Source organism: Phoca vitulina, unplaced genomic scaffold (assembly GCF_004348235.1).
Source record: "Phoca vitulina isolate PV1807 unplaced genomic scaffold, GSC_HSeal_1.0 scaffold35, whole genome shotgun sequence".
NCBI classification, from domain to species: domain Eukaryota; kingdom Metazoa; phylum Chordata; class Mammalia; order Carnivora; family Phocidae; genus Phoca; species Phoca vitulina.
In genome coordinates, this window is record NW_022589738.1 from 20182566 (window position 1) to 20456513 (window position 273948).

At 51.3% G+C, this 273948-nt stretch overlaps 17 protein-coding genes and 2 pseudogenes across 42 annotated transcripts; 7 read left to right on the forward strand and 12 right to left on the reverse strand.

Annotated features, from left to right (window-relative positions):
* Positions 1 to 17088: 17088 nt before the first annotated feature.
* GLOD5 (glyoxalase domain containing 5) lies at positions 17089 to 25877 on the forward strand. Its single transcript, XM_032426794.1, has 4 exons — positions 17089 to 17173; positions 20607 to 20744; positions 23677 to 23832; positions 25528 to 25877. The coding sequence occupies exons 1-4, from the start codon at positions 17111 to 17113 to the stop codon at positions 25651 to 25653; spliced, it is 483 nt and encodes a 160-aa protein (XP_032282685.1). The 5' UTR covers positions 17089 to 17110; the 3' UTR covers positions 25654 to 25877.
* Positions 25878 to 29470: 3593 nt separating this feature from the next.
* LOC116646040 lies at positions 29471 to 36616 on the reverse strand (annotated as a pseudogene).
* Positions 36617 to 41305: 4689 nt separating this feature from the next.
* On the forward strand, positions 41306 to 44338 carry GATA1 (GATA binding protein 1). The gene is made up of 5 exons (XM_032426799.1): positions 41306 to 41525; positions 41990 to 42367; positions 42471 to 42616; positions 43197 to 43322; positions 43840 to 44338. The coding sequence occupies exons 1-5, from the start codon at positions 41306 to 41308 to the stop codon at positions 44209 to 44211; spliced, it is 1242 nt and encodes a 413-aa protein (XP_032282690.1). The 3' UTR covers positions 44212 to 44338.
* A 6540-nt stretch (positions 44339 to 50878) lies between these two features.
* On the forward strand, positions 50879 to 70856 carry HDAC6 (histone deacetylase 6). Of its 7 annotated transcripts, none has more exons than XM_032426762.1 (29): positions 50879 to 51044; positions 52159 to 52281; positions 52373 to 52501; positions 52647 to 52735; positions 54717 to 54801; positions 54902 to 54942; positions 55626 to 55722; positions 55868 to 55965; positions 57136 to 57240; positions 57366 to 57434; positions 62753 to 62879; positions 62985 to 63050; positions 63145 to 63204; positions 63294 to 63383; positions 63720 to 63826; positions 63916 to 63983; positions 64225 to 64387; positions 64494 to 64622; positions 64795 to 64963; positions 65214 to 65347; positions 65936 to 66004; positions 66107 to 66299; positions 67372 to 67521; positions 68790 to 68964; positions 69076 to 69584; positions 69671 to 69790; positions 69921 to 70067; positions 70176 to 70304; positions 70474 to 70856. In XM_032426762.1, exons 2-29 carry the CDS (start codon positions 52189 to 52191, stop codon positions 70540 to 70542), a joined length of 3480 nt encoding a protein of 1159 aa, XP_032282653.1. In that variant the 5' UTR covers positions 50879 to 51044; positions 52159 to 52188; the 3' UTR covers positions 70543 to 70856. The 7 variants fall into 7 exon arrangements, with proteins under 7 accessions (XP_032282653.1, XP_032282654.1, XP_032282648.1 ...); XM_032426757.1 differs by lacking the exon at positions 50879 to 51044 and adding an exon at positions 51349 to 51419; XM_032426760.1 differs by lacking the exon at positions 50879 to 51044 and adding an exon at positions 51485 to 51529.
* Positions 56819 to 56915, reverse strand: LOC116646208 (annotated as a pseudogene).
* Positions 70857 to 74678: 3822 nt separating the features above from the next.
* Positions 74679 to 75380, forward strand: ERAS (ES cell expressed Ras). Its single transcript, XM_032426505.1, has one exon. The coding sequence runs from the start codon at positions 74679 to 74681 to the stop codon at positions 75378 to 75380; it is 702 nt and encodes a 233-aa protein (XP_032282396.1).
* Positions 75381 to 76562: 1182 nt separating this feature from the next.
* Positions 76563 to 82232, reverse strand: PCSK1N (proprotein convertase subtilisin/kexin type 1 inhibitor). The gene is made up of 3 exons (XM_032426627.1): positions 82016 to 82232; positions 77374 to 77846; positions 76563 to 76928 (listed from the first exon to the last, which is right to left on the reverse strand). Exons 1-3 carry the CDS (start codon positions 82127 to 82129, stop codon positions 76733 to 76735), a joined length of 783 nt encoding a protein of 260 aa, XP_032282518.1. The 5' UTR covers positions 82130 to 82232; the 3' UTR covers positions 76563 to 76732.
* A 17476-nt stretch (positions 82233 to 99708) lies between these two features.
* Positions 99709 to 103453, reverse strand: TIMM17B (translocase of inner mitochondrial membrane 17B). Its single transcript, XM_032426677.1, has 6 exons — positions 103357 to 103453; positions 102400 to 102499; positions 101333 to 101396; positions 100383 to 100511; positions 100179 to 100289; positions 99709 to 100098 (listed from the first exon to the last, which is right to left on the reverse strand). The coding sequence occupies exons 1-6, from the start codon at positions 103380 to 103382 to the stop codon at positions 100010 to 100012; spliced, it is 519 nt and encodes a 172-aa protein (XP_032282568.1). The 5' UTR covers positions 103383 to 103453; the 3' UTR covers positions 99709 to 100009.
* A 123-nt stretch (positions 103454 to 103576) lies between these two features.
* On the forward strand, positions 103577 to 107656 carry PQBP1 (polyglutamine binding protein 1). 3 transcript variants are annotated; one of them, XM_032426755.1, is made up of 7 exons: positions 103577 to 103715; positions 104144 to 104228; positions 105972 to 106083; positions 106352 to 106464; positions 106662 to 106946; positions 107175 to 107238; positions 107434 to 107656. In XM_032426755.1, exons 2-7 carry the CDS (start codon positions 104162 to 104164, stop codon positions 107588 to 107590), a joined length of 798 nt encoding a protein of 265 aa, XP_032282646.1. In that variant the 5' UTR covers positions 103577 to 103715; positions 104144 to 104161; the 3' UTR covers positions 107591 to 107656. The 3 variants fall into 3 exon arrangements, with proteins under 3 accessions (XP_032282646.1, XP_032282645.1, XP_032282644.1); XM_032426754.1 differs by lacking the exon at positions 103577 to 103715 and adding an exon at positions 103817 to 104018; XM_032426753.1 differs by lacking the exon at positions 103577 to 103715 and adding an exon at positions 103818 to 104014.
* Positions 107657 to 107718: 62 nt separating this feature from the next.
* On the reverse strand, positions 107719 to 116535 carry SLC35A2 (solute carrier family 35 member A2). 3 transcript variants are annotated; one of them, XM_032426750.1, is made up of 5 exons: positions 116335 to 116535; positions 114604 to 114786; positions 111082 to 111233; positions 109425 to 110155; positions 107719 to 108031 (listed from the first exon to the last, which is right to left on the reverse strand). In XM_032426750.1, the coding sequence occupies exons 1-5, from the start codon at positions 116423 to 116425 to the stop codon at positions 108004 to 108006; spliced, it is 1185 nt and encodes a 394-aa protein (XP_032282641.1). In that variant the 5' UTR covers positions 116426 to 116535; the 3' UTR covers positions 107719 to 108003. The 3 variants fall into 3 exon arrangements, with proteins under 3 accessions (XP_032282641.1, XP_032282643.1, XP_032282642.1); XM_032426752.1 differs by having other exon boundaries at positions 107741 to 108031; positions 109425 to 109565; XM_032426751.1 differs by lacking the exon at positions 107719 to 108031 and having other exon boundaries at positions 108246 to 109565.
* A 1214-nt stretch (positions 116536 to 117749) lies between these two features.
* Positions 117750 to 123037, reverse strand: PIM2 (Pim-2 proto-oncogene, serine/threonine kinase). The gene is made up of 6 exons (XM_032426618.1): positions 122795 to 123037; positions 122551 to 122660; positions 121753 to 121803; positions 119670 to 120042; positions 119011 to 119187; positions 117750 to 118912 (listed from the first exon to the last, which is right to left on the reverse strand). Exons 1-6 carry the CDS (start codon positions 122853 to 122855, stop codon positions 118749 to 118751), a joined length of 936 nt encoding a protein of 311 aa, XP_032282509.1. The 5' UTR covers positions 122856 to 123037; the 3' UTR covers positions 117750 to 118748.
* A 1711-nt stretch (positions 123038 to 124748) lies between these two features.
* OTUD5 (OTU deubiquitinase 5) lies at positions 124749 to 153061 on the reverse strand. 3 transcript variants are annotated; one of them, XM_032426655.1, is made up of 9 exons: positions 152457 to 153061; positions 142551 to 142641; positions 134289 to 134353; positions 134033 to 134189; positions 133794 to 133942; positions 129265 to 129468; positions 127622 to 127823; positions 127392 to 127505; positions 124749 to 127082 (listed from the first exon to the last, which is right to left on the reverse strand). In XM_032426655.1, the coding sequence occupies exons 1-9, from the start codon at positions 153045 to 153047 to the stop codon at positions 126958 to 126960; spliced, it is 1698 nt and encodes a 565-aa protein (XP_032282546.1). In that variant the 5' UTR covers positions 153048 to 153061; the 3' UTR covers positions 124749 to 126957. The 3 variants fall into 3 exon arrangements, with proteins under 3 accessions (XP_032282546.1, XP_032282545.1, XP_032282544.1); XM_032426654.1 differs by having other exon boundaries at positions 124750 to 127079; positions 142551 to 142644; XM_032426653.1 differs by having other exon boundaries at positions 124750 to 127082; positions 142551 to 142644.
* A 30-nt stretch (positions 153062 to 153091) lies between these two features.
* On the forward strand, positions 153092 to 153755 carry LOC116646101. The gene has a single exon (XM_032426656.1). It carries the CDS (start codon positions 153109 to 153111, stop codon positions 153658 to 153660), a length of 552 nt encoding a protein of 183 aa, XP_032282547.1. The 5' UTR covers positions 153092 to 153108; the 3' UTR covers positions 153661 to 153755.
* A 3893-nt stretch (positions 153756 to 157648) lies between these two features.
* Positions 157649 to 164640, reverse strand: KCND1 (potassium voltage-gated channel subfamily D member 1). Its single transcript, XM_032426651.1, has 7 exons — positions 164546 to 164640; positions 162006 to 163249; positions 160092 to 160254; positions 159906 to 159989; positions 159708 to 159806; positions 159176 to 159426; positions 157649 to 158056 (listed from the first exon to the last, which is right to left on the reverse strand). The coding sequence occupies exons 2-7, from the start codon at positions 163124 to 163126 to the stop codon at positions 157831 to 157833; spliced, it is 1944 nt and encodes a 647-aa protein (XP_032282542.1). The 5' UTR covers positions 163127 to 163249; positions 164546 to 164640; the 3' UTR covers positions 157649 to 157830.
* A 1724-nt stretch (positions 164641 to 166364) lies between these two features.
* GRIPAP1 (GRIP1 associated protein 1) lies at positions 166365 to 189009 on the reverse strand. 2 transcript variants are annotated; one of them, XM_032426738.1, is made up of 26 exons: positions 188950 to 189009; positions 186782 to 186848; positions 186584 to 186645; positions 185574 to 185600; positions 184638 to 184745; positions 180919 to 181069; positions 179885 to 180069; positions 179642 to 179689; positions 178925 to 178956; positions 178763 to 178810; positions 178533 to 178632; positions 176955 to 177032; positions 176655 to 176747; positions 175475 to 175609; positions 174585 to 174680; positions 174109 to 174321; positions 173864 to 173977; positions 173002 to 173079; positions 172803 to 172898; positions 172627 to 172683; positions 172438 to 172537; positions 170587 to 170717; positions 168879 to 169001; positions 168676 to 168769; positions 167773 to 167927; positions 166365 to 166937 (listed from the first exon to the last, which is right to left on the reverse strand). In XM_032426738.1, exons 1-26 carry the CDS (start codon positions 188989 to 188991, stop codon positions 166845 to 166847), a joined length of 2526 nt encoding a protein of 841 aa, XP_032282629.1. In that variant the 5' UTR covers positions 188992 to 189009; the 3' UTR covers positions 166365 to 166844. The 2 variants fall into 2 exon arrangements, with proteins under 2 accessions (XP_032282629.1, XP_032282630.1); XM_032426739.1 differs by lacking the exon at positions 188950 to 189009 and adding an exon at positions 187213 to 187276.
* A 31334-nt stretch (positions 189010 to 220343) lies between these two features.
* Positions 220344 to 231680, reverse strand: TFE3 (transcription factor binding to IGHM enhancer 3). Of its 3 annotated transcripts, none has more exons than XM_032426729.1 (10): positions 231297 to 231680; positions 228858 to 228971; positions 227490 to 227784; positions 226571 to 226816; positions 226384 to 226488; positions 224804 to 224921; positions 224203 to 224259; positions 223951 to 224026; positions 222639 to 222813; positions 220344 to 222193 (listed from the first exon to the last, which is right to left on the reverse strand). In XM_032426729.1, the coding sequence occupies exons 1-10, from the start codon at positions 231410 to 231412 to the stop codon at positions 221753 to 221755; spliced, it is 1743 nt and encodes a 580-aa protein (XP_032282620.1). In that variant the 5' UTR covers positions 231413 to 231680; the 3' UTR covers positions 220344 to 221752. The 3 variants fall into 3 exon arrangements, with proteins under 3 accessions (XP_032282620.1, XP_032282621.1, XP_032282622.1); XM_032426730.1 differs by having other exon boundaries at positions 222666 to 222813; positions 231297 to 231679; XM_032426731.1 differs by lacking the exon at positions 231297 to 231680 and having other exon boundaries at positions 227490 to 227728; positions 228858 to 228945.
* An 8837-nt stretch (positions 231681 to 240517) lies between these two features.
* On the forward strand, positions 240518 to 254925 carry CCDC120 (coiled-coil domain containing 120). Of its 7 annotated transcripts, XM_032426742.1 has the most exons (13): positions 240518 to 240674; positions 244656 to 244738; positions 244871 to 245034; positions 248138 to 248238; positions 248414 to 248504; positions 248646 to 248779; positions 249442 to 249582; positions 249902 to 250196; positions 250549 to 250611; positions 250888 to 251062; positions 251194 to 251292; positions 252278 to 253198; positions 253672 to 254925. In XM_032426742.1, exons 5-13 carry the CDS (start codon positions 248456 to 248458, stop codon positions 253784 to 253786), a joined length of 1992 nt encoding a protein of 663 aa, XP_032282633.1. In that variant the 5' UTR covers positions 240518 to 240674; positions 244656 to 244738; positions 244871 to 245034; positions 248138 to 248238; positions 248414 to 248455; the 3' UTR covers positions 253787 to 254925. The 7 variants fall into 7 exon arrangements, with proteins under 7 accessions (XP_032282633.1, XP_032282632.1, XP_032282638.1 ...); XM_032426741.1 differs by lacking the exon at positions 244656 to 244738; XM_032426747.1 differs by lacking the exon at positions 244656 to 244738 and having other exon boundaries at positions 248414 to 248468.
* A 324-nt stretch (positions 254926 to 255249) lies between these two features.
* On the reverse strand, positions 255250 to 258155 carry PRAF2 (PRA1 domain family member 2). The gene is made up of 3 exons (XM_032426749.1): positions 257856 to 258155; positions 256479 to 256696; positions 255250 to 256075 (listed from the first exon to the last, which is right to left on the reverse strand). The coding sequence occupies exons 1-3, from the start codon at positions 258032 to 258034 to the stop codon at positions 255936 to 255938; spliced, it is 537 nt and encodes a 178-aa protein (XP_032282640.1). The 5' UTR covers positions 258035 to 258155; the 3' UTR covers positions 255250 to 255935.
* Positions 258156 to 258522: 367 nt separating this feature from the next.
* Positions 258523 to 264048, reverse strand: WDR45 (WD repeat domain 45). 5 transcript variants are annotated; one of them, XM_032426772.1, is made up of 11 exons: positions 263720 to 264048; positions 262142 to 262213; positions 261941 to 262015; positions 261747 to 261851; positions 260752 to 260860; positions 260535 to 260629; positions 259955 to 260034; positions 259657 to 259865; positions 259473 to 259574; positions 259246 to 259391; positions 258523 to 259000 (listed from the first exon to the last, which is right to left on the reverse strand). In XM_032426772.1, the coding sequence occupies exons 1-11, from the start codon at positions 263877 to 263879 to the stop codon at positions 258891 to 258893; spliced, it is 1263 nt and encodes a 420-aa protein (XP_032282663.1). In that variant the 5' UTR covers positions 263880 to 264048; the 3' UTR covers positions 258523 to 258890. The 5 variants fall into 5 exon arrangements, with proteins under 5 accessions (XP_032282663.1, XP_032282664.1, XP_032282665.1 ...); XM_032426773.1 differs by having other exon boundaries at positions 260752 to 260857; positions 263720 to 264047; XM_032426774.1 differs by having other exon boundaries at positions 263682 to 264046.
* Positions 264049 to 273948: the final 9900 nt, after the last annotated feature.

Sequence of the window (273948 nt, forward strand, 5' to 3'; positions counted from 1 at the left end):
CCTGATTAATCACACAGCCCTGAATGAATCAGAGACATCAGCCCTGGAAGGGAGATTTGCCCAAAAGAACAGAAACATCATGCCTAAAAGCATACCCCTAATAGTTCAGGAACCTCACACCATGCAAGACAGATGCCAAAAGAGTTCTGAGAATTTACATCCTAAGACAAACACCAAAACAGCTCAGAGACTTCACACACAAGTACACAAACTACAAAAACCTTAGCGGTCTCATTTCTTGGGATAAATGGCTCAGAGACTGTAGTCATTAGAAACAATACCTTAATAAGACAAAAACGTCACATCTTGGGACTGATACCCCCAAAAGGAACAGAGGCTTCACACCTGGAAATATACCCCTGACAACCTAGGGATCTCATGTCATGGGACACAGAAATCAAAGATTCTCGGAGACCTCACCCACTAGACAGACAGACAGACAGACAGACACACACACACACACACACACACACACACACACACAGGTCAGAGTTCTCAAATTCTCTGTCACAGGTGCCCAAATAGTTAAAATAAATCATAATTCAGATAAAACCCCCAAAGAGCTGAGAGACCACATATTCTGGGGAATGATCTTCAGGCAGTATCTCCCACCCAAGGTGCTGGGCTGGCTCATTTGGGAGAGCATGTGATTCTTGGTCTTGGGGTTGTGAGTTCGAGCCCCACACTGGGCAGAGAGATTATTTTTAAAAAATAAAATACTGGTTTTTTTAAAGGGAATATTATTCTTTTTTTTTTTAAAGATTTTATTTATTTATTTATTTATTTATTTATTTATTTATTTATTTGACAGAGAGAAACACAGCGAGAGAGGGAACACAAGCAGGGGGAGTGGGAGAGGGAGAAGCAGGCTTCCCAGTGAGCAGGGAGCCCAATGCGGGACTCCATCCCAGGACCACGGGATCATGACCTGAGCCGAAGGCAGACGCTCAACGACTGAGCCACCCAGGCGCCCCTATTCTTTTTTTTTAAAGAAGATTTTATTTATTCATTCAAGACACAGAGATACAGAGAGAGAGAGAGAGAGAGAGAGCACACGAGCAGGGGGAGAGGCAGAAGGAAAAGCAGGCTCCCCGCTAAGCCAGGAACCAGACGTGGGGCTCGATCCCAGGACCCTGGGATCATGACCCGAGCCGAAGGCAGACGCTTAACTATCTGAGCCACCCAGGTGCCCCTAAAATACTGTTTTTTTTTAAAGAACCAATTGGAAATTCTAGTACCCTAAAATATAACATTTGAAATAAAAAATTATCCGGATAGGCTCAATAGCAAAATAGATATGACGGGAAAATATCCATGAACGTGAAGATAGATTAATAGAAATCATTGAACTTGTTTTTCAGAGCCTGGGTGGCTCAGATAGTTAAGCGTCTGCCTTCGGCTGAGGGTTCTAGAGGGGAGGGGGTGGGAGGATGGGTTGGCCTGGTGATGGGTATTAAAGAGGGCATGTTCTGCATGGAGCACTAGGTGTTATACGCAAACAATGAATCACGGAACACTACATCAAAAACTAATGATGTAATGTATGGTGATTAACATAACATAATAAAAAAATTTTAAGAAATGTTAAAAAATTAAAAAAAAAGAAATCATTGAACTTGAAGAACAAAGAGAAAAATATTGAAAAATGTGAGAAGACTTCAGGGACCTCTTGGACAATATTAAAATGTCTAATATTGATGCTACTGAAGTCTCAGAAGAAAAGGATAATATTGGCATGGAAAAATTGAAGAAATAATGACCAAAACTCCTCCAAATTTGGGTGAAAGACATAAGTTAACAACTCCAGAAATGCAATGATCCCCAAGCAGCATAAACTCAAAGAAAATTATGCCAAGAAATATCATAAATCAATTTGCCAAAAAAACAACATATTCTTTTTTTTAAGATTTTATTTATTTATTTGACGGAGAGATAGCGAGAGTAGGAACACAAGCAGGGGGAGTGGGAGAGGGAGAAGCAGGCTTCCCGCTGAGCAGGGAGCCTGATGCGGGGCTCGATCCCAGGACCCTGGGATCATAACCCAAGCCGAAGGCAGACACCTAACAACTGAGCCACCCAGGCGCCCCCAAAAACAACATATTCTTCACAGAAGAAAAAACAATACAAATTCTACAATTCTTTCTTTCTTTCTTTCTAATAGAGAGGAACTTCCTTTTTTTTCTTTTTTAAAGATTTTTTATTTGACAGAGAGAGAGACAGCAAGAGAGGGAACACTAGCAGGGGGAGTGGGAGAGGGAGAAGCAGGCCTCCCGCTGGGTAGGGAGCCCGATGCAAGGCTCAATCCCAGGACCCTGGGACCATGACCTGAGCCGAAGGCAGACGCCTAACCGACTGAGCCACCCGGGTGCCCCTGAAACAACATTTTTAAAGTGCTGAGAGTAACAGTCAACCCAGAATTCCAATCAGTGAAAAGGACTTTCAGAAATGAATATAAAATAAAAACATTCTCGGGGTGCCTGGGTGGCTCAGTCGGTTAAGCGTCTGCCTTCGGCTCAGGCCCTGGTCTCAGGGTCCTGGGATGGAGCCCCACCTTGGGCTCCACACTCAGTGGGGAGTCTGCTTGTCCCTCTCCGTCTCCCTCTGCCCCTCCCCCCACTCATGATTTCTCTGTCTCTCTCTCAAATAAATAAATAAAATCTTTAAAAATAAAGACATTCTCAGATGATGGAAAATGAAGACAATATGTCAACAGCAGATGTGCTGTGCAAGAAATTATAAAGAAAAATAATACCAGAGGGAAACAGAAAATAATAAAATGGTAGCCCTAAATCCAGCCATATCAATAATAACATTAAATGTAAATGATCTACACCAGAGGTCAGCAAATATTTGCTCTAAGGGCCAGAGAGCAAACTTTTTAGGCTGGTGGACCCTACAGGCTCTGTCGCAACTACTCAACCCTGCTTTTGTAGACAATAGTCAATGGATAGATGTTGTATGTGTTCCAAGAAAAAGTTATTTACAAGAATAGCCCATCAGCTTGCAGGCCATAGTTTGTGACTCCTGGCCTAAACTCATGAAAGACAGAGGTTGTTTGATTATAAACACATGTTTTAAAACAACACCCAGCGATACGCTTTCTATAATAAATCCACTTTAAGTATAAAGGTATAGATAGGTGAAAAGTAAAACGATGGAAATAAGATGGAGAGAGAGATGAAGTAAAAATCAGAACAAGGAAAATTATCAGGGATAAAGAGGAACATTACATAATAAACTGGTCAATTCACCAAAAGATGAAACAATCTTTTTTTAAAAAGGATTTTATTTATTTGAGAAAGAGAGAGAGAGAGAGCACGCGCACACAAGCTGGGGAGAGGGGCGGGGGAGAGGGAGAGGGAGAAGTAGATTCCCCGCTGAGCTGGGCGCTCCATCCCAGGACCCTGAGGTCATGACCTGAGTTGAAGGCAGCTGCTTAAACTGACTGAGCCACCCAGGCACCCCAAAGATGAAACAATCTTAAGTATATATGTACTTCACAACAGATCTTCAAAATATACAAGGCAAAAACTGATAGAAATGTAAGGAGAATCAGGCAAATTCAATTATTGTGGTAGACATCAATACCTGTCTTCTAGTAATGAAGTAATAAGAAGTAGGCAGAAAATCAGTAAGGATATAGAAGACTTGAACAATATTATTAAACAATTTGACCTGACATTTATAGAGTACTTCGACCAACAACAGAATATACATTCTTCTCAAATGAAATGCACATGGAACATTCATCAAAATAGACCATATTCTGTGGCATGAGACAATCTTTAACAAACTTGAAAGAATTGAAATCACAGAAAATATGTTCTCTGACCGTAATGGAATTACACTAGAAATTGGCAACAGAACCGTGTATATATGGAAAAATCTCAAAATATTTAGAAACTAAATAACACACTTTTAGGTAATCCATGAATCAAAGAGGAAACCCAAAGGGAAATTAGAAACTAGTGTGAATTGGATAAAAATAAAAATAAATTAAATCAAAATTTGTGGGATGCAGTTAAAGTGGTGATGAGAGGGAAATTAATAGCAATAAAATGCCTATAAGAGAAAAGAAGAAAGGTCTCAAATCAATAATCTAAACTTCCAACTAAGGAAACTAGAAAAATTATGCCCAAAGGAAGGAAATAATAAAGATACAAACAGAAATCAGTAAAATTGAAAACACAAAAAAATAGAGAAAATCAATGGAACCAAATGCCAGTTCTGGGAAAACATCAATAAATTTGAAAGTCTCTAGTACCAAAAGTGGTACAATTTTTTTTCATTAACTCCTAAATCAATAAGAGATTCTCTGTAGAAATTTTCTATTGTTTCTGAAATCTCAACTAGAAGGGATTTTACTCAAAACAGCCTAATTAGCAAGCCTTTTTCATGCAAAAAAATATTGTATAAGCAAATGGAAATTTTTTTCTCTGCATTGTGATTACTTGAATTCACAGTTATACCATAAAAGGTAGGGCATTTAGATCTTTCATAATATCTCTATAGTAAGTGGAGCTATTACATTTTTTTATTATTGCAGTAGATTTCATCCTGGCATTTAAAAGTTAGCTTGAAGTTTTGGAATCAGAAAATACTCTGGTAGCAATAATTTCAAGCAGTCATTTGAGCTGAAAATTAATGGTGATATAGTGTGGAAGGCCATTACAACTTCTACTGTGATTAATTTATTTTCTTCCACTTAATTTCTTTTTTTTAAATTTATTTTTAGGGGCGCCTGGGTGGCTCAGTCGGTTGAGTGTCTGCCTTCAGCTCAGGTCATGATCCCAGGGTCCTGGGATGGAGCCCCGCATCGGGCTCCCTGCTCCACGGGAAGCCTACTTCTCCCTTTCCCTCTGCTGTTCCCCCTGCTTGTGTTCCTGCTCTCACTGTCTCTCTCTCTCTGTCAAATAAATAAATAAAATCTTTAAAAAATAATAAAATAAAATTTATTTTTAACTAATCTCTACACTCACCATGGGGCTCCAAATCACAACCCTGAGGTCAAGAGTCGCATGCTCTACCTACTGAGCCAGCCAGGTGTCCCTAAATTTCTTAATGAAAATTTCATCATTTTATGAGTTTCTTTGGTACAAGTTGAAGAAATCATACATCTCCTATGCTTAGCTGTACTATGTTGGCTTATATCTGACTTCCTACCATTTTTGATATTGAATGAACAATTGGATACTGCTCAAAGAATTTCAAAAGGACTTTTCCTCATTTAGTGTCTACTGTTTAGTAAATTCACCACAAAATTTACACCGGTGTTTTGGCATTTAGGGGTTTAAACACATTAAAAATACACATGTATATATTATATTATATATATATAATAACAACCACCACAACTGTAGTTGGATTTGATCATCTCACAGTGCGTCTGTTACACATCAAATGCATAACAAACCATGAGCCATTGAAAGGCCTGTGATCTAACAATAAATTGTGCTCAATATCTGCTGCAAATCAGGTGAACTTCACATTTACCTGTAAGGGTGAGCTGTACTTGTAAGGTGCACTTTCCCAGAACAAAGCCAGAGCTTTGGGAAGGTTTTGGAGACCCAGGCCTGCATGGATTGTTGGATGTAGAGAAGTAGAAGTGCAAAGACACTGAAGGACTTTCAGGGTGTTCCTACTCTTGCTGGAGTAAGGCTGCTGTCAACCCCCGACTTTCAGAACAGGTGGCTCGAGTGAGCGTGCTCTGTTTAGACATCGCCTAGAAACATGGGGTCGTCACTGATTGGCTGACTTTTCAGGAGGGCTTATCATTGATTGGCTGGCTTTGAGGACTAGGCATTTATCACCCAGAGATAATTAGATGTACTCCACAATTTGTTTATTCATTCTCTAGTGTACCTAGAGAAGTGGAATTTTTGGATTACAAAAGATGCAGATCTTCAAACTTTCTTAAATAATTCCAAATGTTTTGCCAAATTGGTTGAATCATTTTTAAAATATATATATTTTTAAGTAATCTCTGCACCCGATGTTTGGCTCGAACTCACAGACCCCACTGACTGAGCCAGCCAGGCACCCCTAAGTGGTTGAATCACCTTATACTCTGACCAGCAGTGCATAAAGAATTGCCTTTAAAATAGTTTTTGTGGGCGCCTGGGTGGCTCAGTCATTAAGCTTCTGCCTTCGGCTCAGGTCATGATCTCAGGGTCCTGGGATGGAGCCCCACATTGGGCTCCTCGCTGGGCATGGAGCCTGCTTAGGATTCTCTCTCTCCCTCTCCCTCTGCCCCTCCCCCTGCTTGCACTCTCTGTCTCTCTCTAAATAAATAAACTCTTAAAAGAAAAGGTAGAAAGTTCTTACCTTTCTTAGCTCAAGGCCATGCAGAAACAGGTAACAGGCTAGATTTGGCCCATGGGTTGTGGTTTGCTGGCCTTGAAACAGAACATGGCCAGAACCACAGAAGCCCGAGGTGGGCCCCTTCCCTGGCATGTCGTTCTCTCTTCCCAGAGAGGACCACCCCCCTGACTTTCATGGTCATGATTTCCTTGCTTTTCTTGCTCTTTACCACCCACACTGTGAACCTAAACAGCAGAGTTTCGTTTTGCCTGCTTTGAACAGTATATAAAGGAATTAAAATACATTATGTATGTTTTGTGTCTTACTTTTTTTCCTCAACATTATGTCTGTGAAGTACTTTGTAGTACTCTATTGGTAGATATCCCGCAAGCAGTTTATCTATTCTCTTAGCGTGCATCAAGGAGTGTAATTTGTGGGTCACAGAAGACACATACCTTATGCATTCCTAAAGAATTCCAAATGGTTTTCCAAAGTGGTTGCATCCGTTTACACTCCCACCAACCGTGCATAAAGTATTACACTGAAAAAATCGTTTTACTAATACGATATTATTGTAAGGTTCCTCTTCATAGTTTTAATTTTCTTTTCCTTGATGAATAATGAGGCTGACCATCCTTCACGTGTTTATTGGACATTTGGGCATCCTTTTCTGTAGTGTGCCACTTCAAATCTTTGCCCCCTTTTCTAGTGGCAGCAAAGGATTTTTTTTAAGATTTGATTTATTTGTTGGAGAGAGAGAGTGGAGAGCAAGTGAGAGTACGAGCGGGGGGGCAATCAGAGGGAGAAGTAGACTCCCCACTGAGCAGGGAGCCTGACGTGGGGCTCAATCCCAGGACCCCAACATCATGACCTGAGCCAAAGACAGATGCTTAAACGACTGAGCCACCCAGGGGCCCCAACGGCAAAGGATTAAAACAAAACAAAAACAAAACAAAACAAACACGTAACTAGTGATCAACTTTAAAAGGTAAAGACTCGGGCACCTGGGTGGCTCAGTTGGTTAAGCGACTGCTTTCGGCTCAGGTCATGATCCTGGAGTCCCAAGATCGAATCCCGCGTTGGGCTCCCTGCTCAGCAGGGACTCTGCTTCTCCCTCTGACCCTCCCCCCTCTCATGCTCTCTCTCTCTATCTCATTCTCTCTCTCAAATAAATAAATAAAATCTTTTAAAAAAATAAAAAGTAAAGACTGTCTACTAATTTGCGGTATCTGGCTACTGCTAGGATATTGGAAGATCTGGCCACCCATACAACAGCAATGGGTGGGAGCATGGTAGGGTCTCCTCCTCTAGATAAGGCATGAGGTCACCAATGTCCCCTGTGCCCACTGCCAGGACGGCTTTGATCATGAAACGGTTTGGGACATGCTGGGGAAGCCACCCTGGACTCCTTCCCCTGCCAACTGGACTCTCCACAAACCTAGAGCGGTCAGGGAGAAATGTAAGCAAGTGTTTCCCAGATGACAGCTAGAGAGGAGGTTGGCACTAACTCCCACATTCCTCATGCCCAGCATAAAGCAATGGCTCTCAAGCAGGTCCTGGAGCCTCTCCACGTGGCCTGCTCCCACCCAGACACTCATATCTCCCTCGATGCCCCAGGGCCTGCATGCCCCTGACCTCACCATTGTACAAGGAGTCCCAGCTGTATGGCCAGGCTGTGATGGGTAAGTATTTTCTCAATTTAAATAAAAGTCCTAATGGGAATATTGGCAGCTTAGATTCTCATTTAAAAATTGAGCCGGGGGGGCACCGGGGTGGCTCAGTCATTAAGCGTCTGCCTTCAGCTCAGGTCATGATCCCAGGATCCTGGGATCGAGCCCCGCATCTGGCTCCCTGCTCCGCGGAGAGCCTGCTTCTCCCTCTCCCACTCCCCCTGCTTCTGTTCCTCTCTCACTGTGTCTCTCTCTCTGTCAAATAAATAAAATCTTTAAAAAATGAAAATAAAAATAAAATTGAGCCATATTGGGGTGGCTGGGTGGCTTAGTTAAGCATCTGACTCTTAATCTCAGCGCAGGTCTTGATCTCAGGGTTGTGAGTTCAAGCCGCGCATTGGGCTTCATGCTGGGCATGGAGCCTACTTTATTTATTTTTTTTTTTAAAGATTTTATTTATTTATTTGAGAGAAAGAGAGAGAGAGAGCACAAGCAGGGAGAGGGACAGAGGGGGAGTGGCAGAAGGAGAGGGAGAGGCAGGATCTCCATTGAGCAGGGAGCCTGACATGGGGCTCGATCCCAGGATTCTGGAATCACGACCTGAGCCAAAGGCAGACGCTTAACTGACTGAGCCACCCAGGCGCCCCTGGAGCCTACTTTAAAAATTTTTTTTTAATTGAGCCATATTCTCATTAATAGAAATGTCTAAAAAAAAAAATCCATTAAAATTCCATAAACCTCAGTTAATGGGAAGAGCCAGGAAGGGTTCGGCTTAGTTTTGTATCTGTAAAAGTAATACTAGCAACTTTTAAACAAATGATTAAATGCTTTTTTGTTACTTATAAAAGGCTCTCTGAAGATAGGGAGGGGGCCATCATAGAGATGAGGGCCAAAAATCAAATGTGATTCTTCCAGAAGAAAACAGATTTGATGGACTATATCCTAGATAGGAAGACAGAATGCTTTCCACATATTCCTGATCTCGGTGCTTCTAGGGCCATGTTCTGGAATGGAATCTGGAGATCTGCATTCTGACTGTGTGACCTTGGCCAAGTCATGTGCTCCCCATGAGCCTCCGTTCTTCCTTCTGTCAAATGAGGAGTCAAAAGCACCATTCTGATCCATCACAGGTTTCACAGGTTTGTCGGGAGGTCACAAGACCGTGAAAATGAAGGATCTTTAAGGAACTAACTCAGCTCTCTCTGAACAGAACACATTTTAAAATTATTATCACATAGAAGTTTCTTTTTTAAAAAAAGAAAAAAGATTTTATTTATTTATTTGACAGAGAAAGACACAGCGAGAGAGAGAACAGAAGCAGGGGGAGCGGGAGAGGGAGAAGCAGGCTTCCCGCTGAGCAGGGAGCCCGATGCGGGGCTCTATCCCAGGACCCTGAGATCATGACCTGAACCGAAGCTAGATGCTTAATGACTGAGCCACCCAGCCGCCCCATAGATGAAAACTTAAAAAAATCCCTCTAGGGGCGCCTGGGTGGCCCAGTCAGACATCTGCCTTCGGCTAAAGTCATGATCCCAGGGGCTTGGGATTGGGGCCCCACGTGGGGCTCCACGCTCAGAGCGGAGTCTGCTCCAGATTCTCTCCCTCTGCCTCTGCCCCTCCCCCTGCCCTCTCAAATAAAATTTTAAAAAATAAAATAAAATAAAAGCTCCTCTAAATCCTAACATCAAGAAATAACCAAGTAACCATTTTTTCTTACCATGTTCCTCTGCACATGCACAAGGAGGCAGATTGGCGGGTGGAGAGAATCAGCAAGAGGGAAAGAAAGAAAAGCAGTTTCTGCGAAGGGGCTGGCACTATACATGGTAGTTTAAGTAAAAGGTGTTGAGCTTTTCTTCAATTAAATTAACAGAAGAAAGGGCGCCTGGGTGGCTGAGTCGGTTAAGCGCCTGCCTTCAGGTGAGGTCATGATCCCAGAGTCCTGGGATCGAGCCCCACGTCGGGCTCCCTGCTCAGTGGGGAGCCTGCTTCTCCCTCTCTCTCTGCCTCTGCCGCTCCTGCCTGTTCTCTCTCTCTCTCTCATGCTCTTTCTCACTCTCTCTCTCAAGTAAATAAATAAAATCTTTAAAAAAATTAACAGAAGAAAAATAAATGGATGCTGTATTAGTTTCTTTTTGCCGCTATAACAAATTATAGCAAATGTAGTGACTCAAAACAACACAAATTTACTACCTTCCAGTTCTGGAAGTCAGAAGTCTGGCACAGGTCTCAGTGGCTTCAATCAGGGTGTTAGCAGGTCTGGGGTTCCCTTCTAGAGGCTCCAGGGGAAACTCTGTTTTCTTGCCTCTTCCAGCTTCGAGAGGCCCCTGCATCCCTTGGCCCATGGCCTTCTTCCTCCATCTTCAAAGGTAGCAACCTTAGTTGGGCTTTTCTCATATCACATCACTCCTGCCTTCTTCTTCCACTTTTAAGGACCCTTATGAGCATATTGGCTCCACCAGATAACCCAGGATAATTGTCTTATTTTAAGGTCAGCTGATTAGCAACTTTAATTCTCTTTTGCAGTGTAACCTAACATTCACAGGTCTCAGGAATTAGGACGTGATCATCTTTGGGGGTCGGGGCATTATTCTGCTGGCCACACGTGCAAAATGTAAAAAACTGCCAAACCTCCACTAAAGTTGTCATCACAACATCCTCTACATTTAAATTTTTCGTAATTTTCTAAGCAAAAAAAAAAAAAAAAGATTATGAGAAACCTTTATCAGTTAAGATGCTTTTTTCTGCAAGTAATGGAAATCAACTTGAACCAGCTTGACCAATTAAGAGAATAGATGGGGCATGCCTGGGTGGCTCAGTCGTTAAGCGTCTGCCTTCCGCTCAGATCACGATCCCAGGGTCCTGGGGTCAAGTCCCGCATCGGGCTCCTTGCTCAGCCGGGAGTCTGCTTCTCCCTCTCCCTCTGCCACTCCCCCTGCTTGTGTTCTCTCTCTCTCTCTGTCAGATAAATAAATTAAATATTTAAAAGAGAGAGAATAGATGAACTCACAAAAAGAGGAAGTGGTTTCAGGTTGGTTCAATGCCGTCTCAGAAGCCCCAGATTCCTCCTACCCCTTTCCAGTGCAGCATCCTGAGGCTCGCAGTACTTCTCGGTGCTTATAATAACTAACCTACTACCTCGAGTGGAGGAAAAGGTGGGATGGGGGGCTGGTTCCAGGGAGGCCAAGTCACTGGCCCAAGGCCATCCCACCAGTGAGCGGCAGAGTTGAGATTGCAGGCCAGGCTGTCCAACCATTGCCCCGCCAGGCTCTTAACCATTGTCAGTCCACACTGACGTGTGCTGGTGGGGGCACTCTGGCTCGGAGGCCTGCCTTCCTGAGGGAGTGAGTGGGAGCTGGCTGCCCACGTCTCCAGGCCTGGTGAAGGGCTGCATTTCTCAGCCACAGGCCGGCCTTTAGCCTGTCCATTCTGCATGACTAGGGAGCCGCATGGCCCACCAACCACGGGCACGTGGTCAGGCTGCCTTTTTTTTTTTTTTTAAAGATTTTTTATTTATTGGCAGAGACAGACAGCGAGATAGGGAACACAAGCAGGGGGAGTGGGAGAGGGAGAAGCAGGCTTCCCGCCGAGCAGAGAGCCCGATGTGGGGCTCGATCCCAGGACTCTGGGATCATGACCTGAGCCGAAGGCAGACACTTAACGACTGAGCCACCCAGGTGCCCCCAGGCTGCCTTTTGCCTTCTCTCCCCTCTGCCTGGCTGGGCTAGCCTGGGCCTCCGGAAGCCAGAGTGGTGCTGAGGATGGAGCAGGCTCCACCTGGAACCTCGCCAGGCCCAGGGTCTAGAGAGGAGCTGGGAGGAGAAGGCTTGTACCCCCACAGGCCTCAGTTCAGCGTCCTGAGCAACCTGCCCACCGATGTCCCGCCCGCCATCCTAAAAGGCTCGGTCGCTCCCACATTGCTATTGTGCGTTCCCATCTCCAAGTGCTCTACACATGCTGTTCCTCCCTCCTGCTGGCTTATTTTGTCTCTTTTTCTTCTGCTCAGTTAACTCCCTATCCCTCAGATGTCGACTGAGATGTCACCGCCCTGAGGACTGCTTCCTGGCGCCCCCCACTGTGGTGGGCTGAATAATGGTCCTCCAGAAGGTGTCCAGCTCCTAATCCCTGGAACCTGTGAATGTTCACTTATGTGGCAAAAAAAAAAAAAAAAAAAAAAAAAGGACTTAGCAGGTGTGATTAAGTTAAGGTTCCAGGAGCGCCTGGGTGGTTCAGTTGGTTAAGCAACCAACTCTTTATTTCGGCTCAGGTCATGATCTCAGAATTGTGGGATCATGCCTGGTATCAGGCTCCACACTGGGCGTGGAGCCTGCTTAAGATTCTCTCTCTCCCTCTCCCTCTGCTCCGCTCCCCCCAAAAAGTTAAGGGTCCATGATGGGGAAATTATCTTGATTATCCAGGCAGGACCTAAATGTAACCACAAATGTCTTTGTAAGAGGGTAGCCAAGGGGGATTTGAGACAGAAGCGGAGAAGACGGGGTGCCCGGGTGGCTCAGTCGGTTAAGTGTCTGCCTTCAGCTCAGGTCATGATCCACCGCAGACCTTCCAAGCAATAGATCTTCGACGATTCTCTCCCTCAAGCATCCCGGGTCCCCATGAAAAGAATCAGTCTATGGGGTCTTACGTGGCAATTAGAAGTGAAGCCCAGGGTGCCTGGGTGGCTCCGTCGTTAAGCGCCTGCCTTCGGCTCAGGTCATGATCCCAGAGTCCCGGGATCGAGCCCCGCATCGGGCTCCCTGCTCAGCGGGGAGCCTGCTTCTCCCTCTCCCTCTGCCCCTCTCCTGCTTTCTCTCTCTCAAATAAATAAAATCTTTATATAAAAAAAAAAGTGAAGCCCAGTGCTCACTTTGGTGGCACAGATACTAAAAGTGAGGCCCGCATTTGAGAGCCTATCCTGTGGGTGGCACAGGTGTGTTAAAAGATAAACTGATAAACTGAGGCATGCTTAAATTTTCGGTTTCTTGGAGCCTAAGGCAACAGGAACTGGGCAGTGCCAAACCGGAAGTGGTGAGGAGAGCTCCGGACAGGAGCTGGGGGCAAGTCTTTCCTAGGGCAGATGGGAAGCGAAGGGAGGAGATTATTTGATTGGCTAGAGCTGAAGTGGTGGCCTTACCGGGAAAGCCTAGTTGGCTGTTTGTGATGGTTGTTCTGACATTTCGATTTCTTGGATACAAGTGCATTGCTCCGGCTTAGGTTTCGGTTTGCTTACTGAGGCTACTGAGGTATCAGAACCACCTTGGTCTCACGGCCTCCTTGGCTAAGTACTTTTTTTTTAAAGATTTTATTTATTTATTTGACAGAGAGAGAGAGACAGCGAGAGAGGGAACGCAAGCAGGGGTAGTGGGAGAGGGAGAAGCAGGCTTCCCGCTGAGCAGGGGATCCCAAAGCGGGGCTCGATCCCAGGACCCCAGGATCATGACCTGAGCCGAAGGCAGATGCTTAACGACTGAGCCACCCAGGTGCCCCTTGTCTAAGTACTTTTAACAGCTGGTATTCAAACTTTGCCCTCTTAATCAGTGTCACCAAATGGACACCTCTAGCATCATTCAATCCCCGTCCTGTGTGACATCATGAACGGGCACACCCTTGTGTGAGATGCCAGAAGCGTCCCCATCCCAGTGTCCACACCCTAGACTATGATAGTGAGTGTTCAACGTGAGTGACCCCAGAGGTGTGTGACCAGCATGTGTGACCCCAATAGTGTCCAAATACCCATTTGGGTGACTGCGGGGGTGTCCACACCCAGTCTGTGTGACCCAAGAGAATTCGCATCCTGGTTTGTTTGACCCCAAGGCCATCCACACCACAGTCTGTGACCTCAGCAGTGTCCACTCCCAAGTCTATACCAGGGACTGTCCCACAACTACTCTGTGTGACCACAGGAGTGTCTACACCTCAGTTTCTGGCCTGAGAGGTGCCAACGCATCACTTATTGGACTAAAGAACTGTCCCCCCACCTCAGTCACGGCAATCCCAGGAGTGTCTCCTCCTCGGTCTGTATAACACCATAGATGTTCACACCCCAATCTGTGCAACACAAGGAGTGCCCAATCCACAGTGTGTGTGATTTCAGGAGTCTCCACTCCCCAGTGTGTTTAATGTCAAGAGTGTCCCAAGCTCCCTCTGTGTGACCCCAGAGATTTCTACTCTCCAGTGTGTGTGATGGACACCTTGGAGTGTTCACACCTCTGTGTGACCCTGTGTCTGTCCACACTCCAGTGTGAGTGACTCCAGGAATGTCCAAACCTCCATCTTGGTGACCCCATGTCTGTCCACACCTGCTCATTCTTACCTCATAGTTGTCTACACCTTAGGCTGTCTGAGCCCAGAAGGGCCCACATCCCAGTCTGAGTGATCCCAAAAGCTCCACAATCCAATCTGCTATCTGACCCCTGGGATGGCCACACCCTGATATGTGTGACCCTGTGAATGTCTACTAGCCAGGCTGGGTGACTCAGGAGTGTCTCCTCCTTAGCATGTGTGACTCTAGAAGCTTCCACACACAAATCTGTTTGTAGGACTGCCCACACCCCAGTTTGTCTGACTACAATAGTGTCAACACACTAGTCAATCTGACTCCAGAAATGTCTACAACCCACTCTGTGTGACCCCAAGAGTGTGCAGTCTCCAGTGTGTGTGATTCAAGGAGTATCCACTCCCTAGTGTGTGTGACTTCTGGATTGCCCAAACCCCCGTCGGAGTAACCCAAGGCTGTCCACTCCCCAGTGCATGCTACCTCGTGTGGTGGCCACATCCCTGTCTCTGTGACCACCCCCAGGGTGTCCGCAAAACAGTCTCACAATGGTATATTCCAAGACAGTACTGGATTCCTCAGTGCCGCTGCTCCGGCCCGCCCTCTGTGGGTGTGACTTGCGAGGGGCTCTTCATGCCTAATTCAGTGGACCATTGTCCCTAGCTCCCGCCCACTCCATTAAGTGGCCTCTCTAATCCTATTTCCCCTCACTCTCTCCAGGGGACCATTGAATTGCCATATCCTCCTCCCCGACCACACACACATCTGTCCACATCCCCAAAGAGACCATCCGAGCCCCAGACCCTGCGGATCTCAGAGAGAGCCAAGGCCAATGCGGCCAGCCTCCTGCCACAGACTCCGCCCCGCAGGGAGGAGTGGAAAGAAAGCCAATAGAGGCACCACTGATGGGAATAAAACCTTCCAGAATCTTGTGAAACATCTAGGGAAATCAACTTTGTACACCCTCTTCTTCCCCAACTAGAATGTAGGCTCCACGTGGGCAAGGACATTTGTCCCATCCAGTTCTTTGATGTCTCTTCAGCACCTAGGACAGCACTCGCTACACAGAACACGCTCCTTAGGTGTTTGGCGCATGAATGAACCCTCTGACGCAGCAATTCCACTTCTAACTCCATCTAACACGTACACACATTCTCCGAGCTGTGTGCACAAGGCTGGTAGGAGCGAACAGTTGGGACAACCTTATAAATCTGCACATAGAGCCGATGCCTATTGCAGAGTGAAAGAAATGCTGGGGGTTAGTGTTCTACCACAGGGCACCCGCTGCACATGAGGCAGGATGGGTGGGACATGTGGGTGCTTATGGGGGTGGGGGTGCCTTCTGCAGGACAGGCCATTGACAAGGAAAAGCAGGTGGGAGTTAGTCATGGTGACGTGTGTGTGTGTGTGTGTGTAAGGAAACACCAGAAACTGACCTCAGTGGTAATTTTTGGAGTATGGAGGTGGAAATGACCTTGTAGTCCATATATGGATATACTGTTGAAACCTTTTATTCAAACCTATATTCATGTGTTATAAAGGAAAATCATATGCCAAAATCTATATGCATAGCATAGAGAACTTGTATGTATGTGTGTGGGGGGGGTACTTGGGGTGTGCCTAGGAACAAGAATCTCAAACTCACATGCCCCAGGGGCTAGACCAGTAACCCCCAAGAGAGAGGGAACTCAGTTCAGGGTAAGGTCAGCAGCAGTGGGACTGATGAATGGTCCCTGCCTCTCAGCAGTGCAAGGAGAGGGCGTGGTAAGGGATGGATGGGGATGGGGAAAACCTCAAAGCTCATACACCAAAAGAACTCAGAAACATTGCACCCTGGGACACAGAACACTTAATAGCTTAAGAGATCTTGGCTCAGAAACAGACCCCCAAGTCAGTGGTCATACCCTAACTCAGACAGCTTTCAGCTTCACACCCTGGACACAAACTCTGACTCCCAAACAGATCAGCACTCTCACACTCTGGGGACACAAGCCTACATAGACCAGAGGCCTCAACCCTAGAATAAAGATCCCCTCACCGTACTTGGGATGGGCGTTTTTTTTATTATTACAAAGTAAGCCCTTACACATACACCTTGTAATGGACTGAGAGTTTGTGTCCCCCCAAATTCATATGTTGAAGTCCCAGCCCACAGTGTGATGGTATTAGGAGGTGAAGCCTTTGCAGGGTGGGGGTGATTAGGGTTTCGATGAGGTCATGAGGGTGGGGTCTTCAATATGGGATTAGTACCCTTACAAGAAGAGACCAGAGGGCGCCTGGGTGGCTCAGTTGGTTAAGCAACTGCCTTCGGCTCAGGTCATGATTCTGGAGTCCCTGGATTGAGTCCCGCATCGGGCTCCCTGCTCAGCAGGGAGTCTGCTTCTCCCTCTGACCCTCCCCCCTCTCATGTGCTCTCTCTCTCATTCTCTCTCTCTCAAATAAATAAAATCTTTAAAAAAAAAAAAAAGAAGAAGAAGAGACCAGAGAGCCTTCTCTTTCTCTCTGCCATGTGAGGACACAGAGAGAAGGTGGTCATCCTCAAGCCAGGAAGAGAGACGTCACCAGCACGTCACCCTGCTGGCACCCCGATCTCAGACTTCTGGCCCCCAGAACGGTGAGAGAATTAATTTCTGTTGTTTAAGCCCCCCGGTCTGTGGTACTTTGTTATGGCGGCCTGAGCCGACGAAGTCAGACCTCAAGCTTGTACTTTCGGGGTCCTGAGTTTTCTATCAGAGTCCTTGCACTCGCACCGCCTACCTCTGTCACCACCAGCATTCCTCAGCCCGTGGCCCTCCCATTCGTGCCCCTTGATCTCAGGGCACTGAGCCAGAGGGTTGTCTGGAGGCTCCAGGGCAAGGACACCTTGCCTGCCATGCTATGCCGTCTGCCCTCCAGGCAGCCAGCCAGGATGTGGGGCAGAACTTCCCAGAAGCAGGTGAGTGGGGTGGTCCCAGGGGCCTGGGGCATGGGTGTTCACACCAAGGTTGGGGATCCCCCAGCCCAGGCCTGCTAACCTGCTTCCCTTCTTTGTGGACTATCCTGGGGTGCTGACATCCATTTTTCCGTCCTCCTGTCTCTTCCGCTTTCAAAGACAAGCAGAGGGCAGCAGAGGGACACGGAAAGACCCTGTTGCTGCACTGTGGTCAGACACCAACATGCCTGCAAGAATGGGCCTGGGCTGAGGGCTGACTGCTCCGCCCCCTCAGGGTGGCTCCAGGAATGTCAGGATGGGGCAGTGTGGGAAGGGACCAGGAAACCGGGCACTGACCTTGAGGTTCATCCTGAAGGAAACCTTGAAGAGGATTCTGTAGAAAAATAGGAGGCAGGAGGGAGGGCATCATGTTCTGGGCACGCTATCAGAGAGTGTTACTGTGAGGAATAAAATGTATTTCGTGTAGTGCTTAGAATCAGGGCTTGGCACAGAGTAAGCCTTATATGATTACTATGTCCTGAGGATCCTTTTATTTTTTTTTTAAGATTTTATTTATTTTTTGACAGAGAGAGAGAGAGACAGCGAAAGAGGGAACACAAGCAGGGGGAGTGGGAGAGGGAGAAGCAGGCTTCCTGCTGAGCAGGGAGCCCGATGCGGGGCTGGACCCAGGACCTGAGCCGAAGGCAGATGCTGAACGACTGAGCCACCCAGGTGCCCCAGCAAGGATCCTTTTATAAACCAGCCTCCCTAATGTCACCTCAACAACCCTGAACTATCTGTCCCTTGCCTTCCCTGCCTGTTCAGCCTCGCTCACTCTTGGATTTTAAACCACACTAGCCTTCTTCTGGTTCTTTAAGAGAACCAGCCCTGCTCATCCTTGAATTTGTGAGGTTGGAGCTCCTTGTCTGCAAAACAGGATCTGCAGGAGTGAGTCTGAGCTGGCAGGGCATTGAGAAATGGGAGAAATGGGTTGAGTTGATTTCCAATATACTACCAAAATTGAAGGAGGGGGTGCGGCTAAAGCAGTGCATAGGGGGAAATCTATAGTTCTAAATGCATAAATCAGGAAAGTCGAAAACCAATGACCTGAACCTTAAAAAAAAAAAAAAAAAGGCACCCGGGTGGCTCATTTGGTAGAGTGTCTGCCTTTGGGTCAGGTCATGATCCCAGGATCCTGGGATTGAGCCCCGCATCAGGCTCCTTGCTCGGCGGGGAGTCTGCTTCTCCCTCTGCCCCATCCCCCTGCTTGTGCTTGTGCTCTCTCTCTGTCAAATAAATAAAAATAAAACCTTTAAATAAAAAACAAAACCAATTACCTGAGCTTCCATATCAAAAAGCTGGAAAAGGAACAGCAAATTGAACCCTGAGAAAGTGGAAGGAAGGAAGGAATTATAAAGATAAAAGCAGAAACGGGTGAAACAGAAAGCAAGCATCCATTGGATACAGTCAACAAGGTCATAACTTGGCTCTTTGAACACATTAATAAAATATTAGTAATTTCTGTTTTCTCTCAAGCCATTAAGAGAAAAAATATAAACTACCAATATCAGGAATGAAAAGGGGGTGCTGTTACAGATCCTACAGACATTAAAAGGTTTTTAACATACAACTTTATTTTCAATGGAGCCCAAAGGTCAATTTCTCATTCTACTGCTTGTGTGTTCCCACGGATCCTCTGTATCCATGAGGACAGCAGAGCTCAGCAACTTTGCTAATGCTTCCCCTCACTGATGAGCATAGAACAGCACAGTATTTTTTTAAGCTGGGGCTCACTGCAATCAATTGTGTAAAATGTAATGGTTTGAATGGAATTGAACACAGTCGAATGGAATGAATAAAATAGTATAGAGCAGAATGCAATGGAATAGAATAGAATAGAATAGAATAGAATAGAATAGAATAGAATAGAATAGAATAGGAGTAGAAGTCAGACTTTGTGCTAGGCACTGGGCCTAATTGTTGTAGTAGATATCCACTAATTGAACAAATATTATTGAACATCTGCTGGTTGTTTGGGACACAGTGGGGAACAAAACAGAGAGAAATATCTGCCCTTATGTAGCTTATATTCTAGTCAGAGAGACAGATATTAGCATATGCATTAGATATGCATACAGCTCTGAGGCCAAGGATACAAAGATGGCCCTTATGAGGAACAGGCAAAAGGATAATGTAGCTTGAGATGGATAAGGCTGTAGAGACTAGGGGCCATGCTAGGGAGTCTGAAATTTAACAAGATGACCACGACAACATCATCATCATCACGGTGAACTCTTACAGCACAGTGCCAGATATTGTTTAAGCCCTTAAAAATCCAACTCTTTTTTTAAATGTTCACAATAATCTTATACGTCTAAAATCATGCACATTTTACAGAAGGGGAAACCAAGGCACAGAGAGATTAATTAAACATCAGTCTGGCTCCCAGAATCTGTTCTTTTAACCACAATACTCTGCTATTGTGCCAGACCACAGGCACCTTATAACCTTGTAGCAGATGTCGTGTAAATATACAAATTACTAAAGAATGCAAATCAAGAGAAAGATCAGGTGGAAAGTGTGCTGAGGGCAGGAAGTAAGAAGGGGGGAGTTGTGTCCTCCCACTGGGCGTCAAGGTGGATCTGTAAACACACATGCTTAGAAACATTTATGTCATCTGAGATGCTCCCTTCCTGTCCTGGCATAGCTGAGGAGAAAAATGGGACTGGGTTTAACTGGCCAACAGAGGGCTTGTACTCACAGGGTTGGGCCTCCTCTGTGTCTTGTCATTCCTTGCAAAAGAGAGGAATTCCAGTTTGGGGACAACGAGAGATGATTTGGTCTTGGTCTTCATCTTATCCCTTACCTTCATCTCTATCCCTCTACAAGGGGAAAGAAATAGAACAAGAAAACAGTAGAGAGGGGCACGTGGGTGGCTCAGTCGTTGAAGCATCTCCCTCTTCCGCTCCCCCTGCTTATGTTCCCTCTCTCGCTGTCTCTCTCTCTCTCAAATAAATAAATAAAATCCTAAATAAAAAAAAGAAAACAGTAGAGAGTGGTCATGGCGGACTCTTATGAATCCGCACATGGGTGATAAGATTTGACTCAAGTGGGCACCTGGGTGGCTCAGTCAAACATCTGCCTTAGGCTCAGGTCATGATCCCAGGGTCCTGGGATCAAGTCCCGCATTGGGCTCCCTGTTCAGCAGGGAGTCTGCTTTTCCCTCTCCCTCTGCTGCTCCCCCTGCTTGTGCTCTCTCTCTCTCTCTCAAATAAATAAAATCTTTTAAAAAAAAAAACCACTCTACTCAAGTTTCCTCTCAGGACTTTCCCCTGGAAATGGGGTTGAGGAGGAAGCATAGTCCTTGTGGAGATGAGGGGAGGTGAAGAGAAGGAAACAGGAAACATGGGTGGACCAGAGGCAATGTGATCTCTTTCAAATTTTTTTCTTCTTTAAGTCGTGGAGGAACAGCAGTCAGACTCTTTCACCATGCCTTATCCATAGGCTTGACCGTATTGTGATGACGGTAAAGAGTATCAAAGACACCACCATGTTTTATTCCAAGATCCTGGGCATGGAAGTCACAACTTTCAAGGTAATCACTTTCTCAAGTACAAACTGCAAGTGAAGTAGAATTTGGTTATAATACTCTTAATCCCTCCCCCTAAAAACACCCCACAGGAAATCTGTGAGAAAAAAGGATCAATGTAGGAGATTCCAAACTCTGAAAAGTAGAACTTCCAGAGAGAATAGAGAAAAACGAGGGGAGGAAATTGCCATAAAAGTAATGCAAGAGAATGTTCCAGTTTTTATCCAGAAAGGGTTAACTGAGTATCCAGCACGAAGTACCACTACACAGTATAATAAGAATGAATCTTACAAATATAAGAGTGAATAAGAGAAGCAAGAAACAATATTGACATATTTATTTTATTTTATTTTATTGTGTTATGTTAGTCACCATCATTAGTTTTTGATGTCGTGTTCCATAATTCATTGTTTGCGTATAACACCCAGTGCTCCATTCAATATGTACCCTCCTTAATACCCATCACCAGGCTCACCCATGCTCCCAACCCCGTCCCCTCTAGAACCCTCAGTTTGTTTCTCAGAGTCCATAGTCTCATGGTTCATCTCGCCCTCCAATTTCTCCCCCTTCATTTTTCCCTTCCTACTATCTTTTTTTTTAACATATAATGTACTATTTGTTTCAGGGGTACGGGTCTGTGATTCATCAGTCTTACACAATTCACAGCGCTCACCATAGCACATACCCTCCCCAATGTCCATCACCCAGCCACCCCATCCCTCCCACCCCCCACCACTCCAGCAACCCTCAGTTTGTTTCCTGAGATTAAGAGTCTCTTATGGTTTGTCTCCCTCTCTGGTTTCATCTTGTTTCATTTTTCCCTCCCTTCCCCTATGATCCTGTCTTGTTTCTCAAATTCCTCATATCAGTGAGATCATATGATACTTGTCTTTCTCTGATTGACTTATTTCACTTAGCATAATACCCTCTAGTTCCATCCATGGCATTGCAAATGGCAAGATTTTGGGTTTTTTGATGGCTGCATAATATTCCATTGTGTGTGTGTGTGTATATATATATATATATATATATACCACATCTGACACTTAGATATGTTCTCATGAAATTATAGAACATCGAAGTGGAAATGAATATCCTACGATCTTTCAAAGAGGTTAAAAAGAAAAGTAGCTCAGTCAGTAGAGCATGCCACTCTTGATTTCATGGTCGTGAGTTTGAGTGCCATGTTGGGCATGGAGCCTACTTTAAAAAAAAAAAAAGAAAGAAACAAAGAAAAAGAAAAGTAATTCAACTACAAAGGGAAAAGAAATAATGCAGATACCAGATTGCCCAAGAGTCACATCAGAGACCAGAAGACAATAGAACAATTTCAAGATTCTGGGGGGAAATTCTATGTCCAGCCAAACTATTAATCAAGGTGAGTGTAGAATAAAACATTCTTAGATATATGGGGGCACCTGCCTGGCTTAGTCTGTAGAGCATGTGACTCTTGATCTCAGGGTTGTGAGTTCAAGCCCCACATTTGGCACAGAGTTTCCTTAAAAAAAATCGTAGGTATAAAAAGAGAAACCTTGCCCACTTGCTTTGAAAATTACTTGAGAGCATCTACATCAAAATGAGTGATTAAACCAGGAATAGGGAAGACATCAAAGTCAGGACACATTGGCTCCCAAGAGGAAGATCCCAGAAAGATACCTAGAAAACACTCAGTCCAGTTTGGAACAGGAGAAAAAAAGGTCCCAAGAAAGAGAGAGAGCCAAAGGAAAAAAGTGAAATAAGGTCATTTTCTGGTAGAATGGATGTGGTATCAGCCACAGCGATAGAAGAGAAAGATATAGGAAAATGATAAAAGAAAGGAAAGAGGTGGAGAGGGTGGGGACATGAAGAGGACAGGAGGGCCAGTGAGATACTAGCTGTAGTTCATCTATCAAAACATAAAGATGCAAGTGGGTCTTTTAAAAATTATAAAGGAACTAAAAGAGGAACTACAAATGATGATAGAATTCTATTGGTAGGGGGGAGTAATGTGGATGAGCTAAATTCTTGTTTATCCGAGCAGGGAGAGGAGTGAAAATGTCTCAAGTTGCTAAATCAAGTTGCTAAATCAAGAAAATGGCTAAAGTTGCCCATTATCAGTCACTGACTGTGTCTGGGGGTACATAGGAGAAAACTCAACGAACAGTGGGTGAAAGAAGATCAAGTTTTCTTTTTCTCCCATTTAACAACCTCTGTAGAAAGTTGGGGCTCAGCCAAAGTCTGGGAAGGAAGAGGACGTGAATGGGCCAGAGGTGCCAGCTCAGTGGGACCAGGAGGTTTCCGGAAGCTCCATCCGCAACCTCTGCTGACATCTCATTGTCCAGTCCATCTTACATGCCCCCCCCATCAAGGAATGCTGGGAAATGGCTTTTTAAGCCGGGCACACAATTGACCCCATTGAAATTTGGGTTGTTTATAAGAAAAAAGGGAGAAATGTCTATTATATTGTATACTAAGTAAATGTATATTAAGACAAATTGCTGTCTCTGCCACGGGTAGTATTTACATATTATTTGAAGATAATGCAAATAATTTCCAGAAGAAATACACACACACACACACACACACACACACACACACACACACACAGGCTGAAAGCAGTTGCCTCTAGGGAATGAGACTAGGCTGGGGTGGGGTGAGGGACTGTTATTTTTAATTAAAAGCCCCGTTGTACTTTGTTTTAACCTTGTTGGGGTAGGTAGGGGGCTTTGTCTCATGCTCATCTTGGGGGTTTAGTTCTTCCTCCCCAAATAGGGTGACCTGACAGTTAAGCATCTGCCTTCAGCTCAGGTCATGATCTCAGGGTCCTGGGATCGAGCCCCACATTGGGCTCCCTGTCAGCGGGGAGCCTGCTTCTCCCTCTCCCTCTGCCCGCCGCTCCCCCTGCTTGTGTTCTCACTCTCGCTGTTAAATAAATAAATAAATCTTAAAAAAAAAATAGGCTGACCGGAAAGCATTGTGTTTTGGAGACCAGAAATTGAACCTCCACAAGGTGGGAAAGGAATTTGAACCCAAAGCTGCTCACCCAGTTCCTGGCTCCGTGGACATATGCCTGATCACAGAGACACCTTTGGAGGAAGTGGTCCAGCACCTCAAAGTGAGTGGGATGTTGGTTCTTTTCGAGAAAGCTGCGGCTGGTACAGTGGAAACAGGAGCACGACCCAGTCAGGTCTTCCTCAAATTTCAGACATAACAACTTTTGTCACTTCCAGATAATGCTTGTACACAACTGTTTGCTCATTATTTTTGCTGACATCATTGTTTCATGTAAACAAATCTATTTTAAAGGGGACCATTACAGGGGCGCCTGGATGGATCAGTCATTAAGCATCTGCCTTCAGCTCAGGTCATGATCCTGGGGTCCTGGGATCAAGACCCACGTCCGGTTCCCTGCTTAGCGGAAGCCTGCTTCTTCCTCTCCCACTCCCCCTGTTTGTGTTCCCTCTCTCGCTGTCTCTTTCTGTCAAAAAATAAATAAAAAAATCTTTTTTTAAAAAAAAGGGAAACATTACGTCCTTTTTTAAAAAGATTTTATTTATTCATTTGAGAGAGAGCACGAGCAGGGGGAGGGACAGAGGGAGAGGGAAAAGCAGGCTCCCCACTGAGCAGGGAGCCCAATGCAGGGACTCAATCCCAGGACCCTGGGATCATGACCTGAGCCGAAGGCAGATGCTTATCCATCTGAGCCACCCAGGCGCCCCCACATTACATCATTCTTGTAAAAAAATTACAAACTTAAATTCTTTTTACAGAAACGCATTTCTGTAAAAAGCCAAAGTTTCACCAGTTACGTGAAAAGCCCATCATATCTTGACACAAAGGGAAGATAACTTGTAAAAAACAAACGGCTATAAAAATACCAGTCGTGGGGGCGCCTGAGTGGCTCAGTCAGTTAAGCGTCTGCCTTCAGCTCAGGTCATGATCCCAGGGTCCTGGGATAGAGCCTGGCGTGGGGGCTCCCTGCTCAGGGGGGAGTCTGCTTCTCCCTCTCCCTCTGCCCCTCCCCCTGCTTGTGTTATCTCTCTCTCTCTCTCTCTCACTGGCTCTCTCTCAAATAAATAAATAAAATCTTATCCATTTCCTTTCTCTGAACCCTCTGGGCCTGACATTACAAGGGGAGATTTAGCAAATGGTTGAGGAGGTGCTAAGGACTTGTTAGCATCCACCAGAGCCTTGCTTCTTGGTATAATCAGAAGAATTGAAATAGGGGGCGCCTGGCTGGCTCGGTCAGAAGAGTATGCAACTCTTGATCACGGGGCTGTGAGTTCGAGCCCCACATTGGGTGTAGAAATTACTTAGTGAGAAAAAAAAAGGACTGAAATAGGATTGAAGAGGGAATATTTAAAGGGGTGTCCCTCTAACACTTAAAATGATTTCATGTAAGGGAAGCATTGCTTCTCCTTTTGGGGAACACAGATTAAGGTTTTGCATATAATCTTTCTTTGGAAAGTATCAGTGGAAAAGGCCGGTTCGGAAGTAAAGTGGGGAAAGCATAGGGGGTTAAGAGCATGGACTTTGGTCCAGGCTACCTGGGTTTCAATTCTGACTCTGCCACCTACTAGCTAATATTAGGTACCATCATCATCCCCACTTTACAGATGAGGAAACTGAGGCACAGAGCAGTTAGGTACTATGCCCAAGGCCATACAGCTGGTCCATGGCTGGAGCAGAGTGAGGGAGGGGAGACTGGCAGGAGATGAAGTGAGAAAGATATCAGGGGCCTTCTGGGGATTAAATTTTGGTCTCACACATGAACTATGATGAATGATTTTGTCTTTCCCTCCCATTTCAGGCTTGTGAGGTTCCTATTGAGGAGGGTCTGGTCCCCAGAACAGGGGCGAAAGGACTCATTATGTCCATCTACTTCCGAGATCCTGATGGAAACCTGATTGAGGTGTCCAACTATATCTCCTCATGATTGAGGCTGGCCCTCCTCCATTCTGTTCCCTGTCATGTCTCCCTCTCCCTTCCTTCCTGCAAGCTCTTACCCAAGCCCAGAAATCTCCAAGGACTGAGGACTTGGGCACTTCATTCTTCCTGGGGGGGAGGGGGGAAGACTGATTTGGGTTTGGGACCAAAACTACCTATCTGAATATCCCCCATCCAAGGTCCCCCCTAATAAATGAATAAGCTCTCAATGAATACGAGCTCTTCATTATTATTGTCTCAGTGTTATGTATGGATGTTTGTCCAGGATGTGAGGTCTCTGAGCTGTTTGGGGGTCAGTGACCAGGGTATGACATCTCTGAGGACCAAATCCAGGGTCATCCCCTTGGGATTCAGGGCCCTGATAGATTTCTCCTTGTTAGTTAGCCCATCCTTTTGGAATTCACCTCACCCCTTCCAAGTGCTGTCTGCTGTGTCCTCCACCCCAGAGGCCTCACTGAACCTCAAGATCTCTGTGAGTTCCATGGAACCTTCAAGGACCACCCCAGATGATACGACCTCTTCCTGGAGTGCCTTATCTGACCACACCCCCAGGGTATGTGGTACTTTCTACCTTTGGATCTGTTAGGTCCAGACTCATCTCGATTGAGGCTCAGCTCCTGACAGAGTAGACAGGACAAGGACAAACCTCATTTGTGTCTGTCCTCCCCCACCCCCCCCACCAATACCATCCTTTCAATCAACTAATAAACATATATTGAGCACCCACCGTGTGCTTGGCCCTGTTCCAGACATTGGGGAGACAGTGTTAAACAGAAGAGATAAGCATATCTAAGTTTGGAGATACAGAGAATGAATAAAAATAAGTAAGGAAAATACAAAGTATGTTAGAGGATGAGAAAGGCTTTTGGAGAGAAAGAAAACATGGAAAAGAGGGAACGCAGCTAAAAATCGCTGGGGCAGTTTTTTTTTTTTAAGATTTTATTTATTTATTTGACAGAGAGACAGTGAGAGAGGGAACACAAGGAGGGGGAGTGGGAGAGAGAAGCAGGCTTCCCGCCGAGCAGAGAGCCCGATGCGGGGCTCGATCCCAGGACCCTGGGATCATGACCTGAGCCAAAGGCAGACGCTTAATGACTGAGCCACCCAGGCGCCCTGCTGGGGTGGTTTCTGATGTGTAAGGGGATGGTCAGGGGGCCATCTTCACCGAGGGAGCTATTTGAGCACGGATCTGAGGAGATGAGGGAGGGATTGGCCCCGATAGCTGGAGGAAGAGCAGAACAGGCAGAGAGAACAACCAGTGCAAAGGCCCTGAAGCGTGGCCATGCCTGGTGCCTGAGGAACAGTGAGGAGGCCAGTGCAGAGGCAGCAGTGAGTTGGCGGGGGGGGGGGGGGGGGGGGGGGGGGGGAGCAGGAGGGGAGGTCAGACAGCGTGTGGGGGAGAGATTGTGTAGGGTCTCGTGGGCCTTGGAGAGAACTCTGGCTTTTACTCTGAGTGACTGGAGAGCAGGAGGTCGTGAGCGGAGGAGGGCCGTGATCTGACTTAGGATTTAACAGGCTCCCTCTGGCTGTTGTGAGGACAATAGGCTGTAGGGGCAGAAGCAGGGGGGACCGTGAGGGGGAGGCTACTGCAGAGGTCCAGGCCAGCGATGCCGGCAGGGGAGGTGATAAAAAGTGGGTAGATTATGGAGATATTCTGAAGACAGAGACTGGACGAGTTCGCCAAGAGAGAAAATGTCAGTGGGAGAAGAGGTCCGAGGACATTTAGAATTCTGAAACAAGGATGAACCAGGAAACGAGGCAGGCAGAGAGGAAGGGTAAGAGTACGGCTTCCTGGGCGCCTGGGTGGCTCAGTTGGTTAAGCGACTGCCTTCGGCTCAGGTCATGATCCCAGGGTCCTGGGATCGAGTCCCACATCGGGCTCCCTGCTCTGCGGGAAGCCTGCTTCTCCCTCTCCCACTCCCCCTGCTTGTGTTCCCTCTCTCGCTATGTCTCTGTCAAATAAATAAATAAAATCTTAAAAAAAAAAAAAAAAAAAAGAGTACGGCTTCCTGAAGGAATGAGTGATGGATGAAGGAGCATGTCTGACGGTCTCTTGAGGTGAGCAAGCCCCTAGTCCTGTGGGCTCTGGTCTCGAAACAGTCCCCAGCTGGTAGTTCAGCCAGACCCTATGAGTGAATCCCCAAAGAGCCCCAAAAAGGCTGGGAAGAGAGGATGTGTCAGGATGTGAGTTTCAGCATGTGAAAGGCTCTGCCAAAAGCTGTAGCAGGTCTCCTATTATAATTTTTTTTTATTATTTGCTTAGTTTTATAATTAAATGTTTATTAAAATAATATAACCTGGGGGCACCTGGGTGGCTCAGTCAGTTAAGCGTCTGCCTTCAGCTTAGGTCATGATCCCAGGGTCCTGGGATCGAGTCCCACATTGGGCTCCTTGCTCAGTGCAGAGCCTGCTTCTCCCTCTGCCTGCCACTCCCCCTGCTTGTGTTCTCTCTCTCTTAAATAAATAAAATCTTTTTTAAAAAATAAAATAATATAAACTGTGAGTAATACAGATTGTTTTCAGCATGATACTGATATCACCCATTTCTCCTAGTAATAGATGATAGCCAGATGAAACACAATAGTAGAAGGATCTAGAATAATAAATTTTATTACTAGGAGTCTCCCTCGAAGTCAGCAAACCCAACCCACTCACAGCTGACGAAATGAATGACCAGAGAGGCTGGCATTCTCTACTCTAGAAATGGTTAGGGCACTGACCATGTGCCAGGCACTTGCTTGGTGCTGGGCATATGAAAGTAAACAGAACGTGTTTCGTGTACTCAAAGAGCTCGTAGCCAGGCTCTTGGGCGACAGTTCCCAGAAAGCAGGAAATTAGCACACAGCCTAATCAGTATTGTGAGAACAGTATGCTGAAGCTCCAAGGTGCACCCAATTCGGGCTTGGGAGCAGCTCTCCGAAGGTCAAGTGTGAGAGCTGACCTGGGCAGGATGAGCAGATGTCACATAGACAAAGAGCTTGTGAAACAGTGCCCCAGGAAGGCCCCGGTGAGGGAAAGCATAGTGCATTTGGTTATTCAAAGGAGTTCAAGTACAAAGGAATTCCAGTCCCGGATTCTGGAGACCAGAGTCTCCTGGCTCCCAGGTCAACGCTATTTTTAGACTACCATCTGTCTTTCTAGGTCTCCTGACAAGTATGTGATGATTCACAAGTATCAGTACTCTTGCATAGAAAAAAGGAAGCATACATGGCTCACGCTTACCCAGGTAGAGACAGTAAGATTTTTTTGGATGACTGAGTAGTATTCCATTGTGTGTGTGTGTGTATATATCACATCTTTATCCATTCATCCAGACATTAAGATTTTCAAACCCTCTTATTTGAAACGTCTCCTTTAGGAATGATTGCTTTGTCTTATAGCCTTTCATTTCCTCCCCAAATTTACGTGAATTAGGTCATGCCCTAAGTCCAGAAGGGACTTTAAGGAATCACTTTGTTGGTAGCCAAGGGAACAAGAGGCAGAGCAGGCAATAAAGGAGTCATTATCTGTAGAGAACTCAAAAATTAATACTGAAGCTGACTAAAACTGTTCTGTACTTTATCATCACCACGTGGCAGCAACCCAGCAATTGTCCTCCCTGCCAAGGCAAAGGGCTCCTGCTGACCCTCACTCCATCTATGCCCCTGCACTTAGCTATCCCTGCACGTGCAGAAGGCCCGGCACCCCCACGAGCTATATATAAACGTCTGAAACCTCCACCTCGGCCATCTCTTCTGTTCATATTACCACATGTTCTCCAGTCCATTCCATTCCCTTTGGCAAACATAGCTTGAGTTGTCAAAATCACGTATACAAAAACAAAAACCAAACCAAACCAAAAAACCCACATCAATGTTTCTCTTCCTACAATTATGATATTGCTCTCCGGTCAAGTTTCTCGTTTCTCAAGTCTCAAGTCCCTTTCGAGCTGGGGATGACATCCCATGCTGCCACCTGTGCATTCGCAGGCTTACCAGGTTCAGTTCTGGCTCATCCTCTCTGGCCGGGCCATCTGGCAGGCGCTCGGTGGGGTAAACACTGAGGGGTCTTTAATGCCCAGCAGTACATTGAAAAACTGCGTGGACAATATTATGCTGTAACTTTGGGTGAAGGTTTCCTGGACAAGATAACCCTCTTTGACTGTATGAATGCCAATCCAGGTTTCATAGGATCTAGCTGGCTTTCTGTCAGGCCCCTCCTAGACCGTGATCTGCTCCTGGGGCCCCCTATGGAATACTTGTCCTCAGAGGTGGCATTCTGAGGAATGTCTAGAGGGCCCCAGGGGTCTGTCAGGGTGATGTTGGAGCACTGCTTGGTGGCTTGTTCAATCTGAAACATCAATCCATCCTTATAGAACAAAATATATTCAAATAACCTCTTGCAGGGGAATCAGCACCTTTCGCTCATTCAGCACCCATACATGCTGGTTGAGCCCGTCATAGGAGGGCAGGGCATGGTTGCTGCTCTGTGGGTACAGAACCCAGTGGGCCTCCCACTGCTGTGGTGCCTGGCAAGGGCGCAGGGTCCCCGGCACCCCTGGTCCCTGCCCCCAGTGCTGCTGCCCCAGGCCACAGAGGTCACCCAGGCTCAGAGGCCACCCAGCAGCCAGGCACCCAGGGCCCCCTGGGGCACACTTCCTGCCTATTTTTAAAAGACAGCTTGCCTTGGACCCAGAGTCATATGCTTGGAGATAGATGATTTATGAAAGGAAGAAGGAAGTAGAAAGGAGGGAGAGAAGGAGGGAGGGAGGGGGGAAGGAAGGAAGGAAAGAAGGAAAGAAGGGAGGGAGGAGGGGAGAGAGGGGGGAGGAAGGGAGGAAGAGTGGACAGCAGATGGGTGAATGAATGGGTACGTAGATGGGTGGGTGGATGGATGGGTGGGTGGTTGGGTGGTTGGGTGGATGTGTGGATGGGTGGGTGGATGGGTGGATGGATGGATGGACTGATATCCTCTGGCCCTAGAGAAACTCTTTCACTTGTGTGTGCATAGAGAGAGGAATATGAGTTTGTAAATTGCAGGTTTGCTGTAATACAGAAAAGACTGGAAACAATCCAAATGTCCAACAGCAGATGAATGGTTAAACAAACTATGGTATAGCCATTCCATGGAATACTACTCAGCCATAAAAGGGAATAAACTTACAAAGCCAGCACTAACCTGATACCAAAACCAGACAGAAACATATCAAGAAAACTACAGACCAATATCTCTTACGAATATAGATGCAAAAATCTTCAACAAAATACTAGTAAATAGAATTCAGCAATATACAAGAAGGATTATACACCACGACCAAGTGGGATTTATCCCAGGAATGCAAGATTTGTTCAACATAAGAAAATCAATGTAATATACCATATTAATAAAGGACAAAAATCACATGATCTTCTCAACAGATGCAGAAAAAGCATTTGACAAAACTCAATACCCTTTCATGATAAAAACACTCAGCAAACTAGAAGCAGATAAGAACTTCCTCAACCTGATAAAGTGAATCTACAAAAAACCTACAGCTAATATCATACTTAATGATGAAAGACTAAAAACTTTCTCCTGAAGATTAGGAACAAGACAAGGATGTCCCCTCTCACCACTTCCATTCAACAATGTACTAGAGGTTCTAGCCAGAGCAATTAGGTAAGAAAAAGAAAAAGCATCCAGATTGGAAAAAAGAAGTAAAACTGTCAGTATTTGCAGATAACATGATCTTTTACAGAGAAAATCTTAAGGAACCCACAACAAAACCACTTCATATATATGTGTGTGTATGAGCTCAGCAAGGTTGCAGGATACTAGATCATACAAGACTTAATCATATTTCTATACACTAGCAACGAGTAATCCAAAAATGAACTTAAGAAAACAATTCCATTTACGATAGCATAAAAAAAAGAATAAACTACTTAGTAATGCATTTAACAAAAGATGGGTAAGACTTGTACACTTAAAACTATAAAATGCTATTTAAAGAAATTAAATAGGGGTGTCTGGGCTCCTACTGCTTGTGCTCTCTCTCTCTCTCTCGCTCTCAGAAATAAATAAATAAATAAAATATTTTTTAAAAATCCACTTTAAAAAAAAAAACAAATGGTGCTGGGACAACTGGATAGCCACATGCAAAAGAATGAAACTGGACCCCTACTGCACACCATATACAAAAATTAACTAAAAAAAAAAAATCAAAGACAGGAATGTAAGCTAAAACTATTAAACGTCTAGAAAAAAAAAGCATAAATCTTTGTAACTTTGGATTAGGCAATGGCTTCTTAGACAACACGTAATGCATAAACAACCAAAGCAAAAACAAATTGCACTTCATCAAAACTAAAACCTTTTGTGCTTCAAGGGACACAAGAAAGTGAAAGGACAACCCAAAAATAGGAGCAACTATTTTCAAATCACATTATCTGATAAAGGACTAGCATCCAGAATATATAAAGAACTCGTACTGGGATGCCTGGGTGGCTCAGTCGGTTGGGCACCTGCCTTCAGCTCAGGTCATGATGCCAGGGTCCTGGGATCGAGTCCCGCGTTGGGCTCCCTGCTCGGCGGGGAGCCTGCTTCTCCCTCTGCCTGCCTCTCCCCCTGCTTGTGCTCTCTCTGTCTGACAAATATAATCTTTAAAAACAAAAAAAGAACTCGTATTACTCAACAGTATAGACAACCCAGTTAAAAACAGGCAAAGGATTTGAATAGACATTTCTCTAAGGAAGAGATACAGATGGCCAACAAGCACATGAAAAGATGCTCAATGTCAATAATCATTAGGGAAATCAAATCAAAAGCACAACGAGACATTACATCACACCCACTGGGATGACCAGAATCAAAAAGAGGAACAATATCAAGTGTTGGAGAAAATGTGGATAACTCGAAATCCTCATGCAACTGCTGTGGAGAATAATTCTGCAATTCCTCAAAAAGTTAAACAGAGACTTGACAAACGGCCCCACAATTCTGTTCCTAGGTGTATACCCAAGAGGACTGAAAACATATGTCCACATAAAAACCTTAATATGAATGTTCATAGCAGTATTATTCATGACCCCCAAAACATCAGTTCATTGGATGAATGGACAAGCGTAATGTAGAATGTTCATACAGTGAAATATTATTCAGCGATTGAAAGGAATGAAGTAGTTTGATCCATGCTACAATGTGAGCGAACCTTGGAAATTTTGTGCAGTGAAAGAAGCCAGTCACAAAATGCCGCATATTCTGATTCTGTTCATATGAAAAGTCCAGAATAGGCAAATCCATGAGACAGACAGTAGATTGGTGGTTTCCAGGGACTGTGGGGAGACGGATAATAGTATAGGGAATGTCTGCTAAGCTTCTTTTTGGAGTGATGAAAATGTCCTGGAATTAGACAGTGGTGATAGCTGTAAAACCTTATGAACATACTAACCACTGAAACGTACACTTCAAAGGGTGAATTCTGTGGTATGTGAATGACATCTCAATAAAAAAGAACTATTAATACACACGACAATGTGGGTGAGTGTCACAGACATTATGCAGAACAAAAGAAACATAAACGATATGATTCCATGTATATGAAGTTCAAAAGCAAGCTGAAAACCGCTGGTATCGTAAGCTGTTTATGGATACATACATACGTAGTAATGGAATGAAAACACGAGGGAGACAAACACCAAACTCGAGGTAGTGGAAGGAGAGAGGAAAATGGACTTTGTACAAGAACTTCAGCTGGATCTGAATATATTTCTTTTAAAAGTATCTGAAGCAAATAGGGCAAAATATTAACATTTGACCAAGGTGAATGCTTGTTACAGTATCTTTTATACTTTTCTCTTTTTTTTAAAGATTTTATTTATTTATCAGAGAGAGAGAGACAGAGGCAGGCAGAGGGAGAAGCAGGCTCCTTGCTCAGCAAGGAGCCCGAGGTGGGACTCGATCCCAGGACCCTGGGATCATGACCTGAGCCGAAGGCAGATGCTTAACTGACTGAGCCACCCAGGCGTCCCTATACTTTTCTCTTAAAAAAAAAATAAAACAGCTCGGTTCTGAGAAAAACGTGGGACTCCTCAGCCAGGCTTTGGTTGATGTTTCCTCCCTGCGCGATTGAGACCAAGGGGAGTTAGGTTCTGCCTCCGGCCTGGTGGACTCGTCTGGAAGAAGCACAGTTCATATGCCATGGGCTTAGACAAAGCTCTAGAACCTCAGAAGATGCCAGGAAAAAGGGAACCAGTCAGGGAAGCCTTCCAGGAAGAGAGGATGTTGGGGCTGAGCCTCAAATGGAGGCCTGACAGAGGGGACACTTGGCCCGGACACCCCACCCCCACCCCCACCCTCTGGGTCTCTCCCAAAGCCTGGCCTGGCCCTGCTGATTCCCTTATCTGCCCACTCCCAGCTGCCTCCCTGCTGGCTGAACTGTCGCCGCAGACTTCTGGGCCTGTGCCCCCTCCACAGGGATGGGGGGAGGGAATGGGGTGAGCCTGGCCTCAGAGCCTCAGAGCTTCTGGCTCTTGATGGAGCCTGGGTTCTGAGGCCCCCACTCCCCACCCTTTACTTCCCTTCCTAAGGCCTTTCTCTGCTCCGGTTATGAAGAAATAGGCTGAGTCCAGTGGCCAAACTCTTGTCTGAGACACGCCTCCAGCCTGACCTTCCTGAGGAGGACAGATTTCCCTACCTTGCTCCCAATATTGCAACTGTTGTTTCTAATAAAAAATAACAACGAAGAGAGTTACCACTACAGAGCTCAACCTCTATGGCGTGCCAGGCAGGACCCGTGTCAAGTGGCCTTCTCAACAACATTCGCTGTGAGTTCTATGATTGTACCCATCATCCAGGCAAAGAAACTGAGGCTCAGAGGGTGGCCTGCCCGGGAACCACGCAGCAAATCAGTGTCAGAGCTGAGCACAGGCCCTTGGACAGACATCTTCATTTCTCTGAGCCCGCTCCCAGTCTGGAAGATACGGGCAATTATATGCACTTACACCACAAAGACCTGGTGAGAATGGGATAAAATTAGGCAGGGAGAGCACTTAGCACAGGGCCTGGGATGGCTCGGTTAACAGTTGTTATGATGATATTAGTGCTAAAAAAAAAAAAAAGTATTCGTATCAGAATTAGCATTCGTATTAGTACGGTTGTAGATAGAATTAGAAAAATAATGATTAGATTTAGAATTAATATCAGTATTACTAGCACTATTAAGATTAGTATCGGGACGCCTGGGTGGCTCAGTCATTAAGAGTCTGCCTTCGGCTCAGATCATGATCCCAGGGTCCTGGGGTCGAGCCCCGCATCAGGCTCCCTGCTCAGCGGGGAGCCTGCTTCTCCCTCTCCCGCTCCCCCTGCTTGTGTTCCCTCTCCCGCTATGTCTCTCTCTGTCAAATAAATAAATAAAATCTTAAAAAAAAAGATTAGTATCAATATTCGAATTAGGATTAGGAATTAAAATTGGTATGAGTGTCACATTGATTAGCATTACTACTAGAATTAGTAGTGCTAGTAAAAAAAGGGTCAAGTACTATCCCTTGTATATGGTAAGCACTCAGTAAATCAATACGAGTACTTAACGTTTATTGAGATCTCAGATTCAAGCGAGTTAAAATCACTTGACGGATTAAATCTCATTTAGCTGTCCCAATCACCCTATGGAGTAGCCACTATTATTACCCCATCTCTATAGATGAGGAACTGAGGTCCAAGGGGGCTGGTAACTTGCCCAAGGCCACACGGCCCCTCCGTGGTTAGGGCAGGCTATGAATGAGGGGGGGCTGGCTCCAGAGCGGAAGCCCTGAAAACATCGGCCCTTAAGTCATAGGGGTCTTCACCCCCCTTGTTACTTAGGAGGGCTCAGCACGGGACGTGGCACACAGCAGGAGCTCAATAAATGCAGAGTCATAGCCATGCTCTCTTTCCTCCTCAAACCTCCCATTTTGCTTCTGAGGACAACGAGGCCCATGGAGGCAAGAGGAGGATAGCAAGCTCCTTCTGGGGCGGCCGGTGGGGGAGCAGGCCCCACTGACCCAGGGCTCCGTCAGTGCCCTGTGCCCTTGGCAGGTCTCAGTCTCCCCATCTGTAGAATGGGTGGTCAGGAGGGTGCTCCGTCCTGTGGAGTCCTGGGGCCACCACTGGGTGCTCTTACCCCTGCCCTGTGGGGACCCGAGTTGGATGCCTCGTGTGGGCACGTGCGTCCATTGATTTTACACAGAGCCAAGTGCTCAGGACAGGCTTGGCCTGGGGTCTGTGTCAGCATGAAACACCGGTTGCCGTCACTGTTGTTCCTCTCTGGGGGAGGTGGGGCAGGGCAGAAAGGTGGGGACTGAGGTGCAGGAGTCCTGGAGGTCCCTCTCAGCGGTTGAGGGCAGAGCCACAGATTACATGGGTCCACACTGACCCACATGGCCCTGTCCCACCCAATCCAGCACCACCGGCCCAGGGCCTACCCCAGACTGACGCCTGGGGTCTCGTGGACTTCCTCCCAGACTGTGTCCGTGAATCTCTCTGTCTCGGTCTCCCCAGGTTCTCCACCTGTGTCCTTAGCCTCTGTCACTTTCAGGCTCTACCTTTCGCCTTCTGTCCTGTCTCTCATTCTCTTCGCCTCTCTCTGTAGATCTTTAACTGTCGCTGGCTCTCTTGGCGTCTCTCCCTCCTCTCCGTACCCTCTCTCTGCCTCCTTCTAGCTGTGTCCCTTTTTCTCCCCGAGTCTCCCCCTTCCTGTCTCTCTGTCTCTGCTTCTGTCTCTTGCTATCTGCCTCTCTCCCTTCTCTACCCCTTCAGTTCTTCTTCCCTTCCCCAACCCTATCCCACTCCTCAAGGACCCACAGAGAAACCAACCCTGGGTCCCACCTGTTTCCCGCCTCCAAAGCAGCATGGCGGGCAACAAGTTGAAGCCGCTGTCCCTGGGTGCTCCCCCCAGCCCCGCCCCCTGTCCCAAGACAGCCTGTTACCGCGGAGCCAACAGCCACAGTCTCCTCCATCTGATAAGACTTATCTGCTGCCCCAGGGCAGGCCGGAGCTGGCGTAAGCCCCAGTGGGGCACTGAGTGAGTGTGCCCCTGCCTCCCGCCAGCCCTGGCCTGGCCCGGCCTCCCAGCTTGGCCTGGGTCATCAAGATGTCCCATGGGCTCTGGTTCAAATCCCACCGAACCTCTGTGAGCCTCATTCTTCTCGTCTGCAAAATGGGTACAGTAACATCCCTCCTCTCCCTGTTGGCCAGGAAGATTCACGTACATAAGTGCCCAAGCCCGAACCTGACGCAGCACACAGGAGAGACTTTGGAAACACTCACTAAAAAGCCTAGTGGAGTCATAAAACCGTATCTGCTATTTTTATGTTATCTTGGCTTCAGCCCATTTTGTTTGGCTGGACACTGAAGTCCACGGGAGCCCACGTTGAACAGGGTCCAAGAATCCGTGGGGTGGGCAGATGGGGCAGAGGAAGGCCCCCACTGCCCAAGAGGTGCCCCACCAGCAGGGAGCCCGCCCCCTCCCCTGGTCCGCCCCACCCACTGGGGCACCAGCCACTCCCTGGGGAGGAGGGAGGAGGGAGAGGGGAGGGAGGGAGGGAGGGAAGGAGGAAGGGAGCCTCAAAGGCCAAGGCCAGCTAGGACACCCCCTGGGATCACACTGAACTCGCCACATCCCCAAAGCGGCCGAACCCTCTGCACCAACCAGCCCAGGTCAGTCTCAGCCCCCCAAGAGCCCCCAGCAAGGCAAACCCCAGGCCTGCTGTCCCTTACCTCAAGGCTACTCCTCCAGCCTGCTCCAGGCTCCCCAACCCACTGCTGGTCCCCAAAGTGTCTACTGCCCCTGAAGCCCTTCACAACTCCTCCAAACCATCTGTCTTTCCAACCCCCATCTCTGCCCTAAAACCACCCCCCAAAACCGACCTCTTTCTGCCCTGACTTCCATCCTCTCCTTCCAAGATATCTGTTCCCCTGATGGCTTAACTCCGCTCCCCATACCCCATTCCTGCCCCCTACAACATGCCTTTCTCCCCCAAATCCTAGCTCTGCCCCGAATCTGGCTTTCACTCACCTGGAATTACTTCTGTCTCTGAGTTTTCCCAAAAACTCACTTTTGCTCCCCTATGTCTATTTCTGCTCCCCAAGCCCTTGCCTGCTCCCCATCCTGATTTCTGCTCCAAATTCTCCAGTCCCCTAAACCCTGGCTTCATCCTCTTATCTTCGTCTGGGCCTCTCAAAGCCCCAATTTGTTCTCTGTGACTTCTCTCTGAGCCCCCCAAACCTCCCCCAGCCCCTTGCCCACACACCAAAATGCCTGTCACTCTAAACACCAAGTCTACTACCCCAAGTCTGTCTACCACATGAATCCTCCTCACGCCTGCCTTCCCTAAACCCCATCTCAGCCCCCAAATGTGTCTCTGGCCCCCCGGATCCCCTCTGGCCTCAAATCTTTCTCCACCCCAACTCCATCTCGGTTCTCAAACTCCTCTTCTGCTCCCATAATCCATCTTTATCAGACACATTCCTGCCTGTCCAAACCCATCTCTGACCCCTAAACCCCATCTCTGCTCCAGCAAAACCCACGGAACCCTCAAACTTGTCCACGACCCTCAGAATCCATCTCTGACCCCCGAACTACATCCCCAGCTTCTCCACGTTCTCTCTGGCTCCCAAACTTCACCTCAGATCCCCAATCTTGTGTTCTGCTTTTCCAACCTATTTCTGATCCCAAAACGTGACCTTTCAAATTTGTCTCTGCTCCTCAAACCCCGTATCTGCTCTCCCCAAACTCTACAGCTATACCCCCAACCCCTCCCTGACTCCTCCACCCCATCTGACCCTCAAATTCCACCTCAAAGCCTCCCAAGACTCATCTGCCCCCAGACCCCATCTCTGCTCCCTTCAGTCCCAAGAGACCCTCCCTTGAGGGCTGGGACAGGGATGTTACCTGGGGTGAGGGGCTGGGCCTTGGGAGAGTTGAGGGTGCCGGCCTGCTGCTGCTGCCCGTTAGGGCGGCACTTACTCTAGTGGGGCAGCTGATAAGGAGCTTTCATATCCCCCAGCCTCGAGATAAACTTTATCTCTGTCCGGAGAGTGATAACTGGGGCTGGGGGGGCTGGGCCCCTGCCATAGGAGGGGTGGGCAGCCCTGGACCCGCCAAGGTGCTAGGCGCAAGGATGTGGGGCAGTGGGACTGAAGGGAGATCATTGGGGGGGAGGGGGGAGGTGAGGATGAGGGGGGATAAAGGAACAGTGGTGACAGAGACAAAAAGAACAAGAGACAGAGAAGGAAGAGAGAAACAGAGAGAGGGGGAGAAAAAGAGACAGAGACAAAGAGCAAGGGACAGACAGGAAGAAAAAGAAAGGAGAAACAGAGGGCCACCTGGGTGGCTCAGTTGTTAGGTGTCTGCCTTCGGCTCAGGTCATGGTCCCAGGGTCCTGGGATCGAGCCCCGTGTCGGGCTCCCTGCTCGGCGGGAAGCCTGCTTCTCCCTCTCCCACTCCCCCTTTTTGCGTTCCCTCTTTCGCTGTTGTCTCTCTCTGTCAAATAAATAAATAAAATATTAAAAAAAAAAGAAAGGAGAAACAGAGAGATAGCAGGAAAGTGAAAGAGACCCAGGAACAGAAAGAGAGCAAGACACGAATACAGAAAGAGAGAGCCTCACAGATAGAAAGAATCGTGGAGAGACACAGAGGAAAAGAGATGGAAATAGAGGAGGAGGCAAGACACCCACTCCGGGGAGAGTCAGAGGAGATCCTGGGGCCTGGATGAGGCTGGTGAGAGACACAGCCATGGGCTCCTCTCTTTGCCCACACAACCCCCAACCCTGAGCCCAACCTTCAGCGTGTTCACACAGTGGGTCACGTAGGCTGGGGCTGTGAAGATGGCCTTCTACTCTATCTCTGTTACTCCATCCCAAGGACAGGGAAACTGAGGCCTTCAGATTCATAGGGCAAGTCAGGGGCAAGGGTAGGTTTTCTGGCTCCTCACCCGGGCTGTGTGTAGTGGGGTATGGGCAAGGATGTGGGACTAGTAAGACAGACATGGAAATAAAGCCAGAGGGCAGAAAGAGAGAGGGAGAGAGAGAGAGAAGAGACAAACAAGCCGAAAGAGACTGAGTGGGAGAGATGTAGAGACATTCAGAGACATGACTGGAGAGGGAGGGAGAAGTGAATCAGAAAGAGGTGAAAGACACGGAGATAAAGATGGAGAGAGACAACCAGAGACAGAGACATGGAAAGCCGGAGAAAGGAAAGGGAAAAATTAGGCACTCATTAAAGCAGAGAAAGAGAGGGGCACCTGGGTGGCTCAGTCGGTTAAGTGTCTGCCTTCGGCTCGGGTCATGGTCCCAGGGTCCTGGGATTAAGCCCCGCATCAGGCTCCCTGCTCAGCGGGGAGCCTGCTTCCCCCTCTCCTGCCTGCCGCTCTGCCTACTTGTGCTCTCCCTCTATCTTTCTGTCAAATAAGTTAAAAAAAAAAAAAGCAGAGAAAGAGAGAGGACAAGACATATCATGGTAGCATAGAAAGATGGGACAGAAATATCGAGGGCCAGGCTGGGCAGGAGAGAGTGTCACGAGGAGAGAGACGCGGGGACATAGATACACACACAGGGAAAGCCAGAGACAAAGAGGCAAAGACGAAGCTGCCACCTCACAGGTCTTAGCTGGGCCCCTGTCACCACCTCCTATCTGGCAGATGGGGAAACTGAGGCCTGGGGCTGGCTGGAACTGAAGGAACCTGAAAGCAGAACTATGGTAGGCCTCCCCAGGGCAGACCTGTCCCCCTCCTCAGAGGAAGCCAGTAGCCTTGGGGTGATTTCAAAAGTTGGGCGGGGATGGCAGAGATAAGCCGTGGGGGGTACTGACCCCCCCCATGGAGCAGGGAGGAACTGAGGGGGCCCTCTGTCTGCAGACCCAACGGAGGTGGGGGGAGGGAGGAGTCAAGCCGGAAACCATGGGTTTCTGAGAAAGTTAAAATATGCAACAGATAGGGATGAAGTTGGGGAGCACAAGAGGGTAAACCCCAAGGTCCCAGGGGTGACAAGTGGCTCAAGGGACTCTAGCTCTGCACCCCAGCCCATCCCACCCAGGCTCCTCTAGAGGGAGAGAAGAGGAGGAAGAGGGGGAGAAAATGAGGAGAGGAGAAAGTGATGAGCAGAAAGGGAGGGAGAGGAGAAGGATAAAGGAAAAGGAGGGGAGGAGAGGGGGAAGGGGGACAGGCAGGAGGGAAAGAGAAAATGAGGAGGGGAGGAGATGTAGAAAGGGGAAAGGAGGAAGAGGTGGCTGACTTAAAGAGGAGGGAGAGGAGGAGGTGAATAGGTGGAGGTAGAGAAGAGAAGGAGGACTGGGGGAAGAGAGAATGAGGGGATGAGGGGCCGGAGAGGAGGGAGAAGAAGGAGTGGGAAGAGGAGCAAGGGGGGGGAAGAGGAGAGGGGAAAGAAGGGGAGTTGTGGGAGGAGGGAAAAGAAGAGATGGGAGGAGGGTGAGAGAAGAAAGGGAAGCAGAAGGAGAGAAGAGGGAATAGAAGGAAGGAGGGGATGATGGAGGGGAAGACAGGGAGAAATCAGGGGAGGAAAAGAGGGCTATGAAGACTGAGGGAATGGAGTTGGAGAAGGAGAAAGGAGGGGAGGGGTGGCGTGGGAGGGGAGGAGGAGTTTGGAGTCTGAGGACCTCTCCCTTCCTCACAGGTCCCACCCGAGGCCCCATGGAGTTCCCTGGCCTAGGGGCCCTGGGGACCTCAGAGCCCCTGCCCCAGTTTGTGGACCCGGCTTTGGTATCCTCGCCACCAGAGTCGGGGGTCTTCTTCCCCTCTGGGCCAGAGGGCTTGGATGCAGCAGCCTCCTCCACGGCCCCCAGCACCGCCACGGCTGCAGCTGCGGCTCTGGCCTACTACAGGGATGCCGAGGCCTACAGGCACTCCCCAGGTAACCCCTTTCGGTGGCTGTCTTAGCACGGGCTGCCATGGTGACCCTTAGCTAGGGCAGAATCCCACCAAGAGGTCACCTTGAACATGGCCACTTCCCCCAGTTGAGCCCAGACCTGGGAATGCCAATGCTCCCCGTCTGCCATCTTGGGGTAGCCATATTGGAAAGCAACATCGGAAGTGGGTGGTGGTGGCCCTAGTTGTCAAGGGACCCATGGGGCTCCGAACCCCAACGGGCATCCTCAAAGCCCCTTTGGAAACGGGTGGAGGTTACCGCAGCTGCCAGAGTGACCGGTGGGGCTCGGGACCCAGGAGTTACCCGACGGCCAGCAGCTGTTCCGGTAGCCTGTGGGAAGACTGGAGACTTGGCTGCTCCCTTGGAGCTGTGGGGCAGCACTGCGCCCTGAAGGCGGGATGGCTTTAGACTGATCCCTCCTTCCTTCCCATACCCCCCTCCCTAATAAGTCTTTCAGGTGTACCCACTGCTCAACTGTATGGAGGGGATCCCAGGGGGCTCACCCTACGCCGGCTGGACCTACGGCAAGACAGGGCTCTATCCTGCCTCGACTGTGTGCCCCACCCGCGAGGACTCCCCTCCCCAGGCCCCGGAAGACCCCGATGGGAAAGGCGGCAGCAGCTTCCTGGAGACCTTAAAGACAGAGAGGCTAAGTCCAGACCTCTTGACGCTGGGGCCTGCGCTGCCTTCATCCATCCCTGTCCCCAGCAGTGCCTACGGGGGTCCTGACTTTTCCAGTACCTTCTTTTCTCCCACTGGGAGCCCCCTCAATCCAGCGGCCTATTCCTCCCCCAAGCTTCGTGGGACACTGCCCTTGCCCCCCTGTGGTGAGGTCCCCAAAAAGGGACGGGGAGGCTGAAGGTGGGGGGGCGTCCAAGGCCAAGCTGGGCTGAGCCTGGGCTCCCCCATCCCCTCTGTCCGCCCCATCAGAGGCCAGGGAGTGTGTGAACTGCGGAGCAACAGCCACTCCCCTGTGGCGGCGGGACAGGACAGGCCACTACCTATGCAATGCCTGCGGCCTCTATCACAAGATGAATGGCCAGAACAGGCCCCTCATCCGGCCTAAGAAGCGCCTGGTAAGACCCCAGGCCCGCCTCCCCTGCCCCAGGAACTGCTGTTCTCGGCCCGTACAGGGACCCCGGTCTCCCGCTCCACGAGAACCCATACACCCCCCCCGCCCATCCCTTCCCCAGCCATGCGGGCACCCAGCTTTGCATAGGAATGCCTATCCTCAACCTACCTTCATAGGCTACATGCGGGAACCCCGTCCTGTCCCTGCGCAGCAGTGTTTTCCTCCTTGGCTTCACACGGGACTCACCTTAGGACACCCTGAACCACCGGGGCCTGGCGCCCTCCCCTAGATGTGTAGATTTCATTGGCCTAGGGTGCTGCCTGGGCCTCAGGATCGTCTTCGACTCCCTGAGTGATTCCAATGTATGGTCAAAGTTGGGAATCACTGGTGGAGTCCCACCCCCAATACCAAAATCCCCTATCCCGGCCAGGAGGCCCTGCCCCATACAGAACCCACAGTCATCGTCCTGTGAGTCCATCTGTTCTTACCCTGCACGGGAAGCCCTGCCTTCAACCTGACCCTGACCTCTCGGGTCCTCCACCCACCCCCCAGTGGGCTGATCATCACGTTCTCTCTCCCCCCAGATTGTCAGCAAACGGGCGGGTACCCAGTGTACCAACTGCCAGACAACCACCACGACGCTATGGCGGAGAAATGCCAGTGGGGACCCTGTGTGCAATGCCTGTGGCCTCTACTACAAGCTACACCAGGTCTGTCCTGGCCCGTTCCCCCGCCAGCCTCCCCCCTCCTCCTGTCGTCCCACTGCCCTCCTCCCCTGCTCCTGTTCTGCCCCCACCTCTGCTTCCCCTCATAACCCTCCCTTTTCTCCCCCACCTTTTCTGCCCCTCCTTCCTTCTCTATTCCCCTCCTCCTTGGCCCTCATCCCTCCCTCCTCCTTTTCCTTCATCTCTTCACACCCTTCCACGACCTCCTGCCCCTCCTCCCTCCTCCATCTCCTTCCTCCTCCTTCCCAGCCATCCACTAACTTCCATCCCCCTGCCCCGAAACCTGAGGCAGCTCCATCAGCCTCAGAGGCTTACCCAAGCTCAGGGCCTCACAACCTTGGGATTCCTTAGGACAATCCCCGCGCCATATCAGGGTCACGCTCCCCTAGTCCCTGAAGCAATTCTCTATGCTTAAAGAGGTGGGATGGAGATGGCCTCCCTGGTCAAGACACAGAGGCAAAGATCTGGAGTTGGGAAACACTCACGGCCTCCCTTTTGGCAGGTGAACCGACCACTGACTATGCGGAAGGATGGTATCCAGACTCGAAACCGCAAAGCGTCTGGAAAAGGGAAAAAGAAACGAGGGTCAAGTCTGGGAGGTACAGGAGCAGCTGAAGGACCGGCTGGTGGCTTCATGGTGGTGGCCGGGGGCAGCGGGAGTGGGAATTGTGGGGAGGTGGCCTCCGGCTTGACGTTGGGCCCACCTAGTGCTGCCCATCTCTACCAAGGCCTGGGCCCCGTGGTGCTGTCAGGGCCCGTGAGTCACCTCATGCCTTTCCCGGGACCCCTGTTGGGTTCCCCCGCAGGCTCCTTCCCCGCGGGTCCCGTTCCTCCCACCACCACCACCACTGTGGTGGCTCCACTGAGTTCCTGAGAGCACAGAGCACGGTCTCGGGGCAGCAGTAGGGTCCCTCTCCTATGTAGCCCGCGGTCAGTACAACCCAACCCTCTGGGCCCCAGCCATCCCCTGGCCTGGCCCTTCAAAGCTTTTGTAAAATAAAACCACCAAAGTCCTAAGAGCGGAGGTGTGAGTCTGTGTGGGACTGAATCAAGAACAACGGGAGGGAGGCTGCATGTCTGGGCGTCTCTGAGGACGGTGTCTGGCTGCAGCGTATGGCCACGGGAAGCTGAGGCCGCCTATGTGACCCTTCACGATTGTGGGGTGTGACGTGCGATTGTGAACAGTGTTCGTGAAGCTGCATGTGACAGCCTCCGGGTGGCCTGAGACGGCGTGGGTCGCCACACACCACGGGGTGAGATACAGCGTGTGACCGAGGGGGTGAGGTTTTCCAAGACAGGGTGCGTGACACCAGGCGACAGCAGGAGCAGACGCTTCTGGAATGTTGAATGCAGGCTGTGTGTAGGGGCGTGTGGAGGCTATAACAGCGGGACCGCGGGGGTCTGCACGTCCGGGGAGCTCTGGGGGTTGGGTAACGGCAGCATTTCTCTGCAAGTCTACGCATGTGGGAGCACAGATCACGTGGTGTGTGCCAGGCCACAGTGTCTCTGAGTGGCTGACAGCCATGAGCAGCTCTGTGTGTACTTGTTCATGCAAAGTATCAACATGCAGAGTTTCAGTTGGGCCTCCATTAGGGACCCCTTCCAGAGGACACAAGACATGTGCGGGACAGGAAAGGGGGGGGGCTGGAATGGGAGCCATCAAGAAGGTCAGAATGGCCAGTGCGGGACCACGGGGGTTGTCCGGGGGGCCTTCCCTGTCAGTCATCTCTTATCTCTCTTGGCCCAGCTCGGCCTGCAGCTCTGTGGGAAATGGTAGAGGAGAGGGGAAGATTAGGAGGACAAAATAGCTTCTGGGGGTGATATTTAGACCCCGTAGGTGGGGGAGCTCTTCCCCATAAGGCCAACTCCCTCACCAATGCACCTACTCACCTGGGCCCACTTCTCCGCCCCAGAGGGGTATCTGTTCTTCCAAATTGGAAAACCCTTACGTAGGAGCCTGTGTGGAGTCAAGTGACAGAGAGGTTAAGTGGCTCGCTGGAGGCCACACAGCAGGATACAGGGGGAAAAGCCAGGCTCTGTGGCTTAGCGTCCATACTACCCAGCAGCTCCTGATAGCAAACAGCCCCATTTGCTGAGTGTTTACTGTGGGCTGGGCAATGGCTGGGAAGCTTCAGTTGCTTTGGTTCATGAACACCTGAAAAAAAAAAAAACACTCCAAGAAAAGGAAAGTATACTATGCACTTTACATTTTCATTTTACTAAGGAAAAAGTAAGGCTCAGAACTGGCATTACTTGCCCTGACCACCCTGAGTTTAAGGAGTGGATTTTGGATGCCACTTCCCCCCACGTGAGTCTTGCTCACACTTAACTGGGCTGCCTCTCTCTCGCTCTCTCTCTCGCTCTCATCACTCACTCAATCCATTCACATCTGAATTTGCTTTTGGGCTGTTTCTCTTTATGGCTTTCCCCCAGAGCCCCAGAGATGAGGACCGTGGGCCCTCAGATCCTGAACATAGTAGGGGTAAGCAGATGTCCTCAAGGACAGCTCTCCTTCAGCTACTCACCATGCTGGCCCGCTGCAGAATCACGGCAGTCCACGCTCATTACAGGGATTGTCCAGAACTTCCCTGGTCTTTGTAAAAGCCTCCTGCCTGCCTGGCCACCCCATAGAACCCCAGCCCTCTCACCCTATAGGAGCCCCTGTCCGCATCTTGAGCAGAAACCCCTCTCAGAACCTGTGCTGGACATGTGCCTGGCCCTACCTTGCTCAGGAGCCCCAGCCCTTGCCTCCCAGAACAGCTGCCCTCGCCTGACACTCTAAGGGAACCCTTTCTCTAATTAGTAACAGGACACCCATGCTGACCCTGGACAGGAGTATCAGCCCTCACCTTGCATTGGAAGAAGCCCTGTCCAGCCCTGGCACAGGAACCTCGGACTTAGTCCAGTTAGGAATCTGTGAGCTCACACTGTAAGGAAGCCCTTGTGCCACCTCTTTAGAAACACCTGTTCTAGGGCATCTGGGTGGCTCAGTCGGTTAAGCTGCTGCCTTTGGCTCAGGTCATGATCCCAGGGTCCTGGGATAGAACCCCACGTTGGGCTCCCTGCTCAGCGGGGAGTCTGCTTCTCCCTCTCCCTCTGCCCCTCTGCCTCAGATCCTGAACATAGTAGGGGTAAGCAGATGTCCTCAAGGACATCTTGTGCTCTCTCTCTCTCTCAAATAAATAAATAAAATCTTAAAAAAAGAGAAACACCTGTCCTGAGCCTCTTCACTAGTCTCAATCTCTCTATAGAAATCCTGCCTTGACCTTGGACAGGACACTTCTGTCTTCACACTGTACTGGAGCTCAGCCCTCCAGATAGCATTTTAGAAACACTTCTGTCACAATAAAATCTAGTTCTGAACCACTGACCTAGCTCTCTCTACAGAAACTCCATCCTCAACCTCTTCAGGAACTCCAATTGAATATAGAAGCTCTTGCCTCCATTGTTGACAATGACCCCTGATGTCACTCTGCACAACAATCCCTGATCTCACACCCTAACCTGTAGAGTCCACAAGAACCCATGATCCAACTCTTTTTTTAAAAAAAGATTTTGAGAGAGAGAGAGAGAGGAGAGAGCACGAGTGAGTGCAGGGGGTGGGGTGGAGGGGGCAGGGGAAGAGGAAGAGAATCTTAAGCAGACTCCCTGCTGAGCACGAAGCCCAATGCAGGGCTCCATCCTAGGACCCTGAGATCACAACCTAAGCCGAAACCAAGAGTCTGACGCTTAACCAACTGCGCCAGCCAGGCACGCCGCTCCCCCCCCCCCGCCCCGCCGCCCCTGTAATCCAACTCTTAACACCAACCTCAGTCTTGAACTTACAACCCTTTCCTAAAAAAAAAAAAAAAAGAAGGAAAAAAGAAAAACCTTTCCTGACCCTGTGGCAGGGATGCCTGTCCTGATCCTTTACTTTAAGCCTAGACCTCATCTTATACAGGTACCTACGGCCTCACCTGGCACAGGACCCCCTACGCAGACACTGTACAGGGCTTCCTCTCTTTACCATGTGTTAGCTCCACAGCCCTGACCCCCTACAGGAAGCCTTGCCTACAACTGTACTGGAACCCTCTGACTGGACTCTCCATAGAAAACCTTTTCCTCTCAACAGAAATCCTTAACTCCACTCACAGGAATTTCTGGCCTGATCCTTTATAGGAACTCCTAACCTTGCTTTCTGGAAACATTCTCTTGACCCTGAACAGGATGTCCTGATGTAACTGTCTGACAGCCCTGGCCCCAGCCTTGTCCCAGAAGCCCCACCCTCACACTGTACAGGAACCATTATTCTGACTGTGGATAGTGGCTGCCACATTGGACAGAACAGCTCTGTGGGGTCTATAGAATCCTGTAGCAGGCAGGGCTACAGGCTCTTCAAACCTGTGTTCTCCTAAGCTCACTCACTTTTCTGACCTCCTTCACAGTGAGATGTGGACATGTGACAGAGTTCTGACCAATGGAGTATGGGCAAAGTGATATACACCACTTCCAAGCCTGGTCCATAAAAATCTCTCAAGGAATCCTTCACTCTCTCTCTTTTCCCATCTACCAGCTCAATAGTGAGAACTCCAAGGATTCAGAGGGGAGCAGAGCCACGAAATGCAAGTTGCCTGGGTTCCTGAATGATCAGTAATAAATATACACATTGGACTTTATATGAGTAAGAAATAAACACTTATTTGTTAATCCTCTAAAATTCTGGGTTTGTTACAGCAGCTAGCATAATTTAGCCCAACTGGGACGCTTGGGTGGCTCAGTTGGTTAAGCATCTGCCTTTGGCTCAGGTCATGATCCCAGAATGCCAGGATCGAGCCCCACGTCGGGCTCCCTGCTCAGCGGGGAGTCTGCTTCTCCCTCTGCCTCTCACGCTGCTCGTGCTCTCTCAAAGAAATAAAATCTTCAAAAAAATTTAGCCCAGGGGCACCTGGGTGGCTTAGTCGTTAAGCGTCTGACTCTTGATTTCTGCTCAGGTCATGATCTCAGGGTCTGGGGATCGAGCCCCACATCAGGCTCCATACTCCGCATGGAGTCTGCTGGTCCCTTTCCCTCTGCTCTTTCCCCTGCTCTCTCTCTTTCAAATAAATAAATAAATAAGATCTTTAAAAAAATTTAGCCCGATTAGTAACAATTTGATTGAATCTAGACATGAACACCTGTTCCTACTGTCTACATTAACATAGCTCTGAACCTGTACAGAAACACCTGTGCTGACCCTGAACCGGACCACCTGATCTCTTCATAGGAAACTCTCTCTTTTTCTTTTAAAGATTTTATTTATTTATTTGACAGAGAGAGACACAGCGAGAGAGGGAACACAAGCAGGGGGAGTGGGAGAGGGAGAAGCAGGCTTCTCGCCGAGCAGGGAGCCCGATGCGGGGCTCGATCCCAGGACCCTGGGATCATGACCTGAGCCGAAGGCAGACACCCAACGACTGAGCCACCCAGGCGCCCCTCCATAGGAAACTCTTAATGCAGTCTAAGGAGCCTCATCCTGAACTTGTATGGGAACTCCTAGTCTGGAGCTCTCCAGAAACAACCGTCTTGTCCTGTATAGAAATCCCTGTTTGGTTCAGGAAAGGAATAAAACTATAGAAACTACAGGAATCCCTGTCCTCACTCTGTCCAGGAACACTGGTTGACCCTGTAAACACCAGAAGTGACGTGACCCTGTCCATGAATCCCAGTCCTCACACAAAGGGAATACCTCTCTTCAGGAAGCATAGAAACTCTGCACTCATCCTGTAAAAGAATCCCAGCCAGATAAAGGAAACCAAAGACTGACATTCTACAGCAGGATCAGAAAGCTACAGCCTTCAGGCCAAAGCCAGACTTCAGCTGGTCTCTTCATTTTTTTTTTTTTTTTAAAGATTTTTATTTCTTTATTTGACAGAGAGAGAGAGCACAAGCAGGGGGAGTGGCAGGCAGAGGCAGAGAGAGAAGCAGGCTCCCCGCAGAGCAAGGGAAGCCCGATGTGGGACTCGATCCCAGGACCCCAGGATCATGACCTGAGCCGAAGGCAGTCACTTAACCAACTGAGCCACCCAGGCGCCCCTGGTCTCTTCATTTTTAAAAAAGATTTTATTTATTTATTTGACAGAGAGAAAGCGAGAGCACAAGCAGGGGGAGCAGCAGAGGGAGAGGGAAAAGCAGGCTCTCCACTGAGCAGGGAGCCCGATGCAGGGCTCAATCCCAGGACCCTGGGATCACCACCCAAGCGGAAGGCAGACGCTTAACTGACTGAGCCACCCAGCTGCCCTGCCGGCTCTTCATTTTTAAAGGAAAAGAAAGAATATGCCACAGAGACCATTATGTGGCCTGCAAAGCCTAAAATATTTACTATCTGGCCCTTTATAGACAAGTTTACTGACCTCTGCTCTTCAGGAATCTGTCTTCTGATTATACAGAAAAATGGGCCATGGGTCTTAAAGGGCTCCCTTCTCTATTACTCTGCAGGCATCACAACCCCAGAATGTTCCTCAGTCTGTATCACATTTTCTTTGGTGCACATGAAGGTTTAAAGGTCTTAAGACTTGATCCTCTTCCACTGGGACCAAAAAAAAAAAATGTCCTGGTAGGAAAAGAGTGGAAGGAAAGAGAAGGGTGGAACTGGGGTTTTCAAAAGGGTCATAGGGCCAGGCTACTGGGCAGTGGGGCTGTCAATCTGTTTGTTAGTCAGCGATGCTGAACCCCAGACCGCTTATCTCTTCAGCCCCAGCCTACAGCCCGGTAGGAAATGGTGAAGAATGAGCGAGGGAGATTAGGAGGGCAAACTGGCCTCCTGTGAGGCTGATATTTAGACATCGAGACAAGGCGAGTGAGGGAGTTGGAGGGGCACACGGGTGCAACTCCCCCTACTTCCCAGGCACATGCTTTCTATTACAGTTTGGGGGCAGAGGTTACCCAGGGAAGGGGGTTGGAGGGAGAACTGCTGTCCAAGAAAAACTCCCCTCCTTGAGTCCACTCCAGCCCTAGGGACTATTATCACAATTTGCCAGATGAGGAAACCGAAGCACAGAGATGTTCAGTAACTTGCCCAAGGTCACATGGCTAAGTCGCGTAACCTCAGTTTCCTTATCTGAGAAGCAGCCTTAATAATAAGAACTACCTCACAGAATTGTGGCTTACGACAATGCCTGTCACATATTACTTGCTATCATCACAATTACTTGCCCCCAGTAACACTCCTTCCATCCTACCATCCATTTTCCCGGCAGAATATCAGTCGCTTACATTTAGTGAGTGCTTCCTGTGGGCCACCTTAGTGCATATTAACTCAAAAAATCCTCACAGTAGGGGCGCCTGGGTGGCTCAGTCGTTAAGCATCTGCCTTCGGCTCAGGTCATGATCCCAGTGTCCTGGGATCGAGCCCCGGCATCGGGCTCCCTGCTCAGCGGGAAGCCTGCTTCTCCCTCTCCCACTCCCCCTGCTTGTGTTCTCTGTCAAATAAATAAATAAAATCTTAAAAAAAAAAAAAGAAAATCCTCGCAGTATTTAACATCATCACCACTCCCATTTTGGCCGCCACCAGCCAACCTCCAGTGTCAACCTCGCTCCGGGTCCCTGTCGCCAGCCCGCCCGCGCTACGTCATCACAGCGCGCCGCGCGGGAAGCCGCTGGGAGGAGAGGAGACGCCCCTTCCTAATTCCCTCGCTTGCTCTCTTGAGTCCTCGTGCGACACAACTGGCGCGGGTCCGGAGGACTCCCAAGGTGACTGGACAAGGACGGAGGGACAGCGGACAGGGCAGCCAGGACAACAGCGACGGTGGTTGGGGGAGGGGCGAGCTTGAGCCTGAGCACCGCCTCGAACCGCCGGCGCGCACTTCACGCAGGCGCAGCACGGCCAGCGTCGCACTGACGCGCTGACGTGCTGACGCGCTGACGGCGTTTGTGAGCTCGCGGGAGGTGTGGCCTGCGCAAGGGGCGCGGCCCTGTGCCACAACACACGGTGTGGGCGGGATCGGGGCGGGCAGTAGAGAGACCGGCCCAATGAAAAAGAGGACCTCAAGGACCCGCCGTCCGGCAGGTCGCCGGCAATGTGGCGGCATGAGCCATGGGCGGAGTTTGAGAAAAGGGCTGCGCCCAGTGAGTGGCGCTGAGGGGATTGGTCGGCGTCGACTGCGGGGGTGGGAAGGGGGAGGGGACTGGCGGGAGGCGGCCCGAAACTGACTGAAGGGGTTTGGTGGAGCTTGAGGGTAGGGTTTGAGCAGGAGGTGGGATCTGGTGGAAGGAAGGGGGCAGTCCCCCGAGGAGCGGGGCCCGTTGAAACGTTAGGGGCGGGATCTGGCCAAGTGGAAGGTGCGGGGCCGGCCCGATAAGGGGTGGAGTTAAGTGGATCGTTAAGGGTGGAGTCGGGGCCGGAGCTGGGTCTGGGTCTGGCTGAGTGAACGGGTGGGTGATTATCCTGGGAGATTAGCTGGAGGGGGCAGATTTGTGAAGGGGTGGGGTCTTGGCGAGGCTTGGAGGAATGAAAGAGTCTAGGAATGGGACTTGGGGAAGCGGAAAGGGCGGTGATCAGCTAGAGAGGGCCGGCCCTAGGACGGACTGAGCCCGGGGGTTTATTGCTCCGCGAAAGGGCAAGACATTTCGAGGGGAAAGAATAGTGTTAAAGGGGTGGAGTCTAGTGGGATGGGCGGGACCAGGTGGAATGGACACCCCAGTGGAAGGAGAGGGCCTTGAAAGGGGCGGAGTTTGGAAGGCGGTGGGGAGTAGGATAGCAGAAGGGATGGAGACTGTGTAGGGGGCGGGGCCTGGGAAGGGTCTGCGGTGTGGGGTCCTCAGGGCACTTCAGCCGGTTCGTAGTCACCTCCACCCCACCCCCCAGAACCGCGTCAGGGGTGAAGTCTCCCCGACCATGACCTCCACCGGCCAGGATTCCACCACAACCAGGCAGCGAAGGAGTAGGCATAACCCCCATTCGCCCCCCCACGACTCCAGCGTCACCTCGGTGAGGCCCCAGACCTGCCCTGATGGGGGTGGGGGGTGGAAAGGAGCAGTGGGCCGTGCGCTGGAATCTGACCCTTCTCTCTGTTTGGCAGAAGCGAGGTGTTAAGAAGGGTGCCTTACTCCACTCCAGCCCTAGTCTAGCAGAAGTAAAGAAGAAAGGCAGAATGAAGAAGCTCAACCAAGCAGCAGAGCAAGACCTAGTCGTGGGCCTGCAAGAGCTGGTGAGAGTGGCCTGGCCTCAATGGGGTTAGCCTTCTGTGACAATCAGAACCCTGTGGTTCTCCCTCCTGGACAGTGTGGTGCGTGCCTTCTGACTCAGGCCCTAACCGGATCGGTGTCTCCCCCCTTTTTTTTTTTCCCCTGCAGGATGTGAACCTTGAGGCCAAGACACTGTCTGGCACTGGCTTGGTGTTCGATGAGCAGCTAAATGAATTCCACTGCCTCTGGGATGACAGGTGAGGCTGCGTCCTCCAGGCTGTCCCCCTGACCGCACAAATAAACACTCTTAGAGCCCATTAGCAAGAATGAAGCCATTCTTCTGCTAGCCTAGAGACTGGAAGCAGATGATTTCGAGAGGTGAGGCTTAGGCTTGAAAAGATTCTTTTCATTTGGCCAACACTTACTGAGTATGCACTGTGTTCTGGGAGTTGGTGATACAGACATGTCAGACCGGACAGACAGGGTCCCTTCTCAAGGAGCCGATAGTCGAGTAGGAGAGCAAATCTTTAAACAGCCAACAGCAGTGGGAAATGGTTAATGAAGGATGACTTCAGACTGGGGGATTCAAGAGTGTTTGATAGAGGACCCTAGACTAGCATCCGGGGTTCGCAGAAGGCTTCCTTGAAGAAGGACATTCACGCAGACCTGGAAGAATTCTACCTCCCATTTGCTCACACATGTTGTAATCCATCAGCAAATTCTTTTGGCTCCATGTTGGAGATGTGTTCAGTACCTGACCTCCCCTCACCGCCTCCACTGCCGCCACCACCATCACTCACCTGGCCTTGCAGAGGCCTCCTCCCTGGCCGCCCGCCTCTACCTTCACCCCGCTGTCTGTCCTCCACATGGCAGCCAAAAAAAAAAAAAAAAAAATAGGTACGAGATGACGGTCTCTTCTTTTTCTTAAGTTAGCTTTCAACTGAAATATAGTTGATCTACAGCATTACATTAGTTACGGTCGTGTTCTCTTTCTTAAAAATCCTTCAAGGGCACACCATTGCCCTCAAGGTAAAGTCCACATTCTTCATTCTGGCCTCTAAGGTACCACGTGATCTGGTGGCCCGGCACCTTGGTGACTTCATGGGCCAATCACTCGCTTCACGTCATTTCACCCACACGGGTCCCCCTGCTGTTCTTCCACCAGGCCAGGTGCTCGGCCAGCTCGGGTCTTTACCCTGGCCGCTCCCCTTTTCCAGAGACTCGTTTCCACCTCCTCCCCTCGCAGTTGATGTTCACATCTCAAGGAGACTTTCTCAGAGAGGGCTCTGGCCACTCCCCTTCCCCCACACCTGCTCTCTGAGACATTCCTAGTCCGTGTCACCATTTGTTCGTGATCGCACTTACGTGTGTCTGTCCCCTATCCCAACAGAAGGCTCGTGATGGCAAAAGACTTCATTATTGCATACATGTCTACCATCTCCCGAGGAGCTAAGGCCACTGCAATAGACAAAACAAACAGAACCCCTGCCTTTGCGGAGATTGCATTTTAGAGGGGGAAGACAGCCAGTGAGCCAAAAAGTAAAATGATAGAGTGCTTTAGCAAGAGAGGTGCTATTGAGAGACACCGACGCGGGAGGGAGAGTGGCAGAAAATGGTCAGGGAAGGCCTCGCCGATCTTTGAGCAGGGATCGGAAGGAAGGGGAGGGAGTGAGCCACGGAGACACCTGGGAGAAGAGTGTTCTAGGCAGGGAGAGGAGCTAGCTGAAAAGTACTCGGTTGGATGAAGGAACAAGGAGAGGCCAGTGCGGGAGAAGCAGGGTGAGAGGGGAGAGCACTGGGAGGCGGCATCTGAGAAGCCGCGGGGCCGGTGGTTCCTGGCCTTCCAGAACAGGCGGAGGACTTGGGCTTTGCCTCTGTGCGACAGGGGAGCCACAAGGCGGTTCTAAGTGGAGGAGTGACGTGATCTGATTTGGATTTTAGCCAATGCTGTGTGGAGGAAGGGGCTGTTGGGGGAGCAAGGGCGGAAGCAGGGAGGCCAGTGAGGAGCTGAGGGCAGGAGCGCGGGCAGGAGGTTCTGGTGGCAGCAGGGGGGGTGACAAGGAGAGGGCAGGCTCTCGATGTATTGCGAGAACAGAGCCAAGCAGGCGTCAGGGTCGGCTCCAAAGTCTCTGACATGAGCCACTGTGGAAGGGGGGATGGGCAAGATGTGTAGAGCAGAGGGGCCGCTCACCCGTATCCGTGTGTGTGTGTGTGTGTCTGGATGTCTTGTCAACCCAGCTTCCCTGAAGGCCCTGAGCGGCTCCATGCCATCAAGGAACAGCTGATCCAGGAGGGCCTTCTGGACCGCTGCGTGTCCTTCCAGGTGAGTCCTTCAGCTGACACCCTGGGTGGGTGGGGGGCAGGAGCTGGTGGAGCCTGGGTGCGGCCAGTGCCTGAGCCCTTTATTCCTTGTGTCTCCCCAGGCTCGGTTTGCTGAAAAGGAGGAGCTGATGTTGGTTCACAGGTGAAGGCTTCCGAGCCTTGTAGAGGTGGGGAGGAGGCTGCCCCGGGCCAACCAGGGCAGGCCAGACTCTTTGGGAAGGGATATCATGGGTCCTGTGGCCTTGGGCAAGTTGCTGAGCCTCTCCGAATCTGAGGGTCCTTGCCTATCACATGGGAGCTAGCAAACAAACAGAAGTTCCTCGGGAGGGTTGGAGATGCGGTGGGTGCTTAGAATGGTGCCCACCATGTCTTAACCCCCGAGAGACTATTGTTATGACAATCTAGTATGTAAACAGACGGTGGGTGTGTGGACAGAGTGATCAGAGGTCCCCGCCGTGGGGCTGCAGGAACCCAGAGTGAGGGCCCCGGGGTGATGTGATTCAAGGAAAGCTAGCTTGGCAGAGGGGTGATCTGAGCTGAGAGTGAGTGAGTCAGATGAAGAGGAGAGCTGTACAGACAGCCACAGCAGTGCAGCCAACGGCCTGGGGGTAGGATTGATTGTGGCGAGAGCACAGGACAAGGGACATTCCTGGAAATGAGGCTGGCTAGGGAAGAAGCAGGGAACATGTCCTATATCCCAGCTGTCCCCCCAGATTGACAGTTGAGGGGGCCTGACTTGACCAGGGTTCAGATGGGGAAGGGACAGGGCCCTGACTCAGGCCCAGGAGGGAGGCAGGCCCTTGAATCTCCTGTCTGTGTCCCCAGCCTCGAATACATTGATCTGATGGAGACGACCCAGTACATGAATGAAGGAGAGCTCCGCATCCTAGCAGACACCTATGACTCAGTTTACCTGCATCCGGTATGGATAACAACTGTGAGAGCAGAGGGTGGTGGCAATCCCGGGGTTTCCCATCCTCACACCCACCACATCCTGGGGAGGAGTAGCGGAGTGGGCAGGCTACTCTCTCCCTTACGCCCTCTCTGGCTCCCCACTGTCTCTTCAGAACTCATATACCTGTGCCTGCCTGGCCTCGGGCTCTGTCCTCAGGCTGGTGGATGCGGTCCTGGGGAACGAGATCCGGAATGGCATGGCCATCATCAGGTAGGACCCACCAGCATTTGTTTTCTTTGTATTTAAAAAGATTTCTCCCCTCAAATGTAAAATGTATTGCTATGGGTGGTATATTCACAGGGTTCAAGAGTCAAAAAGTACAAAAGGGAGTACCAAAAAAGTCTCCCACCCCATCCCCCAGAGACCTGCTTCCTCTCCTGGAGGTAGTCACTGTACGTGTGTTCCCTGAAACCTTCTGTGCCTATTCATGGAGTAAATGCCGTATTTCATCGATGCTAAGATCTGTATTTCATCGATGCTAAGATCCGTATTTGATCATCTTGAGATCCGGATTCATCTGACAAACAGTGGCGTCTTAGAATTCATTTAGCAGCATTCTCTGCTTCATCGTTGGCATGTGAACTCACCGTACCTCTTAGCATTGTTGGCATCCCGGAACTGGTGAACTGCGGAAGATACGGCCTTTCTCCTCCCTCCCCTTTTTTGTAGCCACAAATGGTGGTAGCACTGAACACGTGCATTTTTCACTTCTACATCTTGGCAAGCTTTTCTCGAACAGTGTATGCTATAGACCCGCATGGAACACCGCTGTGCGAATGCACGGGAAGTTAGCCGGCCCCCTTGCGCTGGGCGTTTTGGTTGCCCCCAGTCGTTGGCCGCTTCCAAAACCTGTCACAGCAAATACCGTTATCCATTTAGAAACATTGTAATTTCACCCTTTTTGTTATATGGGCTGTGGGCTAAGTCTCCAGGAACAGGATGGGTGTGAGGGTGAGGGTGTATGCGTTGATAATTTTTACTTTATTTATTTGCTTTTTTAATTTCAGTTCCAGTATAGTTAACGTATGGCATTCTGTTGGTTTCGTGTGGACCACATAGTGACAAAAACATGGAACGGCTTCACTTGCGTGTCGCCCTTCTGCAGGGGCCATGCTAATCTCTGTTTCCAATCTTAGTATATGTGCTGCCAAAGTGAGCCCTATGCATTGATAACTTTAATGAACATTATCAGGTTTCCTTTGGGTAGAGAGCAGTAGACTGGGGGTGGAGGTCCAGGGGCCCCCGTCACTCAGTTACTGGCCGATTGGCAGACATCGGCACTGGGAGCGTTGGTGGTCTAGAATTGGAGAGCAGGGGAGAGTCTACCTCTGTAGAGGAGGACCCCCCTCCCCAATCTGTGGCCTCCCCTGTCCTGCCCAGGCCTCCTGGACACCATGCCCAGCACAGTCTTATGGATGGATATTGCATGTTCAACCACGTGGCCGTGGCTGCCCGCTACGCTCAAAAGAAGCATGCCATTCAGAGGTCAGCAGCAACCTGCAGGGGGGTGTGATGCGGGTGGCGCAGGGTAGGGTGTCCTGGCCTGGGTCCTTCCCCCCCAGATGCGCCTTGACGCTCTTCTATAGTACCCCCCTCTGTCCTCCTCACAGGGTGCTCATCGTGGACTGGGATATACACCATGGTCAGGGTACACAGTTTACCTTTGACCAGGACCCCAGGTATGCTCCAAGGGCTGCCTTCGATGCTAGACTCCCAGCTGCCACCCCCCGCCCTTACGGGCCCAGCCAGAAGGGGCCCCGGAAAGGAAGGGAAGGCATTCATATTCATTGGGCCCACCTCGGAACCTGGTTCTGTGCTGTTCCCTGCTCGTCTGCATTGTCGCTTAATTTCACTCCAAGGCAGGGTCTCTTGGGTTCCCCATTTTAGAAATGGGGGAACCGAGGCTTACACAAGGTCACACAGAGAAGTGGGAGAGATGAGATTTGAGCCCACAGGTACTTGGAGGTCTTGTTCACCAGTTGACCTTGGAGCTGGAGTGAACTTCAAATTACTACTTTATTTTTCTGATTAGTACAACTGCCAAGTGTTTGTTTAAAAAAAAATTGGACAATACGGAAATGTCTAAAGCAGTGAGTCTCCTCTAATTCCTGTCACCTCCAAATAGCTTATTGATAGTTTAGGTTATATTCTGACAGAGTTTTTCCTTTAGGTGTATGAATATTCAGTGTTAACACTAACACACTGCCTAATGGGACAGTCCTCTCTATGCTCTTTGGCAGCTTTTTGCATTTAACAGCATGTCGTGGCCACCTCTCCATGTTAGTGCCTCTAAAAAAGACACCCCGGTCTTTGTAAGGGCTGTTCAGTGTCCCACTATATGGCTGTACCTCTGGTCATTTAGCCCTGGGACACTGATGGTGCTTTCTAGTTTTTGCTAGAACAGACAGTTCTACGGTGAAAATATATAATTTTATATATTCTATAATCTGTAGTTTTAAAATATATGTATGTATAGGATGGATTTCCAATAGTGGATTGCTGGGTCAGAGGATCAGCGTGCTTTATTTTTTATTTTTTTTAAGATTTTATTTTATTTTTTTTAAAGATTTTATTTATTTATTTGATAGAGAGAGACAAAGCGAGAGAGGGAACACAAGCAGGGGGAGTGGGAGAGGGAGAAGCAGGCTTCCCCGCAGAGCAGGGAGCCCGATGCGGGGCTCGATCCCAGGACCCCGGGATCATCACCTGAGCCGAAGGCAGACACCTAACGACTGAGCCACCCAGGCGCCCCTATTTTTTTTTTAATTTAAATTTAATTAGCCAACATACAGTACATCGGTAGTTTTTGACAGAATGTTCAATGATTCATTAGTGGCACATACCAGATGTCCCTCCAGAAAGGTGGTACCAGCTTCCCCTTCCTGCAGAAAGTGATTGAGCAAGTCCTTGTCAGTAGGGACACTAAGTAGTTGTTTGATCCAGTCTTCTGCCAAACCAACTGCATAGAATCCCCTTGTCCGCCATAGATCCTGAGTTCCCGCGGCCCATTATTTAATCTAGGTTGGCTGTTCTGTAGACATGGCTTTGTTCTTTTCCAGCATTCAACGTTGCTGACAGATGTCTGCTTTGTATTCCTTTCTGAGTAATCCGTTTCCCTCTCCAAAGGTTTTAGTTTCTTCTTTCTGTCCCTGGTGTTCTGAACTTTCACCCTGGCCCCTTCATTCTGCTTAGCGGTGGGTAGATGTTTTACCTCTGAAGACTCAGGCCTTTCTTAAGCCCTTGGACGCTTTCTTCCTAATGGCCTTTGATGCTTTCTTCCACTGTATTCTACTGTATTCTGCCTGGTCTCTTGGGTTGTATTCTCTCGTGTTTTCTTCTCCCTTTTGCTCTGTGTCCTGGGAGATTTCCTCAGCTATACCTTGAAGCCCTTCTGTTGATTTATGTATTTAGCCATTCTTTTCATCTCCAAAAGCACTTTCTTCCTCCCTGTTTCTACGCCCCCTAGCAGCTCTTGTTTGGCATTCATACGGAAGGGTACAGTGCTGTTGCACATGGCTTTCTTGGGCCAACCCTGCCGTGTGGTGCACGGGAGTGTTTCCTGAGAGGTGTTTCCCTGGGATGGGGGCAGGAAATACCCACTGACAGGTCTCACCCTGTCATGTTGAGATGACATGCATTAGATGGGGTTCTGCCAAACGCCAGCTAAAAGGGGGTCTCTTCTTGAGATGGCATCTCCTTTTTTTTTTTTACCCTCCACCTCCGCAAACATTGGTCAGTTTGACTTATTTTTTCAAATCTAGCTTTTGGCTTTTTTGGCCATCTCCACTGTTCTGGTGTTTATTTATTTTTTTTTTTTTTAGATTGATTTATTTATTTTGAGAGGGGCGCCTGGGTGGCTCAGTCGTTAAGCGTTTGCCTTTGGCTCAGGTGATGATCCCGGGGTCCTGGGATCGAGCCCCGCATCGGGCTCCCTGCTCCGCGGGAAGCCTGCTTCTCCCTCTCCCACTCCCCCTGCTTGTGTTCCCTCTCTTGCTGTATCTCTCTCTGTCAAATAAATAAAATCTTTAAAAAAAAAAAGATTTATTTATTTATTTTGAGAGAGAGAGAGAGAGAGAGTGAGCGGGGAAGTGGGGAGAGAGACTCAAGCAGACTCCGTGCTGAGCCCGGAGCCCCACGTGGGGCTCGATCCCATGACCCTGAGATCATGACCTGAGCCGAGATCATGACCTGAGCTGAAATCAGGAGTCAGATGCTCAAACGACTGCGCCACCCAGGTGCCCCTAGTGTTTATTTTTTTATCCTTCATTATTTTTTCTGTTTTTATCTTTATTAATCTTTTCCTCCTGTGTTATTTTGTTCATTTCTGGCTTCTTGAATGCTTCAACATTTATCAACTCAAGTGGTGGCCAATCTAGTTTCATCTGGACCTGCTCTCACTGCCATCCTTCTGTAATATTTTGAAGTTAATCCCAGATTACCATATCACTTTTTTCTGTAAATATTCTTGAACATCTCACTAAAACGTAGAGGATATATTTTAAATTAAAAAAAAAGAAAGAAACATAACCATAGTGTTATCTCTAAGCAAATTAACAAGAATTCCCTGATGTCATGAATCATTCTTTTTCTTTTAATAAATGCATTGGAGGCTATCGCTGTGTTCTTTGGTGGATATGGTATTGACAATATGCACGGATATGAAGAATTGTGAATATATTCAATGCATTCTTTCTCATGAATAAGAATGTATAATTGGGGGGAAAAAAAGCATTTATCCATGCCCTTCAATCTCCTAGCTCTCCATTCCTCGGGCTCTTAATTCCATCAGCAGGGTCCTGGGTGGAGACAAATAGATCAGGCCTTAAAATACTACTACAAAGATGACAAAAAACAGGTAAACCAAAGCTAAGTGGTTAAAAGAAACAAGGAAATCTAGTGAATGGGTCGTTCAGTGAATTGGCTATTCAGAATTGATTTTGTGTGCATTGACCTGGATCCGCCCTTGATTTCTCAGAAGGGAAACCTCAGGTCATCTTGGGGGCCCTCCCTGATCCGCTCAGATTGAGAGAGGGCCCCGTGGGGCCCCTGGAGCCTCAAAGACTATTTCCCAGAGATTTGTTGAAGTCTCTAATTGTCTGACATCCTTTCTTCCATTCTCCGTCTTTCTGGGATGATACTTGTTTAAACTTCCTCTTACTATCTTTTGACTGGGACTGTGGAAGAGCAAGGAGGTGAACCTGTGCTGTCAGTCCACCATTCTTTCATTGGAAATCAGTGGAACTTATTTTAAAACTTCCTGCTGGGGCGCTTGGGTGGCTCAGTCAGTTAAGCATCAGACTCTTGATTTCAGCTCAGGTCATGATCTCAGGGTCGTGAGATAGAGCCCCGTGTCAGGCTCCTCGGGCTCCGTGCTGGGCGTGGAGCCTGCTTGAGATTCTCTCTCTCCCTCTCCTTCTGCCCTTCTCTCTCTAAAATAAAAATAAATAAATCTTTAAACAAAAATGCCTCCCACTGTTTGCTTTATAAACTTAGTTTCCTTGGGTGTTCGTTCTTCCACTGGCTCCGGAGGCTGTCATGGGGTAGGCTTTCTTCAGATATTTTCTTTATTCCTTTCTTCCCCCGATGATCATCTTTATGTTCTACTGTGCATTTCTCTTCCTCTACTGGTTAACTTACTAAAAAAAAAAAAAAAGTTTAGAACTGATATTTATCAGATCAAAAGTAAACCCATCATATCCCACCTACTCAAGACCACAGCTTTCACGTGGGTTTCATCCCCCAGTTCCAAGACGCTTTTCTGCTATTTTAAGAATCTTTCTATATCAGTTGCATCAAATTTCATAACCACGTTTTCAGCATTTATTAAAATGTCACTAAGTTGGTCTAGATTTATTGCTTACCACTATTTCTTGCATTTCCCTTAAAAAAAAAAAAAAGATAAAACTGCTGCCTTAAATTCTTTCTGGAACAAGACAGGGAGTGGATGAACAGATGGATGGGTGGATGGATGGATGGATAAGAGATTACTCATTTTGATTGCCCCCGTCAGAATTAAAGCCCTCCCACAGCCTCCTACTGGGCCTTCCTTTTTTTTTTTTTTTTAAGATTTATTTGTTTATTTGTCAGAGAGAGAGTGTGTTCACAAGCAGGGGGAGTGGCAGGCAGAGGGAGAAACAGGCTCCCCTCCTGAGCAAGGAGCCCGATGTGGGACTCCATCCCAGGACCCTGGGATCATGACCTGAGCCGAAGGCAGACGCTTAACCGACTGAGCCACCCAGGGGTCCCCCTGCTGGGCCTTCTATCAGAACATGGACCTTCGTGTCTTTTCAGTGTCTGTTCCGTGTATCTGTCCGCACGGCTCTGAGTGCTCAGTTTCTCACCTACAAAATACAGGAAGTAGTAGAGGTACCCTGTACGGTATCGGAGAGAAGGAACTGGTCCCCACTTCAGCTCAGCTGCACACACAGAACCAAGTTCCATGCCCCCTTACCCCTCACGCCTGAGTCTCCCCACGTCCTTCAGGGGAAGCACCAGGTTCCCCAGCCTGGCCTGCTGCTCTTTACCACCTTAGCCGGATCCTGCCAGCTAAGGGCTACGTGCCCCACTGTGGGCCTCCAACATCACAGGATTCATCCTGCCACCACCACCTTGGTCGCGGAGGCAGGCCGGTATGATTTTGAGTCCCCCGCAGAGTCAGGAGCCCTTGGGGACTGGGATGGACAGACCCCATAGCTGTCGGGGTCTCAGAGCTAGCAAAGAGGAGGGCAGGAGCGTTCGCCAAAGGAGGCATCCCAGTGAGAGAGCAGGTGAACGAGTGAGGGAAGTAGTGGAGCAATGGGAGAATTCATGAATGGGACGGGTGGATAAGTTGGCGACTAAATAGAAGAATGAATGGATGCAGGAGGTAAAGAGTTAATGGGGAAGTTAATGAGAGAATGAATGAGTAGTTGAGTAAACTGGGAGCTGTGGGTTGGGGCGCCTGGGGGCATTCACTCTCAACCGCCCCCTACCTCTTTTGTCTTCCCTCTGCCTCCAGCGTCCTCTATTTCTCCATCCACCGCTACGAGCAGGGCCGGTTTTGGCCCCACCTGAAGGCCTCTAACTGGTCCACCATAGGTTTTGGCCGAGGCCAGGGATATACCATGAATGTGCCTTGGAACCAGGTCAGTGTCTGCCTGCCCTTTGCCCCCGAAGTTAGGCCCACCCCTGCCCTTCAGCCAGTTTGGGGCAGAGGGCAGAACGTCCCCATCGTGCCTCTCTGTCCGCAGGTGGGGATGCGAGACGCCGACTACATTGCTGCCTTCCTGTACCTCCTTCTGCCAGTCGCCCTTGAGGTCCTGGGGGTCTGGGGTGTGTTGGGACAGGAGCGATGTTGAGGGATGGGCCGCAAGGGCAAGTGGCCTCATGTAGTGTCCCTTTCCCTCTCAGTTCCAGCCCCAGCTGGTCCTGGTGGCCGCTGGATTTGATGCCCTCCAAGGGGACCCCAAGGTAAGGCAGGCTCCCTGGGGTGGTACGTGGGCAGAAGGGGGTTTGCACGGAGCCAGGCTGATCCTCCACGTCCACCCCCCCCACCCAAGGGTGAGATGGCCGCCACTCCGGCAGGATTCGCTCAGCTAACCCACCTGCTCATGGGTCTGGCAGGAGGCAAACTGATCCTGTCTCTGGAGGTGAGTGACTCACTTCGTGTCTCAGCCCGTGGATCGAGGAGGACGTTAGAACAAAGCTTTCAGGTCAGGCAGGAGTTTCTGTCCCAGCATTTCTACTCACCAGCTGGACAACCTCACCCAGGTCACTGAACTTCCTCGTGCCCCTGCTTTCGTTGCGTGAAACGGGCGCCGTAATCGTGGCCATCGCCTCATAGCACTGTTCAGTGAACGAAACGGAAGTCACGCTTCAAATTCCTCGTTGCCTGATATGTAGTCAGCACCCCTAGTATTATTATTCCTGTTCTTCCCTGGTAACGCCTGGTTCTCTCCTGACCCCCCCTCACACTCCTTTCCCAGGGTGGCTACAACCTCCGCTCCCTGGCCGAGGGCGTCAGCGCCTCCCTCCACACCCTTCTGGGAGACCCTTGCCCCACACTGGAGTCTCCTGGTGCCCCCTGCCCAAGGTGAGCCCTGGTGGAGGAGGAGAAAAGCGGGACCCCCGCTGCCCACCCACGGGCATATTTGGTCACATTTCCCCTCCCTTGCCCTCTAGTGCCCAGGCATCACTCTCCTGCGCTCTGGAAGCCCTGGAGCCTTTCTGGGAGGTCCTTGTAAGATCAGGTAGGAGGCAGGGAGGGGGCTAGGTGGGGAGTCAAGCATGGAATGAGCCCTTGGGAGAGACTCTCTTCCAGACCCTCCTCGGGCTTCCCTGGGCCCCCTTGGTGGGGGCGGGTCAGGCCCTCTCTTGCACTAGACCCTGGTTTCAGGCCTCCTGCCCCTTTCACGTTTGGGTAAACGTTGTTCCAGAGTATTCCAGGGATCCAGGGTGGGGGAGTAGGGTGAATGTGGCCTCCCCTTACAGCTGAGAGCCTGGAGGAGGACTTCCTGGAGGAGGAGAACGTGAAAGAAGAAGAGGGACCGTGGCAGCCCCCGGCGCTCCCAATCCTGACGTGGCCCGTGCTACAAGCTCGCACAGGGCTGGTCTATGACCAGCGGATGATGGGTCACTACAACTTGTGGGACAGGTATGCAGTCGGAGGGCCACCCGCTAAGTGGACAGGGAGATCCCTCCCCCTTCCTCAAGCACTAAGCCCTGCCTCTGGTTCCTGCCCACCTCCTCCCCCCCCCCAGCCACCACCCAGAGATGCCTCAGCGAGTCTTTCGGATCATGCGCCGTTTGGAAGAACTGGGCCTTGCGGGGCGCTGCCTCACGTTGCCCGCACGCCCCGCCACGGATGCCGAACTGCTCACCTGCCACAGGTCAGGGACCCCCCACCCCCACCCCGTGCCTGGGGTGGGATGGGGCCTCAGGGCACACATGCCACCCCCAGGGGGCGGCGGGGGGGGCTGGAGTAAGGGCTCTCCCGTCCCTGGGGGACACGGAGGGGCCGTAGCCACCTGACTGTCCCCTGTGGCCCGTCTGTGCCTCCAGTGCTGAGTACGTGGGTCGTCTGCGGGCCACAGCGAAGATGAAAACCCGGGAGCTGCACCGCGAGGGCTCCAGCTTCGACTCCATCTACATCTGCCCCAGCACCTTCGCCTGCGCACAGCTGGCCACTGGCGCCGCCTGCCGCCTGGTGGAGGCCGTGCTGGCCGGGGAGGTACCTCCTCCGCGGGGTGGGCCGCCGCTCGGGAGAGGTGGGGGCCCTGGGAGGGCGGGGCGGGGCCTGCGGAGGGGGACCCCTGCTCCCCGGAGGCCTTGCTTGCTGGCCAGTGCAGCGGGGGGATGGGGCTGCAGGCTGGAGGCCCCTAGCAGCTGGGGGTAGTGGCCGGGCCGGAAGGGGAGAAGAAAGGGGAGAGAAAGCAGTGAGGGCAGGTGGTCTGATCTTTGCTTCCTGCCCCTCCCCCCAGGTTTTGAATGGCACTGCTGTGGTGCGTCCCCCAGGACACCATGCAGAGCGGGATGCCGCGTGTGGTTTTTGCTTTTTCAACTCTGTGGCTGTGGCTGCTCGCCATGCCCAAGCCGTCAGTGGGCATGCGCTGCGGTGAGGGCTCCCTGCGCCTCCCCCCCCCCCCCCCCCCGCCCCAGCCCAGGGCTTACTCAGCAGGCCCCTTGGTGCAGCGCCCCCAGGACTTACCCAGAAACACCCAAGAGTACAATCGCCCAGCACTTCCCCAGAAAAGGACCAAGGATCTAGCCTTGCAGCGCGCTTCCCCAGATAGGACCCCCAGACTGTGGCACCCAGGTAGTTATAAAACAAGATCCAGAGTCCCCCTGCTCCCTCATTTCTGGCCCCTGAGGGCTGTTGTGACAGAATTCAGGGTCCAGGTCCCCAGTGCTTACTAAAGAAGACCCAGTATCCGGCTGCCCACATTTACCCATCCTGGGGGCAGGAGGCTCTGGCCCTGAGCACTTGCTTGGGCCCACAGTGAAGACCTCAGGACCCAGGCTCTGGCTTGCACCCTTCCTCTGATGGGACCCGCCAGCCTGCCCCACACTGCTTTCCCCGGGGACCCAGAGTTTTGCCACCAGCAATAAAATGCCCCTGCAGACAGACCCCAGGGCTCCAGCCCCTGCCCCCTCCCCGAGTGGGCCAGTGTCCCAGGTCACTGAGGAGCAGTTCCCTCCCCAGGATCCTCATAGTGGACTGGGACATCCATCACGGTAATGGAACTCAGCACATGTTTGAGCAAGACCCCAGGTGAGGGGCCGGGGCGGGGGGGCAGCCATGCATGCTCAGGGGTGGCCGGGCGGGCAGGGGCGACCCACTAACCAGCCGTGGTCCCCCTTCCCACCCCGGCAGCGTGCTGTACATTTCCCTGCACCGATATGATCACGGCACCTTCTTTCCCATGGGGGATGAGGGCGCCAGCAGCCAGATAGGCCGGGCCACAGGCACCGGCTTCACGGTCAACGTGGCCTGGAACGGGCCCCGCGTGGGCGACGCCGACTACCTGGCTGCCTGGCATCGTCTGGTGCTCCCTATTGCCTACGAGGTACAGTACGGGATGTACGTGGCAGTGACCGCGTGGGGGACCGCGGGCCCGCACCTGTCCCGATGGGCGGCCGTAGTGAGGGCTGTGTTGGGGGGTGACTCTGCGAAGGCCTGGGCCTATTCCTGCCTCCGCAGAGTGGCTCTACGTGACCGCCTCTGTGCGCGTGACCGTAAGGGACCCCTGGGTACTCGCGGGGGGTCTTCGGTGGGCACGTGTGAGGCGGCCCCGCGCGCCTGCCGGCTCTGTGCGGCGGCGCGGGGGGGGGGGGGGGGGGGGGTGTGAGTGCGTGTGTGAGGCTGCGCAGATGGGTCTTGGCCACTACCGTGCCTCTCTCGGGTGTGCTCTCAGCGACAGCTGGTGTGTGGCTTTCTGCGTGTGGGGGGGTGTGTGGGACAGGCCTCTGTCTGCCTGTCTGCCGCGGCTGTGTGTGTCTCTGACTGGCGGGGGCCTGTCTGTGCTTGCCTGACTCTGCGTGAGGGGCTACGGGCGACTGCCTTCTTGGTGGGCACCGCGCGCGCGCGTGTGTGTGTGTGTGTGTGTGTGTGTGTGATTAGCACGATGTCAGTTCAGTCCTTATGCTGCTGTCTGGCCACATACGGGTATGCGACCATTTTCTGTGTGTAGCACTTGCCTTGTCACCTTCTGCGATGGAAGTGTGCGCGCACCTCCCTTTGGCGCCGTTTATACAAAGCCCTGTGTTGTTGTGCACGTATGTCCCGTGTCACCGTCTCCTGACATCTGAGTCTCTACATTGCACGTCTCGGCCTCATGTCCCCATCTGTCCGTTTCTAGAAGTGTCTCCATGTCTCTGTGTGTCACATCTCTAAGTCTCTGTTTGGTGCGTCCACGTCTCTGTTGATCTGTCTCCGTGTCTCTGTGTCTCTCCAACCCCGAGTCTGTCCTGTGTCTCCACGTCCTCCCCTTGCTGTTTTCAGGGCCCTGGTCTTGTGTCCCCCAGTCTCCCCGTCTCCAGCTCTCTGACTTGCATCTGTGTGTGTCTGGGGCGCCCTCACCTGCTGGCTACCCAGGCCTCCACACTCACGCCCATGTGTCTCTTCTCTCCCTGCTTCAGTTTAATCCAGAACTGGTGCTGGTCTCGGCTGGCTTTGATGCTGCACGGGGGGACCCGCTGGGGGGCTGCCAGGTGTCACCCGAGGGCTATGCACACCTCACCCACCTGCTGATGGGCCTTGCCAATGGCCGTATCATCCTGATCCTAGAGGTAACCCTCTCAGTCCCTCTTCCTAAGGTGGGAGGGCGGTTTGGAAGGCTGGAAGTCCTGCCTTTCCGGCTGGCTGGCTGAGACACTTGGGGCAATTTCCTAAAATTGGCTTTGAGTGTCCCCGCCTGGGACTGTCGGCACGTACTGGGCATTCAGCACAACACCGGCTTAACGGCCTTAACTGAGTGCTCAGTACGTGCCATTCGCTCTTCTGGGCACTCCGTGTATATTATTAATTCACTTACTTGACAAAGCAGCCTGTTGAGGTCAAGTCTGCTGGCCTCGTCATTTTCCTCTCTCAAGAGCAGGGAAACTGAGGCACGGCGAGGTGTGGTGATTAGCCCGAGGTCCCACGCTCAGTAATGGCAGGGCCAAGCAGCCTGGCTCCAGCGTCTAAGCTTTTTACCACTACTTGAGCCGCCTCTAGCAAGCTCTCCAGACAAAGTAAACCCACTGACCTTTTGTAAGTCACTCAGTGCCCCTGCCCCCCCCTGTGCCTCAGTTTCCTCATCTATAAGATGGGGCTGGCTACTCGTGGAAAAGTGCCTGGCATGCGGTAAGCACTGTCTGAGTAGTCTCTTATCGCTGTGAGTCATCGCACCGGGTTGAACCCTCTCAGCCACCTTACGTGCTACCTTTCACTGCTTAGAGGATAAGGCCAGTTGCTGGCAGAGATTAATTGGCTGCTCTCAGGTCCCACGGTGGGCCCAGGCCTGCTTGTGGCAGGGCAGGGGAGTGGTCGAGGACATGAACTCTTCCATCCGGTAGCCCCGCTCCCAACCCCAGCGCTGCCTCCCACCAGTTGTTAGGGCCTCAGACACATTATCTAACCACTCCGAGCCTCAGTGTCTTTATCTGTAGAAAGAGCAGAGACTGGGGTGCCTAAAGGATGTGAGGAAAGGGGGTTCCCGTGCAGATTGAGCACATGTGGTTGTAAGGATCAGGAGAGTCGACACACACGAAATGCTCAAAATGGGGTCTGGTGCAGCGCAAGCACTTCATGCGTACCCGCCGTTACTGATGTGACCCTCAGGGTTACTGTCGTTGTGGTAATTATTCTCTTGCACTCGATGTCATAGTTTATCCCCCTCAACAACCACCTCACACGGTGAGTACTGCCCATCTGACAGATGACACTTCCCCTCACTTGTCCTCACCCTCCAGACTTTCAGGGCCCCGAAGGGGGATTGGGAGGCAGAACCTCTTGCCTCCCAAATTCCATGAGGACCCCCCATCATACCTTTTTCTCCCCTTTTTTCTTAACAAAGGGTGGCTACAACCTGACATCCATCTCGGAGTCCATGGCTGCCTGCACCCGTTCCCTCCTTGGGGACCCACCACCACTGCTAACCCTGTCGCGGCCCCCGCTGTCAGGGGCCCTGGCCTCCATCACCGAGACCATCCAAGTCCATCGCAGATACTGGCGCAGCTTGCGGGCCATGAGTGAGCAGGCGTGGGGAACGGGGGGCTGTGGGGGGCTCAGGAGAGGGCAGGGATCAGATGCAGGATAGGGGATAGCACCCACGCTCAAGGATCTCCCCCCTGCGGTTCCAGAGGTCGAAGACAAGGAGCGACCCTCCAGTTCTAAGTCGATCCCCAAGAAGGTGACCCGGTCAGCCAACCGTGGGTCAGCTGTGCGGATGACCGCACCAGACAGGAACATTCTGGATGCGGACGCAGGGAAGGCTACCGCAGCATCATCCATGGAAGTGGCCACTCCAGACCAAGCTAAGTCAGAGACTGCCGTGGTGGAGCTCATTCAGGACCAAACCCCGGAGGCTCCCACCGGGGAAGCCCCGGCGGACCGGACGCCCTCAGAGGCGGCCACAGGAGGGGCCACGCTGAACCAGCCCGTCGTGGAGTCTGCCGCAGCTGGAGCCACGCCAGGCCAGACCATCTCAGAGGGAGCCGTGGGGGGTGCTGACGTGATCCTAACCCCTCCGGCCTTATGTACTGACAACCACACTCCTCCAGCCTCACGTGCGCAAGGAGCCACAACCCAGATAGCCCCCAGTAAGCTGACTGAGAATCCCAGGACCTCGGCCCTAAACAGCAAGGCCCAGGTAAGCCCCACCACACCCAGGTCGGCGGGGGGAGAAGGGGCCAGAACCCGGCCTCTCGGGTGCATCTCTTACCTCTGTGCTTCCAGGAGGCACCAGAATCTCAGATCGCAGAAGAGGAGGGGCTGCTAGGAGAGGCAGCTAGAGGTCAGGACAGGGATGATTCCGTGCTGATTCAGAGCTTTGGGGACCATGCCAACGCTGACCAGGTGAGCTCGGGTCAGGGAGGAGACTGGCGTCCTTCTCTGGCCCATGTGTGCCTCCACGTAGGCGCGTGCGGTGTGAGAACATGTGACACGGAGATGGAGTCCCTAGCTGACTCCGTTTCACCCACTCCAGGTCATGTTTTATGCCGTGACACCGCTGCCCTGGTGTCCCCATTTGGTGGCAGTACGTCCCATACCTGAATCGGGCCTGGACGTGACCCAACCTTGTCAGGACTGTGGAACACTCCAGGAGAACTGGGTGTGTTTGTCTTGCTATCAGGTACGCGGCAGCGGAGGGGGCTGGGGGGGTGGGGGGGGCGGAGGTCGGCCCAGGAGTCGACTGCACGTGGCTGCTGATCCCCACCCGATGCTCCCTCCCCAACCTCAGGTCCACTGTGGCCGTTACATCAGTGCCCATATGCTCCAACACCACGAAGTCTCAGGACACCCGCTGGTCCTCAGCTACGTCGACCTGTCTACCTGGTGTTACAACTGCGAGGCCTATGTCCACCACCAGGTGGGTCCTGGGCAGCCCCGAGAATGCATGCACACACACGCCTTCTGTGCTGGGATAAGGGGAGATCGGAGAGTGCAGGAGAAGGGTTGTCGAGGGCTGGGGTGGGGCAGCCCCCTGGCTGAGGTAGAGGGGTCCTCACTCTCTCTCACCTACCCTCTTGCGCCCTCAGGCTCTCCTGGATGTGAAGAACGTCGCTCACCAGAACAAGTTTGGGGAGAACATGCCCCACTCACACTAAATCCCAGAACGTGCCCCTCTTCTCCACCTTCTGAGGACCTGGATGAGGGGCAGCCTCACTCTATCCCATCCTGAAGACTCTTTTCACCTCCCCAAGGGTGCCGATTTAAGCATAAATACTTGTAAGAGTACTGTGATGATCAATTGTAAATCTCCCTCTGCCCACTGTCTGTTGGAGGGACTCCATCTTTTCTGCCCTGGAAGGAAAGGGGGGGTTCAGTGGTCCCAAGAGGGGGCTGATATCACGAAGAGAGGGGAATCAACTGACAATATATAGCAGAGTTCCATTTGTAATAAAGGAGAAGCTGTTACAAAACCTGGAGAGAGCCTTTTAATCTTAAGTGGGTGAAGAACCTCACACCCCTGGCCAACCCCTGGTCTGCTGAGTAATGAAGCAATGAGGGCATGGGTCTCTACCAGGTCAACCCCCTGCCCATCCAGTGTCCAAAAAACGGACTGGAAATAGGGCAAGCAGCTTGACTGGCTCGACTGTAGATTAAATGGCGGAATCCCAGAGCAAATGAGTGCCTGCCTTAGAAATAGCCTCACAGCCAGTCCCAGCTACACCCCGGGCTGAGAAGGCAAGACAACCATCAGGAAGTGTCCTCACCAGGCCTCAGTCTCCCCATCTGTCTTTTTGTCCTGATTCGGGTGTGGGTGGTCCGGGTTTCCCATACTTAGATTTGGTGGTCATGGGTAACCTCCTAGGGGAAGGGGTGCCTGTCATTGACCAGGGATGAGGAACTAGAGGATAGTTTGGGGGTTTTATTTCTCCCACATAATGAGAATTTCTTTTGCAACTCAAAACAGTTCAAGCTGAGGTTTCTTAGGCTTTTCTTCATGGCCACCTTATGAACCCAAGATACCCACTGGGTGGGCCACCGGAGCCCCACCCAGTCAAGAAGAAGGGGCAGGGGGCTGTGGCCAACTCAGTGATCCCTCTTTTAAGGAACATTCTGGATGCCCCCCTCAACAACGTGGGCTTCCATCTCATTGGTCAGACCTGTGTCACATGACTGCCATAGCTGCAAGGGAGTCTGGGAAATGTTTGAGCTTGACACGCATCCACTTCAAATCAGGTTCCTAAGGGCCTGACGCAATAACCCTCCCCTGCAACTCTTTCCCTCCAGCAACAGGCACAACCCTCTCCCCCAAGCTGCTTTCCAAAAAGCCTGCTTGAGACAGCCCAGGCTCTGCTTGAGGCCCTCACGAGACCTACGCCAAAGTCTGGCCACTCAGGTCAAAAATGTGACACCCTCCGTAAGCCAAAAACATGAAATCACCTCCCAGAGGGAGGCAAGGTAAGGGAGAGGTGCAGCAGGGGGGACACAGGGAGGTCCCGCCGCTGGCTCGGTGCACCCCCAAGACCACCTCCTTTGCGGCCGGTTGGTTACTGGCGGGGGCACCACCCCACACCCACCCCTCGGGAGGGGAGGGGGGCGTGCCGGCGGAGGGGCCTGGGAGCGCCGTTGCGCATGCGTTCTCCCTCTGCCCCTCCCGCCCCCCGCCTCCCCACCCCCCTAACCGTTGGGGCGCGGTGGGAACATCTCCTCCTCTGTCAGTCCTGTCAGAGCTGCGGTGGGTTCGGGTCCGAGCACTCCCGCCTTGCCCAGGACCGAGGTGAGCCGGGCCGCCGGGCCTCCAGCCCCCGGCCGCGAGCGGGGAGGCCTTTCCGCGGTGGGCTGTGGGGGCGCGACGGAGGTGGGCTTGGAGGGGGACCCTTCCCCTACCTCCTCCCGTTCTCGCTCAGCCGCCTTAGTGGAGACAGACCTGGGTGCGGGTGTCCGCGCGCGCGGGAAGCGGGGGCTGTGGGCCCGAGCCTCGGGATTGGGGCGCCCCGGCCCCCAAGAAAGAACCGGACGAGCTGGGCCGGCCGGAGTACGGGGGACAGCTTTAGGGGAGAACCTGTGGGTCCCCCAGCCGCACCTCCCCGGGCTGAGTCAAGGGAAGCGTGGCCCGGCGCGGGTATCCGTTTGTAGAGGCCCAGGTTCCGGTGCCTCCCTCCCCTCGACGCACACCCCTGGATCCTGGGCGAATCCACACGCCGTGGGCCAGGTGGCTCCAAGCGGGGGTGACAGGGTCTCAGGGGCCCTTTGGGGACGCTCGTAGCTCTCGGCCCCCAGCAAGTGGCTCAGTGTCCCTCGCGGAGGGGGAGGCCCTCGCTGCCGTCGGTCCGGTCCCCCGCGGGGCCGTTTGGCCTCCGGCCGGTAAACCGCCACCGCCACCTTGCTTGCGGCGGCCGCGCTGTTCCGCGCCGACACAGCGGCCTGGCTGCGGATGGCCCAGGCTCTCGGGGGCGCTGGGAAGAGTCGCGGGGCCGTCAGGCGGCTCGCCGGCCGCAGGCCCACGTCCCGGGAAATCATTCCTGCCGCTCTTTACCGCTCCTGGAGCCCTTTGCCAACCGGGGAGAGCCCGTCTCGCGTGTCCCCGGCCTCGGGCGCGGGCACCCTCAGATTCCCAGCTGCCCGGACCCCACACTCGAGAGTTAGCCTTCACCCCTCCCCACGCCCTACGCACCGCCTTTGGCTCTGAGAGCAAATCCTGGCAGTTCGTTCCACCTTAGAATCTGACGTCTCCATCGACGATGGCTTTGGGCCCCTGCAGCGGCCTCCTCGCTGCTTCCGCCCTCGCCCTTGCCTCTCGGTCTGTCCTCGCTGCTACATCTTCTCCCTCTTTCTGTCCCCAAGGGTTCGGGGGACCCCCCCAGAGATCTGTCCTCAGTTTACCTCTCTTCACCGTGGCCCCCCTTCTTTCTGGGCCAGAGCATCTAATTATTATTGCCAGGAGTCTCTTTGGGCCGAGGACCTCACAGCTGCATCCCCACCTGGGACCTTCCCCGCCCCCCAACCCTGACCTCCAGATCCCAAATTCAACAGAACCCCCCACGGAGACCTCGAACCCACCATCTGCCCCCAAACTGCCATTCTCCCCGGGTTTCCAGAGAGACTCGGGGTAGCAGCCATTATGATGCATTTCCTGAGGCCACACACGGAACCGAGGCCAGGATGTGTATTGAATAAGTTTAATGGTAATTTGCTATTAATAGCTAACACTAATTGAGCACCTGCTGTGTGCCCATCCTCTCCTAACTGCATGATAATTTACTTGCTTATCTTGTTGATGGTCTCCTTCTCACTTCCAGAATCTAATCCTCCCAAGGGCAGGGATTTTAGTCTATTTTGTTCGCTGCCACCTCCCCACCCCCCACACCTCCCACCTTCCTTCCCCACACCCATCACAATACCCCGCTCGCCGGAAGACGCTGGAAATAATGCATGAAAATTAAATAATAATAAAAAGGCCTAACATTAACCAAGCATCTCCCACCTGTTTATCACCTATTGTTGCAGTATATTTTACTGATTTATCTTTGTTGTTGTCACGTTCCTTGGGGGCCGGGGCTTGTTAACTATTTTGACTATTTTCCCCAGTTGTTTGTCCTTGCCACACAGTGGGTTCTCAATAGCCACATGCTGAATACGTAAGAAAGACTAAATTCTAATGCTAATGGCTAACCGACCTCATAATTTGCCGATTTATTTGATTTATTGTCTCCACCTTTTAGAATACAAACTCCCTGGGGACAGGAATGTTGCTCGGCATATGATTTGCGACCGGAGCGGTGCCGGGCTTGGGGCTCAACGGTGATACGATCCAAAACCAAAATCAACACGGACCCAAATCCCCGCCCTCCCTCGGGAAGGGGGAGGGGCTGCTAATGGGCAGGAGCTTTTTTTCCCGGGTGATGAAAATGTTCTTAGATTATGGCGATGGTTGCACAACAGTGGGAAAATGCTAAAAAGAAAAACAAAAACAAAAACATTGAATTGTGCACTTTTAACTAGATTAACTGTGGTATATAAATTACATCTAAATAAAGCTGCTCTTAAAATCCCCGCCTTCACGTAGAGGGAATGAGACGGACAGAGATTAAGCAACATCAAGTGTTCGGACTACTAGAAGGTGCTTTGCACACACCTAGGCACTTAGTAAATGTTGATTCAATGACACCCAGCTGACCCCTTGCCCCCGAGTGGTCTTGCCTAACCTCCCCCCGCCCCTCCCCCTTGTCTTCTGTTCTCTTTCCCTCGCAGGGCCTGCTGTCCACATCCCTTCCCTGAGCTGTGCACCGGGGGAATGGCGCTGCCGAGAAATGCCAACATGTTTGATCTGGGCCTGGGCACGTGGAGCCTTAGCTCCGAGGGGGAGAGCCAGGGGGCTCAGGCACCCTCCAAGAGTGTCGGGAAGCAGCTGCCCGAGTACAAGGCGGTCGTGGTGGGCGCGAGTGGCGTGGGCAAGAGTGCGCTCACCATCCAGCTGAACCACCAGTGCTTCGTGGAAGACCACGACCCCACGATCCAGGATTCCTACTGGAAGGAGGTGGCCCTGGGCCATGGGGGCTGCATTCTGAACGTGCTGGACACGGCAGGGCAGGCCACTCACAGGGCCCTGCGTGACCAGTGCGTGGCGATTGGGGATGGCGTGCTGGGGGTCTTCGCCCTGGATGACCCCTCGTCTCTAGCCCAGCTGCAGCAGATGCGGGCCACCTGGGGCCCTCACCACACCCAGCCCCTCGTCCTTGTGGGCAACAAGTGTGACCTTGTGAGCACCACCGGAGATGCTCGGGCCGCTGCTGCAGCCCTTGCGAAGAGCTGGGGGGCCCCCTTCGTGGAGACCTCAGCCAAGACACGGCAAGGTGTAGAGGAGGCCTTTACCCTGCTCATCCATGAGATCCAAAAGGTCCGTGAGGCCATGGCAAAGGAGGCCATGACAGGGCCGGGTGGGGATAAGGCCCGGCACCAGAAGGCCATGTGCCGCTGCGGCTGTTCTGTGGCCTGAAGATTTCAGTCAAGAAGAGTGGCCTGCCCCCAGGCCAGGGTGGTGGATCCTAGACAGGAGACCACCTCCCCCCCCCCCACCCCCCACCCAGCAACTAGCTGGGTGGGACACTGTTGGTGTACTGGGGATAGATGAATCCCTCTGCTGGGGAGATTTTCGTTTGGTGATGGGCATTTGGTAACATGGGGCATCATATTGGTTACTGGCGAGCGAAGAGATTGTGTGCCAAATTAAATAAACGGTGTTCTCAGGTTTCAAAGCTGCCTCTGTGCCAAGTGTTACGTGGGTGGGAGTGAAACTGGGGAGAATGTTACTTGAGTTGTGCGAATTCTTTCATTCAAGAAATGGGGGGAGCCCGCTCTGTGCCAGGCCCTGCTTTGGCTGCAAAGGATGTAGAGGTAAACAAGACCCTTAGAAATCCCTGCCCTCGCAGATGTAACATGAGGCTATGTATTAAAAGCGAGCATAGGAATAGAGTGACAGGGAGGTCAAGGAGAGCCTTATTGAGTAGGTGACGTTTGAGTAAAACCGTGCAGGGAAGTAGGGCCCGTGCGAAGGCCGGAGCATAAACCAGCTCCCGCCACAACTCGCAGTATCTTCAGGTCGGGGTGAGAGTACAGAGAGCACCCCTCCACACCGTATAACTAAATATCTAAACATTACAGATGAAGCTAACAAACGCAAACAGTGCATCCTATCTCCCTGCCTTGACAGGTACGCTTTCTTCATGACCTGGAGGCCCAGGTTTGAATTGCTCACACGCAGAGCCCCATGCCCCATGCAAGGAGGGGTGTGTTGGGAAGGCCAACCGCCCCCTGGCCTGCAGCCCACCCCCTCTCTTCCCACTGGTAGCCCTTACCACCACCACCACCCCCCCCCCCCGGGGCAGGAAGGCTCATGGGTGCCTGTGGACACGGCCGGAGGCGCAGCTCGAACCACTCGGGCCTCACAGCCACCCCTTGGTCCTCAGAAGGATGGACCCCAGGAAAATGCTGCTGCGGGCCCTGAAAGTGTCCTCCGAGCCCTGTGGGTTGGGGCCCATGCCTCCCCCAGTGAGAAGAGTGGGGGAGGGGGGCTCTAAAGGGCCCACCCAGGGCAGGGGCCCCTCTGCCTTTGTCTAAGGGCCACCACCGCCACTCAGCCCACCAGCCCCCCCAGAAACTGCCACTCTGGACAAGCATATAGCTGCTTCAGATCGCATTTATTGTGGGGCCAAAGGCGGGGATCTCGGGGTTCTAGGGCTGCAACTGCGGCTGACGGGGTAAGCCGCTCTCGATGTGCCGACGGGGAGCAGTCGGGGTGTGGGGGTGGGGTGGTCCTGGGCCCGAGGGTGCGCAGGACCCGGGAGGTGCTCAGGGGGGCAGGAGGCGGCGCACCGGCGCCTGGGGCGAGGGGGTCTCCAGGCGCTTCACCCGCAGCAGGGCCCCCAGCACCCCCTCAGGGGGCACCTCGGGGCCCAGATCCTGGTCAGCGGCACGGCGGAGGCGGCGCGGGGCAGCCACAGCCTCGGGGTCGGCGCTCCCCGCGAGGATTCGCCCCAACAAGTACCTGCCGGAGAGCCCGAGAGGAAGGCAGTGAGGCTGTGCCCGCGCGTCCTCGCCGCTGCCCTAGGGCCCAGACGGCCCTGCAAGCCCATACCGCCCGGGGACCCGGCCGTCTCCAGCCCACTGCTTTCCCGTTGTCCCTGCCTCCCAGCGCACACACTGTGGTTTCCCTGCCTCCCACTCCTCCCCCAGCAACCGGACATCGGAGCCCCCCACCCCCCCGCGCCCGGGACCGGCAGTCCCGTTCCCCACTGTCTCCGCAGCCAAGCACCTCTGACCCTAACACCTTGGGTGGCGGTCCCCACTCCCTCCTAGGATCCCAGGGCCTAGGTGTTGGCAGCACGCTGTGAGGCAGGCCCCCCCCCGCCGCCCCTCGCCCTCCTACCCCCCCACCCCGCCACAGCCCGGGGATGCAGGCGCCGCCCCCTGCCCACCCCTTGCGGGGGTACCTCAGCAGCTCCGGGTCCACATCGGGCGTCTCGTCGCCGGCGTCCTCGGCCTCTGGGCCGGTGGGGCCGTCGTCGTAGACCGGGGGCCGGGGTCTGAGCGCAGCGGCGGGGACAGGGCCGGGGACGAGCTGGGCCGCGAGGGCGGCGGGGTCCAGGCGGGCGCGGAGCAGGGCGCGGGCCAGCTGCGCGGCGGGCGCGTCGGGGTCGTCCTCCAGGCCGAGCGCGGGGTCGTTGCTGCGGGGGGCGCTCCAGGCGCGCAGCAGCTGCGCCAGGACGCGCGCCTGCTGATCCTCGGCCTCCTGCGCCTCGGCCCGCGCCCGCTCCTGCCTCTCGGCCTCCAGCAGGTGCGCCAGCGCCCGCGCCAGCTCCTGCACGGCCCCCGCCGCCTCGCCCCGGGGCACTGCTCGCCGGAAGCGGCGGGGGCCGCCAGCCTCAGCCAGGGGCGACGAGGCTGCGCCCAGGCCGCGGGGCTCCTGCCGGAAGACGTGGCAGGGGGGAGATGTCAGCGTCTGTCAGGCCAGGGACCCCCCTCACCCAGGGGAGCCCCGTGGACCTCAAACACCCCCAGATGCCACCAAAGGCACCGCGGCCCCTCAAATATACCCAGACACCCCTAAGGCCACTGGAGACTCCCCCCCCCGACGATTTCCTAGTGATTCCGAATTTGCCCCAGGGCTGCCGGAGAACAGGTGTCTTTATAGGAGTGGTGATGGCGTTTATGAGAGCCATAGATTTTTCTACGTTGATGTTGCGGACTATAAGAACCATATTTGCATTTTACAGGTTCCTATTCACTTGTTTTGCCCAAAAGGTAGCAGACTGTTCCGCACCTTGCATTTTGGAATCTATGTCTAGATCAGTACTTTCAGTACATCCTTTCTCTCTCTCTTTTCTTTCTCCTCCCTCCCTCCGTGTCTCCCTCCCTCCCTCCCTCTTCTCTCTCTCTCTCTCTCTCTCTCTCTGTTTTCCTTTCTTTCCTCTGCATTGAATCTCTTTTGTATGGATGTACACATTTTGTTTAACCAGTCTTCGATTGATGGGCATTTACGGTGTTTCCAATCTTTTGCTATTGGTTTTTTTTTTTTAAAGATTTTATTTTTTAAGTAATCTCTACACCCAATGTGGGGCTGGAACTCACAAGCCCATCAAGAACCTGGCGCTCCAGTGACTGAGCCAGCCAGGCACCCCCCTCCCGCAATCTTTTGCTATTCTTGTAATGTTGGGATGAATAATCTTGTTCATATATCATTTGGCATGTGTGTAAATCTTTCTGTAGAATAAATTACCCAATGATTATTTTCAATTCAGACATTTTTAAAGCAATTTCAGAAAGTTTAAAGAAAAAAAAAAACGGTATTAGAAGTATGAGTAAGGAACAAAAGACCATAAAAATGACTATGAAGATTTGAAAAAGAAACACCTAGAACATCTACAAATATGTTTTCAGTGAAATTCAAAATGAAAAAGGCAAGGGGCTCCTGGCTGGCTCAGTGGGTGGAGCCTGTGACTGGATCTCTGGGTTGTGAGATCCAGCCCTGATCCAGCCCTATGTTAGATGTAGAGATTACTTAAAAGTGAAATCTTTCAAAAAAAATTAAGTGGGCCAGTTAAACAGTAGATTCACTCCAGCAGAAGGAATTAATAGGATTGAAGAGAGCTTAAGAACGGATCCACAAATATTGGCACTAGCTACATGGCAGAAAGGACACTCAGAGCAGTGGGGACAGGACCGACTCCTTCAAAAACCCATACAGGAACAACAAATGACCCAAATGTGGGAGCAATGGAAAGGAAATGATAAATAGGGGCGCCTGGGTGGCTCAGTCGTTAAGCGTCTGCCTTCGGCTCAGGTCATGATCCCAGGGTCCTGGGATCGAGTGCTCTCTCTCTCTGACAAATAAATAAAATACTAAAAAAAGGACAAGATTAATAAATCTGACTACATTACAATTAAGGATTTCTTTTTGTCCCAAGACACCATAAAAAGAATGAACAGTCAAACCGGAGCGGGAGAATATGCCCGCAACACAAACAGTCAATAAAGGGTTAGCATCTAATATACCAAAAAATGCCTGAAAAGCAAAGAGAAAAACAAACTAATATAAAAATAGGGAGAGGCTCCTGGCTGGCTCAGTCGGAAGAGGTTTGGACTCTTGATCTCGGGGTAGTGAGTTGAGCTCCACGTGGGGTGTAGAGATTACTTAAATAAAAACTAGAGGGGCGCCTGGGTGGCTCAGTCGTTAAGCGGCTGCCTTCGGCTCAGGTCATGATCCCAGGGTCCTGGGATCGAGCCCCGCATCGGGCTCCCTGCTCGGCGGGAAGCCTGCTTCTCCCTCTCCCACTCCCCCTGCTTGCCTGCTTGTGTTCCCTCTCTCGCTGGGTCTCTCTGTCAAATAAGTAAATATAATCTTTTAAAAATAAATAAATAAAAACTAGATTAAAAAATAGGGAAAACTAATGATCAAGTATTTCACAAAAAAAGGAAACAAAACGAGTTACTAAATATATGGAAAATAGTGAGCCTCATTAGCAATCAATCAGGAAAATGCAAATTAAAGTGCCAATGAGATACTAAGCATAGTATGTCCCAAAGATCGCCAGAACTCAAACCGCCTAATGATGCCCAGTGTTGACATGGCTGTGGGAAAAACAGAAACTCTCATACATTGCCGGTAGGAATTCAATTGCCAAAATAACTTTGAAAAACAATTCGGCTTATGTCTAAAACGCCGCACAAATCCTCTGACCCACTCCTGGGGTGCTACACCCCAGGGTAGCTTTGGTGTATATACTACTGGACCCGAGTTCATGAAAAAGCACATGGGGCACTGTTTGTGACATCACAGAAGTGGACCGAGGGGGAAAAAAGCCTGGAAACCACCCAAATGTCTACTGACATATTGAGAATGCATGTATAAACCATGCTATACTCATATACCGATGATATACTCAGAAAATGAAATATTAGGCAGCAATAAAAATAAATGAATTATAGCCACGCACTTCAATGTGCAAATGTGGATGGCGAGCGCATCTCACAACCGAGGCAGAGCCAAAAAAAAAAAGCAAGTTAACGAATTCCACTGCAGGCTGCCTGAGATTACCAGACGCCCTGATGACTTCCTAGTGACCCCTAGTGACTACAAGGAGCCTGATGCCTGGTACGATTCCATTTCTACGAGGAAAGGCTAAACAACATACTGTTTAGACATACACACATATGTGAGAAGCTACAAACGAAAGTAAGGAATCAGTGAACAGAAAATACAGGATAATGATTATGGAGCAGGGGGGCTGCTGTGCGCAAGGGGCCCCCAGGGGCCTCTAACTATTGGTCATGCTCTATTTCCTTTTTTTTTTTAAGATTTTTATTTATTTATTTGACAGAGAGAGAGAGATAGCGAGAGAGGGAACACAAGCAGGAGGAGTGGGAGAGGGAGAAGCAGGCTTCCCTGCTGAGCAAGCAGCCCGGTGCGGGGCTGTCATGCTCTATTTCTTAACCTGAGTGGTGGGTACACACAGGGGTTATTTTATCATTATTCCTTACATCATACATGTATGTTAACTATAGTATGTCATATATAAAATATTTACTAATTTTTTAAGTCCCCCATCTCTGACGCAGACAGCCCTGACGAGTTGGAGGATGATGTGCTCCAGGTGCCCTGGGCGCCCACCACGCCTTAGCTCCTGGGGAATCACACACTCACCAGCAATCACAACCTCACACACACTCGCATGCACTAGCAGGCCTTGAGATGCCACATGTGCAAGCCGACACTGCCACGTCCCCACGCGAGGAACTGCACACGTTCACATAGGCGGCTGCCCATGCGGTTACGATGGCCAAGCTGCCCAGATGCAAGGACACGCGCCACCCTTAAAGACACAATGCAGCACGGAGACATCATGGCTTCTCTCCCCAGAATGACACAGCTCCATAAAGGGGCAGGGAGAAGCAGCCTCGGGAACACCCATACAAAATCCTGGTCACTTAGGCCAACAGAACCAAAATGGGATGTGCGCATGAGGATGCAAAGACCACTCCCACCTAAAAAACGAAATCTCACACACACACACACACACACACGGACACGGACACGCCCATAGGCGAGCCATCACCATAGGATTCACAAACACTCACACGGGGTCCCTGAGACGAGTCAAGTGCAGGAACACCCCCAGCATCACGCACACTGCACACCCAGACCCACAACGGCGCGTCTGGAGGGACGCTCGGCAGCGCTGACATCAAAGGACACGCACTTACAGGGCCAGCACATTCTCACGCCCCAGTCTTCGCCTCTCGGGCAGAGACCGGTGCGCGCACCCCCTTCCTTCATGCGCGCTAGTCCCGGGGACAGCGCCACGGGCGAGCGGCGGGGCGAGGCCGGGCCCGCGCCAGGTGCCAAGGGTGGGCAGGGCGTGGAGGCCAGCCGAGCCCCGCACACCCGGACACCGAGTCCCGCATGGCCTGGGCGCGCGGACTGGCGGGGGCACCCGGCCCACCCTGGCCGATCTCCCCCGCACGTCCGGGAGCAGGCGGGGGGCCCGCGAGGACGAGGGGAGAGCAGCCGAGCACAGACCGTCGCCCGCAGCATCCTCCCGGCCACCCCCACCCCGTGCCCGACCGGTGTCGCACCTTTACCGGCCGTGCGCAGAACGCGGGGGGCGGCCGAAGTAAGCCCAACAGCAGCAGCACCAGAAGGCCGACGCCCCCGGCCCGCGGCCCGCCGAGCAGCGGCGACCACGCCATGCTGCCCCAGCGAGCCGGGCTCCGGACGGGCGGACTGGCTGGCAAATGCGCAGCGCCGGGGCGAGCGGGCAAGGCTGCGCGGCTCTGCGGCTGCGCGCGCCAAGGAACCCGGCCCTCCCCCTGCCCGCGCCCCCTCTCCGGCCACTCTACGCAGGCGCAGCCGGGGAGCTCCAGCGGCCCCCCAGCCTGCCCGTCGCCATGGAGATGCCCAAGGGGCAAGGTGGTAAGCTGGAGCCTGCCATGGCGGTTGCCATGGCAGTCGGAGGGCAGTTACCGGGGCAACAGACCTTGCTGTCCCTTAGCAGACAGGCAGGCAAAATTGACTCAGTGGGGTGGAATGGGGATCCGGTCCCCACCTCTCCCTCCCTGGGGAGGACACATATGACTTTATTCACTGGATAAACAGTTCCTCGCTACTGTGGGTGAGGATAGATACATAGATAAGTAGGTTTCACCCATATATTGTTCCAGAAAGGGTTTCAAGCGACTTGAAATGACACATCAAAGGAACTAAAACTTTGGTAAAATTTGAGTATACATTGGGCAAAAAATGTTGGGAAGGGAATGTTAGTGGTTATTTCTGGGTGGGGAGATAAATAATGGTTTGTCACTCTGTCCTTTACACTTCTCTCTGTTGTCTGAAAAAATGTTGCAACCAATATGTATTCCTATTAAAATCAGATAACAAATAAAGATATTTTCATTTAGGAATTAAAACAAAGTATGGGGGCGCCTGGGTGGCACAGTCAGTGAAGCGTCTGCCTTCGGCTCAGGTCATGATCCCGGGGTTCTGGGATCGAGCCCCACATCGCATTGCATTGGGGTCCCTGCTCGGCAGGGAGCCTGCTTCTCCCTCTCCCACTCCCCCTGCTTGTGCTCTCTCTCTCTGTCAAATAAATAAATAAAATCTTTAAAGAAATAAAAAAACAAAACAAAGTACGGTAACATGGCACAAATTAAAAGTGAAGAAAAGAAAGATCCCTTTATGCTGCTGTGAGTATATCTAATCCATTGATTCTGTCTCCGTCTCTTCAGTATTAAAAACAACTTTATAATAAAAATCATTATACACATCCCTTTATGGACCTGAAGATGATGTACCCAGTGATGGTGTGATGGACACATGTTTAAGGTGGTTCCCATGATCCTTGCCTTCTGGTGTCCACAATCTTGTGTAATCCCCTCCCCTTTGAAAGTGTGCATGACCAAAGGTGACCAGATATATGTGATTACATGTCCATAATTACATCAGAAATGAGGTTGGTGGGGCACCTGGGTGGCTCAGTCAGTTAAGCGTCTGCCTTCGGCTCAGGTCATGATCCCAGGGTCCTGGGATCGAGCCCCACATCGGGCTCCCTGCTCCTCGGGGAGCCTGCTTCTCCTTCTCCCTCTGCCTGCCGCTCCCCCTGCTTGTGCTCTCTCTCTCTTTCTCTGTCAAATAAATAAAATCTTAAAAAAAAAAAAAAGAAATGAGGTTGGACTGTTACGGGCGGGAGAGTCTGCGTTGGGTGAATGGAGGTGTTGGTTCTTGGATTCCCCATGAAAGATTTCCATGAGGATCCACACTCAAAGGCAGCCAGGAGGAAGGTAGCAAGCACGAAGCAGTTTATTAAGGCCAATATATACTCAAGAATGGAGAGAGGCCAGGCTCAGAGGTGGCAACTGCACCAGGTTAGGGGTGTCTTTTCTTTTTATGGTTGTATAGATTATGGGTCATAGCAGGGCGGTCTCTGACTGAGGTTGTTTCCAACCATCTAAGGGACTCCTCCTACCAGTTGGGAGTGGGAGTTTTTGGCCCTACAAGGTTCTTGCTGGAACTGTTATGGCCATCTTTCCCTACAGTGGGGGGGGGGGGCATTGAAACTGGGCACAGACTGGTGGCTGGACCCCAGGCCACCCTGGCGGTGTAATATATAATGTAAATATATTATAATGAAGCTCTAGGTTACCCTAGCCTCAGGTGGCAAGAAAGAGAGGTAGCCTCGAGGAACCGAAGGTGGCCTCCAGCTGACAGCCAGCAAGAAATCAAAGCCCCCAGTCCTTCACCTGCAAGGAACTGAATTCTGCCAATGGCCAGAGTGAGCTTGGATCTTTCCCCAGTCAGGCCTCATAGGAGACTGCAGCCCTTGTCAACACCTTCATTTCAGCTTTGTGAGACCCTAAGCAGAGATCCTAGTTAAGCCATGTCCTGACTCCTGACCCACAGAAACTGTGAGTTAATGTTGTTGTAAGTCTGTTGTTTTAAGCTGAGAAGTAACATATCATCAACAAACTAGGAATAGAAGAGAACATCCTCAACCTGATGAAGGACAAAACCCCACAGCTAACATCATACTTAACAGTGAAAGACTGAAAGCTTTCTCCCCAGGGATCAGGATCAAGACAAGGATGTTCCAGGGGCACCTGGCTGGCTCAGTCGGTAGAGCACCTGACTCTTGATCTCGGGGTGGTGAGTTCAAACCCCACATTCCCGGGTGTAGGGCTTACTTAAAAAAAAAAAAAAAAAAAGATAAGGATGTTCCCTCTCACTTCTATTTCTTTTTTTTTTCTTCCAAAGATTTTATTTATTTATTTGACAGAGAGAGAGAGAGAGACAGTGAGAGAGGGAACCCAAGCAGAGGGAGTGGGAGAGGGAGAAGCAGGCTTCGCGTGGAGCAAGGAGCCTGATCCGGGGCTCGATCCCAGGACCCTGGGATCATGACCCGAGCCGAAGGCAGACGCTTAACCGACTGAACCACCCAGGCAGGCGCCCCTCTCTCACTTCTATTTGACATTGTACTGAAGGTTCTAGCCAGGGCACTTAGCCAAGAAAAAAAGACATCCACAGTGGAAAGGCAGAAATGAAATTATTTCTATTTGCAAATGACGTGACTTTATACATGGATAATCTTAAGGAATCTACAACAAAACCATTTGAGTTAATAGGTGAGGTTACAGGATATAAGATCAATATTATAAAACTCAATTGTGTTTCTATACACAAGCAATGAACAATCCAAAAATGAAAGAAAACAATTCCATTTGCATTACCATCAAAAAGAATAAAAACACTTAGAAACAAAGTTAACAAAGTAAGTGCAAGACTGTACCCTGAAAACCACAAAAACCATCTAACATAAGCTCAAATCCATAATCACTTACTTCCAACATCCGCTTCTCAAATACTCCATGGTTCCCCATGATGTATAGTCTCCCTCATTGCAGCAAGCTAATAAACCCAATTTGGTTCCTGATGGTCTTTGACTGATGGGCATTAACACAAATGGAGGAGGTTTCACTGAGATTCGGCAGAAACCCTCACTGCCCTACTCTGTGACCTTCAACTCAGTAATAATGCACATATCTGAAACCCCTTGTGTCTCCAGCTAATTGAGTCAACTCCCTGCCCATGCTTGGCTTGGGGGTAAGTTCACAGTGACTTGAATATAGACATTTCAATGAGGTCCTCTGCATTGGATTTGTTTTGTTTGTTTTCCTAGGAGTAAGGATCCCCCAGACTTTGGTTATCTAATCAGATACACATTGTTACTTGGTAAAATTATTTTCTAGCTTTCAACGACCTGTTCCTGTGGTCTGTCCAATTGTATATGTGAAACATATAAGAGTTATATTTAGTTACATGGTTGAGTGTTACTTCACAAAAAAAGGAAAGTCTATAGGAAGAGAAAGAGCATAACCCTGACATTTATTCTCAAGCTGACCCTGGGGGCTGAAGAGTCCTGGTATCCAAGGCTTGTTTGTCCAAAGGATGAGGGTCTGAGGAAACCATTAGAAACCATTGGAAAATCTTACGTGGAAGCAGTCTCAAATAGATATTTGTACACACGTGTTCATAGCAACGTTATTCACACAGGTAAACATGGAAGCCACCCAAGTGTTCATTGGTGGTTGAATGGGTAAGCAAAATGTGATATATACCTACAATGGAATATTATTCAGCAAGGAAGGAAATTCTGACACATGCTACAACATGGATGAACACCGAGGACATTATGCTAAGTGAGATAAGCCAGTCCCCAAAAGAGGAATACTGAAGGAGTCCACTTACATGAGATACTTAGAAGAGTCAAAATCATAGAGACAGAAAGTAGAATGGTGGGTTACCAGGGGCGGGGGGGGGGGGGGATAAGGAGTTAGTGTTTAATGAGTGCAGAGTTTCAGGGTTTTTTAAAGATTTTATCTATTTATTTGAGAGAGAGAGAACACGATCGAGCACGAGTGGGGGGTGGGGGTGGGGCAGAGGGAGAAGCAGACTCCCCGCTGAGCAGGGAGCCTGTTAGCGGGGCTCAATCCCAGGACCCTGGGATCATGACCTGAGCCGAAGGCAGACGCTGAACAGACTGAGCCACCCAGGCGCCCCTGGAGTTTCAGTTTTATAAGATGAAAAGAGTTACGCAGATGGATGGTGATGATAGTTGCACAATATTATGAATGTATTTAATACTACTGAAATGTACACTTACAATGGTAAAGATGGTAAATTTTATGTGTATTTCACCACAATAAAACAAACAAACAAAACTTACATGAATTTCTTCTTCAGTCTTGTCTTTGTGTCCCTGAGAATTGCTTTGTTAATTTCATCTGCTAGGCGTCAGGAGGGTTTTTATTCCTGGCCCATGATCATGATGATTGGCCTTTAGCCAGAATCTGGAGACATCAGTTACACCAGCAACCCCTTATGGAGCACTGCAATTCTTATGGTATCTTCTCAGTCTAAAACTGTGCCTCTCAGGCCAAGCACCTTTGTCCTTCATGTTTTTTCACCGGAAAGTCAACACATATGTTTATCTAACTGAACTGACATAATTTCACCAGGGAAATTTCGAAATTGTAGTAACTACTTTGGGAAACTTCTGCCATGAACAAGATTGTTCATTTGAGGGCTGCCTTAGAACAAAAAGGGCAGCTGGGGCACCTGGGTGGCTCAATGGGTTAAGCATCTGACTCTTGATCTCAGCTCAGGTCTTGATCTCAGGGTTGGGAGTTTAAGGCCCTCAGTGGGCTCCACACTGGGCATGGCACCTACTTAAAAAACAAAATTTATAAAATAAAAATGAGCAAAAAGGGCAGAAATTCACATGAAGAGATGGCTTGTTTCATCTATATAAGAGAGAGATCATTTTGTTTAACCAAGGAGACACCCTTCTCTTCATTTCTGTATTTGGAGGTTAAGGAGTGCTGACTATTAAGATTTTATTTATTTATTTGTTTATTTGTTTTATTTTAGAGAGAGAGAGAGCACACTAGCTCGAGCAGGGGGAGGAGCGGGGGGGGGGGGGGAAAGAGGCTCAAGCAGACCCCCCGCCCAGCACAGAGGCCGGGGGGGGGGGGGGGGGGGGGGGGGGGCAGGTCCGATCCCATGACCCTGAAATCACCACCCCAGTCGAAACCAAGTTGGACACTTAACTGACTGAGTCACCCGACTTTTTTTTAAAGATTTATTTATTTATTTGAGAGAGAGAGATCATATATGTGCTCCAGCTGGGGGAGGGGCAGAGGCAGAGGGAGAGAAGCAGACTCCCCACTGAGTGTGGAGCCCTACTTGGGATTGATCCCACAACCCCGAGACTATGACCCGAGTGGAAATCAAGAGTCAGCTGCCTAACTGACTGAGCCACCCAGGTGCCCCAAGGAGTGCTGACTTTTTTTTTTAAGATTTTATTTATTTCTTTTTTTTTTTTAAAGATTTTATTTATTTATTTGACGGAGAGAGACAGCGAGAGCAGGAACACAAGCAGGGGGAGTGGGAGAGGGAGAAGCGGGCTTCCCGCCGAGCAGGGAGCCCGATGTGGGGCTCGATTCCAGGACCCTGGGATCATGACCCGAGCCGAAGGCAGATGCTTAACGACTGAGCCACCCAGGCGCCCAGATTTTATTTATTTCTTTGACAGAGAGAGAGAGCACAAGCAGGGGGAGTGGCAGGCAGTGGGAGAAGGAGAAGCAGCCTCCCCGAGGAGCAGGGAGCCCCATGAGGGGCTCCATCCCAGGACCCTGGGATCATGACCTGAGCCGAAGGCAGTTGCTTAACCAACTGAGCCACCCAGGTGCCCCAGAGTGCTGACTTTTTAATACTATGCCTTGATAAAATTGTCAAGGGCCTAATTTATTGTTTAAATCAGCTGTAATAACTCTCTTTTTTATATTTTAAAGATTTATTTATTTATTTATTTGAGAGAGAGAGAACATGCACACGAGGGGGGAGGGGCAGAGGGAGAGGGAGAAAGAGAAAGAATCCTCAAGCAGACTCCCCACTGTGCACGGAGCCCGATGCAGGGCTATATCCCAGGACCCCCAAGACCATGACCCCAACTGCAACCAAGCACCTTCCACCTAACTGACTGAGGCACCCAAGCGCCCCATCTCTTTTTTTATTTTATTTTTTTAAAGATTTTATTTATTTATTTGTCAGAGAGAGAGAGAGAGAGAGCACAAGCAGGGGGAGCGGCAGGCAGAGGGAGAAGCAGGCTCCCCTCTGAGCAGCAAGCCTGATGCGGGGCTGGATCCCAGGACCCCGGGATTATGACCTGAGCCGAAGGCAGACGCTTAACTGACTGAGCCACCCAGGCGTCCCATCTCTTTTTATTTTTTATTATTTTATTGGCTCTTTTAAGAGGGGGTTGAGGGGCAGAGGGAGAGAATCCCCTCAATCCCATGACCCATGGGATCATGACCAGAGCCAAAATCAAGAGTCAGACTCTTTAACCAACTGAGCCACCCAGGCGCCCCTGTAATAACTCTCTTTTGAGTATGTTTATGTCAGATTGTATTTTCGCGCAGCCAAAATTCCTCCCCTCTACTTGTGGAGGGAACATAACTAGCTTTTTACAGTGATAATCTCTTTTTTTAAAAGATTTTATTTATCTATTTATTTGAGACAGAGAGAGCACACAAGCAGGGGGAGCAGCAGACAGAGGAAGAGGGAGAAGCAGACTCCCTGCCAAGCAGAGAGCCCGACGCAGTGCTCAATCCCAGGACCCCAGGATCATGACCAGAGCCAAAGGCAGGCGGCCAACTGACTGAGCCACCCAGGCATGATAATTTCATGTTCATCTGAAGCCACTTCAGGAACCCTTATCAAAATGGACAACAAATGAAGGCAATTGTATATAGCTTGCCATACTCGAGGTAGCCATAAGAAGAATGGAAGGTAGCAAAGCTGCTTCATGGTATTAGTCACCAGAGCAGAGATAAATTGGCCTTGATACTGAACCAACATTGATGGGGTAACTTTAAGGCTCTTGCTGAGATGGTCCCCTTGAATGTCATACCTCCAATGACACAATCATGGCAAAGACCATAAAGGTAGGACGTGGATAGGAACCCAAGACTTGAGGCCCCTTTGAACACCTCCAAATGGGTTATGAGCATGTTCGGGCTGTGGTTTATTTTCCAGGTGAACTGAGCTTTTCATTGTCAGAGAGCTTTTGCTGTAAGGGTAGGGGAAAGCGCTTGCTTTTGTATTTGACTTGGGGAATCTCAACTTCTCTCTCCAGTAATAGGGACACACATGGCACTCGTTTAAATAACTGTTATCTGAAAACTCTGTAAAGTTTTAACTTACAAACTCTACAGCCACTATCATCCATAAACTTCAGAAAAAGCAGAGAGACTGAACGGAATTCTAAAAATAAAAGCAACAGAGAACAAACTGATGGTTGCCAGAGGGGAAGGGGTGGGGGGAATAGGCACAAAGGGGTGCGGGGGAGTGGGGCATACAGGCTTCCAGTTATGGAATGAATCAGTCACGGGGATGAAAGGCACAACATAGGGAATATAGTCAATGGTGTTGTAATGGTCTTGTATGGTGACACAGGGTAGATACACTTGTGGTCAGCATAGCGTTACATATAGAGATGATGAATCACTATGAATTACTATGTATACCTGAAACTAATGTAAGAGTGTATGTCAACTAAACTTGAATTACAAAAAATATCAGGGCACCTGGGTGGCTCAATCGGTTAAGGGTCCGCCTTCGGCTCAGCTCAGATCATGATCTCGGGATCCTGGGATGGAGCCCAGTGTCTGGCTCTGAGCTCAGCAAGGAGTCTGCTTGTCCTTCTCCCTTTGTCCCTCCCCCCACTTGTGCTCTCTCTCTCAAATAAATAAATAAATAAATAAATAAATAAAAAAAATCTTTTTTAAAAATCGCAACACTTCTGAGAAACCCTCAAACTTCCAGGGACTAAAGTATTATCATTAGCCTTGATGGCAATAAGATCTAACCCCTCTGTGGACTACCTCTGGCTAGTTACTTCTGAGTTAATAACAGACCACCCCATATTTTTGTAATTTCACTTTAAATACTAGATTCTACCCTATTACAGGCCAATGTGACTTCATACTACTAGAGACTCATATGATGCTTCCAGATGTCTCCCTAATAGGTTTGAGTTGCATTTACAAAATATCCACCTAGGGGCGCCTGCCTGGCTCAGTAGGAGGAGCGAGCAACTCTTAATCTCCTGGGTTCGAGCTCCACATTAGGTGTGGAGATTACTTGAAAAATAAACAAATTTCAAAATATCCACCTAAACAAAGCCTGCATGATCAGAGGGAAAACTGCCCTCGAACTTCTTGAAAAAGACATTAGTAGGCATCAAACAGGATTCTTAGGAATTCTCTGGAAGCTAACGACCACAGAGGTGCAGAGCTTCTCGCCAAGATGACAAGATTAATTCTGATTCTACAGCACCCCTTTTTTCTTTTTATCGCACTATGAATCTTTTTTTAAAGATTTTTATTTATTTATTTGAGAGAGAGTGAGAGCGAGAGAGATCACAGAGGGAGAGAGAGAAGCAGACTCGCCGCCGAGCAGGGAGCCCAATGCGGGGCTCGATCCCAGGTGCCCCGATCCCACTATGAATCTTGATTATTATTGTATCTTGACACCCTCTAGTAACCAACTAAAATATCTTTCAGTATGATCTCCCTTACTTTTTAAAATTTAAATTCAATTCAATTAACATATTATTAGTTGCAGAGGTAGTTTAGTGATTCATGACTTGCATATAACACCCAGTGCTCATTCCATCCAGTGCCCCCCTTAATGCCCATCCCCCAGTTACCCCCCCCCCCCCCCACCTCCCCAGATCTCCATTACTTTCACCCTGTTACTTTTGACCTCCTACGGTCTCCCTCTGTCACTTAAGGAAAAAACAAAACCCTCTTGGGTGTTTTCTCAGACCATGGCTACTATTCTGAATTTGATTTCTCTCTCTCTCTCTCTCTCTCTCTCTCTCTCTCTCTCTCTCTCTCTCAAGCACACACACTCATCCACCTGACAAAAAATTTATAGCTGTTCCTCTAAATACCTCTGAAGGTAGCTTTCTTTTTTATAGGTCCCTTCTGGTCCTAACATTTCCCTCAAAAAAATTAATCCCAAACCTTCATCTTGTAAGAACTGGACACGGGCCTCACAGAATGCTTCTGCGGAGGTCAGTACAACCCTATCAGCAAAAGCCCTAGAACCATGAGGAATGGGGGTTGGGGCATTTTTGTTCTTAGAAACATTCTAGCCTGTTTTGCTGCTACGGTTTAACTCCACTCAAGACATCCTCCCCTTTAGAGGGGTACAAATTGCCTTTCCCCTGCTGTAATAAATAATACATACACTCTCGGTTCCGTCTGTGCTCCGCTAGGATGCTTACCTGTACTGAAGCAGGGGACCCGCTTACCCCCGCCGGCTGCAACACTACCTTATCCTGTGTCTTCAGGATAATTGCTCCAGACATTCGGATAGTTAAAACTACCACCCTCCGGTGGACCATGTTTCCCTGAGGCTATCCAGAGATCTCCAACAAGGAGGCAAGCAGAAACTCCTCGGAGCCCATGATCTCTGCGTCCCGGGATCGAGCCCCGCGTCGGGCTCTCTGCTCAGCGGGGAGCCTGCTTCTCCCTCTGCCTGCCGCTCCCCCTGCTTGTGCTCGCTCTCTCTCTCTCTCTCTCTTTCTCTGTCAAATAAATAAAATCTTAAAAAGCAAAAAGAAAAATGAAACACCTGGCTCCTCCTTCACGGCAGCTGCTGTTCCCGCGGTAGGGAAAATACAATCAGAAAAGGTGGTCCCCAACTCACCTCTGACCTTAGCAGATGCCACGCAGGACACGATTTCTATTCTAGAAGCCCAACTAACCGGCTTAAATGTAAATTCGTTAGCCAGAGCTGTCACGAGCCATCTCATCACCTCGGATTTCTTTTGGACTAGCGAAGGGGAAAGGAACGGGGCGGGGGGGGGGATGATGCTCGGGGAAACTTCTTGTGGCACTTATAGAAATACTACAGGTCAGGGGCGCCTGGGTGGCTCAGTCATTAAGTGTCTGCCTTCAGCTCGGGTCATGGTCCCAGGGTCCTGGGATCGAGCCCCGCATCGAGCCCCGCATCGGGCTCCGTGCTCCGCGGGAAGCCTGCTTCTCCCTCTCCCACTCCCCCTGCTTCTGTTCCCTCTCTCGCTGTGTCTCTCTCTGTCAAATAAATAAATAAAAAATCTTTAAAAAAAATAAATAAAAATAAAATAAAAAAGAAAGATCTCGGGGTGCCTGGGTGGCTCAGTCAGTTAAGCAACTGTCTTCAGCTCAGGTCGTGATCCCAGGGTCCTGGGATCGAGCCCCGCATCGGGCTCCCTGCTCAGCGGGAAGCCTGCTTCTCCCTCTCCCACTCCCCCTGCTTGTGTTCCCTCTCACTGTGTCTCTCTTTGTCAAATAAATAAATAAAATCTTAAAAAAAAAAAAAAAAGAAATACTACAGGTCAGCTAGAGCACTTTCTTATGAGGCTAAAAGAAAAAGCCGCCTGGCTCTCGAGAGACCAGCTGGACTGCGGGACATGTTCCCATGGCCTGAGTGTGGTCATCTAGGCCCTGGTCTCCGAGGCTTATTATGAAGACTAATCATCATCTTGTTTTTGGCAACTACCTGTGGCACATTTGGTGTACGTACCCTGTCCAGAGTCTTAAACAGCCACGGCGCAGCCCTTGGCATGTCAGGGAATTTGACACAAACACATCTAACACAAACCCAAATCCCATAATGTCTTTCCCTAACTGAGATGCCCCAGCATTCTCCATGGCGTGTATTCTCCCTCATTGCAATGAGCTAATACACCCAACTTTGTTGAATCACTGGTGTGTTCCTAGTGGTCTTTGGCTGAAGTCCGAGGACATTATTTACTTAAAGAATCCAAGAGAACCGGGGCGCCTGGCTGGCACAGTAGGTTAAGTGTCTGACTCTTGGTTTCTGCTCAGGTCATGATCTTGGGGTTGTGAGATCGAGCCCCGAGTTGGCTTAGGGCTCAGCGCTCAGCGCAGAGTCTGCTTGAGATTCTCTCTCCCTCTCCCTCCGCCCTTCCCGCTCATGCTCTGTCTCTAAAATTAATAAATAAATCTTTATTTAAGAAATCTGAGAAAATCATCTAAAACACTTTTAGACCTAATAAGAAAAGTGAGCAAGGTGGCCAGAAACAAGACCGAATGTGAAACTGAATGGCTTTCCTTTACAGACACTTAAAAATTAAAAAAATGTAATAGAAAAGGACATTGTTTGTCATGGTAGGAAAATCCATCAACCTCCTGTGAATACCTTGAGCAAGAAAAATATGAGTTCAACACATTTTTACAGAAGAAAAGAAAACGTGGCCCAAATGAATGGAAAGAGATGTTGTGTTCCAGGCATGAAGAATCAACACTGGAGAAATGGGTCCCCAAATTAATTTATATATTCAATTTAAGGCAAGTAGGATTCTTTTTTCATCTCCTAAATTATGACATATCTTCAAATGAACAACAATCTGCAAAAGATAGTAATATAATGGACACCTGTGAACTCTCAACATTTTCTCATTTGCCTCAAATGTATTTCCTTTAAGAAACGAAATATTTCAGGGGCGCCTGGGTGGCTCAGTTGGTTGGGCGTCTGCCTTCGGCTTGGGTCATGATCCCGGGGTCCTGGGATCGAGCCCCGCATCGGGCTCCCTGCTTGGCTGGAAGCCTGCTTCTCCCTCTCCCGCTCCCCCTGCTTGTGTTCCCTCTCATGCTCTCTCTCTCTCTCTGTCAATTAAATAAATAAATAAAATCTTAAAAAAAAAAAAAAAGAAACGAAATATTTCAGGGCGCCATGGTGGCTCAGTCGGTTAAGCGTCTGCCTTCCGCTCAGGTCATGATCCTGGGGTCCTGGGATCGAGCCTCACGTTGGGCTCCTTGCTCAGCGGGGAGCCTGCTTCTCCCTCTCCCTCTGCCCCTCCCCCCCACCCATGTGTGCATGTGCTCACTCTCTTATAAATAAATCAAATCTTTAAAAAAAAGAAACAAAATATTTCAGCTCCAGCTGAAACCTACTAGGTTGCTTCCTCTACTCCATTCTTTTTTTTTTTTAATTTTTATTTATTCATTTGAGAGAGAGAGCAGAGTGCGAGAGAGAGCACAAGCTGGGGGTAGGAGCAGAAGAGGGAGAAGCAGACTCCCCGCTGAGCAGGGAGCCGGCCACGGGGCTCGATCCTGGAACCCCGGATCAAGACCCGAGCCAAAGGCAGACACTCAACCGACTGAGCCACCCAGGCACCCCTCTACTCCATTCTATCCTCCCTTCGTCCTCTGACGGAAATGCAATACTGAGATTATTATTGACCATTCCCTTGCATCTTTTTATTCTTTCATTATGTAATTAGGGATCCATGAGGTGCGTATATTGTTTGCATGTGTTTACTACAAATACGGTACTCTGCACAGCAGTCTTCGGCTTTCCTTCTTCTGTGCCATACTGCAGGCTCGATCCTTCTTCTGTGCCATACTGCAGGCTCAAGAATGATCGATGTTGATACATGTGGTTCTAGTTCGTATTTAACTCTTCAGTGAGATATACATACAAAAAAGCGTACGTTAGAAGGGTCCGATCTGGGCGCCTGGGTGGCTCAGTCGTTAAGCGTCTGCCTTCGGCTCAGGTCATGATCCCGGGGTCCCAGGATCGAGTCCCACATCGGGCTCCCTGCTCAGCAAGAAGCCTGCTTCTCCCTCTCCCACTCCCCCTGCTTGTGTTCCTGCTCTCACTATCTCTCTCTGTCAAATAAATAAAATCTTTAAAAAAAAAAAAAGAAGGGTCCGATCTGATGAAGGTTTTTTTTTTTTAAAGATTTTTATTTATTTATTTGACAGAGAGAGACACAGCGAGAGCAGGAACACAAGCAGGGGGAGTGGGAGAGAGAGAAGCAGGCTCCCCACAGAGCAGGGAGCCCGATGCAGGGCTCGATCCCAGGACCCTGGGATCATGACCCAAGCTGAAGGCAGACGCTTAACGACTGAGCCACCCAGGCGCCCCTCTGATGAAGGTTCTTAACCTGAATGCACATGATCCTCTCACAAGATGCCTGTGTGAATGCCCAAGATTGCTGCCAACCTGCTCTCCATGAAGTCAGTCCTCGAGTCCTTCGTTATTACTTTAACAAAGGGAGCTCGGAAATTGTTGCCTTGGCCTGTTAAAACCTTCAAGGGGCACCTGTAATGCTGATTACATTGGAAATTATGGGGCAAGACACATCTGTCCAACCCCACGCGCTATAAATAAGGGTAGAGATGCCGGCTTTGCCACTTTCGGGCAGCATAGCCGTGGACGGGCTGCTTTACCTGTTGGTGCCTTCCGTTTCCTCTTATGTATGAGGAAGGTAACAAAAGGAAGGTTCCTCGTCCCCTCAGAAGGGATCACTGGCACATCCTTCCTCTTCCACATGCTTGTGGGCCTTCTGGTGACACGGCAGATTCCCCAGGGATGGCTCCCGTGGGCCGGCGGCAGAGGCTGGCCCCAAATGGGCTCCTTGACGCCATCCTCCGCAACAGCAGAGCATTGCTCTCAAAAAGCGTACCCCCAGGGGAGGCTGCCCTCCTCCCACCCATTTCGATGACCTGGGGTGCTGGGGCTGGGGCTGGCGGAGCTGCCCACCCGGTCAGGCCCTGTTCTCCAGCTGCCACTAAGAAAACAAAAGAAATAAGAACACTCAGACCAGCAACCCCCAGACGCAGGGGAAGGGGGTATATGTGTCCAGCTCTCATGTCTCTCTTGCTTTCTCTCTCCCTCTCTCTGCTCTCTTTCTTCCTCTCACTTCTTTGTTTTGTTCTGATTCTCTCTGCCCCTTTCTCTCCCTCACCCCCACTGGATGTCTGACTCTCCCAATCTTTGTCTATCTCCCTTCTTACATTTTCTCTTTTCCCATCTTTTTCACTTTCCTACTGTTTTTTTTTTCTTTCTTGCTATCTCTTTCTCTGCATCTCTGTCTCTCCTTTGATATCTCCATAAACTCTGGCTTCGCTTTGTCTTGGTCCCTCTCTTGGGCTCTGTCCCAATTCTTTCTATTCTCTCTCGGTGTTTCCCCATGTCTCTCCCCCCAGCCTCTCAGGGTTTCTGCCTGAGGCAGTGATTCTCCACCTCACTGCCGGGGCTGGCCCCCGTTGTACTTCCCTGATTCTTTCCATCTCACTAACCTTGTTCAGCAGCTACTTCCCCCACCCACCTGCCCCACGCACACTGGTGGATGGCCACAAGCCAGGGAGACTGAAGTAGAGAAATGGGGAAGGAGGGCTGAGAGACAGATCAAGACAGACGGAGGCCAACTTGGGCCTCAGGGGGTGGGGGGTGGGCGAAGCGGGGAAGAAGACGGGAAGGAAGAACCCGAGGGAGAGGCATGAAATCCTTGTGGGAAGCAGATGGGATTAAATCAGAGATGAGAGAGAGAGAGAGCCAGAGGGAGAAAGGATGCAGGTTGGGCTCCTCTCCGTTTCTCTGAGGCCCCTCAGCCAGAGGTAAGGGAGGGGCAGCCTGCTAGGCCTCTGTCAGCCTGGCCCTTCAGCCCAGCTCACTACTACTATGGGGCCTGGCCTTCCTCCCTGTGTTTGCCTCCGTCTGATGCTGAGGGTCTTCCCAGGTCCCACCCGCATTTTTATCTCTCTCTCTTTTTTAAGATTTTATTTATTTATTTGACACAGAGAGATAGCACGAGCAGGGGGAGCGGGAGAGGGAGAAGCAGGCTCCCCGCCGAGGAGGGAGCCCAACGCGGGACTGGATCCCAGGATCCTGGGATCATGACCTTTGCCGAAGGCAGATGCTTAACCATCTGAGCCTCCCAGGCGCCCTAACTCTCTCTTTTTAAAAAGATTTTATTTATGTATTTGACAGAGAGAGACAGCGAGAGAGGGAACACAAGCACGGGGAGTGGGAGAGGGAGAAGCAAACTCCCCGCTGAGCAGGGAACCCGATGCGGGGCTCGATCCCAGGACCCTGAGGTGATGACCTGAGCCGAAGGCAGACGCTTAACGACTGAGCCCCCCAGGCGCCCCCCCACCTGCATCTCTGACCCTCACCCAGCTTCTTGTTTCTGTCTCTTCATAAATCTCTCGTGTGTCTCTCTCTGCCTCCCGTTTTCCTAGTCTCCATCCCCTTTCTGGTATGTCCCTCGGCTTCTATGTCTCCGTCTCCGTTTCTGTCTCACTCGCGCCTGCTCCCGGTCTCCGCAGGCCCTCCCAATGGAAACTGCCTGGGGTCTGACCCCGCATTTCCTTCTTGGGCAAAGAGAAGCTGCCTGCGGGCGCAGACCCGACCTGACCACTCCTCCGTTGCCCGGGCTCCAGCTCCGAGGACCTGGGCAACCCGGGCTCCCCAGGCCCAGCTAGGAGCCCAGGGGCTCCGCGGACGCCAGGCGCTCCAAGGAGGCCCGACACCTCTCTCCCGAAGACCCGAGCGTCGGTTGCTGCGCCGGGTCCCCCGCTATTCACCCCGGCCCCGGCCCCCGCCCCGCTCCCCCAGCCAGCGGCCCGAGGAGCCAGAGCGGAAGGGCCTGAAGGTTGCCAGGAACGGCGCCGAGGCCCCCGCGCGTCCCGCGGCCTCCCGGGACCGGAGACAGTGAACGGGATCCCGGGGGCGCGAGAGGAGGGCGGAGGGCCCGCGTGTTCGGGTGCACCTGCATGGGCGGGAGGGAGCGGGGCCTGAAGCCGGGCAGAGGTTCGGGCTAGAGGCTGGGGAGGGCCAGGGAGCTGCAGCTGGAAGGGGCCTGTAGGAGCCCAGCCCCTCTGGAGGGGACCGGGGAGCTACAGCAGGGATGTGGCCTCAGAGGAGCCACAGTTGGTACGTAAAGGAGGTAGGGGCCTGCGGGATCCTTAGAGGACAGGGAAGAAAGACAGGAGGGGGCCTGCCGATAGTCTGTGGACACCACAGCCGCGTGAGTGGGGCCTGCGGACTGGCGGATGGGAAAGGCTGGGAGCAGCTAGCGGGGCAGTGTTTGATAGGGGCAGGATGGGGTCTGAAGATACGCGGGGCGCGGGGGGCGCTGGGGGAATGGGGCCCGTCGGTGAAGAAGGGGTCTTGCCCAGAAGCGGCCCAGAAAGGATCACAGCCTGGAAGACCCTGGGTCCTAAACCAATGTGCCCCTGGAGCTCGGAGCTCGAGGCCGGCGCCGGGCCCTGCGAGGGCTGTGCTCACAGTGCCGGCAGGCCTCCCCCACCTTGCTTCCCTGAGTCTCCAGTCTGGCGGCTGCCAACCGCCTGGCACCAAGGCGCACAAGTGGGCCGTGTCGCAGTCCTGCTACTACGGGGGTACCCAGGCCGTTGGGAGGTCAGGGGCTCTGTATTTTTACCCGCAGGAAGCAATTTTGTCTAAGGACATCACCTCTTTGTAACGGCTTGCACTAGAAGAGACAGTTCTTAGGTCCCCGTGAGGCCATCTGCACCCCAGTGGTGACAGTGTTGGCTCCACGCATGTAGGGGTTTGCATGGAAGAGACAGCGTTTGCGGCCAATGTCCCTCCAGAAAAATCTCTTTCTCATAATGCCCCCACCCCAATACGAAAACTCTTTTCTGGTTATTTTATGGTTGCTCTTAAACAACTGCAACACCGAGCATCAGTGGAGAAGTAGCTCTGTGGTGCAGGACACTGACACAGGGCAGCTTCCTCAAGAAAGCCGGATCCTTCGGGGCGCCTGGGGGGCTCAGTCGTTAGGCGTCTGCCCTCAGTTCAGGTCATGATCCCGGGGTCCTGGGATCGAGCCCCGCATCGGGCTCCCTGCTCCGCGGGAAACCTGCTTCTCCCTCTCCCACTCCCCCTGCTTGTGTTCCCTCTCTCGCTGTCTCTCTGTCAAATAAATAAAATCTTTAAAAAAAGCAAGCTGGATCCTTCTGACCCCTACTTCCATCCCAGGTCCATGGGGAAGCACAGAGGGAGATCACATTCACAAATGGGGTGACTGGGATCCAGAGAGCCAGAATTGACTGTGAGATCAGATTTCCCAGCCTTGGCAATGGGGGCACGGGCGGGAGGGCTCAGGGATGCAAGGTGCAGAACTACTCCCCTTCCCCACCCCAGTAATCCTTCTGTTCACTTACTTCTTTCCCAAGCCTGTTCTTCTGTCTGCCTACGAGTCATCACTTGGCCCCCACACACCCTTATTCATGTACTTATTCACATCTTGATTCATTCCCCCTCCTGCTCATTCATCCCACAGACATTTACTAGAGCCCACTCTCTATGGGACTCCAAGTTCTAGGGCTTCTGAGTCCCTGAAGAGGGCTCTGCCCCTTGTCCTAAGGAGGGGCTCCCAACACGCATGGCTCAAGGAGTACAAACACAGGCATTTCAAAACTGGCTTTAAATACTCATCAGGGCGCCAGGAAAAGGGGCTGGGGTGAGAACTTGTTACATATGAACTTGGGGTTGGGGTGCCCTGAGAAGGGGACCCATCCATCAGGGCAGCTGGGGTGCCCCACCCCCCACCCTGGGACAAGGGAGCAGAGTAGAGGCCCTCTCTGGAGGGTCCCAGGGCCAACTGGGAGCCAGCCCTCCCTTCGAGGTAGATCATCGGGGAGGGAACGGAGGAGGAGCTCCCACGGTGGTGATGATAGGCAGTCACTTCCTCAGTGGTACTGCTGATAGCTGGGATAGCCTGGGGCTGAGGTACCCTCCTTAGGGGGCAGCTGGCTGGGGTCCTCCAGGAACGGGGGTGCTGGAGAGGAAAGAATCAGGTAAGGGTGAGGGGCAACGCATTTTGCACCTCTCCCTGAACAGCGTCTGCCAGATACTCACCATTGCGGAACTGCTGGGCGGTGTAGCGAGTAAGGAGGATGCCAACACCCTCTATGAGGGCCAGGAGGATACCCCCCATCATTGCCGAGCCCACCATGGCCAATGGGCCACCTGGGAGAGTGAAGAGGCAGGGAGAAAGAGGTGAGGGCAGGCAGAACAGGGCGGAAGGGGCTGAGGCTGGGGGCCAGGGGCTGGGGCACTCACTGCGGGCCGCCAGCACGGCCCCGGTCAATGCTCCGCTGGTGATGGAGTTCCAAGGATCTTCTTTGCCCCGCACGCGCACCAGGCCGCAGTCGATGGTGGAGAACAGGCCCCCCCACACCGCGAAGCTACCTGGAGGGAGACCGAGGCCGAATCAGTGTTCCTGAGGAATCCCCCCAAATCCACAGCTCAGTGTCTGCGGACTTCCAAGGCCTGAATGCTCTGGCAATGAGTGGGGAGAAAAACCCGGACACAAAGGCAGAGAGTAAACTCCTAGGGGATATTCCCCATCTGCCCGAGGCTGCTCCTTTGTCAAGCGATCTCTCATTGCCGCCGGCATTCCCCCACCTTTGTAGGGGTTTGACAAGTGTTTACAAGCAGATTTATCTTGGTGTGGCTTTGAACAGAGCAACTTTGATCTTCCTAACCATCACACCGAGTTGGAATTCCAATCTTGGTTTAAGGGAGACGAAAACAGGCTATGAAAGCCGGTTAACACTAGGATAGTTAAAGTGATTCTTGAGGCCTTGCTGTGTGCCAGGACCCGTTCTAGGCACTGATTCTGAAGTCTTAAATTCGTTCTTATTATTAAAGTGCTTAGCAGAGCAACCAGCACTTAGTAAGTTCTCTGTAAATGACGTAAATGTAAATGACATAACTTACAAAACAATTTAGGTGGTTCTTGCTATCACCATCCCCACGTTACCGATGAGGTTCAGAGAGGTGAAGCCACGAACCCAAAGTCACGCATCAGGGAAGATCCGGGACCTGGATTTAAGCTCCGGAATCCACATTCCTGCCCCTCCATATTAAATTATTGGGAAACATCACTGTCCTGGAAGTCACAGGCAGAGCTGGGGCTGGAATGTGGACCCCAATTTGCAGTCTAGAACCACAGGAGCGACCACCCCCAACTCTGCATCCCAGCTCCTAGGTCTCTCCAAGCCTCTCACCTCCAATCTGGGGGGCTCGGATCCTCACAGCGTTGGCACTCCCTCTCAGCCGGTGCCGAATTCCCTGGGAAAAGTGAGGAGGTAGGGAGTCAGAACAGGGATGAGGGCCCTGGCACGCAGGGTTTCTAGCTTTTAAGAGAGGGAACAGAACACGACAGGTCAGGGGTATCAGGAGTAGAGATGGGGAGCAGGGGCTGAGAACTCGGAGGCTGGGGAGCACCCTCACATGGGTGTTCTCAGCCGTGGGTTGAGAAGTTCTCATTCATTCAGTGATCACTAGCACCTAAGCACCAGGCACCATGCTGTAATGCAGGGATGGTGACAGAGACAGACCTAGCCCCCGCTCTCTCAGAGCTCACGTTACAGTGGGAGAGACAGATCCCCAGCAGAGGTACAGATCTACAAGACAGCTTCACACAGCAATACACACCCTGGAGGAAATGGGATCAAGAGACATGATAATGACTGAGGGATCAGGAAAGGACTCTAAAGGGGGGGGGGGTTGTGCTGAGACCTTGAGGATGGGAACAGGAAATCTGGGCAAAGATCTAGGAATGAGTTCCAGGAGTTGAGGGGAGGGACAGGACTAGATATATAAATTGCAGAGACCTTGGCAAATGGATGGCATTTAAAGCCATGATGTTTGATAAGATCTTGGAAGAGGGTGGGCAGAGAAAGAGAGAGAATTGATTAGGTTACATTAAAAGCATTTTCTTAACTTTAAGGCTGTCCTCCTTCTGCCAGTTAAACTCCTGTCACTTCCCTGTATCCAGGTAATCTGCCTCTGGGGAAAATCTCTCTGGCTTTGCACATACATTGAGGATTTGGGATCGTTTTGACAGCACGGCATTTCCACAGAGGAGCCCCAGTTGGGTGGTGGGGGCGAGGGACACAGGGCCATATTTGCAGTTCTTCCCAAACCACAGATCCTGGAGCCAGGCCTGGCACATAGTAGGCTAGCAGGCACCAGAATGAGTAAGTCATGGCAGCTCCAAGCAGTTTTCAGCGAAGTATCCCGTGTGGGCAGGGCAGGACCCCCGCACCACCCAGGGACGACCACGACTCACGACAGGGGCGTTGCGGAAGCCCTTGATGGCCTGGAAGACTCCACCGCCGATGACACCCATAGTGAAGGCTCCTCCGCAATCGTCCACAATTCGCCATGGGCTGCAAGCCGGAAGGGGAGGGCGGGGTTAAGTGAGCCCCTCTTCCCCCTCCCATGTTGCATGGACTCCTTCCAACTGGGAGAAGGCAAGTCACTCGAATGGGAAGCAGCACTTCAGATAATATTATTTCCCCCCTCATTTCAGCAAGAAATGGTGCAAAAGGGGAAAAACATTAGTCTTGGCCCCTCCCCTCGCAGCCAACCAAGGAATCAGCCAACTGCTTTCCTACTACCAAAGATTCAGTCAACTGATACACGCGGAGTGGGCACGTTTGGATCAGCGCTGTGGAAGCGTCAATTTGCTAGTACTGTTATTAAAGCAGGACGGGGTCGCACCCCCGTCTCCGACAATGAGCACGTCCGACCAAACCCCGCCCTCTTCCCTCTTTTTCAACCCGCCCCAACTGGGAAAAACCAAGAGCAGACGGAGGGGGAGGATCCGGCTCGTCCGCAATAGGCTCACCCAGGCCCCGCCCCCATTCGCTAAAGCGACCTCGGGAAAGCCACGCGTGGGGATTTCCGTTCGACAACCGCCACCACCCCCCCCCCCGGGCTGGAATGGATTCGACCAGCGTGTCTCTTTTCGTTAACAAAAAGGAACTGAGGAGATAACGGAGTCCGGGGACACTTGGGAGCGGTTGGTCCGGCACCGCACCGTCTCCAGGCACACGGCTGCGGCCCCTCTTAACGGAGCCCGAGTGGGAGGAACGAAGCGGAGGGGAACGGAAGGAGACCACATGTTTAAGGGTCTCCCGAGTCTGGGACGTGGCGTGGTGTGGCCGGCGCCTCCCCCGCCCGCCTCCCACAGCTGGCCGTGGCGCCGCAGCAACAGTCCCGGGGCCTGTGCCCATCGCCGTACCAAGGCTCCCGAGCGTACTCCTCCATGGCGCCGGCGTCCGGCCGCGCAGTCTGGCTAAACCTCGGCCGGGCCACGCCCCCGCCGTAAACGCACAGAGGCGCCCGAGCGCTCCACCCATTCCAGGCCTGCGATTGGGTCGCTTGGCGCTCGTCAGGCCAGGGCCACGCTCTCATTGGCCCCCCAGGTTTGCGTCATCTGTACCGCAGCCTGAGTGCCGGCCCAGTTCCTTCAAGCCTCGGGGAGGGAGGACCTCATTCTGTGCTTTGGGAGAGGGCAGTCGTGTGGTGCTGGTGATCCTAGCCGCGACAAGGGAGGGGCGGCCGGTCTGACAGCCTTCCACTACTCGCGTGATTGCATTGGTAATGTCGGAGTGGGTGCATTTTTTGCAGCTGGAGGAGGTGCTGCACTCTGCTCCCCCCGTCCCAACGCTTTGGTTCCTCCCACCCGGCAGTCTTTGGGGGACGTAGGGTGAGCCCATTCCTGGGCGCGGGGGAACTGAGCTTGGCCCCTTCGGCGGTGGGCGGAGCCTGGGCCCGGGAGGGGAACTGGGTCCTGGAACACCCAGCCTCGAGGCGGGGGTTGGTGGGAGTTTGGGTGGCATTGCACCTATCTTCCACCTTTTAGCGCGTCGGTTCCGTCCAGCCAGCTGTTGGTGCAGGTGGGTAAGTGGGGGTCCAGATGAGTATATGCTGGGAGGAGGCGCTTGATTTTTAGGATCGGGATTTGAATCCTCATTTGAGCTGTTTTTTTTGTGTGTGCGTGTGCCTGTCAATCCGTCCGTCCCTAGGTCTGTCTGCTATCCACTATGCCGTTGCCTGTTGCGCTGCAGACCCGCTTGGCCAAGAGAGGCATCCTCAAACATCTGGAGCCCGGTGAGCGAGCTAAAAGCAGATGGGCCTACCATGTGCCAGCCTTGGCAGGCACTTTGTTGTTGATACCGCCACTCGATACCTAGCATGGGCCTATTGCGCACCAATCAGTGGGGTGGCGGACATTGTTAGCAATATGGCTTCCTGACATCCATTCCTACTGCGGGCGGGGGTGGGGGTGGGGAATACATATTTCGTGCTTAATATTGGCAGCTAATGCCTTTTTTGGGGGGCCTATTGTATGCCACGTGCAATCCATCTAACAATCCGTGTAAGCGATTACGAAGTATCCTACGGTAAAGACAGCTTATATCTTCCCTAGACAGTAGTAGGATGCTGATACTTTGTTATTTACCCTAGTGATTACATTTTTAAAAAAAAAATTTATTTATATATTTGACAGAGAGAGAGAGAGAGATAGCGAGAGCAGGAACACAAGCAGGGGGAGTGGGAGAGGGAGAAGCAGGCTTCCTGCCCAACAGGGAGCCTGATGTGGGGCTCAATCCCAGGACCCTGGGATCATGACCTGAGCCGAAGGCAGACGCTTAATGACTGAGCCACCCAGGTGCCCGTGATTACATTATTTTAGACCGACTGTGGTGCCAGGCATGATGCTAGTGATCTATACCTTATTGTTAACCGTATCAGTAGCTGACATGTATTTTGGGCCTGAGTGCTTGGCATACACATCATGGCTAACGGTAGAAGATAATGAAAGGATCTGTCATTTATGCCTACTGGGCTGCTCCTGCTCATATTTACACCTCATTGTCAGTAAGTGGCATCTTTTTTTTTTTTTTTTTTTTTGCATCTCTTTTGGGCTACAGTGTGCGAGGCACTGGAAAGTACAGCTTATTTTCACCTCATTGATAAATGCCATCTGTTACAAGCTACTCTGTGCCACGCATAGATCTGGTGGTTAATAATACTGATAATGATCACTGATAATTTATTTTAAGCCTATTGAGTACTGGGCCCTGTGCTGATGGAATATACATGTTACTAACAATACTGATGATTATAGCTCACATCTACTTTGGGCCTATTGTGTGACAGGCAGTATGCTGTTGCTGACATATACGTTTCATTGTTACTTCTATCCACAGCTGAAATCTGTGGTAGGCCTACTGAGGGTCATGTACCAAGCTGACAACATACGCCTCTTTTATTTTACCGATAGTCACTGGCAGCTGCTGCAGGCCTGCTATGTGTCAGGCCTAGGACCTGAATGGATTCAGAGCAGTGTTTGGATATATCCCTTGCCATCCAGACTTGCTACTCAATAGACAGAATCAGAAACCCCGGATTTGCCAAGCTTGGGAGCTGAATAGATTTGGATGTATTTTCAGAACAACCCCTTACTGTTCAAACTCCTTTTATCCAAATAGATTTGGATAGCATGGTGTTGCATGCTTCCTGAATGCAGGAACTGGAGGCAACACTTGTTTTGATGAATCCTTGTCTAAATTCTGAAATCAGACAGGTCGGGGTAACAGTATCAAAGCTCAAATCTTACCCAAACCCAGAAACAGAAGAGATTTAGGTACATTTTTTGGCAAATCCCCTGATGCTCAGACACTTGGATTTGGAATGTGATATTTGCCACAGCAGGTGAGACCTGATGCGCTCCCCCGCTCCCCCACACACACGTGGTCCATGTGAATTTGAGTGTCTCTCCAGGCTCTGACCATAGGATGAGAATCCCTCTGGTCCTTACTGCTTTCCTCCACCCCGCTATTCTGCCAGAACCAGAGGAAGAGATCATTGCTGAGGACTACGATGATGACCCTGTGGACTATGAGGCCACCCGGTTGGAGGGCCTGCCACCAAGCTGGTACAAGGTGTTTGACCCTTCCTGGTGAGCCTGGGGAACTGGGGGGGGAGCTGACGTCTGACTTCACCTTTCCTGTGCTGTCCCTGGCCTTGGGGTAAATGGGGAACATAGGGAAGAGGTCTGGGGGTCCTCCCTCCGGGGTCCTGACATGGGGCAGGTATAGTAGAGATTGGGGAGACAGGAGTTGAGGCTATAAGGAGAGGACATCTTAGCTGACACTCCTTCCCTCCCTCTTTCTCCCCCTTCCCCCCTCCTCTCTCCCCCTCCCTCCTTCCCTCCCACTGCCCCGCAGCGGGCTCCCTTACTACTGGAATGTGGACACAGACCTCGTGTCCTGGCTCTCCCCACACGACCCCAACTCCGTCGTTACCAAATCGGCCAAGAAGCTCAGGACCAGTAATGCAGGTGAGCCGGCAGATTGGAGGGCGCCTCAAGTGGTTCTGCAGTTCTCAGAGAGGGGTCAGATAAATGATAGTGGGTCGGGGAAGGGGCAGGTGAGATAGGCAGGCCCAACCCCAGGCAAGGGGGGTTGTTGAAGGCAGAGGCTGCTGGGGGCCTGAGATGGGAGGAGGAAGGTCACTTCAAGGCTTTTGTGTCCCCAGATGCTGAGGAGAAGTCGGACCGGGGCCACGAGAAGTCGGACCGGGGCCACGAGAAGTCGGACCGGGGCCACGAGAAGTCGGACCGAGGCCATGAGAAGTCGGACCGGGGCCACGAGAAGTCAGACCGAGACCGAGAGCGTGGTTATGACAAAGTGGACAGAGAGAGAGAGCGGGACAGGGATCGGGACCGGGACCGGGGGTACGACAAGTCGGACCGGGAAGAGAGCAAGGAGCGGCGCCATCACCGCCGGGAAGAGCTGGCCCCCTACCCCAAGAGCAAGAAGGGTAAGCTGGGCAGCAGGGCCAGGACTCAGGCAGGTGAGGCGCCATGGGCGCGTGCCATGTGGGGGAGACCCTCACTTTGCTCCTGCGATGGCCTGAATCCGCGGCCTGGGGCATGGTGCCGCGGGCCACACAGACATGCGCTCCATTTCTTCCTGGGATGGGGGAGCTTGGTGATCGGGGCTCCTTGTGCCTCTACCGAAAACCTCACTCTGCCACCTCCTTCCTCAGTGGCAAGCCGGAAGGATGAAGAGTTAGACCCCATGGACCCCAGCTCATACTCGGATGCACCCCGGTAAATGAGAACCCCTCACAAGCCCTTCTCTTTGCTCGTGACTCCTTTGTGCCGGTGACCATTCCTTTCCTCCCATCTCTTTCCCCGATGTGTCAGTTGTTGTAGTAGAGGGGAGGGGGGAGAGTGGGGAGTGCCTACCACATCCCATATTCTCAAGCCCTGACCCCTATTTCCTAACCTCCGTCTCATCCCCAGGGGCACATGGTCAACAGGACTCCCCAAGCGGAATGAGGCCAAGACGGGCGCAGACACGACAGCAGCGGGGCCCCTCTTCCAGCAGCGCCCCTACCCGTCCCCGGGGGCTGTGCTCCGGGCCAACGCTGAGGCCTCACGAACCAAGCAACAAGACTGAGCCTCCCCGCCATGCCACCCCCACCGCCCCCGGGGGTTTTTAATAAAAGCTTTTCGATGGATCGTGCCCATGAGGCCTGAGTGCTTCCTTCCCATGCGCTTTTGAGGCTTCCCAACCCAAGCCGGCAAGATGCGAAACACATTTTATTTGCAAAAACTCACCTAAGAAAGTATGGGAGTAGCAAGGATATGGGGGCGACGGGGGCTGGAGACCGAGATGGGTCCTGTCCATGCCCTCATTACCAGAGTTTGGTTGTGTCCCCCCTGCGTGGGAGCAGGGTGGGGGGTGGGGGGGCCAGGTTGGGGGTTCAGTGTCTACCTCCCCCCACCCCTAATACTGATCAGAGTTTGGTCCTGGTTGGGCCAGGGCAAGAGGGGAGAAGGAGGCCAGGCCAGCGTCTTCGATCCCAGCGGCTACGAACCCTTCACCTTGGTGAGCAACCTGTGGTAGGAATGGGGAGGAAGAGAGAAACACAGACAGCTGGGGGGGCGGGGGGGGGGGGCTGGCAGGCGGGCGTCCTGAGCAAGCGAGGGCGGCAGTTGTGAGGCTGGTAGTCCTGGGGTTAGTAACAGAGCCCACGCAGACAGTGAGTCCCCTGGGTCAGAAAGCTACACGTGGACTAAATAAATACAACATCTTTATTTGGCATTGGGTCTCCTGACATTTGTTCATTACAGTTCCTTAGAAAACAAACCAAAAAAATCAGAACAACTTAATCAAAAATAAAGATCCAACGACCCTATTTACATAGAGCAAAGACAGCCCAGGCATCTCCCGCGCATGCGTGTGCACACTCACAAACGCATGCATGCACACGCGCGCGTGCACACACACACACATTCTGGGAGACAGTTAAGGGGTTAATAAGCTTTGGGGAGTGCAGGGGGCAGGTTCCACATTTCAGCGATTTTAAGACACCCTCACCCTATCACAGAGTAAGGGTGCCTCATCCAGCCAGTGCATGATCAAGAGTGGTTGGCAGCTTTATCTTCCCTCTCAGGATGTCTCGGAAAAGAACCCTGCATCCAGCATCTGACAGTGTCTTAGATTCACTGAGATTCAAGCCACTCCAAGGACCTCTCCCACCTGCCCCCCCCTCCCCCCCGGCACCCCAGATCATTAATTATCTGATTATACCACAAATTCCCAAACCACTAAAAAATAGATGGCCCGTACCGCACCCTCCCCTGGAACGGGCTGATGCACAACCCCTCCTCTGGAACGGGCTGATGCACATCTCAGCTCCGGCCCCAGCCTCTCTCCTAGGGGGTGCCCACAAGAGGCCCATTTCCAAGGGTCTCCTGTCAGGGAAGCTGCCCCAAGGCCACACACACAAAAAGACTGGAGCTGCTAATGCGATCCATTGTGGTTGTGAGGGAGGCCAGAAGGCCTCAAGCTACAGGAAGCTGAACCCCACAGGCGTCCGTCACTAAAAGAGCTGTAGGATTTTTGTCCAATTTGTCCTTACAAAGGTGGAGGGACTGCTGGGAGGGGCTCTCCCAGGCATGGAAGACAGGACACCTCCAGCTGAGGGCAGGCAGGCAGGCAAAGAAAGGCCTTGAATGACAATACCGCCAGCTCAGCCCCCAGAGGGGTTGACTGCGGCAGAGGAGGCAGCTCTCAAAGCCCCCCCAGGGGAGGGGGGCTCAGTCTGCCAGGAGGGGTTCGGGTGACGCCCCTCCAGAAGTCTCTGCGACCTGGGAGAAAACACTCTTCCAATCCCAGAGGAGCCAGGCAGTGGCAACTTAGGTCCCTGCAGATGCCCAACACCCTCCACCCAGCCCCCCTCCCTGTTGCTCCCCCCCCCACCAGCCCTCACTTCACCAGCACTGACTTGGGCAGAAAGGGCTCCGTGCTGAGGTCTCCGCGATGGGAAGACAGCTTCGGGGGCGGCGGCTGCCCCGGCGGCTGCTGGTGAGGGCAGGGTCCCGAGGCGGAGGTGGAGGCAGGGGCTTTGGCGGCACCTCGGGGCAGACTGTAGAGGTAGACGGCACCGATGACCAGCCCAGCGCCCAGGGCGAACAACGGGTCCACGTGGAAGCCGAAGAGGCGGACGGAGGCCACAGTGGACAGCACGATGGACAGGGAGGTGGCGAAGCCCTTGAGGATGTTGTCGGCGTACTTAACGACAACAGCCACCAGCAGCCCGCCAAAGGCCTGGTTGAGCACCACGCCCCAGACGGCCGGCGTGTACCCGAAAAAGAAGCCGCGGCGGGCCACGGCAGTGCCCTCGGCCCACCAGAGCCCCACCAGGCCCAGCGCCGTGCCGAAGAGGCCCAGCTGCAGGTTGCGCAGCCACACGGAGCCCGAGCTGCCCTTGAGGATCTTCTCGAAGTAGACGCCCGCAAAGCCTGAGGACAGACATGAGGCCACGACGGCCGCTAGGCCTGCCCCGGGGTTCTGATCCAGTGGCCGAGGGCCCCCACCGCCGGCTTGCTGTGCCTGGACGATGGCGACGCCCGTGAAGAGGAGCAGCAGGGAGGCCCACTGCAGCCGGGAGAGGCTGCGGTTCAGCATGAGCACGGAGAACAGCGCCGTGGTCAGGATCTTCAGCTGGTACGTCACCTGCGAGCGGCATGCAGGCGGGAGGCACTAAGGGCTGTTCCCCGCCGCCCTCCCCCATGCGCCTGGTTGGAGGGACAGGGCGGGGCAGGTGACCATAAAGCTACCCAGCCCTTGGCCACTGACTGGCAGGCCGCCAAACAGCCCTGCGGTGCCTCCCAGAAAGTCCACAGCTCCGCAAGGAAGTCCCGGGCCATACCCAAGCCCGCATCCCAACCCCATTTTCCGGCTGTGTGATGAGGAACAAAGCACCTGCCCCGTCTCGGCCCAGACATCACCATCTGTAAATATAGCTGTTGTCTGTGAACCAGCTCATGCAGCAGGTGAGTGAACGAGTGACAGGCTCTCTGACGAGGGCGGGGGGGGGGGGTCCTTGATAAATAGGTGCTGATGCAAGCAAATCAGCCACGATGATACCGTCGGCAAACATTGACACAGTGTCCGCTGTGTGCTAGGGTGGCTCTGAGCACAGCACACGAATCTATTCGTTCAGGGCTCGCGCAGATGAAGTGGGCGCTATTGTAACGTCCGATGGGAAGATGGGGAAACTAAGGCACAGAGAGGTGAACTGACTTGCCGGAGATCACCCAGCTGGGAAGTAGCAGAGGTGGGATTTGGACCCAGGGAGCCTGGCCCCAGAATCCAGGCTCTTTAACCGTTTTCCAAGGCCGCCTGCAAACAGCCAAAGGCCCACCTATTGCCAACCAAGGGCTCTTCCCAGGTATTATTTCTTTCAGCCGTCCCAGCATCCTGGTGAGGAGGCAATCCCATTCCCAATTCTCACAGATGAAGAAAGTGAGGTCGAGGGAGAGCCAAGGACATTTCGAAGGTGACACACAGCCCCAGCTCTCTGCAGCCCTCCCTCGTCAGCCTCCTACCTCCCCGACCCCAGCGGATCCCTCTGAGGCCACGCTGGGCATGGGGCTCACCTGGAAAGTGGCAGCCGGCAGGTTGGAGATGGCAACATACTGGAGGTTATTCTGCAAGGTGTAGATGAGAGAGGGCACCGCGAGCTTGAGTGTGTCCACATACTGCACCAGGACAGCCTCGTGGAGGAAGAGCGCCAGGTGTTTCACGTTACCTGGGGTGTATTGGGGGGTGGGGTGGAGGACAGCCCTCTTTAGCACTGAAGATCCTCTGAGGGCCAGGACTGGGCCCGGTCCTGTGTCTCCCCACCACGCTCTGACTTCCTGAGGGCTCGAATGAGGCCTGTGCTCTCAGTTTCCCCACATCTCCAGCAGGCCTCTTGGCTAGCAGTTTCATGGACACAAAAAAATCGTCCTTAGCTCTGCGGCTGAGGCTCACAGACCATATTCACTCAGCTTACATTCAGGGCAAGCACTCAATACCCGTCTATCCAATGAAATCGTCAGCATGAACTAGCTTGTGAAGTAGAGGCCTTAGGAGTATGAATGCAAGGCTGCTGACCAGAGGGGACGTTTGAGACTCGACTTTGACACTCCTCCTAGCTCCTTACTGGCCCTCGAGCTGCCTGAGGGCAGGGGCCATCTCCCACTCTGTCCGCCAGACAATGACACAGTGACACACTGATGTGGCCACCCTCGCCACAGGGAAAAGTGGAAGCTGGACTAGTCAGCAGCCAAGTCTGGTTGGGACCTGCTCCCACCAATACACGAGAACACCTTCCTGGAGAGTTAAGGCCTCTGCAAAGCTCACCGCACTTTTTTGCAGTTCACCTTCTCTGTGAGAACACAACTCTGCACAAGGTTATCACAGGGACCTCGTGCTGAGGGCTCGTTCGCAAAACCCCGTCCTGGCCCTTCACGGCCTCAATCCCGGGAGTAATTACCAATCTTGAACCCCTAGCCCCAATTCTCTGGGCCCAGGGGTTTGGGTGTTGGACATTTTCCAGGCATCAGAAAAGTAACATGGTAGATCGAGCACATCCTTTACATAACACGCCCACACACAGGGGGCTGCGCACCATAACCACACATATTCATATCTCTGCGGCGACTTGTGTAAATGTTCACACCAAATGAGAAAAATTAAAAAAAAAAAACCACAGATATACAAATAGCCCTACATCGCGTCAGGCCAAGTTTTACCACAAAACTGATTTAAGGGAAAAAAAACATGGGGGAGGGGTTGAAATTGTAGATCTGAGGCGAAGGCCTGCGGTTAAGGCTGTGGCTCTTTGTTTCTCCCCATTTAAAATATCAGCCCCCCAAGGGCAGGATCAGCCCCATGAGGGCAGGATGCAGCCTGCCCAGCTAGCACAGTCACCTCCATAGCCAGGGCAGGGGCTGCCACAGTGAGCACCTGAAGTGTCTCACAATCAACTGAGAACAGAGCAGATGGGGGGGGGGGGGGGAGGACAGAGCAGATGACGGACCTTGAGGGCATTATGCTAAGTGAAAGAAGTTAGACCAAGAAAGACAAATGATTTCACTGACTCCTGGAATCTAAAAACAAAACAAACAAACAACAAAAATAGACACAGACTCATAGACTCCTAGAGAACTGGTAGTTGCTGGAGGGGAGGGGAGTGGGAGAAGGGCGAAATAGGCGAAGGGGGTTACAAGGTACAAAGTTCCAGTTATAAAAATAAGTAAGTCACAGGGATGAAAAGTACAGCACAGGGAATACAGCCAATAATATGGTAATAACTTTGTATGGTGACAGATGGTGACTGCGCTTATCATGGTGAGCACTGTGTAATGTAGAGAATTGTTGAATCAGTATGTTGTACACCTGAAACTAAGATAACATTACAGTTGACCAGTGAACAGCACAGGAGTTGGGGCACCAACCCCCCACACAGTTAAAAATCTGCATAGAATTTTTGATTCCCTGAACTCCCAAACTTAACTCCTAATAGCCTACTGTTGGCTGGAAGTCTTACTGAGAACATAGAACATTTTCTATGTTATATGTATTATATACTGTATTCTTACATTAAAGTAAACTAGAGAAAAGAAAATCATAAAGAAAACACATTTTCAATACTATATTTGTTAGAAAAAAGAAATCTGCATCTAAGTGGGCCTGCACAGCTCAAACCCGTGTCATTCAAGGGCTAACTGTGTATGTCAACTATACTTCAACTTAAAAAAAAAAAGAAAGAACAGAACAGGTGGGTTCCCAAACTGCTGCCTCCCAGGGCCCTGGCGCTAATGAGTGGGCAAGACTGTTTTCTTCAGTGTAAATACTGAGAGCAGAGCTAGAACATACATCTGTATCCTTTACACAGGCAAGGCCTTTATTTTTTTAAAGCTTTATTTACTTACTAGAGTGTGCGTGCACACGAGCAGGGGGAGGGGCAGAGGGAAAGGGAGAAAATCTCAAGGCAACTCCCCACTGCTGAGCACAGAGCCCAATGTGGGGCTCGATCTCATGACCTGAGCTGAAATCAAGAGTCAGATGCTTAACTGACTGAGCCACCTGGGCGCCCCGGCAAGGCCTTTATAGAGAAACAACTGGCGGCAACGTTTTAAAGCAGGCCTTTAGGGAGGTGTTTAAATTAGTAGATAAATCCAACTTCTAGGAAATACAGAGGGTAGAACATGTTAAATGATACCACAAGGAGGCAGCCAGCAAAATCCAGGCTGTCCAAAGTCTCCAAGACAAACGACCTGCTCTCTTCAAGAAATTAACTGCAGATCACAAAGAGCTGAAGGAGAACCCTGAGGTTAACAGACCTAGAAGACATCAACCAATTGCAAGGCACTGACCTTATATAAACCTGATTGAAACAAATTCTTAAAAACTTTTATGATATTTGAGAAACCATTATAAGTGTGAACACTTGACTGGATATTCGATTATTTTATTAACTTTAAAAAGTTATGGTTCATTTTTTGATGTATGATTTTTAGATATTGCAATTATTTTTTTTAATGTACCAAAATATTTATTCCAGATAGTAAGGTGGGGGGCGGGGTTACTTCAAAACACTACTTACTTCATGTGGGACACACTGCAGTATAATAAGGCAGGGGGTGAGTAGGTAGGCAGACATGTAGATTGGCAGTGAGTGCATAATCACTGATGCTGTTTAATGGCAGAGGGGCCGTGAGTTGACAACTGATGAATCTGGGTGATGGGTACATGAACATTTTATTATTTTGTTATTCTCTCCGGGTTTGTATATGCTTAAAATGATCCATAATGCAAAGTTAAAGGGAAATAAATGAACCACCCTGTAAGGGTCACCTGCTACCTTATGGGCACAGACTATCTCACTGCTACAGTCCACACATGCCAGCTTCCAAGGCATTAGGGGTTTAAGAGTGTGGCTGCGGCTACTCACAACTGGAGGGACCAGGCAGATTAGCTGCACTTACACACTCCCCAGGTGGTTGCAGACACAGTGATACAGTGCTATTCCCCCAGCAAACCCTCCATGTGGGCCTGGGTGTACACGCCCGCGCGCGCCCATGCCCAGTCCCGTCACTGCCCCCAGTGCATGCCCCCTTGCTGGCTCATACCCCTCTTCTGTGCGAAGAGCAGCAGCAGGCAGGTGAGACCTTTGAGCACTTCGGCCATGACCACAGCAGTGGTGGCAAAGAAGCGGTCCCCAGGCAGTGTGCGGGCGTAGCGGATGCTGAGGATGAGGGAGGCATTCTGGACCACCAGCACGGCTAGGGATATGTATTTGAGGCGCCGGTGAGCTGTGGGAAATGGAATGAGCAAGGCAGAAGAAGGGGTCAGAAGCTGCTGGGGCACAGCCACACCACCACCTTCCCCCTCACTCCTTTCTCAACCAGGACCCTCCTAGCCACTGCCATTTCCTCCCTCTGCCTCCCTGTCCTGACTCCAAGGAGGGTCTGACTCCCAGCTACTTCTACTGCCTCAGCAGGCAGGAAGAGCCACAAAGGAGGAAGTGGGCCTCACCCTGTCCAGCCCATACCCGGAATCCTTGCTGAGGTATCAGGAAATGGCTGGAGCAGGTGCCGGGACACACTCGGCCCCCTCTCTCCCTCCTGTGTGTGTGAAGCAACTCACCCCAAGACAGAATACCAACCACATTCTCAACATTTATTGAGTGCTAACCATCTACCTATCACTGGGGTAAAGGATTTATGTGGATTACGTCAGCAGACCCCTATGTTGCTCTGATCTCTGAGTGAGCTACAAGGATTCCATTATGTGGGTGAGCAAACCGAAGATTTATATGAAATGATGCTTCTATTTAATGAGGGGTTGTCCTACATAAAGAATGATACCTCAATACAGGGAATGAAACCACTATATAAGGCATGTCCACCCCCTAAAGAACGGACTCTCTCCCATCTAAGGTATTATTCCATCCCCTCACACTAAGAATGGTCTCTCCAACTCCTACCTTCTGTGACCACCAGAGTCCCTCTGACACAGAATGGTTTCACAAACTTAAGAAATAACTCCTCCACAGTCCCTAGGATTGAACCCCGTATAATAAATGGTTACTGCACCAAGAATGGTCTGCTTCCCTCGAGGACATAAGGAAATATTTCCCTATACTTCACATGGTCCAGTCATCCTCCCACCACCGCACCTTCCCTACCTCCAGCCAAGGAATCATTCCTTGTTCTACTCACACTCACAACGAACTCTCCCCGCTATAAAGAAGGGCCCTGCACCCTTAGAACGTCTTTTCTCTGCCATGTAAGGAAGGACCCTCCCACTCCAACATACAATGAACTCTACCACCATTAGGAAGGGACCCCCAGGACGGTCTTATCTCCTTATAACGGACATCCTAATCCTCAAAATGGACCCTCTAAGTCGGGTAAGGAAGGACCCGCCCCACCCTAATTCACAATACCCCCTATTCCTTTATAAGGAAGAAACCACCACCCTCAGAACAGCCTCTCTCTTCTATAAGGAAGAACTTTCCCACCCTCAGAATGCTCTCTCCCTTCTCTAAGGACGGACCCCCCACACACTCAGAATGGTCTTAGCCTCCCCCAGAGGCAATAACCCCCCAGACTCAGAATGATCTCCACTCTCCATATGCGGAAGGGGACCCCCATCACCCTCAGAATGGTCTCTTCCCCGCCTTCCAACACACTCACAGTGGGCCATTCCGTCCTCCCTCCCCCACCCCCCGCCACACACACATAGGTTGGTCCATACGGGATGCTCCCTCTCGCTTAAGGGAGGAACCTTCCTGACCCCCCCCCCAGCGATCCCGACCCTCGCCCGGCCGCCGTCTGCTCAGCCACGGCCTGTCTCACCCGCATTCGCGGTTCCAGGCTCCAGCGCCCCCGCGGAGACCGCCCCTGGCCCAGCCGCCGCGGTGGAACCACCAGACCCAACCGCTGCCATGTTGGCATCTGCCTGGTCCGTCCCCTCGGCAACAGCAGGGCACTTCCGTGTCCGTCACTTCCGCTTCCGGGCCTCCGGGGTGGGGGTGGAGCGAGTGAGGGGCTGGCCAGAGCCGCGGCTTTCCCGGTCTGCTCCCGGACAGTGAACCTAAGACCGCAGCCTTGGGATTTCCAGATTCGGTCGGGATGGGGAGACCCAACACGCGGCCGACTCAGCCTCTTGCTGTCTCCACAGAGCCTCATTGGTTCATTCCCGTTACTAGACCCGCCCTCGTCTTCATTGATCCCGCTTTCCAGATCACCCGCCCATCGTGTGTCCTTGTCTCATTGGTTCAGCTGATCCTCTTCTATCTCGGCTCTTCATTGGCACCTTCTACAGATGATCCCGCCCTTTCCGCACCCAAATTCCTGGGTACCTTCGTGATTGGACTGAAGTTCCTCTTTACCCCACCTCCCGGCGAGGCCCCGCCCCCTGGAGAGCCAGCAGGCGTCTGGGAGGTAAAGGAGACTGGGGGGGCGGGGCAGGGGAGGGTCAGGCTGGTAACCTAGCTGTTAAAAGCGGAGCAGTTAGCCCACACGAGTGAGAAGGTGCTGGAGAAGTGAGACTGAGAGTAGGGAGGTTAAGCGAGTCCCTATTGAGGAGGGAAAGGAGTACGAAGGGGCCAGGTAAGCCACCAGATGAAAGGCTTTCAGGTTAGCTTTGTGAAAGCGGGGCAAGAGAGGGTACAGCTGAGGTTAGGGCGGGTACGTCAGGAGGTGAGGAATGAGAGATGAGAGGGATGAGCAAGAGAGCAAGGGAGAGGTGAAAAAAGGTAGGGGCCAAAGGTAAGTAGGCGTGACTTACACCCTGGATGTTATTAGGAAACATGGAAGGGCTGGGAAGGTTTCCGTCAGTGCCCAACCCCGGCCCCTCCCTCACCCCGTGCCCTGAAAGGCCTTTTCTCCCATGGGAGAAGAGCTTTATTTCCTCCAACGGGGTTGGGGGAGGCAGTTTTCTCTGGCCGAGCAAGCCCTCTGACTGGGGATATGTCCCAAACATCTTCAGTGTCTACAGTATCTCCAACGGAGCCCTTCTGCACATCCTGGGAGCTACATAAGAGCTGGAATGAGGGAAATCAAGTTTTTCTTTGTGATCCTGCATAGACGAACCCATAAAAGAGCTTTAGGACAGTATCACAGGGCTAAAGCTTTCCGAGAGCAGAGGAGCGATCCAGTCCACCTCCCTCTTGGCTCAGCATACAGTAGATGCTCCATTATTGCCTCACTGCATCTACAAATGGCCAGTTGCTTCTGATTCTATTATATTTATCAAATAGTGTGTTTCCTTGCTTCATCTACAAATGGCCAGTCGCTTCTGATTCTATAACATTTATTAAATAGTGGGTTTCCACACATGGCTTTTTTAAATAATCCAGGCAGGGGGAGAAGGAAGAGGAGGACACAGTTGGAGCTCCCCTCCCACCAATACATAAGTATTTACATTTCAGCAACTGGACAATCCTGGCTCAGAAGGAGGCAGCAAGAATCCGAAAAAGATGGAGGGGGGTGCCCCAGGAGAACAAACAACAAGAATGATTTCCCCCACCCCATCCCCCAAAAAACCATCCACCCCATCCTAGCGGACTCTGGTGGTGTCCATCTCCCATTCCTTCCCAAATCATGGAAGTAGGGTTCTCCTCACCAGAATAAGAGCACTTGGGATAACAGAGTAGGGTCCCCTCACCAAAAAATAAAAATAAAAAATAAAAATAAAATAATAATAATAATAAAAAATAATTAAAAAAAAGTCTTGGGATAACAATAGGGCATTACCTCCCCCAGAATAAGCAACCCTGGGCTGAGGTAGGCAAGCAGCTTGACAATATAGGACCCTGGGCTAGGAAAAAGGGTCCTTTTGCTAAAATAAGAGCTGCTGGGACATTGGAAGGAAAGCACCCTTGCCCAAGTGAGAGCATTTGAACTAAGTGTGTGTGGTGGTAGCAGGAGGTGCCAGTGTAGGGGTTACAACTCATCAGAATAAGAGTCCTGGGGCTCAGAATGGAAGGAACTTCAACCAAATAAACACCCTTAGCAAAATGAGAAATAAGGAAGTTCCCCCCGCCCTCCAGAATAAGAGACCATAAGTTCTGGGAGGAAGGCTCCTTAGCAGGATTGGGATGGGGAGTGGGCAGACTTGGCTTATGTCTCTTGACCCCTGATCCCCAATCTCTGACCCTAGTAACACTGGATTTTTAATGACCTGTATAACCAGGTCAACAGATGTCCATCTATCCCTGTGGCATGCCATGGGACGGCTATTCCAACTAGCGGGGGCCTGGCTAGGACTAGGGCAGCAGGGACCAGGCCAAAGGGGTAGGACCCCCCTTGGGGGCATTCAGGGGTGCATCCTCAGCTGGTGTCTGCATCCAGGGGTCCAGCAGTATCTCCTCCAGTGAGGGTCGGGCAGAGGGTTTGGGGGCCAGGCACCGGCGGATTAGGGCACAGCAGTCTGCAGATCAGAAGCACACAGAAGATTAGCAGTCAATTGCGGACACTAGTCCCTGGGTAGGATGGAGTCCACTGAGCTAGGACTGGTGAAGGCCTCACCTGGGGACACATGGGCAGGGAAGTGGAGCTCAGCCTCCAGAATCTCCTGGTCCCTCTCGAAGGGAATGTCCCCACACACCATGTCATAGAGGAGGATACCCAGTGACCAGACAGTGGCTGGGAGTGCGTGGTACTGGTGACGAGAGATCCACTCTGGGGGGCTGTACACCCTTGTCCCTGCACATAAGCCAGAGATTAGACCACTCCCGGATAATGCCATTCTCCCACATCCCCTCCCCAGGAAGTATGGTCCCCTCACCAGAATTAAGAGAACACACTACCTCAGTAGGGTCCCCTAACCAGAAGAGTTCTTTAAATATAACAGCAGAGTCTCATCATCAGAAAAAGAACAGTTAAGGTAACAGCAGAGTGGCCTCAACAGAATAAAAGCACTTAAAAGTAACAGTAGGATCCCTTTACCAGACAGAAAAGGAATACTCAGGATAATAACACAATCCCCTCACCAGGTCTGGGCACTGTCAGAAGATGGACTTTAGCAGACGACAAGGCTTGAGAGTCCCCAATATTAAAACTCAAGAACCTTATAAAGGTGCAATATAGATCAAGGAGCACAGACCACCCCAGCCTAGAGGTCAAAGATCAGGGGACTATAACGATAAAAGGTAACCCACCCCCATTGAGATTTAGCGAAGACTTACCATCAAAATCAGTATAGGGTTCATCATGAAGCAGGGCACCGGAACCAAAATCAATGAGTTTGGCACAGCCCCGGCGGAGATCCATCAGGATGTTCTCATCCTTGATGTCACGATGGACAACTCCACGAGCGTGGCAGTGCCGAACAGCTGCCACTACCTGGGCAAACAGGCAGCGGCTCCGGCCCTCGCCTAATGGGCCCTGCTCTGTGATGTAGTCAAAGAGATCCTGGGCAGGCAACGGCCGTTCGAGGACCAGCATGAAGCCTTCTGGTGTCTCAAACCAGTCAAGCAGACGGATCACACCAGGGTGCCCACCACCTGCACCCACCTTCCATAGCAATGCGACTTCCAGTGGGCATGTGGCTGAGTCTGACTGTGGGGGGAGGGGGAGAGAAAAGAGAACAAAGACGTCAGGCCAGCAGCTCTGAGGCTGACTTCTCGCCTGAACTTAAATCATAGCCCCTCAGCCTCCTGACTGTGTGGCCTTCAGCAACCCACTTCCGTCCCTGAGCCTCAGTTTCCTCATCTTAAGGGCTCAAACACAGCCACTGGAACAGTGGTTTGAGCCAAAAGCCTATACACATCTGGCATATTATAGGAGCTCAGTGAATATTTCAGTAAATGAAAGTCCGTCTAAGGAAAAAAAAAAAAGGCCTTCTTGAGGCACCTAGGTGACTCAGTCGGTTGAGCATCCGACTCTGGGTTTCAGCTCAGGTCCTGATCTCATGGGTCGTGGGATCAAGCCCCACGTCGGGCTCCATGCTCAGCCCGGAAGGAGTCTGCTTGAGATGTTCTCTCTCTCTCCCTCTGCCCCTCCCCCCCACTCTCGCGTGCGCATGCATTCATGCTGTCTCTGAAATGAATAAATAAAATCTTTTTTAAAAAAGACCTTCTGCTGAAGAAGCAATTGATGAACACTATTATGTAATAGTGTATCTTTTGTTCACTGGCATCTCAGAACAGATTAGAACAGTGCCTTACATACAGTGGGTGCTCAATAAATGTGTGTTAAATAGTTGAAAGCACTTTATAGCACAGTCTGGCACAGAGTTAGCACGCAATAAATACTGTTATTGTATAATGGTTTGTCTGTTTTGTTCACTGACTATAACAGTGTCTGGTAACAGGGTAGGGCTTAATACATATTTATTAAATAGGTAAAAGCAATTAGTAGAAAAGGACCTGGCACAAAATGAGCTCTCAATAAATGTGATATTTTGCCAAATGCCTAAAATTATGCCTGGCACACAGTAGGTGCTCAATATACATTTGTTAAGTAGCTGAAAGTGATTAATTGCAAAGGAACAAAGTAAGAACTCAATAATATTATGTGATGTTTTGTCTGTCACTAAACATCTAGAACTGTGTTGAACTCAAGTACTCAGTGGGACTTGGAACACAGTAAACTTTGATGATGAAGCAAAGCCTGAGACACACAGTGCTCAATAAAAGGCATAAATGCTTGGCCACAGAAGCCGCCCCACGCTAGACGCCCGGTGCGGGCTCATGGACAGCCAGAATCCGCCTTCCTGCCTGAGGTGGGGCCCTCTCCCGGCCAGTCCGCTGACTAGCACAGCCGCAGACAGGTTTTCTCACGGTGATGAAAATTTCGCTACTGCGCAGGCGCAACTTCTCCCTCCGGGTCCCACAGCCTGCGCAGGCGCAGTCTCCCCCAGAGTCCTCCAGGGGGCGCTCCCACACCTACAACTTGCCCAGACCCGCCCTGTTGTCCGTTAGCGTTCTAACGGCCGAAGAGAAGCAGCCACCGTCACCATGGCAACCAGTGACCTATGCCCCTCTTTCCCCACCAGCATGCCCTGCGGGCAGCCCCTGAGGCAGTGTTTGGAGGGAGGAGGAGAAAGGAGGGTTGGAGGGGGAGAATCCAGGGCCCTAGGGGAGCTGGGGTGAGTCAGAACTGTATGGAGGTGTGGATGTCACCACAGGGGAGTAAACACAGGCTGGTAGGAGTGTTCTCCTCACCGTTACAGGGCCCAGGGAATCATACAAGCCCGAGAAAGGCAAGGGGGTAGAGTCCATCTTTCAGAGATGGCGTCGCCAGGTCAGGGACTCCAAAGATACTCACCAAGGGGGACCAGCCCAGCACACGATTCCGGGGGATCACTTTGATGGCCACCTGGAGAAGAGAGCTGAGGTGAGGGGGCCAGCAGACGACCCCCACACCCCTCCCAGTCTTGACCCTCACCCTAGTCTTTCTGGTGCCAACCTCGCTACACCACAACCCAAAATGAGCTGGAGCTTCTCCCCTGCCCTCCAAGTCCCCAGAACCAAGTTCACCTCTCCCATCATCCTTGGCCCTGGGTTCTCTCTTCCCAGGCTTCAGGACCCCTCACTCCAGATCCTGGGCTCTGAATTTCCTAATACCCGAAGCCCTCAATCTTCCCATCCAGCTCCAAGACACCCCAACTCTGTACTGGGGTCCTGGTCCTAAGGACTCGACGCTGGACATCTGCCCTCGAAATCCCCCAAATCTCAGCTCTGGGTCTCTACCTTCCCACACAGATACACATCCCCTGGATCCCAGGGTCTAGAGTCCTTACGACCTCCACTCCTCAGTCTCACTCCCTGGACCTTCAGCATCCCTGCCCTGAAACCCCCCCCCCCCCCCCACATACCCACCTGGATCGCCACACACACAAACAAGCGCGCGCACGTGCGCGCGCTCCGGCTCCCCCACCAACCCGGATCCTGGTCCTCATGACCCTACCACGCACACATTGTCGGCTCATCCCCTGGTCAATCAGCATCCCAGCCTCGGGACTCCCGCCCCCGCCACACGCACACACAACACACACGCACACACGCGCGCGCACGCACACACACACACCACCCCTGACCCACCCAAGACCCTCGTGGTTGATACCTGGAGTCGGTCTGTGACGCGATGTCCTGCGAAGACGGTACCAAAGCCCCCCTTACCAAGGAGGGGGCCGAGTCGGTACTCGGCCTCGAACGCTTCGCGATCTTTGCCTCCTACGCAGGCGGAGGCGAGGAAGTCAGGGTGGCTGCGTGCTGAGCCCGGCCGCGACCCCTTCCCCCCTCCCCCCACAGCGCCCTCAACCACTTCAACCCGCCCGGCCTAGTCGCGGTAGGGGAGCCTCGCTCACCTGGCGGCGGCGTGGGGGTCACGGGGGCCACAGGGAGCCCTTGCAGAGGCTTAGTCAACATGGAGGTGGTGCTGCGCAGATTGAGCCCGCTGAGCCCGCAGGGCGTGGATGCCCGGGGTAGCGAGGCTGGGGAGCCAGGACTTGGGGGCGCCAGGGTGGAAGGCAAAGAAGCTGATGGCCCCAAAGCGCCCGCAAAACAGCGCAACGTTAAGATTCGACGCGCGCGCCAGCCCCAACGCTACTGAGCCGGGGCACGCGCCTCCCGAGAGAGTCGCCCCGGGCGACAGCCCCGCCCACTTGGCTTTGATCAATCCGGACGCGGCACCTGCTGTACCCCAGCCAATCGGAGCCAATCCTTATTTGCATACCACCCTCAACGCTTCAAGTACCCCCTCATGCAAATACATGCCCGGATCTTCCGCGGGGGCCGGGCCCGCATGCAAATGTGGGGGGCGCGCGCGCGAAGAGGAAACCGGTTCTGGGAATCCCTTTGCAGCAACCGCATTTGTTTTGGTTGTTGCGCGGGGTTGTTTTTATATATGTGTGTGTATGTGTATATATAGATATAAACTTAAAAAAATAACCGCACCGCCTCCTTTCCTAGGAAGTTGGTTTGCAGCCGCTGCTTCGAGATTAGCGCGGAGATAATGCCAGGCCGGGCTTCTAAGAATCGGGGCCTGTGGCTACCCAGGACCCTGTCTCCAAAGAGTGCTCCTCACCCAGGACCAGAGCCCTCTAGGCGACCAGCGGCCTCTGCCCCAAAACTGAAGCCGGGGATCCTGGAAGAACCTTTCCAGCTTCCAGGGATGGATAACCCCCCTACCACTGCGGGAGACAGCGTTCCGACGCCCTGAGGCAGAGGCCTGTGGGGTGTTTTGGAGCCCTTAACCTGGACAGACCTGGCTAGGTCTGGCCGCAAGCCTAGTCAGCACATCTAGAATCTGGAATGGCAGAGGGGAGTGGATCTCCGGGGGGGGGGGGGGGGTGCTAGCGAGCCAGAGTGATGGTGGCTTGGGGGTATGCTTCCCCAATGAGAGACAGGGATGGAAAGGGCTCAGACAGGTGGTAAAACACCCTCCATCACAAATTTGGGAAAAATAGTCGATCCTCACGCCGCAGGAAGACAGAGATGCACTCAACACAGAAGTACCATGTGATATACGCAAAACCTATAGTCAGACACATTCATGTAAACTTGTCCTAGACACACATGCAGACATCTACTGTCACAGACTGACATCCACAGGCAGGCAGGCATGCTGCCAGTTATGTCCCGGAATGACACCCAGAGAAACACTGTTACAGAAAGACAGGCACTCCAGAGAGATTCACATGGACCGACGTTGCCATGTGACAATGACACAGAAATGTCTTGTCAGACGCACCACCAGAACTTGTCACAAAGACACTGGCACCATCAGACATGCACTGTCAGAGGAAGACTTGTACTGTCCCAGAAATGAGAGACCTTGAGTCTGTCACAGGAAGACACACAGATGCTCCAGACACACACAAGTACTGCTCCAAAGGCAGACATACTTATGCGACAGAGCCACATAGATAGGCAGTGTCACAAAACAGATGTGGATAGACCCCCCCACACACACACACCAGCAAACATGCAGCGTTGTCACTGAAACTGTCCAGAAATAGCTACCCAGAATCTGTCACAGGAATACAAACGGACATCCACCCCATCAGAAAGAAACCACAGATGCGCTGTCACAGACAGACCCACGCAGACATGCACTTGTCTCAGAAACAGACATAAACTGTCAGAGAGAGAGTCCCACACTCAGTCACCATCTGACACACCTGGAAACAAGCCCTCATCACACACACTAGACACTGCAAGGTGCACGTGAAGATTTGAACTCACCAAAGTCAAACGCACACACATACACACACACACACAACACCCAAAAAGCAAATACACACATGTACGCTCCCTTATTCATCCAATATTTATTAGGGGTCTACTGTAAGCCTGCCAGGCCCCAGCAGGGGTGCAGATATTAGAGATACACAGATTAAGTCAGGCATCACAGCCCTTGCCCGGGAAGTGAATCACAGAGTTACTGGGGAAGGAGTAAAGACATTATCTGTGGATAGAGGTGAGAATATGGATGGGGTCACACAGGGCTTCTCGGAAGGTGACACTCTACCCATCTTGAAGGACAAGGTTGGGGGCTCAGGACGGGGGAAGGGCAAATTCCAGGCAGAGGCCAGTGAAATTGGACAGGGCAGCAAGAAGAGGTAGGCAGGGGCCAAACAGTGTAAAAAACTCAACATAAGGTAAATAAATACTATCTGCTAACATTTGGGCTCTCAGAACATGCCAGGCACCAGGCCATCAGACATTATTTGACCACGTGCATTCTCTCTCAATGCTCACAACCAGAGAGAGCGTGAGGTAGTAGACATTAATCACTCCTGTCGTACACATGGTGGGACCCCTGAAACTCAGCTTGTGATTTGACCGAGGTCACAAAGCTAGAAAAAGCCAGAGTGGGTTCCAAACCAACTCTCTAACATGTGCACGCTTGACCAGTGGATTCCACAGACACCCCACAAGATGGCCACTCAACCAGCCATGCCTTCACCAGCAGCGCTGGGCATGCATCCTTCCACAGGGGCCCCATTGGTGAGGCACAGCAAAACACACTCTTGACAAGACCTGGGGGCCTGCCATCCTTCTCTGCTGTGGCTTTACCCCAAGGAAAGGCAGGGGCATGGGTGTCAGACGACTGAGAACATGAAAAAGAAAGGGTTTAACCATTCCGTAGTTAAACCAGGGAGGCCCCTCCAGTCGATTCCACTAAACTTACGTTGATACGAAGCATCTGTTGTGCCTTTCCAAAGCATTTCTGCATCAAAAATCACAAGAGCAAACGTATATAGGGAAGGAGGCAGGCAGAAAAGTTGCAAGTTCAGTTCCAGCCCTGAAGCTTAGTCCTCCGCTCCCACCACACCCCAGGACACAGGGTGGGCAGGCTACGTGTGCCAGTAAGATGGAGCTTACTTGGTGGGAACAGGTCCAGAAGTTGATTTAGTAAGCAGTGATTCAAAGATGAACAAACTCTGGGCCCACACACAGACCCTACTGGAGAGCATGCAGCACTCAGAGGTCAAGCCAAGGCCTATGCCATCACCGCCTCTGCCCGGAGGCCCACCCACCCCGTGCCCCACACAGAACAGAAGCGCTCAGGGGAAACTGACATTTGGTTTTATTGTGCCAAGGACATTACAGATGGTGGATCTTGTCAACACCTGCAGGGCCCGGGTGCCCCATCTGCTGAGGCTGCTCCCACTCCCCACACTCAAATCCTGGGTGGCAGCAGCCACGATCCTCAAAGGTGCCCCCCACCCCAAGACTCCAAAGAGACCGGTGGCGGTGGCGTGGAAGCAGTAGGAATGCAGCGAGGTCAGAGTCTCATTGTCCAGAGCCCACAGGACACCTACCCCCTGCCCCCGCTTGTACTCTAGACCCTGCCCACCTCCGCGGAGCTGGAGGCTAGAGACGGCAACCACGTCTTTGTGCCCCCTCTGTGCCCCGTGGCCTGCCTGCTCCCAAACCAGAGAGATGCCGCCTTCACAGAGCCAATGCTGTTGTCTACATCATTTTGGATTGGTTGACTTTGTAAGATAAAAGTACATTTTAATAAAGAAAAAATTCAACATTGAAGGCTCAGACATTCTTGGGGTACTGGAAAGGGGGATTCCCACTTCTTCCTCCCACCTCCCCAACATCATTGTGGAGGTGGGGTGACAAGTATTTCTGATCTTGGAAGGAATGGGGGGCAGGGAAACTTTCCTCTGTCTGAATGTCTCTCCTCGGGGGCTGCCTGGCTGCCAGTTGTTCTGTCTCTGTGTGCCTCTCGCCTACCTTCGGCACCCTTGCCCAAGTCCCCTGTGGAATGCAGGGATGATGCTGTGCAGGGGGCAACAGGGCACGTCAGCTGGCGAAGAGACGGGTGATGGTGGTGGTGGCGGCAGCGATGAGAGGGGGCTCGGGGATGGGCCAGCCAGAGGGAAGTGGGGAGGAGCGAAAGGAGGGGAGAGAGGGAAGAAGGCAAGAGGGAAGAAAGCCGAAGAAGGTGGGGCGGCACTGGAGGGCAGGAGTGGTGGGGGTTGGGAGATGGTCTCCAGTCTCTGGGTCTCCATCAACTCTTGTCCGGGGGTGGATCTCTGTGCACTTTGTTTTTCTTCATACTGTCTAGGTATTCCTGTTGGGACACTGCCAGCACCGACGCTAGGATCTCGTCATCATCCCAGTCGTTCAGACCTGCTGGGCAAGAGGAAGGGCAAAAGGATGATGGAGCACTCCCAGTGCATCTTTTCCTCACCCTTGGCTGATCCCTGGCTCGGGAGAGATCCCATCCAGGCCCCTCTACACTTCTTTCTCTATAGAGAAGGCTCCTCCGGGCCTATGAAATCCCACACAAATCCCCTCTGGACACATCCCTTGGGCTTGAAAACCTCCCTTTTCCTGGGGAGGTGGCCCGAGGCTCTAGAAGCCCCCTCTCAGGACTGGCTGCTTCTTCCATCTCTCCCCAACTCCCAGCTGGTCCCTGGCCCCTACACAGAGGAAGCTTACCAAAGGCGGAGGGGGACATCTGCTGAATGAGGGCCCGGCACTCCAGAGCAGGGTAGAGGGACACAAGGGGGGAAGTAGCCCGGTCGGCCCCTGCCGAGAACTGGCTGCTTGTACCTGGGGCAGACGGACAGTCAGAGGCGGGGGGGGGGGGGGGGGGGGGGGGGGGGGGGGGCAGGACCTAGGCGGCACCTCCTCACCCCGGCATGCTTCCCTGTCACCAAGTCACTGACCTGGTGCACAGGGCGAAGGAGGTTTGGCAAGAGCTAAGACAGTGCCTGGGGAAGGGGGCTTGATGCCCAGCTCGGCGTGCAGCTCCGGGTGCTCAGGTGAAGAGGCTGAACTCCGCTGCCGCGGGGACCGGCTGGTCCACTCCTCCAGGCCACTGGAGGCTGCTGCTGTGGCAGAACTGCATGTGGCACTGGCCTTCCGCGGCTGCAGTGCGGAGGAAGGAGGAGGAGGTAAGGACCGCCGCCAGGCGTGAGCCTCCTCTGCTCCGTCCCTGAAGGCTGGCTCGCTCCCGGCATCCTGGCTGTGATACAGTTTCTACATAGGCCACCATCATTCCTAGTCACACGGCAGACCGCAGGACGAAGGCCAGCTCCTTAATCCCCCCTCACATCCTTACAGCCAACCGGGCAGGAAACCTGTATCTCCCACTTTCAAAACACATTCAGACTCCATCCCCTTTCCTCACTCCTCCCTAGCCAGCACCGCCATCTGCCACCACTGGGACTTCTCTAGTAGCTTCCACCTCACCGGTCCCCTGCTTCTCCGCCTAACCCCCTAGACTCCGTGCTGCACTCGGCAATCAGGGGTATCCTGTCCCTCCTCTGCTCACAACCCTCCCAAAGGCTTCTGCCTCACTCACAGTAAAAGCCAAAGTCCTCAGCAGAGCCCACGAGCCCCTTCTCAATCCGGCCCCACCACCTCTCTGACTACTGCATTCTGCTCTGCCACACTGGCCCCGGGCCGCTCCCAAATCACACCAGGAGCGCACTCCCCTCAGGGCTTTGCTCTTGCTGGCCTTCTGCCTGGCTTGGCACATGCACTTAGCTAACTGCCTCACCTTCTGCAAGCTTTTGCTCACATCTCACCTGCTCTGAGGCCTACCTTGACCATACTATCTTCATCTCCCCGTCAGCACCCTCTATGTGTTTCATCTGTCCCACCTCTCAATCATCTATTCATTATGTTTACTGTTTCTTTTGTTCCACTCTGCAAAAATATAAGCATCGCAAGGACAGGGATTTGGGCCTGCCCAGCTCACCAATGTACCCCCATACACTGAGAACAGTGCCTGGCACAGACCTGCAATAAATATTTATTGTAGAAATTACTCGACTCCTGCCAACACCTACAGTCACTCTAAACTCCTTGTGATTCCTCAAATGCCTGCCTGCTCTGCCCCATCCCTGCCCTAAAAATCCAACCTTCCTGTGTGAAGACTGACCAGAGCCCCCATGTCCACTGGTCTCCCAGCCAGGGTCAAGGGCCTCACTGATGTATCTGTCTCCCTCAGTAGACAGAGGATCACTGAGAGTGGAACAGGCCAGACCTAATTCTACATCCTCAGCACAGAGCCTGACACACAAGCACATTCAACAAAAGCTTGTCCCTCTGGAACTATTCATCAATCCCACACGTTACCGCCAGTGGCTGGCCTCCCTCAATCCTTAAGAGCTCGTTCTGCAAAGGTGTTGAGAGTTCTAAGGCACAATGCCAAGATTAAGGCCAAGATGTGGTACAGAATGGGCTGAGAGCTTCCTTCTCTCCCAGATGTCAAAACCGCTTAATTTCTTCTTCCTGTATGGGGGGGCAGAGCATGTGAAATAAGGGGTTCTTGGCCAGGCCAGTGACAGAGCCCAGGACTCACCTGGCTTGGGCCGCGGACCTGGCGGGCCTGTTTCTCCTGATCCCGCAGCCACTGCAGGTAGGATTCTCGAGCTACCTGCTCCTCAATGGCCTCATTTGTGGCCTCCCAGTCTGTGGCCCGCTTCTTGTCTTCCAGCATTTGCTGTTCAATCCATGACTCCTCTGACGTTTTTATGGCATTCTTCATCAGGGACTGCTCTGCGAACTGCAAGGCAGGGAGGAACAGGGATGTGGGGTGACACTCTGAACTCTGGCCAGGAACCAGAACCAGCTCAGGATTGTGGGCCTACAGGCCCAGAAGAGAGGAGATAGGAAGTCAGGTACTCTTACTAAGCACCCCCTTGAGCAGGCTGCCTATTCATCAAGAACTGGGGGGAGGCAGGCTTTGGTAGTGGGACTTGTCATTCCAAACTCCTATACTCAGAAGCCCTGCTCCCAATCCTAAGACACCTTGAATGAAGTACTAGGTCTGGGGCAACCAGGTGCTGGAATTTAAAGATGCCTCACCCAGCGATGGCTCAGTTTCACAATACTGAGACCTTCCTCACCTATGCCCAGATGGGACAAGGAGAAAAGATCACCTGAGAAGTTAGCTGAGTGTGCACAGGGTGAAGGGAGTATTTGGACATTTAAGGGGACAAGGGGATGGTATCATCACGGGAAGGGCTGTCACAAATTGTGGGACACTGTAGGAGACTGCTTTTGCCAGGCTATGAGACACAACAGCATCTAAAAAAATGAAGTAATAAAAAAATATGAGAGCATATTCTAGGCATTAAGTTTAAGTATTGCTCTGTGAAATTCGAAAAATTATTTTAATGCAAATACACACACTACACACCAATATGTGTGCATTAAGTTATGATGTAAAATGTAATTTTTTTACCTATGTAGAATAATCCAAAAAGTACATAAAGCTCTATGTTAGAACAAGCCAATTTAAAAATGGGCAAAAATGGGCACCTGGGTGGCTCAGTCGGTTAAGCGTCTGCCTTCCGCTAAGGTCACGATCCCAGAGTCCTGGGATCAAGCCCCACATCGGGCTCCCTGCTCATCGGGGAGGCTGCTTCTCCCTCTGCCTCTGCCACTCCCCCTGCTTGTGCTCTCTCTCTCTCAAATAAATATTTTTTTAAAAAGGGCAAAAAACTCTAAACACAATTTCCTCAAAGAAGATACACAGATGGCAAATAAGCACGTAAAAGATGCTCAACACCATTTGTCATCAGGGAATTGCAAATTACAACTGATGAGGTACCTTATCAGTTGGAGATACCAGTTAAGAACTGTAGCTTCATAGAGATATGGATGGTTACATAAGAAGTATTTCTAGATAAATGTATACACATGGGTTAGTATACACAGATAGATCTCCTTGCTCTGTCAGCTGAAAGGGTCTAGAAGCAAGGACATCCCAGTAGTAAGAAGCACACTCAGCACCCAGATCTTGGTTTCTAATAACATATTGCAATAAAAGGAACCAGGGCTCCTTGGACAAATGGCTGGTTCTAGGACTGGAGCAAGATATATACAAGATGAACCTGGAGCACCTCATAGTGCCAGAAAGTAAGAAAGTGCTACAAAATGAAACACAATAAACAAACCAAAACAAAAAAAACCAAAAAAACCCCAAAAAACAAAAAAACAAACCCAACAAAAAAATCAATCCACCACCACAATGATGGGGGTATGTCAAAGCGATGCAGCTGGGAACCAACTGAGAGCACTCCCAATAGCCAAAACTGGAACAATGTGAGCATCAAAATAAATAAAAATAGTACTGGATTATAACTTAAAATATAGAAGTATAAAAAAAAATACCCTTGAGTCCACAGTGATATCAATAAATGGGGGACAAGAGACAAATCTCCCTTGCAGAAGAATTCTACATAATTTACGTAGATACTCTGTCCTCAAGAAGATGGAGCATAGGGGCGCCTGGGTGGCTCAGTCGGTTAAGCAGCTGCCTTCGGCTCAGGTCATGATCCTGGGGTCCTGGGATCGAGCCCCACGTCCGGCTCCCTGCTCAGCGGAGAGCCTGCTTCTCCCTCTCCCTCTGCCTGCCACTCTGCCTACTTGTGCTGTCAAATAAATATAAAATCTTAAAAAAAAAAAAAAAGAAGATGGAGCATAACCTCCACTTCAGTGTGGGCTGTACATAATGACTTCCTTCCAAACAGGACAGTAAGGAAAAAGGAATGGGGGGAGAGAATAATTTTACAGTGGAGAAAATCTGACAAACAATACTTCTCCCAGGGGTCAAGATCAACATCAACAGTCATAAATCATGTTCCCAGTATATACCATTGATAAGATGTGACGAGAATGGTATTTTACCACTGTGATCTTCCTCCCTAAAACCCATAACCCTAATCTAATGAGAAAAACATCAGACAAATTTCAAAAGAGAAACATCCTATAATATACCGGACCAGTACTCCTCAATACTGTCAAGGTCATCAAAAACATAAAAATGTGAGAAACCGTCACAGAACAAGGGAATCTAAAGACACAGGATGACTTTAGTTAATAATAATGTATTGCTATTGATTCATATATTGTAACAAATGTATCACAGTCATCCAATATGTTAATAAAAGTGAAACTGTGTAGGGGGGAGGAGGATACATGGGAACTCTACCTTCTCAATTTTTTTTTTGTAAATTTAAAATCATTCTAAATAATTAAATCTACAAACAAACAAAAATACTTAGGGCATTCAAATTTTTTTTAATTAAAAAAAAAAAACGAGTGGGGCTGGGGAGCCTGGGTGGCTCAGTCAGTTAAGCGGTCTGCCTTCAGCACAGGTCATGATCCCAGGGTCCAGGGATCGAGCCCCACATCGGGCTCCGTGCTCAGTGGGGGCCTGCTTCACCCTCTCCCTCTGCCCCCCCACCCCCTCTTTGTGCTTGCTTTCTGTCAAATGAATAAATAAAATCTTAAAAAAAAGAAAGAAAGAAATGAGTGGGGCACCTGGGTGGCACAGTTGGTTAAGCTTCCCAACTCTTGATTTCGGCTCAGGTCATGATCTCAGGGTTGGGAGATCGAGCCCCAGGTTGGGCTGTGCGCTCAGCATGGAGTCAGCTTGAGATTCTCTCTCCCTCTCCCCCTCCCACTCATGCTCTCTCTTTCTCTCTAAAATAAATAAATCTTAAAATCTTAAATCTTAGAGGTGCCTGGGTGGCGCAGTCATTAAGTGTCTGCCTTCGGCTCAGGTCATGATCCCGGGGTCCTGGGATCGAGCCCCACATCGGGCTTCCTGCTCAGCGGGAAGCCTGCTTCTTCCTCTCTCGCTCCCCCTGCTTGTGTTCCCTCTCTCGCTGTGTCCCTCTCTGTAAAATAAATAAATAATATCTTTAAAAATAAGTAAAAAAAAAAACTTAAATCTTAAAAAAAAAAAAAGATAAAAGAAACGAGTGATCAGACCACAGAAAGTCATGGATGAATCTTAAATTTAAATACATGGCGTTATGTGAAAGACACTCGGAAAAAAACTACATACTGTTATGATTCCAATCCCATTACATTCTAGAAAAGGCAAAACTAGACTCTGTAAACAGATCAAAGATAAAAACAAGGAAATTCAGAGAAACTGTCAGAGCCAAAAGAGACATGACAACTAAATGTAGGAAGGTCTCCTGGATGGGATTCTGGAACAGATAAGATCGTTAGGGAAAGACTGAGGTCATTTAAATAAAGTATGGTCTCTTTAGTCAATATATCAATACTGGTTTATTAATTGTGACAAATGTTCTATGCAGATATGTTCATCATAGTGGGGAATATGGAAATGATCTAATCTTGGTAATTTTGTAAATCTAAAACTGTTCTAAAATTAAAAGTTTACTTAAAAAACAAAATAAAAAAAAAACCCTATATTGGAGGGTGTGTCGTGTTAGGGTGTGCGTTTCCTAAAATGAGGCAGGGGCACTTTCTGTTTGTAGGAAGTGAAACCCCAATAGAAGACAGCAAAATCCCCAGAAGATGACTGTTTATGAGAGAGAACAAGAACCTGTCAGCATGTGCTGGAAAAACGTACTGCCACCTTCTGAGCACCTACTAGGCAACAGGCCCAGTGTTCGGCATGTTCTGTACCGGCCAAGCGGCCAGCCCACATTACTTGTATAATCTGCCCTAGGTCCCACAGCCAGCAGTGGTCGGGCCAGGCCTGCACTTCTAAGTCTCTGTGACCACGGCTGTCTAGAACTGCTGAGTTTCGGAGGATCCATGCAGGTACCGAGATACCCAGACCAAGCCCGGGTTCACAGTTCCCAGATGTGCCTCCTCCATATCCCAAAATGCCAACCCTCAACAGGCATGAAAGATGGGTAAGCCAGCTCAGACGCGCAAACGGAGAGCACCGAATGAGCCCTGAGAGATCACCTTGGGTAACTCCCTAGTTTTACAGAGGTGAGAGCTCAGAGGCAACTCGGGGGACATGTCATTTTTGTGGGCTAGGGCAGAACTGAGATGTCAAAAGAGGTTTCCGGCCTCTCTATCCAGCAGCCATCCTGGGCATGGGGACCTACTTACCCCGGGTTTGAATGATGGCAGGCCTAGTCCCACACCAATGGTGGCCTTGTTGGGATTCACCACTGAATTGTAGTGGATATTCCGATGGTAGCTGACGCGGATGGGCTCATCCTCGTTTTGATGGATCCCATGGAATGTGTTGATGGGTTCTGCAGAGAAAGAGAAGGAAGGAGCACCCGCGGCGGGCAGGGCAGGCCTGGGCCGGGCGCAGGCGGCTGCTCAGCTGCCCGCCCAAGTACCTGTGCTGTACTGGTACACCTCCACGGGCCGGTTGTACATCTCTGCCATGGCCTGCATCTCAATGTGGTTGCCGTGGCAGTTGTTTTTCCGCTTCCTGTTGATGTAGGTGGTGAAGTCCTCGGTGACATAGTTGGAGAAGTAGTCCGCATTCTTCATCTGCGGAACAGATCGGAGGGTCAGGTCCGTGTGGGGAAGGGATGCGCCCACTCTGCCCGCCCCCCCCCCCCCCGCCCCGAGGCCTCTGCAAGGTCTCACCAGATAGTCCATGCAATGCTTTCGCACCACCTCATGCATGTCCTGGTCTCCGTACACCTGGTCAGCTGTGGGGACAGAAGGAGAGGCGGGGATCAAGAGCTGCCAACGGAGAAGAGTTCCACGTCCTGGAACATCCTTGGGGGTGGAGGGCTGGGGGCCAGGGAAACTCCTTTTCCTACACTACCGCCTGGAGCGTGCTTGGCTTTGTGGGCTGGAATGGGGTCACGGAAAAAAGAGGCAGGCAGGGACAGTCTTTAAGAATGGGAGAGTACAGGCGAGAGGAACACAACCCAGGCAGATCAGTCTGTCTGGGGCTTGCCCGGCCACTCAGACAAATCAACAAACATTTTAAGTCCCCTAAGTGGCCTCGAGCACCAGCAATTCCACACTCCCCCTTCACGCTTCACATGAGGAAGCTGAGGCTGAGGGAGAGTTTGTGGCTTCACCAAGGTCACACGGCAAGTCAGTCTGAGAGAGTCAACTCTAGAATACAGTTTTCCTGACTCCTGGGAGCCAGCATGGCCTTCGCAGGTTACAAATAAATAAATAAATAAAAAGAAGAAACTGTAAAAACTGGGCTTCAAGCCCAGTTCTGCCAGGTACCAGTGAGCTAAACGACCAGAGGCAAGCAACCCAAGTGTCCTGAGCCTCATAGGCTTCACGTGTAAAACAGGAACAAGCAGGTAACTCCCTGGCAGGCCTCTTAGAGGATCAACGAAATCATGGGTATAAGGTGATTAGTACGGGGTTTGGGACACAGCAGTCACTCATTAAAGCAGAGTCCCCTACCCGGAGTGGGGCCTGAATGTGGGGTACTGTGTAGGTGATAGATGTGAGTAAAATCCTGCCCCTGTCTGCAAGAAGCACATATTCTAGCAAGAGAAAAAGACACATACAAACATAACTTAAGCTTAATTCGGGAAAGGCAGCCTGCCTACGGCCCAAATGATCTAGGTGTCACAGGGTTTCGGTCAAAATAAGAACCAGGCTTCCCCTACCTTACTTGAGGATCTTCACACATGCCATTTCCTCTTTTCAGGGCATTCTTTCCATCCTCCTCGGCTGCCTACTTGTCACACACCCATGTATTCTTTATACAGTTGCCCAGCCCTCCCACCCTCCAGAGCACTTCTATCATTACATTTATCAAAGGTGTGTGCAGACTTCCTCTGCCTGACCACTCTGACTCCCACTGAGGGCTGAGAGCAAGTCACATCCAAGTCCACCCCAGCTCAGGGCCCGATACAGTACAGGAAATCGGGACCAGCTTGCTGAGTGGATGGACAGGCCGGGGGAGCCAGGGAGTCTTCTCCTGGGGAAATTAAAGTGGGCTTGAAGATGGGGCACGCCTGATGTCCGCTGGCTAAGATGAAGAGGGAATTTCCCTTTGTCTCCCCGAAGGACCGTTGCTCTGATGGGGTCTCCCTGGGGCACTGGGGCAGGGGCAGGTCCCGCTGTTGCAGGGAACACCGCAGAGGTCTTCCAGGACAGCCAGTCTACCTCTGAAGAATCGCCTTTGCTGCCCTCCCCTTCCCTCCCTGGAGGATTCTGTGAGAGGAGAAAAAGGCTGCTCTGAGACAGAAAATGGGGCCCATGCCTGTCTCACGTCCTCTTAGAGGTGCGGAGACCTGAGGGGGGGGGAGCTGTGAAGGCGGGAAGGGGTAGCCCCTTCACTGATGTAAACAAGGATGTGGGTTCTGCGGCCACACTCTCCCCCGCCCCCCCAGCAGCATTTCCAGCAAGTCACGTGCCCTGCGCAGAGGCTGGGGGCCCCCTGCTGCCGCCTTTCTTAGAAGCAGGGACCACAGAGGCCACTGTGGCTGCGAGAGCTATTTATGTAGAAGGAGCCTGGGGGGCTGCGGAGGCAGTGCTGCCAGCAGCTGCAGTAAACAGGGACTGCGACGGCGGCAAGGGGGTTAAACGGGCCGGCCTGCCAAGCTCCAGGAGGGGGCTGAGATGCTCCTCGGGAAGGATCGACAGGCATTTCCTGGGAGATGGATCTACCTGAGCTGGATGCCGGATGCAAGAAAATGGAGGAAAGGGGAGACTGCAACAGGGAAGGGAGCTGAGGGAAGCTCGTGAAGGCCCCCCCCATTCCCCTGCCATTGGCCCCCTTGCCTAGCAGAAAGGCCCTGCTGCCTCCTAGCTGGGTGGCACTGGACAAGGCCTTCAAGCTCTCTGGGCTGCAATGTCTTCATCCGTGAAGTGGGGAAAGTACTACTCTTCCTTTCACAGGGGGCTGTCAAGACGAGGGGTAGGGTTTGCTGAATGCCTACGATGTCCTGGGTGTTCAAGAAATGAACCTGGGGGCTCCGCTTGTCATGAGCAGACGATGACTCTCTCAAATAGCTAACCATCCCCGAGTCAGTCAGAATGTCGCCGGAACCACTCATTAAGCCCTTCCTCATTTCTGTCGTACTCCCTCAGCCAGAGGAAAGCCCCGAGCAAGGAGTCTAGGCTGTCCTGCCTCACACAGGCAGGGCGGGCTCTCTACCTTTCCTGAATCCAAAGGTCCACAGGCCTACCTCCTGTGTCCGTAGTTCAAATCTTTAGCAACCAAATTAACATCAAATTGAAAATACAGGCTTCACGAAACAGGGTCCTTAAATGACTTTCTCTACCTACCTACCTGTAAAGTTTCCCCTTCTCTCCTCAATCCTAAGATGTACTGATAGGTGGTACTGTACATGCATTTAAATCACAGCTTTTGTTGGGGGTGGGCGGCACGACCCACCTCACTGATTATAAAATATAAGCTAGTTTTGGGATCATTGACGCGGAAGAAAACGTGCGTATCTGAACACCAAGGAAACCGAGCAAAAATACCTCCCCAATGGGGGTGAGAAGGATCTTTTCAATGATATTAAAGTGGGATAACCATCCAAGGCAGGGCTAAAACACAGGAAGTCCTCATCAAGGCAGTGCTTCTCTGACTTTGCTAGCCCCACCTCTGTCCTCCAGAAAGCCCCCTCCTCCCAGAGGGTTGGCATATGGGACTAGGGGCTGGGCTGGACTTCCCTGTGGGGACCAAGGTGGGGGAAAGGGCCCAATGGACCTGCAGAGGTAGGGGAATTCAGAGAACTTGTTTTGATAGAAACTGAAACTCCTCTTGCTGACGCTGCACTTGTGGGCAATCTGCACCTGCTCTCCCCTCCCAGAGTCCAGCTGAAGGGGGTCCCCCACTACCTCACCTCTGTCCCCAACCCAAAGAGGGCTCGGAAATCCTCAGGACAATACCACAATTGATTCCACCAAGGCCTTTTCACATTCCAACTTATTTCATCTTCACCCCAAAAAGCCCTACTTTACACAGGAGGAATAACTGAGGTACAGAAATGTGGCAGAGCTGGCCTGAGGTCACACATCGGGGAGGGTAAAGGCCAGGCTCTCAAGGAGTACCTGGTAACTTCAAACGCTGATGCTCCAGGTGATGTTACCACTACCCCCAATCCAGCTATAACCTTAGCCGCCTGCCCGCTGAGGGCAAGGCCTGATTCTGTCTGCCTCAGTTTCCCCACCAGCACAAGCAGGAATCAGCTGGAACCCTGGAAAGGCCTAGGAGTGGGCAGGAATTACATAGAGGTCAGCATAAACCTTACCTCCCCACAGCCTACGTCTGTCCTTTCTCTGAGCACGCTGAGACATGAGCAGAGAAACGCACATGTGCACACACACACACAAAGCCAGCAGATCCTGCCAAAGATGTTCCCTGAGGGGACACCTGGGTGGCTCAGTCGGTTAAGCGCCTGCCTTTGGCTCAGGTCATGATCCCAGGGTCCTGGGATCGAGTCCCACATGGGGCTCCCTGCTCAGCAGGGAGACTACTTACTTCTCCCTCTGCCTGCCGCTCCTCCACCTCGTGTGTGCACTCTCTCTCTCGCTCTGACAAGTAAATAAAATCTTAAAAAAAAAAAAAAGATGTTCCCTGAGGCCAAATATCCATACCACCCTCACAACTACAGAGACCTATTGCATTCAGCAAGTAGCTGTCCTTACCGCTAACCAAGATTAAAGGTTGGATGAGAGGCAAAGCTGTATAAAGCGAGGACCCTCACCTCCTTCCTACCCTTCGCCAGGGGTTAATGGGAGGGAGGAAGAGCCAATAGTTCTTACAGGCTTGCCTCAACCTCCTTCCCCTGCTGCCTGGGGGAAGGTCCCTCAAACCTCTGTAATCCCTCCTCCTCAGGCTCTCTAAAATAGTCACTATTTGCCTAAGAGTTACGTGGAGAAGCAGGACAGGAAAGCCTGGACTACCTACAGGAGTTTAATTAAGCACAGGGCCCTACCATTTGTTTGAGAGGCACCTGGGAACTGTCTCCCCGCCAGGCTGCCTGCCCGCCTGCTAGAAGAGCCGCAGCAAGTTCTGCTGAGGACAGAAAAGGAAGCCTGGTGTCTGCAGGCAATCTAAAAACAAACCACACAAATGTGTGTACACACAGCAGCAGGGGGAGACAGGAACCTGATCTGTTCCCCACTTGCCTCCTGGCCCCACTGAGGAGATGAGCCAGGAAAAAGGCCTCCCCTGCCTGTCAAGCGGCTGTGGTGTGCACCTGGCCCGTGGCCCCAAATGGCACACCCTCAATGGGGGAGACACCCTAGGTGAGGGGAGACAGAACTCCGTCCTCTTGATGGCCTGGTCTCCGAGATGCCCGCTCTTCTACTCAAGGATGCCCATGGCCAAGTTGGGGAAACTGGGGAAGCAAGGCAGAAAGAGCCCAATGGCCACGGGTGTCCATGGGAATCTTCTCCTTCTGGCCTAGTTCAACCTCAGACACCTATGTTCTGAGGCTGCATATGTGATCTAGGTAATAGGGTGCTGGCTTTCTCGCAAGGCCTCGGTTTCCCCATTTATAAAACAGTCAAAATTAATCGAAGATCCACCCCCGCGACACTGATGGTCCAGGCTAATGTTTCTGGGCCCCATCGTTCTAACATGTACAGCTCCAGCTGCTTCCTCGTGGCCCGTGCAGACAGACGCACATGTGGCTTCCACTTTGCCCACAGAGGCCAGGGCCAGGGCCAGAGGTTTTCGCTGAGTCAAAGTCCTATGGGGAGAGGGCCAGAGAGATGCAGACCCACGTTTCCAGGAGGAGGTTATCTGAGCCTAGCAGGGGCAGGGTGGGCCACAGGGTACCTCAGGAACTTGGGCTCCTCCTTCCACCCAAGCCTTCACTGATGCTCACAAGTCCCCAACAGGGGGTTGTGGGAGAGAGCAGTTGAGTACTGGTTCACACGAGGGACACCCAGACCTCAGAGGCAAAACAGAGGGTAGAAAGCCAACATCCTCAGGATTCCCAACAGTAGAGGACCACAGGCTCCTAGTTAGAGGAAGTAAGGCCCAGAGAGGTCAAGGAATATACCTGAGGTCACCCAGCCAGTTGACAGCTAAGCCGAGACGCTAGGGCTTTCCCAGGGTCATAGAAAGAACATGTCCTTTGGACACGTCTGGGTTCCCATGCCGGCTCCACCACTAACGACCCCAAGCATGTCATTTCCCTTTCCTGAGCCTCAATCTTCTCACCTGTCTCATGGGATAACAATCCCAATTTTGCAGGTGAATCTGAAGCACCCAGCTGAATGCCAGCAAACAGTCAGGGTCAAAGAACAACACTGTGGCCTCTGTGTGTGCAATCCCCTCTCTAACTCCAGCCTTTGGTTATGTGCTCCTTCCACTATACAATGCATGGCAGGAAGCTAGAACCTGTAGGCCTTCTCATCAGAGCTCAGGTGCTCTCTCCCTACTGCCTGTCCCTGCACAAGCTAGGCTGGAAGCAGAGGCGCATCAGAAAGCCCGAGGACAAAGTCCCCTTCCCAGGCACATGTCCTGTGCACTCTGGCCCAGGGAAACCTCCAGATGAGGCCTAGAGACCCAGGAGCCACATACTTCCAGGGAGTGGCCATGGGGCTTCTGAGGTTTTACAGAGAAAAGCCAAGGGCAGTCCAGTTGGGGGAAATGGGTAGCCATAGTGCTGATAGGGAAAGGCCTTCAACCTGCCGCGGTCAGCTCTTCCTGTAAGCTCAGGCCCTTTACTGGAAGGCCCTTGAGGGGGGTGTCAGAGGGTGTTTGGGGAGGTCAACTGGATGGACACACATGAAAATATTGCTGTTGAAATGAAGGGGGGGAAATCGGAGGGGGGAGACGAACCATGAGAGACAATGGACTCTGAGAAACAAACTGAGGGTTCTAGAGGGGAGGGGGGTGGGAGGATGGGTTAGCCCGGTGATGGGTATTAAGGAGGGCATGTATTGAATGGAGCACTGGGTGTCATACGCAAACAATGAATCATGGAACACTACATCAAAAACTAATGATGTGATGTATGGTGACTAACGTAACATAATAAAATGAAATTAAAAAAAAATATATCCCTGTTGATATGGATTACTGCACAAGCCAGGTCCTTACTAGCTCCAACATCTGCCTCAAAGGCGGCCTGAGACCAAGGTGCCCAGCTGCATTCTCTTACACTCACTCCACCAGCAGCCCCGTTTGCCCCACATCTAGCCTGAGGCTTCAGCACAGGGCCTAGCACCTAACAGGCCCTGACCTATTCTTTCTTTGCCTTCCTTTTGTCCAAGATGCCCCTAAACCCAGCTCTCTTTCTAGGAAACATCCCAGGGAGAACACAGGATTGAGCCACAGGGGTAGAAAGGGTGGGATTTTCCTAGCCCAGCAGAGTCCACTGCCTGAGCCTCTTCCGCTTGGTAGAATGGGGAGGCAAGCACTCAACCCACCTAAACTTCTTCTACTCATTCAACAAACATTTGTGGCTCTGAGACCCCACTGAAAACAGCGTTCAGCCTTCACCAATGCTACTGTTCCCTGAGGGTCTACCAGGTGTCAGGCACCAAAGGGATTTACTGAAGTGATCTCATGTAACCATTACCACTCTGGGTCTTCTGCCTCCTGTTACAGCCTCGGAAACAGGATCAGGAAAACAGAGCTGCTTGCCCAAGTTCACACCAAGAATCAGTGGCACAGTCAGAAGTGGAGTCAGTCCAGGCTACCGGGAGACATGGGGCTAGCCACACAGTGAGAGAATAGCAGACCTTATAAGGATTCAAGGAGCCCTTCACAATCAACACCATTTCACAGACGGGAAAATGGAAGTTTTTGAATCACGGCCAGAACTGGAAGACAGGGCTTCTGACTCCTACTTCAAGGCTCCTATCAGAGGGCCCTTTTCCCTGGTAGATAGCAGAGCCCCCATGGAAGGGTCAGATCACATTCCCAAATTCCCCTGGACACTAGCACAAGGCCTTCAAACTGCCTGTTGGGTCACAGATTCAGAGCCAGAGCGGCCTCGAAGATGTCACTCAGACTGGATAATAAATGTTATTAAGGAATTATGAATGTTGTTAAGGAGGATAATAACACTTTGGTTACATTAGGAAAGAAAGAATCCTTATCTGTTAGAGAAACATACATAAATATTTACAAATGAAATGATCTGATGTTGGGGTTTTGCTTTAAAAATACTCGTTTCAGGAGAATGAGAAAGAGTGGGCAGGGTAGTGATGAAACAAGGCTGGCCAAGTGTTGACGACTATTTTGAAGATGAATGATGGGTACATGAGAATTCACTATTCTACTTTTGTGTAAGTTTAAAAAAATTCTATGATCCCAGGGTGACAGCAATGTGCTATGGTTAAGAACATGGGCCTCAGGGGCGCCTGGTGGCTCAGTCGTTAAGCGGCTGCCTTCGGCTCAGGTCATGATCCCAGGGTCCTGGGATTGAGCCCCATGTCGGGCTCCCTGCTCAGTGGGAAGCCTGCTTCTCCCTCTCCCACTTCCCCTGCTTGTGTTCCCTCTCTCGCGGTCTCTCTCTGTCAAATAAATAATAAAAAAAAAAAAGAACATGGGCCTCAGACTAACCCAACCCAGAGACTCCCAACTCTACTATCTGACCCTGGGCAAGTCACTTCCCTGCTCTAAGCTGCTTTTCTCTTCTGACAAATGGAAACCACAATAGTTCCTACACTTAACCTAGCTTGGAGGGGAATGAAAAAGGGTTTCCTTTAGTGTCTGACAGTGCAATCTGTCCCTAAGTAATGTTTTTTATCACTATTGTTATTACTTTTACACCACCGCACTGCCTCATGACCAAAGGATAGAGGCCAGATACTAACTTGAAGCTGGGGTCTGGAGCCCCTGAAACACCAGTAAACTCTACCCTCAACCCCATCTCAGGGGTTACTCCTAAACACCAGAAACAGCTCAGGGGCAGCCCTAGGCTCTTGAAAGCTAAGGCACAGACTCACCTACAGCCCGGAAGAGACAGGCGCCGTCCTCCTTCATCTGCTTGATGATGAAGCCCTTCTTGTCTCTCAGGGCCTTTTCAAACCAGTGCTCCTGCTGAAGGGAAGAGGTGGGGGTCAGCAACAGGAAAAGCCTGTACCCCCTCCCCAGGGCCCTGCCCTCCAGGTTCCCGAAGGGCCCAGCTAACTGGCTGAGAGGACACTGGGTGGGGTCAAATTCCCAGCCCTGCTTGACACTCCATGCACATGGAGAAGGAGGAGACCCTTTCTTTCAGGGCATCAGTCATTGTGTGAGCAGAATACTTGCTCCCAGAAGGGTCTCATCTGTTTTCTGACCGGCCCTGCTGACCATATTGGGAATCCAATACTGGGCTCCCACAGGCAGCCAGAGGCCCGGACCCGGCAAGTACCCGGGGGTGGGGATGGACCTGGCTCTATCTCAAGGAGTTCACCAGTTCACCTGGGGACCTTCTAGCCACTTAAGGTAGGTAAGATGTTGAGGAGGAAGTAACTCGCTAGAGCCTAGATCCCAAGCCCTACACGTATAGCTAGAGACTGTCAAGATATATCGTAAAAGGTAAAATGCATACACTGTATGATCTCACTTTGCTGAACCCGTGTAACGTATATATGTATGTGCATACACACACATAAAAGTTGCAAAGACCATACACCAAAATATCCCTAAAAGTTGGTATTACAGAGGATTTTGACCTTCTTCATGAGAGGTATGCAATCCCTTGTCCAAAATTCCAAAACTCAAAAAGCTTTGAAAACCAAAGTCTTCCTCTAACTCATTTGCCATCATAACCTGACCTGAGCTGGCAAGAACCTATTTATCCCACTTGGAGGTGAATATGCAAACATTTCTATGCAGAAACACTCAGGTGTATGGTTATGAGGTCCTACCACAGACTCCACCAGAGGTGTTACATGACACACAGTACACACACCAGGGGATTTTTCTAAATTCTGAAATTTCCCTAAATTCCAAAGCACATCTGACCCCAAAGGTTCAGGTTCAGTGAGCCTGTACAAATGTTTATCTTCAGACTTAAAAAAAAATAATGGAGAGATGAATAGGCAGAAAAGAGGATGTTTAGAGCAGTGAAACTACTCTGTATGGTACCTTAACGGTGGTTACATGTCATTATACATTTGTCCAAACCTATAGAATGTATAACACCAAGAGTGAACCCTAATGTGAACTGTGGAATCTGGGTGATTATGATGTGTCCTACATGGACACTGACTGTAACAAACGCACCACTCAGCTGGGGGGGGGTGTTAATAATGGGGGAGACTATGCATGTGTGAGGGCAGGGTGGTATGTGGGAACTCCCTGTTCAATATGGGAACTCTTGTTCAGTTTTGCTGTGAACCTAAAACTGCTCTAAAAATTTAAGTCGAGGGGCGCCTGGGTGGCTCAGTCATTAAGCGTCTGCCTTCGGCTCGGGTCATGATCCCGGCATCCTGGGATCGAGCACCGCATCGGGCTCCATGCTCAGTGGGAAGCCTGCTTCTCCCTCTCCCACTCCCCCTACTTATGTTCCCTCTCTTGCTGTCTCTGTCTGTCAAATAAATAAAACTTTATAAAAATAATTAATTAATTAATTAAGTCGATTAAAAATATAACGTCCATGTGTCACTGAAAACATATTTTCCATTTCAAAACAAAACCAGAAGCAGCAGACCTTTCCCAGGCCCCTCACGCCCTCTGCTGGCCACCAGAAGAAGCCAGCCTTATCCAGCATATGGGCTAGGGACCAGGAATCCCAAACCCGCTCCTTTGGGACACCACCCTGCCCAGGGATTTAGAGGATCCGGGCTAACTCTGACTAGACAGAGGGGATCACTTCTCTGCAGTCCACTTTTCCCCAGCTCAGGTGAGCGAAAATCCCAGCAGAGTAGGAAATACAAGATTCGGAGGCTCTGCATTTCAACCCCACCCCTGTCACTCACTCACTCTGTGATTTCAGGTAAACTACCTGAACTCTCCAAGCCTCAGTTTCCTATCAAACAAGGAATATGTGATCTACCTCACAGAGCTGTGAAGAAGCTCAGAGGAGCTTCAGGGCCTAAAAAGGCTTCGTAAGTAACAGGTCCTCGGCCACAGAAGGGGCAAGACTGGCACAGACAGAGACCACGTACAACTGAGAGGCTCTCAACAAGTCCCACTGGAGTAGCTGGAGAGTAGGGGATGCAGAGGGGGGTGATGAGGGAACGCCCAGCAGCCCCACCATGAGGGCCCACACTCCAGGAAGGTGTGGCTGGCTTGCCAGAGATGACAAAGGCACCTGGAAGCCCTTAATGGGCTTCCATGGACAGCACAGAGACTCTTGTTTGTGCACAACAGTCCAGCACGTGCCTCGCCCGCCCCAGAGGCTGTGGACTAGCACACTTCAGCCAGTTTCCCCCAGTCCATCCCTGCCCTGCAGGGATAGCCATCTCCCAACACCATGGTACCTGCCCCAGGCCAGGGGTCACCAGCAGGGAAGCTGCAACTATGACTACAGGCCCACATTGGGCAGAAAGAAAGGTTCTAAAGAAGGGCACATAGTAACCTCCTGCCCTCTAGTGCAGGGGAAGAGATTGAGGGGAAAGGGGATCAAAGAGGAGGAGAAGGGCTCCTACTTATTCCTCCAACAAGGGTCTACCAGGCAGCTGCCAAATCAGACCCCTACTGTAGTAAGCCGGGCAACAAGGACAGCGCAATGAATCGCACTCGGTCTCTACCCTCCATAAGCGGACTCGGTCTCTACCCTCACAAGTGTGAGCAGGGCAGTGAAGAGTTGAACACAGTGCTATGAAACACACAGGAAGGGACCTAACCAATCATTAAGGTTGGCACCTGAGAAGAGGTGCCACCTGATGGAAGGATTAAAACACGAAGACCTCCAGAAATGCTTGTTAACTGGGTAAGAAATCACTTCAGGGGGCGCCTGGCTGGCTCAGTCGGAGGAGCACGCAATTCTTGATCTTGGGGTGGTGAGTTCAAGCCCCACGTTGGGTGTAGAGATTACCTAAATAAATTAAATCACTTCTACCACAAAGCACCAGGGATGCCAAGAGGCCCAGCAGTGAGTCCAGCACAACTAAAGTTCTGGGTGGGACTAGGCAAGTAAACAGGGTGGAGCCAGGAAGAAAGATGAACTCATATTAGCCAAATGCCTGCCCCATGCCAGGTGCCTGATGCAAAAGGTGACTTCATTTAATTGTTCTTAGCACAGCCCAGGTGGCAGTGAGCTTTATCCTCATTTGACAAAAGCAAAAAGAGCTGGGATTTGGGCACCAGCAAAGCCTAGTATAGAGGCCAAAAGGGAGGCCTCATGAGCCACAACATGGAGACATACCTGGCAGCCCATCTTGGGAAAGTCCTGGTTTGTCCCTAAAAATGAAGGAGGCCTGAGCATACCCTTTGCACAAGTAGGGCTTTGGTCCTGGGGCGATCTGGGCCTGGATCTGGAGGCCAAACCACGACCCTCCCACTGGCTTTGGCACCAGCAGCCTTAAGGGCTTTGGGTCTGGCTGAAACCCTGCCTCTCCTTTTGGGGAGAGAAAACAGGGAGGCCATGGTCCTGGGCTCCAGAAGAGTTTAGAGTCCCAGAAGCCCCTAGCTTAGTCTCCTCCTTCCCCTGGCTGGACAGGAGCCTCTGAGAAAGGTGCCAACTTGGGAGTTGTTTAGGAAAGTGGCCCAGGAAGGAAACGCCGGTGGGAGAGAGGGATGGAGGCTAACCCTGCCACTGATAAGTTTAAGCTACATCAATGCTCTGGCCTGAAAAAGTCAAGTCCAGACAGTGAATCTCACAAGCCCAGTGCTGAGCCTGTGGGTAAGTCCCTCCACATCCCTGAGCCTCCACAAGGGGGCTGGGCAAAGCTCTCTGACATCAGGGGATCCCAGGTGCAAGACTCTGCAACCTACTGGTCCAAAGGCCCAAGAGAAGTTGAAGCAGACTGTCGGACCCAACTGACTTGGGTTCCAGTGCAGCTCCACCAATTATCAGCCATGTGATGAATCACTCTGAACACTCCACAGTTTTCCAATCTGTGAAATGGGATAACAAGCTTCCCAGTAATGGGGTAACTGGAAAGACTCAAATGTTACATGACTTTGCCCAGTAGGAAAGCACTTAATGGGTTCTGTTCTCCTCCCTGGAAGGGAAACAAGAACACTCCTGTAGGAGGCCTAATGATGACCACCCAAAGATATCAGGCCCTAATCCCTGGAACCTGTAAATGCTACTTAGTAAGGAACAAGGGTCTTTAGCAGTGTGATTAAGTTAAGGATCTTGAGATGGAGAGATTATCTTGAAGTATCTGGGTAGGACCTAAATGCAATCACAAGTGTCCTTAGAACAGCATAGAAGACCTGACACAGAAGAGGATACTGCACATAAACAGCGAAGACGGTGTGAAAACAGGGAGAGGATGGAGTGATGCAGCCACAAACCAAGGAAAGCCGGCAGCCACCAGAAGCTGGAAGAGTACTGGATTCTCCCTAAAGCCTCTGCAGCGACTGCAGCCCTGGCAACACCTTGATTTTGGCCCAGTGAAACTGATTTTGGACTTCTGGCTTCCAGCACCGTGAGAGAATAAATTTCTGTTGTTCTAGACCACTCAGTTTGTGGTAATTTGTCACAGCAGCCACAGGAAACGAATACAACTCCCTTGAAGCACTTGCTGGTGGGAGCCATGGGGCAATATGGCATGGTTCCACTCCCACAGGATCCACCTCTGTAGCATCCCCCCAGGGAGAGGATTAGAATGAAGGCAGCAGGGGCCTGGAATTCCCCCCTCCGAGTCTGGGAAGCTACTGACCCTGCCTATCAATGAATGAGCTGCCACCGAAAGGGGAGGGGGCAGGGGAAGATGGCAGCAGGAATAGCTGCTCTCGGGCAGATGTCTTCTCAGAGCCCAAAGCCAAGAGGTGTTTAATATTCTGGCCTTCACAGCTCTGTCCCAGCAAGCCTGATGCCAAGACCACCCTTCTCTCCCCCCAAAACACCCAGGAACACTGGCTCAGCTCCATGGGCAAAACACAGGCAACCCATCCAATGAAAAACAGGCGCACTGCTCTCTAAGGAGCAACACAAGCTTCTCCAGGGTGAAGGAATGGGAAAAGACCAAGGCCCCCGAACCTACTGCCGGGCCACTGATGGGGGGAGAGGAGGTGGGTTAAAAAACGAAGATTCTATTATTCTGCAACAACAAGAAATGAAGTACTGACGCATGCTACAACATGGATGAGGCTTGAAAAGAATATGCTAAGTGAAGCCAGATACAAAGAACTGCACATTGTATGATTCCATTTATATGAACCATTCAGAACAGACAAATCAATCAAGACAAAAAGTAGATTAGTAGTTGCTGGGAGGGGATGAGGGGACTAGAGGATGGTGATGGTACGGGGTTTCTTTGCAAGTGATAAAAATGTTCTAAAAGTGATCATGGCAGTAGGTGCACAACTGTGAATACGCTAAAAGATACTGAATTGTACATTTTAAATTGGTGAATTCTATGGTGTGTGAATGATATCTCAATAAAGCCATTAAAATTAAACAAGCCCAAAGGCCTATAGCACTAGCAGGGGAGAAGAAAGCCAAACACTGCTTGAAACTTTGCAGCATATCCCCACAAGCCAATGGGCCTCACCCAAAACTTTCAGAATGGGTAGGAGGAGTGGGGAGCAGGGAATTAAAGAAGAGATCACAACTAGCTTCCGAGAAATGAGTCCAACCTCCCTCCTCACCGTTACCATTTTAAGGCTGGAGAAACTGAGGCCCAGATAGGGGAAGTGCCTGAAGACAGAGGACTCAAACCCAAACAGCCCGGGAAGGGACTACTTCCTGCTATAAGACTCTGTCTCCCCGCCAAAGGTATCAGCAGGTTTCCTAGATGCCAAAGCTCGGCTATTACAAAGGATTCCAGGAAGAACCAGATGATCCTGGGAAAACTGCAAGAGAAGAATCAGCCAAATTGAGGTGGGCCAGGTCAGGTATTCATACACTCAATAACCCCAGGCATGGGTGGCCTTTTGGGGAGGGGAAAAAAAAAAAAGCTGAGAGTTTGCCTAAAGCCATAAAACAGCCAAGCAGGAGATCCTGGGGTTTGAACTCAGACCTGCCCAGCTCCAAAGCCCAAACTTTTTCCACACTACCCCCACACCATCCAGTAGGCCCCCTGACAGGCAACCCCCAAGCTTATTATTCACCATAAAATTCACTGGACATAAAATTCACTGTCTGCCAACCTCAAGCCTCACACTGAACAGACACCTGTCCTGCCCACCAAGCTTGGATGGTGGGGAGGGAAGAAAGGGGCGGGGGGGGGGGGGGGAGACCCAGATTTTCCTCCAAAGACACCCACCATTCTGTCACCTCCAACTCCAGAGGGCTTTGGCGTGAGTTCCCTAAAATCCCAAAGCTAAACGACACCTCCCCAGCTCCTTCCCTGACCAATGAGGAAACGGGAGACCCAGAGAACACAGACCTAGCTATTCTGGTCCATCCAGCAAAGCTCCAGCAGAGCCAGAGTGGGAACCTAGGTATCCTGACTACAGTGCCAGGTCCAGCTTCTCCCACCACTGGAGCATGCATCTCCCCCTCTGAAAATGCTCTGTGGGGTCCTCAAGCCCAGGAGACTTATAAGCCACTCTTTTCACAGGGTAGACTCAGTAAGGCAGCCATGCCTGGAAAAGGAAACCCCTGACATTACCACCAACCCTGCACCAGGACCCCAGGGTGCCAAAAGGGCTCAAGTCCTACAGTAGTCACAGCATCCGAACAAACAGGAAATCTGAGTAGTCAGAACAAGGATTCACCATCTGGGCCTCCTCTCAACAACTCCTCTCTTTCCCAGGAGATCTAATGGGCCTCCAAGGCTACAAACGCCCCAGGGGACCATTCAGGACCAAGACTGGAACAGCAGGAAGCATCTTCCCTCTTCTCATCCCCAAAAAGTCCCAAGTTGGATGAGGCGAGGCAGGGAGAAGCATCTTATTCTCCTCTTGTCCCAAGAAGTGTGAGGACAGGAAAAGCCTTTCCTCTGTCATCAGGAAGACATGCAGCCACAGAGCTTTACTTCCATGTTCTGATGGGAACAAGTATGAGGGAGGGAGCCTAGGAGATGCACAGGGGGTGTAAGGAGAGGTCTTTCTAGTCACCATGGCAGCACACAACTTTCTTCCTTTATGTCCTTGTGCTTATTTCTGTGGAGAAAAGGCAGACTCCCCCAACCAGGAAGAGAAACAATTCCTGGTCCTGACCCTATGGGCTCCGACAACTGATTCTACCTGCAGTAGTCAAGGGTAGAAAGGGAGCAAGGACAGGGTGCTCAAGACAAGGCCCTGGCCCCTGTGAAGTAAAGAAAGATTTATCTGAACCAAGGGGAAGAGAGATATGGGTAGAGAATTTCCCTGGAGTGGGGCTATCTCTGGCAAGAACAAAGCTTGTTGAAAGCAATTCAGGAAGCTCAAAACATTTCCCTGATCCTGGAAATGAGAGGCAAACAGCTCAGTCAGGGAGAAACTCAGGGGAGGCCTCAGCCACCACATCCCCGGTACCTGGCAACCTTCTCATAGACAGCAGGGAGATCTTCCTGGTAAGGGGTTCTTAGGACTATGAAGAGCACCCACGTCTTTCTGTTTAATGGGGGAGGCCGCAGGCCACACTGGAGACCTCATGTCCCTCTCACTGGTGAGAAAGGACTGCTGGTTGCAGGATGGTGGAGAGAGCCTCATACTCAAGGGGGGAGCTCAGGCCCCTCCCTAAGGTGAAGGATCTCTTGTCCCTGAGAAGCTTAGGCCCCTGGGAAGAGGCTCAACTTTTCCTCAGAATCCCATCCTATGCATGTCCCAAGGGGAGTAGGTAGTTCTCAGGATTTAGTTCACAAGTGGTCTGAGGCTCAAGTCCCCAAGGCAAAATATCTTATGTCCCTAAAAGGTCCCTATGACTGGGGTATACATATGCTATCTGAAGTGAGATGACAATTACTCTCAGGGAAGACTCAGGTCTCAGGTCCTAAGGTGGGTTGAGTTGTCTCACACACCAAAGACAAAGTTTAAACTCTTAGGGGGAGACCCAAGACCCTACTCCCTAGGGACTTAGGGCCCAAGGTGGAAGGAGTCTTTCTGTTCCTGAGGAATACCTTAAATTCCTTGAGGGGGAAGCCCAGACATCATCTCTAGAGACACACCAGTCACTGAGGTATGTATGGGTCTCTTGTCCTTGAGGGCAAGCTCAAGTGTCCTTGGAGCAACGGGTCTCAGGCCCTGAAGGCAGACTCAGATCCATGGGGAGGCCTCAAGCTCCATCTCTGGGACTCCATGCTGCCCATGTTCCCTGAAGAGTGGTATGAGGCTACAGTTCCCAAAGCAGGGATCTTACATCACTGACAAGAAGCTGAGGCCCAAGGCGCCTGGGTGGCTCAGTTAAGCATCTGCCTTAGGCTCAGGTCGTTATCCTGGAGTCCAGGGATGAGCCCCACCTCAGGCTCCCTGCTCAGCGGGGAGTCTGCTTCTGTCCCTCTGCTCCTCCCCCACCCCCCCAACCCCTGCTTGTGCTCTCTCTCTCTCAAATAAATAAATAAAATCTTAAAAAAAAGCAGCAGCTCAGGCCCTTGGGGTAGGGGGTGCTCAGATCCCTGTTGCAGGGAGAGAATGGGCTGTTATGTACCCAAGGCGTGTTCCGGTCCTTCATAATTAGAAGGATCTCATATCCCTGTGTTTCTGTGTGTGTTGGAAGGAGGTGTCTCAGACCACCCCAGGAGAACACTCAGATACCAATGCCTGATGAGAAAGGACCTCTAAAGACCTCACCTTGCCTGGGACCTCTGTGTGTGGGGGGTATCCATCTCCTGAAGAGGCTTCAGACCCTGTCTCTGTAAGCCCCCATCCATAAACAGGGGGATCTTGGGCTCAAGTGCCCAAATCAGTGAGGCTTATTTTCTTGAAGAAAGGTTCAGGCTGGTGAGGTTGGGGGAGAGAAGAGCTGAAAGCCTATCACTTAAAAGAAGCTTAAGCTCCTAGAGAGAAATTCAAATTCAGACTCTTGGCCCCAAGAAAGTCTCAGACCACTGAAAGGAAGCATAGACCCTTGTCACTTAGAAAAGGGACGAATCTCATGTACCTTAGTAGTTTCTGGTCCCTGAGTGTTAGTTTTGGCTCTTGTCCCCAAAGGGAAGAGAATCTTGTCTCCCTGGAGAAAAATTCAGATCCCCCTTCTCTAAAGAGAATATATATACACGTATGTCTCAGGCTCTTGATTCTAGAAAAGGGAGTCTCAGGCACTCGAAGGCAGGCTTAGGACCCTTAAGGAAGTCTCAAACTCCACTGCAGGGTGGTCCTAAGCTGTGTCCCCCTGAGAAGGAAAAGGAAGGGGGACTGTCCTGTATAGACTCCTGAGAAGGAAAAGGAAAGGGGATTGTCCTGTATAGAGTCCTGAAAAGGGTTTATGTATCTTGGGGACGCTCAAAATTCCCCTGAGGTCTCCACCTTACTTGTGTTCCCTGAAGGAGAAGTCTTAGACCCTTATCCCAGAGGAAAGGAAATCTCAAGGCACCGAACACAAACCAAGGTCCCTTGCAGTCATGAGACTCCCCTCTCAGGAGGCAATCCCATCTAATGGCCCTACTTGATGAGGTCCCAGGGCCCGGAATAATGGCTCTGGGTCCCAGAAGAGACCACAGACTCCATCCTTAAGTCCGCCATCTTATCTGGGGCCTCTAACCCCCAAGTCCTTGGTGGGGGGTGGGGAAGAGAGCGCCTCAGGCCCCCACCACCAGAGAAGAATGCCAGGCTCCGGGAGGAGACATAGGTCCCTCGGGACGATCTCAAACAGCCTTCTTTGGGTCCCTACCCGGTCTGGGGATCCCACCCACCATACCCACTCACCTGTTACCCCCAGCCCATACCTGCTCAACGGTTGCGGGGTCCATAGCCTCGATGCGAGCTGCAGCCGCTTCATACTCGTCTTCACTGTTATAACCCGCGCCGACCTCCTCACGCTCTGGACTGCCCCCTCCAACCGCTCCGACCCCGGGGGCCTGACGCCGGCGCTTGCTGTGGCCCGGCCCTGAACAGCAACCGCCAACGCCTACGGCTCCGCCCACGCCCACCACCACGCCCGCCGCGCCCACACCCGCCGCCGCTGCACCCAGCGCGTCGCCGGGACCGCCGCCGGGACCAACAGGGCCCCCGCAAGGAGGAGGTGAAGCCTGCTGTGGCCGCGGACCCGCCACGGCGCCAGGCGGCACGGCCAGCGCCCAGCGGTGAAGCGCTCCCGGTGGCCCCGGTAGCGGGCCCTGAGGCGGTGGCGAGGCCCGGCGGGCCCCCACGACGCCCGAGTCACGGTCGCGGTCGCCACCGCCCACACCCGTGCCGCCGCCGCCCACGCCCACACCCCCGCCGCGACGCGGCGCCGGGGGCAGCGGCCCGGGCGGCGGCGGTTCGTTGGCGGGGTCGGCGTCGGGAGGCGGCGGCTTCTTTTTGGGGAGAATAGTCATGGCGGCACCGCCAAGTACCCCCCAGCAAACCCGGCGCGGGGCACGCCGGGAGAGAACCCGGATGAGGGGGCTACTGTGGTGCGCGAAGCACGACGGGATCGGCGGGACCCGGATAAAGAGATTGATGCACCGGTTCGAGAACCGTCGGTGGCGCGCGGGTCACGCGGCAGGAGAACCCGGATGTGAAGTCCTAGATGAAGGCACCGCGGCGGGTTTGTCGCAGCCTTCTCTCCAGTCCAACAAGTTTATTGCTACACTCGGTCGTTCCGGCCTGCTGCTTCAAAGGAAACAGAACCAAAACAAGCACCTCTTCGCCCCGCCCCCTCGCAGGTTCTTGAACTACCGGGTGGGGCCCCGGGGCGCTGCGCAAGCGCGCCAGGGCACGGCCCCGCCTCTCGTTCGGAAGTACGTGGGCAAAATCTTCGCCGCCGCCACAACAATCGCGGGCACCAACCAATCGGGGCAGCTGCGTGGGTGCTCGATGACGCCCACGGGCCAATCAGATGCGAGCGATCGCCCTCCCGTGCCCTCCGTCTCAGATTTCAGTCAAAGTCGGCACCCTAGTTCCTTGCCTTTCTTCTCGTCCGCCCCGTCGCGCTCTTCTCTCCTCTAGGTTGTGACTCGCAGGCGGGGGTACTACGACAGGACAGCGTGGCCGGCCCCGCGCACGACAATTTTGAGAGCGCCTCCCTGCCAGGGTTCCAACTTGGCCGCAGTCAGCCGGACTGACTGGAAAATATCAACACTCCCAGAGTATAGCACTCCCCTGAAGCGTCAGTTCCGGTCCCACCCACCTGCAAATCCTTGGCCGGCGGGGAGGCGGGTGCCGCTTCACCCTGGCAACAGACCGAGTTCTGCGGTGATTGGTTAAGAGCAGCCGTCACTCACGTTGGGCCGGCCAACCCTGGGACAGACGTGCACCGTGGGGACCTTGGGTGTTTGGGAAGCACACACGCCTTCTTTGGCTCCGCAGCACTCTCGCCCTCGCGTTGACCTCCCCGCCCCTGTGGCTAGTGCGCAAGCGCAGCACAGCCTTTCCACCGCCCTCCCCCGCCCCCCGCCCCCTGCCACTGAGTTTACCTGGGTTGAGCAAAAGTTTATGAACCAGCGCTGTCACCAGCCAGTGCTTAGCAAGGGGGTTGGTAAAATCCCTGGTATTGAGCGGTTGGAGAGCTACAAGCTAATCGGAGCTCTGCCCCTCCTGTCTGAGTGATCTTTGGCAAGTCATTTAACATCCATCCCATCCGCAATTTTTCAAGAAATTTTATTTATTTTTTTAGTAATCGCTGTACCCAGAGTGGAGCTTGAACTCACAACCCCCGAGATCAAGAGTCGCATGCTCTTAGGACTAAGCCAGCCAGGCGCCCCTATCTGCAATTTCCACTTCTCTGTAACATGGCAATGATAATTATGATTTAAGGATCAGAGGTTAATGCTTGTAAAGGGCCTAGTGCTGTGTCTGACACATAGTAAGTGCTCAATAAATTAGTCTGAATGGCAGTGCAAGGAAAAGGATCCCAGGCTTTGGAGTCAGGAAGACCTCAGTTCCAGAACCTGATGGACCGTTACCAACTGTATGACCTCGAGCGAGTCATTGTGTCTCAAATTTGAGGTTACCCATGCAAAACGGGAATGATAATGCCTGCCCAGACTACCTCAGGGAGTAGTTATGGGGTTCAGATGGGCTTATGAACCAAGAAGTTGTTTCGAGAGGTGAGGGCTTGCTGCCAGTCTTGGGAGTCAAGCCATACATGTTGACCGAAAGATGATCAGAAAGCTCTTCTGAGTGCCATCTAACCTTCTTCCTTCAGATGCTGACCTTGGTTGAAGTTCTTCCCCGAAGGGTGTCAGTTACAAATGGCATGTTGTGTTTTCTGCTCTGAAGACTTAGTGGGAGAGGACTCACGTTTCCTGGGCCTATTGTGTTCAGGGCACTATGCCAAATGCCTATGCACGTTATCATATTGAATCTTCTCATGATCCTCTCACTTGACCTATGTTTCCTACTAGATATTTATTTGTCCAGCACTACGTGTCTAAAATTGAATCTAGGGTAATCGTTGTAGCTAATCTTCACCAAGTACTTTCTATGTGCCTGGCACTGTGTGCTAATGGGTTTGATGTTCCTTTTGACAGTGAGTGCCACCCCCCACTCAGGCTTTGCCCAAGCCAGAACCTGGGAGTCAACCTCGTCTGCTCCCTCTTCCTCAACTCCCACATGCCTTTCAATCCCAAGTCCTGCCAATTCTACCTCTCAAATCTCTTGATTCTCCAACTCTTACCACCACTACGCTTCCAAGCCAGCATCACCCGCCAACTGGACTACTGCAAAAGCCTCCTCACCACCCTTCCTCCCGCCAGGACTGTTTCTCTAGAATCCACTGTCTACAGCCAGAGTGATCCTTCTGAAATGCAAACCTCGTGATGACTTTCCCGTTTACAAGCCTTCAGAGGTCCCCATTATCCTTAGGATAAAGTCCAAAATCTGTATCATAGCTTCAAAGGGTTTTTGTGATCCGGCCTATCTCCACATCCTTACTCTCATCGCAGCCTCACACTCTCCTCCCCAGCTGAACTGAACTAATTTCAGTTCCCCAAAGGCTCTGAGCTTGGCTCCTAACCTCTAGGTCATTGCACATGCTGTTCCATCTGCCTGAAACATTTTTATCCTTTTGCCTGGCTAACTCCGCCTCATTCTTTGGGTGTTGGCCAGGTTAGGTCCTCCTGTCATCTGCATGCTTCTGCAATCCCATCGATTTTAGTTCTACAACACTACACTGTAATTGCTTAATTGTCTGCCCTCCGTGCTCACCTCTGTAGATCAGAGACAATGTCTTCTTTGCCCATCTTTGTATCCCTAGGGCTAGCACATGATACGCGGTTAATAAATATTTGGTGAATAAATGATTATTATTTTACAAATTAGCAACCTGAGGCAAGAGAAGGTTTAAGTGACTCTCTCACCTGGGGATTGGAACCCAGGTCAACTCAAATCCAGGGTCTGTCTTCTCGGTGCTCCACAGGGCTCAGTCACACACTAGCCTAGTGTACCCAGTAGCCCAGCAGAGAGAATGCAGGGGATGTCCACAAGGACGGGGAATTTGCCAAATTTGAGAGATGCTTTCTTTCTTCTTCTTTTTAAATCTTGAGTTCTTTCTTTCTTTCTTTCTTTTTTAAAAAGCTAGCTCTAGGCCCAATGTGTGGCTTGAACTCACGATCCCGAGATCAAGAGCCGCATGCTCTACTGACTGAGCCAGCCAGGCGCCCCTGAGAGATGCTTGTAATTAGGGTTCAGTTCAGAGTCATTTGCTGCCAGGAAGCCCGGGTTTAAGTCTCCTCTAACCAAGCGTGTGCTGCTGTGGGTCTCAGCTCTTCAAACCACCCTCTTTAATTCCTCCTAGATCCCCATCTTCCAGAACATTGTCACCAACCATTGACCTCCCAATACCTGTACCCACACCTGCCCTTCTCCTGGTTGAAAGGAATTGAAACCGGAGTACTTTCAACCACCAGCCCAACCCAGCCTCCAAACCCACAGAGCCAGGAGGTGCTCATCCTCATCTCTCCTCTCAGGTTTTATTGACTGATGGAAGCTACATCTTTGTCAGCCACCAGCTCCACGGGGACAGTGCTGGGGACAGGGAACCTGAGATGATGCCAGATTTCAGCCTGAGAGCAGACACAGAGTTCTGGAAGGTGACCCAAGAGGGAAAAGAGAGAGGAATATGTGAAAAGGCTTTGTGGGGGGAGGGAGGAAGAGGAGATCAAGAAGTTCCTCCTGCTCCCAACAACTCCCAGAGTTCAGGAACAACCCAGGCCTCAGCCCCTGATGCTTCTGGACTCCTGCCCAAGAACTTGGAATCAGCTATGATCTCCAAACACAGCCCAGCTCTCGCTGGCTGCTAGGCTCTTATCTCAGCCAGTCCAGACCCCAGCCGAACCCAGGAAGGAAGCAAACCAGAGGAGAAGAGAGGAGTAGGTAGAGGCGGCCCCTCTGATTAGGGCAGATGTAAATGCTGCAGCAGACTGGGGCAGAGAGGCTTTGCATAATTGTCATGGCAGCAGCTGCTATTGCTAGAGTTTGCTGGGGGCCCAGCGGAGGACGGGGTTGCAGGGACCCGTTTCCAGCAGCCAGGAAAGGGGAGTGGTGTTTGTGCTATCTGTGTGGATCGGGAGAGGCAGCCTGACCCCTGAGCCAAGGCCGGGGGCTGGCAAGTCACTACTGAGGCCACGGCCCATGAAGCCTGTGGTTGCATTCCAAGCTTCAGAACTGGGGAGTTGTGGGGCTCGGTGGAGGGCGGGGACATCTCTTAGAGGCCAGATCAGAGGCGAAGGTTCTCATCTCTGAACCCCCAAACCTCCACAGCCCAGCCAGAGAGAAGAGGGAATCTCATCTCTCCTTCTCAGGCCAGAGCTCAGATGTCAGGTGGGGGCCCCGGGGGCCCAACAGGAGGAGCATGCAGGAGGCCAGCTAGGGGAGAGAGGCCAGCCCCAGCGTGCTGGGGCAAGGAGGCTGGGGGGGGGGGGGGGGGGGGGGGGGGAGGGGGCCTGAGGAAGCCCAGCACTTCAGCGCCCCCTGGAAAAACTGTCAGGGGTGGGGAAAGTTTCCCCTTCCCTGGCTGCTTCCCCACCAGGTGAGCCGTTCCATCAAACTCCATTGCATAGTTCTCAGTGGGGGGCAGAAGGGGTCCCCAGGCCTGCCCCTCCCAGCCTCCCCAAAATATGGCTTTGGAAAGGAGTCCCCAAGAATCGAGAGGGCCCTCTGGACGGGCGGACCCACCGCTCACAGGGAGGAGATCTTGACAGTCTCCGGGAGGAGGCAAGGGGTGCCCAGGCTGGAGTTCCTGAGGGTGCTGCTGGCCCCACCACCACCACCAGGGGAGGAAGGTTGGCTCTCGTCCGGCGTGTTGGCAGGAGGGGTAGGGATACTGATGATGGCAGCCACAAAGTCCCGGCTGTCGCAGTTCAGGTCGAGGCTGTCATGGGGCTTGGCATTGAGGCTTGAGCGGCTGTGGATAAGGGTGGGGAGATGGAAGCTTCTTAAAAGGTCCTCTTAATACTTGCCCCAGCAATCGTGACATTTACTGAGCGCCTGCTGGGTCCCTGGCACTGTGCTAAATGCTTCGCCTGCATCCTCCATTATGGCGGTGCCCAGTGAGGGCCCTGGGGTCAGGTGGTCCTGGGTTGAAATCCTGGTCTCACTTTGGCCACTCTGAACCTCTCTTCTCTCTTTCATCTCCAGCATGGGAATAACAATATTTCCTACCTCATAGGGTCGTTGCGGAGATTAGATTAGCATAATGAGCACACAGGGAAATAACAATATTTCTTCCCTCATAGGGTCACTGTGGAGATTCAATGAGATAAGAGGTGCTACCAAGTGTTCGGAATAGTGCCTGGAACATAATGAGAACGCATGCAAAAATGTTCTCCATTACGGTCACTCCTTACAATGCCAAAATCCTCACAACGATCCATTGTGAGAGCTGCACAACCTGGTCCCTGTTCCTTTCTGATTTGGCTTCCTACCACTCTCCCCCTCACTCACTCCACTCTGCTCACAGGAGCTTCCTGGCTGTGTCTCTGACATGCAGACCCACTCCTGCCTCAGGGCCTTTGCACAGGCTGTTTGCTCCCTCCCTCACCTTCTTCAGATGTCACCTCAGCAAAGCCTCCCCTGACCACACTATTTAAACTGCCTCATACCCTGTTCTATACTCTCTGTCCCCCACCCCCAATTTATTTTTCTTCTTGGCACTTAACACACCTCATCATCTGTCTTTGTTTGTTTATTAACTGTCTCATTGCACTAGAATATAAATTCCAGAAGGTCAAGGATCTCTCTCTGTTCTCTTCGCTGCCTGAAGTGAACTCAACTCCTAAACTCCTACAGGGAACTCCAAAGTGCCTAAAAGTGTGCCTGGCATATAATAGGTGCTCAATAAATGTTTGCTGAAAGAACCGACGAAGAACAAGCTCCAGACAAGAGAAGCCCAAGCTCCCAGCATAGAGGAGTTTGGGCTCAATATTGGCTTGCTGGGCGCGAAGTCATGACATCTCAGAACCCCCGCCCCTGGGGCCAAGCTCTGAGCTCCCCCGGGGGGTAGCCAGCAGGTGGGGGTGCTTACCTCTGAGGGGCAGGGCTCCTGCGCAGCCCTGCCAGTGTGTCCAGCTCCTGCATGCTGCCGCGACTGACCGAGGCCGTGGAGTTGGCGAGGCGAATGGCACGGCGCTTGGCCCTGCGGGGGCAGCAGGCGGACAGCAGGCCGCCGGGCCCCACTGCCTGAGAGGACACAGAGGTGCTGCGGCTGGTGCGGCCCCCCAGTGAGACAGCGCCCAGAGCTTCGCTCAAAGTCAGCTCATCCGTGAACTCATGGCACTGGGGGCAGAAGAGAGGCACGGTCACCAGGCAGCACACGGGAACTGACCCCACCCCCGGGCCTTTGCTTAGGCCGCTCCTTCCTTTCCAGAAGTCTCTCTCGCTTCCCTTCCCTTGCCCACCCTTCAAGGCTCAGCTGTACTGGGGCCTCTTCCAGGAAGCCCTCTGGGATTTCCACAATTAGTAGTGAGCCTCCCATCCTGGGGGGGTGGGGGGAGCTGGCCTAGCCGCAGAGGAACGCCCCTCCTTCTGCCACGCCGCCACCTCTCCTTAGGCCTCACCGTTGTCTTCTCTAGACAGTGCAGGAGGTGGTGATGTTGTTGCTCGAAAGCAGACCGGTTCCGGACACACAGCGCCTGTTCCTCCCCACTGCCGCTGTCCTGGGTTGGGGGGGACACGGAGCAAAGCACTGAGGTCAGAACCTTCTTCCTCCCGTCACTGCTGCCCTCCCCCCAACCCCAAGGCAGGCCCCTCCCCACCTCAAGGCCCCCGTTCTGCTTGTACCGCAGGAAGGCATTGGTAGTACCGCTCTTTGCCAACCGGATCCTTGCCAAGCGCACCTTCTACAGAGAAAGGAGGAGACAAAGAGTCAGGTGGGTAGACACAAGACTAGACTGGCTCGGGGTGTGGGCAGCAGGAGGTACTCAGACGGAAGAGGCAGGTACCTGCTGTGCTCGGCGCTTGTCAGCACGCTGGTTCTGGTGGTAGATGCGGCTAAAGTTGGACACGATGACCGGCACAGGCAGCGCAATGACCAGGACACCGCTGAGGGAGCAGATGGATCCGAAAATCTTGCCAGCAATGGTGCTGGGCACCATGTCTCCATAGCTGGGGCCGGGGGGGGAGCCGAGGTCAAGAAAAGTGCGCACCCACCCCTCAGTCTCCCACTCCGTCCCATCCAACCCGACACGCTCTGCAACCCTGGCCAGGCACTGAAACCTTCTGAGCCTCAGTTTCCTGCTCTGCAAAATGTGGGGAAAGACCTCTCTGGCCACCAGTGGGGGTCAAATGAGAAATTGGCCCTCGGCCCCTACCATGTGCTGCCCCCCCATCTGAGTTGCACACCGAGCATCTGAGTCAGCTGGAAATCTATTAATACCAAACAGAGGGGAGAAGGAGGAAGTCATAGGCAGTAAATATAGTCTCCTGGGGAGAGAGTCCCAGCACCCCAAGCCAGCTGAGGGGCTCTGAGTCCCGGGAGCAGTGCTCTGTTAGTTTTGCTTACATCTGTCTTACCTTTTCTAGGTAGGACCCCTTCTTATTACCCCAGAGGAAGCCTTGAAACTGTGCTCCTATGAAAAAATAGGGGGGAGCCTTGTAACTCCCTCCTCTTCTTCATGCCACCTCTTCTCCCAAGGAGATGGAGCAGTGCTGATCTTACCAACTTGTTTCACGGGGCCGGGGTGGGGGGACCAAAGCTCAGGGAGGTTCCGTAGCTGACTTGCTCAAGATCGCACAGTATACTTTTTTGTTCTGACCACAGGAGCAATTAGATCCCCTCCCCTCTGCAGTCCCAGCCTCTGCAGTCCCAGCCTCTAGGCCTTCGCTCAGTCCATGTCCCACTCCCCCTCCCCCCAAGGATGGCTGTTCCTTATTTCTTTGTTTTGACTCATTTAAAAGTCTCTCCAACTTGGCCATTTCTGGTCTGTGATGTGTCATCTCAGACTGTGTCCTCAACTATGAGACGCAGGCAGCTGTCCACCCTCCCGGGGTTGCTGTGAGGACTCGCTAGGGTAAAAGGCACCCAAAGACCCAGTTCCAACCCACTCTCAGGGCTCAGTATTTGTATGTCGATCCAATTCTGAACCTCCAACCAGAATTAATTTCTACTCCTTAGCAACCTGAAAGCCACTTTTCTGTACCTCTATGAAAGCCCCGAGCAAGCCCAATTCACCCATTCGACAGATCCTGAGCAGCAACTGCACACCTATTCCCAGCGATGGAAATTTAGAGAAGGAGCGCAGTATCTGCCCTAGACAGTGTCTTTAAGAATAACATGAGTTTGGTGATCCCATTTGATGCCTTTATCCCAACTGTTCCCTCTCAAGGACTGACACTAAAAACATAATGCCGAAAATACCTTGACCTGGAGAACATCAAGGAATCACAAAGCCACAGAGGTAGTACTCCATACGGCAGATGATTCTGGAGGTTTGGGAGACATGGGTCCTCAAGGTGGGAAAAGGAGGTGATGGAAAGCCAGTACCTAGGTATCCTACACCAGAAACTTTCAGAGAACTTTCACAACCGTGACGTCACGGAATCCCCTCTAAATGATGAAGGGATCACCATTTCTCATTTGACACAGTGGGGGAAACAGGCCCAGAGAGAACAAGGTCAACAGAAAGAGTGCACCTAAGACAATCCTTGGAACCCAAGTCTCCTGACCCGGACAGTGAAGGCATCGTCAGACCTGCGAGGGATTTGGAGATTGGTCCAACTCCCTCTGTTTTTTTTAGAGAAGAGCAAACAGAAGCGCAAATCGAGAAAAAAGAGATCGTTTATCTACCCTTCTTACTCTTACAGAAAACGGTGAGTGTAACTGGTCGGGCAGCTCCCAACACAGGGTCTGCACTCACCCAAGTGTGGTCATGGTGACAATGGTATACCAGAAGGCCGCAGGGATGCTAGTAAAGTTGGTCTTGTTTGTGCCCTTCTCGGCATAAAACATGACAGTGGCGAAGATGATGATGGCCATGGTGAGGGAAAAGAGGAGAAAGCCGAGCTCAGAGGCACAGCTCTTGAGGGTGTAGCCCAGAATCCGCAAGCCCTGTGAGTGCCTGGAGAACTTGAAGATGCGGAACACCCGGAACACACGCAGGGTGACGAAGGCGCCCGAGACATCCTCGTTCTTGGGCACGAAAAGCCCGATGTAGTAGGGCAGGATGGCCACGACGTCGATAAGGCTCATTACACTCCGCAGGAAGCGGCACCGGCTGGGGGCAGCGAACAGCCGCAGGAGGTACTCGCCCGTGAATATGAGCACACAGGCCGTGTCCATGCAGAAAAAGGCCAGGGGGAAGCGGTCGCCGCAGGGCTGCTCCCTCGGGGGCCGCCGCGCGGGGCCGCGGCACGGGATGGTCTCCACCACGTTGGCGATGACCGAGACGGCGATGAAAAAGCCCGTGACGTAGTAGAAAACGAGGGCCGCGGTGCTCGTGTGCGGGTTCTCGAAGGCCCGCCAGAGTCGCTGCCGCAAGGAGCTGCCGGCCGGCAGGGCCGGGCCATCGCCGGCCTGCTCGGCCTCCTCGTCCTCCGCCAGGCGCTCGGCGTTCTCCTTCTTGCGGTCCCGGTACTCTTCGAGGCAGCAGTCGCCCACGAGCTCGGGCACCAGGCCGTAGAAAGCCAGCTCTTCGTCGAAGGCCTGGATGCACTCCTGCCGCGGGCAGTGCAGGCGGCCCGTGCGGTAGAAGTTCAGCACGTGCCGGAACATGTCCGGGTCGCGATCGAAGAAGTACTCGCCGGAGTCCGCGTCATAGAAGAATTCCTTCTCGGAGCTGCCTAGCAGGGTGTCTGGGTAACGGTCCAGCGTGTTCTTCCAGGTCTCGAAGCGCCGGCCGCTCACGTTAACCACCAGAACCTCGTCCCCTCGGGACGCCTTCACCCCCGGCGCGGGGGGCAGAGGTTGCTGGGCCAGGGGCAGCCAGCCCACCGCGGCCGCCCGCGCGAAAGGCAGCCACGTGGCCACGCCTGCCGCCATCCTGCCGCGCCCCAGGCCCACGGAGACTTGGGGGGGGGTGGCCTTTAGGAGAGTGTGGCTGTCTCCAGGATGGTGGGGGCTTGGAGAGGCCCTGGGCCACTCGCACAAGCAAACTGGGGGTGTCTACAGAGGCCAAGAGGAACCAGGAGGAACTAGAGAGACGGGCAGGGGCTTGGGGGGCATTTAGAGGGTCTGGGGGGGACTTGGGGGTTGTCTTGAGGGACCTACGGAGGAGGGGCTAGGGCACATGGAGAGGAACAGCAAAGGGGCGCCTGGAGGGGCCGAGAAGGATCTGAGGGAGTGTTTAGAGAGACAGAGATGGCTCTAGAGGGGTCAGCATGTGCCTGCAAGATGTCTGGGGTGTCTAGGGGGGTAAGAAACACTGGGGAGTTGTCCACACTCTCAAGAGTTCTGAGGGAAGATGGGGCTGGGACCCCTTAGTGGGCTTGGAGAAGGGACCGGGGCGTCCAGAGTGGTGGAAATGGGACCAGAGGTGTTTCAAAGAGGCCGAGAGTGTCTAGAGGGGGCGTTCTAGAGGGGCCGAGAAAAGTGAGGTGGCTCATCCACACCCTCAAGACTTCTGGGGAAAAGATTAGGGGACTGGAGCTCCCTCATGGATCCAGGAAAGGGGTTCGTGCATGAAGAGGTGGCTATAGAACCAGGAGGTTGTAAAGAGGCTGCGAGGTGTCTTGGGAGTGCCTGGAGCTGCCAAGAATAGCCTGGGGGGGGGTATCTACACTCTACAGGAGTTCTGGGGAAGGAAGGCGAGGTGGGGCCCCCTAGAGGGGCTGGAGAAGGGAGTGGGGCATCTAAAGGGGTAGATATGGGGCTAGGTTATTTTTCAGAGACCGAGAGGTGTCTGGGAGCGAGGAGGGAGTGCTGAGAAAGTCTGGTCCACCCTCTCAAGAGTTCCAGGGGGGAGGAAAGGGCCTGAGGAAGCCCCCTGGGGCTCAACTGGAAGTTGGGCACAGCCCCAGAGCACCCAGAGGATGGATAAAGACTAAGACAAGAGGAGGGGTCCCCCCTCCCCCCGCAAAATGGGTTGGAGAGCGGGTGGGGTGTTAAAAGGAGTTGGGTGTGTCTCCAGGGAGGGGGGCTGGCGGGCCTTGCGGGGGGCGGATGGGGGAGGCCGGGGAGAAGCTGCGTCCCACCGTTAGGGGCTGGTCTGGGGAAGCCACACCCCGAGGGGCCGGCGGTAGAAGCGGCGGCGGCAGAAGAGGGGAAGCAGCCACAGTCGGGCCCGGGAGAGGAGAAGGCGGCACAGGCAGGGGGAGGGGGCCGGGGCCCTGGAAGGACAAGGGCCAGCAGAAGCCCTGGGGACTATCCCAGGATGGGCTAGAGCGTGGGGGCCGGACCAGGGAAGGGACAAGGACAGCGCTGTTGGTGGCCCCCTCCCCCTCCCCCAAGGGCCGTCCTCACCTGTGTCCCCGCTGCAGCGGTGGCCACAGCGGTGGGGCTGGGGGTACCAAACACCGGAGCTCCTGCCCCCCTCTGCAGAGCTGCCCGAGTTCTCCTCCTCCTCTGCTTCTCTCTCCCCGCCCCTCCGAGCTTGCCGGGAGCTGGAGAGAGAGGCAGGGAGGGGCCTCGTGGCTCCCGGAGCCCCCTCCCCTAGGACAGCCTGAGAGGGACCCTGGGGAGACTCCGCCTCCTACAAAGCTGGTTGGGCCTCAGTCGCGTCATCTGGAAAATGGGGGTGGCAGGGAGCTCTGCCAGTTCTCCCCACCTCCTTCCTGGACTCCCCCCTCTTCCTGCCCAGCTCCTACCCCCTCTGCCCCCGGGGGCCCCCACCCCCACCCGTCTGAATCAGCAGCACTTAGCAGATCTGATCGATGGGGAGGCGTCTGTTAATGGCCCCAGAGCGGAGTGCCATGGGGAATGATGCAGCGCTGTGTCCCCTCCCTGCCCCCATGCTGGAGAAGAGCTGGAGAAGGGGGTGGATGGGGGGACTGGTGGGGGGCATTTCTCTAGATGGCCAGGCCCCCAAAGCTGCTCCCTGGGTGGGGGGGTGCATGCGTTAGAGCCCAGCTCTGACCAAGATGGTTGCTATGGGACTGGAGCACCAGCCCAAAATAGGGGGTAAGGGGAGTGTGGATGGGGGCAAGCCAGGATGGGAACAAGCCAGGTCCCACCCCCATGCCAGGGTCTCTCCCAGGCAGGCGGGCCCCACTCTGAGGGGCAGTCTGCCTCATCCCTCTGCGTCCAGGAGCCTTAATTCACGCCGCCTCCGCTAGAGGACTCTGCTCCCGGGTGGCATAGAGTACTGGGTACCGAGTGCCTCAGACCACGGATGGGTTCGAACCCCAGCTTTGCTACTGACTTGCTGTGTCCTTGAGCAAGTGACTTGCGTTGTATCCTCAGCTGTCAGATGGAGAGTTACCCCAACTTGATAGTATCGTGGGAGGCATTAAATGGAGTCATGTGAGAGGGGATGGCACAGGGCATGGCGCACAGGGGAAGCCTCATTTTTTGGTAATTAAAAGTGTGGTGAGGGGGGGAGCACTAAGGGGGGGACCAATTTTCCCCTTTCAATCAATCTACCCACCTGCGTAATCCTGTTTGCTCACTCATCACACTCCTGATTTGTCTGTTTCTCCATCCCTCCATCCACCCACCACGCACCTATCAATCCATTCTCCCACCCACAACCCAGTGCTCTACCTATCCCTCCATGCACCCACTCGCTCATCCATTTGTATGTTCACCCCATCCACCTATTTGCCACCCTATCCTTATGTACCCCCAGCACCCATCTATCTGTCCATCCATAGCCGTGCCCATCACTTACTTACCTACTCTTCACTCTTCCTCATCCATCCATCCATCCATCCATTCCCCTGGCCATCCGTCTACTTACATCTCCGACCTATCCATCTATCCATTTATTCATCCAATTGCCTATCCATCCATCTGCCTGTGTATTTCTCAACCTCCCCCATCATTGATCTGTGCAACCTTCCACTTACTTATCCATCAGTCCATCTAACCACTTATCTATCCTCTCACCTGCCCACTCTTATCCACACCCATACCCCACACACATCCACCCACATACATATCTGTAGGTATTTCTGTGCCACTCGGTTAGAGGGGCGGGCCCACGGTAACTGCAGACAGCTGGGGGAGGGTGGGGGAAGGAGAGTGAAATTGCAGCCACAGACCTCCCTCCCCGTTCCAATGGTGTGACCTCCCCATCCCCATCACACCCCTCCGGGTTGGAAAGAATGAGAGTAGACAGTCAGTGGGTGGGCCCATCTGGCCAGATGGTATTTTGGCTGCAGCCTTTACACACACACACACACACACACACACACACACACAATTGCTAGAACACTGAACATGGACCACGCCCCACCCAAACATCCCCAATCCCAAATGCAGAGTAGCCAGGCTTCCAGACATAAATTAAAATATAAAATAAAATAAAAAAGAGTTGGTCTCTGGGGAGGGAGAGCTCATGCAGAGATGAAGGCAAAGGCCTCTGGGAGCCAGGGCAGAGAAAGACGAGAAATCCCTGCCCCTCCCCTCAGGATCCCCACTCCCCGAGGGCTTCTGCCCTCAAACAGGGTCACTAACACCAGCCAACAGGCCTGTAACCCCTTTAATGTCCAGTCTCCCAACCTATTTGATTTTGGCCCCATTTTCCCACCACAGCCCAAGGGGATGGTGTCCTGGAGGGGGGGGGTGGGGAGGGGAGGGAGTAGGTGCAGCCTTCAGGTCTTTAGCTGGCTTCTCCCGGTTCTAGGTCTGGGTCAGGGGACCCCACGCACTCCTTGCTGAGCCGCACAATTTCCTGGGAGAGAACTTCGATGTCCTAAGAAACAAACGAGCCATCAGGGGCCAGGGAAAAGAGCAGGGGACGCTCCCTCACCAAACCCAGGGTGTCATCCTTCTCACCTCATTAATCAATGCCCAGCTATGTCTAGCCTGGCACAGGAAGGTATTTGGAGAGGCTCACAGAACCCCAGCAGTGGGTTGGGCTTGGAAAAGATGGGGGGGGCGGGAGCCTCCCAGGGGAGGGGGACCTAAGGATACGGATATGGGAGCAGATCACCCACTGCATGTGGTGCGGCCAGAGGATACAACCCTCCCCTTGCCACCAGCTTTTCTACTAAATGGTGAGCTCACTTCTCAGAGGCAGGGCTGGGTCTGTAACCTTTCTGACTCCCCCAGAAATGGGGGAAATATCTGGGGGGTCAGGATGGGCAAGCAGATATATGGGGTGATCCATGGTAAGTAAACAGGTGAGCAAAGGAACGGTTCAGAGGACGGATAGAGGACAACAGCTAGGCAGGCAGGTCACTGGGCAGGTGGGTAACTGATGAGGTGGTGTGAGAGAGAGAGAGGTATGTCAGGAAATGGGTGGAAAGACACGGGGCAGATGATTAGATGGGCAAGTAGGGCAGGTTGATGGGCGAGCTGGGTGAAATGTGCATGAACAGATGAGCGGGTGGGTGCAAGGACAGAGCGAAGAGTGAAATGTACAAGGGAGAGCAGGTGAGTTGACTGGAGGATGGGGAGGTGGGGCTGGAGGCGTGGTCAGTGAACGGGTGGGGGGTTCTGGGTGCTGGCAGATGACCCGGGGGCTGTGTGGCACGGGAAGCAGGTGGCGAGACGGACAGATGGGTAGGCTGGTAGGCCACACTCGCCTTGTGCAAGTGCATATTCTTGGTGAGTTGCTCCTCCAGCATGTTCTGGAGCTTCTTGTTCATCTCCCGAAGATTCTCGTCACCTGGCTTCACGAGGTCTCTCAGGACGCTGCCCAGTCCACTGCGGTCCGTGTGGCCGGCTGCCACAGACACATCTGCAAGGGCCCAGGCTGAGGACCAGCCCTTCGGCAGGGCCGGAGGACAGACGACAGAGACGGGGCAGAGAAGAGGGAAGCAGAGAGTGGGGGCAAAAAGCAGGGGGAGAAGCCGTGTAATGTCGGGGCCAAGGCTCTGCCATGTGAAACCCAGCCGTCACTTACTAGAAATGGGGATAATAGCCAACTCGTGGGGCTGGAAAAAGGTCTCCGACTGCATGCAAAGCACAGAGCACCCAGCTCTCAGCATGCATCAGTCCGTGTTATTCTGACTCATAAAGGAAAAACAGGGGTAGGAGAAAGCATGAAAGAAAGGAGCAAAAGAAACAAAGATGGGGGGCGGAGGAAAAAGAGGAGAGAAAGTGGGAGAGGAAGAGATAAGGACCCCCCAAAGGGGTACACGTGCAGAGGACAAGAACTTCCGGAGGAGACATGATACAGACAAGCAGTAGGAGCAGTGAGACGAGATGATGGGGTGCAGCAGAAAGAAGAGATGGGAAGAGAGAGGGGACAGAGAGCCACACCAGAGAAAGGAGAGTGGAGTGAGGACAGAGACCCACACAGAAGGGAAGAGCCAAGGTAAGAGACAGACACACGGGATGGACGGGCCGGGCCTGCTCTCCCCTCCAGCAGCTGTGGTCTTGTCAGTACCTTTGCTGAGTCGCAAGAGGAGAGGAGACAGTGGGGGGGGAGGAGGCAGGTCAGCGGCCGGATGGGGGGGGGGTGAGGCTGGGGAGGAGGCACTGACCGATCCGGCTATCCATGACGTAGGTCTCGATGATGGCGCTCTTCCGGCAAAGGTCCTCCGCCATGGAGGCGCTGCTCACCTCCAGGTGCTTCACCTGCAGGGCATGTTCACATGTAACAAGGGGCCCAGCCACACATCCCCCCTCCACGCTCCAGCCTCCCCTCCAAGGGTGTGCCAAGTGAGGACAAGCAGGCAGACAGCACCTTCTCCTCCAGCATCCATTTCTCTTGCTGCGTCTCTGCCAGGCGCTGAAAGAGCTCAGCCACTTCCTCATCTGACAGCTCTGCTGGCCGAGGGGGCTGGGCCTGAGGGCTGCTGGATAAGGACTGCGGGGAAGAAGAGGGGAGAGGCCAGCCCAGGGTCAGTGCTGTCGCCCGCCCCCAGTTAGGATCAGGGGCTGAAAGGGAGCCAGGGCTGGGTGGGGGTGGGCTCTGTGACAGGGGCTGGAGACCAAGTCTCAGCACCCACGGGGACTCTGGGTCTCCCTTTGCCTAAAGAGGGACACAGGAACCGCCACATCATTTCCTCATTGAGAGGGTGAAGGGAGAGCCTCTAGCAAATGAGATCTCGTTTCCAGTCGACAGGAAAACTAGAGGACAGAGCAACAAGCTAAATGATACCACTAGGAAGCCAGCAGGAGAACCCAAAAGGTGGGACGTTTTCTTCAGGTCAACTGGCTGGTTTCTTCTATGGGTTGGTGTCATGGAAATAAAAAAAAAAAAAAAAAAAAAAAAAAAAAGGACCACACTAGACTCAAGAGACTTAAAGGGCATAAAGCAACCAGATGCAACATGTGCTCTGAAACTGAATGCTGGTTTTCGAGGACATTTTGGGGCCAACCAGGGAAATCTGATTAAGATCAGAGTACTAGAGAAGATGAAAATTTATGAAATCGGGAGGATAAAGATCAGCTGAACAGGGGCGCCTGGGTGGTTCAGTCGTTAAGCGTCTGCCTTCGGCTCAGGTCATGGTCCCGGGGTCCTGGGATCGAGCCCCACATCGGGCTCCCTGCTCGGCGGGAAGCCTGCTTCTCCCTCTCCCACTCCCCCTGCTTATGTTCCCTCTCTCACTGTCTCTCTGTCAAATAAATAAAATCTTAAAAAAAAAAAAAAAGATCAGCTGAACAAAAACAGGTTACTTACAATCTCATTTAGGTTTAAGAAAGAGAGGGGCACCTGAGTGGCACGGTTGGTTAAGCATCCAATTCTTGGTTTCAGCTCAGGTCATGATCTCAGGGTCGTGAGATGGAGCCCCGCGTCGGGCTTGGAACTCAGCATGGAGTCTCCTTGAGATTCTCTCCCTCTCCCTCTGCCCCTCCCCCCAACTTGTTTGATCTCTCTCTTTCTCTAAAATAAATAAATAAAATCTTTTTTTTTTTTTTTTTTTTTAAAGAGCAAGATCTAGAAAGGTGTGAACCCAGGGTTTATAGTGGTGATCTCTGGATGGTGAAGATGTGGTTTCTTTGGATTTAAAAAAAAAAAATCTTCGCTTGTGTGTGTTTTTTAAATTTTTCTACACGGCACACATACTACTTATGGAATAATCACAATTGATTTCCAAATAAAAGTGGCCGGCCAGGAAGCTGACACAACAGACGACAGTAACGAGTGATAATTACAAGTTGGAAAAAAGGACCTCCTACCTGGGTGGTACACCTGCTATGAGTTACATATTTTATGACACCGGGAAAGGTGGAATTAGCTCACAGATGAGGGAACAGAGGGTCAGGGAGAATAATTTGCCCATCCCCCATTTGGCAATCTGAGTCCCAGTTGGCGAGCTTAAAGAAAAGTTGGTAAGAAAATGTGTGTGCTGGGCCCAGAGAGGTAGATGGCTGCAGGGGAGGGCAAAAGGTGGGCCCCAGAACTGGTGCAGGAGAAGCTGGACTGTCGGCTCCTCCTTGCCCCTTACCCTGGCTGGAACAGTCGAGCTTTCCTTCTCCCGCAAGATCTCCCGGTAGCTGAAAGAGGAGACGCTACTGCTGTCCCCAGTCTGGGTCCGGCTTGGTGAGTTCATCTCTGAGAGAACCAGCTCCTCGAGGCCTTGGGCAGAGAGGGAAGAGAAACCTGAGCCCCAATCCCCCAGGGTCCCAGGGCAGCGACTGGCAGGAAGAGGCAGAAATAGACTGGACAGAGATGGAAAGAGGCGAAGTGACACTTGGCGTGGGGAAGGTGGAGGCAGACAGCACGACAGGGACAGGCAGAAACAGAAAAAGGAGCTGCTTCTCCGGGCAAACACACACGCCAGAAGAGAAACAAAGGTGAAGAGGCTGGGAGAGAGTGGGCAGTGTGGACACCTACGGGCATTAAGGGACGTCTGCGCTTGGACTTGGGGTACGCAGAAAGAGGACTGACAGCTGGGGAGAGCACGGGGTGACGCCTACATGCAGAGAGAAAACCCGATGGGCAGCGAGCCACAGCAGACGGGGTAGGCCAACAGAGACCGGGCATAAGGACACGAGTCAGCAGAGACGAGAAGAGGGAAAAAAGATGGAGAGAGACATGTAACCGTGACCCTAAATCCTCATTTCATCTAACGGACAAGGACAATGTATGGCACCACCATTGGAATCTGCTTGTTGATTCGTACCTTAATCTGTAGCAAAACAGACACCAAACCCCTCTGATAAAGAGAGGTTACGGGCACCTGGGCGGCTCAGTCGTTAAGCGTCTGCCTTCGGCTCAGGTCATGATCCCAGGATCCTGGGATCGAGCCCCACATCGGGCTCCCTGCTCAGCGGGGAGTCTGCTTCTCCCTCTACCCCTCCCCACTGCTTATGTTCTCTCTCTCTCTCTCTCAAATAAATAAATAAAATCTTTAAAAAAATAAAGAGAGGTTACTTCAGGATAGACAGAATGCCTCGGGGAGACATAGATTGGGTGAGAGATAGATCCATTTTTGCCATGTCACTTAAAGCAGGCCCACTGAGCTTGGGCCTCTGCTCCTGCAGCTGCTTCTGGGTATCGGGGGGGCTGACATCCCACCCCAAGGATCTCCAGCAAGAGCCGATGGCCGCAGGGGGACAAGGGAGCAAGTATTCTCTGAGCCTGTGATATGGGAGATGCACAGTGCCCTCACCGCTGCATCATATCTATTTATTTAAACATATTTATAGGCCATTTCCTTCTAAAAAAAAAAAAGGTCCAAAGAAACTCAAGGTTTTTTGTTGCATCTTCTGCCCGAAGTGGCAGAAAGAACATGGATTTTAGCTGCATAGGGAGAATGCTGCAGTGCGGCTGTCTGAATGTAAGTCTGTCTCCCTAGCTCAACCTGGGGTCCCTGGAGGACAGTTTTGGGGGGTTTCCTATCAAGGACCCTGGATGTGAGCATGGGGGCTCAGTCCACATTTACAGAATGAGAGAATGGATACAGGAGATTTAGACACCAGGTGAGGTGTGGGGATGTGCATGAGAGGGTTGTGGGGATCCAGAGACAGAGAAGAAAGAGAGTTAAAGAGACAGAGAAGAAAAAAGCAGCAGGAGAAAAGGAGAGAGAAAGAAAGCAGGGAGAGAGAAAGACAGAGACAGAGAATAGCACAAGGCGTCACAGAGAGACCAAGAGGAGACACAGAAAGAGGTAACGCAGAGAGCAGGAAAAACAGAGGAGACCGACCGACCGACCGACCGACCAAGTCGAAGACAGACAGAAAGCGCAGGAGAGCCGGTGGATAAAGGTGCAAAAAGCAGCTCTGGCCCTCGGGCCCCAGCCCAGCCACCCCTGCACCCCTGCACCCCGGCACCCCCTGCCCTCCCGCTCCCTCACCAGAGCGGCTCTTGCTGTTGGTAAGGATGTCCTGCAGCCGCTCCTGCAGCTTATCGGCCCTTTTCCGCTCCAGGTGCAGCTGCCGCTTGAGGTCCTTGAGCTGTGGGGGACAGGGGGGAAAGAGGCGGGCTGAGGCCCAGGGGTCCCACGGGCAGAGGGGGGCTGTGCTTGGCCATCCCCGCGTCATACCGCAGCACTACCCTTCTTCTCCAGGATCCGCTGCCCGTCCACCGTGTCCTTCACCTCCTGTGCGGCAGAGAAAGCATGGCTGGCGGGCGGGGCCTTCCCTCCCCGCCCCAGGACTCTGCGCTGGGGCCCGGGATGTGTCCGGGCCGGTGCGGGGGTGGGGGTGGGGGACAAGGGACCTGTTTCAGGTTGCTGATGGTCTTCAGGTGGCAGTCCCGCTCCTCCTGGGCCTGCTGGAGCTGGTCCCGCACGCCCTGTAGCTCCTCCTCCTTGCTCTGCAAACCAGGGGGCAGCTCAGGCCTCTGCCTGGGGAACCTCCGTCCTCCCGCCAGGGCCCGGCCCTCCCGGGAGAGAGGAATGGCGGCGGGCGGCGGGCACCTTCAGCTCGCCGGCATGCTGCTCCCGGCACTGCTGGAGGGTTTCCTCTTGCTCTTGCTGCTGCTGCTGCAGAGATTCCTACGGGACAAGCGTCGGGTCCGGCCATGCACAACCCCCCGCGCCCCCCGCACACACACACAGGACGCCACGGCCCGTGAGGGCAGTCATGGCAGCAGGGGCCGCTCCTGCAGGGGACACCGTGTGCCCTTAGGCAGGACACGGAGGCAGCACATCTAGGGCTGCGCTGTCTGCGCCACGGAGCGACGCGTGCATCTGATTTGATTTCACAAAACATAACACGGCACTCACTGCATGCCGAGAACGTCGTAGGGATTTTACGTGCACTGACTCGGTTTACATAATCTTCCCATACCACCCACATGGCAGGTACTATGATTATTCCTTTTGTTTTTACTGGTGAAGAACACAGGCCGCAGGCCAGGTGAGGTGCCCACAGTGAGCAAGCGGCCCAGCCAGGACTCGAACCCACACAAACGGCCGCCTCCGGCACCTGCGCTCTTCACTACCGCGTGACACTTCCTCTTAGGTATTATGATGAGTTTTCCCCCACAATGGCAGTGAAAGTCCTCGTCCGAATAAAATCAGGATATTATAATGATTTCCTGACGGAAGCGGTTCCGGAAGGAAGGGATGCCTTTTCAAATCTGCTCATGTGGCATTCTGCCTCACTGATGGCCAGCCCCGATCCCCTCTGGAGGGCTGCCGTGGAGCTGGCGGGGCGGTGGGGCTACCCTAGTCCAGAGTGTTGCAGAAAGTTCCAGGGCCTGACCACTCCCGGTCCCCCGGCGTGGCATGGGTGTCCCCCCACCAGCCGTCCGTGCCTCATCAGGCACCAACTCACCTCAGCCTCCTTCAAGCGCCGCTCAAACCAGCCCTTGGCTCCATCCATAGAATGTACCTGAGCTTGAAGTTCCTCCACCGTCTGCTGGAGATTCTCCAGCTCTCGTGTCCGGGCCTGGGAGAGGGGAGACCGTCAGGGCGAGGCAGGCGGACGAGCGGGCCCCGAACCCGCACCATCCCCGAACCCATCAGCGATGCTGTGCTCCCCCTACTTTGAGAGAAGGACATCGCCATCCACCCAGCCACCTTCTCCTCGCGGATCTGCCCACGGAGCTCCTCCTCCTGCCGCTTCTTATCTTCGTGCAGCTCTCGGAGCTCACGCTCATAGCGCGCCCGCACCCCCAGCACCTCCTTCTCGTGCCTGAGTCGGACGGCTCCCAGCTCTTCCTTGTGCTGGGACTTCTCTTGCAGCGTCTCCATGGCCAGCTCATCCAGCATGGCCTTCCGCTTTTCGGCACTCTGGGGGCAGGAGGATGCCAGTCAGCCTCCTCCCTCAGCGTTAGACAGGGCCTCCCACCCTCTCCCCAGGCTCAGGGAATGAGCCCAATTCTGCCTCCTCCCCATTCCCACAGAACTAGCTAAGTCACTCACCTAGCCTCATGGCACTGGTCACTTTCTACCCTCTGCTGGTCCCGTGTGTCGGCCTATATCATCTGCGCCCTCCCCACGGACCGGGGCCGATCCCTCCCCACCCACGCTATCCACCTTGCAGAGCTGCCCACCTTCCGAGCCTCCTGTAGTTCCTGGGTCAATTGCTCTTTCTCCTGCCCGATTTCTTGAAGTTGTTCCAGGAGCCGACTATTGGCACGTAATGACTCCTAATGAGGGGACAAAGGAGAGGAGTTTGAGAAAGAGCCTTCAGGAGGCGATCGTCGCCCAGGACACCTCTGGTGGATAGGTCTCCCTTAACCCCAGTAAAGTTGGTATTGTTCTCTCCGTTCCTAGATGAGAAACATGGCAGACGTTGCTAGCGGCTCCCCAGTGTTCCGTGCATTCCCCCCTCTGTCCCTAGCAATAGATTTCGTACTTGGACACACGGCTGTCAAGTTGACTTTTCCTTGCCTCCCTCGCAGTGAGGTGTGGCCACGTGACTAATTTCCATATGCAGAAGGGGTGAGCATGAGGTAGGTTATACTCATAAAGGAAAGGGGCATGCTGGGCCCATCCCTCTTCCTTCCCTCTTTCCAGATGGAAAACAAACATGATGAAGGGGGGGCCTGGGAAGCATCTCGGCTACCAAGATAGAAGTCTTGCATTGAAAGTGGCAATGTAGAAGGAACCTGGGTCACTGGTCGTGGCGCAGCCATCCCTAGACAGCCCACCTGGACTGTTCCATGAGAGAGAACTAGCCTTCTATCTTATTTCAGCCACTATGATTCCGGTCGCTACCATGGACTCAGAATGGCTATCCTGTCTAACTTAAGAGGCTCAGTGTCAGCGAAGGAGAGCAACATGGTCTAGGACACGAGGTGCTAGTAAGTTAGGAGACCAGACTGGAACCCAGATCCTCCCGATCCCACAGTCTCCCCCCACTCCACCGCACCTCGAGGAGGGCTCCCCTGAGCCCGCACGAGGGAACTGGGAGAAGCCAGGTCAGAGCCAGAGATGTCACCTGCAGTTGGGAGTTGAGGTCATCTTTCTGTCCCATGAGGTCCTCATACTCAGTCTGCCGCTGCTGCAAATCAGCTGTCAGCCCGGCATTCTCGTCACGGAGCGTATTGAGTTCTTGGGTCTTTGCTGTTTGGATCTGGGATGAATGGGGGTGATGGGAAGCAGAGTGAAAAGGGCCCCCCAGGGGCTAGCCACAGGGTTTGAGCCTCCCGGTTCTGGGAGACAAGGAGGGAGGCGGGAAGAGAGCCAGGAGGAAAGAGAAAGAATTTCAAAGGGAAAAGGAATGAGAAAAAGAGATCAACGGGGGAATGGATAAAGTAGTCGAGTCATACAGTGGAATAGTAAACAGAGAAGAAAGAACAGACCAATGCTACATATGGATGAGCCTCACCGGAAAGAAGCCAGGCACGAAAATGGGTGTCTGATTCCTCTACATGAAGTTAAAGAACAAGTAAAACTAATTAGTGTCGCTAGAGGTCAGAGGAGTGGTTATTTCTGGGGAAGTATTGATTGGGAAGGGGTAAAAGGGGCTTTCTGGGGGTGCTGAAAACGCTCTACATCTTGATCTGGGTGGTAGCCACATGGAGACAGACAGACAGACTGCCAGACAGATAGGATTCACTGAATGTACACTTAAGATTGGTACACTTCTTGTACTTTACTGGAGAGAAACTAGAAAATGCAAGAGAAGCAGGGGTGGGTGGCCGGAGAGAAGAGGAGTGGAAGCCATCGGAAAGGGAAGCTGAGAGGGGCGCCTGGGTGGCTCAGTGGGTTAAGCATTTGACTCTTGATTTTGGCTCAGGTCATGATCTCAGGGTCGTGAGATTGAGCCCTGAGTCAGGCTCGATCTCAGGGTCATGAGTTCGAGCCCTGAGTCAGGCTCGATCTCTGGGTCATGAGTTCGAGCCCTGAGTCAGGCTCCGGGGCTGGGTGTGGACCCTGCTTAAGATTCTCCGTCTCTGTCTCTCTTTCCCTCTGCCCTCCACCCTGCTCCCCCACTGCTGCTCTCTCTAGAAAGAAAGAAAGAAAAAAAGAAAGAAAGAAAGAAAGCAGAGGATCAAATAGAAACAGAGGCAGGAGAACGGCATGAGGTCCAGAAGGCTGTGCCCTAATGTGGATCAAAAGCAGGAGGAGACGGGAAACCGGAGAGGGATCAGTGAGGGCTCCCTGGTATCTTGTACCTGCTCCAGGGCAGCCAGGCTGGTCCTCAAGGCATTGTTCTCAGCCAAAAGTCCTTCCACTTGTTCCTGTGCATCTGCACTCTGGATGGACACCTGGCCCCACCCCCACACCAGGTGAGAGTGGGTCCAGAACAGGGGACAGGACCCACCCACAGCCAAGAAAGAAAACACATGTGCACTCGCACCACAACCAGGGGGAAACAGGACTCCTGGGGCCTTCCCTGCCTGTGTAATACCTGCCGAGGCTGCCCCCCCACCATGTCACCCTCCACCTCCCAGAAGCTGCCCAGTACCACGTACCTGATCCTGTAGGGCTCGCAGAGCTGCTGCATGCTCCAGGCGCTCCCCCTGCCGCTGATCTCTCAGTTCCGCCAAGCTCTGTAGGGATCAGGTCAGGGGAGCCCATTCCAGACCTCAGCCTCCCCTGAGGTACACATAACCGTACAGACCCCCCTCTCTGACCACCTGACAGCATGTCCCCAGCACTTGAGGGTCCCAGACTACCCAGCCATCAGACTCAGGCTCACCCAAATTCTAAGTCATTAGAATTTAAGATTAGTACACTTCTTGTACTTTACTGGAGAGAAACTAGAAAATGCAAGAGAAGCAGGGGTGGGTGGCCAGAGAGAAGAGTGGAAGCCATCGGAAAGGGAAGCCGAGAGGGGCGCCTGGGTGGCTCAGTGGGTTAAGCATCCAACTCTTGATTTTGGCCTCGGATCCCATATCCCGGGTCTAAGAATCTTAGAAAAACACCTAGGCTTTTGGGGATTTCAAACTCACCCACCCCCATCCATAAGAGGGCTCACACTCACCCAGATTCTAGCTTGGAGGCCCCAGGATTCTCAGACACACTTAGCCCCCAGGGACTACAGCTTCACCCAGACTCCTGACCCCAACACCCACGGGTTTCAGACACACTCCATCCCTGTGTCTCTAGCTCCCAAGAGTCTCAGGGTCTGCCCAAACTCATAGCCCCAAAACCTAGCAGTCTCAAACTCATACAGTCTCCTAGTTTCCAGCTCCTGGTGAGGTCTGATTGACCACACCGCCCCCCCCCCCCCCCACCTGCTACTTCTGTCCCCAGTCTCTGGGGATCTTCAGACCCAGGTAACTGAAGACCCAGCCTTACCCAGACTTCTGTCCCCAGCTCTTAGGGACCTTAGACCCACAAACCACTATATCCCTTAATCCAAGGGATCTCAGATTCACCTGCTCTAGGGGGAAGCCTAGAAGCTTAAAAGTCCCCTAGCCCCTAACCCTCGGGAGCCTGAGACCCATCTAGACTTTTGCTTCAGTCTCTGGATGTCTTAGACTCACCAATTTTTTTTTTCTTATTCACAGCCTCCAGAGGTCTCAGGACCATTCAGCCCAAGTGATCCAACTTATTAGTTGTTTCAGCCCTCCAAACCAGCCCCCATACCCTGAGGGCCTCAAACAGAGTCAGCCTCCAGGCCCACCTGTCCACCCTTGAAAGTCTTGTACCTATCCAGCTCCCACAGGTCTCAAAGTCCCCCAACCTCCAGGGAGTTCAGGCTCATTCCAGCTCCTCGTCCCAGTCCCCAGTGACCATAGATTTCTCCAGATTCCTGTCTCCAATCCCCCACAGTTTCAGATTCATCTGAACTTTGGCACACAGCCCCCAAGTCTTCAGCCCCCCTGAGATCTTTGATTCATGCAGACTCATAGGCCAACTCCTAAGGCTCTCGGGGCTCCCTAGTTCCCATTTTCATAGCTCCTGGGGGGTCCGGGACCCATCCAGTCCCTATATTTCCAACACAGGAACTATTGGCTTCCCCAACTAGTCTCCGCAGACCTCAGGGTTCCCTGGACTCCCAGCCCTGGCCTCTACCCCAGCAATCCCAGAATCCAGCCACTCACCTGATTGGCAGCCTCGAGTTCCTGTTGCAGCTTCTGAGTACGAGCCAACTGGGCTTTGAGATCCGCTTCTTTCCTCTGTTGTAACTCCTCAATCTTATTCCTGGGGGTGATGGGGGGAGTGCTGACCATGGCCTGAGACCCTATCCCCCAGCTCTGCCCCTGTGGTCTTCAGGCAATTCTGCTGGGCACTGTCCCCATTGTCTGCCCATACGCCCACCCCTGCTAGTTACCGGCTGTCGTTGAACAGCGTCTCCTTTTCTGTCTGCAGACGGCAGAAACTGGGCACAGAAAGATAGACATAAATGGGTCAGTTCCACAAGTCGGTTCCCCCCTGCCCCCGCCGCTGGTCCCTCCAAACCCCTCCCCCTGCCTCGGGAAGAAAAGAAATTTACCTTTCTTGTTTCTTTTTCAGTTTCTCAGAGAGCTGGTGGTGGGGGACAGGGGTGCAGACAAGTAATAACATATTAGTAAAGGCAAAAATAAATTTAGTATTTATAGACACTTCTCACTGAGTCCTTTTTGGAAGCTGGAAGTTACTTATGTTATCTCGTGGAATCCTCGAAACAGTCCTGAGAGGCGAGGACTACTGGTTTTATAAATGGGGAAACTGAGTCTCAGGAGGGTTAAGTAATTTGGTTGCCAAGGTGGTCAGTAGCAACAACATGATCTCCATCCACCCAGCTGCCATAGGCTCCAAAGGCTGGTATTTACATCCCCAACATGTGGACTGACAGCCACATCATAGAATGGCTAGGGCAGGAGGCCTGGAAAGCAGGATCATGACTGTCTGCCTCATCACTGGGTTGCCAGGACCTAAGAGAAGAGCCAGCAGTCTATAAATGCTTGGCTGGCTGGCTGGCTGGATGAACAAGGAGAGCTGGGAGGACACAGAAGGGAGGGATGGGGCTTGCCATCCACAAGACAGAGGAACCACATTAGCCTATACCATATTGAAAGCAACTATGGGCCGTAAATGTGAGTCTGTCCATTTCACAGATGACGAAACTCAGGCTTTGAGCGGGGTACTCTGGTCCTTCTCCCCTGCAGGAGAAGCACAGCAGGTGGGAAGTGGAGTGGGGCAAAGTCCCGGGAAAGCTCAGCAGCCCTACCTTAGCAAGCTCCTCCTGCAGCCTGGAGGTTTCAGCCTGCTTTGAGCTCTGCAGGGAAGGATGAGGGAGGGGGTTAATATCAGCAAAGGGGGAGGTAAGGCCTGTGCCTTCCCCTGCCCTCCTGCCTCCCCAGTCTGTCAGCCCACGAGTTGGTGATGTCACAGACATCTCCGTGGGACTATAGGCAGAGCTAGGGCATCTGCCTGCCTCCTGACACCACAACCCCAACAGACCCAGATTCACCTCCAAGCCTTGCAGTTGCTCCCAGAGCAATCTCTTTTCTTCCTTCTCCATTTCCCATTTCAACTCTACTTCCGCCAGTGGCATGGGGGCCGGGACAGTGGGGGCTGGCCCCCCCGGGGGGTCCCCTTGGCCCTCATTGGCAGCTTGGGATCTCCTGGCCTCTTTCCCATAGCGCTCCTGCAGGGCTGGTGGGTAGAACAAAAATATGTGATGGATGAGGTGGTCTCTGAAGACCCCTGCCATGCCTCAAGTAGATGGAAGAGTTGGCCTTGGATCCCTCAGGTAGAAGAGACCCTGTCCCAAGTGACCAAAAGCCTACAAAACAAAGGCTCAGCCACATCCACACTCCTCACAAATCTTTTAAGCTCTCCCATCCACTGAAATCCTGTCTACAATCAAACCAGCCCAAGCTAGTTTCCCCAAGCTCCACCTTCTATCCCCAGGCCCCGCCCATAGCCCTCCAAGGTGCTGCCCACCATCCTCTAACCCCCCCCTTACAGCTGAATCCTCTAACCTCCTAATCCTCAACCAAATCTACAAAGCCTCCCTCCTGATCACCAAACTAGCACCCACCACACCACAAGCCCCAGCTGCTCTCCAAACATCCCCATGTTGGGACCTTCCCACACTCTACCAAGCCTTCTTTGAGCCTTCCTCCCAGACCCCACTGACAATCTGGACTCAGAGTCTTCCGAAAGCTCCTTCATTCACTCTCTCCATTTAGCAAAGAGCTCCTTTCCGATGTTCAATCTGCTAATCGGTAACATTTGCTAGGTACCAGGCACTGAACTCAACTCAGAAAGATACCACCTCTTATCTCAACTCTACTGCAATCTTCCACATGGTGGACATCCCCACGAGCACCTTGTAGATGAGGAAGCTTTGACTCAGAGGTGAAATGGCTTGTCCAAAGTTATACACTGGTTCATGGCAGGGCTGAGCCTCATTCTGAAGCCTTTCCCCTTCCCCCAGGGGGGAAAACACCCTACTCAATCCCCAAGATCCCCACATCCCCAAGGAGGGCCTGCTTGCACCTGCCACATTTTTCTGCAAGGCCGTGTTCTCCGCCTGCAGTCTCAGCAGCTCGCCATCCACAAGACTCCCAGCTTGGGCAGGGCCTGCCCTGGCAGCCCCATCCTTCAATTGCTGGTTCTCCCGCTCCAGCTGCTCCATCTGGCTGCAGAGCTGAACAGGGGAGGAGTGAGAGAGCAGACAAACAGAGAATCAGAACAATGTTGGCTGCAATATACACAGCACTTGGCTGATGCACTTTACAGTTGATGTAATTCCCATAATGCTCCCGCATTATGTAGGGTGCCGTCGTCACTCATTATCCCGACTTCACAGATAAGGACACTGAGGCACAAATGTCAAATGACTTCGAATTCACCCATCTGTTAAGAGGCCGAGTCACAGAGGACGGAGGCCACTGAGGGCAATTTTCTGCTTGCCCAATCGCAACCTCACAGTCGTAATCAAAGACCTCAGGCAGGCTCCTACTGGAAGTTGTTGGTCCAGGATGTCAGCATCACAAATTAGCCCCACTGCCAGACCTCACTCTTCTGTGAGGGCGAGGTCTGTGTCTGGGAGCCTAGGCACCACAGAAAGCTTTCGGGGCATTTCCAAAGCCAGCACTACCCACAGCCCCTCATCGTCAGCCCTCAGCCTTGGAGAAATGTACAATGCAAATAAAACTAGGCCAGCCCCTTGCTCAACTCCTGGCTGTAAGAGTTCTCACAGTGGGTCCTGACAAGATCCTTTGTCCCCGGGGCACCTGGGTGGCTCAGTTGGTTAAGCGTCTGCCTTTGGCTCAGGTCATGATCTAAGGGTCCTGGGATCAAGCCTGAAATCGGACTCTCTGCTCAGCGGGGAGCCTGCTTCTCCCTCCCCCTCTGCCTGCCGCTCCCCCTGCTTGTGCTTTCTCTCTCTGTCAAATAAATAAATAAAATCTTTTTCTTCAAAAAAAGGTCCTTTGTCCCCATTTTCAGATGAGAATACCGAGGCTCACAGAGAATTTTTATTCTCTTGCCTGGGTTATTTTCTACCCAGAACACTATTCCTTTCATCCAGTTCTTCACACGACTGGCTCCTTCAAAACTCCAAACTCTTAAATTGCCCTACTATGTTCTTAATTTCTTTTTTTTAATTTAATAGTATATTTTAACAGGATTTTTTATTTAAAAGCAATACATGCTAAATTTTAAAATGTAGAAAATAAAGAAAACCATAAAAAATCATCCAGACAACATCCATTCCCCTTTGTCTTACAGATAAAGCTCTGCAAATGTTTGGATTCTAAACCGTGATTGACAATTACACTTTGTTTTGTAATGTAGGGTCACAAGCACAGATTCTGAAACTAGCCTACTTGGATGTGAACTTCTACTCTGCTGTTTATTAGCCATGTGACCTTGAGACAAATGACTTCATCTCTCTGGGGCTCGGTTTTCCTCATCTGCTTGGTAAGGATCTTAATAATATCTTGTTGGCCTGTTTTAAGAATAAATGAGTGGATAACGTAAAGCACACCGAACAGGACCTGGCACGCGGTAAGCACTACATAACTGTCAGTTATCTGTACTATTACTATTTTTAATTTTTATTTTATTTCAGATTTCATTTTTAAGTAATCTGTATACCCAATGTGGGGCTCGAACTCACAACCCTGAGATCAAGAATCACACGCTCTTCCAACTGAGCCAGCCAGGTGTCCCATTATCATTTTTTAATACATTATCTTTCTCCCCATCCCACAACCAGAATGTAGGCTACCCAAGAGTGGGGGCCAGGTTGTGCTGCTTACAACTATCTCCAGAATGCAGAGCATGCCGGGGGTGCTCAACTACTATTTGTCGAAGGAAAAATGGAGCTGAAATATCTTGGCAAGTAAGTGGTGGAGGCAGGCCTTGAACCCAGGTCTCTCCGTGAGCATTACCAGTTCCCAGGAGGAAGAGGGGGAGTGGGAAGGAGGTTCTATACCTGGTCCAGTGCCTGGCCCAGGGCAGGTGCTGAGAAACACAAGTTGGACAGATGGAGGAATGCTTGCCCCTGCCTCATCCTAAAAGAACCACGATACCATTGAGGCTGGAGGCAGGAAGCAGTGAGAAGTGAGGCAGTGAGGTCAGCTGTTATGTGAGCACCAGGGGCTCTGCACAGTCAGGGTCAAGGACCCACTCGGAGCTGTTGCTTAGAGGAGTGATGTGAGAAGGCCTGCAGGTCAGGACAAACTCTAGGGCATGGGCTGGTAGGAGAAACTAGACGTGGAGACACCAGCAAGAAGGCTATGGGAATAGAGCAGATAAGAGGTAGTAAGGGCTGAGGCAGAGCAGGGCCACAGGATGGATCTAAGACTTTTAAATAGTCAAAAAACATTTTAGCGGGAAAATGAATCAGTAATAATAAAAGGATTCCATTAGTAGCCAACACCTAGGGCACCTGGGTGGCTCAGTCGGTTAAGTGTCTGCCTTTGGCTCAGGTCATGATCCTGGGGTCCTGGGATCAAGTCTTGCATTGGGCTCCTTGCTCCGTGGGGAGCCTGCTTCTCCCTCTGCCCCTCCTCCCACTCGTTCTCTCAATCTCTCTCTCTCTCAAATAAATAAAAAAATTTTTTAAAAGTAGCTAACACCTACATAACCAATACTATGTACAAGGCGTTTACAGACATTAACCCATTCAATCCTCACAAAAATCCCAGCAAGGCAGGTACCGTCATTATCATTCCCAATTTAAACATCTGGGAACCAAGAAGCAGGCAGGTCAAGTGACTTGCTCAAGGTTACACTTAGTAAAAAGTAGAGCCAAGAGTTTAATCTAGGCCTTATAGCTCTTAACTATTAGTTGTCAAATCACCTCTCCTGACATTGTACCTGTTTAAAGGTTGTTTTCGTATTTTGTTTTTTAAGGTCTCAAGTTCTCACATGGAGTCCTGGAAATACCGTTTTTGTTGCCATGAGAATTTTTTCCTTAAAACACACTAAAACCTTAGAGACTTCTTTTTTTTTTTTTTTTTAAGATTATGTATTTATTTGTCAGAGAGAGAGAAAGAGAGCACAAGCAGGGGGGAGCGGCAGTCAGAGGGAGAAGCAGGCTCCCTGCTGAGCTAGGAGCCACATGGGGGACTCAATCCCAGGACCCTGGGATCATGACCTGAGCTGAAGGCAGATGCTTAACCAACTGAGCCACCCAGGCATCCCCCTTAGAGACTTCTTGACCATGGACAGAGAAGATAGATAAGGAAAGAAAAGATAATATCTCTAACTCCCTAGTAGGTTTAGGAACAGCCAGGACACTAAAATCAGTGAGAAGACAGAATTATCCAATCTGGGATGAATTATCTAGAAGAACTAGAACTCCAGGGTCAGGTCAGATGAAGGGGAAGGAAGAGAAAAGGGAAGCAGCTAGAACATTTTTCTATTTCATGCTAAGCATAAGAACTTTACCTAAGACCCTCCAATAACCAGGAGCTCCCTAGCATCAGCTACCAAATATATAGAAAGGGACTTGAAGCTTAAAGAAAAGGAGTGCTTTGGTCTGGAACCAGCTGTCCTCAGGGCTTGCAGCCTTCTAATCCCAGCACAGCAAGCGGCCCCATTTGTCAAATCATTGCCCCCCAGCACAAATCCAGGATCTGTTTCAGCACCATGGACAGTTATCCAGGGCCAGCCTCTGTCCAACCACCTTCAGCAGCCCTCCAGCTTCAGCCCAGGGGGCCCCTACCCCTCCGATCCCGCTCGGCTGTCCCAGGCACCAGTACCTTGCTGAACTCGGCCATAAGCGTGCTGTTCTGCAAACGAAAGTCCTCCTCCTGGCTGTGCAGCTTTGCCTGCAGCATCTCATTTTCACTCAGCAGCCCCTCGACTTCCTGCAGTGGCAGACATGGGCCAGGTCTCGAACAAGGGTAGAAAAGGACAGAGAGATAGGGCAAAGAAACAGAGATGGAGAAAATGACGGGGGGGAGGGGATCGTAGGGCACAGAGAATGAGATGGGTGAATCAGGAGATACAGGGAAGGAGAGAGACAGACATGGAAGGGTAGAGAGAAGGGAAGATGGAAATGGGGGGAGAGAGGGACATGAGGGGAGAGAGTGGGAGGAAAGAGAGTGGTAGATAGAAATAGGTGAGAGAGGAGGTACAGAGAGATGGGGAAAGGGAGATAGATAGGGAAGGAGAAAGGGATGGAGAGGGAGAGAGAAAAAAGAAAAAGCAGGAAGAAAGAGAGATAGGAAAAGAGAGATCAATGGGAGGGAGAACAGAACAGAGGGAAGAGAGAGGGGGTCAGGGAAAGAAATGAGTCAGGAAGCAACAAAGGAAAGGGTGGGAGAGAAAGAAACAAGGAGTCAGAGAGAGAAAGAAAGGGAAAGAAGAAAAGATAAATGATGGCAGATAGGAACAGGTGAGGGAGAGAAAAAGGGAAGGTTGGGGAGAGAAGCAACAGTCAGAGAGGAACAGGAAGACAGGCAGAGAGAGATTCAGAGAGAAGCCCAGCCAGAAAGGGAAAAGGAACGATGGAGAGGCCCGGAGTGAGACAAACACGGGAAAATAAAGACAGACTTACAAACACATGACAGTGAGGTAGTCACAGATGCAAGTGCACACACAGAGAAAGAAAGGCCAGTACCAGGAGATCCCAGCATACAGAAATATCGACCCTTGGTCTCCCAGACACATTCACCCACCATGGGTCCCCTTACCTGAGCTTTCTTGCTCTTGCTCAGTGCCTAAAGGTGAGGGGGGGGTGGGAAGAGAGATAAGGTGAATGGAGATGGACTCCCTCACTAGGGTATGGAGACATTGTGGCAAGTGTCAAGGGGGGACAATGATGATGGGTTGGGGGATGGGAGCATCTTCAACCACAGAACTTGCATGAAATTTGTAGTCCACGGAAATGATGGAGTGAATAAGTGAGTGAGTGAAGGGCATCCTGCTTACATGCTTTCCTCTTAGCTCTTGAGAGTGTTCATGAGTCTTAGTATTTAACCCTTCATGGGCTGGGTTTCCAGGCTCAGAAACTGTGACTGCATTGCTACATCAGTCCAAACACGTCTATGTGGATCCCTCCCACGCACCGTGAAAACTGCTGCTCCCTTGCTGAGCAGCTGAGGGCATTGCCACATTCTGCAGTCAGCACCCTACCGAAGAGAAACCCACCTTCCTGACTGCCAGGTTTTCTGCATTCTGTATGCTTTCATCTAACAAATATTTATGGAGTGCATAACATTGAGCTATGCGTAGGGACAGAGCAGTGAAGAAGGAGACAAAAGAGGGCCTTGAATGCCTTGAGGGGCCATAAGAGGTTATACATTATTTCATCTTCAGATGATCTGAGAGGTAGGTCTAGTCTCATGTTACCAACAGGACCAGGACAGGGATGGGAAGTGGGAGCACAGGCAGGAGTTTGAGTGGAGGACAGAAGGCAGATTCAAGGCAGATTCACCTATGGATGCGACTATTTAGTTAGAAGTTAGTGAATGAGACTGAGTAATTGAAATTGAAAATGCATTAAGAGTAAATTAAAATTAATCAATAACTAAGCAGGATTAGATAAAATTAGCAAACTAAAGAGACTTCCATGAGAGTTTTTTGAATGACTGATGACAGCATGTAACATTAGGCCTGGTTCTCTGTAGGTGCTCCCTGGATAGATGAATGAGTCAGATGGTTACAGGGAAGCATGGGTGGGTGAGTGGGTGGAGGAAGGTACCTTCTGAGCTTTGCTGAACTCCTTATCCAGGTAGGCGACCTTCTGTCGAAGACTGGTGAGCTCTGGTGTGGGGAAAGCAGGTTGTCTCAGCCTCAGTGGCAGGAAGCTGAAAGGTCTTCCTGCCAGGCCTCTGAGGTTTTTTCCCTTGACCTGTGTCCCCCAAAGCCACCCCCATCTAATGAGACCCTCTTGGCTCACCAACGCCATTCTTGCGTAATTCATCTGAAAGCTGGTAATTATTTGTCCGGAGTTCCAGGAGCTGAGCCTTGGGGGAAGCAGAGAAGGGAAATGACTTGGTTAGGAATGTGCCCTTATTTTCACCATGAGGGAACCAATCCCCTGAGCCCCACACACCCTGCTACCCTCCCTGTAGCCACTCCTTAAGACCTATGCACGCTAGGTCCTAAACGAGCCTCCAGCCCCTCAGCCCCTGTCCCACCTTCTCCAGCTCTACTTATAATCACAGTCAGCCTCACTCTTCCATCCCTCCCCTTCCATCCCTCCCCCTCTTCCATCCCTCTGCACTCAGGCCATAGACAGAGCACTGATGCAGTCAAGTTCTTGCTCATGCATGTTCCATGGCTCCCCACACCCACAGGATAAAGTTCTCCCTCCTCATCCTGGCTCACCTCACCAGACACTAAACACTGTTCTATCTTTCTGTCATAGTAGAGTCTTGTCTATCCTCTTGGCCAGACTTGGAGGACCCTGAGTATAGGGGGCAGGGGCCTGTATTCCTCCCTCTTTTCAAGGGAAGAGGGCCTGGTATTTTCCTGTCCAACTTACACTAAGTTGGGGACTGCCTGGGATCCTCACCTCCAAAGCTCGAGAGAATTAACCCCTTTCAAGAATTAAGAGAAAGTGAAGTATGGGCCACTCCAAACAGCATACCCCTTCCTAACAGCCCTGTAGGGCACTGAGACCAGTTCTTCCCAGACCTACTGTCCCTTACCCCATAAGGATCTTTCCCTCCTCCCATGGCACCAGCCTTCATCCCCTGGTGGTCTACTTAAGGTCAAAAGGCTTGGCCCCTACAGAATCTTTCCTGCCCCTATTAGTCTACCAGATCCAATGATCTGTCTCCCCCTGTCTTGATCCAATTTGTACACCCTTGGCACCTCTAGAAGCCCTATCCATCAGAGCCAAATGGTTTTCCCCTCACTCATGGCCCCGTGAAATCAATCTTCCTCACTCAAGGGTCCCCCACGTCCCTCAGGAATTCCCCAGTCATGATCCAATGGGATGGCCCTACATCCTTCAGGGTCTCTCCTCTGCAAAACCTTGGATGGGCCAACTGGATTACTCTTACTCACTTAGAATCTCCCCTCACAAGTTACAGGTTGTAATTTCCCCTTTCACAGTCCAGTGATCTCACCCTTTCACCCTAAGCATCCCTCGCACAGTTACAACTGGTTTCTCTCATTCAAGGATCAATGGATCACCTATCCTCACTCGGAGTTCCTCCTCTTCTCCCACAGGATCCTACTCAGGGCTTCCCCCCTTTCAGAGTCTCCCCAAACACAAAATCCAATGGTCTTCCCCAGTAAGGAACTCTCTCAACAAGGGCCTACTCTGGCCTTTCATCCCAACTCAGAGGCATCCCCAAAAGAATCGAGTGGTCTGGGTACCCAGTTGGGGTACCTCCCCAAAGTCCAGTGATTTCCCCTCCGTGTGGTCCAAGGTATCACTCTTTAACCTCTTCTGGTCCTCTCTCCAACAGGAATTCATGGTATTATCCATTCGGGGTCCTCTTCACCCCACGCCTAATGGATCACCCCTAATCTAGATCCAAAGGTACCGCTCCCTCTTAGGATACACTACCAGCACTCACACAGGATCTCCACCTCCCAGGAACAATGACAACATGTGGGGTCTTTCCCCAATTCCCTGGCACAGTGGTATCTCCCACAAACATTTCCACCTTCCACCGGGTAATGGTACTGCCCTCTCAAGGGCTCCCCCCACCATGACGCAAATGGCCTAACGCCTGCTTCCTTCCTCTCCAGACAAAATGGTTTCGCCCTCTCAGGATCTCCTTCTCTCAAAACCCAATGCTATCATCACCGACCCATGGTGTCCTCCGCACGGGCCCAAAGGTCTCGTCCCCTCCAGGTCTGAGTAAGGTATCGCCCACTCTAGGACTCTCTCCTCCGCCCACAAAGCTAACAGACTCCAACCCCTCTGATCCCAACAGTATCTCAGAATCCAAGAGTCTCATCCCATAGAGCCTCAGTTTCCCTTCTCCAGGCCAATCCCTTAGACTCAAGGTCCACCCCAACCAACCCCTTCTCAGAGCCGGTGGCACGACCTCTCTCTACCCCGCCCCCCGTCGCCTAACGCGGTGGTCTTTTCCCAGCGAGGGGCACCTGCATCCGCTGAAACTCCTCCTCAGACAGAGCTTGCGCCATGTTCCTCCCCCCCACCCCCCCAACAGCCTTCTGCGCAGACGCAGCTCGTCCCTCCTGTCAGTATTAGGGTCGGATCAAACCACTGGCCAGGAATGGAGGTGGAGGAGTCTACCCCGGAAGTTCAGTATTTTGGAAACGGAGAGAAGAGAGTAAAACTGACAGGTCAGGTGAATTGCAATTTAATGTTTTACCGCAAACTAGGTCATCTGATCTGGCCTTTGAGCTCTCACAGACCACCCATTATGATGCGACACTGTGGCATCCCTATGTCATAGGTGGACTTGTCTCTAGGGAAGTGTTTGCCGACAGAAAATCACCCTTCCGCCGTACTCCTTTAATCAGAATGGTTGACTTACAACCCTAGAAATGAAAGCGGAAGCTTTGCGCTTGTCTAGTTCCCGCCCCCCTCCGAGTGATTCCCGGAGGGAAACCCCGCCTCTGGTGAAGCCCTTGGCTTTTTTTGGGGGGGGGGGCAAAATTTGACGCTGATTTTCTTAACATGAAGCCGTACATCCTGTTAGGTAAAGGACCTAGCCACAAATAAATGTAAAATACCCAAGAGGAAAGAATGGCAGTGAATCAAACGAAAAAGCTTCGTTTAAAAAAACAAAGCAAAAACAGGATGGCGAAACCCCAGGAACATCCAAATAAGTAGTAAAATGTATTATAAGCCTCTCTTGTACTTTTTTTTTTTTTAAAGATTTTATTTATTTATTCATGAGAGAGAGAGAGAGGCAGAAGGAGAAGCAGGCTCCCAAGGAGCGGGAAGCCCGATCCGGGACTCGATCCCAGGACCCTGAGATCATGACCTGAGCCAAAGGCAGACGCTTAACCATCTGAGCCAGCCAGGCGCCCGCCTCTCTTGTACTTTCTGGCTCCCTATACAAACCCCACCACCCAAGCAGTAGTTTTTATCTGGGAAAGAAAAACATTAGAAAGCATGTTTAGAGACATTATCAATACTAGCATACTCTATTTTCTTTATCTTTCTTTGGTGGGGAGCGGTAACTTAATTTTTATATCATTTTAAATGTACCCCAAAGCAAGAATGGTACAAGGAAATTCCAGGTACCCTTTACCCAGATTCATCCATTGTTTACATTTTACCACCTTTGTTTTATCATTCTTTCTCTATATATAAAATTTCTGAACCATTGGCTTCAGTATTCAGTGATGATTTTCTAACACCAACATTCCTTTGGTATTTATTAGTTGCTATTCTACTGTAAGGAAGAGTTTTCTCTTCTCCCCCATTTATGTATGTATATCTGTACAGACTTATTTTATTCAATGAATTATAATCACTATCATTATTTCATTTGGTGCTCAAACTGTCCCAGATTTGGCCAGTGGGAGCTCCTTCAAGTTGACTTTGGTGTCCCTTTGACATGTCCGCATCGTTTTGGGTTGGGTTTTTTGGGGGTTTTTTTGCACTTTCTTGTTGGCACTATAAGATGCTCCAGACTCACCTTATTCCTTTTTTTAAAATTTAAATTCAATTAATTAACATATAGTGTATTATTAGTTTCAGAGGTAGAGTTTAGTGATTCATCAGTTGCATATAACACCCAATTCTCATTACATCAAGTGCCCTCCTTAATGCTCATCACCCAGTTACCCCATCCCCCCCCCCCGCAACCCTCAATTTGTTTCCTAGAGTTAAGAGTCTCTTATGGTTTGTCTCCCTCTCTGATTTTGTCTTATTTTGTTTTTCCCTCCCTTCCCCTATGATCCTCTGGTTTGTTTCTTAAATTCCGCATATGGGTGAAATCAAATGATAATTGTCTTCCTCTGATTGACTTATTTCACGTAGGAAATATATGTATGTATTCTAATCCATCTAGCCATACATATCTATTTATATATTTTGCTATAGGTATCTATATTTTGAAAACATAAATTCATTACTAATACCTTACATTTCAACCCACCAACGCAAGGTTCATTCTAGTTGTCTCACTTTCCATATTTGTAAATCCCTTCTTCAATGGAAAGAAACCTGGCTGTCATTATCCACAATAAATTTGCTTATTTGTGCAATCATATAATACCCATTAGGTAACCAGAATTGCTAAACCATAAGATTGCAAAAAAACAAACCTACCAACTAGAGGTCAATATGGTTGTTTTACAGTCTCTTGTCTTTAGGCTCATGGCAGTCTATAGTCAAAATACTGGGTTTAACAAGCTTCAATATTTGATGCAGTTCCTTTTGTCTTTAATCTGATGAGAGTCAAAATACTGTGTTCAAGAGCTACTTGGATTAGTTCTCCTCCTCCTCGCCCCCTTCAATTAGGCTGTGTGATTCATTTGAAATATAGTCAGATTCCTTTGTTTCTGTTAGAATTCCATTTTGCCCCTCCCCACCGTTGTTGAGGTAACCAGTCTACTTACTTTCTGGTTTAGCCTTTCTGTGTTTCTTTTTGCTCAAATGAACAGATATATGTATATTATCTTATTTATCATATATGAAGGGTAGCATGCTTTGCATTTGTCATTTGATACTATATCTTGTCTCTCTTGCAGCTACACAGTACCCCATTTTGTAGGTGTATCATAATTTAACCACTCTCCTGTGTTTGCCAATGTAGGTTGTTTCCGATATTTTGCAATTATAAACAATGCCAAAAAGAATGCCCTTGTACATGTATGTAATTTTGTATTATCTGAGGTGTATCTTTAGGGTAAATACACAGAACTAGGATTGCTGCATCAAAAAGTGCAGATGTAGGGCGCCTGGGTGGCTCAGTTGGTTAAGCGACTGCCTTCGGCTCAGGTCATGATCCTGGAGTCCCTGGATCGAGTCCCGCGTCAGACTCCCTGCTCGGCAGGGAGTTTGCTTCTCCCTCTGACCCTCCCCCCTCTCATGTACTCGCTCTCTCTCATTCTCTCTCTCTCAAATAAATAAATAAAAATCTTAAAAAAAAAAAAAAAAGTGCAGATGTAGTTTTGTTAGGTATCTCCAAATTTCCTTCCCAAAGGGCTGTTCCAATTTCATTCCCACTAGCAATGCATTTGACAGCCTGTTTCCCCCACAGCCTTTCCAACAGACTGTGTTGTCATATTTTAAAATTTTCTCTGATCCAGGGGCACCTGGGTGGCTCAGTAGGTTAAGCGTCTGCCTTCGGCTCAAGTCATGATCCCAGCGTCCCGGGATTGAGCCCCGCGTCGTCCTCATCGTGCTCCCTGAGCAACTCAGGGGAGCCTGCTTCTTCTTCTCCCACTCCCCGTGCTTGCACGTTCTCTCTCTGTCAAATAAACAAGTAAAATCGTAAAAAAAATTTTTTTTCTCCGATCTGAGAGGTAAGAAATGGTATCTCATTGAAGGTTTTCTTAGCCCTCATTTTCATAGGGGTAAATAATTTGCCTGCTGTGGGAAAGTGTTTTCAGCCAGAACTCCTTTATACCTTTTGTAATTTCATGAACCTTATTGAGATGCTCTCCCTCCCTCCCCATATATATAGTTAAAAGATAAACTGAGGCATATTAAAAATTTTAAGAGTTTATTTGAGCAAAAACCTATTTGAATTAGGCAGTATCTAATCTAGCAGATGGAAAAGAGCCCCGAGAAGTTGTACAAAATGACATTTATGGCCAGAAGGGAGCAGGAATAAGGAAATTTTCTAGGCAGAAAACCCAGGATGGTTATTGCAAGGTTACTTTCTTTTAAGGCATGACAGAAGTTTGTCAGAAAGACTACCAAACTAGTGCTGAGCAGGTGATTCTTGATCGACTGGTGTAAGAATCCATATCTGGGAGAGCCAAAACTGTAATTAAGTCTTGGTTTGGTGATGTGGGGCTTAGCATAAGCAACTTCATTTTGGACATGTTGTCTTGTTTGTTTGTTTGTTTGTTTAACAATACATATACTTAAGGGTACAGTTCAGTGAGTTTTGACAAATGTATTTAACCTTATAACCACTACCACAATCGATATATAGACCATTTTCACCACCCTCTAGAGGTTCCTTTGCACCCCTTTCCAACACCCCCCCAAACACCTCACACAACCACTAATTTGTTTTCTGTCACTGTAGATTATATTTGTCTTTTTTAGAGTTTCATACAAATGGAATGAGACAGTATGTACTCTTGTATCTGGCTCCTTTCACTCAGCATAATGCTTTTGAGATTCATCCAACTTGCTGTGTGTATCAGTACTTTTTCCCTTTTTATTGACGAATAGAATTCCATATTCTGGAAATGGTATTTCCAGAATATTTCACAATCTGTTTATCCATCCTCTCAGGGTAGTTTTAATTTGTGTTTCTCCAACTACGAGTGAGATTACACTTTTCATATATTAAAGGGCCATGTTAATATCCTTTTTAAATGTGTGAATTGTCTGTTCACATCTTTTGCTCATTTTTCTATTGGCTTTTTTGACCTTTCTCCCTCAATTTTCAAGAGTTCTTTGTGTATTGAGGATACGAACGCTTTACTGTGATAGATGTTGTGTGCATTTTCTCCCAGATTGTCAATTGTCTTTTGACCTGTTTATGATCATAGGATCTCGGAAATAGAAGTATGTATACTAACCCATGTATACACACATATCTATAATGGTTTCTGTATCCATCCAGCTGTATATATTTTAAGACAAACGTGAATTCATACTGATATTCCAGTACCACATGGTTCATTCTATCTCTTCTTTCTTATCAATGTCCTCCCAGTCCAACCATGAGAAACCGGGCTCCAACCATCCCTCACCCATTTACTTAATTATTCAGTTGCAGTAAACATGTATAGCAATATCAGAATTGTTAATTTGTACCTCTGTGGGAAATAACTTGACCAAAATTGAGCTAAATGCTTTTCTATGGTTCTTTTGTCTTTAAATTGGAGTTTTCAGTCAAAGTACCATTTTCCAAGGTTACATAGGTCAGCATGTCTTCTCCTGCCCCCTTCAGTGAGGTCATGTCATTTCTTAGTAATACAGTTAGATTATGTTGTCACGGTCTGCATTCCATCCAGGGATTCCCTGACCTCCTGGTTGATTTTTTTTTAATTTTCATACATTAAGATTCATTTTTTGTGCTGTAAAGATCTATGAGTTTTGACAAACACATTTTAAAGTTTTCTTCACATAGATTTTTTTTTTTTACATTTCTTGCTAGGTTCCTTCTTAAGGTATATTATCTTTTTTTTTTTTTAAAGATTTTATTTATTTATTTGACAGAGAGAGACACAGTGAAAGAGGGAACACAAGCAGGGGGAGTGGGAGAAGGAGAAGCAGGCTTCCCGCTGAGCAGGGAGCCCGATGTGGGGCTCCATCCCAGGACCCCGGGATCATGACCTGAGCCGAAGGCAGACGCTTAACGACTGAGCCACCCAGCAGCCCCAAGGTATATTATCTTCATTGCTGCTATTGTAAGTGGGGTTTTCTCTATCATTAGATCCTCTAACTGATTATTATTTGTATATATGAAGGCCATTGATGTCTTTTTTTAAGACTTTATTTTATTTATTTTTTAAGGTTTATTTATTTTTAGTAATCTCTACACCCAACATGGGGCTCGAACTCAAAACCCTGAGATCAAGAGTGGCACTCTTCACCAACTGAGCCCACCAGGTGTCCCATGAAGGCCACTGACTTCTTTATGTTAATTTTATGTCCCTCCACTTTGCTGAATACTTTTATTGTTATAGTTTTATCATTAATTCTCTAGGGTTTGCCAGGTATAAAATAATATCATCTGAAAATAAAGATATCTTTATTTCCTCTTTTCCAGTTAGTGTACCTCTAATTGATTTCTCTCGTCTAATTACCATTTTCCTCTAACAGGAACCAGAGCTCCTTGATGAAATGGTTGATCGCAGGGCTGGGGCAAGGAAAGTACAAGGTGAATCTGGAGCATCTTGTTTTACCACCCATTGAATGAATTTGAATTTAAAAAGAATCCATGAGGGGCGCCTGGGTGGCTCAGTCAGTTAAGCGTCTGCCTTCGGCTCAGGTCATGTTCCCAGGGTCCTGGGATTGAGTCCCACATCAGGCTCCCTGCTCAGCGGGGAGTCTGCTTCTCCCTCTGCCTGCCGCTCCCCCTGCTTGTGCTCTCTCTTTCAATCTCTCTCTCTCTCACAAAAATAAATAAATAAAAAATCTTTAAAGAAAAATAAAAAGAGGGCGCCTGGGTGGCTCAGTTGGTTAAGCGTCTGCCTTCGGCTCAGGTCATGATCCCAGGGTCCTGGGATCGAGTCCCGCGTCGGGCTCCCTGCTCTGTGGGGAGCCTGCTTCTCCCTCTCCTCCCCACTCGTGCTCTCTCTCTCGCTATCTCTGTCTCTCTCTCTCAAATAAATAAAATCTAAAAAAAAAAAAAAAAAAAAAAAAAGAAAAAGAAAAAGAATCTATGAGTCCGGTTAAGCGTCTGCCTTTGGCTCAGGTCATGATTCCAGGGTACTGGGATTGATCCCTGCTTCGGGCTCCCTGCTGAGAGCAGGGAGCCTGCTTCTCCATCCTCCCCACTTGTGTTCTCTCTCCCTGTATCCGTCGCCATCTCTGTCTCTCTCTCAAATAAATAAATAAAATCTTAAAAAAAAAAAAAGAATCCATGAATCCCAACTAATCTAAATAAATGAATGGAGGACAAGGGAAAACTCCCTTACAGTGGATTACCAACTACTAAATGTAGAAAAAATGATGGAATTAGAAAATAACTATATGGCAAACACCACTGCAGTAATTATTTCAGGCAAGAATCATCAATGGGTGCTAAAACTAGTGGGTAAAATTATACTGTGAAACACTGCATTTACATAGTATTAAAGGATCTCCCCACAAATTACTTCTTTTTAAAAAATTTTTTAAAGATTTTATTTCTTTATTTGTCAGAGAGAGAGAGAGGTTGAGGGAGAGAGAGAGAGCACAAGCAGGGGGAGCGGCAGGCAGAGGGAGAAGCAGACTCTCCACTGAGCAGGGAGTCCGATGTGGGACTCGATGTAGGACTTGATCCCAGGACCCTGGGATCATAACCTGAGCCAAAGGCAGATGCTTCACTGACTGAGCCACCCAGGCGCCCCCCAACAAATTACTTCTTAATTATAATGAGGAAAAGGGTAACTTTATAGTGGAGAAACCTGGTGGACACCACCTTCACCACGAGGACAACATTCACATCATCAATATGGGGACAAACTGGTATTTCCTGCATCCAGATATAATGCACTGAGAAAGATGCTTCACCTCTGTGGTGTTGCTGCCAGAAATTCAAACCTAATCTAATCATGAGAAAATATCAAGCAAACCCCAACTGAGGGGCATTCTACAAATATCAAGGTCATAAAAAGAAAAACAAAGAAAAACTGAGGAAGTGATCCAGATTTAAGGAGATTAAAGGAACTAACAACTGAATGCAACATGTGATTCTAGATTGAATCCTGTACTAGAAAAAAGGTTTTTATTTTACTATAAGGGATGTCAGGGGCACCTGGGTGGCTCAGTTGGTTAAGCGTCTGCCTTCTGCTCAGGTCATGATCCCAGGGTCCTGGGACAGAGCCCCGCATCGGGCTCCCCGCTTGGCGGGGAGTCTGCTTCTCCCTCTCCTCCCCTCTCTCGCTCTCTCTCTCTCTCAAATAAATAAATAAATAAAATGTGTATAAAAACAAGGTGTCAGTGGGACAATTGGCAAACTTTGAATAATGTCTATAAAATAGATAACAGGAATACATCAGTATTAATTTCCTGATTTCAATAATGATACTGTGGTTATATAAGGGAATGTCTTTCTCTTATATATCTTTGTACAGGAAAGAGTTAACACAGTGGCCCAAGACTGGCTATCCTTACAAAGACTTGATTGCAAGGTTAGCCCTTGACTGGCATCTGGTAACTTGGCTGATAAACAGTTCCCTAGACTGATATAAAAGTTTTTCTTTTTCTTTTTTTTTAAGATTTTATTTATTTATTTTTTGACAGAGAGAGAGAGATAGTGAGAGCAGGAACACAAGCAGGGGGAGTGGGAGAGGGAGAAGCAGGCTTCCCGCTGAGCAGGGAGCCCGATGCGGGGCTCGATCCCAGGACCCTGAGATCATGACTTGAGCCGAAGGCAGACGCCCAACGACTGAGCCACCCAGGCACCCCGATATAAAAGTTTTTCTAAAGGATAAGAATGGTTCACTTTGCCAAACCATTTGTACAAAAAATGTGATTTAGGCTGAGCACCTGCATTCCTTTAGGGAGTCTGGAATTTTGGTACATGCTAGGTAGAGGGTGGCCAGTAACCATCCCCCAGTGAAAACCTTAGGCACTGAGTCACTAATGAGCTTCCCTGGTAGACAACACATCACATGTGTTGTCACAAATTCAGTGCTGGAGAAATTAAATGCATCCTGTGTGACTGCCCTGGGCGAGGACTCTTACAAGCTTGTGCCTGGTTTCCTCTGCACTTCAGCCCCTGTCACTTTTCCCTTTGCTCAAGACAGGTGGGTGGCCTAAGGAAGTCTGTGCAGGGATTTCTCCAGATTCCACCTGTGTCCTTTTTTCTTGTTGATCCTGTCATGTATCTAGCCTTTCATGGCACTACAACTTAGCTAGGAGTACGACTATATGCTGAATTTTCTAAGTCCTCCCACTGAATCACCAAACTGGGGGATGGTCTTGGGGACCCCTGACACAAATATACTCACATACACAGAAAGAAAGACTGATAAAGGAAAGTGGCAAAAAGTTAACATAGGAGCATCCCAATAAAAGGTATACAGGGATTGTTATTTTGCAACTTTTCTGTAAATCTTAAATTATTTCTTTTTTTAAAAGATTTTATTTATTTATTTGACAGAGAGAGAGAATGAGCAAAAGCAAGGGGAGTGGGAGAGGGAGAAGCAGGCTCCCCGCTGAGCAGGGAGCCAGATGTGGGGCTCGATCCCAGGACCCTGGGATCATGACCTGAGCCGAAGGCAATCACTTAACCTACTGAGCCACCCAGGCGCCCCTGTAAATCTGAAATTATTTCAAAACAAAAACTTTAAAATGGAAAATGAAACCAAATCTGTATCTTAAGTGGGTACATTGCTTATTGCTAGAGGTATATCTACTTTCAGGCTCTCTCCGTGAACAAACATGGGAAATACACACACACACACACACACACACACACACACACAGAGTTTTCTTTCTCTATCTTATCTAAAATCTTGAGATCATCTTGTTACCTCCAATTCCAATTCAATACTTCAGGGTACATTCTTCTCTTCCTCCATCCATATTTATAACTTCCTTCTTATATTTGTAACTCCATTAGTAAGTAACCTAGCTCCCATTATTTCTAATATATTTACATGTTTCCTGAAGCCTACATTACACAGAAGGGATTTTTGGAATTGTTAACCCATACCTTTACAAAAAGCAAATCTATTTATTAGAGATCAATATTTATTTATAGGCATTTTAATTTTATTTATTTATTTATTAAAGATTTTATTTATTTATTTGAGAGAGTAAGAGAACAAGCGCACAAGCAGGAGGAGTGGCAGGCAGAGGGAGCGGGAGAACTAGGTTCCCCGTGGAGCAGGGAGCCTGATGTGGGGCTTGATCCCAGGACCCTGAGATCATGACCTGAGCCAAAGGCAGCCGCTTAAACCATTGAGTCACTCAGGCACCCCTATTTTTATTTATTTTTTATTTTTTATTTTTATTTATTTTTTATTTTTTTAAGATTTTATTTATTTATTTGAGAGAGAGAGAATGAGAGACAGCATGAGAGGGAGGAGGGTCAGAGGGAGAAGCAGACTCCCTGCCGAGCAGGGAGCCCGATGCGGGACTCGATCCAGGGACTCCAGGATCATGACCTGAGCCGAAGGCAGTCGCTCAACCAACTGAGCCACCCAGGCGCCCCCTATTTTTATTTTTTAAAAGAGAAATTGAGAGGGATGCCTGGGTGGCTCATTCAGTTAAGCATCTGCCTTCAGCTCAGGTCATGATCCCAGGATCCTGGGATCGAGTCCTGCATCAGGTTCCTTGTTCAGCGGAGATCCTGCTTCTCTTCTTCCCTCTGTGGATCCCCCTGCTTGTGCTCTCTCTCTCTGTGTCAAATAAATAAAATCTTTAAAGAAAAGAAAAAAAAAAAGAAAATATTATCCATTCAAGGGGTGCCTGGGTGGCTCAATCGGTTGAGCATCTGACTCCTGATTTCAGCTCAGGTTGTGGTCTTGGGGTCATGGGGTCGTGGGATTGAGCCCCAGGTCGGCTCCATGCTGGGCCTGGAGCCTGCTTGAAATTCCCTCTCTCCCTGCCCTTGCCCCCCACCCCCATTTGTGCTCTCTCTCTCGCAAAAGAAAGAAAGAAAGAAGGTATTATCCATTCTGCACTACCTTTGTACCTTTTTCAAGTCAATTGACCGAGGTACCTGGATGCCTCAGATGGTTGAGCAGCCAGCTCTTGATTTCAGCTCAGGTCATGATCTAAGGGTCCTGGGATAGAGCCCCGCGCCAGGCTCTGCACTCAGCATGGAGTCTATTTGAGATTCTCTCTTTCCTTCTACCTCTGCCCCTCCTCCCTCTCTCTCTCTCAAATAAATAAATAAATCTTAAAAATAGTCAATTAACCATACATGTGTGGATCTATTTCTGGAGTTTCTATTTTCTTTCATTGATATATGTTGCTGTCTGGACACCAATACCACAATGTCTTGACTGATAGAGCTTTACAATAAATCTTGAAGTCAGGAAGTCCGCCAAATTTGTTCTTGCCTTTCTAAGTTGTTTTTCTAAGTTGTTTTTTTTTTTTTTGTAATTAATCTCTACACCCATCATGGGGCTTGAACTCATGACCCCAAGATCAAGAGTTGCATGCTCTTCCAACTAAGCCAGCCAGGCTCCCCTCTAAGCTGTTTTGGTCCTTTTCATTACATATGAATTTTAGAATCTGCTTGTCAAGTCTACAAAACAAAACATGCTAAGATTTTGACTGAGATTGCATTGAATCTATAGATGAATCTTGAAAGAATTTACATCTTACTATACTGAGTCTTCTGATCCATGAACCTGGTTATGTCTCCACTTATTAAATCTTTAATTTCTCTCAGCAAAGCTTTGTACTCAATGTACAGGTCTTGTACTTCCATATTTTTGATGCTACAATGAATGTGATTTTAAAATTTCAATTCCCAGGGCACCTGGGTGGCTCAGTCAGTTAAGTGTCTGCTTTCGGCTCCGTTCATGATCCTGAAGTCCTGGGATCGAACCCCACATTGGGCTCCCTGCTCAGCAAGGAGTCTGCTTCTCCCTCTCCCTCTGCCCCACCCCCTGCTCATGTTGTCTCGCTCACTCTCTCTATCTCAAATAAATAAATAAAATCTTTTAAAAAAATTTCAATTCCTTATGGGTCACTTCTGGTATATAGAAATACAGTTAAGTGTAGTATATTGATCTTGTATCATACAATCGTGCTAAAGTCACTTATTAGTTCTAGTGGTTTTTTGTAGATTCCACATGATTTTCTACATAGATGAATACATACATACATGTCACTTCCAAATAAAGACATCTTTGTTTCTTCCTTTCCACTCTGTATCTTTTTTTTCCTTTCTTGCCTTATTGCACTGACTAACCCTCCAAAACAATGTTGAATTAAAGTGATGAGAGTGGGGCGCCTGGGTGGCTCAGTCGTTAAGCGTCTGCCTTCGGCTCAGGTCATGATCCCAGGGTCCTGGGATCGAGTCCCGCGTCGGGCTCCCTGCTCGGCGGGAAGCCTGCTTCTCCCTCTCCCACTCCCCCTGCTTGTGTTCCTGCTCTCGCTGTCTCTCTCTCTGTCAAATAAATAAATAAAATCTTAAAAAAAAATAAATAAAGTGATGAGAGTGGACATCCTTGCTTTGTTCCTGATCTAGGGAGAAAGGCATTCAGCCATACACCATTAAGTTTGATATTACTACCATTTGCAACAACATGGATGGAGCTAGAGAGTATGATGCTAGGCAAAATAAGTCAGTCAGAGAAAGACACATACCATATGATTTCACTTTTATGTGGAGTTTGAGAAACAAAACAAATGGGGCGCCTGGGTGGCTCAGTCAGTTAAGCGTCTGCCTTCGGCTCAGGTCATGATCCTGGGATAGAGTCCCGGGTCAGGCTCCCTGCTCAGTGGGGAGTCTGCTTCTCCCTCTCCCTCTGCCACTCCCCCTGCTTGTGCTCTCTCTCTCACTCACTCTCATTCTTAAATAAATAAAATCTTAAAAAAAGAAGCAAAACAAATGGGCAAAGGTGAAAAAGAGAGAGAGAGAAGCAATCCAAGAAACAGACTCTCTTTGCATCTCTCTTTTTTTTTGAAACAGATTCTTAACTATAGAGAACAAACTGGTGGTTACCAGAAGGGAGGTGGCGGGGGAACAAGTTAAATAAACGACTAGGATTAAGGAGTGCTCTTGTAAGGAACACCAGGTGTTGTATGGAAATGTTGACTCACTCTGTTGTACACCTGAAACTGCTATTACGTTGTGTGTTGACTAAATGGAATCAAAATTAAAACTTAAAAAAAAAAAAGTTTGATGTTACTATAGACTTTTTAAATGCTCTTTTTTTTTTTTTAAAGATTTTATTTATTTGACAGAGAGAGGGAACACAGCAGGGGGAGTAAGAGAGGGAGAAGCAGGCTTCCCGCTGAGCAGGGAGCCTGATGCGGGGCTCGATCCCAGGACGCTGGGATCATGACCTGAGCCGAAGGCAGATGCTTAACTGACTGAGCCTCCCAGGCGCCCCTTAAATGCTCTTTATCATAATGAGGAGATACTACCTTTTATTTCTAGTTTTCTAAAAGCTTTTTTTTTTTTAATCAGAAATGGGTGGTGGATTTTGTCAAATGCTTTTTCTGCATTTGTTGAGATGATCATATGGTTTTGCTTGCATTCATGGAGTAAATTCAACTTTCTCTTGATGTATTCTCTTTTGTATATATTGTTGGATTTGATTTACTAAAATGTTGGTAAAAACTTTTGCATCTCTGGGATGCTTGGGTGGCTCAGTCGGTTGAGCATCTGCCTTCAGCTCAGGTTATGATCTTAGGATCCTGGGATCAAGTCCCGCATCAGGCTCCTTGCTCAGCGGGGAGCCTGCTGCTCCCCCGTGCTTGTACTCTTTATCTCTCTCTCTCTGACAAATAAATAAATAAAATTTAAAAAAACTTTTGCATCTCTGTGAAGGATACTCATGTATACAGCTGACTCTTTTTTAAAAAACTTTTTATTTAAGGGTGCCTGAATGGCTCAATCATTAAGTGTCTGCCTTCGGCTCAGGTCATGATCCCAGGGTCCTGGGATGGAGCCCTGCATTGGGCTCCCAACTCAGTGGGAAGCCTGCTTCTCTCTCACACACTCCCCCTGCTTGTGTTCCCTCTCTCGCTGTCTCTCTCTCTGTCAAATAAATAAATAAATAAATAAATCTTTAAAAAAAAAAACCCAAAAACTTTTTATTTTTTTTAAGCAAGCTCTATGCCCAACGTGGAGCTTGAACTTACAACCTGGAGATCAAGAGTCACATTCTCCACCAACTGAGCCAGCCAGGCACCCCTACAATGGGCTTTTGGACAATGCGGGTTTGGGGAACTGACCCTCTGCACAGTTGAAACTCCGCATATGAATTTTGACTCGCCAAAACCTTAACTTCTAATAGCCTACTGTTGACCTGAGGCCTTACCGATAATATGTACAGTCAGTTAACACATATTATGTATTATATATCATATTTTTACAACAAAGTAAGCTAGAGAAAAGAAAATGTTATTAGGAAATTCATAAGGAAGAGAAAATACATATACAGTACAGTACTGTATTTATAAAAAAAAATCCACATATAAGTGGACTGGTGCAGTTCTAACAAATGTTGGTCAAGGGTCAACTGTACTTTTCTTATTTTTTTAAAAGATTTATTTACTTAATTGAGAGAGAGAGGGACAGACAGACAGCACAGCGGGGAGGGGCAGAGGGAGAGAGAATCTTCAGCGGACTCTGTGCTGAGCGCAGAGCACAACGTGGCACTCGATCCCACGTCCCTGAATCACGACCCTGAGATCACAACCCCAACCTGAAACCAAGAGTCAGACGTTCAAACGAGGCGCCCCAACTGTAGTTTTCTTATAATGACATTCTCTGGTTTAGTATCAGAGTAATGCTAGTCTCATAGAATGAGATGGGGAGTATTCCCTCCTCTTAAATCTTCTGGAAAAGTTTGTGTAAAATTGATATTATTTCTTCCTTAACTATTTGGTAGAATTTCCAAAAAAAGCCATCTGGGCCTGGAATTTCCTTTGTGGGCAGATGTCTTATTACAAATTCAATTTCTTTAATAGATACAGGGTTTTTCAAGTTATCTATTTCTTCCTGAGTGAGCCTTGGTATTTTGTGTCTTTCAAGGAATTTGTTGCCAGAATTATTGTCATAAAGATGGTCATAATATTCCCCTATTTATTATTCTTTTTAAAAATTGTGGTAAAATATGCATAACATAAAACTATTTTAAGTGTACAATTTAACTATTTTTAAGTGTACAGTTCAGTAGCACTAAATAAATTCAGTGTTGTGTAACCATCACCACTGTGTATTTGCAGAACTTTTTCATCATCCCAAACAGAAACTATGCACCCATTAAGCAATAACTCCCCATTCTCCTCCAACCTCCAACCCCCAACCCCTTTTAACCTCTATTCTAATTTCTGTCTCTGGGAATTTGCCTACCCTAGACATCTCATAAAAGTGGAATTACACAATACCATACAATCCTTTTGTGTCTGGTTTATTTTACTTAGCATAGTGTCCTCAAGGTTCATCCATGTTATAGCATGTGTCATAATTTTATTTCTTTTTATAGTCAAATAATATTCTACTATATATATCTACCACATTTTGTTTATCCATGCATCTGTTGATGGACACTTGGGTTGTTTCCACCTATTGGCTGTTGTGAATAATGCTAAGAATGTTGGTGTATCCGGCTCCTGGGTGGCTCAGTACCTTAAGCATCTGTCTTCCGCTCAGGTCATGATCCCAGAGTCCTGCGATCGAGCCCCATGTCGGGCTCCCTGCTCAATGGGAGCCTGCTTCTTCCTCTCCCTCTGCCTCTCCCCCCACTCGTGCTCTCTCACTCGCTCTCACTCTATCTTAAATAAATAAAAAAAAATTTTTTAAAGATTTTATTTATTTATTTTTGTGAGAGAGAGAGAACAGAGGAGTCGGGGGGAGGGGCAGAGGGAGAAGCAGGCTCCCTGCTGAGCAGGGAGCCCGATATGGGGCTCCATCCCAGGACCCTGGGATCATGACCCGAGTGGAAGGCAGACACTCAACAGACTGAGCCATCCAGGTGCCCCAATAAAAATCTTTTTTTAAAAAAATAATGTTAGTGGGGGGGGCGCCTGGGTGGCTCAGTCGTTAAGCGTCTGCCTTCGGCTCAGGTCACGATCCCAGCGTCCTGGGATCGAGCCCCGCATCGGGCTCCCTGCTCCGCGGGAAGCCTGCTTCTCCCTCTCCCACTCCCCCTGCTTGTGTTCCCTCTCTCGCTGTGTCTCTGTCTGTCAAATAAATAAATAAAATCTTTAAAAAAAAAAAAAATGTTAGTGGGGCACCTGGGTGGCTCAGTTGGTTAAGCAACTGCCTTCGGCTCAGGTCATGATTCTGGAGTCCCGGGATCGAGTCCCACATCGGGCTCCCTGCTCAGCGGGGAGTCTGCTTCTCCCTCTGACCCTCCCCCTCTCATGCTGTCTCCCATTCTCTCTCTCAGATAAATAAATAAAATCTTAAAAAAAATAATGTTAGTGTACAAGAATCCCCTATTATCCTTTTAATACCTGTAGAAACTGTGGTGTTGTCCACTCTTGTTCTTGATATTGATCATTTATGTCTTCTCTCTTTTTTTTTTTTCCTGATTAATCTGGCTAGAAGTTTATCTCGTTTTACCAATCTTCTCAGTAATACTGGTTTCATTGATTTCCTTTATTGTTTTTCTGTCTGCCACGTCACTGATTTCCACTCTGACCTTTATTATTTTGTTTCTTCTGCTTATTTTTCTCTTATTTTTCTAGTTTCTTTTTTTTAAGATTTTGTTTATTTATTTGAGACAGAGAGAGAGAGAGAGCACAAGCGGGTTGGGGTGGGGAAGAGGCAGAGGGAGAAGCAGACTCCCTGCCGAGCAGGGAGCCCGATATCGGGGCTCCATCCCAGGACCCTGGGATCATGACCTGAGCCAAAGGCAGACGCTTATCCGTCTGAGCCACCCAGGCGCCTTAAACCTTCCTTTAATATAGGCATTTTTGTACTATAAATTTGTAAGTATTGCTTTAGTTGCATCCCATATGTTCTGTGATATATTGTTTTCATTTATTTCGTTCATTTTATAATTTCCCTTTATAATTCAATTTATAATTTGCCCTTTGATTTCCTCTTTGACCCATAGGTTATTTAAAGATGTATTTGTTTCCAAATAGTTCTTTGTTTCCTCTCTCTTTCTCTTTCTCTCCCACCCTCTTTTGAATTTACTGAGTATTTTTTTAATGATACTTTCTTATCTCCTTTGTTGATTTATTAGTTATAACTCTTGGTCTTATTTTAGTAGTTGCTTTAGCATTTATCTTTAACTTATTATTAAGCTTTACTTTATTACAGTTTACCATCCAATGGTAGTGTACTATTTCATGTATAGTATAAGAAACTTAACATATACTCTTTTTTTGAAGATTTTATTTATATATTTGGCAGAGAGAGAGAGAGCGAGCCAGGGAGCCCAAGCTGGGGAAACAGCAGAGGGAGCCAGAGAAGCAGGCTCCCCGCGGAGCAGAGAGCCCGATGCGGGGCTCGATCCCAGGATCCTGAGCTCATGACCTGAGCCGAAGGCAGAGCTTAACCAACTGAGCCACCCGGGTGCCCCTATAGTATAAGAAAGTTAAAACTGTATATTTCCATTTCTCCCATCCCAACATTTGTGCTATTGATGGCCATATGTTTTATTTCTACATGTTTATTTCTACATGTGTTTCTCACAATATGGTGTTCTTCCTCTGCCTCTCTCTCCTGCTTTAAAGTTATGTTGCCTTTTAAAGATATATAAATAGTAAGAAAAAAGTCTTTATGTTTAGCCATGTAATTATCAATTCTGGTGCTCATTCCTTTGTGTAGATCTAGGCTTCTATATGGTATCATTTCCTTTCTGCCTGAAGGACTTCCTTTAACATTTCTTGTACTGCAGGTCTTCTGGTGATGAATTCCCTCAGGTTTTTCTTTTTGTCTTCCATATTTGGATAGCTTTTATTTTGAACTCTTTATCATCAGAATTATATGTTAACATCTTTTTAGGTTTTGTTTTAATATATTTTTAAAAGATTTTATTCATTTATTTGACAGAGGGAGACACAGCGAGAGAGGGAACACAAGCAGAGGGAGTGGGAGAAGGAGAAGCAAGATTCCCGCGGAGCAGGGAGCCCGATGTGGGGCTCAATCCCAGGACCCTGGGATCATGACCTGAGCCGAGGGCAGACACTTAACCGACTGAGCCACCCAGGCGCCCCTCTTTTAATATTTTTTAGTTTATTTATTTATTTAAGTAATCTCTATACCCAGCTGGGGCTTGAACTCTCAACCCAGAGATTAAGATTCGCATGCTCTTCCAACTGAGCCTGCCAGGTGCCCCTTTTTGTTTTAATTTTTAAATGTTATTCTTTTTTTTTTCTGTCAACTTTCAATACTTTTATTGAATTGTTGTCCAGTATTTTGTTCTGTATCCTCCCCCTGCCAAAAAATGTCTGGTATCATGGTTTTATATTATCATTCCTTGGGTACCTCTGCAGATATATTTACCATTATCATTATGTTCACTGATCCTATTTGCATATCAGGTTTCCATCTGGAATCATTTTTCATGTACACAAAGGAGACAATTTAAGATTTTCCCTTAGCTCCATAAACTCTATTTTTGTTTTCCAAAAATATTTATTCTTGCCTGTAGATATGAAACATAGTTTTGAGCACCTGGGTGGCTCAGTTGGTTAAGTGTCTGCCTTCAGCTCAGGTCATGATCGCAAGGTTCTGGGATCGAGTCTCATATCGGGCTCCCTGATCAGTGGGGAGTCTGCTTCTCCCTCTCCCTCTGCCCCTCCTCCCTGCTCATGCTCATTCTGTCTCTCTCTCTCAAATAAATAAAATCTTTTTAAAAAATGGGGCACCTGGGTGGCTCAGACAATTTAGCATCTGCCTTCGACTCAGGTCATGATCCCAGGGTCCTGGGATCGAGTCCCACATCGGGCTCCCTGCTCCGCGGGGAGCCTGCTTCTCCCTCTGCCTCTGCCTCTCTCTCTCTCTCTCTCATGAATAAATAAATAATATCTTTTAAAAAAATAAAAATTTTAAAATTTTAAAAAAGGAAACATAGTTTTTGCTGTTTATGGAAATTTAGGTTGAAAATTTCTTTTCCCTCAGCATGACAAAGATATTACTCCTCTATATTCTGGTCTCCATTACTGCCATTGAGACGTTATCCATTAGGCTGTCATTCATTTGTAAATAATCTAATAATCTACCTTTTCTTTCTTTTCATGATCCCAGGGTCCTGGGGTCGAGTCCCATGTCAAGCTCCCTGCTCTCAGGAGCCTGCTTCTCCCTCTCCTCCCTACTTGCGTGCACTCTCTCTCTCTCTCTCAAATAAATAAATAAAATATTAATAAAAACAGATGTTTTCAGTTCTAGAAGTTCAATTTGGGTTTTTTATATATGTTCCACATTTCTACTTAACATGTCTAGTCTTTCTTCTAGCTTCTTGAACATATGAAATACAGTCACAATAACTCTTTTAATGTCCTTGTCTACTAATTCCCTCATCTGTGTCATTTCTGGGTCTGTTTCTATTGATTTTTCTCTTCATTATGGGTTGTATTTTCCTGTTTCTTTGCATACCTAATAATTTTGTATTGAATGCCAGACATTGTGACTCTTACTTTCTTGGGTACTGGATATTTCTGTATTCCTCTAACTATTCTTGAGTTTTGTTTGGGGATGTGATTAAGTTACTTGGAAACACTTTGTTACTTTCAGGTACAGCTTTTAAGCTTTGTTAGGCAGGATCACCGCAGTGTTGAGACTTGGGTTAAGTGTCCCCACTACTAAGGCAAGACCCTTCTCAGTACTCTACCCAGTGAGTTTTTCCCTCTCTGGCTTTTGGGAAAAGGTATTATTTCCTGCTCAGTGTGAATTCCAGGTATTGTTCTTTTTAATCTTTTCGTGTATTTTTCCCTGCCCTTGGGTAGTTTCCTCACAAGCCTGTGTTGATTAACACTCAACTGAATACCAGTGGAAATCCCCTGGAGGTCTCTGGAATTGCCTCTCTGTGAATCCCTCTATGCTCTGATACTCTTCCCTGCTAACTTTAACTGCCTTGGCTTCCACTAGACTCTCAAGATTTGTCTCCTCAACACAGACAGACTTCTAAGTTGTTGTTTTTTTTTTTAAGAAATGCTTTCTTATTAAGTAAACTCTACCCCCATTGTGGGGCTCAAACTCACCACCCTGAGATCAAGATCGCATGCTCTACCAACTGAACCAGCCAGGCACCTCTAGGCTTATAGGTTTTGCCCGAGTTGGCCCTCTCTGTCTTAGGCAGTAAGCTGGGCAATCATAAGGCTCACCTTGTTTATTCCCCATCTCTCGGGGATCACTTTCCTTCATTGCCTGATGTCCAATATCTTGAGATTTGTTGTTGCATATATTTTGTCTAGATTTTTATTTGTTTCAGGCAGGAAGGTAAATTTTGTCCCCGTTACTATATCTTGGTTGGAAGTGGAAATCTCTTTATATTTTTGTTAATCTTGTAGTTCTACTTACTACTAAAGCAGGGGTATTAAAATCTCCGATCATGATTGTAGATTCGTGTATTTCTCTCTTTATGTTTGTGTTGTATCATGTATTTTGAAATTCTGCTATTAGGTGTCTTACATATTTATGATGTTATGTCTTCCTGATGAATTCCCCTTTTATCATTATGAAATGTCTCTATCTCTGGTAATACACATAGTCTTAAAGTGTATTTTATTAATTTATTGATACAACCATTCCAGCTTTCTTAAGTTTAATGTTTGCATGATATATGTTTTTCTATGCATTAAATTTCTTTTTTTTGTTTTTTAAATAAATCATTGTGTTTTTAAAGATTTTATTTATTTGAAAGAGAGAGAGACAGAGCACAAGCAGGGGAGGGGCAGAGGGAGAGGGAGAAGCAGACTGCCCACTGAGTAGGAAGCCCAGCTTGGGGCTTGATCCCCGGACCCCGAGATCATAACCTGAGCCGAAGCAGCCACTTAACGACAGAGCCACCCAGGCACACCCCATGCATTAAATTTCAAACTATTTGTGTCTTCTTATCTAATGTGTTTCTCCCAAAGACAGCATATAGTTGGGTGTAGTCCCATGCCAAGCCACATTGGAGCCTGAAACAAGGAAAACTGTGTGCCCCTATTTATTTTTAATTAATTTAATTTAATTTGTTCTAGAACATTAAATTTGTGGGGAAAAACTGACAAATGGAGAAGTAGATGCATTAAAATGCACCCTATTTTAAGTTTGAATATTTTATTTATACCAAAAATAGAATTTATTATAATTTTGCATTCCTTGCTTTAATAGAAGCAAGCTCACCAATAATATTTTCAAAACACTGCTTCTTGCTTATCTTGTTTTCAGTTGAGAGAATTGCCATGTTTGACAATTTCTCCTGACCAAGTAAAAATCTTTTTTTAAAAAAAGATTTTATTTATTTATTTGACAGAGAGAAAGAGCACAAGCAGGGGGAGCAAAAGAGGGAGAAGCAGGCTCCCCGCTGAGCAGGGAGCCCGATGCGGGGCTCGATCCCAGGATCCTGGGATCATGACCTGAGCCGAAGGCAGACACCTAACGACTGAGCCATCCAGGCGCCCCTGACCAAGTAACAATCTAAAATAATTTTTAATCAACTTCAACTTACAGAAACTTCTTTTGCAGGACACCACTGTGACTGGTACTGTTAAAATATTCTCAAGGCCATGTATGAACTCACAAAAGACCCGGATAGACAAAGCAATCTTGAGAAAGAAGAACAAAGCTGGAGGCATCACAATCTCAGATTTTAAGATACACTACAAAGCTGTAGTAATCAAAACAGTATGGTACTGACACAAAAATAGACACATAGATCAATAGAACAGAATAGAGACTCCTGGAATAAACCCACACTTATATAGTCAATCTATGACAAAAGAGGCAAGAACGAACAATGGGGAAAAGACAGTCTCTTCAAGAAATGGTATTGGGAGGGCGCCTGGGTGGCTCAGTTCGTTAAGCGACTGCCTTCGGCTCAGGTCATGATCCTGGAGTCCCTGGATCGAGTCCTGCATCGGGCTCCCTGCTCAGCGGGGAGTCTGCTTCTCCCTCTCCCGCTACCCCCTCTTGTGCTCTCTCTCTCTCTCACTCTCTCTCTCAAATAAATAAATAAAATCTTTAAAAAAAATGGTATTGGGGTGCCTGGCTGGCTCAGTCACTACAGCATGCGACTCTTGATCTTAGGGTTGTGAGTTTGAGCCCCATGTTGTGTGTAGAGATTACTTAAAAATAAATCTTAAAAAAAAAAAAAGAAATGCTGGGGGCACCTGGGCGGCTCAGTTGGTTAAGTGTCTGCCTTCCGCTCAGGTCATGGTCCCAGGGTCCTGGGATCGAGTCCCACATCGGGCTCCCTGCTCGGCGGGGAGTCTGCTTCTTCTCCCTCTGCCCCTCCTCCCTGCTCCTTCTCTCTGTCTCTCACTCACTGTCTCTCTCTCAAATAAAGTAAATAAAATCTTTAAAAAAAGAAATGGTGTTGGGAAAACTGGACAGCTACATGTGAAAGAATGAAACTGGACCACTTTCTTGCACCATACACAAAAATAAACTCAAAATGGATGATAAACCTAAACGTGAGACCTGAAACCATGAAAATTCTGGAAGAAAACATAAGCAGTGATTCCTTTGACATCAGCCATAGAAACATTTTTCTAGGTACGTGTCCTTTGGCAAAGGAAACAAAAGCAAAATTAAACTATTGGAACCACACCAAAATAAAAAGCTTTTTTTTTTTTTTTAAAGATTTTGTTTATTTATTTGAGAGAGAATGAGAGCGAGTACATGAGAGGGGGGAGGGTCAGAGGGAGAAGCAGACTCCCTGCCGAGCAGGGAGCCTGATGCGGGACTCGATCCAGGGACTCCAGGATCATGACCTGAGCCGAAGGCAGTCGCTTAACCAACTGAGCCACCCAGGCGCCCAAAAATAAAAAGCTTTTGAGCAGCGAAGGAAACCATTAACAAAACAAAAAGGCAACCTACTGAATGGGAGAAGATGTTTGTAAATGATATACACAATAAGGGGTTAATATTCAAAATATATAAATAACTTATACAACTTAACACCCCAAAAAACAAATAATCCAATTAAAAACGAGCAGAAGACCTGAGTAGACATTTTTCCAAAGAAGATACACAGATGGCCAACAGAAACATGAAAAGATGCTCAGCATCACTAATCATCAGGGAAATGCAAATCAAAACCACAATGAGCTATCACCTCACACCAGAAAAAATGGCTGTTATCAAAAAGACAAGAAATAACAAGTGTTGACAAGAATGTGGAGAAAAAGGAACCCTTGTGCACTGTTGGTGGGAATGCAAAGTGGTGCAGCCACTGTGGAAAACAGTATGGAAGTTCCTCAAAAAGTTAAAAATAGAATTACCATATGATTCAGTAATTCCACTGGGGCGCCTGGGTGGCTCAGTCGGTGAAGCGTCTGCCTTCGGCTCAGGTCACAATCCCAGGGTCCTGGGACGGAGCCCCACATTGGGCTGCATGCTCAGCAGGGAGTCAGCTTCTCCCTCTCCCTCTGATGCTCCCCCTGCTTGTACTCTCTCTCTCTCTGTCAAGTAAATAAGTAAAATCTTTAAAAACAAATTCCACTACTGTGTATTTACCCAAAGAAAATGGAAATACTAATTAAAAAAGATATATGCACCCCATGCTTATTTTTTTTTAAGATTTTATTTATTTATTTGACAGAAAGAGACACAGCGAGAGAGGGAACACAAGCAGGGGGAGTGGGAGAGGGAGAAGCAGGCTTCCCACGGAGTAGGGAGCCTGATGTGGGACTCGATCGCAGGACCCTGGGATCATGACCTGAGCCGAAGGCAGACACTTAACGACTGAGCCACCCAGGCGCCCCACCCCTATGATTACTGTAGCATTATTTACTACAGCCAAGGTACGGAAACAACCCAAGTGTTCACTGATAGATGAATGGATAAAGAAGATGTGGTATATGGGGCGCCTGGCTGGCTCAATTAGTGTAGCATGTGACTCTTGATCTCAGGGTTGTGAGTTCAAGCCCCATGTTGGGCATAAAGTTTCCTTAATAAAATTTTTTTAGGGGCACCTGGGTGGCTCAGTCGTTGGGCGTCTGTCATCGGCTCAGGTCATGATCCCAGGGTCCTGGGATCGAGCCCCGCGTCGGGCTCCCTACTGAGCGGGAAAAGCCTGCTTCTCCCTCTCCCACTCCCCCTGCTTGTGTTCCCTCTCTCACTGTGTCTTTCTCTGTCAAATGGATAAATAAAATCTTTTAAAAAAAATTTTTTTAAATAAAAATAAAAAATTGGGGCGCCTGGGTGGCTCAGTCGGTTAAGCGTCTGCCTTCGGCTCAGGTCATGATCCCAAGGTCCTGGGATCGAGCCCCGCGTCGGGCTCCCTGCTCATTGGGAAGCCTGCTTCTCCCTCTCCCACTCCCCCTGCTTGTGTTCCCTCTCTCGCTGTGTCTCTCTCTGTCAAATAAATAAAATCTTAAAAAAAAGAAACTAATATAACACTGTATGTTAATTATACTTCAATAAAAAAAATCAAAGACCATTAAATGTAAAAAAATTCTCAAGGCCATTTCCAAATTTGGATAAGATTGCACTAAGCAGGGGTGCCTGAGTGGCTCAGTCAGTTAAGAGTCTGCCTTCGGCTCAGGGTCCTGGGATCAAGCCCCATGTCCAGCTCATGCTGAGCATGGAGTTTGCTTGTCCCTCTGCCTCTACCCTTTCCCCTGCTCATTCTTTCTCTCCCTCTCTCTCAAATAAATAAAATCTTTAAAAAAAGTAAAAATAAAAGATTGCACTAAGCAAAATTGGTAAATCAGTTTTAGAAGATCTAAACATAAGGCTGAATTTATATTACAAATTATTGATATTCCATGCTGCTTCAAACTATTTTGGATAAATTTCTGCAGGACTTAGATCAAAATATTATGAACAAAGTCAATGGCTGCCTTTTGTAAATCAGATGTGTTTGTAGAAAATAACTTATCTCTGGGTAAAATCCAAAATCTGAAGCCACTAATTTTTCTTATCACCATATGAAATGTGAAATTAGAGTATCTATGATTTCGTTAATTTCTGTTGGATATGCACTTTTCCCATTATAAGTGATGTTCTCAAACAGTGATTCATACATTTGCAATTTCTTTTTTTTTTTACACTTTCAAATTTTGTACTATCATTTTTAGTTTATTTTAAAATTTGTTAATTACAGGGTTCCTGGCTGGCTCGGTTGATGGAGTGTAGGACTCTGGATCTTGGGATTGTGAGTTTGAGCCCCACTCTGCGTATAGAGCTTATTTAAAAAAATAAATTAAAAGAAATTTGGTAAGTATATTCATATTTTGTGCTACCATTGTACATTCAGCAAAATTTCTTTCTTTCTTTCTTTTAAGATTTTATTTATTTATTTGACAGAGGAAGACACAGCGAGAGAGGGAACACAAGCAGGGGGAGTGGGGGAGGGAGAAGCAGGCTTTTCCCGCGGAGCAGGGAGCCCGATGTGGGGCTCGATCCCAGGACCCTGGGATCATGACCTGAGCCGAAGGCAGACGCTTAACCGACTGAGCCACCCAGGCGCCCCAGCAAAATTTCTTTCAAAGTTACATTCTCTAATTTGTTGTAAGCAGAGGAATGGGCCATCTATTAAGCATGCAGCTTTTTATATAGTTATGGGTTTTTTTAAGATTTTATTTATTTATTTGAGAGAGACAGAGAAGGAGAGCATGAGCAGAGAGAAGGAGAAGCAGACTCCCCGCTGAGCAGGAAGCCAGATGTGGGACTCGATCCCAGGACCCTGACCTGAGCCGAAGGCAGATGCTTAATGGACTGAGCCACCCAGGTACCCCAGTCATTTTTTTTTTCTTAATTACAGGGCCTTACTAACTTTTCCCACTTGATTCAAAATATCACCCCACACAGATAAGTCCCATACAAATTTATAATTGATTTTCACCAAGATGCTTTTGTTTTCAGAATAATGTATTTTGTCATTTCATAGTATGTATCTTAATATATGATAAACGTTTTTTATTTGTGAGCAAAATGCCTTGATTATATTTGATCTTGGTGCCCATTAAATATCCGTACCTGTTTTTAATGTTGTTTTTAGGGCAGACATAAGAATATCCCATCTGGGGGCGCCTGGGTGGCTCAGTCATTAAGCGTCTGCCTTGGGCTCAGGTCATGATCCCAAGACCCTGGGATCCAGCCCCGCATCGGGCTCCCCGCTCAGAGGGAAGCCTGCTTCTCCCTCTCCCACTCCCCTGCTTGTGTTCCCTCTCTCGCTGTGTCTCTCTCTCTCTGTCAAATAAATAAATAAAATCTTTAAAAGAAAAAAAAGTTAGTGAAAAACAAGTATTGAAAAATAATTTTTTGGGATGCCTGGTGGCTCAGTCAGTTAAGCATCTGCCTTCAGCTCAGGTCATGATCCCAGGGCCCTGGGATCAAGCCCCACATCTGGCTCCCTGCTCAGCGGGAAATCTGCTTCTCCCTCTGCCCCTCCCTGTGCTCGTGTTCTCACTCTCAAATAAATAAATAAAATATTAAAAAACAAAGAAAAATAATTTTTTTATAAAAGAATCTAATAATAGCAAACTATCACTATTTTAAGTGAATAAAGTATAAATGTTTCCTGGTCAATTTTTTTTCCTGGTAAAAAATATTGTTTGTTCAGAAAATGTTTGATATTTGATCAAATTTAATTTGTGAAAAGTCAAATATATCAATAAATCAAATTTGTAATACTTACCTAAGTGCTCTCAATATTTAAAACATCACACAAACATGTGTTTGTAATAAAATAAAACGTTCCCTTTTACCTTGAAATACTATAGATGGGAGCTATAAACAATGGAAAAAACTTGTCAACTTCCCTCAGGATGAACTATGACCTTCAAAACAAATTGCAAGTGAGAGTTTTTTTTTTAATAAAAGTATAGTTGACATACAATGTTATATTTATTTTGTGTATAATATAGTGATTCAACAATCCTATACTTTATGCAAGGCTCATCATGATAAGCGTAGTCACCCTCCGTCATCATATGTTACTATAATATTATTGTTTACAGGGCGCCTGGGTGGCTCAGTTGGTTAAGCGACTGCCTTCAGCTCAGGTCATGATCCTGGAGTCACAGGATCAAGTCCCGCATCGGGCTCCCTGCTCGGCAGGGAGTCTGCTTCTCCCTCTGACCCTCCCCCCTCTCATGCTCTCTCTCTCTCATCCTCTCTCTCAAATAAATAAATAAAATCTTTAAAAAATATATTATTGTTTATATTTCCTATGCTATACTTTTCATCTCTGTGATTGATTTTATAACTGTAGGTTTCTACTTCTTAATCCCCTTCACCTATTTTGTCCGTTCCCTGGAACCTGTCCCCACTGGCAACCACCAGTTCATGAGAGATTTTTTTTTGTATGTCATTAAGCCTACCCACCCCCCATAAGTTGCATGATTCCTGGGGTAGTATAAGTGCAGCTTGGAATTCTGTCTTGACGTCAAATTTTGATATTGTGTGCATCATGGATTGCTTTGCATTAATTTTCACTTTATTGTCAAAATTGCAGTGAAATGTTAGTTATCTGTATGGTAACTATACTGGAATTAAAATAAAAAACCAAGATGTTATTTATCTTGGTTACTGACTTTTTTTAGTAGTTTCCTTTTTTCTTTTTTTTTTTTTTTTGAGTAGGCTCCCTGCCCAGCATGGAGCCCTACACAAGGCTTCAACTCATGACCTTGAGATCAAGACCTGAGCTGAGATTGAGTCAGACACATAAATGACTGAGCCACCAGGTGCCCCTACTGACTTTTTTGACATCCCTTTAAATTTTGCACCCAGCTCTGTTTGGGTATTATTTTTTATTTTTCTGGTCTTAAAATCCTTGCCTTTAAAGAGGGTTTTTAGTCCATTTACACTTTTTGGAGTTACTGATATGGTCAGATTAAGCTCTGTCATACTGTTATATGCTTTCTATTTGTTCCTTCTGGTTTTTGATCCTCTGTTCCTCCTTTCCCACCTTCTTTTGCGTTAACCAAATATATTTTAATATTCAATTGTTATTTTTCTATTGGCTTTTCATCTGTCCCTCTTTTCATTATTTTCTTTAAAGGTGGCTCTGTTAATTACAGAGCCTTAACTTATCACAGTGAACTGAAAGTTAATATTATACCATTTCACATGAGCTGCAAAAGCCTTGCAACAGTATAGTTTCCCAAAACCTGTCCTTTTTGTAATTGTTATGTATATTGTATCTACAGACATTGTAAATCCCACAATTTGGCTTGATCCTCTTTTTTTTTTTTTTAAAGTAAACTCTAGGGGTGCCTGGGTGGCTCAGTCGTTAAGTGTCTGCCTTTGGCTCAGGTCATCATCCCAGGGTCTTTGGATGGAGCCCTACCTCGGGGTCCCTGCTCAGCGGGAGGCCTACTAGTCCCTCTCCCACTCCCCCTGCTTGTGTTCCCTCTCTCGCTATCTCTCTCTCTGTCAAAGAATAAATAAAATCTTTAAAAAAAGAAAGGATATGTTAGAGAGGATCTACAGTAACCCTTACTCTAGCTAGAGCTGAAGTGGCCTACTCTTAAAGCATGTTTGTTTCTCATTAGGGTATTGGATGAGGACTCTCTACTCAGGCTGGTCAAAAGACCTATGTCTCCCAGAACTGTGCAAGCATCCATTTAGTTCACAGAATCCCAGGACTGATCTCTCCTTGGCCTCCCAGTGTTTTTTTGTAAGACTGCACAGCCTAGTATTTCGCCAAAAACCTACAGGAATGCCTATGGTGATTTCTGGAAGTCCACCTCTAAAAAGCTGCTTTTTCTCCAGTAGAATGAAATCCCAGCAGCGCTGCAATCTGATCTGTCACTCCCAGCTCAGCTATATTGTTATCCTCTGCTTAGGCTCTACTGCCCTACAGGGAGGTCCTGAAAATGACCCAGGTGGAAAGAAGGTACAGTCCAGGCTCACTGCATGTTTCTCTAATCTCAGTCATCACGTTCCATCCAGTGGAGCATAGGACACCAGATAACCTTGATAAACTTATCCGTAGAATGACACCAGCTTTTGGGTCTCAGTGCCTCCCTCCAAAAAAAGCCAGAATTGACAGATGGAGACAAACATGATTGTGTTTGCTTAAACATACAGCCAGTCTTTCCTTGTCTTATATGATCTTGACACTTGAGGAATGCGGGTAAAATATTTTGTAGGATGTCCCTGTCCTGACTCGGTTTTCTCTGCTATTTTCTCATCATTACACAGGGGTTATGGGGTTTTGAGGAAGAATTCTATGAAAGTGAAATGCCTTCTCATTGTATCACTTCAGGGGGTACATGACAGCAATGTGTCTTAGAACTGGTGATGTTAACTCATCTCTTGGTTAAGGTGGTGTCTGTCAGATTTTTCCACTGCAAAGTTACTGTTTTTCACTTTCCATACTCTTGTCATTTGATGCAAGTGACTGAGCCCAGCTCGGATTCAAGAGGAGGGGAATTAAGCTCCAACTCTCTCGGGTCAGCAGGGATCAAGTATGTAATAAAAATTTTGGAGGCAATACTTTAAGGCTGCGCAACTATCATGTTCACCTTAAAGTTTTGCCCACTAATATTTGCATTTAGTGGATCAGGTCTGCAGCAGTTATTACTGTGGTATTTTAACAATAATTTTCTATTTCCCTCATTCCTTCTATATTTATTATTATTTGGAATTTTATGCACGGAGTTGTCCGGTAGCCAGCATTTGTTTATTCAATCATATCATTGATTTATATAAGTACGGATCACAGATATTTCATTTTGTGGACTATAAACCAATACTATCATTATTTTTTTGTTGCTCAAGCTGTTCCAGCTTTGGCCATTGGGAGCTTTCAGGATGGCTCTTATATCCTTATGACATGTTCCTTTTTTTTTTTTTTTTCTGGTACTTCCTTACTTTCTCGGACTATGGGTCGCTCCAGGCCCATCTTGTAGTTCCCTACCCTGGCCTTACGACCAGCCATTTCTCCAAGGATCCCTGGTTCCTTTTACTGGAGAGTGTCATTTAGAAACCAAGATCTGGGTACTAAAGATGCTCATTGTTTTTAGAAGAGCAGCATCTAGCCCTTCTCAGTGGACAGACCGCAAAACCATCAGAAGAAACCAAGATATGGCAGCTAAATGCAACGTGGTAGGGAGCTGCTCAGATGGCCCCTCATTGGTCCCTGCTTACTGATATTCATGGTCTCTTGTAATCCCCTCCCCTGGAGTAACTTGACTCTAACCAAGAAAATGCCTCGCCTTTGAGATGTCACTTCCCACGATTAGATTACAAGAGACTGCAACTTCCGTATCCCTAGTTGACTCTCTCTTGCTGGCTTTTTTTTTTTTAAAGATTTTATTTGACAGAGAGAGACACAGTGAGAGAGCGAACACAAGCAGGGGGACTGGGAGAGAGAGAAGCAAACTTCCCACCGAGCAGGAAGCCCGATGTGGGGCTCGATCCCGGGACCCTGGGATCGTGACCTGAGCCGAAGGCAGACGCTTAACGACTGAGCCACCCAGGCACCCCTCTTGCTGGCTTTGACAAAGCAAAACTACCATGCTGTGAGCTGCCTCATGGAAGGAAAGGAACACATGTCAAGGACTGAGGGCACCCCAGCTGACAGCCAGCAAGGAACTGGGGCCCTCGGTTCAACAGGCTACAGAGAACTGAGTCCTGCCCGAACTCACGGGAGCTCAGACCAGATCCTTCCCTAGTCCCACTTCCAGAGGAGTCCTGAATCCCGCCCAACACCTTCCGTGATGGTATCCTTGGGAAAGCCACAGAAGTAGAAGACCCAGCTAAGCCAGCCTGGATTCATGACCCACAAAATCTGGGAAATGAACGTGTGTTGTTTTTAGCCACCGAGATTGTGGTAATTTGCTACACAGGAAGAGATAACAGAGTTTCCTTACTTGGATCCTAGAACAGAAAAAAATTTTTTTCATGGAAAAAACAGTCAAATCCAAATAAAGTCTGAAGGTTGAGTTCCTGGTACTGTGCCAATGTTATTTTCTTAGCATCAATAAATATGCCATGGTTCTGTAAGATATTTACATTAGAGGGAGCTGGTTGATGGGTATGGGAACGTCAATGTCTTTGCAGCTCTTCTGTAAAGCTAAACTTACTTCAGAATACAAACTTTGAGAAAAACACTTCTGGGCATTACATGTTATGTTCACAAAATGAAAAAGAGAACATGGCAGATTCGAGGAGAAAAAAGTCCAGAAAAGGTTATCAGGGAGCTGCCAGTCTGGTGTTAGAGGCTCAGCAACCAGGCCTTAGGGGTCAGTGTGACAGGCCAGAAAGGGGTAGGAAGGGTGGTGGTTCCAATCTGCTGGGGCAGACGCAGGGCCAGGCCCGATCCCAATCCTGAGAGTCAGAGTCTGGTGGAGGAGTTCCAAAAATAATATATTTTTTCCAGCCTTCAAGATTATTTGTGTTTGTTTACCTCCATTTAAATTCCCCCCAAATGTCAACATTTGTCCCAAAATGGAACTGCTTGCCTGTCCCTCCACCTTTATGGTTTTTGTTTGTGCCCTTTGGACCATCTGGTAGACCTCTACTGCCTGCCAGGAGATATCCTCATATGCTTCCTTATCGGTTTCCAAAGTGAGCGTGCGAGAAAATCTTTGCCCCCTCTGCCCTGGGTGGTGACATGCTTCAAACCAGATCTCTCGCTCTCCTAATTTTACCCTTTAGCTCTTCGTCCGTCTACCAGCTGTGTATCTTCAGGGGGTTAAACTCTAGTTCTCAGTTTCTCCCAACATGAAATGGGAATAAGAAGCGGCACTTTCTTGATAAGTATTCCTTAGATTCAACAATTCGGTGAAACACTCGGAACAGGAGGGTGTCTGGCAGGTAGTTAAGGACTGACTGCCTTTGCTTACAGGTTGTTTTCCTCCAGCCCCTCTAAGTTCTTTTATCCATCCCACTTAAATCTATTTCTTCCAAAACCCTTTCCTCCTCCTGGCCAGCCCCGACCGTGCTCATTGTAGTTAAATGCAAGGATAGGAGACTCTTTGCCAAAGTTAAAAGCGCATCAAACACGCCTAGCATTTATTATTTTAATCACAAACCTACAGACCCCTTAGTACACCCTCCTTGGGGCTTGACCCTAAGGATCCGAAGCTGACAACCTTGGGTGTATGTGGTAGGAAGGGTGAGGATGGGCAGGGAGTGTCTCTTAATAGCTCTGAAATGGGGAGGATTCCTCCAAATGGAGAACTGGGTGGAGGCCAGAGGTTGGAGGTGACCTAGCTTCTGAGAAGGGGGGGTCAATAAAAAAATCAGATAAACTAAAGAGGGGTACATATGCTTTTGCAACCCTCCCTCCAACCCTCTGCTTTGGTGGGGTAGGCTTCCACTTTTTTCCTGGGCTTGGGAACTCCCCAGAAAGGCCCCTTCCTTCATCTTGTTCCTCTACAGACTGTAAGAGTGCTGGGGTGCTGGCTCTGGGAACCTGGACTCAGGACCCCTAATTCCTATCACCTCCCCAAACTGCCCTTCAAGGTAGGAGGCGGGACTCTACCCAAGGGTGAGGGTCTAGCTCTCACTCCTGATGGAGGTCTGGAATGTCGACCCACAAGATTTCAAGATCTGCCCCCTTCTCCAAGGGCGAGGTTGGCTCAGAGCCCTCCTGGGTTAGGTCCCATTGGTCCCAGGCTAAGGCTGGGGAGCTGAAGTACCACTCCCCCCTGCAGCGTGGAATGCTTGGATGGGATGTTGCTAAGGGACAAGGTCTGTGATCTCCTCGTGGCCTGATCTCACGGACTCCTCCGTGCCTGAAATACCTGCGAGTGGCTGTGCCTATAGGGAAGGGGCGGGGCCTAGCTCCTGCCTTGCTGGAAGGCCAGGACTGAGCTCCCAGGTGAAGGGCTCGCTCTCCTCCTCACTTCTGTTCCTCAGCTGGACAAGGCAGGGATCAGGGGAAAAGGGCAGGGCTTAAACCCCCAGGGTGAGACCTCTGTTATTGTGACTCCTCTTCCTTGCCAGGATGGACTAGACTAGTGGTTCCAAGAGAGGGGGTGGACCGGTATCCTGCTACCTCCTTATCCCAGGAGACCTGGCTAGGAAAGTCCCTAAGCGACAGGGGCCTAGCTCATCCCGCCTCCTTCCCACACCTGGGCAAGGGCAAGTCCCACCGGGCAGGGGCGAGGCTGTGATCTCCAGGGGACAGGCCCGGAGGTTACCGCCTTCTCCACGGCTGAAACACCTCACTGGTTGGTATTGTGGGGAGGGGGCGGGGCCTCATCTGACTCCTCCTCCTCGCCTGGTTACGGGGGTGGGACCTCATCACATTGGCTCGTCCCCCAGAACACCTGGGCAGGGCAGTCTCACGGGAGGGCGGGGGGGGGGGGGGGAAAGGCGGGGCCTCATCCTGACACGTCCTCCTTTCCTGGGTGGGTAAGTCCCAGGGGAGGGGTGAGGCCTGATCAGGACTCCTCCTCCATGCTGAAGCTGCTGCGGCGACTGCTGGCCTTGGAGACAGCGGGGGATACCGACGAGAGCAGGGGGTCAGAGGCAGCCCGCAGTGGGGACAGGGCGCCCGACAGTCCCCCCACCCCCCCTTCCTCCTCCTCCATCAGAATGTCCTCCAGCCCCAGGTGGAAGGGGTCCCCCAGATCCCCCAGGTGGTCGCTGGGAAAGTGCAGGTCCAGAAGGGCATCCGAGGGTGGCGCTGGGGGCTGCTGATGGGGAGCACTCTGGGCAGACCCCCCCGCTGTGGGAAATGGTGCTGTGCCCGGCCTGCCCTCCTCCTCAACGTCCAGCTGCTCTGGCTTGAGGCCGTCCGAGGCGGAGGTTGTGGCCAGGGAGAGCAGCCCGGGGCTGGGAGGTACCGGCAGACCATGGATCTGTGCCTGCAATTCTAGCTCCTGCGGAAAGTAGGGGGTGGGGGAGCGGGATCAGATGGGGTTCACAGTTCCTCAGGGGCAGAGAAGTCTGACGGTTCCAAGGGCGGGCCGCCTGGGTGCCAAACCCACCTCTGCTGCCTGCTCACTAGTGGCGCGACTCGAGGCAGGTTTTGCGTAAGCTCGCGGGGCCTCCGAGTCGCGCTCTGTACAACAAGTACGCCGCGGGTCCCGGCCTCAGAGCATCCGAGCCGGGGCCACCTGAGCAAACGGAGCCGGGCTCCCGGCACAGCGCGCCGCACGGGACCTACACCATACGCGCGAGCCAATGCTCGGCGCTATTCCCGTTAAGGTTCTGGGGGCTACATGTCGTCACCAGTGCGCCCGTCGGGGCAGCCCGGGGATCCCCCAAGTGTGCCAGGAAAATGCTGGCCTGCTCTGCCTCTGCCTGTCGGAAGCCCCCTGTCACCTGTGCCCCGGCCTCCTCGTCGCAAACCTGGATCCGGAGCTGCAGGCTGCGGTTCGTTTGCTCCAGGGAGCGCTGCCGGCTCTCCAGGTCTTTGGAGCGTTGCTGCTCCTTCTGCAACTTGCGGATGTAATCCACAGAGGCCTTCAGGATGGTGCCCTTGTTCCAGCGCATCTCCCTGCAGGGCCCGACGGGGGACAGGAGGGAGCGCTGCATCGCCGGGGGCCGCGGGAGCTGAGGGGGCAACCCTACGCGGCAGAGCAGCCCGCCGCGGGCCTAGACCCACAGTTCGGGGGCTGCGGGGTACATCAAGGGGATGGAATGCCCTGCCCAGTCGTTCCGGGGGAAGAGCAGATTCAGGCTCCCGCCTCAGGGCCTCCAGGCCAGCTGTGCCCTCTGCCTCGGACACTCTTCCCCAGACACCCAGAGAGATGGTTCCTGCCTCACCGCAAACGTTGCCTCCTCAGTCCAGGCCTGCCCTGTGCCCGCCCTCCTCACCCCGAGTTGTAACCTTCGCCAACATTCCCCCATCTTCTATTCTTTTTTTAAAGTCAGCTCTACGCCCAACGTGGGGCTTGAACTCACGACCCTGAGGTCAAGAGTCCCACGCTGAGGCGCCTGGGTGGCTCAGATGGTTAAGCGTCTGCCTTGGGCTCGGGTCATGATCTCCAGGTCCTGGGATTGAGCCCCGCATCGGGCTCCCAGCTCACTGGGGAGTCTACTTCTCCCTCTCCCTCTCCCCCTGCTTGTGCTCTCTCTCTTTCTCTCTCTCTCAAATGAATAAATAAAATCTTAAAAAAAAAAAAGAGTAGCACACTCTACCAACTGAGCCTGCCAGGTACCCCCCCCCATCTTCTCTTCTTTATTTTTCTCCACAACACTCCTCATAACTGCCCAGATTTTACTTATTTATCTTGTTTGTGGTCTGTCTGCCTCCACTAAAGTATCAGTTCCAGGAGCTCAGGCATTTTTGCCTGTTTTGTCCCTCTGGTATCCTCCGGGCCTAGCGCGGTCCCTGACACAAAGCAGCTCAATGCGTCTCTTGAATGAATAATTAGGAAGTACTAAATGAACCAAAAGCAAAGTGCCTGTGTCATATGGGGACCAGATGAGGCACACAGACTGCAATGTCATGCACCTAAAATTGTAGGTTGGGGACAATGGGGGGCTGTGCCCCTGCTCGGGGTGACGAAGGCTGGATGGGCCAGGGCCAGGAGCAGAAAACGCCGGTCGCTTCCCACCCAGGAACAGCTTTGGGAGAATGGGGCCCTCGTCCCACTTTCCGCCAGCCCAAGGCTCCCCGGCCCAGACTCACGGGTCACTGGACTTGGGGATGAGGGTGCCCAGCTCCTTGATCCTGTCGTTAATGTTGAATCGCCGGCGACGCTCAACTTTGGGGGGGCGGGGAGAAGAGTGGGAAAGTTGTCAACAGGCTGAGGAGGGAAGAGGAGCTGGGGGGTGGGGAGGCTGTTGAAGGGACAGCCCCCCCTCCCGCCCCCAAGGAAGGCCAGCATGGACTGAGGCAGGGCTACACAGCATGCTGGCAAGGGCGCGGAAGCTCACTCACTTAGGTTGTGATTGTCTTTCTTCTGTCGTTCCTTCAAAAGGGCCTTGGCCTCGGTCTCTGGAAGAGAGGGGGGGGGCGGTCAGGGCCTCTGGACATGGGAGAGACAGAGGGCAGCACGTACGGCTGCCGGGGATAGGATCTGGTGGGTGCAGGCAGGGAAGTGACTTTTTTTTTTTAAGTGCCACTTTTATGATTTTTTTTTAAAGATTTTATTTATTTATTTGACAGAGAGAAAGACAGCGAGAGAGGGAACACAAGCAGGGGGAGTGGAAGAGGGAGAAGCAGGCCTCCCGCGGAGCAGGGAGCCCGATGTGGGGCTCGATCCCAGGACCCTGGGATCATGACCTGAGCCGAAGGCAGACGCTTAGCGACTGAGCCACCCAGGTGCCCCTATGACTTTTTTTTTTTTAAGAAGCCCTGGTAACAGGTCATTTGTTAAACGCGAGACGAGAGGAAATAGGGTAAAAGCAAGCCCATGGGCCGTGTGGAAGAAGACGGCAAACAGCCCCTTTCTGTCCGCTTAAACCCCTTCCCCCGGCATCAGGCCCACCTGGTTGACATGGGGCTCACCCCGGAGGGGGGCCAAGAGCCTGGCCCTTACCAGAGATCTCCCGTTTGATGTTGGGCAGCTCGGCCGGGCAGGAGTTGCTGACAGTGATGGCTGGCGTGGCCACGCCCTGACTACTGTACACATCAAGCAGATTCCCTGACACGGGCAGCTGGGGACAGGGAGGGCAGAGAGACGACAGCTAGGACCAGTCCCAGGCCTGGCCCTTTCTCAGAACCCGGCCCCACCCCTCCACACGCTCCACAGATAACCTAATGCAAGGAGTGGCTGGCTCAACGCGGGGACCCTTCCTTCTCGTTCAGGGGAACTTTGCGCGGGACGCAATAGTGGGGGACAGGCTCACGCAGACCCACCCTGCTTCACCGGGGGACCCGAGTCTGCTGGACCTGTCCATCGTGCCCCTGCACGCCCTCAAATACCTCAGCGACCTCTGAAGCCCCTCTCCCCAACTCTGGGGGTGGCTCTGAGAAGCAATGCTGGAAAACCACCCGTTCGCAGGTCTTTGTCGGCTACGATGCAACATTCCAGCCCGTCAGCCCCTCCTAGCACAACATTCCAAGTCGGCATTCTTGGAACACTCCAGCTCAATCTTCTCAGACCTTGGGAAATTGTCATGGTAACGTTCCATCCAAAAGCTGGCCTTCCGGAGAGTTCCAGCACGATCTCTAGTCTTCTGCCGTGACTGTGTCGCACATGGTCATGCACCAAGCCCCTGACTTCTAGTATCTTCCTACGCCTTCTGATCTCTCAGGATTTCTTGTCCAACTACTCAATGAGTGCTGCTTTTATGCCAGCCTTGATTTTTTTTCTCTCTCCTTCGCCCTCTCCCGGATATACTCTAGGGCAACACACTAATCCCTAAGTAATTAGTCCCACCTCTTGATGAGTTATCATCTCTTGAAACTCCTGCTAGTCTGCTGGATCCATGTGATATAACGCCCCAGTCTCTAGCTATGTCCAAATCAATAAAAAGTTCTGATAAGCTGGTGCCAAATTTATACACGCTTCTGTCCTTTCGGGGTGTCAGAAAGAAACAAAGCCACAGCCCCTTGGTATGTCCCAAAGCAAGTTATGGGACTCCTGGAATGTTCCAGAACCAGAATGGTATAATTTAGTGGCACATCCCTTGCTCTAGAGTTTTATCCACTCTCTACAAGGACCCAGCCTCTTGGCATGGTTCACTGAAAGAGATGTTGTACGTTCCAATCACCCCAAGGTTCAACCACACTGGGTTTTAAGACTTTTGCTATGTTCCAATCACTACGTGGTCTGGGTATGTCCCAATGACCTGAATCTCTTGGTACATTCAAATTGCTACAAGAGTCCCATTCCTTGGTCCCTCCCACACGGCAGCTTGAGTGCCTGGGTATGCCCTGATTATTTCCATGGAGTCCCCACCCTTGTATCTATCAGCATCTACAAGGTCTACCTCTCCACACAGCCCAACACAAGGGACCAGGGCCCTGGTATGCTCTCTTCTCATCCCACAGCCTCCTTCTCTATCTTAGTACGAGCCAAAGTAAGGGTCTTATATACACAGCCAGCCTGGGTGTCGTCTCAGGGATAGAGGGATGCGACTGATGGTCAGCCAGCCTCCCATCTCAGGGCCTCACCGTGCTGGGGAGCTGCAGCCCTGCAGTGCCTCCGGGCAGATAGCTGAGCATCTCATCGTTGTAGCTGGATTCCAGGCTGATGATCTCATCAATGACATCGTCAATCTAGGGGAAGAAGGCAATACGGACGAGGCTTAGAAGAAGCTGCACGAGGGAGAGCACGGGAAGGTCGTCTGCAGCCGCTTACCTCCTTCTCTGAGCTGGACCCAATGGTGAGTAGTGCCATGGGGCTGTTGGGAGCGCTGCCTGCGGGGCCGGCGGCATGAGCAGCCTCGGGCGCAGGGAGCGGCTGGGCACCAGCGGCCCCCGGTGGTGGGGTGAGGGCCTGGGAAGCCAGCTTGGGGCCGAGCGTGGTGGACAGGTACTGTTTCACCTGTTGCCGGCGTGCCTGCTGTAGGTGGTAGCGTGTCGGGTTCTCCAGATGGGTCTGCACCTGGGGGACGAGCGCGAGGAAGGACGGAAGGGGACACGGGAGGATGGGGTGACTCTGAGCCCCAGGCTGACCCTCAGAGGTCATCTGTTTCTAGGCGCAGGCCAGCAAACTAGGCCCAGAATCTGAGACGCCCCTACCTCCCCAAATCCTGGGAAGTCTCCCCCAGGACCCAAAGTCGCTTTCTCCGAAATCCCTCACAGCCCCCCCCAAGAGCCACCCATGGCTGACAGGAACCCTCAGTTTCTGGAGCCCCCTGTCCCAGTTCCCAAGAGCCCCCCCCCCCCCCCCCCCCCCGTCTCTGACATCACCTAGGAGACCTGAGAACCACACATGGCTTCCCAAGTCACCCCAGTGGCCAAACTCTCAATGTATCACATGCACAGGAGGCTCTTCCTGCGAAGTTCTTCCTGGGGTTACTTCACAGGAGGCCCCAGCGCCCACCCGAGGCGCTCACGACCTTCCACGGTCCACCCAGACATCCTATGGCTCCCAGGAACCCCTCAGCCCTGTACAAGAACGCCTCGGAAGCCCCAAACGCAATGGGACACTAACACAGCCTATCTCAACAGTAACTGGGACCTTCCTTAGAACCCCTAGGACCTCGGCCCAAAAGCCACCACGACCACTCCTCAGTCACTGAGACCCCTCCCAGGGCCTCCGGATGTCACCTTACCTTGAGCACCTCCCTGGGCACCTGAGCAGGGGGAGGACGGCCCAAAGTGTGGCCCCCCGCAGAGACGCCAACGACTGAGATGGCGGGAGAGGCAGGGGCAGGGCTGGGGAAAGAAGAGGCTGCGGCCTGTTCCCGTCGCTCACGCCTCTCCTGCTCCTGGGCCTGGGCCCGCATTAGCTGCTGCCGCAGCAAGACCCGCGATGAAGAAGAGGCCGACATGGCAGGGGTCCTGGAGCCCCCTGCAGAAGATGATGCAGAGAGTGGAGCTGGGGTGGCTTGCAGTGATATTGGGAGGCTGTGGAATGGGAAATATGGGGCCACAGGTAAGCTAAAAGTCTCATCCCAAGCCTAAGGAGTCATCGTGGGATACAGCAGATGCTGGGCTTCGGCCTGGTGTCCGCCTTCAGGGGCCACAATGTGGAGGAACCAGGCCTGGTCACGGCTCTCAGGGGTCACAGTCTGACAGGGGAGACACAGGGACCGAGCCCACGCCCAGCCCTCAGGGGTCACTGTCTGATGGGGGAGACAGTGGAGCCAGGCCGAGTCCCAGCCCTTAGAGGTCAGTCTGGGGGTGTGGGGGGGGAGTTTCAGCCCTTGGTCCTTATGGTGAAGGCTGGATTGGGGCCTGTTCAAACACTGAGGAGAGATGCCATTGCTAGGCTCTGGGAGAGCGGTTCATCCTATGTAAAGGAGAGCAGAAGGATGCCAAACTGGGGCCATGGCAGTAGATTAGGATACAGAGGGCTCTTAAGCTCAATTTGGGGCTGAGGATGCTCCCTGAGCTCCTGATCGTGGGCATCTGGCTACAGGGGCAAGTGCAGGCCCTTCGTCTGCCCCTGCCTGGGCCTCTAGTCCCAGGAGCTAGTCAGTCTTGAAAATCTCAGAGATTTCACAATCCTCTCTTCCTGCCCCTCTTCCAGGTCCCCTCCCCTCTCTTAGAGCCCAGGCCGATGACTCAGCACATTTAGACTTCCAAGCTGGGGGAAAGAAGAGACCAGCAGGGGTTCCTCAAGGGTTGGGGGTGGGTGAGTCTGTTGAGTGGGGGAAGGGGTGAGCAGGGGTTGTGGGTAGGGCTCTGCGGGGCGGCTGGGCACACACAGGCCATCCCAGGCTCCCTGCAATATTTGTGTATGAATGGGTATGCGAGTTGGGGGGCGGGGGGGGGGGGGGGGCAGGGGAGGTCTGGTTCAAGCTAATGGAATCCCAGCTTGGCCACCTGCTTTCCTGTGTGACATACTCTTTCAGGCCCCCAATTTTCCGATCAGGAAAATGCAGGCTGCCCAAAGGGTTGGCCTGGCACTGAGGGCCTCTGCCCCAGAGGGGATGGAGGGGCCTGAGGACTTGGGAGGGGAGTCAGAGGAGACAGACCTTGAGCGTAGCGGTGGGGGCTGGCTTTTGAGCTCGTAGTAGCTGTCCGGATCGAGGACACTTTCTAATTCGATGTCAGCAACAATCCCAGATTCCGGAAGCAAAGAGTTGAGGCTGAGGGTGAAAGGGAGGGAAGGGTGATGGTCAGTGAGTGTATGGAGACCTCACTCCCCTCCAAGAGAGAAAGAAAGAGTGGGCAGTGGGAGGAGAGAGACACCAGGGGAGAGGGGAACAGAGTGCATCCCTCAGAGGAGGCCACTCCTCTGGGTACCACCAGCGGGAATTCCCAGGTCTTCCTCCCTCCCCACACCCCTCTTCCCTCCCCACTCTCTTTTGCTCTGTTACCCATAGTCCCTTAGGATTAAAAATAGTAAGATTGCCTGGATCCCAACTCCTCACTCTAACACAATCAAGCGTAACAACCTGGGTTTGAGGGAAAAGAGAAGCGAAGAATTTAGGAATGACAATTCACTTTGCAGGAGTCCTGACTTTGCATTCAGAGTTCTTCCAGTCCCCACACCCCCTACTGGGGTCCTGGCAGCTGAAGGTGAGCCCACGTGGGTCTATACACTTAACAGCACGGTAGGAGCATCCTTCGCCCAACAGTCCATTGTAACACAAACTGAATGCATCACAAAGAACTGGGGTCGATGATTCACTTGATGGAAGGATCCACGACTTTGCAAATGAGTACCCCCCCAGGCTGAGTTCAGGGTATGCCAAGACACACACAAATACGAAACAGAAATATCAAGGGCTCTCCTCATTCCAGCAATTTGGATTTAAAAGAGGGAGAATTGGGATGGATGATCCGCTTAGACGAGCATTCTTTTCTTGGCGGGAGGAGCCTATCCAGGGCTCTCCTGTTTTTTTGGATAGACACACACACACACACACACACACACACACACCTCTAATACCAACACCCACTGACACAAACTAAAAAGCCATGTACACCCCCCCCCTTTCAACTATTCCCACTACTGTGATGAGCCAGGTTGTTATGAAGGCATCAGGAGATGGGGAAGCATTAGGTGCAAAGGCTCCGGATCAGCCCTCCAGGCCGGGGGGGGGGGGGGGGGGGGGCACAGGGGGGGGGGGGGGGGGCGTTCGCATGCACGTGAATGGATATGCATCCTGAATTAAGTCAAAGACTTAGAATCCTGAGACACTGTGGGTGACTTCGCTTGACGAGAACTCTCTCCCCTCCCCAAGGATCTGTCTTCTTCCTTCCTTTCCTCACCCTCAGATGGGGACCTAAAACCACCCAGGAAGTCGGGAAGAGGAAGCTCGGGGAGCCGCTGAGCTCAGCACAATCCCAGGAAGAAAGCAAAGCCCCATCTCCTGCTCACACACCCATTGCCCAGAAGTTCAAAGAGATGGGCCCTGGGGTGGGCAGGGTGTGGACAGAGAGGGGCTTACAAGCCTGCTGGTGGAACTGAGGATGCAAAGAGGCCACAGAGGGCCCACCCAGGCAGGGATGGTGCAATTGGTGCTCATTCCAGCTCTAGGGACAGATTCGAGATGATTTCCAGGGTCTGACAGACAGACTGGGAGGGGGAGAAAAAGAATGTATGCGCGCGCGTGTGCGTGTGCACATGTATGTGCGCCCGCGCGCAGGGGGTGAGCCAGGCTGGCTGAGAGGCTAGGATGGGTGGCAGCAGGAACAAGACCCTCGTCTGGGTTCCCAAATAAGGTCTGAGGCCTTCTTCCCTGACCTAAGAAGTAGCACCATCTCTGTTGCCTCTGTCTGCCTCGCTGTCTCCCATTCAAGCCCCTAGGGGGGTGTGGGAAGAGGGCTTTTCCACTATCCCTGGGATCTGACCCAGCTGGGTGGGTGGGCAGGGGTGAAGTGATTATTCGGGTCAAGTCTTGAATGTTGCTTCTCTTGCTCACTCACACACACAAAGCTGGTCCCGTGTAGCATATCTGAGATACCCCCAAATCCCTCCAGAGTCCTGTTATCCCCAAACAGAGCCTCAAGCAACCCAGCTTCCAAGACAGCACTTCTGTCTCCCAGTGTCTCCCAGGACCCTTTCTCTGACACTGAGGGGAAAAGTCCCTTCAGATCAGTGCCTCACCTACAGAGTTCCCCCTCAAATTCATTCCCCTCACGCCTGACTCAAGGAGCCCAAATTCAGCATCAGTCCCCCAAGTTCAGTTACCCTAGACCAGGCTCTGGACACAACAGAATCTTCCCCCTCTAAACCCAGTCAAGAGCCCCCCAAATCGGCACCAGGCCTCCCTTAAGGCACTTCCATGACTTCTTTAAGCCTCAGTCCAAGCAGGCCACCGCCAGATTCCTTAGGTACCCCCCCCCAAGACCGGCGCCCCGACGTCCTCCAAGCCTAGGCCGAGGGCCTCCAATCCCAGTCCAGGGCTCCCGTGGTCCCCCCCAGGGACCCCAGTCGGCACCACCGGCCCCAGGCGGCCCCGCACCTGAGCAGCTGGGCCGAGTCGGCTGGCCTGCGCTCCTCCAACAGCACGAACACGGCACGAGGGCCTTCCGCGCTGGCCTCTACGCCGTCCCGAGCTGGCTCGGCCGCATGAGACATGACGCCCGGCCCCGGGCGAGCCCTTCCAGGCCGGTCGGGCCTCGGCCCGGTCCCCCTAACAAAATAAGAGTCCCCCTCCCCCCGCTCGCCACCGCCTCCTCCGCTAAGCCATGGAGCGAGCTCTGCGCGGGCGGGCGGCGTCGGGGCGATGGGATGGGCCGTGAGTCATCCCCCGCCCTGAACGGACCAACACCCCCCCCTCAACCTAACCCCGGACGACCGCCCTCCTCCCCCTCGTCCTCTTCCCCCTCCTCCCTGGGCTGGGGAAACTCCACAGGAAGTGACCGCACTGAGGATGGACGGCTCGCCGGGCCACCCCCTCTGAGTGAGGCGGCCAATCATCGAGGGGTGGCTCGAGGGCCCGCCCTAAGCTACGCCTCCGACGCGGAGGGAAAACTAGATTCGGCCGGCCCTCATTCCGAGAAGGACGCAGCTAGGCCACGCCCTCAGAGACAGAGGCAAATCAGCGAGAGGTACTTTGATTACGCCACGCCCCCTCCTCGCAAACGATCCCTCCGCAGGATTTTTAAGCCGCTCCTTGAGTCCCCTGCGCCTGCGCACCGATGGCCTGTCAGCGCGCAGAGGGTCTCCAGGCCAGGCTTCTAGCAGCAGGACCGCGCCCCCTTTTGGCCAGTGTTCGTAATATCAGCTCCCTAGATCGCGCTGCAGCCTCCATCTAGCCGTGCCTCCTCAGCTGAAGCCTTAACTAGGAGGCCGAGGCAGCTACATTCCCTGGAGGTGCGCACCAGAAACCCCGCCCTTTCGGGACCCGCAAACTAGCCGCCCAGCTGATCTTCCCGGGAGCACTCCGCCTACTCTGGGTCACCTAGAGCAGTTGTTGTACTAGGTCGTTGTGCTACATAGTAAGTGCTTAATAAATCCTTCGCAGGTAGATGAATGAGTGGAAGGAGGGAAATTAGATCTGGTCCCTTTGGTGAATGACTTCTAGAATCGTAAAGATCCGGGTTTGGATTTGAGCAAGGGATTGCCCCTCGCCGAGCCTCAGCTTTCCTGGCCTGTCAGATGGGGGTCATAATACCTGTCTGGCAAGGTTGTTATGAGGATTAGAGATAATTTATGGAAAGTGCTAGCAGGTTGTTTGGCATACAATAAGTTCTCCAAAACTTGATTCACTCATTTGTGCACTGACTGAACAAACATTTATTGAGTTCCTCTGTATTCCGGATACAGGCAAGTTGGCTTGCACACAGCAGAGGGTCCCCCAGCCCTACTTTCAGGGGCACAGTCAGCTCACAGAACACCTGGACCTGCAACCTTCCCTTCTTCCTTCCCAAAATTCCAAGACCCTGCCCAGCAGTTGGACCTCAGGGAACTTCACTGAGTTCTCATCTGTCTTGCACGTTCCTGTATTGTCACAGGAAGTTGGCTTGGTAAACATGCACATCCCCACATGCACAACCCCATTATCCACATAATAAAGATGACAATTCGTTCCCAAATTAATCTTTTTTTAAAAGATTGATTGATTGATTTCTGGGAGAGACAGAGAGAAAGAGCACGCGCCCGGGGGCAGGGGCAGAGGGAGAGGGAGAGAGAGTCTCAGCTGGTCCTAGGGCTTGATCTCAGGACCCTGAGATCATGACCTGAGCCCAGACCAAGAGTCCAGTGCTTAAGCCACTCAGGCACGCCCCCTTCATTAATCTTTTTTAAAAAATCAACACATTACCAATAAAAATTCCAAAATGGAACTTGTAGACCTGATGTTTAAATTCCTATGGTGCCTTAAATATGTAAGAATATCTAATTGTATAAAAGAGGAAGAAAGGGGGGAGGCATTATCTTAACAGATTCAAAGTATATCACAAAGCACTAGTAATTAAAACATTATGATATGGGAGGAGGAATAGGAAATTAGATCTATGGTACAGAAAAAGTCCAAAAATCGACCTAGGTACTTGTGAGAATTAATAAGTGATATTTTAAGAATGATATTCCAAGTAACTGGGAGGGAGATGGACTAATATACCAAAATGGTTTGGGGAGAAATGACTATCTTTTGGAGGAGGAATCAGACTCCGATTTTACACAATTAGGAAAAAAATAATTCCATGGGGCACCTGGCTAGCTCAGTTGGTGGAGCATGCGACTTTTGATCTCAGGGTTGTGAGTTCGAGCCCCATGCTGGGTGTAGAGATTACTTAAAACTAAAATCTTTTAAAAAAAGAAAAAAGAATTTCAGATTAGTTAAAGACCTAAACATAAAAAAAAAAAAAGCTATGAGAAACATCAGAACAGGGGCACCTGGGTGGCTCAGTCAGTTAAGCGTCTGCCTTTGGCTCAGGTCATAATCCCGGGGTCCTGGGATCCAGTCCCACGTTGGGCTCCCCGCTCATCGGGGAGTCTGCTTCCCTCTCTGCCTCTGCCCCTCCCCCTGATCGTGTTTTTTTTTCTCTCTCTCTCAAATAAATAAATAAAATCTTAAAAAAAAAACCCATCAGAACAAAAAAATTTTTTTAAAGGTTTTATTTATTTATTTGACAGAGAGAGAGGGAATACAAGCAGGGGGAGTGGGAGAGGGAGAAGCAGGCTTCCCGCTGAGCAGGGAGCCTGATGTGGGACTCGATCCCAGGACCCTGGGATCACGACCTGAGCTGAAGCCAGACGCTCAACGACTGAGCTACCCAGGTGCCCAGAACAAAATATTTTTGGAGAGTGTGTTTAAAAATTTGGCAAAAAAGAAGGCCTTCTTAAACAAGATACAAAAGGCAAAAGATATTTTTTTAAAAGATTTTATTTATTTGTTTGAGACACAGAGATAGAGAGAGAGAGAGAGAAAGAGAGCATGAGCCGGGAGAGAGGCAGAGGGAGAGGGAGAAGCAGGCTCCCCGCTGAGCCAGGAGCCCGATGTGGGGCTCGATCCCAGGACCCTGGGATCATGACCTGAGCCGAAGGCAGACGCTTAACCATCTGAGCCACCCAGGCGCCCCCAAAAGATATATTTTTTAAGATTTTATTTATTAATTAATTTGAGAGAGAGAGAGAGATCAGGGGGAGCAGCAGAGGGAGAGGGAGAAGCAGGCTCCCCAGGCGGGGCTGGATCCCAGGACCCTGGGCTCGTAACCTGAGCCGAAGGCAGAAACTTAACCGACTGAGCCACCCAGGCACCCCAAGGCAAAAGATATTTAAAAAGTAGCAATAAGCAACATTAAGTGGTCGTTCTTGGTACTTTATCTGCATTAATTCGTTTTAATCCTTACAACAGAACCTCACAGCAGTAGGGTTCCATTTATTATCCCAACTTCTAGATCAGGAAACCAGGGTACAGCTAGGTTAAGTCATTTGCCCTAGGTCACCCCAGTTTATAAAACCTGGAATTAGAACCCAGGCATCATTCTTTACCACCCTGCTGCACTGTCTCTCCAGCTTGACTACATGGAAATATAAAACCATAGTCTGTAAAAATCTACAGCATTAGACCCACAGGTTAATTATCCTGTCACACACTCCAGTTCTGCAAACACCAGCTTCATACACACATCCCATATATGTCCATGACAAGAGCTTCCCCATCACATACCCTGCACAATAAACCCATTCTTCATCCCTCTCAGTCTCTCTCTTAATCTCTTGCTCACATCTTCACAACTTTTTCAACACTGTTCTCTCTCTCTCTCTCTGTCTCTGGTGCATCTGGGGTCTCATTGCAAGGCAACTGTGGAGTGGGATTAACAGGAAATATGGAGGGCGAAGAGAGGGCAATCAGATGGTGAAGTTAGGGATGTTTAGAGATAGATGTGAGTGGAGATCAAAGGCGGCTTGGGACAAGGTTGGGATCTGTTTGCACACAGCTGGAGGATCACGTGAAGGTCTTCAGGAGGAATGGGGCCGCTAGAAGCAGTTTAAGCGTGCAGGCAGGAGCCACCGGAGGGTAAATGGTGAATACCATTGGGGGGGTTGGAAGGGACCATGGGAAGATAATGAGTGATTAGAGACAGAGTCTGGTCTTCTGTAAAGTTATTAAAGACAGAGCTGTTCACTGTCATAGGATGGTGTGGTCAGCTGACTAATGGCCCCCCAAAAGATGTCCATGTCCTAATCCCTGGTACCTGTGAATGTTACCTGATGTGGCCAAGAATGCGTTGCAGATGTGATTTAATTACAGATTTTGAGATGGGGAGATTATCCTGGATTATCTGAATGGAACCTGATTGTAATCTCAAGTGTCCTTATAAGAGGAAGGCAGAGGCAGCTTTGACAGAAAAGGAGAAGGCAGGGGCACCTGGGTGGCTCAGTTGGTGAAGTGTTTGCCTTCGGCTTAGGTCATGATCCCAGGGTTCTGGGATCGAGCCTCGCATCGGGCTCCTTGCTCAGTGGGAAGCCTGCTTCTCCCTCTCCCTCTGTCCCTTTCCCCCCAACACCCGCTTATGCTCTCTCTCAAATAAATAAATAAAATCTTAAAAGAAAAAGAAGGAGCACCTGGGTGGCTCAATCAGTTAAGCGGCTGCCTTCGACTCAGGTCATGATCCCTGGGTCCTGGGATCGAGCCCCACGTCCGGCTCCCTGCTCAGTGGAGAACCTGCTTCTCCCTCTCCCTCTGCCTGCCTCTGCCTACTTGTGCTCTCTATCTATCTGTTGAATAAATAAATAAAATCTTTTAAAAAAATAAAAGAAAAAGAAAAGGAGAAGGCAATGCAACCACTGAGGCAGAGATCGTAGTGATGTGGCCACAAGCCACGGAATGCAGGCAGCCACCAGAAGCAGGAAGAGGCAACAAAAAGATTCCCCTCTAGAGTCTGCAGAGAGATTACAGCTCTTCTGACACCTTGATTTGGGCCTAGTGAAACTGATTTTGGGCTTTGGGCCCCCAGAACTGTGAAAGAATACATTTCTTATATTTTAAGCCATCAAGTGTGTTGTCATTAGTTACAGCAACCACAGGAAACGAATACAGATTTTGGTACTTGGATGCAGGATTGCTGCTTTGTCCTAGTCTACTTGGGCTGTCAGAATACCACAGACTGGGCACATTAAACAACAGAAATTTATTTTCTCAATGTTCAGGAGGCCAGAAGTCCAAGACCAAGGTGTCATCTGGATTCATTTCTTCCTTCCTTCCTTTCTTTCTTTCTTTCTTTCTTTCTTTCTTTCTTTCTTTCTTTCTTTCTTTCTTTTCTTCCTTCCTTCCTTCCTTCCTTCCTTTCTTTTTTAAGATTTCACTTATTTATTTTGACTGAGAGAGAGAGACAGCGAGAGAGGGAACACAAGCAGGGGGAGTGGGAGAGGGAGAGGCAGGCTTCCCGCTGAGCAGGGAGCCCGATGCGGGGCTTGATCTCAGGACCCTGGGATCATGACCTGAGCCGAAGGCAGACGCTCAATGACTGAGCCACCCAGGCGCCCCTGGATTCATTTCTGATGAGGACTATCTGCCTCACTTGCAGATAGTTGCTTCTTGTTGTGTCCTCACATGGCCTTTCCTTTGTTCACATACACTCCTGGTGTCTCTTCCTCTTTTTTTAAAGATTGATTTATAAGAATAATAAATATATAATTTATATATGTATATATAAATATATAAATAAAGATAATAAAATATCTTTATTTTAAAGATAGAGAGAGAGTGTGTGCACGTGGAGGGGAGGGGCAGAGGGAGAAGGAGAGAGAGAATCTTAAGCCGACTCTGCACTGAGTGCAGAGCCTGATGCGGGGCTCGATCTCATGACCCCGAGATCATGACCTGAACCAAAATTAAGAGTCAGATGTCCAACTGACTGAGCCATCCAGGCACCCCAATCCTTACTATGTATATAGAAGCAGAAAACTTAGTTGAATTGTGTCCTACAGTTGTGTGAAAAGCAGAGCTTGTAAGTGATGGACTTGGATATTTAGCTGAGGAGATTTCCAAGGAATGTGTTGGAGGTACTGCTTGGATTCTTCCTGTTGCTTTTAGTAACATGTGGAAGGAAAGAGATAAATTGAGAGAAGAACTGCTAAGCAAAATGGATCCAGGATTTGGGGATCTGGAAAATTCTCCAGCTGTCCAGATTGCAGAAGACACAGAATTTAGATTTACTGTCAGGAAAGTATGCTCTGGAAAGAGAGCCAAAGGTGTGGCTGGACAGCCTTTTGCTAGTACTAAAGAGATTAGATATGTGATTCATGGATCCTCTCAACCATTTCAGCAGAAGTCAGGAACGGGGATGGAATCATCCATGAAAGATCTGTGGAGGACCCTCTTGTCTAATGGTGCGGATCCTTGTGACTTCCATGGAAGACCCACAAATATTTTGAGAATGAATGTTATGCTGCCAGAAACACTGCCCAGTTGGCTTGCAAGAAATGGAGATAGGATGAAATGAAGGAAGGATGTTGGACTCCCAACATTCTACTGGAAGGACACAGGGCTAAAACTACTCAGCAGCAAACATGTGCTACCCTTCAAAAGAAAGGATTAATGATTCTGAGGGCAGAGCTGTGGGCCCAGAGGTGGAGCCTCAAGCCACCATGGATTATTCCCAGCCCTTGAAACCTAATGGAACATGTTCTGCTGGATTTCAAAATTACTTGGGACTAGTGACACCTTTTTTCCTTCCATTTTTTCCCTTTTGGAATAGGAATGCCTATAACTCCTATCTTATGTCTGTCCCACCACTGTGTTTTGGGAACAGATAATTTGTTTTCGAGTTTCACAGGTTGGGCGATGGAGAGGAATTTTGCCTCAGGTTGGATCATACCCAGAGTTTCACGTATACCTGACTTAGATGATGAAATTTGGAACCTTTGAGCTGATGATACTAACATGAGATTTTGAAGTTGAGTTGATGCTGTAATGGATAAAACTTTTTGGGGGTATTGGGATGAGGTACATGTATTTTGCATGTGGGGTAGATGTGTATCTTTGGGGGCCAAATGGTATACTGTTGTAGGGTGAATGATGCCCCCCAAAAGATATGCACATCCTAATTCCTGGAACACGTGAGTGTACCTTAGATGACAAAAAAAAAAAAAAGAAAGAAAAGAAAAAGAAAAAGGACTTTGCAGTTTGCTGTTGTGATTCAGGTAAGGATTTTGAGATGGGGAGATTATCCTGCATTATCACGGGGACCCTAATTGTAATAACAAATGTCCTTATAAGAGGGAAGCAGAGGCAGGTTTCACAGACAGGATGGGCAATTGTGACCAAAGCAGAGACTGTAGTGATGTGGCTACAAGCCAAGGAATGCTGACAGTCGCCAGTGTAGGAAGAGGTGACAAACATTCTCCCCTAGAGCCTCTGGAGGGAGTATGGCCCTGCTGGCGCCTTGATTGTGGTCTTCTGGCCCCCAGAACTGTGAGACAATACATTTCTTATGTAATAAGCCACCAAGTTTGTGGAAATTCATCACAGCCCCCACAGGAAGCTAATGAAGATGGCTTGGGGTAGATTTGGTGATTGTTGGAGGGATGATGCTCGGAGGTTATCAGAGGCAGTTTGAGGGGTGCCTGGGTGGCTCAGTCGGTTAAGCATCTGCCTTCGGCTCAGGTCGTGATCTTGGCCGGGTCCGGGGATAGAGCCCTGCACTGGGGGGGGGGGCGCTCAGCGGGGAGCCTGCTTCTCTCTCCCTCTGCCTCTGCCCCTGCTTGTGTTCTCTCTCTCTCTCAAATAAATAAATAAAATATATTTTTTTGACAGAGAGAGAGACGGCGAGAGAGGGAACACAAGCAGCAGGAGTGGGAGAGGGAGAAGCAGGCTTCCCGCTGAGCAGGGAGCCCGATGTGGGGCTCGATCCCAGGACCCTGGGATCCTGACCTGAGCCGAAGGCAGATGCTTAAGGACGGAGCCACCCAGGCGCCCTAAATAAAATCTTTTAAAAAAAGACAGTTTGAGGGTATAATTAGGAGCCATGGGAAAGTGCTTGGGTACTGTTGGAACCATCAAAGGGAAGACTTGAAGGGGTTTGGTGGGTCACTGGAGGGTGGTTTGTAGGTGTAGTTGGGAGACTGGGAATGTAAATGGGGAATGCTTACAGATAACATTGGGGACTATTATAGGGCAGTTTAGGGTGCAGTTGGGAGTTTTTGGGGGCTGGTTTGGGTGGTATGGAAAAAATTGGAAGATGTTTTGTGGGTATAGTTGCATGTGATTTAAGACAAGGTTGGGTATAGGGGCGCCTGGGTGGCTCAGTCCTTAAGCATCTGCCTTCTGCTCGGGTCAAGATCCCAGGGCCCTGGGATCCAGTCGTGAGTCGGGCTCTCTGCTCAGCGGGGAGCCTGCTTCTCCCTCTCCCTCTCCCACTCCCCCTGCTTGTGTTCCCTCTCTTGCTGTGTTTCTCTCTGTCAAATAAATAAATAAAATCTTAAAAAAAAAAAAAAAGACAAGGTTGGGTATAGTGGTCATTGAAGAGTGCTTTGGAGGCATAGTTTTGGGCTGCAGAGTATGGTTAGGAGGGTACATGGAGAGCGATTTGTGGTCCGTGGGGGTGTTTTCGGTGCATACTGGGGTAGATGGGAGAGTGACTTGGAAGTGTTCTTTGGAGATTGATGGTTTCAGGGCTGATTGCAGATGGTTTAGGGGAACGAGTTTGGGGGTATGAAGGGTAGTTTCCTGCTGCAGTTTGGGAGCCCACGGAGGGTGGATTGGGGGTATTGCTTGGGATCAATGGACAATAGTTTGGGAAGGTAGTTGGGGGGATGATGGAGGGTGCTTTGGAGATACAGAAGTTTAGAGTAGAGTTCAGAGGTGTGGTGGTCGCTGATAGAAGGCAGTTTGGGGTACTGCTTGGGGGTCCGTTGGGGGGTGACTCGGGGTGAGGGGCGCCAGCCTGATCGCTGAGGGGGCGTGGCCTCGGTAGGGGAGAGCTCCGCCGCCCTCGAGAAAGCGTGTGCGCACGCGCTCCCAGCTGGTTAGCTCCTGGCGCTCCGAGGGCAGGAAAATCGAAGATCCAAACCGGCGCCTGCGCACTAGGTCTCCGCCGCTGCTGTGGTCTCGCGCCCCGCCCCTCGTCCCCCCACCTCCCCCCAGGCTCGCGCTCAGCGGCGGCTGTGTCGGTGCCGCCGGGAGCGGACGGACCCGAGGTGAGGGTGGGGGGGCCGGGGTCCACCGGCCGCGGCCGAGCCGGCGCGCCTCTCCCACCCTCCCCGCGCCCCCCGCCCCGTCTGGCCCCCACAGCTAACAGTCGCGCGGCCGAACGCGGCCCACGGGCAGGGCGCGGAAGGGGAGTAGGCGCGAGGCCGGGGACGAGCGGGGGGCGGCGAGGGAGGGGCGCACCCACCACCCCTCCTGGCCCGCAGCGACCCCGCCTACGTCGCGGGACGAGGACCCTCGGTGAGTAACGCCCGCCGGGAGAAGAAGGGAGGAGACAGGGCGGGGTGAGGGCCCGGAAACGCCAACAGGGGATGTACCTGCGCGCGCACCCGCGACCTCTGACCCTGTGGTCTCGCTCCCGACCCCTACCTGACCTGACTACATCTTTTTTTAACCTCGAGCTCTGGCCAGTCTTGGCCCCCGGACCTCCGATCTGACCCCCGACCTAACCAGATTCTGGCCTAGCGTGATCCTCAATCCCTGTTTTGTTCCCTTAAACCCAGTCCTGACCCCAAACCCCACCCAGTTCTGTTCTCGGGATCCTTGGCCTGACCCTGTTCCATCTCTGAGGCTCATCTTGCCTTGTCCTGATCATCCCAGTTTCTGGCTTGATGCTTGACCTGTCTGTTCCCTAAACTCTTGTCCAGCCCCTGAACCCCTTCCAGTCATGTCCTGTCCCCCTGACTGCAGTCTGATCCAGGTCTGTCCTGATTCCTGACCTCTGATTTCTAAACTTTCTCCCCATCCTGTGCTATCCTCCTGGTCCCCTCCTGACTCCCCATCTCCATCCTGGCCCACCCCCTTTAGACCATCCCTCTGTTTCCTGCCCTGTCCCTGCCCCTAGCCCTGTGCTGTTTTCCCGTCTTCTCTTGTCCCATCACTGTCCTCATTCATATCCTTATTCTGTCCCAGTCTTTTCCTGTTCCTTACCTCCATCCTGAACCTGCCCTTTTCCCTCTCCCCTTCCTTGACCACCGTCTTGGCCTGTCCCTCATCATGTCTTCTGACTACTGTTCTATACTGACCCTGCCCTGCTCTTTTGTTCCTTGCTGCGCCCTACTTTTCTCTGACCCTTGTCCGGAACCTCACTCTATCCCATCCCCTGGCTGGTGTCCTTGCCTCCATCCTGTGATCACACTGATTCTGTCTTGCCCCCTACACTCCTTCTTGTTATCTTCCTTCATCCCTTCCCAACCTCAGGCCCTCGTTCTACTCCTTACCACGCCCCTCCACCCTGTTCAGATCTCCCTTTTCCTAACACCCACTTTCCGTCTCCTCTCAGCCCAGAAGAACTGGGGTCCTGTTATACCCTGCCCCTGAACTTGGAGGTTCCACTGTTCCCATGATCTCAAGTTCATCCCAAATGCTTCTCTTAGCACGAACAAGAGCAAACAGCCTTGTGGGCCCTATATGGCTAAAGGGGTTTTCGTATGTGATGTCCTTCACCTCCACCCAGTGATCTCGCGCAGAGCTTGCATTTGTCTCCCTGCCCCAGGAGGGCATGGAACTGTTCCTACATCCCCCACCCTCCCCAAGTGTGAAAGAACACCCTAAATTATTCAGTGAATCTCTGGGAGTCTGTGAGGTCTGGATCATGTTTCCAGCCTGGCTAGGTTGGGGGCTGCCCCATGTCGAGGTGGGGGGTGTGGTGAGCAAACATGTAGGGGTGGGGGACTCAGGAGTATGTGTGACTCTTCCGTGTCATGTTACCCCCATCTCCTAGTCCTGATCCTGGGTGTGCATGATTTCTGCTTTCCTGGCCTGAAAAAGTCCATTCCAGGCCAGAGGCTTCAGGGCTTGGTAGGGGTGGGATGGGGGTGGGGGGGGTTCTATCCCCCTTCTCTCAGCTGTAAGCAGTACAAATTTCGGTGCTAAGTCCATCCCACCTCTGGGGGGCAGGTGTGTTTGTGTTTGTGTGTGTGTGGAGGGGGTGTGTGTGTGTCACTGGGTGTTAGAATCAGTCCTATCCAGTAGTGACAATAACAGCAAGAACAATACAGGGTTCTGTCACTGAATCTCCTTGATTCTGAGGACAGGCAGGGAGAATTTGGATAGCGAGAAGGTAACGTGTTATTCAGTTGTGTTTTGTTCCTGCATTTGTCATAGAGAGTAATGAGAGCTCAAATAACGAGATACTAGACCCATCTCTTTTTTTTATTTAATTTATTTTTTAAGATTTTATTTATTTATTTGACAGAGAGAGACACAGCGAGAGAGGGAACACAAGCAGGGGGAGTGGGAGAGGGAGAAGCGGGCTCTCCGCGGAGCAGGGAGCCCGATGCGGGGCTCGATTCCAGGACCCTGGGATCAGGACCCGAGCCGAAGGCAGACGCTTAACGACTGAGCCGCCCAGGCGCCCCACTAGACCCATCTCTTATCTGAAACATTTATCCAAACCTTTTTTTTTTTTTTTAAGTAGGCTCCACGCCCAGCGTGGAGCCCAACTCAGGGCTTGAACTCATGACCCTGAGATCAAGACCTGAGCTGAGATCAGAGTCAGATGCTTAACCGACTGAGCCACCCAGGTGCCACTATCCAAACCTATTAATAACAACACAAGCGTTCTTCCTTGTCCCAATGTCTGTTTGGCACCTGACTTCTGAGAGGGAGAGCTCGGATAATTCAGGCAGTGAAAGATACCAAGTTATCTGAAGGGTTTTTTGCTTTTGCGTTTTACATAGTGAGTGGGGAGGGTTCAGATAATGAGGGATAACTGCTCCAGCTAAAAAATATATTCAAATCAATTCATTTCCCTGAGCTCCAGCGGCAGGAGTTGGGATAGTAAGAGGACTGTGTTGTGTGAATGTATTTGGTTCCTGCATTTTGCCTGGTGAGTAAGGAAAGCTCAGAGAGTACGGGACACCAGTTCTATCTCAAAGGTGTATCCAGATCCATTCAGTTCCTGTATGTGGATAGTGAGTGTTTGGAGAATTTATCTGAATAGGTTTGGTTCCTGCATTTTTGATGTTGAGTAGCGAGAGGTCTGATAATTATGGAAAACAGCTCTGTTTCGAATACGTCTGGTTTGATAGTTAGGGAGGGTTCGGTGTCTGTGGCGAGGAGGGAGGCTTCGGAGGCTGAAGGACACCAGCTCTGTCTCAGCAGTGCATCTGAACACATTTAGTTCCTGATTTTGAATAGTGAGAGTTGGGACAAGTTTATTGGCTAGAAAACAGCTCTGTTTCAGATTTATCAGGTGAAGCTGAAGGATACCAGCTCTGTCTCAAAAAAAAAAAAAAAATACACACACACACTTGATTCCTGAGTTTGGATTGGGAGGAATGTTGTCATTATGACAGCCAATACCTATCCAGCAGTTACCAAGGGCCAGTGACCGTGCTAGGCACGCTGTGAGTGTCATAACTCACGTCATGCTCGCAACAGTCCTGTGAAGTACATCCTGTTGTCATCACCCCCATTTTACAGATGAAGACGCTAAGGCAAAGAGAGGATAAGTGACTTGTCGGGGCAGCCGTCAGTGGCAGGGCGGGGTTGGATCCCAGAGCCGCGGCTGGCTACCCCTACAGGAGGCCGTGTGGGGCTCAGGGCCCAGCTGGGGTGGGGCCTAGAGGTTGGCCATCTTGCAGGCCGACGACGTGTGCGGGTGATTCTGCCCCACCTGTCTGCTTGGCCCTGCTCTCCCCTCCTTACTCCTGCCCCAGCCCACCTCTGCACGGGCTTACTATTGTTGTTATTGCCCGTCATTAATGACGTGGTGTGAGTTTCCTTGTACTTTGAAATGCCTTCCAAAGCGACTGTGGCCTCTGTCGGCCCTGTAACCGCTGTTTACCCATTTTACAGATGAGGAAAGCCAAGCCTTGATACTCAGTCTACATTGCCAGCCAGAGATGCCTTCGGCCCTCTCAGCTCTGGTTTCATAAGTGTTCCTCTTCCCAGCATTCTTGCTGTCCCACAAGAGGCGGGAGAGGCCACGGCTGAGGGGACACTCCCCATTGACACCCAGCCACCCACCTTATGGCCGCTGCCTTCACCAGCCCTAGGCAGTGAAGGGGGGAGAAGGCGGCGGGTGAAAAGAGCCTTTGTGTCCCATGCTAGAAATCTCACCCCCGGGAAGAGAGGTGGGCAGGGTGGCGGGAGGCCTTGGTGGCACGCATAGACATATATGGGGCAGGGCACTGCTGATACAGGGCTCCCCTCCACGCTTGGCCCCCCCGCTGAGTGGGGAGGGAGCTTTCCTCACTCTGCTCTTTCACGTCACAGCTTGGGCTGCTGCAGGGGCCCGGGTTGGGCTTGGGCCCTGAGGTCACAGAGCAGATGGTCCCAAATGGAGCACAGGATGTGTGGTATGTGCCGGGGCAGGCCAGAGCCCTCAATTTCCTTGACTCTGGCCAGGAGTGCCCAAGGGGGAGGAGTGGGGCAGAGCCAGCCTGGAGTGAAGAAGCATGAGCCCCCTCCCCGCTCCTCCTCCCTTGCAGGAGTAGCCTCTGTCCGCCTCCAGCCCAGGACCCGGCCCCCCGAGTTCTGAGTCCACCTGCTCTTAGGCCTCTGTGATCAGAATCAGGCCTCTTCACCTCTCCAAGCCCCAGCTTCCACATCTATGAGCTGGCTATGAAGAGCTGGGTCTGCGTCATCCTCCCAGGTTTGTAGGGACCAGGAGGGGTGAAAACATGCGTGTTTTGTCAGTTTGCTGGGATGATTTCCTCTGGAGGTGCAGAAGGTAGTAGGGTCTGGAAGCCCCGGTCTTGCCTTGGAGAAGCTGACCTCCTCTGTCCCCAGTTTGGGAAACTGTTACCTCAGTGAGGGTGGCAGTCCTCCCAAGACCTTCTCCCACCCGTGCCTTGTCCTGGGAGGGAAGGGTAGGGGCCTCAGGCATGTGATGCTTGCTGCCAAAAGACACACACCCGATTTACACCCGCGTGCCTAACACGTCCCCAGAACTCCATCCCCAGCTCCCAGGTAATACCCTTGGGTGGGCAGGGTCTCGTGGGCACCTGGGTAGGACCGGAGGCAGCCCCACTCCCACAACCCTTAGCCCTTCTTCCTTAGTTCTCTACTAGGTGACTGGGGTGAGCGGGGACGTCTGGGCTCTTTTCTTGGCCATGCTGGACACCCTGAAGGGTCCTGGCCCTGAGATTGTCCCTAAGGGTGTCCTGAGCCCTGGTGACAGGCAGGCAAGGGTTAAGAGGTATGGGCCGGCCCAGTCCCTGGCCAGGTAGGCTGGGCTATTGCCTAGTGGGAGGCGGCCTAGGCGTCCGCCCCTGTGCTCGCTGCTCGCTGCCACCACCAGCTGGAACAGGGCCTGGCTGGGACAGCTGTTTTTTGAGGTACCTGAGGCCACCCCACAGCACCTCTCTGGCGTTGGTGAGCACCTGGGAACAGGGGGCCCAGGGGCAGGGTGGGGGGAGAAGGGTGTAGGGTGTACTACGGCTTCCCATGGGAGAAAGCCAGGTCTGTGCGAGGGGCGCAGTGAAGGAGGAGGGCCTGAGCAGAGGAGCGAAGCCCAAAATGTCCAATTTCCTCTCCTGGCATGAAGCCGATTCCTTGCCAGATATGAACGAGAAGAAGGGATGGGGTAGAAGAGAAGCCAGAGTCCCCCTTCTCCACGGTCCCCCCTTCCTCCTCCTGGGGAGTAGCCTCTGCCTTCCTGCAGCCTGGGGCCTCGCCCCTGGGGAAAGCCCGGACCTGGCTGTTGAGAAACTGCTTGCGGACACCAGCCTGCCTCCATCTGTTCGCCCAGAGTGGGGGGCAGTCCCGGGCACTGGGAGTTTGTATTTGCCCCAATAGCGGCAAGATCGGGGAATGGGGGGTCCCACTGAGGGTGGTAGGGCGCCACCCAGGTGAGGCGTCTAGGTTGTAAACAGTCATTACAGCCAGGAATTTCTTTCTCGGTTGTGCTGTCAGAAAGGCAGACCTGAAAAACCTGCTGGGCCCGCCTCTGGGTGTGTGGGGGGGTCCCCTCTGCAGCTCTCCTGCTGCGGCCCGTCCCGCGACAGGACTCAGGGGCTGGGGGAGGTAGTTAGGGAAGGGGACTGCTGGGATCCCCCTTCTCTCCATCTCCAGGTGGGGATGGGGCAGTTCTGGACCCTAAGGCGAAGGTGCAGAGGGCAGGCAAGCGGAGGCAGGGGTTTGGGAGCTGGGTGTGAGGGTGTGGGGCGTTGACCCTGTGTCTAGCCTACCCGGTGACCCCATGACTCAGGCCCTAGCTATGTCCCCGAGGTCAGGCTGACAGGGTGGAGTCGGGGTTCCTGTCTAGACCCCGTGTTGACTTCCAGGATGCCGTGAGCTCCCAGGGAAGGAAGGCTCAAGGCAGCCCAGCGTGGGATGTGGGACCAATCTTGGTGAATGGGCCCATCAGCGAGGCGTTGAAGTTCCTGTTGGGGTGGAGCCCTGGGAGAGTTCCTCAAGCTTAATGGGGGGCTGGAGAAGAAGGAGCTCCAGGAGCTTCGGGGCCCAAGAGGCTGAGCTGGGACCTCAAGGAAACCCTGCTGTGCTGGGCAATGTCAGGCCTTGGAGGGTGGGCATCTGCAGAGCACATGTTGCTGCCTGGGTGTGCAAAAAGGCTTTGGGGACTGACCCCTGCCACTGAGGTTGAGGACAGGGAACCCCTGTTTTCTGGGAGCCGGTAGCAGGACTGGTGGCACCATATTGGCAGCTTGGCCGCATCCCGCAACGGGTTGATGGGGAAGGGGCTCGAACCCACACCTCCTTGGCTGCCTGGGTCTTCTCCACACCTGGCTGCCACGGCAAGCTGGGGATTAGGAGGGGCAGGGGCCTCTGTGGCCTCATGAGGCCCTCCCAGTTGCCTGCTGCCCGCCCCAGGTCAGGCCAGGTGGTGGGAGGTGATGTCACCTGGCTCCCCAGCTGGGGACCAAGCAGGATGTGGGAGGGAAGGAGCAAACTCCAGAGGAGGGGACAAGGGCAGGGCTGGCAGCCAGCCAAGGCAGGCTCTGTGGTCAGCCAGGGTGTCTGGGGGCAGAGAAGGAAGTAGGAGGCAGGAGGCTTGTTATCTGCAGCTGTGGACTTTGCTGCTCACCATCCCAGCAGGGGTGACTCCCCTCTGCCCGGGACGGGACCGGGACCGACTGGGGTGGGCAGAGGGGCTGGAGGGGTCCTGGGGCCGAGTGAACACTCTCCCTATGGCACCGGGGCCGCAGGATGGAGTCGGGACAGGTAGAGACCCACAGATCTGGGCTAGATCCCTAGCCTGGCTCTCTCACTTATGCGACAGCCATTCATTGAGTGCTCACTGCTCGCTCAGAAGTGTTCTGAGTGCCAGAGATCCCATGAAAACAGGACAGGTATGTTTCTTGTCCTCGAGAATGTGCAAGGGAAGCACAGTCTCTTGCTGGACAGCAGTTGTGAGGGGACCCGGGTGGGGGCCCACCGCTGGAAGTGACACGTAAGCCCCAGCATGTAAGTGAGAACCAGGGGCTGGAGAGGTGAGGCATGGCAAGAGCACTCCAGACAGCAGCCGCAGCCTGGGCAAAGGCCCTGAGGCCTGCCGGGCCGGGAGCTTATGAGGAATTGGTGAGGTTGGAACAGCTCCACAGGGGAGGGTCAGGCCTTCTGTGCCTTACTGTCCTCATCTCGGAAATGGGGGCAATAATCACAGAACTGCCTTCAAAGGGTGGTTGGAAGATTCAGTGTGGCATGGAAGGTGACTGTTCAAGACCCAGGTGCTTCATCAGGGCCCCCCGTTGTTAGAGTTGGTTCAATCTATACCGTTAATTCTCCCTCCCTAGGCAAGACTCCTGACTGCGGCCCATGGGCCTCTGAGGAGGCGTCGTAAGTCCGCCCAGCTCCCCCACGTGCTGTGCTTCCACTCAATGGGAAGGGAGCCGAGGTACCAGGGCCCAGTGGGGCCAGACGCTGCCACAGAGGCTGAGAGGGCAGGCCAATCAGGAGGGCGGGGTCAGGGGACCCCTTACTCCCAGCTAGGCTGTGGGACGTTGGGTTGGGGCAGGGGTTGGGGGGGCGCAGGACGTGCTTCCTTAATGGCTCCTGTGCGTCCCTGCCAGGCCCTGTCCAGCGATCAGCCACGGCCTCTCGACGGCACCAGGATGGAAGTCAAAGGTCAGCTGATCAGCTCTCCCACCTTCAGTGCCTCAGGTGGGTGGCTGGTTCCCCGCTCTGCCTCTTCCCCTGCTCTCAGTCAACCTGCCTACTTGGAAAGGGTTGGTCCTTGGCCCCACGCTGCGCCAGGATTCCCTGGCTGATCTTTGCTCAGAACTTTGCTCCCTCTGTGTCCAGCTGCCCTGTTCGGAGAGGCTGCCCCCCAGGTGAAGTCAGAGCGTTTGCGGGGACTGCTCGACCGGCAGCGAGCCCTGCAGGAGGCCCTGAGCCTGAAACTTCAGGAGCTCCGCAAAGTGTGTCTCCAGGAGGCGGTGAGGGCCTGGTCCTAAGTGTCTGGTGGGCGGGGGTGAGGAGCCAGGGCCCCTAGGCAGGCAGGTGGGGGCGGCGAGTGCTGAGCCACCTGTCTGAGCTGTACATTCCCTGTCACCCTCTAGCTCCTCAAAGCTCAACTTCGACGTCTTAGAGTCAGGAAAATCTGGCAGGGCAGGCCCCCAATTCCCTGTCAGCAATTTGAAATCCCCAAACCCTCCAAAACAATAGTTATTTCCAAAATCTGGCAGTAAAACCTGACCTGAACTGACAAGGGGTGAGTTACGGTTTTGACTTACCCCTCTTGGTGTGAACGTCTACACAGTCGGCCAGGAACGCTAACGCCGTTCACAGCATGCAGCCCTGGGTCCTGAGGGGAGGGTGACAGGATACGCAGCATATAGACCGCGTCGCCTTTACGAGAAATAAGAAATTCCAGGTTCCAAAGCAGGTCTCCCGACCTCCCACACCCACGGTCCCAGGGATTTGGGCCACCTGTCGGGGGGTGGGGGGGCGACCTGGGAGGGAGGAGGAGAAGCGGCAGGCGTGGGGTGCTGGGCATTACTGAGCTGCTAGTAGGATTTGCGGAGCTTCCGCTGTCATTCCTGCTTTGCGCCATTCCCCCAGCTAACGCTTGGTAGTCTCTGCCCCCGGCCCCCACCAGGAGCTGACCGGCCAGCTGCCCCCCGAGTGCCCGCTGGAGCCTGGGGAACGGCCCCAGCTGGTCCGCCGGCGGCCCCCTGCAGCCCGAGCCTACCCTGCATCGCACCCCAACCCAGCACACCGCTCCTTGTGCCCTGCTGAGGTGAACAGACGGGCTTGGGGAGCAAGGTGGGGGAGGGACAGGTACAGAGGCGGCGCTGGGGTTGCGGCCAGGGCAGGGAGAGGCCAAGGTGACAAGGAAGCGGCTGGAGGGAGGTGGGATCCGGCTCTGGGGGAGGGTGCTGGGCCCCGTTCTAAGCCTCTCACCCTCAGGCAGAGGGACGTGTCTAGTCCCTACCCGAGGCAGGCCCCACCTGCGGAACAAATGAGCTCCGCCCCAGGCCAGGCCCCGCCCCCGGGTCCCTGTGCCCGGCCGGCTCGCACATGTGGTCCCGTCCTGCCCCGTCGGGCGCGCCCCGCAGGAGCTGGCTCTCGAGGCCCTGGAGCGCGAGGTGTCCGTGCAGCAGCAGATCGCGGCCGCCGCCCGCCGCCTGGCCTTGGCCCCCGAGCTGAGCGGCGAGCAGCGCCGGCGCCGGCGCCAGGTGCAGGCAGATGCGCTGCGGAGGCTGCACGAGCTGGAAGAACAGCTGGGGGACCTCCGGGCCCGCCTCGGCCTCCCGGGGCTCCCCCCGCCACAGCCCCTGGCCCTGGCCGCGGGGGCCGTCGTCGCCGCCCAGGGAATGTGCCTGGGCACGCGCCTCGCTCAGCTCAGCCAAGGTGAGCCGCCCGCCCCGCCGCGGCCCCGGCGAAGGGGGAGCGTGGGCGTGGGCCGAGGGGCGGGGGCGGGGCGGGGAGACGGCCGGGCCGAGTGGGAGCCCGGCGGGACTGGAGGGCCCCGACCGTAAGGGCGGTCGTGACAAACTGGCTCTGTGGCAAGGGTGGGGCCCCTGGGAACTTGACCAGGTGGCCCCAGGAAAACGAGGAGCCAAGCCACGGGTGGTCTTGGATTCAGGTAAAGGTGGGTTCTTGGGAAGGAACGGGCCTGGGAGGAGACCGTCGGGGGGGGCGGAAGGGGACGGCACCCAGGCCTTGCCTTGAAAGGCCCGGGTCTCCCCCTTCTCGCCTGTAGAGGACGTAGTTCTGCACTCGGAGAGCAGCTCCCTCTCGGAGTCTGGGGCCAGCCATGATAATGGTGAGGACTCCTGTCCCCCAAACCCACCCATCCTTTGATGCTCAGCCCCGCCACTCTCTCTGTAACCCCTCCTGAGCCATGCCCCGTCCTCGCATGGGGCCCCCATCTTTCTTGCTTCTCGCTGCCCAGCTCATGATGCCCAGTTCCAGCCTCGAGCCTTAGCTCCTGCCTCGCCCTCTGCCGCTGCCTGGCCCCCCCGTCCCTGCCCACAGCCCTGCCCGCAGCCCATCTGGCCCCCCTCATTGGCTTTTCCCCCACTTTCCGCCTTCCTCCCAGAGGAGCCACGTGGCTGCTTCCCTCTGGCCGAGCGCCCCTCACCACCCAAGGCCTGGGATCAGCTGCGGGCCGTATCTGGGGGCAGCCCTGAGCGGCGAACCCCATGGAAACCACCCCCGTCAGATCTTTACGGGGATCTGAAGAGCCGGCGGAACTCTGTGGCCAGCCCCACCAGGTGAGGCTGAGCCCCTTCCCTCCCCACCGCCCCCCTCCCCGGGAGCCGGGAGGGGGATCCTGAGCCTGGGCGGGCAGGAGGGCCTGCTGGTGGGTATGGTCTCTAACTTGGGCCTGCCCGTCTCTGTCTAGCCCGACGCGCTCGCTGCCCAGGAGTGCCTCCAGTTTTGAGGGGCGAAGCGTGCCTGCCACCCCTGTCCTCACCCGGGGCGCTGGCCCCCAGCTTTGCAAGTAAGGGGACTCTGAGGGTGGGTTTGAGGACTGGAAGAAGAACTGTTAGTTCTGACTAGGAGAGCATTAGCAAAGGGTTGGGATGTAAGAGGCTGGGCTTTGAAAGGTATATTTGGCACAAGTCACTTCCTTTCTCTGAATATTGGCTCCTCATCTGTGAGATGGGCGTAATATCTGCCTCTGAAGGACGCTGTGGGCATAGTAAGTTCTGGTTAACATGTACTGAGCGCCTAACATCTGCTGGGAAGCCGTGTTCTGCACGGTATCGACCCCTGTAATTGTCCTAAGATCCCCGCCAGGTAGGTGCTGTCGTTATTCCCATTTTATGGATGAGGAGCCTGAGGCACAGAGCGGTTAAGTGACTTGGTAGTAGACCGAAGACCTGGTGTTTGAACCCAGGCTGGTTTGCTTCTAGAGTCCGTGCTTTGAACCGCTGCACCCTCCTCCTACTTCTTGAACAAATACTTGCTAAGCGCCTGCTTTTCCCAGGCTGTGAGCAGAACAAAGTCCCTCTCCTTCTGGCACTCAAATCCTGTGAACGGTGGCTGATAGTTCGGGGTGGTTCAGACACACGGGGGGATGTGGGGGGAGGACAGAGAGTTCAGGAAGTTGGATTCCAGGCCCAGGGATTAGGACCCCACTGTGGAGGGGGCGGGGAGCTGTGAGACACACCCCCGCAGGGCAGGGGGCCCCAGGCGTTGGGAAGAGCCCTCTGCCGGCCCTCCTCTGTCAGTCCTTCCTCTCCAACCCTGCACACGCTTACATCTCCCTTGGCACTAACAAACCCCCCCCTCGTTTTCCGTCCCTCTGCCCCGAGCGTGGGACAGAACCTCCGCTGCCTTGTCCGTGTGCCCCGCCTAACCCCTTGATACACCAGGTCTCTAACCCTGGGGCCCTTCCGGAGATGCGCAAGTGAGAGCTCAGGAAGAGGTGGGGTCCGGCGGGCGCCCGGCCACTCCCGTCAGCCCCACCTCTGCGTCCCCAGACCCGAAGGCCTGCACTCCCGCCAGTGGTCCGGCAGCCAGGACTCCCAGATGGGCTTCCCCCGGGCAGAGCCTGCCTCCGACCGCGCCTCCCTCTTCGCGGCCCGCACCCGTCGCAGCAACAGCTCTGAGGCCCTGCTCGTGGACCGGGCGGCCGGTGGGGGAGCTGGCTCCCCGCCTGCGCCTCTGGCTCCCCCTGCCGCTGGCCCCCCGGTCTGCAAGAGCAGCGAGGTGCTGTACGAGCGCCCCCAGCCAACCCCTGCCTTCTCCTCCCGCACAGCTGGCCCCCCAGACCCTCCCCGGGCTGCCCGGCCTAGCTCAGCTGCCCCTGCCTCCCGTGGGGCCCCCCGGCTCCCGCCCGTGTGCGGGGACTTCCTCTTGGACTATTCCCTGGACCGGGGCCTGCCCCGCAGCGGCGGCGGCGGTGGGCCAGGCTGGGGGGAGCTGCTGCCTGCAGCTGAGGTCCCAGGACCCCTCTCCCGCCGGGATGGGCTCCTCACCGTGCTCCCAGGCCCACCACCCGTGTATGCAGCTGACGGCAGCAGCCCCCTCCTCCGCAGCAAGGACCCCCACGCCCGTGCCACCCGCACCAAGCCGTGCGGCCTGCCCCTGGAGGCCGCCGAGGGGCCGGACGTGCATCCGAACCCTCTGCTGTGGATGCCCCCGCCCACCCGTATCCCCCCGGCTGGGGAGCGCGTCGGCCACAAGAACCTTGCCCTGGAGGGGCTGCGGGACTGGTACATCCGCAACTCGGGACTGGCCGCCGGGCCGCAGCGGCGGCCTGTGGTCCCCCACGTGGGCCCGCAGCACCCGCCCTTCCTCCATGCCCGCTGCTATGAGGTGGGCCAGGCCCTGTACGGGGCCCCCAGCCAGGCGCCGCTCCCGCACTCGAGGAGTTTCACGGCACCCCCTGTCTCCGGCAGGTATGGGGGGGGCTTTTACTGACGGGTAGGGGTCTCTTGAGGCAGATGGCAAGCCAGTCACGGTAGCTAAAGACTCAGACCGCGAGAGAACTAGCCGCCGCCTCGGCCCGGGTCCTGGGCCCTGCCTGACCTGCATGAGTCCATGGGGTCTCATGGAGGGGTGTCTTGGGCCCTGGCAGCGGCGGCAGTTGTCTACCAAGCTGTAGAAGAATTCCAATATTTGAACAAAACAGTGCATGTCAGCTGAAAATGAGCCTTGAAAGCAGGGTGCTGGGAGGAAGGGCCTCCCGGGGCCCTCGCCTTTCTCTTCTTCCTTTGGCCGTGCCCCCACGCTTGCGAGCCTACAGGTGCTGTCCTGTGCCTGCCTCCGCCTCTTTAACGAGCCTCTTTTCCTCTCTTTCTGTGTCTTGTCCGTCTTTTCCTCTCTTCTCTGTCTTGCTGCCCTGTCCGGATTCCTGCTCCCCCTCCTAAAGATACTACGCGGACTTCCTGTACCCCCCGGAGCTGAGCGCTCGTTTAAGTGACCTGACGCTAGAGGGGGAGCAGCCCTCCAGTTCTGACCCCCAGACCCCGGGGACGCTGGTCTGACCCCTTCTGATACGCCCCTTGTTGGCCTGGGCACGACTTTAGTCTGGGGGAGCGCACAGCTGACCTCGCTGAACCCTGGGGTGTGGTTGCTGTCAGTTCTGGGGGGTGCCGACCTGATCTTCCAAGGCCCCTGGCTCCTCGTGGACCCACAAAGGTGTCTGACACCCTGCTTCCCCTCTCACACTGTGCTGGGAACTGGGGCCCTCAGCCAGCTTAAGAGGGGCGATGGTGTAACGGGGACTCCGGGCCCCTTTCTCCATTTCTGTTTACACTTGTGATTTAGGTCTTCACTGTCTTCCCCCAACACTAGACGTTTTATAAAAGGGAAACTGTGATCTCGTCCTGGTTGGGTTCATTCCTGTCCCCACGCCCAGCCTGTTCCATTCAGGAAACCCCACCCCCCAAAATAAACGGACCATATAGGGTCTCAGGGCCCTTTTCGGGGCAGCCAGGAGACTCTGGTGTGAACAGGACCCCCCGCCACCCCCCACCAGGCCAGTTTTTGAGGAGGTGGGCTCTCTGCCCACATTTGGAAGGACTGAAGTCTGGGTAGGGGGCTTCGGTTCATTTTCCTACCCCCAGGGGCACCCGAGGGAGCCCCAGTCCTTGTCCGCCTGTCTGTGCCCGCTGCCTGTACCCGCAGGATGAGATGGCCCAGCCCCCGCGCTATCTAGCCCGGTCAGGCAGCCGGCCGTGCCGGGGGGGGCCCGGGGGCAGAGCGGCTGGGTGTGTCATGTCCTGGGATGCTGCGGTGGTGAAGCCTGGCATCCGCTCGATGCCAGTAAAATCCTCAGGTGACCGCTGGCCAAAAGCTGCGTCACGTCTTCCTTGGCTTGCTTTCCACCCACCACTTTTTAAAACAAATCTACACAAGCTGTGTTTTCTATGATACCTATCTGTGACTTTCTGGAGCTGGGGGTCCCCCTACCTCCTTTACCTGGTGTTAAACTTTTCTTTTTCTACCAATGGATCTGGGCCCAAGACACTACCCACACTGGAAGGGGATTTCTATAATAAATGTGTAAACCGAACCCACGTGTCACTCCTCTTGTCTGCCTGGCCTTGGGGGCCCACACCTGCAGTTAGGACCAGGTAACAGATTTTCATGATGCCAGATTATAGAAAACACACACTGGAAACAGCGTGTGATAATGGCGTCCGCTTGGGCTTTACTTGCTGGCATGCGGGGCGACAGTTCCGCTGTCTGCGCTCAGATCCCTCCTGGCCCCGAACGGGAGCCCTCGGTGATAAAAGTGATGGCCAACGCCGCGCTTTATGGCCTCGTGTTCGCGCTGCTCCAGGGGAACCCCCTGCTTCGAGGACGGGACCGAGAGCTCCCCCCGCCCTTCAGGCAACATACTTGACAGCGACCTAGGCAGAGAGAGTCCAGCAGAACTGAAAAGCAGAAGGCCACTTCTGGCCACTGAAATGCACGGACCTGACCCCGAAGCCCACGTCGGCTTGAGCGATGCAACAGCCTTTATTGTTGCGGTAACACTGATTACACATGCCCCATTCCGGGTCAGGGCTACCCCCACCCCATCCCACCCCTTGGTCCTCATCACTGTGGAACTTTGGAGAGGGGGCAGAATCCCTAAGCAGAGCTGGAGAGAGGCAAGTGGGACTGGTGTTTGGGTCACCCGGAACCACGTGTTCAACAGGGTCAGGATGCCTGAATCCTCTGTCCTGATGGGGGCTGGGAACATTGGGACCCGGGTTCAAGATTTGGCAATGCCCTGACTTGGTTTCAAAGCTGGGGTAGGGTCTGGAAAAGCCTTATTAGTCCCAGGTTCAAGAGAATGCCTTGGTCCCAGATCCCAGCTTTGGGGCTGAGCATGGGAGATGGGTGGGTCCCAGATTGGGGGTGGGGGAGTATCTCTGGGTCCAGAGTTTGAGGTTGGCCACAGATGCCCTGGGCTCCAAGCCCCAAGTTCAGGGCTGGGGAAGAGTGGTCCCCTAGGTAACGGGGGGCTGGGTAGGAGGGATATCCCAATTTTGGACCTGGGGTGGGGAGGGTCGCAGATGTCCTCTGGTTTTTGAACTGGACGGGGCCCTCTATTTCAAGGGCTGGGAAAGGGCTCTGGATCCCGGTATACAGGGCCAGGGTGGGGGTGGCATTCTCCAGGTCTTGGATACAGATCCCAGACCCCTAGGATCCAGCCTCCTGCTCTTGTCCCAGCGCTTCCAGTAGCAGCCCCATTGGCGTCCGCTTGAGACCAATACTCTCAATCTTGTTCTCGATCTTGTTCTTGAGGTTTCGCAGGCGCAGCGAGGCGTGCACCAGAATCACTGTGGGCAGTGCCGAGAGGAGTGGGGTCAGTGGGCTGAGACCTCAGCTTTTAGCCAATGGGGGCCCACAGAGGGGAACTGGAGCACGGGCAGGCCGGCAGAGTGGTCAGTGGTCAGGATGCCTGCGATCTGAAAGCGTGGCCGAGTAAGGAGCCTTGCGACAGGGGCGGGGCAGGGAGGGCGCAGGGTAACAGGGACGTGGCCGGCGGAAGACACTGAGCACCAGGAGCGCGGCCTGAAAGGGCGCTAGTAAGAGGGGCGTTTCCAGAAGAGGGGAGGCAACGCGGGGGAAGGCGCTCGGGGAAGGCGACGCGTCCCAGCCCCCTCTTAGGGCAGGGCCGGCCTGCCGCTGTGCGCAGGCGCCGGCCGTTGCTCGGGCTATGGCCGGGTGGCGGGTACTCACGAAGCACGGGCCCGGCGACGCTCAGCAGGAAGGTGCAAGCGCCGCCCACGGCCCAGAGAACCAGCAGGCCGACGGCGAGCACTGCGGCCAGGCAGGCGGCGGGGTGGCTGCGGCGGCAGCGGCGCACGGCTGCTTGAGTCTCAGCCGCCCACACCAGCGCGCCAAGGGCCACCGTCACCACCAGCGCGCTTAGGAGGGTGTGCAGCGGGCGCACGTACCTGCGAGGACAACGGAACTGAGCTAGCCCGGCCGACGGCGAGAAGGCTGCCCAGCCTCCAAGCCTCCCCGTCCACCCAGTCCCGGGCTCCAAGAGCCCTGGCTCCCCCCTCTCAGGGCCCCCCAGCGCGGCAAAAAACTCCTGCCAGTCCTCTCGCCCCACGGGTCCACCCTCCAGGGCTCCCGACTCCCAGGAGCCCTGGGGGCCCTCATTTCCTTTTCGTCGATCCTACAGTCCCATCTTCCTTAGCTCTCCCGTTTCAGGCCCTCTCATCCCGCTAGGCCTAAGCCTCCAGGCTCCCAGCCTTTGCCAGCTCTTTTCTTCCAGCCCTATCCCCCACGGGGCCCCTCTCTAACCCCTCTCCAAACCCCCCTAGACTCCACCGACCCCGCCCCCAAATCCACCCTTTGAGCCCAACCCTGTAGATTCCTCTTCCAGGCCTTCTGTCTCCAGACATTTCCCTCTCCGCGGGCCCAGAGTCTTTACAAGACCCCTTCCAGGCTTCCTCCCCTTCAAGTCCCCCAGCCAGGTTCCCACTCCCTATAGATCTCTCCCTCCATCATTGCTAGAACCCCTTCCACGTTTTCAGTACCACTCTTAACTTCCAGCCCTGCCCAAGTCCCTCCAGGTTCTCCATCCTTCTCTGGTCTCAGGCCTTCCACCTCTGGGTCCTCCCTCTTGGTTCAAGTTCCCCAAGAGGTACTTGCTCCTGGAACGTTCCAATCACAGCCAGGCTCCCCTCCACGCCCAGAGCCTCCGCGAGCCCACCCTCCCAACCCTTCAACTTCACCACATGCCTGTCCCTGTCTCTGCCCGAAGTCCTCCAAGGCCGCCTTAATCGGGCCCCGTCACTCACGTCCTCCCCCTCCACCCCCACTTTCACTTTCAGGCCCTCCTTATCTTCAGGTCCACCTCCTTACCCAGCTTCCCCTCCAGCCCCACATTCTCCATCCTCAGGCCGTATCCCACCCGAGGCACTCCTTATAACCGTGTTCGACTTCCTTCAAGTCTCCCCTCCCATGCCCTGGAGGTTTTCCATCTCTAATGAACTCGCCCCCTTGCAGCCTTGCATCCCCCTCCCGTTCCTCAAAACCCCACGGGTCCACCCTCCCTGCCCCGCAGGCGTCCCTGGCCAACCGGCGTCTCCCTCCCTCCCTCACCCAGCCAGAGCGAGACTGAAGCCGAAGCACAGAAGGTAGTTGGTTTGGTAGTAGAGGAGGTTGTTGATGACGCGGTGGCACCATCGCTGCGGGTCGCACGGATCCGGAGCCGCCAGACGCGCCGACCCCAGAACGAAGTCATCCAGGGCGCGTAGCGGTGGCAGCCGCACCTCCGACATCCTGCCGGTCGTTGTAGCTGGACCAGCCAGAAGAGCGGCCGGACTACAACCCCCGTTGCACCCCGCGCCACCGCGAGGGACACCGGGAAATGGAGTCTAGGTCCAACGGCTGCTATCTCAACCACCCAGGCGGACTACGCAGTAGCAATGCACGTGACCGGAAATGCCAGCAACACGCCGGAACTGTAAGGCAGCAGGGGCTGCCGGGAAATCAAGTCGCCGCCGCCGGGCGAGGCGCTCCCACCCATCCCCAGCTGGGGGCGCCCAAGGGGCTGTTCTGAGCCGTGCTGGTGGCTCAAGTACACAGTGGTCCGACATCCTAGGACACGCACACACACACATTCTGGGACATACAGATAGGGACTGTCAGAAGGACTCGGGCAGGATCCCACTTCCTTCCAAGTCAGGGTCCAAGAGGGCCACACCTACTCGGAAACTCCCGCAGGGCCTTTTCAGCGGCATCTCCTCCGGGCCCCACCCGTGCCCCCCCAGGTCCAGCTCCAGAAACACTATCAAGGGCCTTTTATTCATATTCACATTAGAGAGGTCTCTTTCTGGGAAGGTTTTTTAATCCCCACAGGCTGAATTAGGGCACTCCCTCTAGGTCGCTAGCAGTCTTCAGGCTGGGAGTCCCAGGGGGTCTCCTCCCTCCCTGGGTTCCTGGCCTGGCCCTGCAGGCACACAGTCACCAAGAAGTGTTTGGGGACAAGTGAGCTGCTGCGGCACTGCGCTGCTGCAGGCCAGGTGGACACCGGCCCCATTAATGCTCGCTGCCTGGTAGCTCCCACCGCACTCCTGACCCCCGGAAGGCTTTGCCGTCTACCGCTGCAGGTCCCTCGCACAACCCGCAGTGTCCTTAAAAGTCATCGTCGTCACAGATATCAAGGTACACATCGAAAGCCTCTCTGTTGCAGTTTCCATCAGGAGTGAAGACGTATTTGTGGAAGGTCCCATCTACACAGATGGCTGCAAGAAGGGGGAGGGCAGGTAAAAGGTTAAAAGCTGCCGAAGCCACCCACTCCAATCCTCTCCTCGCCGGTGTCCCATGGCCTAGGGTCTACATCTAGGCCTTTGTCCCCAGGCCTTCCCTCCGGCGATGGAGTTGAGCCGCCCACTCTCTCTCTCAGGCTTCCCAGGCCCTACAGTTCCGGCAGGTCCAAACTGCGGACTTTCCCACGCAGCACCCCCAGGCAAGAGCTACTCCCACTCACCAATGACGGAGTTGACGTTCTTGGATGTATTGCGACCAAAGGCGCAGATGCAGGCTGACTCGGCAGGCACGGTGAAGCTCGCCAGGCTCCACTGAGAGTCCACGTACTGCCCAATCATAGGCCCCACCTTGCCCACGCGAGCCAGCCTGCAGGCAGCACTGGCTGAGCCCAGGTGGGGGACACGGGCAGGGGTGGGGGCAGGGCCGGGCCGGGCAGGGGGTACTCACGCGGAGCGGCGGTTGAGACGGGTGTCCTTTAGAGCGAAGATATGGACCGTGCCCTTATCACTGGAAGCGCAGAGGAACGAGGAGTCGTGGCTGAAGTTGATGCTGGAAGACACAGCGGCAGTGACGCCCACAGGCCAGGTGGCAGGGGGTCACCAGCCCACCGCACACGCCCTCCTCCGCTCACCAGTACAGGGTGGCAGGGTCAGTGCCTCGGCGCAACTCCACCAGTTTCTCCTTGGACTGTGTGTCAAAAAGGCGAATCAGGGTGCCTTTCTGGGAGGCGGAGGCCACCACCGTGCCCGGCTGGTTCAGGGACACACAGGCCACGTCGCTCTGATGGGCGTTGATGGTGAATGGGGCGGATGAGGTGCCAGGCTTGGTGCTCGCCAGGTCCTGCGGTCGAAGGGGCAGTTTGGGCAGGCAGAGGCCAAGGGCCCGCAAAGGCAGCCCGCCCGCCCACCCTTGCCCACGGGACGGCTCACCACAAGCTGCAGGCTCCCACACTTGTGTCCCGGGAACACCAGCAGCTGTTTCTCCAGGCTGGGGCAGAGGTCACAAAGCCCTAGGGTGTGAGGACAAAGTGCCGGGGGAGGGGGGAGGCTGGTGAAGGGGAGGCAGGGGCCAGGCAGTGGGACGGGCAGGGCCTCCCAAGGACGGAAGCTGGGTAAGGGCCCGACTTTGACCTTCCGTGATGTATGGCCCCCACGGAACCCTCAGGGGGCTTCCCGTCCGCTGCGCCCCCCCCCCCCCCCGCGAGACAGGTTCTCCACCTCCCGACACAGCTGTGGCAGCCCCAGGAGGACCCAAGGATCCCTGGCACAGCCACCCGTGTCCTTACTGGCTGTTTCTGCCCTGCTCTCTGGGGGCACCCAGGGGTGGGGAGAGAGAACTGGCTAAGGCACGGAAAGGTGGACAGGCTGGGAATAGGAGCCTCTCTGCACAAGGACTGTCTGCCTGCCCCTTGCCCAGCTTCTCCGGGCGCCCCTTGCCTCCCCTCACTTCTGCCCCTCTGCCCCGTCCACTGCCTCCTGCCCTCACACCTGCATATCTGGGTCCTCTCACCCTTGGGGTTGTCCCGAGTGTCAAACTCGAACAGCTTTCGGGGATTGTCGGGGAAGGAGTACACGTAGATGCGGTTCCTCAGCACGATCACAATTCTGTGGGCATCATACAATGCAAGATGTCCATGAGGGGAGGGCAGGATGCCAGTCCAGGACTAACCCTCTTGCCTGCTGTGGGGACCTCCTACCTCCCCCACCCCCGTCCTCCTCAGGCTCACTTGTCATGGCGCATGCGCACAGCCAGCACTGGCTTGGTGAAGGTGAACTCCAGCACCAGCTTGTCCTTGGAGTCCTTGCCCTCCCGGGCATCGTCCCAGATCAGCACTGCTGGGCAGGTGGGTGCGTTGTCGGGGCCAAGGTTTAGGGTGAGGGGCAGCCCTGGTGATACAAGACCCACCCCTACTCCCCATGGGACCTCAACCCACTTGCTTAACCTTTTGCTAACACCAATGTGAGCTTCATCCGGCACGAGCACTTGTGGGTGTGATGCCTGAGAGAATAGGTTTCTCAGACTATTATACTCAGTTACAGATGAAGAAACCGAGGCTCGAGGGGGTTGAGTGTTGGGCCGAGGACTTCACTGCCCATCAGCAACCAGACAGGGACTCATACCCAGGCCTGTAACTTCCCATCGGGAACTACCTCTGCCTCCAGGCTCCCGGTCCGTACCCCTAGGAGGCTTCTGAGTCCTAGACCTCTGTGACTCGCCTAGGGCCTCTCTTGCCATGTCCCAGGGGGATCAACAAACAGCCTCAGAACAAGATGGCTCCTAGGCCCAAAGCAAGAGGACACTGCGGGAGATGACTCCGAGATTGTATAACCCGTTGGTTGTGTGAATTTGGAAAAGTCCCTTAACCTCTCTGGACCTCAGTTTCTTCATCTGTAAAAATGGGGATAACAATACTTCCTGCCACGTAGTATCACCATGAGGATTAAATGAGTTAGTATGTGCAGAGTGCTTAGAACAGTAGCGGCTCACAGCAAGCGCTCCATCGGTCAGGACAAGGCACAGAGGAGGAACTCAGTAAGTGTTAAGCAAAGGCAAAACGCCCAGCTTCTCAAGCAGTAAGATCCATGCCTTCCAAGCTGGAGGCCTCACTGTGTGACTCTGAGGGGCTCTACCATCTTCATCGGCCAGTGCCTTGGGGTGCCTGGAGGAAGCCAGGATTCCGGGGACTCTGGGCCGAGGGCGGGATGGGATGAGGGCACTTACCTGAGATCTCTGAGAACTTGGGGCTGCTACCACCACCCACCAGGGCCAGCAGGTTGGAGCGGTGCAGCATTTCCACCAGGCCCATGCTGCCCACCTGCTCATGGTCTGGACAAGGACCAGGGTGTCAGTAGGGGTGGGAGCCAATGCCCAGCCCGTCCCTTCTGCCCACTGCCCCTCCCCCGCCAATGGCTCACCCAGATGCCCCTTCTCCATCAACGGCTCCACGTTGTAGATGCGCACACCAGTCTCCATGGCGCAGCAGAAGCAGCCTGGGGGATGCGGGAAATTCGGGCTGCCTCAAACGATGCCCAGTTGGAAGCTAGGGGCTTAACACCCACCTCTGGCCATTCTTTCCCTCCCTCTCTCCCATCCACAAGGGTGCAAGCCTCTCTCACTTTGGTCTTGGTTGAAACGCAGACTGGTCACTCCTCGAAGTGGCTGCTGAGTCATGGTCCAGGATTGCTTCCCTGGACACAAATGGGGGTAGAGTTGGGAAGAGTCTGGGGTTTGCCCTCCAAGTCCTAGAACTCCTGTCCCCAACTGGTTTTTTCTTCCTCCTCCTCTGCTACCTACTGCCCCCAGCAGGACTACAAAGACAACAAAAAAGAGGGATAGTTCTGGGATCTCCACTCTAAGCTCCCAAGATCCCAAAGAGCATGGCCAGGAACTTCTCCATCTTCCCACACTTGGTTGACCCCAGCTCCAGGCCTACCCTGACTTGGTTGGACTCCCCATCTCCTTCTTACTCCCTGGCCCTCACTGCATGTCAGGAAGTAATGGGGTAGAGGGGACCCTAGTGACATCTATTCCCCACCCCCAGCCAATCCTGGCCCTAATGCCGCACATGGCCTGGAACCACCCCCCCCCACTCGCTTCTCATCTTCACACCTGGATCTAGCATCCAACTCCACCTGTCAATAAACAGGGAAAGGGGCTAGGACCCCACACCTCCCTAACCCTGGCCCTGAGACCTGCCATGGTTGGTCCACCACCCACAGGACTTTCCCTCCTCATGAGCCTTCTGAGGCTCCCAACTTATTCCACCATCTCGGAGCCTTCTCACACCTTCCCTCCTCCCAGGCTTCTCCAAACCCCTTGGGGATCCCATGCCTAGCTCCAGAGGACCCCTCCCCTCATGCCATGCTAACTTCTGCCCAACCAGGGCCAGCCTGGATGTTCCCCCAGACCCTCTTATGCCCTAAAGACCCTACATCAGATTCCCCTCTCTCTCCAAATCGCCCACCCCTGGGACATCCCCTTCCATGTGCTTTTCTGTCTCTGACTCCAACATAGACTGGCTTGAACCTACTCCCAGGAATCCCATCCCCTTTACATTCCTCCTCCAGATTCTCTATCCTCTCCCCCAAACACCCTGCCCCAGGACACCCCTTCCCCATCAAGACCTGCCCAGGACACACCTCCCGAAACCCCTACCTGGAACAACTCAACCCCACCAAGACGCCTGACCCTCTCAGATTCCTGTCCTAGAGCACCATACTCCCTTCAAACCCCCATCTCCCCAAGACCTTTGCCGAAGCACACCCCCTCCCCATCCTCCAAGAGCTCAAACCTACCTTACCCCCTTTGTACCACCTCCACTGGACCGCCTCAGTCCCCAAAGACTCATTCTTTGGACAGCCCCACCTTCCAAGACCCCTTTTTGGACCCCCATTCCAAAGACCCCTGCCACTCAAAAATCCTGCCCCCGAATGCTTCACCGCGCTCCACTTCCTCATGTCCAAGACCGCCCTCATACTCCTTCCGACCGCGGGACCCACTTAAGCTCCCTGTCCGAGACGCGCCCCCATCCACCAAGACCTCTGTTCAAGGGACCCCCTATCCCTCCCTTCCCCCAGACTCCAACCAACTCTGGTATCATGCCCCAGTTCCCCGCTGCCTGCACTGACCTGACCGCCTCGCGTTCCCGATCCCTACCCCTGCTGTCGGCGCCGCCCGCGGCCCGGTTTTCTGACCTCTCGGGCCCTGATGCCCGGCTCCGGTGTTTACATCAGGTCTCACTTCCGGGGGGAGGGAGTCTGTGACCGGAAGTGACTCATCCCGGCCGGAAAACGCGGCCGCAGCTGTGCTCACCCAGCTTCCAGGTCTTTGGAGCAACGCGAGCCATAGGTGCATCCTCAGAAGAGGCTGTGGGAGGCCCTGACTGTCTGAGGGAGCCGAGGGGGGTGGGCGAGAGAGATTTGCCGTCGCTGAGCGGAAGAGGGCCGAGCATTCCCCAGCTCGCTCCTGCTCGGAGAACGAGAGGCGTTGACTTTCTGGGCTAACAAGACTTGGGCCTCCGAGGTGGGCTAGAGTGGCCTTTCTTGTTGGAAATACTAGTCCTCCCAGATTTCTAGAGGCGAGGGGGGGCGGGGCGGAGGCGGGCGCGGACCCGGAGACCTTGAAAGCTGAAACTCCCCTTGCCCAAGGGAAGCCAGCCCCTCCCCCTCCTTGCTTGGTTTTGTTTACAAAATGAAAAATGAGAGGTTTTAATGCTGAGACGTATCAATGCTTCCTGTGGGAAAAAAGCCCAATGATGTGCATACTGGAAATATTTTTTTAATTCAATTTTTAACTTTTGAGGTAACTGGATTCCCACGCAGTTTTGAGAAATAATACAGAGAAATCAGATGTACTTTTAAGGGTTTCCCCCAAAGGTAACATGTAAAATGATAGTAAAATATTACAGTCAGGGTATTGACATTGATACCGTCTACCCATGCTTTACTTTTTCTCAAGTATTGCTCTGATGCTTTTTAAAATTTCTATGAATATATAATGGATATCATTTTTTTAAAGATTTTATTTGATAGAGCACAAGCAGGGGGAGTGGCAGGCAGAGGGAGAGGGAGAAGCAGGTTCCCCACAGAGCAGGGGGAGCCCAATGTGGGACTCGATCCCAGGACCCCGAGATCATGACCTGAGCCGAAGGCAGTTGCTTAACCAACCAAGCCACCCAGGCGCCCTGGATATCTGTTTTAATAACGACTTTTTAACTGATTCATGGCATTCCGTGGAATAAATATAGCACTGTTCAACTGTTCTCTTACTGGTGGCCATCTAGGTGGTTTCATGTACGATGTTGTCAACATATTGTGAATTTGGACTCCATATCCTGCCCCAGGCGTGACTCCATTGCTGTGGTCCTTGGCAAAGCCAATTTTCTGCCTTTGTTCAGTCCTACTTCCTCATGTCCCAGACGATATTTAACTTAATTCAGTTTGGTTTCTGCCACTCCCATGTCTCTGAGACTGCTCTTACCCAGATCACCCGGGAATAAGAATCTTGCCAAACCAGCAGTCCCTTCCCTACCGGCAATCACCCTCTCCTGTGACTGCCCAAAGCATTCCACGGTTTCTTACTCTCACTTGGTTTTCTCCTACATTTCTGCTACTCTTCCACCTTTAGCCGATTCCCAAATATTAGAGTATCCTTGGGTATGACTCTGCCCCCCTTGCTTTTGTAGGCAATATGCTCTCCCTAAGTGACTTCATCTTGTCTCGTAGCCTTAATTATTGCAAATATTTGGGAGATCCACTAATTTAGGCATCTAGCCTAGACCTCCTTCCTGAACACCTGACTTATATACATTATGGTCTGTTTGACATCTTCCTGTGGATGTCTCATAAAGTATCTCAGACTTAACACATCCAAACAAATCTCTCGGGGCGCCTGGGTGGCTCAGTTGGTTGAGTGACTCAGGTCATGATCCCGGGGTCCTGGGGTCAAGCTCCCTGCTCATCGGGGAGTCTGCCTCTCCCTCTCCCTCTGCCCGTCCCCCCTCCTTGCTTGTGCTCTCTGCTCTCTCTCACTCAAATAAGTGAAATCTTTAAAAAAAATAATAATCCAACACCTAAAAAAGTAAAATTTACAATGTCTGTTTTCCAAACAGACATGACCAGGCCTAAAAAGAAGCAGGAGGTACATACCGCAACATGGAAGAACCTTGAAAATAGTTTGCTAAGTGAAAGAAGCCAGTGAACAAAGGACCATATATTGTATGATTCCATTTACGAAATATCCAGAATAGGCAAGTCCACAGACAGAAAGTAGATCAGTGGTTGCCTAGGGCTGATGGAAGCAGAGAAGGGGGCATGGGGGGGGTGGGGCATTGATTGGGATGAAAAGGACAGTGATTGCTAAGGGGTATGGGGTTTCTTTTTGGGGTGATAAAAATGTTCTAAAACTGATTATGGTAATGGTTGCACAACAGTATACTGAAAGAATTGTACACTTTAAATTAATTATGTGGTATGTGAATTACAGAAAAATACACTGAATAGGATTAATGACTAGACATCACAGAAGAAAACCCATTGGTGACTTGAAGTCATAGCAATAGAAACTAACAAAATGAAAAAGAAAAATAAAGAATCCAGGGGTGCCTGGGTGGCTCAGTTGGTTACATGTCTGCCTTTGGCTCGAGTCATGATCCTGGGGTCCTGCTCAGCGGGGAACCTGCTTCTCCCTCTCCCTCTGCCTGCTGCTCCCCCTGCTTGTGCTCTCTCTCAAATAAATAAATGAAAGCTTTAAAAAAATAAAGAATCCAAAATAAATAAATAAAGAGGGCATAAATGAGCTATGGGACAATTTCAAATGGCCTTATATGCAGGGAAATAGAATCCCCAAAGGTGAGGTGGGGGGACAAAAAATATGTGAAGAAATAATGTCCTAAAACTTTCCAAACTTAATGAAAAACATAAACCCACAGATCCAAGAAGTTCAATGAACTCCACTACAAGAAACATGGAAAATACTACACAAAGGCACATTGTAATGAAATTACTCCAAACCAGTGATAACAGAGAAAATCCTAAAAGCAGCCAGAGAAATAAGACGTGTTACATAAGGGAGAAAAAGAGAAGAATGACATCAGATTTCTCATTAGCAACAATGCAAACAAGACAGTAGGGCAACATGTTTAAAAGAGGATAGCACTTTCTGAATGATAGAGTAAGGAACCCCCAAATCCATTCCTCTGTAAAAGTAATGAAAACACTGGCCAACAACAATAGCAAAAAAAAGGTCCAAATTAACTTTCTGGGAGTTGTAGACATTAGCCAAATGCTTGAAACAATCTGAGGAGCATTTATTCAAGAAAAGTGCCTGAATCTTGGTAAGAATGAGCTTTGTGGCATTTTAATGGCTTCATTCCTGTCCCCCTCTACCCAGCTCCATCATACCAATGAAAACCAGCAGCCTAACAGGATGGAGGGAGGAAAATGGGCTTGGAGCTCCCCCAAAAGCTACATTCCAAAAGAACTGTCATCCTTTTATTTTTTAAGATTTTATTTATTTATTTGACAGAGAGCACAAGCAGGGGGAGTGGCAGGCAGAGGGAGAGGGAGAAGCAGACTCCCCACTGAGCAGGGAGCCTGACACTGCTGGCCTTGATCCCAGGACCCCAGAATCATGACCTGAGCTGAAGGCAGAGGCTTAACCGACTGAGCCACCCAGGCGCCCCGAATTGTCATCCTTTTTAAAAATCACATGTTAACATAAATAGCATTTTTCTAAAACAAAAAAAAAATATTTAGTGAGAAGAGTGGCATTGTTTTATATTTCTGCAAATCTCTTTAATGTTTGGTTTAATAGAAAACAGCTAGATTCTCATATATGCTCCTGAGTTCAATTGCTTGTGATACCAACATATTTGATGTCCTCTGGAAAACTCTACTACGCATTTGTGAGAGAATGAGTGTGAAAAATAATGTCTTAGTATCATGAAAATACTTCTGACCTCCAGGCACCTTGAAAGATTCTCAAAGACCTCCACCAGAGATCCCAGACCACAGAACTATTAATCAAAGCTGTTAAAACTTCTGGTTATAGAGGTAACAACCCATCCTCACCTCCACAATGAATGTTTTACCTCACCTTTATACTGGAGCAAATAGGGCTTTACATCTTATTTGAATGAAGATGGGTTCCTAAGTGTTTAAATCCTCTTCAGTTTGCTTTTCAAACCAGTGGTCTGTTTGTTTACTTAATGCTGAATGTTAATAAGACAGTCACCAGAGAATGAAGAATGATGCACATTCCTGTCATACAAAGTTGTTATGAGGAAGGGTTTCACGATCAAACGGACCAAGTTTCAATGACCGAGTAACCTGTTGAAGAAATCCAAACTTGGATGAATGTTTAGGCATTCCAGATTTGTGGGAATGAGTTATAAGTATTTACATCTCAGTCAAAATCTTTTTCAAAGCATGGATCTTGAAGCTTGGGGCGCCTGGGTGGCTCAGTCATTAAGCGTCTGCCTTCGGCTCAGGTCATGGTCCCAGGGTCCTGGGATCCAGCCCCGCATCGGGCTCCCTGCTCGGCCGGGAGCCTGCTTCTCCCTCTCCCACTCTCCCTGCTTGTGTTCCCTCTCTCGCTGTGTCTCTCTCTGTCAAAAAATAAATAAAAACTTAAAAAAAAAAAAAAAAAAAAGAACAGTATCTTTGTCCTCTAAGGAGAAAGCTGATGAACATATACGTAACTGCACTCTAGAGGGAAAAAGGATTAGGAGATAGGAAGAGCTGGAGTAGAGGTCGGCTTGCTAGTTTATTTGGCATGGTCAGATAGGTTTTTGTGATAAGGAGACTTCTGAGCAGAGACCTGAAGGTAGAGAGGGAATGAGTCATATGGAAATTTGGGGGAAGACCAGTGCAGGCAAAAGGAACAGCAAGGATTGGGCTTGAGAGGTGAGGTCACAGAGTTACCGGGTCAGAAGCAGATCATGCAGGACCTTGTAGGTCAAAATTTAAAAAAAAATAAAATAAAGGCTTCGTGGTGCCTGGGTGGCTCAGTCGTTAAGCGTCTGCCTTCGGCTCAGGTCATGATCCTGGGGTCCTGGGATCGAGCCCCGCATCGGGCTCCCTGCTTCTCCCTCTCCCGCTCCCCCTGCTTGTGTTCCCTCTCTCGCTGTGTCTCTCTCTGTCAAATAAATAAAATCTTAAAAAAAAAAAAATAGGGGCACCTGGGTGGCTCAGCCGTTGAGCGTCTGCCTTCGGCTCAGGTCAGGATCTCAGGGTCCTGGGCACCTCCCTGCTCTGCAGGAAGCCTGCTTCTCCCTCTCCCACTCCCCCTGCTTGTGTTCCCTCTCTCGCTGTGTCTCTGTCAAATAAATAAATAAAATATTTAAAAAAAATAAAGGCTTTGACTCCTGTTCTGAGTGAGATAAGGAGCCACTGGGGAGTTTGGAGGAGAGGACAGAGACATGACCCGACTTGCCTTTTCAAAAGAGCACTGGCTGTTATGTGAAGACTAAGGGGGAGCAGGGAGAAGGGAAGCAAGGAGGGCAGTTAGGAGGCTATTGCAGTAAATCAGACAGTAGTTTTTGGTGGCGTGGACACTGGGCAGGGGAAGAGATAAGATGCATTCTGGAATTATTTTGAAGGTAGAGCTGAAGGGACATGTTGATGGACTGGATATAGGGTGTGAGAAAGACAGGAGTTAAGAATGATTCAAAAGGTTTTCATTCACCTGGGAGTCAGCTGGAAAAGCGGATTTGAGAAGGGAAATTAGGAGTTTGTTTTTGTTTTTCTGGAGTCTGAAACGCTTATGAGATATCATGTAGAGATGTTGTGGAGGTGGTTAGAGATGACTGAAGATCAGGACAGAGGTACAGGCTGGAGGTACACATTTAGGAGCCGCCAGAATATCACTGTTCATTCCTAGGAAGTAAGGGCAGATGAGGTCAGAGTCCTAAGCCCTGAGGCATTCCCAAGGTACAGAAATCAGGAGAGTGAGGAGGAGCCCACAAAAGACTGAGTAGGAGCAGCCCGTGAGACAGGAACAGAACCAAGAAGGGATTCCTGGAAGTCAAGTGAAAAAGCACTTAAAGAAGCTGACGACATATCAGCTGCCAAATGTTGCCGAGAGGGAAAGATGAGGAGCACCCACTATACGCAGATGCCAGGCACATAGTAAGTGTTCATGTACTTTTAATTGTAAAATACACATAATGTAAATTTACCATCTTAAGCATTTTTAAGTGTACACTTCAGTAGTGTTTAGTATTTTCTCGTTGTTAGGAAACAGATCTCCAGAACTTTTTCATTTTGCAAAACTGAAACTCTATACCCATTAAACAACAAGTCCCCATTCCCCCCTCCTCCCAGCCCCCGGAAACCATTTGACTTTCTGTTTCTATGAATTTAACTACTCTCATATAAGTGGAATCACACAATATTTGTCTTTTCATGATTGACTTATTTCGGTTAGCATCGTGTCTTCAAGGTTCATCTATGCCGTAGCATATGCCAGAACTTCCTTCCTTTTTTTTTTTTTTAAGATTTTATTTATTTATTTGACAGAGACACAGCGAGAGAGGGAACACAAGCAGGGGGAGTGGGAGAGGGAGAAGCAGGCTTCCCACGGAGCAGGGAGCCCGATGCGGGGCTCGATCCCAGGACCTTGGGATCATGACCTGAGCCGAAGGCAGACACTTAACGACTGAGCCACCCAGGCGCCCCAACTTCCTTCCTTTTTAAGGCTAAATAATATTCCAGTGTGTGTGTGTGTGTGTGTGTGTATGTGTGTGTACCACATTTTGCTTATCAATTCATTGATCAGTGGACACTTGGATTGCTTCCATCTTTTGGCTTACATGAATAACAGCGCTATAAACGTGGCTGTGCAAAATCTCTTCAATACCATGCTTTCAAATTCTTTTGTATATATATCCAGAAGTGGGATAGCTGGATCATATAGTAATTCTGTTTTTCGTTACTTGGGGAGCTACCATACTGTTTTCCATAGCAGCATACCACTTAATATTCCTACCAATAGTGCTCAATTGTTCTAATTTCTCCACATCTGCACAAACACTTGTTATTTTTTCTTAAATAGTAGCCATTCCAATGGGTGTGAGGCCCAGAGAATTGTCATTTTTTACTTTTATGGCAGTTCCCTGGAAACTCCCACTTACAGGGCTTGTCTGTATTTGATCTGACTCAGAACTTTCTCAGTTCAAATAGCCTTTTCAAAAACAATTGGTGGCAATTGTTTAACATCATAGATGCTTGAGGTGGTGATAACAGTTGGAACAAAAACATAGTTGATCAAAAAACATGAAAGGAAAAGCTGGGTAATGAGATGTCCACAGGGGGTTTTGAAAAGCCCCAACATATTCTTGGGAATCTGGAAGGCCACATACATGTGGATGCACAGGGCTGTGTGCATGTCCAGACAAGAACAGAGAAGGCCCTAAGCTCTCAACTCTAGGTGACCTTTATGCTCTGTGCAAGGTAGAGTTGTAAACTACCTGCTGGAGTGTTCAAGGCATGTTCCAACACACACACACACACACACACACACACACACAGAAACCCTAGGGAAAGGTTGAAGACTGATTGGCTCAAGGCATTTAAGGAACTCTCTGTCTAACCATTAACTGACCACTAAGCTAATGAAGCAGAGACTTTGATGACCACATACAACAAAGAATAGAGACTTTACAGAAGTCCTTCATAAAAGTCACTAAATGAACAGCAGAAACAAAACCAACAAATGGCAGCCACAACAAAGCCTAAGGAGGAAAGAATCGGAATTCCAGAGTGCCACATTATTTTAAATGCCCAGATTTAAAAATTGCAAAGAAACTAGAAAGTATGGACCACACATAGGGGGGAAAAAGCAGTAAAAGAAAGTGTCCCCGAGGAAGCCCAGATATTGGATTGTACTAGACAAAGATTTTTAATCACTAGTATAAATATGCTCAAGGAACTAAAGGAAACCATGTCTAAAGAACTAAAGGGAAGTTTAACACAGTGTCTTACCAAATAGAGAATACTGGTAAAGAAATAGAAATTATAAAAAAGAATGAGGGGCTCCTGGGTGGTTCAGTCAGTTAAGTGTCTGTCTTCGGCTCAGGTCATGATCCCAGGGTCCTAGGATCGAGCCCCACATCGGGCTCCCTGCTCAGTGGGGAGTCTGCTTCTCCCTCTTCCTCTGTTGCTCTCTCTCTCTCTCTTTCTCTCTCTCTCTCTGTGTCAAATAAAGAAACAAAATCTTAAAAAATAAAATGAGACAGAAATTCAGGAGTTAAAATAACTGAATATTAAAATAATACACATGAAAAAGAAAATATGAAATAACTGAAATGGAAATTCATTAGAATGGCTCAACGGAAGATTTGAGCTGGCAGAAGAAAGAATAATTGAACTTGACATCGATCAACTGAGACTATACAGTCTGAGACACAGAAAGAAAAGAATGAAGAAAAATTAATAGTGCCTCACAGGCCTGCGGGACACCATCAAATGTACCTATGAATGCATAATGGGAGTCCCAGAAGAAGAGAAGAGAGAAAGGGGAAGAAGAAATAATGGCCAAAAACTTTCCAAATTGATGAAAAACAATCTATACATCCAAGAAACTAAAGAACTCCAAGTAGGGCGCCTGGGTGGCTCAGTTGGTTAAGCAACTGCCTTCGGCTCAGGTCATGATCCTGGAGTCCTGGGATCGAGTCCCACGTCGCGCTCCCTGCTCAGCGGGGGGTCTGCTTCTCCCTCTGACCCTCTTCCCTCTCGTGCTCTCTGTCTCTCATTCTCTCTCTCTCAAATAAATAAATAAAATCTTTAAAAAAAAAAAAAAAAGAACTCCAAGTAGGATAAATTTAAAGAGATCCATACCCAGACACATCATAAGCAAACTTTCAAAACACAAAGAAAAAGGATTTTGAAAGCATCAAGGAAGAGAATCTTAAAAGCAGGACATACAAGTGATCTTCAGTAAGATTTACTGTTGAGCCCTATGTGGGGCTCAATCCCAGGACCCTGGGATCATGACCTGAGCTGAAGGCAGATGCTTAACGACTGAGCCACCCAGGCGCCCCTAGATCATCAATTATCTTTTAAAGAAATGTAAATAATAAGAAAAATATCTTATCTATTTATCTATGTAGTTATCATGCCCAGTGCTCTTCATTTCATTGTGTAGATCCAGATTTCTACCAGGTATCATTTTCCTTCTGCCTGAAGGATGTTCTTTTACATTTCTTGTTTTGCTGTTCTAATGATGTTGAGTTCTTTCAGGCTTGCCATGGCTAAAAATATCTTTATTTTTCCCATGTTTTTGCAAGACATTTAAAGAGATGTCACCAGAAACCAGGGAGGCCAGAAGACCATGGGATGATATATTAAAATACTGAAAAAGAAATTGTTGGGGTAGCTGGCTGGCTCATTCGGGGGAGCATGTGATTCTTGATCTCAGGGTTGTGAGTTCAAGCCCCATGTTGGGTGTGGAGTCTACTTAAAATTAAAAAAAAAATTGTTGGGCGCCTGGGTGGCTCAGTTGGTTAAGCGACTGCCTTCCGCTCAGGTCATAATCCTGGAGTCCCGTCCTGCATCAGGCTCCCCACTCAGCAGGGAGTCTGCTTCTCCCTCTGACCCTCCCCCCTTCTCGTGCTCTCTCTCTCTCAAATAAATAAATAAAATCTTTAAAAAAAATTGTTAACCTAGAATTCCACACCTAGCAAGAATGTCTTGCAAAAACATGGGAAAAATAAAGATATTTTTAGCCATGAAAAAGCTGAAAGAATTCAACATCATTAGAACAGCAAAACAAGAAATGTAAAAGAACATCCTTCAGGCAGAAGGAAAATGATAACTGGTAGAAATTTGGATCTACACAATGAAATGAAGAGCACTGGGCATGATAACTACATAGATAAATATATAAGATATTTTTCTTATTATTTACATTTCTTTAAAAGATAATTGACGATCTAGGGGCGCCTGGGTGGCTCAGTCGTTAAGCGTCTGCCTTCAGCTCAGGTCACGATCCCAGGGTCCTGGGATCGAGCCCCGCATCGGGCTCCCTGCTCAGCGGGAAGCCTGCTTCTCCCTCTCCCACTCCCCCTGCTTGTGTTCCCTCTCTCGTGTTCTCTCTCTCTCTCTCTGTGTCAAATAAATAAATAAAATCTTTAATAAATAAATAAATAAATAAAAGATAATTGACGATCTAATAAAAAACAACGTTTTGTGGCATTTATAGCGTATGTAGAAGTAAAATGCATGAAGACAACAGCATAGAGGCACCCGGGCGGCTCAGTCAGTTGAGCGTCTGACTCTTGATTTCAGCTCAGGTTGTGATCTCATGGGTTGTGGCATCGAGCCCAGTGTCTGGCTCTGCCCTCAGCACGGAGTCTGCTTCTCTCCTTCTCCCTCTCCTTCTGCCCCTCCCCCTGCTTGTGCTCTCTGTCTGTCTTGAATGAATA

What these genes read in the sequence shown, in the direction of transcription:
- GLOD5 (XM_032426794.1), top strand. Translation starts at nt 17,111, where the DNA reads ATGCTATGCCGTCTGCCCTCCAGGCAGCCAGCCAGGATGTGGGGCAGA. An exon ending in TGGAAGTCACAACTTTCAAG is followed by an intron (nt 20,745 to 23,676) that starts GTAATCACTTTC and finishes AAAAAAAAATAG; the next exon opens with GCTGACCGGAAAGCATTGTG. An exon ending in AAGTGGTCCAGCACCTCAAA is followed by an intron (nt 23,833 to 25,527) that starts GTGAGTGGGATG and finishes CTCCCATTTCAG; the next exon opens with GCTTGTGAGGTTCCTATTGA.
- GATA1 (XM_032426799.1), top strand. Translation starts at nt 41,306, where the DNA reads ATGGAGTTCCCTGGCCTAGGGGCCCTGGGGACCTCAGAGCCCCTGCCC. An exon ending in GGCCTACAGGCACTCCCCAG is followed by an intron (nt 41,526 to 41,989) that starts GTAACCCCTTTC and finishes CTCCCTAATAAG; the next exon opens with TCTTTCAGGTGTACCCACTG. An exon ending in TCCGGCCTAAGAAGCGCCTG is followed by an intron (nt 42,617 to 43,196) that starts GTAAGACCCCAG and finishes CTCTCCCCCCAG; the next exon opens with ATTGTCAGCAAACGGGCGGG.
- HDAC6 (XM_032426757.1), top strand. Translation starts at nt 51,381, where the DNA reads ATGAGCCATGGGCGGAGTTTGAGAAAAGGGCTGCGCCCA. An exon ending in GGAGGTCCTTGTAAGATCAG is followed by an intron (nt 63,984 to 64,224) that starts GTAGGAGGCAGG and finishes CTCCCCTTACAG; the next exon opens with CTGAGAGCCTGGAGGAGGAC. An exon ending in GTCAGTGGGCATGCGCTGCG is followed by an intron (nt 65,348 to 65,935) that starts GTGAGGGCTCCC and finishes TTCCCTCCCCAG; the next exon opens with GATCCTCATAGTGGACTGGG.
- ERAS (XM_032426505.1), top strand. Translation starts at nt 74,679, where the DNA reads ATGGCGCTGCCGAGAAATGCCAACATGTTTGATCTGGGCCTGGGCACG.
- PCSK1N (XM_032426627.1), bottom strand. Translation starts at nt 82,129, where the DNA reads ATGGCGTGGTCGCCGCTGCTCGGCGGGCCGCGGGCCGGGGGCGTCGGC. An exon ending in TCTGCGCACGGCCGGTAAAG is followed by an intron (nt 77,847 to 82,015) that starts GTGCGACACCGG and finishes GTCTTCCGGCAG; the next exon opens with GAGCCCCGCGGCCTGGGCGC. An exon ending in GTGGACCCGGAGCTGCTGAG is followed by an intron (nt 76,929 to 77,373) that starts GTACCCCCGCAA and finishes GCTCTCCGGCAG; the next exon opens with GTACTTGTTGGGGCGAATCC.
- TIMM17B (XM_032426677.1), bottom strand. Translation starts at nt 103,382, where the DNA reads ATGGAGGAGTACGCTCGGGAGCCTTG. An exon ending in GCTTCCGCAACGCCCCTGTC is followed by an intron (nt 101,397 to 102,399) that starts GTGAGTCGTGGT and finishes CACTTTTCCCAG; the next exon opens with GGAATTCGGCACCGGCTGAG. An exon ending in GGCCGTGCTGGCGGCCCGCA is followed by an intron (nt 100,290 to 100,382) that starts GTGAGTGCCCCA and finishes TCACTCTCCCAG; the next exon opens with GTGGCCCATTGGCCATGGTG.
- PQBP1 (XM_032426755.1), top strand. Translation starts at nt 104,162, where the DNA reads ATGCCGTTGCCTGTTGCGCTGCAGACCCGCTTGGCCAAGAGAGGCATC. An exon ending in AAGGTGTTTGACCCTTCCTG is followed by an intron (nt 106,084 to 106,351) that starts GTGAGCCTGGGG and finishes ACTGCCCCGCAG; the next exon opens with CGGGCTCCCTTACTACTGGA. An exon ending in CTACCCCAAGAGCAAGAAGG is followed by an intron (nt 106,947 to 107,174) that starts GTAAGCTGGGCA and finishes CTCCTTCCTCAG; the next exon opens with TGGCAAGCCGGAAGGATGAA.
- SLC35A2 (XM_032426750.1), bottom strand. Translation starts at nt 116,425, where the DNA reads ATGGCAGCGGTTGGGTCTGGTGGTTCCACCGCGGCGGCTGGGCCAGGG. An exon ending in GCTCTTCGCACAGAAGAGGG is followed by an intron (nt 111,234 to 114,603) that starts GTATGAGCCAGC and finishes AATACACCCCAG; the next exon opens with GTAACGTGAAACACCTGGCG. An exon ending in TGCCGGCTGCCACTTTCCAG is followed by an intron (nt 110,156 to 111,081) that starts GTGAGCCCCATG and finishes TGCCGCTCGCAG; the next exon opens with GTGACGTACCAGCTGAAGAT.
- PIM2 (XM_032426618.1), bottom strand. Translation starts at nt 122,855, where the DNA reads ATGTTGACTAAGCCTCTGCAAGGGCTCCCTGTGGCCCCCGTGACCCCC. An exon ending in TGCTGGGCTGGTCCCCCTTG is followed by an intron (nt 120,043 to 121,752) that starts GTGAGTATCTTT and finishes CTCCCCCCACAG; the next exon opens with TCAGACTCAGCCACATGCCC. An exon ending in ACCCTATACTGATTTTGATG is followed by an intron (nt 119,188 to 119,669) that starts GTAAGTCTTCGC and finishes GCTTATGTGCAG; the next exon opens with GGACAAGGGTGTACAGCCCC.
- OTUD5 (XM_032426653.1), bottom strand. Translation starts at nt 153,047, where the DNA reads ATGACTATTCTCCCCAAAAAGAAGCCGCCGCCTCCCGACGCCGACCCC. An exon ending in AGCATTGCATGGACTATCTG is followed by an intron (nt 134,190 to 134,288) that starts GTGAGACCTTGC and finishes TCTGTTCCGCAG; the next exon opens with ATGAAGAATGCGGACTACTT. An exon ending in GGTGTACCAGTACAGCACAG is followed by an intron (nt 133,943 to 134,032) that starts GTACTTGGGCGG and finishes CTTTCTCTGCAG; the next exon opens with AACCCATCAACACATTCCAT.
- LOC116646101 (XM_032426656.1), top strand. Translation starts at nt 153,109, where the DNA reads ATGAGGGGGCTACTGTGGTGCGCGAAGCACGACGGGATCGGCGGGACC.
- KCND1 (XM_032426651.1), bottom strand. Translation starts at nt 163,126, where the DNA reads ATGGCGGCAGGCGTGGCCACGTGGCTGCCTTTCGCGCGGGCGGCCGCG. An exon ending in GTCACCATGACCACACTTGG is followed by an intron (nt 160,255 to 162,005) that starts GTGAGTGCAGAC and finishes CCCCGGCCCCAG; the next exon opens with CTATGGAGACATGGTGCCCA. An exon ending in ACAAGCGCCGAGCACAGCAG is followed by an intron (nt 159,990 to 160,091) that starts GTACCTGCCTCT and finishes CTTTCTCTGTAG; the next exon opens with AAGGTGCGCTTGGCAAGGAT.
- GRIPAP1 (XM_032426738.1), bottom strand. Translation starts at nt 188,991, where the DNA reads ATGGCGCAAGCTCTGTCTGAGGAGGAGTTTCAGCGGATGCAG. An exon ending in AGAAGAAGGGTAGTGCTGCG is followed by an intron (nt 172,538 to 172,626) that starts GTATGACGCGGG and finishes TGTCCCCCACAG; the next exon opens with CTCAAGGACCTCAAGCGGCA. An exon ending in GCTCGACTGTTCCAGCCAGG is followed by an intron (nt 169,002 to 170,586) that starts GTAAGGGGCAAG and finishes TCTTCCCCGCAG; the next exon opens with TCCTTATCCAGCAGCCCTCA.
- TFE3 (XM_032426729.1), bottom strand. Translation starts at nt 231,412, where the DNA reads ATGTCTCATGCGGCCGAGCCAGCTCGGGACGGCGTAGAGGCCAGCGCG. An exon ending in GGCTGCAGCTCCCCAGCACG is followed by an intron (nt 224,922 to 226,383) that starts GTGAGGCCCTGA and finishes CCCTGTCCCCAG; the next exon opens with CTGCCCGTGTCAGGGAATCT. An exon ending in CATCAAACGGGAGATCTCTG is followed by an intron (nt 224,260 to 224,803) that starts GTAAGGGCCAGG and finishes CCTCTCTTCCAG; the next exon opens with AGACCGAGGCCAAGGCCCTT.
- CCDC120 (XM_032426742.1), top strand. Translation starts at nt 248,456, where the DNA reads ATGGAAGTCAAAGGTCAGCTGATCAGCTCTCCCACCTTCAGTGCCTCA. An exon ending in TGGGGCCAGCCATGATAATG is followed by an intron (nt 250,612 to 250,887) that starts GTGAGGACTCCT and finishes CCTTCCTCCCAG; the next exon opens with AGGAGCCACGTGGCTGCTTC. An exon ending in GCTGGCCCCCAGCTTTGCAA is followed by an intron (nt 251,293 to 252,277) that starts GTAAGGGGACTC and finishes CTGCGTCCCCAG; the next exon opens with ACCCGAAGGCCTGCACTCCC.
- PRAF2 (XM_032426749.1), bottom strand. Translation starts at nt 258,034, where the DNA reads ATGTCGGAGGTGCGGCTGCCACCGCTACGCGCCCTGGATGACTTCGTT. An exon ending in TTCAGTCTCGCTCTGGCTGG is followed by an intron (nt 256,697 to 257,855) that starts GTGAGGGAGGGA and finishes TTGTCCTCGCAG; the next exon opens with GTACGTGCGCCCGCTGCACA. An exon ending in CGTCGCCGGGCCCGTGCTTC is followed by an intron (nt 256,076 to 256,478) that starts GTGAGTACCCGC and finishes CACTGCCCACAG; the next exon opens with TGATTCTGGTGCACGCCTCG.
- WDR45 (XM_032426772.1), bottom strand. Translation starts at nt 263,879, where the DNA reads ATGCACCTATGGCTCGCGTTGCTCCAAAGACCTGGAAGCTGGGTGAGC. An exon ending in GTGCGCATGCGCCATGACAA is followed by an intron (nt 260,630 to 260,751) that starts GTGAGCCTGAGG and finishes TGATGCCCACAG; the next exon opens with AATTGTGATCGTGCTGAGGA. An exon ending in CGTCTCAACCGCCGCTCCGC is followed by an intron (nt 259,392 to 259,472) that starts GTGAGTACCCCC and finishes TGCTGCCTGCAG; the next exon opens with GCTGGCTCGCGTGGGCAAGG.